Here is a 237427-nt window from a genome sequence, read left to right on the forward strand (position 1 = left end):
GTTCAAAATGTATTTCCTACATTACAGCAGAGACTACACTTCAAAAGTACTTCATTGGCTGTAAAGCACTTTGGGACATCCTGAAGTCGTGAAAGGCACTATAAAAATTCAAATTATCAATATCATAGTGGGTATAGCACAGGAGGAGGCCATTCAGCCCATCGTGCGTATGCCGGCTCTTTGAAAGAGCTTTCCAATTAGTCCCTGCTCTTTCCCCTTAGCCCTGTAATTTTTTTCCCTTCAAGTATTTATCCAATTCCCTTTTGAAAGTTACTATTGAATCTACTTCCGCCACCCTTTCAAACAGTGCATTGAAGATCATTACAATTTGTTGCGTAAAAAAATGTTTCCTCATGTCGCCTCTGGCTCTTTTGCCGATCGTCTTAAATCTGTCTCCTCTGGTTACCGACCTTTCTGCCACTGGAAACAGTTTCTCCTTATTTACACTATCAAAACCTTTCATGATTTTGAGCACCTCTATAAAATCTCCCCTTAACCTCTATTCTAAGGAGAACAATCCCAACTTCTCCAATCTCTCCACACAACGGAAGTCCCTCATTTTATTTTAAATTTGAACAAAGCCAATTATGTAGGTATTAGGGGCGAGTTGGCTAAGGTAGATAGGGAAATTAGATTAAAAGATAAATCTATTAGAATTTTTTGAGGGGTTAACTAACAGGGTAGATAAGGGGGACCCAGTGGATGTAATATATTTGGATTTTCAAAAAGCATTCGATAAGGTGCCACACAAGAGGTTGTTACACAAGATTAGGGCTCATGGGGTTTGGCGGGGGTGGGTGTAATATAAGCATGGATAGAGGATTGGTTAATGGACAGAAAACAGAGAGTAGGAATAAACAAGTCATTTTTGGGTTGGCAGGTTGTAACTAGTGGCATGCAAGGATCAGGGCTTGGGCCTCAGCTGTTTACAATATATATCAATGACTTAGATAAGGGGACCGAGTGTAGTGTATCCAAGTTTGCTGATGATACAAAGCTAGGTGTGAAAGTGAGCTGTGAAGAGGACGCAGAGACTCAAAGGGATATAGACAGGTTAAGTGAGAGGACGAGAAGGTGGCAGATGAAGTATAATGTGGGGAAATGTGAAATTAACCACTTTGGTAGGAAGAATAGAAAAGCAGAATATTTTTAAAAAGGTGAGAAACTAAGACATGTCAGTAGTTAGAGGGATTTGGGTGTCCTTGTACATGATTCACAGAAAATTAACATTCAGATACAGCAAGCAATTAGGAAGGCAAATGGTATGTTGGCCATTATTGAAAGGGGGTTGGAGTATAAGAGTAAGGAGGTCTTGCTGCAATTATATAGGGCTCTGGTGAGACCACACCTGGAGTACTGCATACAGTTTTGGTCTCCATACTGAAGGAAGGATATACTTGCCTTAGAGGGGGTGCAATGAAGGTAAATTAGATTGATTCCTGGGATGAGAAGTCGTCCTATGAGGACAGATTGAGTAGAATTGACCTATATTCTCTGGAGTTTAGAAGAATGAGAGGTGATCTCATTAAAACACAAAGTTCTTAGAGGGTTTAACAGGGTAGAGGCTGAGAGGCTGTTTTCCCTGGCTGGAGAGTCTAGAACTAGGGGTCATAGTTTCAAGATAAAGGGTCGACCATTTAGGATTGAGATAAGGAAAAACTTCTTCACTCGAAGAGTTGTGAATCTATGTTCTTATGTCCCTCATCCCTGGTACTATTCTAGTAAATCTCTTTCTAAGGCCTTGACATCCTTCCTAAAGCGTGATGCCCAGAATTGAACACAATACTCCAGCTGAGGCCTAACCAGTGTTTTATAAAGGTTTAGCATAACTTCCTTGCTTTTGTACTCTATGCCTCTATTAATAAAGCCCAGGACCCCATATCCTTTTTTAACAGCCTTCTCAACTTGTCCTGCCACCTTCAAAGATTTGTGTATGTGCTTCCCCCAGGTGTCTCTGTTCCTGAATCCCCTTTAAAATTGTACCATTTAGTTTATATTGCCTCTCCTCATTCTTCCTACCAAAATGTATCACTTCACACTTCTCTGCATTAAATTTCATCTGCCATGTGTCTGCCCATTTCACCAGTCTGTTACTATCCTCCATATTGTTTACTACATTTCCGAGTTTCGTATCATCTGCAAATTTTGAAATTATACCCACGATACCCAAGTCCAGGTCATTGATATATATATATCAAAAAGAGCAGTGGTCCTAATACAAACCCCTGGGGAACACCACTGTATACTTCCCTCCAGTCTGAAAAACAACCGTTAACCACTACTCTCTGCTTTCTGTCCCATAACCAATTTTGTATCCATGCTACCGCTGTCCCTTTAATCCCATGGGTTTTAATTTCACTAACAAATCTACTATGTGGTACTTTATCAATTGCCTTTTAAAATCCATATACACAACTTCAACCGTACTATCCTCATTAACCCTTTCCATTACTTCATCAAAGAACTCAATCAAGTTAGCCAAACACAATTTTCCTTTAACAAATCCATTCATTCTTTCTTTCTTTACACTTAGAGTCCTGGTTCACACTGCAGGTCTGATCAGTCTATAAAGCATCATCACAAACTTAATCCCAGGAGGGGTGTCTCTATTTTGCACTTTGAAACTAGATTGGATCAATTTGTTCACAATTTCTATCTCACTACCCGAATAAAGCAATACTCCGCAAATGCAGTTGAACCCAAGTGAAAGGTAACACAAGTGATCCTGCTGGTGTTCTTTTACCCTGCAAAAGATAATCAAGTCTCTAGCCAATTTTACACCTACTCTGCCGAAGTCCAACATTAGTAATGAAACCATCTGAGATTACCTAGAGCCCTTGCCCCTACCACAGTTTTAAGAGAATCCTTTTGAATAATAATTAGCTGTACCTAAAGCTCCAATAAACTAGCCAAACAAGAAACCTACTGGACAGACATTGGCTATCTACTGAAGGCACCGTAATGCTACCTCCCTGATACTCAAACTTCCATTAGTTATCTCAGCTGCTATTTATGATAAAATGAAATGTTGCATCACAACTTTAGCAGCTTTCATTTCACACCAACACTATGATTGTAATGGAAATCCAGAATCAGGACCCGGCCTCATTCACGCACAAAGTTCTCTCCTGGTTGGATTAACCAGAGTTTCAGCCAGGCAGTGTAAACAGGGTACTAACAATGCCGCTATTGATCTCAGACTGTAAATGTAGCAAAACTTTATTTAATGTTGAACATGTATATTTTACTTCTGGGGTGCCCAAGCTTTTGTCTTTGTGGGCTGCATAGATGGATATCAAGGCGTGTCAGAGGCCATAAATGAAGTTTAAATCCACAATCCCATTGATTTGCTTACATCTCAAGTTGCTGATGCAAACGGCACCAGAAGCTGGCATTTCCAAACCTCCAGGGCTGGAAAATTCAATCCAACAAACAAAAATCAAATACAAATAGGACTGACTTGTCTGGGCTTGGGGCTTCAGGTAGGACACTCCAGCCCTATTTTTATTTGTATATATTTGTATTTAAAATATATATTTGTATCTGCTTTCCAGTTTGGAGGTGGGAACAACTTTCGAAAGATCCTGAGTTAATGGCAAATTTGAAATTAGCATAATAGTTCCTGATAAGATGTGGAATTTGCTAGCTGAAAGGTCACGAGTCGACTTTTATAGAACATGCTTTCACCTCTCGGAGTTCACATTTGCATCATATTGGAGATAGGACTGACATACGTGGGAATATCGTGATCAGAATCAATTTCCCTTTAAAAGCCTGAACGTCTTCACAATCCAAGGAAGGAAGAAAAGGTGAACGGTTAGACGCCCTTAGGTCCTACCTTTACCTTTGAAACAGAAACACAATTGTGGGCATTGAACATAACACAATTTTTATCGTAAATACCATCTTGAGCTACCTCGTTCCTTGCAGTAGAACAATACTTCGTTCCCCATTCCTTGCGGCTTTGTTTACAGGTGTGTCGGGCAATCGTTCAAAGTTAGCTGCTTGCAGCTAAATCAGGACTCGTCAGGTAAACCTGGAGCGGCGCCAGCGTGGGATTCGCAAGGGCAACCTGCCGACTTCCTGTTAACAGGTAAAGTCTGGGACGGAGCGGCTCGCTCAACATTCCCAGCAAAAATGGCCACTCCCGAGGAAGAAAAACACATCAAAACCCTGAATGACTTGTCGAAACAAGGTGTGTGTGTATGTGTTAAAGGTGTTTTAATTACTTCTATCTCACCCCTTCGCAAGCGGCGTCTTTCATTAGAGTAAAGCATTTGCAAAAAGTTAGACAATAAAGCGATTTTAAATGTTAGGCAATTGGATGAAAACGTTGGTTTCCCCACTTTCAAACAAGATAGCTTTAATTGGAATGCATTTTAAAATCAGAACTATTACAGACTTTTGTCGGTTAATAAGTGTATGTCAAACGAGTGCTTTGTGATTTTTGTGGGCACATTAAGGATATCATTTAGCACTGAGGTGTGCTTTTCAGATAATGTGGGCAGTTGAGTGCATATATGTGAAATAATTGCGCCTTTAATGCAATACACATTAATAATTTATTTGGACGTCTTAATGTAAACTTATTTGAACAATGCGTTTGGATACTTGTTTCAGTAGCTTTTGAGTAAACCATATTGCAGGCCTCAGTACACTGTTGAGTGCATAAGAAATAGGAGCAGGAGTAGGCCAATCGGCCCCTCGAGCCTGCTCCTCCATTCAATAAGATCATGGCTGATCTGATCCTAACCTCAAATCTAAGTTCATGTCCAATTTCCTGCCCGCTCCCCGTAACCCCTAATTCCCTTTACTTCTAGGAAACTGTCTATTTCTGTTTTAAATTTATTCATGCATGCTACGTTACAAATTGCGTTTACAGTGGAGATGGGTCTTGCATAGTTTTGTAGATTTGAGTGACAATTATTAATTGACAGTGTCAAGATCCATATTTGGGTCATTTCAGTAGTTTTTAATGGTAATTATTAGTAGAGATTAAATGTTATATTTGCAGTGATGAGTTATTTCCTTAATTTGTCAGTGATAGAATCATTACTTATGTAATCCTATTGTCAGCAATCTGCCAAAACAAATTATTAAAAAATATATAAGTACTGCAGCACACCTGTTATGTAATGAGGTCGTCACTTTAAATATTGGCAGGATCAACAAACTACTGCCTGATCTAATTTCTAATGCAGACTTTGTACTCAATTTCAATGCAGTTTAGTGACAGGATGCAACATGCCTAGTATTGCATATAATGCTCTACCAAAGTTGAAATGAGGTGTGATCTGGCAAGATTGGAGAATTATTTCCTAATTCTCCAAATTTTGGAATTTGGCTGGTGTAGTAGGTTAAATCATAGCTCTGTGATTTGGATCGGAAACCACCCTAAGCTGATGGTCACTGTAGTTCATCTGTAAGCGTCTTAAGTGGAATGAATTTTGATTGTCTTAACCCCATCCTTAGTAAGAACATAAGAACATAAGAAATTGGAGCAGGAGTAGGCCAATCGGCCCCTCGAGCCTGCTCCGCCATTCAATAAGATCATGGCTGATCTGATCCCAACCACAAATCTAAAGAACACAAGAAGTCGGAGCAGGACCCGGCCACATAGCCCCTGGGACCTCTCCGCCACCCACAGGGCATTGACCGATCCGAACTCAGCTTCATGTCCAATTTCCTGCCCGCTCCCCATAACCCCTAATTCCCTTTACTTCTAGGAAACTGTCTATTTCTGTTTTAAATTTATCTAATGATGTAGCTTCCACAGCTTCCTGGGGCAGCAAATTCCACAGACCTACCACCCTCTGAGTGAAGAAGTTTCTCCTCATCTCAGTTTTGAAAGAGCAGCCCCTTATTCTAAGATTATGCCCCCTAGTTCTAGTTTCACCCATCTTTGGGAACATCCTTACTGCATCCACCCGATCAAGACCCTTCACAATCTTATATGTTTCAATAAGATCGCCTCTCATTCTTCTGAACTCCAATGAGTAGAGTCCCAATCTACTCAACCTCTCCTCATATGTCCGCCCCCTCATCCCCGGGATTAACCGAGTGAACCTTCTTTGTACTGCCTCGAGAGCAAGTATGTCTTTTCTTAAGTATGGAGACCAAAACTGTATGCAGTATTCCAGGTGCGGTCTCACCAATACCTTATATAACTGCAGCAATACCTCCTTGTTTTTATATTCTATCCCCCTAGCAATAAAAGCCAACATTCCGTTTGCTTTCTTGATCACCTGCTGCACCTGCATACCAACTTTTTGATTTTCTTGCACTAGGACCCCCAGATCCCTTTGTACTGCAGTACTTTCCAGTCTCTCGCCATTAAGAAAATAACTTGCTCTCTGATTTTTCCTGCCAAAGTGCATAACCTCACATTTTCCAATATTATATTGCATCTGCCAAATCTCCGCCCACTCACCCAGCCTGTCTATATCCCCTTGCAGGTTTTTTATGTCCTCCTCACTCTCTACTTTCCCTCCCATCTTTGTATCATCTGCAAATTTTGATATGTTGCACTCGGTCCCCTCCTCCAAATCATTAATATAGATTGTAAAGAGTTGGGGACCCAGCACCGACCCCTGTGGAACACCACTGGTTACTGGTTGCCAGTCCGAAAATGAACCATTTATCCCAACTCTCTGCTTCCTGTTTGATAACCAATCCTCCACCCATGTCAGAATATTACCCCCAATCCCGTGATTTTTTATCTTAAGTAATAATCTTTTATGTGGCACCTTGTCGAATGCCTTCTGGAAGTCTAAATACACTACGTCCACTGGTTCCCCTTTATCCACCCTATACGTTATATCCTCGAAGAACTCAAGCAAATTTGTCAGACATGACTTCCCCTTCATAAAGCCATGCTAACTTTGTCCTATTAAATTATGCTTATCTAAATGTTCCGTTACTGTCTCCTTAATAATAGACTCCAAAATTTTACCCACCACAGATGTTAAGCTAACTGGCCTATAATTTCCAGCCTTCTGCCTACTACCCTTTTTAAATAACGGTGTTACATTAGCAGTTTTCCAATCTGCCGGGACCTCTCCTGAGTCCAGGGAATTTTGGAAAACTATCACCAAAGCATCCACAATCCCTACTGCCACTTCCCTCAAGACCCTAGGATGGAAGCCATCAGGTCCAGGGGATTTATCCGCCTTGAGTCCCATTATTTTACTGAGTACCATCTCTTGAGTGATTTTAATCGTATTTAGCTCCTCCCCCCCGAGAGTCTCCTGTTTGTCCAGTGTTGGGATATTCTTAGTGTCCTCTACTGTAAAGACTGAAACAAAATATTTGTTCAGCATTTTTGCCATCTCCATGTTTCCCACCATTAATTTCCCGGTCTCATCCTCTAAGGGACCTATGTTTGCCTTAGCCACCCTTTTTCTTTTTATATAACTATAGAAACTCTTGCTATCTGTTTTTATATTTTTTGCTAATTTCTTTTCATAATCTAACTTCCCTTTCTTAATCAATCCTTTAGTTAGTGTGAGAGTGGGCACTAATTCCATCAGATCACACAAATGCCAGAAAGATAATAGCCCAGAATTTGCTGGAGTGAGGAATTACATAGCATGCCCTTTAGTTAGACTTTTTCCCTCACCCATAAACTCTCAAATTTTTTGCCTGGTAAGTTGCTGGAAGTTTGAGCTGACAATTGAGAAAGAAACAGGGGAACAACAGAGAAGGAGGGTGAAATAGAGTCAAATCTGGTACAGAAAGAGAAATAAAGAGAGGGAAAGAAAGATTGGATTAAGAGAGAGAGTAAAAAAAGAGACAGAAAGGAAAAGTAAGAAAAACATTTTTAAATTTTTAATTTTAAAAATCTCTAAAAACAATTTACTACCTTTAGAAATGAGACTCCACTGTTTAAATTGTTCCCTTTCTGGGCCGGAGAGGTTGAGTGGCATTGCAGGAACATAAATCTCATCATAGAGAAGGTACTTCCACTGTTAATTACCAGCCCTAACTTTCTGCGGCGAGTTTAATTGGCAATTAGTGTGCAAATGCAATAACTTCATGAAACCCATGGGGAGGTTGATGTTGAGTTGCCGTTTTTGCAAGGCTATCGGCGGAATAGCACAAATCATTTAGCAACTTGTGGCAATTCGCAATTCACGGGGTATTCCTTCCTCGTCACAAGTTGCTGGATGATTTACACATTAGTAACGGTGAGCACCATTAAACTCGACGTTAGTTTGTCAGCAAATTCTGGGCCATTGATGCAGAAAATGGAAATGCCTCACTGATGCTTTAAGGGATGGACATTTGAGCTTGCAGCAGAGTACAGGGAAAGTCACTGTGCACCTACATAATAGATTTACCAATATGTTAAAACTGTCAGAGTTTGTGAACTAGAATGAATATAGTTACCTTAATTCTTGGATGACTATTTTCTGTATGGTGATAATTTTTAGGTGTAATTATCAAATGCCTGGATATCAACCACATAATTATTTAAAGGAAGAGGTGATCACCCAAAAGTTAACAGAAGGAAAAGATCAATGTGGACAACAGTAAAAGCACATGGGGATTAAGGGATTGTCTGTAACCTTATGGGTAGCAGGGTGGATGGAGGCAAATATAAAAACAAGGTAAAGAAGATTAAGAAACTGGTCAAGGGTTGAAAAGGAATCATTAAAAGAAATAGAAATTTTAGAAAGGTAGTCATTTATAAGCTGAAGCAAGGAAGGAAGGGAGGGAAAGGGAAAGTCATGCTTCACCAACCTTATTGAATTCTTTGAAGAAGTAACAGAAAGTATAGACAAGGGTAATGTAGTAGATGTAATATATTTGGATTTTCAAAAGGTCTTTGATAAGGTACGACATTGTAGACTCATGACTAAGGTCGGAGCATGTGGGGTCAGGGGACAAGTCGCTGAATGGATGGTAAGCTGGCTACAAAACAGAAAACAGAGAGTAGGGGTTACTCAGACTGCCAAAAGGTGGGAAGTTGTGTTCCACTAGGATCAGTGCTGGGATCAATGTTCACCATTTACATAAATGATTTGGACTCGGGAATCGGAAGTACAGTTTCAAAATTTGCAGACGACACCAAATTGGGAGGTTGTAGTTAATACTAGGGAAGAATGCGTCGTAATACAAGAAGGCTTTAATAAACTTGCAAAATGGGCATGTAATTGGCAAATGAATTTCAATATAGATAAGTGTGAGGGGTGCATTTTGGTAGGAAGAATAAGGAGGCCACTTACTGCTTGAATAATAAGAGTCCAAATGGGGTAGAGGTGCAAAGGGATCTAGGGGTACAGATACACAAATCACTAAAAGTAACAATGCAGGTTAATAAGGCCATAAAAACAGCAAACCAAACACCAGGATTCATTTCTAGGGGGATAGAATTGAAAAGCAGTTAAACCTGGTTAGACAACACTGGGAGTACTGTGTACAGTTCTGGTCTCCATATTATAAAAATGGTATCGAGGCATTGGAGAAGGTGCAAAAAAGATTCATAAGAATGATAACAGAACTGAGAGGATATGCTTATCAAGAAAGGCTGAACAGGCTGGGGCTCTTTTCTCTAGAAAAGAGAAGGCTGAGGGATGACCTAACAGAGGTCTTTAAGATAATGAAAGGGTTTAATAGGGTAATGTAGAGAAAATGTTTCCACTTGTGGGGGAGTCCAAAACTAGAGGTCATAAATATAAAATAGTCACTAATAAATCCAATAGGGAATTCAGGAGAAATTTCTTTACCCAAAGAGTGGTAAGAATATGGAATGCGCTACCACAAGGAGTAGTTGACGGAAATAACATAGACACATTTATGGGGAAGCTAGATAAGCACACGAGGGAGAAAGGAATAGAAGAGTATGCTGATAAGGTTAGATGACGAGGGAAGAGACTCGTGTGGAGCATAAATGCCAGCATGGACCAGTTGGGTCGAATGGCCTATTTCTGTGCTATAGACTCGATGCAACTCAATGAAGACAAAGCACAAGGTCCAAATGGACTTTGAACAAGGGTACTTAAGTGGCTAGCAAAATCGGCCCCATTCTTGCCACTCTCTTCGGGGAATCATCAGAAAGAGTAGTAGTGATGGAGGATTGGAAAGTAGATAACATAACACCAAGGTTTAAAAAGGGGCACAGGATCAATCCAGAGAATTATAAGCTAGTGAGCCTAACATCTGTTGTGGGTGAAGTATTGGAAGGCATTGTGAAAGAGAGCATCATGAAATACCTAGATAGCTATGGTATCGTAAGTGGGGGTAAGCATGGATTTATGGGGAGAAGGCCTTCAAGGAAATGACAGACCTTGTTAACAACAAAAATTCCGTGGATGTAATGTATTTAGATTTCAGCAAGATTTTTGATACTGTACTACACAAGCAATTAATTTACATGGTAGGAAGGCAATGGAATAAGAGGTAAGATTCTGAGATGGATTGAAAATTACCTCAACCAGAAAAAAGCAAAGGATGGTAGTGAATGGACCTGTATTGACATGGCAGAGTCACTATCAGGGTGCCATGGGAATCAGCAGTTGGTCATCAGGAGACATGGGTTCAAGCTTAGGAGAGAGAAGGTGCACTGAGAGTTTATAGAATTGTAGAATATTAAAGTACAGGCTACTTCTCACATCAAATCTGCACCAGTGTTTTTCTCCATGTAAACCAACTCATCTACTCCGCTATTCTCTCCTCATCAAAATAGGACATATCCTTTAGAGGCAAAGGATAGAGAGTAGGCCCAGTGACTGAAAAGACAACCTCTTTGACTGAGAACCACATGTGAAATAAATTCTGCAGCTCTACCTAGACACCAATGGACAATATTGGTCTCCATAGAAGATCTATTCACATTGCAGAAGCTAAACAAGAGCTGACCTAGCTTTTATGAACAGACAAACATGAGCATAGTTTTAAGCTGTCATTATTCTGCCTGCCTGATCAGGAACCATCATGAGGGTCACCTGATTGTGCAAAAATTCCACACATGACTACTTTTGCATAAGTCTTTTTCAAAGTATGCTGGGGCAACTTCAGGGGAATGTCCAAGCAGCACAGGAAATTCAAATCCCACACTGTCTTTATGCAGCAAACACAGACAAGTGGACATAGGAATAAAAATGCTGAATATCAGTGTAAAATGTTGATAGCTGGCATATTTCTCTTTCAGGCAACTATATAATTCCCTTTTTAAATAACTTCATGGACTCTGCTTCAACAAGGGTTTGTGGCGGAGAATTCCACAGTCTATCCACATTTATGTATAATGTTTTCTAAACTGTCCTTTAATTCTTTGTATGATTATCATGTATTTATCCCCTATTGGAAATGAATTTTATATAGTATACAACAAACCTTCAAATAGAGTACAAACACCTCTTTCTAGCATTTTAAAATCTGCGAATAGGCAGTGTAGCACTGTAGTAATAATTGAAAACTGCATTGACTCAATTCTTATGTGAACATTTATTTTTCTCCTACTGAAGCAATTGATGAATATGAAGCACTTGTAAAAGAAAATGAGAAGATAAGAGAGGAGGTTAGTATTTTTCCAATAGTTCTAAATTAAGTAACTATACTGTATGGGATAGAACTCTATAATTGAATTATGGATCCTAGAAATTACACACCTGTATAGTGTCTATTACATATACCCTTCTATGGATATGACAGATGCATTGAAGATTTTTTTTTAAGTGTGACATATTGGACCAGAGTTTACTGTCGAAATAATGGTGAGGCTAACGGCACTCACTGTTATTTAAGCGCAAATCGCACAGCAGCTTCAGGTGAGGGTAGATGCGTGGTTAAACATGAAAATATGGAAGTTATTGTCCAAGATGCGCCGCACTGCCGATAGATTCCCGAAAACGGTATCTTGCTGTCTGACTCACCAAATGCATTGAACGACATGAAGTTCCTGTACTTTCATGGTAGATATGAACTAAACACACCACAGAAAGTTAGGGCTTGTCCATTTCGCTTTAAGTACCCTTTTTAACGGCATGATAATTCTTAATTACTGCCAAACAACCTCTCCAGCACTGAAAATTAACTAATACAAGAGTGGTGTCTCATTCCTTCAGTGTTTAATTGTTATTGGTGATTTAAAAAAATTATATTACATTTTTTTTAACTTTCTTTCTGTCTCTTTTTTTCTCTCTCTCGTAATCCAATCTTGTTTTCCCTCTCTTTCTTTATTTCGCTGTCTGTATCTGATTTGATATTGAATTCACTATTCTAACTTACACTTCCTGGCTCCGACTCCGCGCTGCGCAATCCTCAATCCTTCAATTTGATTGGTTAAGAAGATACACAGTTGCTTGCCCTGTTCACACACAGCCCAGATGCCCTGCAGAGGGCACTGCGCCGTTTCAATCTCCCATTTACAGCAACTTGCAAATGCAAAGTCTTATGGAAAATAAACGGGCAAGGGCAAGTCTAACAAATGGCGGGCACCTTTCGTTCACTGGTTACAGTAAATTCTGGCCCAATATAGCTTGCAAAAAATAAGTAGTCTATTTATAGCTTCTCGTACAAAAAGATATCTCTTTCCCCCAATTATTTGCTCCCCCACCCACTGAGTCATCTTGGGTCTCCACCTCCCACGCTAGTACCCGCTGGTAGCATTGTGTGCCCACCCACCTCCACGTTGACCAGCCGATCAGTCTACTACCTCCTTACTGATGAGCTTTTCTGCCTCTTCCACCTCCACTCCACTCATGAGAGATATTTCAACCCTTGCCATCCCCTATTCACTGAATAAGGGAATAAGCCCAGGCAACCTCCTCTCTCCACTGAGCAGGTAAATGTTTGCTGGCCAACTGCCTAATCTTCATCCACAGACCATCAAAACGGGCTCTCGAAATCTGTTCTGCCTCCGCCGCTAATTATCCAAACATCCTCCGCCACCTTTTCCTTCCCCAGTTATCACCCTCCTCCTTCTCCTCCCTCCCCTCAGCCTCATATCTCTTCCTCTCCCATCCCTCCTCCACATGCTTCTCTCATCCTCCTCTTCCCCTTCCTCCACCCTATTCCTCTTCATGTTGCCCCCTCTCCTTGTACGTCTCCCTCCATCATCCCCAATTTCTTCTCCCTTTCTCTCTTTGCACACTCCTCTCATGTTTCTCTTTCGATCCTTCCCTCTTCCATTTCTGCTTTCCCCTCCCCACTCCTGCCCCTCTCCTCTTCTCTCCATCCCCCTCACCCTCTCATCCCCTCTTCCATCTCATCCTCCTCCTTCTTCTCCTTTCTCTTGTCCAATCTTTTCCTTCTATTCAAAATCTTTTCCCAAAGGTAGGGGAGTCAAAAACGAGGGGGCATAGATTTAAGGTGAGAGGGGAGAGATACAAAAGGGTCCAGAGGGGCAATTTTTTCACTCAAAGGGTGGTGAGTGTCTGGAACGAGCTGCCAGAGGCAGTAGTAGAGGCGGGTACAATTTTGTCTTTTAAAAAGCATTTGGACAGTTACATGGGTAAGATGGGTATAGAGGGATATGGGCCAAGTGCAGGCAATTGGGACTAGCTTAGTGGTATAAACTGGGCGACATGGACATGTCGGGCCGAAGGGCCTGTTTCCATGTTGTAACTTCTATGATTCTATGATTCTATGATTCTACCCTTCCCCCTCTTATTCTCACTTCCCTTCTGGGTCCAGTTATCTGCCTTCCAATGCTGCTTCACCAGAATACTTCACTTGGTCTCAATTCCTTGTGTGAAACACCATGGAGATTGACCAGTTAATTACTAATTACAACTGGCCTATTCAGCTCCTTCTTAATTATAAATTTGAATGGCATTTATAGAAATACTGCGGCTCAAAATGGTTTGCTTTAAAATTAGGTATTATAGCATAATTGCATTTGTTATACAAACGTTTAGAATTTTTCTACAAAAAGCAAACAGGAAATTTTCCCCTGTGGGATGTTACGTCAATGTTAATTTTGTTGATTTGTTATTAAAATAAATATCAAGTTATATGATTGTTTTATTATCATTTGTGGACAGTAGAGCTGAGTTATGGAGCTATCTTTGGTTATTCAAACCTTGTGCTACAGATCATTGGTGATGTTGTTGCAATGATACAATTTTTTTCATTAACTTCTGTGAATTGTTGTTCATTTATTGTTATATTAGTACATTAATGCATTGAATGTGTTACACAGTTTAATTATTTAATTGAAAATGATTAAGAATCCACTGGATAGTCAGTCAATGGAATAACCACTCAATGCCTGTATGAATAGGTTGTGATTTTGATGGAAATCTATTGTAATTGGGTTAAGATATAATTAACGAATGTGATCGTGCATCATAAGTATTATGACGCTTGGGCAGAGATGTGTTGATAATTTGCAATGGGCTTTTCTGACATGTGTTGCATAAAATATATTATTCTGTCATCCTAAATTGTTTAATGTAAAAATGTAAAATTATGGTAATAATATCTGTCCTCTTTGGTTAATAAATACTGAAACTAAAAATTAACTGAAAATTAGATCATTTTAGCCAAAAGTGTTATTAAGCAGAGCATGGAATCAACCAATTCTAAAAGTACATTGGTCTTTGTCTAAGCTAAATGTAAATTTTGTTTAGAATTTAATTTGCATTCTATGTCAAGTGTCTGCGATAACTATTCTAAATAAAACTGACCTCACCTTAATCATGTGTAGCAATGTTATCATCTACTCAGTTAATTGTAATTAATCAAGCATTATGTTTCTAAAATGTCATTTTGAATTCACAATAACATAAGTGGTTGAGAAGGAAATTCTGTTCATCTTTTCGAAAGATGGTTCCTTTATAGATAAACGTCCATTATGTGTAGGATTTCTCTTCCTTAAGTGACGATTTTAAGACAAGTATTCAAGCTGTACATTTTTATTACTATTTCTTAAGAATATGGTTTTTCACAATTTGACAAATTATTATCAACCTTTCCAAAAATTGACTGCACGCCCATCATCTGTTAATGTGATTCCCCTTGCTATTAACTGTTAACATATTATTAACAGCACCATCATTTCTAAGAAAGATATCCTTTAAAAATGAGTGTTGTTACTTTATGTTAGCTCTTGCAGACAAGGGTGGTGTTAGGACCATGCAACCCATGCAATTGCACTGGGTCCAGAGGCAGTCAGGGGCCCCGAGTGGATCCAGCAAAAGGACAACTATGCAATGGTAATTGCTGATCCCTGGTCACTTTGTCAACTATTTTTATATTACCTACTGCAAATGTGCCTTTTCACGATCGTACATGTATGGATTTGACACCAGATTAAGTAGGTAGTATCATTGCCTATTAAAATGCAGGGGCCCCAAACTGAACCTTTGTACGGGCCCCCCACAAGGCAAACGCCGTTCCTGCTTACAGAATACTTGACAGGTGGGATCTCTTCAATTCAGGGGTCCTGCTGCAAAATGGAGTGTTTAAACATTCAAATTCACCCCTGATACAATAGCTCAAATTTTTACTATGAATTGTTGATGTAGATTCTTCCCTCTCTCTTTAAATTTTAAATTTAGAGTTAGTGAATGTGTTGTGCAGTTACTGGTCTCAAAATGGTACTTGTATAGTGCAATGCGCAGTTGGCAGACCTGAGTTATACTGCCCTTTGCATGTTACACTTTATCCAGTGGCATGGATACAAACACGCTTGTGCAGAGCTCTGTTTGCCAGCCAATGACATGTATCCTTAGGAGAGAGATTGTAGTATCTGTACACTCATAACATTGAAATATTTAAATTTTAAAAATCTCCAGGGTGTCCAATCGATTATTTTTAAACTTGGCTTCACACCAGACTGGAAATTAAACTTTCCCATTTCAGGTGCCCAATGTCAATATCAAGGACTCCCAAATCAGATACAGCAGGAGTGTCCAATCATAGGGCCAGATCCATGTTCCACAACTAGTGAGTGGGCTGTATAAACCAGAACACTTTTGGGTTAGGCAGAATCATGATTATATTTAAGCATTCCAGCAATCATTGGTTTTGACTGAGTTGGCAACACCATGTGCACTGTGTCCCATTGATGCCCTTATAAAATAAATCAGGACACGCATAACTGAAAAATCGCTAGATCAAAGTGTTCTATGCCATGCACCCATCACCCCTACGCTCGCTGGCCTACATTGGTTCCCGATCCGGGAATGCCTCAATTTTAAAATTCCCATCCTTGTTTTCAAATCCCTTCATGGCCTCACCCCTCCCTATCTCTGAAACCTCCTCCAGCCCTACAACCCTCCGAGATCTCTGCATTCCTCCAATTCTGGCCTCTTGCGCATCCCCGATTTTAATCGCTCCACCATTGGCGGCCATGCCTTCAGCTGCCTAGGCCCTAAGCTCTGGAATTCCCTCCCTAAACCTCTGTCTCACTACCTCTCTCTCCTCCTTTAAGACGCTCCTTAAAACCTACCTCTTTGACCAAGCTTTTGATCATCAGTCCTAATATCTCTTTATGTGGTTTGGTGTCAAATTTTGTTTGATAACGCTCCTGAAGTGCCTTGGGATGTTTTTACTACATTAAAGGCGCAATATAACTACAAGTTGCTGTTGTTATGCCTAAAATATAAAAGAACTGCTCAGTAAACGGATATTTACCCCAGTCCAACAATATAATAGCAGAAAGTTGTATGAGTCAGCGTTTTCATGTGTCACATTTCCATTTCGCACAGTAAAGACTTCTCTGAATGATATTTTCAAATTAGGGGTACTTTTATGTTTTGAACCCATTGGAAAGAGAAACCAGTTCCCATACATAAATGCACATTGTGCTAACCAACTGCAGCATCTAGTTCCTTAAGACATTAACTTTCTAATTCTTTATTGGAGACAACTACAGTATTAGTCATTTTCAGTATTCACTGAATCTAGCTAAAAATAGCTGGTTTTAGACTATATTTTAATTTAGTTGTTGAGACCCTCCAATATTTTGGGGTGCCGTTATACTACAGATACTCTTCTGAGACGGGTATCTGCACATTATGATGTACAGTCGGCAGATCTGAGTTATATTGTTGACCACACTTCGCACTAATTTAGTGACTAAGGTGCTCCATTCACAGGTGGGACTCTGCATTCTCAGAATATTTAAAAGGTATAAAATGTGACTGATGTTAGGCTGCAAACAGGATGAAATTCAAGAGATATAAGTCTACCTGTTAAAGATTTCACCTCTCTACCTTTAGTGTTTTTGTGATGGGGGTGGGGGTTGAGTTCACTAAAGCTATAGTTAATTTTGTATTAGTGTGCACCAGAAACTGTTTTGCTTCAATGCATGACAGAATCACTGCATTCAAAATTGTGAACAGAAATATTTGCTGAAATTAGATTTGGTTCACACTTTTCCAAGTAAAACTGTTAAAACCTGTACAGCTGAGTGGTAAATTAATAATGATTAGCCTAAGCATCATCTTGTGATTGTTTGATATCATTTTGCTCCCTTTTCCCTTTTATGAACAGAATGCAAGATTGATTGAAGAAAAAAATAATGCTATCCAGCAAGTGAAGGAGTTTCAAAGAGGTGAGTCAATATTCCTGATATGTTCATATTAACTCTGAGTGCTACAGTAGTCACAACATGACAGTCAGCATTCTAAAATTCACAGCCTTAATGCAAGAATGTGAATTAGAAATTAGAAATAGAAAATGCTGCAAATACACACCAGGCCTGTCAGTAACTGAACGTGACACGAAAAGCTAATGTTTCAGCTTACAAGCCTTCAACAATGGGCCAAATGACCTTCTCTGCTGAAATTTCTATCATTCTGCAGGATAGAACCCATTTATGGAATTAACTGAAATGAAGATGGGAAGAGGAAACAATAGGTAAAGGTCAAGAGTATACATTTCCTAACTGCTTTCTCAAGTAATTAACTACCTTGAATGTAGTCTGTAAAAAAGGCTAATTGGTTATTTACATACTTCAATCACTTTCCCCACCCCCACCCCTTTCTGCAATAATCAGTAGTTCAAAGAAAGTTGATTCTACTACACATGTATTAATCACAACAGGATACAGACTGTTTTATATCACCTCAAAGTTTTATAACGGACCAGTGAGGTGTCACTGATGATGATGATTCATTTTGGTGTATTGCACTTTGAAATGTAAGCATAGGTCTATTTTAAACAAGTTAAAGAAAATGGGAGAGGAAGAATTGTAAAATGTATAGAAGAAGGATATTAAAAAGAATGCTGAAATTTTTAAACTAAAGTTGGAGTCAAAATTAGTTGAAAACTAAGATATCACACCACTGATGATCTACACAAGGAAAACCCTCAGATCCCAGCAGAATGCTGAGTGGCTGTAGTGGGAAGATTAATCCTGCACACCTTCTGGATGCACCCTAACTCCAGTTCAATTGGCAAATGGTGCTATATAATATTACATGATCAAATCACATAAAATGTGACATGGTGCCTGCCTCCTGGGTTTTTTTATATTGGTTTCCTGGACCTGCATATGTGCAAGCTCCCAGCTCCCCGCTAACTGTCCGTTTAAGTGGTGGCACAAATTTGATATTTTCTGTTGATTTTGGAAGAGAAAATAGAGATATCGCTCTAGTTCAGAGATTGGGGGAGGGGGTAAAAACATATTGGTGTCGCACTATAGCAGGAGCTATACCCAAGTCTAATTCAATCTGTATTTAATTTGAAGTTTCTTGATTCCAATGTCAAGTGCAAAATGTGGAAAATGTTCTATTTCCTAGCAACAGCAAATCATTTATGCAGCACCTTTAATGTCCCAAGGTGCATCAATAATGGAAAAAGGGAGAGGAACATGGATAAAGAAATTAGGATCTGAGATCAAAAGCTTGTTTGAAGAGTTTTAAGTAGGTTTTTGAAGGAGAGAGAGATGAAGAGGCAGAGGGATTTAGGGAGGGAGTTTCAGAGAAAGAGGCTGTGGCATTTCAAAGCTCTGCCGCCACCAGTGGTGGGCAAAGGGGGCACCGGAGGAATTCACAAAATGCCAGAGTCAGAAGACCGGAGGATGCAGGAGGAGGTTGCATAGATAGAGTGGAGTGCGGCTTGGAGGAATTTGAAGATAAGGGCGAGGATTTTAAAACTACTGTTAACCCAAATCCTAATGTGCATGAAAAAATCCAAAAGCTTAGTGGAAGAACAAAAGGGGGAGAAATCCTTAAGTGGAATACATATACCTTTTTGGTTTAGATGAATAGCTGCAATAAGTTTTGGAGGATCAGGTACAGCAGGATAGCAATTAAGGAAATTATGAAAGATTGGAAATGGGAGGGATAAACTATTACTTGCCCAAGTCACCATTACTTCCTTTTTTTGTTTACCAAACTGCAACCTTTAGCCTAAAATAAATATCTATCGATTTGTAAACAGGAAAATTACACTACCAGCAATGATGAGTAGACATGATCTAAGGGGATTCATGTTGGTCTATGGCAGCCAGGCTTGGCCATTTTATTGTTTAGCAACTAAGATAATTGGCAAAAGAACTAGAGGGGAGATGAGGAGAATTTATTTTAGGCAGCGAGTTGTCGTGATCTGGAATGCACTGCCTGAAAGGATGGTGGAAGCAGGTTTAATTTTCAAAAGGGAATTGGATATATTGTTGAGGAGGAAATATTTGTAGAGCTAAGGAGGAAAGAGCAGGGGAGTGGGACTAATTCGATAGCTCTACCAAAGAATGGGCTGATGGGCTGCCTTCTGTGCCGTACAATTCTATGATTCTAAATAAAATGGAGGTTACACAGAGCTCCACAGAAAAGGCCTCGAAATGGAATGATTTATGGAAAAAAAATGTTCCCCTAAAACATTAACAAAGAATTGTGAAGTACTCATGAATCCCAATATTTGGTGTTATTTCAGCATTGAAGTTCCCATTTAAACAGAAGCACCTGTGTCATATTCTGAGTTTGTAAAATGATACTTTAAGCAAACGTAGCTTGTTTCTGTCCTTTGTGATATCCTTATTTGCTGAATCATTAATCCATTCACCAAAGCATTCTGTATACTTCATCCTCTGCTTGATAACTAGTCCTTTGAAGTAAGATTCAGTTTTTGAACTTAGTTAATTATTTAGCAGGATTATTTAAAAATATTCAGTAAATTAACTATACTTGGGATTGAATCAAATGCACTTGAGCTGGTAGCACTTTTGTTTTAGGCAGCAATCTATTTTGTATCTATTCCGGGGTCGCTATATGTTTAGCCTTTCTTTGATATGAGCGTTTAGCATTTCTTTAATAGGAGGGATTGGATACTTGGAACATTTTGCTTGTCACTGTTTCCAGAATGAAGATTGGATAGTTTCAATATAATTCACATAACCAATATGCAATCAGCACAAAGTGTTTGCTGAGCTCTCAGAGCAGACAATAAGCAAGAATATTACTGAACTGCATCCTTTTCAAATAAATATATTTTTAAAATTCATATAACAATTCAGAAAGAGAAACCATAACAATGCAAACTTAAGGAGAGTTGAATGTGGTCTTGAAAGTATTTTGTTCAGCCTTCTGCTTGGGCTTACACAGGTGATGTGTTAAAGTTGATGTGAGCAGAAATCAGAAGTACAGTATTAAGAAATGACCATGGTCTATAATTAAGCTGGAAATGAAAAACAAAATCGACATTGGTCAAATTCCAACATCTCTGATTTGAGTTCCAGCTATTTTATAGTTCTAAATTATCTTGGGTTCTGTTCAGTTTTGATTTGTATTTAGGCATGAATACATATTGTGTGCAATTCCTGTTTACTGAGGCCAGTTTGTATGTGAAGCAGCTGCATTCTATACCCAATTACATGATTTCATAGATCTCTGAAAATTGGTTCTATTCACAGTCGGCAATAGAAAGCCTCAACACAATCATTTCTTTTCAATTGACGGTGGCAAGGTTGATGACAACATGACCATTGTGTTATAATAATAAGACCACCAAGGCATTTGTACTTTTCATCAAGGCGTTTCACAGAGTAGATACAATTTAATTCACTACACTGTCAGCAATGCTCACATTTGTCTGATACCATTATGCTGCCCGTCTCCACAGTTATAATCACTGTCCTAAGAGAAATGCTGTTAAATGACCTCCAGCAGTCAGAGAAACTCTCAATTAAGCCTGCCACTTTCAATGTGTCAGATTGTCTTATGCACTTGTACAATTTCGGTTCGAATCCTGTTTATTTACAATGCCTACCAGTAATTATACTTAACATGTCATTAACTGAGAAGGGGGCCCTGCCAAGGAGACTGCCAGAAACTGTGAAGGTTTCAGGGGGAGTTACTGGCAGTCAGCACCATCAGAGGCTTTTAGTCTCTGATGGGATGCTGTGGTAGTGATTATAATGCAAGTATCAAGCTCATCAAGTCATAATTAGATGCCACTCAAATGTGCCACTTGTAATAACAGTGTTGATTCATGTTTTCGCTGTGACAGCATCTGTTAATTAGTTAAGTGGCTTCAGTTGGCCTGTGTTTGCTGCAGTTTATGATTACCTCTGAAAATGTCAAGGTTACAGATGCTTTCTGGTCACTTTTTACCGTGGAAACTTTTATTTTAATATATTTTGAATTAGGTGATGTAAAGATTTTTTTTAAAGCTAATTGTTTAACTTGCTGTTAATTGGATGTTTTCTGTAAGTGAAATGATCACAGATGAATGCTTCTTTATTGCAGTTTCACAAATGGTGATTGAGGAAGTCAGTACAATACAAAACCACCTTGACATTGAGAAAAGTTGCCGTGAAAGTGCAGAAGTATTTGCTTCAAAGGTATATTATATATTGTACAGTATCTTACTCTAACCCCTCCTTTTCCAGGATCTCAAAACTGTGGAGCTCCTTACCTATCTCTGACATCCCTTCAAACTTCTAAGGACCAAGCTTGGTGTTACTTAACCACGACTTACTGACCCTCTCAGTTTACTCTCATCAACATTGGCAGTGCCGTATATTATCGATGTTGGGTCTTGGGCCTTCACCTAGGTTCCTCAATTTAAAAAATACTAATAAATTTTGCCGTATCCCTAAAGCACCTTTTCTAACAGAAACACTTAGAAGTAATAGAATCCTATACTGAGTGTTAACCATGTATATTGATGTGGTGGGAGCATTTAAAGTTGATTTAACATCTCAAATCATCATTCAGTTCCCAGAATTAGCTTGGAAAATATGATGCTCCATTTAATTAACTCCAATTTGATTTTAATGTGAATTTCAAATTTCCTAAAATAAAATATTTATTTTTTAAGTGCACTTGGATTGTACTAAATTACTTAAATTGGGTAATGCAACTATATTTTAACAGGAGTTGCCTCATCTAGATTTTTATTTTATTCCTTCTATTAATATATGAAATTTGAACTATAACTATTTCTTGCCTCAAACTTTCAGTGAGTTGGACTGCTGGCAGGTCCAGTGAAATTTCTGGCTCCTGGACTGACCAGTTTTCAGCTTGCGTACTGTGATGTTTAATACTTTATGGCTGTAAGAAAGCAATTGAATAGAAGGAGTAATAGTAACCCTAAATTGCTAAAACATAATTTTAAATTCAAAAAAATAAAAAGAATTAAATACTTGGCTTGTGCTCACCTTGTGGTCCCTTTTTTCATTTTACTGTCTCCTCTTCTTTCTTCTCTCTATCCTGAAGATATTTTTTTAAATTACCCTTTTATGACTAATGTAACCTATTTTACCTTATTCTAACCTTTCCCCCCTTAATTTTGTAAAGTTTAAAGTGGTTTACTTACCTTGTTTCTTGAAGCTCACGTTGTCCACTTTGAGATAGAAGCAGCTTTTGTATACATTGGCAGAGCTCCATGAAGTTTTTCACAGTGATTCAGAGGTTATTTGTTGCAAGGGAAGGGTTTGAGGAGAGATGCATATCTCCAGTGAGAGAATGTGGAAAGAAGTTAATAAAAGATCTCCGCCAAGATGGTGAAGTACGTGTTTTTGAATGGGCCCCGCAAAATTCATAAATAGTATTTTCCTCCCAACTGCAGGTTGATAAATGAAAAATACCAGTTCCAAAAATAAATGTTCATGTAACGGGAGGGAGAAGCTTATTGCCTTCATTGCCCATCTGCTTAGGGTATGGTTTTTTATATTGAAGGCCAAGAAATGAATAAAACTTTAGCTTAATTTTTTCTTCATTACATCTTTCTTTCTTTACCAAATCATACCTAGTGTTTTCAAGCATTTTAAATGTAGCACTTTTATCACATTCCTGCAAACTTGTTTCTTTTCTGTTCTCGCCAAGATAAGGGAACACAGTGCTGGAGATTGGAGCATTTTCCATTTCAGGCACCCATCATCAGTGTAAAGCATTCTTATACCCGGTATAACCCAGCTAGATGCAGAGTAAAGTTCCTCCACCCTGCCTTAATCTTGGAAGACCACCACTTACTGCACCAGTGTGACAATTTTTCTGTTTCGCACATCAGCCATCCTGTAGCCTCTCTGAGTGACATTGCCAATTAGTGCCAAGTTAGGGGCAGTTTTGTGCTGTAGGTACATGCCCACTGGCAACTGGATTGAGACAGACCAGCTCATTTCACAAACTGACAGCAGACAGAAGAGACTTCCACTTCATCAGTCTGGGTTGAATTTGAATGCAGATCCCAGAGGTGAAAGGCTCTGCAAACTAGAATAATAGTACAGTCCTTACAGAAGTTTTTGAATTCCAACAACCATTGTTCATACAAACATAAATAAAAGAGATGTAGCTAGTGCATCCATTCAGAAAGCATTACAAAATAGAAAGACCTATTTTGAGTCAATACTCACTCACTAGGTTTTCATTTCAGTTGTATCTGTGTTCGGCAATCTTACCATACTTGCTGACCATGACTAATGACATCAGCTAATCTATAACATACACTTTCTGCTTTCAAAGTTACCTCAGGAAAAGAGTTCATCCTATACACTGTTCTGATGTTTTCTATAAAAACAACAAATACTGGTCATTACTAAAAATGGTTTCTGGAGAATAGGGAGGAGCATTTCATTTTCAGTAATTTTCCATTGGTGAGGGCAAGGTTTATAAACTGCAATTTTGTTCAGGCCCAGTAAATAGCCAATCATTGTCAATCATAAAAAAAACTCTAGAAGTTGTAGGCACAGGTGAGTGCTGGGAGCTGTAGGCTGCTGGCTTTTGTCTCTTCAGCCAGCCATGATGGATTTTAGAACCGGGCATAGGAATTAAGAACATAAGAACATAAGAAATAGGAGCAGGAGTAGGCCATATGGCCCCTTGAGCCTGCTCCACCATTCAATAAGATCATGGCTGATCTTCAACCTCAACTCCACTTTACCGCCTGATCCCCATATCCCTTGATTCCCTTAGAGTCCAAAAATCTATTGATCTCAGCCTTGAATATACTCAACGACTGACATCCATAGCCCTCTGGGGTAGAGAATTCCAAAGATTCACATCCCTCTGAATGAAGAAATTTCTCCTCATCTCAGTGCTAAATGGCCAACCCCTTATCCTGAAACTACACCCCCTAGTTCTAGACTCTCCAGCCATGTGAAACAGTCTCTCAGCCCATCAAGCCCTCTCAGAATCTTATATGTTTCAATGAGATCGCCTCTTATTCTTCTACACTCCAGAGAGTATAGGCCCATTCTACTCAATCTCTCCTCATAGGACAACCCTCTCATCCTTTTCCAGACTCTTTTGTGTTCTCCTCACAGCTTACTTTCCCACCTAGCTTTGTATCATCAGCAGACTTGGATACATTACACTTGGTCCCATCATCTAGCATCTAAGTAATTGCTAGACGAAGAAAGACCAAGGTCCATATAGTTGCATGATACGACGATAATGGAATTGTTGACTAATCATGGCAATCAATCTCTATCACTTAGTCTACAATAGACCCAGACATCAGGTGAGGAAATCCCCACTGGTGGAGAGTTTTGGGAACCATTGGTCCAAAGCCAACTGTAACTGCCAAGTATGCGACACTTACTGCATGCCAAATCTCAAATTACTCATATACTGTATCCCAAAATATTATTTTCTGAAAGAAATCTAACTTGCTTTTGAATGAATCAATACTGTTTGCTTTCACTTTCTGCCTATGGAGCCTGTTCCGTAGATTTACCACATGCTCACTGGAATATTGGGCATGATTTTAGCATGGAGCCGGGAACCCATTGGGTGGGTAAATGTTCACGTGAGGAACCTGGAAGTCAAGTGAGTGTGTCACAACCTGCAGTCACAACTCAATTGAAAGTAATTATTTGTGCGTCCGAAGACCTGGGGAGGGGGGCGGCGGTGGCGGGACCTCAGAGAAGATCGGGGGGGCAGGGAGGTGATCAGATCATCAGTTGGACGAAGAGTCGGAGGTGGGGGATTGGGGGATCTACCATCGCTGGGTGTGGGGTGTACCATCGTGATTGGTGGGGGGGTGGGGGTCAGCCAGTCGCTGGGGTCCAATCGTGCCAGGTGAGCTTGTTGGGCCTGGATGAAGCACTGCTGCTCCCCTGGGCCCACAAGCAATGCGATAAAGGCATTCATCCCATGGATCCAGCCCCTTCTTGCCTGCTTTCACCTGACGAGAATCAGAAGCAATGGGAAACCCATGCGTAGAAACATAGAAAATAGGAGCAGGAGTAGGCCATTCAGCCCTTCGAGCCTGCTCCGCCATTCAATATTATCATGGCTGATCCTCTACCTCAATTCCATATTCTCGCTCTCTCCCCATACCCCTTGATTCCTTTTGTGAAGAAATCTATCGAGGCAGGTTAATTTAAATTAGTTTCAGCTTTAGAACCCACAAAAAATGAAATACCTCAATTATTTCAGTGAGGTACATTGCCCCTTTAACAATCCGCCTGTCGTCATTGAATGGGGACAGGACTTCTGGGTTTCACATGCGCGCGCGTCCAAACGCACCCGGAAGTGGGTGCCTTGGAGCCAGGTTGCGGTCCCACTATTATTTTTACCTCCCACCAGCCCCCAATACACCCACTCTTTGGGGTTAAAATTACCCTTAATGTTCTCTCAGATTAGTTTTGAATTTAAGCCCCTTCAAGCACAGGCTATGTCCTCTGGTTCTACTGTTCTAGACAAAGTGAAACAGCTTGTCATGGTCTAAATTATCGATGCTTTTTTTAGGATTCTAAAGAGAAATCATATCACCTCTCAACCTTCTCTTTTCCTGTGAAAGCACACCCAATCTACATAATCACTCCTCATAACCTAATCTCTCCATCTCTTCAATCATTCTGGTTGCTCTCTTCTGTATCGTTTCAATAACTGCAATATCCTTTTTGTATTGCGGCGACCAGAACTGTACATAATATTCTAAGTGCAGTCGCACCAATGATTTATACTGTGGCAGAATTACCTCAGTATTGACCTTTGAATACATTCCAATATCTGCATTCCAACATCTGATTTGCTTTACTCACTACCACCAATTGTTGCTTATTGTTGCGATAGCTTCAATTTATTACCAATCAGGACCCCCAAGTCTCTTCCATTTTTCATGCACATTATTTTCTTTCCATTTAAATAATAGTCCTTTCCTGTCCCCATGTGAAATACTTTGCATTTCTCTACATTTGATTTCATCTGCCACCTGCCTGCCCAATTCCCAAGTATATTCAAATTTTCCTATAGCATATTCTGTTCAGCCTTGGAGTCTACCACCTTTATTAGCTTTGTATCATCTGCTAATTTAGCAGTTGTGCTTGTGATTCCTAGCTTCAGATTATTTATGAAGATATTAATTAAAAGAGGTCCCAAAACAGATCCCTGTGGGACCCCACTGGCAACATTAGTCCACGCTGATGACATTCGCTGTACCACCATCCTCTGGGTTTTATTGGTCAACTAGTTATGTATCCATTGTAAAATATTTCCACTGATTCCAGCTTTTTTTATTTTCAGTACCATCCTTTCTAGAGAAACTGTATCACAGGCCTTACTGAGATCCAAGTACGCCACATCCACTGTCTTATCCCTATCAAACTCCTTTGTCACACCATCAAACAAAACCAGTAAGTTAGATTGACAAGATCTCTCCTTCATGAATATTTGCAATGCACCCTCATTCCTTTGGACCTTGGAGCACTACCATGATCTCCAGCCTACATGTACACATGCAATAAAGAAATAACTTGCATATATGTAGCATCTTATCACATCTTTAGGATGTCCCAAAGTACTTTACATCCAATGAGTTACTTTTTGAAGTGTAGTCATTGTCATTTTGTAGGCACTGCTAATGCAGTACATAATGCCGACTATACCTAAATATGTGTGGTAGTAGTCTAAGATATGAAGAAAGGTGGAGTACCCAGATTGTACATAGAATTTATAGCACAGAAACAGGCCATTTGGTCCAACCAATGCTCCACACGAGCCTCCTCCCACTCTATTTCCTTCATCTCACCCATATCCTTCTATTCCTTTCTCCCTCATGTAACTATCTAGCTTCCCCTTAAGTGTATCTATGCTATTCGCCTCAACTACTCCATGTGGTAGAGAGTTCCACATTCTAACCACTCTGAGTAAAGAAGTTTCTTCTGAATTCCTTATTGGATTTTTCAGTGACTATCTTATATTTATGGCCCCTAGTTTTGGACTCCCCCACAAGTGGAAACATCTTCTCTACATCTACCTTATCGAACCCCTTCATAATTTAAAGACCTCTATCAGGTCACCTCCCAGTCTTCCCTTTTCTAGAGAAAAGAACACCAGCCTGTTCAGTCTTACTACATATTGCTAGTTTTTTTTTTATTCGTTCATAGGATGTGGGCGTTGCTGGCGAGGCCGGCATTTATTGCCCATCCCGAATTGCCCTTGAGAAGGTGGTGGTGAGCCGCCTTCTTGAACCACTGCAGTCCGTGTGGTGAAGGTTCTCCCACAGTGCTGTTAAGTAGGGAGTTCCAGGAATTTGACCCAGCGACAATGAAGGAACGGCTATATATTTCCAAACCGAGGTGATGTGTGACTTGGAGGGGAACGTGCAGGTGCTGTTGTTCCCATGTGCCTGCTACCCTTGTCCTTCTAGGAGGTTGTGGGTTTGGGAGGTGCTGTCGAAGAAGCCTTAGCGAGTTGCTGCAGTGCATCCTGTAGATGCTACACACTGCAGCCACGGTGCGCCAGTAGTGAAGAGAATGAATGTTTACAGTGGTGGATGGGGTGCCAATCAAGCGGGCTGCTTTGTCCTGGATGGTGTCGAGCTTCTTGAGTGTTGTTGGAGCTGCACTCATCCAGGCAAGTAGAGAGTATTCCATCACACTCCTGACTTGTGCCTTGTAGATGGTGGAAAGGCTTTGGGGAATCAGGAGGTGAGTCATTCACCACAGAATACCCAGCCTCTGAACTGCTCTTGTAGCCACAGTATTTATGTGGCTGGTCCATTTAAGTTTCTGGTCAATGGTGACCCCCAGGATGTTGATGGTGAGGGATTCAGCGATGGTAATGCCTTTGAATGTCAAGGGGAGATGGTTAGACTTTCTCTTGCTGGAGATGGTCATTGCCTGGCACTTGTCTGGTGCGAATGTTCCTTGCCACTTATCAGCCCAAGCTTGGATGTTGTCCATGTCTTGCCTCATGCGGGCACGGACTGCTTCATTATCTGAGGGGTTGCGAATAGAACTGAACACGGTGCAATCATCAGTGAACATCCCCATTTCTGACCATATGATGGAGGGAAGGTCATTGATGAAGCAGCTGAAGATGGTTGGGCCTAGGACACTGCCCTGAGGAACTCCTGCAGCAATGTCCTGGGGCTGAGATGATTGGCCTCCAACAACCACTACCATCTTCCTTTGTGCTAGGTATGACTCCAGCCACTGGAGAGTTTTCCCCCTGATTCCCATTGACTTCAATTTTACTAGGGCTCCTTGGTGCCACACTCGGTCAAATTATGCCTTGAGGTCAAAGGCAGAAACTCTCACCTCACCTCTGGAATTCAGCTCTTTTGTCCATATTTGGACCAAGGCTGTAATGAGGTCTGGCTGAATGGTCCTGGCGGAACCCAAACTGAGTATCGGTGAGCAGGTGATTGGTGAGTAAGTGCCGCTTGATAGCACTGTCGACAACACCTTCCATCACTTTGCTGATGATTGAGAGTAGACTGATGGGGCGGTAACTGATCGGATTGGATTTGTCCTGCTTTTTGTGGACAGGACATACCTGGGCAATTTTCCACATTGTTGGGTAAATGCCAGTGTTGTAGCTGTACTGGAACAGCTTGGCTAGAGGCACGGCTTGTTCTGGAGCACAGATCTTCAGCACTACAGCCGGGATGTTGTCGGGGCCCATAGCCTTTGAATATTACTAAATAACATGAGTACAGGAGTCCAAGGAGTCAGACATGATGATAAATAAGTATAATAATGAACATAAGAAATAAGAGCAGGAGTAGGCCATATGACCCCTCGAGCCTGCTCCAGTATTGATTTGCATCATCATTGCAATGAATAATGGATTGCAGGATGATATGTTGGCTCTCAGTTAGAATGGAGCTATACTGCATTAGTTTACTGTGAGATTACCATCATCTAGCACAGTGAACAATGGTATGTGCTGGCAGTCCATACTTCCTTTTAGTGCTGTGATTGCAATCATAGTGACATGCATGCAGAACAAAAAATCAATGTCTAACTCTACTGTGCCTTTCTGGGAATGCTTAATTCAGAGACTAGATGTAAATGTAAAACAACATTTCATTTTATCGAGTTACATTGAAAATACAGCACAAAAACAGGTCATTCGGTCCAACAGATCTATGACACGCGCCTCCTCCCTCCCTACATCATCTAACCCTATCAGCATATCCTTCTATTGCTTTCTCCCTCATGTGCTTATCTAGCTTTCCCTTAAATACTTCCATGCTATTTGCCTCAACTACTCCTTGTGATAGCACGTTCCGTATACTTACCACTCTTTGGATAAATGTTTTACATTTACACCTAGTCTCTGAATCAAGCATTCCCAGAAAGACACAGTAGAGTTAGATGTTGATTTTTTTGTTCTGCATGCATGTCACTATGATTGCAAACACAGCACTAAAAGAAGTATGGATTGCTAGCACATACAATTTCCAAGCATCCCTCACTTTAATGAGCACAAAAAGTCACCAAAAAATATCCATTTAGAAAGAACAGACAAGGTAGACCTAATTGGACTTGGCTAACTTTATTCATTTTTGCAGTATAAATTATTCTAAAAGTTGTGTAATTAAAATGATTGTCTCTGGTGCAGTTTACCAGAACTTCAAACTCACAGTATGAATGCAATACCCAGAATTTTAAATAGCTTTTAAAAAAAAAAAGACTTCTACAGAAAATTGAAAATAAATTGCTGCATGAGAAACATTGCTTTTTACCGTGCGGACTATAAGCAAGAGTTTGTAACTATGACTCATTAATGATGACCTCTGCACCCAGTTGCTGATGAATTTTAAAAAGTCTGTAATTTTACCAAGTCTGCTTCATCAGAGATGCATTATTTTCTGTGTAATTTTTATCTCTGGTATGTTCTGCTGATTACATATGAATGCACTCTAGGTTACTCATCAGTAAATGGATTGAAGCAATTGCAAGGGCAAATTTCATTAATAATATATGCCATTTCTGAGCTTTTTTTTCAGATATTGTAGAAATCATACCTTCCAGAAGCTAGATTTGATGTATTAACTGCATATTTTCCCAAAGAGTTAACTCAGCTCTTTGATTGTAATGATATAGCACAACCTATTAACATGTCTTCACAATATAATTATTTGGAATTAATTCAAATGTTATCAAGGAAAATGATGAAAAGGTACAGGGTTATTATACTACCCTGAAAATTGTGCTTTTTTTTTAGCATTTTATGCATTTAGAAACTGTCATGTCAACATGCTGACTTTAAACCTGAATAGATTTGCAAACAAATCCCTAGCAGACAAATTTATCATGAGACAAATTGTTTAATATTGATATCAATTGTAGTATTCGAGAATCATAATTATACTGCAGCCAGTTTGTCATTTAAAGAAACTTACTATGTTTTCAGTTTAAAAAACTGCTTTTGGTAGGATAAAGTAATTTAGAAATGGAACCTTAATTGTGTTATAGTACTTTATTGTGACTGTTCTCTCCATTGCCATGAGTCTCTGCAAAAGCTGAATTTTCTTTCTATAACATGAGCCCAGTTTTATTGCTTTTCTTTAACTTTGTCTCAGAAATTATTCTCAACATCTAACTGGATGGCATTTATCACCCCCAATGAGAACATAAATATTATTGGAACTTTAATGTTTCAAAATGTCTTACTTCCTAAATTAAGTATATTAAAAAATGTGTATATATGCACTTCTTGTAAATCTAGCATTTTTTTCAGGTCATGCCTATTTCTGACTCTGCTTTCTGCCATACTAATGTACTTATTGATTTTACTTATCTCTAATTGAGAACTTCAAACTTAGTCTCCAAGGTAGGTGAAGCTGTGCCTATTACTGCTGAGACCTAGTAGGTGTGTTTACAGACCAGGTAGTGCTGTGGTATGAGGAGCAAGTTGTCAAAGGTAGATTGGGAAATTAAATTAAAGGGTTTGACAGTTGAAAAGCAATGGCAAACATTAAAGAAATATTTCAATATTCTCAACAAGTACTCATTCCATTGAGAAATAAAAACTCCACAGGAAAAGTGATCCACCCATGGCTAACTAAAGAAGTTAAACAGAGTATTAAATTGAAAGAAGAGGCCTATAATGTTGCCATAAAGAGTAATAAGTTTGGGGATTGGGAGAGTTTTAGAACCCAATAAAGGACGACCAAAAAATTGATAAAAAGGGAGAAGATAGACTTTGAAAGTAAACTAGCAAGAAATATGAAAACGGAATATTTTCGAAATGGTGAGAAACTATTAAATGTTAGTGTTCAGAGAGACTTGGGTGCCCTCGTACAAGAAGCACAAAAAGTTAACATGCAGATACAGAGGCAATTAGGAAAGCAAATGGCATATTGGCCTTTATTGCAAGGGGGTTGGAGTACTAGAGTAAGGAAGTTGTACAGGGCTTTAGTGAGATCTCACCTGGAGTACTGCTCCTTATCTAAGGAAGGACATACTTGCCTTGGAGGCAGTACAATGGAGTTCACTGGATTAATTCCTGGGATGAGAGGGTTGTCCTATGAGGAGAGGTTGAGTAGAATGGACCTATCCTCCTTGAAGTTTAGAAGAATGAGAGGTGATCTCATTGAAACAAAAAAAATTCTGAGGGGGCTTGACAGGGTAGATGCTGAGAGATTGTTTCCCCTGACTAGAGAGTCTAGATCTAGGGCGCATAGTTGCAGGATAAGGGGTCGGTCATTCAATACTGAGATGAGGAAGAATTTCTTCACGCAGAGGGTTGTGTATCTTTGGAATTCTCTACCCCTGAGGGCTGTGGATACTGAGTCATTAAATATATTCACGGGTGAGATGGATAGATTTTTGGACTCTAGGGGAATCAAGGGATATTGGGATCGGGCGGGAAAGTGGAGTTGAGGTCGAAGATCAGCCATGCTCTGATTGAATGGTGGAGCAGGCTCGAGGGGCCGTATGGCCTACTCCTGCTCCTATTTCTTATGTTCTTAAACTGAATGATAAATTTGAATAGATTTTCAACTAAATTATAAATGTACACTGTTAATCGTTTTACTTCAGAAATGATCCAACCAAGACTTTCCATCAGCCATGTTTTGTTGAGGATTAGAAAATGTGCAAACATTATGACCACTATGAGACAGAGCTAGATGCACAGAAAAAAAGAGATATAGACATGTGTAGGAACCAATCAAAAAACACTTAATTAAATGTTTGCAGAGATCATTTAGAAACGTACAAACTATTGCATCCAGACCCAGGACCCCCCCACCCTCTGCCACCTAGGTACTGTCAAATCTGTGTCTTCCCTTCCCCACATTTCTGACAGACCCCGGGAATCCATCAGTGAGCTAAACCCCACATTCCACCCCCAATTCTGCCAAACCTCAAGTTCCCTCTCCACTGTGATACCAAACCACGTAATTCCTCCCCTCCCATGTTGCCAAACTCCAAGACCCAACTGCAGTATTGCCAAACTGCAGAACCACCCCAACATTGTTAACGAAGTTCAGGACAGCCTCCAATGCAGTTAAACCAACACCTGAAACAGATGATCAGGTCATTTATTTCATTGCTGTTTGTGGGAGCTAATGGCACTATTTGAAGAAGAGCAGGGGAGTACTTCCAATATCCTGGCCAACAATTATCCCTCAACCAACACCACAAAAAAGCAGATTAACCAGTCATTTATAACATTACTCTTTGTGGGGCTTGGCTTTGCTGAAACTGTCTGCTGTGTTTTCCTACATCACAACAGTGACTCACTTCAAAAGTACTTCATTGGTTGTGAAGCACGTTGGAACGTCCTGAGGTCCTAAAAGGCACTATATCAATGCAAGTCTTGTTTTTCTTTTTAAACACCATTTTGCTCTCCAGTATTGCTATTTACCACTGACAACCAGTATTTTTTGTACAAAATCTTGTTATTCTAATGGTATTTTGACTGTAGGTGGTGCGGTCAGAGTAACGTTATGTGACTCATTAAGTTAAATGGCAACCCACCAAATGTTATGTGATTGTCAATCAACTGATCTTAATCCTCTTCTGTGAAATCTCAGTATGATTCCTAACTACATCTATCAGGTGGCTCTGCAGCAAATCTTACCTTTGAGAACAGTGGACATGTTGATGTAGTTGAATAAAATTAAGCTCACATAATCTCCAGGAGGCAAAATTAAATTGCAAAGGGAAATGAAAAACAGGTACCAAACTCTGTGACCTGCAAAGAGAATAAAGTTTCCCAACTTAAGAAGCACACCAAAGGAGCAGTACGCCCGCATAACAATTGTCATATACCTCTGGGACGGGCTGCAAGAAAAGTAAATGAAAAGCTGCAAAAGCAGACAAACAACTGACGCCAAACCTGATTTCATAGAATTACATAGAAATTACAACGTGGAAACAAGATGTTCAGCTCAACCAGTCCATGTTTTGTTTATCCTCCACACGAACAGTCGTTCTGCATACCCACCCTGCTCCCATATCTCTTTATTCCCCTTTCTTTCAACCACCTCGCTAACCTATTCTTAAATATTGACATGGTCTCTGCTTCAATAACTAATTCCAGTAGTGCTTTCCACAGTGACACAATCCTCTGTATAAAGAGAAACTTTCTCTCAAATCACTTGTATTTAATTTTATATCTATGTTCCCTCGTTCAATTATCCCCTACCCTCTAATCTTGCTTCATCTGAAGACTACATTTGATCTTGATTTGGTTTGTGCAATGTCACAGGAGATGATTAGTAGATATTAAATATAAAAGCCTCTCACTAATGGTTTTCATAGAATAATGAATAGAATAGTGGAATTTGATGCCCAAAGCATCAGTAGATATCCCAGATACTAAAATAATTCTAATAAAACCAGAATTTGACTTGCCATCATAAATCAGTGGGCCTACTTAGAACAATAGCATTATTATTGTACAATCTTGTATCCCCTGATTTACTGTGAATGACATAATGGATAGAGATAATGGGCCCGATTTTACCAGGGGTGCGGGTTGGCAGCGGGTGGTCAGTCGGGCTCGAGGAAAACGCGCCGTCCAAATTGAGTGCGTTGCGCGCGCGATCGCGGGATGATTGATGTAATTAGCCGGCAGTTACGGGTTCCGCGCTTTTCAGCTGCGTGCCGGCGGCCTGCGCATGCGCATTGACGTCTGAGCGATGGTGACGCTCTATTTAAAGGGGCAGTCCACCAAAGCCCCTCCAGCGACAAACTATACTCCATGAAGGATGGAGGAGCACAGGGGTAAGGCTGCTCCCCGTTTCACGGACCACGCCCTCCAGGTGCTGCTGGATGGGGTCCGCATGAGGAGGGAGACGCTGTTCCCCACAGATGGAAGGAGGTGCCCTGCCAGCGCCACCAAGAGGGCATGGGAGGAGGTGGCCGCTGAGGTCACAAGCAGGGGAAACACCACCCACACTTGGATTCAGTGCCGCAAGAGATTCAATGACCCCACCAGGTCCGGGAAAGTGAGTACACTAACGCACTCTGCGTCACTCCGTCTTCCACATCACCTCAAACACCTCACAACCCCATCTCCACTGACAGCACTGCGCTCCCGCACCAATCCTCACAGCTACCCAACTATCATCCTCACAGTGCCTGCACGTACCCACCGTCCCTGTCCCCACTCGACCACTACTACACACCCCAATGCCCATACAATGGGACGGCCATGTGGCACACGCATCCTCCCATCCATCTGGCACACGCTCAACCCACTCACACCAATGCTTGAAGCGTCTCACATTGTAATCATCACTCAATAACGTTTTTGTGTTTTGCCCTCACAGGAGAAGAGGGCCAGGAACGCACGCGATAGGGCACGCACCGGAGGGGGCCCGCCACACGAGGTGGCCCTGACAGACGCCGAGGTCGAGGCACTGGAGATCAGCCGCACGCTGCATTGCCTGTCGATGGCGGATGGCGAGTCTGGTTCTGGCGAAACGGCCGGTAAGGGAAAGCTGGCACTCATCACTCATGATCGCGAATGATCTTAGCATCACATGGCATATGCCGCACCGCCACATTTGGTCACATGCCTGATATTTCCCTCTGTTCTCTTGCAGGACCGTCTGCGATCGACGTTTCGGTTGAGGGCGATTCCTCAGAGGACATGCCCGTCTCTGAGGGTGCATCGTCACACATGAGCCTTGCATCCACCAGCGCAGATACACACACCTCGGTGGGTCCCCCCCCCTCAGTTAGTTGGGATTGCACATGGTGAGTCACCGCGCACACGTGAGCATGAGCAGACCCTGGTGGCAGGGTCAGCCGCGGAGGGTCCGCGTCGGTGGGAGCACTCTTCTCCAGGCTCTGCTCAGCCGGACCCAGATGCTGAACCCAGGGGGCCACCAGTCAAAAGGAGAGTCGTCGAGGGGCACCAGCACATTGCTGAGGTACTGGGAGAGGTGCCATGCGCACTCTCCACAATCGCACGGAGGATGGAGGAGTCCAACTCCTGCATGAGGGGAATGGTGGCACAGGTGCAGGAGGGTATTGCCGAGATAGTGTCGCAGGGATGTGAAGGCATCTCTGAGATAGTGTCACGGGTAGGTGTGGGAACGTCTGCGGTGGAGGACAGGCTAGCCTCCCTCGAGCGTCACGCACAGCTCACCAATGAGTCCATCCAGGCCCTCACAACGGCTGTTCGGATTCAGGGTGAGCAACATTCTGCCGCCATCAACAGGTTGACAGATACATTGGAGGTGGCCTTGCAAGGTCTCACCCACGTCATCCAAACTGCCGTCCAGCAGGGTGGAAGGGGTGACGTGGGCCTTGGCCATGAGAGGGAAGATGGTGAACGGGGAAATGGAAGTGTGGATGCTACTCAAGGCGCCCCCACGTCTCACCCGTTGCCCCCCTCTCAACCATCCTCTCCAGGTGGCCGAGTCTGCCCCTGCACAGGTGCAGGAGGAGCAGTCTGTGGAGGTGCCCTCACGGGCACCGAAACCCAGGGGGCGTCGGCCCAAAGCATCTACCTGGTCAGGGCACGAACAGGAGCAACCTGCCACCACCTCTGCTGGAGCCACAGGGGTAGCACCACGTAGGGGGTCCCGAAAACGAAAGCCTAAAGTTCCGTGTATTTGTTTTTTTTTAATTTCCACTCTTTGAATGTCACCACAAAATAAACTCACTTTTTCTCACCAATGCTGCCACCTCTTGTCCATAATTCTGCGGCTTGTGCAATATGTCCCTTCCATGCGCCTCATCATGACGACGACCACCCCGTCCCACCCATTGGGCATAATACAGTGGGTGCAGGTGTACAGGCACCACTCTTCTGTGGAGGGAGCCTGTACGGACCCTCATCTGTGCACGTTATGACATGTGAACGCCTCACACAGTGTGATGTTAGGAGAACCGTTGGCATATGAGTGCCTCCCTGGCCTGACGAGCACGCAGGTGAGCCGGTGTTCGGCGCATGGGTCGTTCCTCCTCCTCTCCCTCTCCCTCTTCCTCCTCCTCCTCTTCCTTCTCCTCCTCCTCCTCCTCATTGTCGTCCTCAATGTGGGTGGCGGGTGTGCATGGGGCCTCCTCCAGCGGCACCCCTCTCTGTAGTGCCATGTTATGCAGGGCACAGCAGACAACTATAATTCGTCCCACTCTGAATGGCGTGTATTGGAGTGCTCCCCCGGAACGATCAAGGCACCTGAAGCGCATCTTGAGCAGCCCTATAGCCTGCTCAATTGTAGACCTGGTAGCAATGTGGCTGTCATTATACCGACGCTGTGGCTCGGTAATGGGGTTCCTCAGAGGTGTCATAAGCCACGTGTGCAGGGGATATCCGAGGAATGGAGAGTTTGGGTGGAGGAATTTGAAGTGCTGTAGGAGGTTACAGATGTGTATATTTTATGTATGTAATTCCAATTCCATATGCTCGCCTCTAACTCCTCCTCCCAACCCAGGCACGGTTTCCCTATCCCAGGCTCCTGGTGAGCTTCTTCTCCTTCACTGGTTTCCCAGTACTAAACTGAGAAACCAGCAATTTAAAAAAACAATGCTATATTCTATAAACCACTGCATTTTCTTTATCTATCCTCTTTTATTTTCTTGAAAGAATTCTATAAGATTGGTCAAGTATATTTTTAGAAATCAGTGCTGACTGATCCTGATTAATTTATGTTTCTCCAAGTGTTTCATGATTTCATACCGCATTATGGAATCAAATAGTTTATCAACAACTGAAATAAGACTAATGGCATATAATTTTCTGGTTCATTCCTGTTTCCTGAGCAACACCATAGGAGATCTGATAGTAATGCATGAAAACTTTAAGCTGAATATTGATCCTTTCACAGAATGAATTCATTCTACACTTAGAAAAAAAGTATCTTTGGGAGGAAAATTACTTTGAAGATCAGTGTTTTGTAAAATTGTGTTCACTTTTGCAAAAATTCTCACTTTTTCAGTTGAACAAAGACAACAAGTCTCTTAAAAGAATCAGCATGTTGTGTATGGCTAAACTGGGAATAGAGACTATATCTGAAGAGCTATCTTTGGATGAAGATTCAGCAGCTGATGTGACAAATATACCATTAGACAAAGATGGCAGATGTTCCTCTGTTGAATGCCAACAGCAAATCCAAGGTGAGGTATTGTAAAGAAAGTGGTGTTTTATTAAAAATAGAGAAATCCGAAATCCACCCATGCACTCTCTTGAAATTTTAAAAATTAGTGACCCTATGTTTTAATATTGTCTTAGTTCTTGGAAAGTATTTTATATATTTGTGATCATAGTTTATATCTTAATGGTGTTTAGTTTTTCATCTTTGTATCAACATAAGCTGCATGCTATACTTCATTTGTGAAAACTAAAATGAATCTAGATCAATTATCTGAGACCACTTCAGGGACTTATTCTCACATTACATTGGCTTCTCATTTGCTGCTGTATAACTGCAACTAATATAGTCTTAAAAAGTTTCCAGGAGTTCCATTAAGATAATTTAAAACTTTGTTTTTAAATCGCTTTAATGTTAAGCAGTGAGCCCTTTATTAACAAAATTAAATCAGAATTTGGATGCTGCTGCACAGAGCACAAAGCCCCATTTTCTGTGGCCAAACAGCAATATGGAGCTGGTGATGTAACTTGACTGTTCCAGTTCCACATTACTGAATAGTTACTAATCTCTAACTGGTATGTGTGATGTACTCTTTATTTTCAAAAACAACTGGTGCAGGAATAATTAAATTTACCATGGTGAAGTAAGTAGTGCTCTTGGTTTGGGTTAAAGCCATTCAATAGAATTGTACTCTGGATCTGACCCACATATACCCAACCTGTAAATGTGCAATGCTAACACTGTTCCATTCCTCTGTACTGAGATCCCTCATCCTGACAAGTGCAAAGGTTCACCAAAAAATTATAAAATGAGAAAAGAAAGCTGCCATTTATGTGACCTAAAATACTTCTGAAACACAGAGCTTCGAGACAAACTGACATCAACACTGGAAGGGAAGAAGCAGCTATCTTTTCATTTGGAAAATCTGAGAGGTCATTGGGAAGACTTGACTGATAAAGTAAGTATCGGATGCAAAAGAAGAATTTTTATTGTCAAATAATGAAAGATACTTGAAATAATTGTGTTCTTAATTTGATTAGTGGATTTTATTCTGGATTTTATTAGCTGACTAGTGTTAGCCACAGTTAAGTGGTAGCACTCTTGCCTCAATCAGAAAGTCATGGGTTCAAACCCCACTCCAGAGACTTGAGCACATAATCTAAGCTGACACTTCAGTGCAGCACTGAGGGAGTGCTGCACTGTCGGAAGTGCAGTCTTTCGTTAAACCAAGGCCCCATCTGCCCTCTCAGGTGGACGTGAAAGATCCTATGGCATTTTTCGATGAAGAGCAGGGGAATTCTTCCAGTGCTCTGGCCAATATTTATCCCTCAACGAACATCACTAAAAACAGATTATCTGGTCATGTATCTCATTGCTCTTTGTTGGGACCTTGCTGTGTGCAAATTGGCATTTGCATTTCTCTACATTACAACAGTGACTATACTTCAAAAGTATTTAATTGGCAGTAAAGCTCTTCAGGATGTCCTGAGGTTGTGAAAGGTGCTATATAAATGCAAGTCCTTCATGCAAATACGGTAGCATTTACCAATTTAGTGTATCAATAGCATGACAGAAATAGATGTCAGTGTAATTGTCTGCAGACAAAAATGTGGTTAGATTAATAGAAGAATCTATTCTTTTGATCCGACAATAAAAAGTACTAAATGTCATCATTTGCATATTTTGACTGTGAAGGATTCTGTAACATCAAGTCTTTCATAATATTTTGATGCATTCTCTTCAGTTTTTTTCTGAATGTGGTTTCCTCTTGTTAATATTGCAATCCTGCCATAAATTCAGCTTTGTGTCTTTAAAATGAGTTTGAGATATACATAGCTAGTGAAAATATTGATGTTATTGACATCTCAGGAACATGGCTGTGAACAGAAGATGAACAAGAGACAGAGCTAAGAGGATATTGAATGTTTCTTAAAGGCAGACTATTTAAGCTAGATAGAGTGCTGGCCTCATTGATCAGATGATAACCATCAAAAAGGTGGGTAAAACAGCAGGAGGGAAAATGGCCGAAGAAATATGGGTAGAAAAGAGTAATGAAAAGAGCAACAAAAGTAGTAATCTGCTCAAAGTAAGCAAGTATTGTAGTAAAATAAAAACGGAAAATGTTGGCTATAAAAGGGCAGGTCAGTCAGCACCTGAAAGATAAAGATAGGTTAATGTTTCAGCAGACTAGTATATGGTGAGTTTTTAAAAAATAAATAAATTGACTGTGAATCTGTAATACATGGAGAAGTTAGTTAAGTGTGTGTCTGCATTTAAAAAAAATCAAGGAAATGTGTGGTCATCATTTTAGATCCAAGAAAGACATGGCAAGTGTTCAGGAGAATTTAGGAGGCATGGTTAGTAAGTTTGCAGATGACACCAAGATTGGTGGCATTGTGGACAGTGAAGAAGGTTATTTAGGATTGCAACGGGATCTTGATAAATTGGGCCAGTGGGCCGATGAATGGCAGATGGAGTTTAATTTAGATCAATGTGAGGTGATGCATTTTGGTAGATCGAATCGGGTCAGGACCTACTCCGTTAATGGTAGGGCGTTGGGGAGAGTTATAGAACAAAGAGATCTAGGAGTACAGGTTCATAGCTCCTTGAAAGTGGAATCACAGGTGGATAGGGTGGTGAAGAAGACATTCAGCATGCTTGGTTTCATTGGTCAGAACATTGAATACAGGAGTTGTGATGTCTTGTTGAAGTTGTACAAGACATTAGTAAGGCCACACTTGGAATACTGTGTACAGTTCTGGTCACCCTATTATAGAAAGGATATTATTAAACTAGAAAGAGTGCAGAAAAGATTTACTAGGATGCTACCGGGACTTGATGGTTTGACTTATAGGGAGAGGTTGGATAGACTGAGACTTTTTTCCCTGGAGAGTAGGAGGTTTAGGGGTGATCTTATAGAAGTCTATAAAATAATGAGGGGCATAGATAAGGTAGATAGTCAAAATCTTTTCCCAAAGGTAGGGGAGTCTATAACGAGGGGACATAGATTTAAGGTGAGAGGGGAGAGATACAAAAGGGTCCAGAGGGGCAATTTTTTCACTCAAAGGGTGGTGAGTGTCTGGAACGAGCTGCCAGAGGCAGTAGTAGAGGCGGGTACAATTTTGTCTTTTAAAAAGCATTTGGACAGTTACATGGGTAAGATGGGTATAGAGGGATATGGGCCAAGTGCAGGCAATTGGGACTAGCTTAGTGGTATAAACTGGGCGACATGGACATGTTGGGCCGAAGGGCCTGTTTCCATGTTGTAAACTTGTATGATTCTATAAGTGACTAGGAACTGTGGGGGAACAAAGGGATTTGTGTGTCAACGTACACAAATCACTAAAAGCTAGTGCACAGGTACAAAAAGTAATCATAGAGGCTAATGGAATTTTTTCATTTATCTCGAGGGGGCTGGAATACAAAGGAGATGAAGTTATGCTTCAGTTATACAGAGCCTTGGTCAGATCCCATCTGGAGTACGGGGTTTAGTTTTGGGCACCACACTTCAGGAAGGATATATTGGCCTTGGAGTGGTTACAGCACAGATTCACTAGAATGATACTGAGGCTTAAAGGTTAAATTATGAGGGCAGATTACACAAACTTGGCCTGTATTCCCTTGAGGAGTTTAAAATGGTAAAGGGATTTGATACAGAGAAACAATTTCCTCTGGTGGGGGAATCCAGAACAAGGGAATGCAATCTTAAAATTAGAGCTAGACAATTTAGGTGTGAAATCAGGAAGCACTTTTTCACACAAAGAGTAGCGGAAATATGGAACTCTCTTCCCCAAAAGGCTGTAGATGCTGGGTCAATTGCAATGTTCAAGACTGAGATTAATAGATTTTTGTTAGTTAAGGGTATCAAGGTGGGATATGGAACAAAGGTGGGTAAATGGAGTTGACAGAGATATTTGAATCATCCACCGCTACAGGTGAGGTGCCTGAAGATTGGAGGGTCGCAAATGTTGTGCCTTTGTTTAAGAAGGGCGGCAGGGAAAAGCCTGGGAACTACAGACCGGTGAGCCTGACATCTGTAGTGGGTAAGTTGTTAGAGGGTATTCTGAGAGACAGGATCGACGGGCATTTGGAGAGGCAGGGACTGATTAGGAACAGTCAGCATGGTTTTGTGAGAGGAAAATCATGTCTCACGAATTTGATTGAGTTTTTTGAAGGGGTAACCAAGAAGATAGATGAGGGCTGTGCAGTAGACGTGGTCTACATGGACTTTAGCAAAGCCTTTGACAAGGTACCGCATGGTAGGTTGTTACGTAAGGTTAAATCTCACGGGATCCAAGGTGAGGTAGCCAATTGGATACAACATTGGCTTGACGACAGAAGACAGAGGGTGGTTGTAGAGGGTTGTTTTTCAAATTGGAGGCCTGTGACCAGCGGTGTGCCTCAGGGATCGGTGCTGGGTCCACTGTTATTTGTTATTTATATTAATGATTTGGATGAGAATTTAGGAGGCATGGTTAGTAAGTTTGCAGATGACACCAAGATTGGTGGCATCGTGGACAGTGAAGAAGGTTATCTGGGATTGCAACGGGATCTTGATAAATTGGGCCAGTGGGCCGATGAATGGCAGATGGAGTTTAATTTAGATCAATGTGAGGTGATGCATTTTGGGAGATCGAATCGGGCCAGGACCTACGCCGTTAATGGTAGGGCGTTGGGGAGAGTTATAGAACAAAGAGATCTCGGAGTACAGGTTCATAGCTCCTTGAAAGTGGAGTCACAGGTGGATAGGGTGGTGAAGAAGGCATTCAGCTTGCTTGGTTTCATTGGTCAGAACATTGAATACAGGAGTTGGGATGTCTTGTTGAAGTTGTACAAGACATTAGTAAGGCCACACTTGGAATACTGTGTACAGTTCTGGTCACCCTATTATAGAAAGGATATTATTAAACTAGAAAGAGTGCAGAAAAGATTTACTAGGATGCTGCCGGGACTTGATGGTTTGACTTACAGGGAGAGGTTAGACAGACTGGGACTTTTTTCCCTGGAGAGTAGGAGGTTTAGGGGTGATCTTATAGAAGTCTATAAAATAATGAGGGGCATAGATAAGGTAGATAGTCAAAATCTTTTCCCAAAGGTAGGGGAGTCTATAACGAGGGGACATAGATTTAAGGTGAGAGGGGAGAGATACAAAAGGGTCCAGAGGGGCAATTTTTTCACTCAAAGGGTGGTGAGTGTCTGGAACGAGCTGCCAGAGGCAGTAGTAGAGGCGGGTACAATTTTGTCTTTTAAAAAGCATTTGGACAGTTACATGGGTAAGATGGGTATAAAGGGATATGGGCCAAGTGCAGGCAATTGGGACTAGCTTAGTGGTATAAACTGGGCGACATGGACATGTTGGGCCGAAGGGCCTGTTTCCATGTTGTAAACTTCTATGATTCTATGATTCTATGACATACAGATGATCTGATTGAATGGCGGAACAAACTCGAGGTGCTGAATGGCCTACTCCTATGTTCCTAAATATCTACATGGGACATAGAACAGATAATGTTCATCCTTGAATTCTCTTTGAAAAACACTGGTTAATATTTTAATAAAATTACCAAATATGCTTTAATTAAGTGGATTTAAGTAAGTCCTATTACTTAAGTGATGCTCATATTTAATATAATAGAATTTATTTTTATTATCATTTCTAGCTACAAAAGAAAGAACAGAGAAATATTGATCTGGCTGCTGAAGTTGATAAGCAAAATCAAGCTCTAGCCAAGTACAACAAAGGTTTTACTTCTTTTTGCTGATAAATCTATCCAACTAGAACAATGATTGTTAAAGTAGACATATAACAACTAATAGTTTTCTGTACAAAATGTAATTATACTTGCTAAATGATGTTGTAAAGTACTTGCGTCTTGGCAATAGCGACACTAGATAAAAATCAGTGAATTCAGTTCAATCCTGTATGTACTGACAATTATTTTGTAATAATCAACTGTGGATTATCGGTGGGTAAACTTGCTGTGACTGTTACCTAATCGCTAATCTTTCATTGTTGACATCATTCTCAATCAATTATACAGATCACCTTGGCTCTGGTGTCTGACTCAAGATCATTTGGCATAAAAAACACCACAAAGGAATAAAGCATTCTTCCGACCTCCACAATGTATCTATATTATTTTTTTAAATGCACAGACGTGATTTCAGCAATGTATTTTTTTCTCAGTGTTCAGATAGTTAACAAAAAAGGTCATTTGTGCTTTGCTTGACAATCAACTGAACCCTTTGATGAAACTTAGGCTTGTAATCATTACTAGATGTCCATTGTTGTTTTTAAATACCTATCTCTGCCAGCATAACTCATATACCTAATATTTTACCAGTCAACGTTTTACTATCAGTTTCCTTCAAACAGTTTCACATATGTGGATTTGACAACTGTTTACCTCATTTTATTATACTGGGTGATTACAGAAGCAAAATCCTCTCCTATTTCAGTTGCCCTGATGCATTGTTCTCCTTTTAAAGGTTGAAAAAGTGTCACTCATTTGTGTGCACTTAAACTGTAAATATGGGTATACAGCATATTGCTTCCCTAAATCTCTGTGGTACTGGTATGACTTGCATGGTAAAGGAAAGTGGAAAACCTACCATTGCCCTTTTAACTATAATACTTGTTAGAGGAGTAACTAATAATTCATAAAGTTTGATAAGTTGGTCCAGAACTAACCTGTAATAAATCACCAGACTTAACATGATTGCAATAACAAACAAATTGGCTTCCTTCAGCACAGACCAGCTGAAGTGTGGTGAGTACTTCAGATGTCCTAATTATTTTGGGGGAGAGAGAAATCTATAGAAAACTAATGTCGATTCACAGTAATCAAATAGTAACTACAGTTTTACTGAAAATTGAAATTGGAGCGTATATATAAATTGGTAGAGCAAGTAAACAAATCTAAATTGTAACTTAATGACCATGCTGAAATGTAATCTCTTGCTATTTAAACAAAGTGGCTGTTTTATGCATAGTTTTGGTACCCATTCTAAGATTTTCCATTCATGGAAATCTACATGGGCCAAAGTTATGCAAGTTTTGAATAGGCTTTGCCTCAAAGTATTGCGATTTTGTTTTTGCATCACAATTAATTCTTATAATGCTACTCGTGGCTGCTGTTTGATTCCAAGAGCTGCATGAAAATTGTGTCCACAGCAAGCACTTCCCAGTTTTGAAACAATTTTCATGACAAAGACTGAGCTGGTTGAATTTGTGATGTGATCATGGAACCTGGGTTCTTACTGAATACAAAGATAGTTTTATAACCAGTGAAAATTATTTTTAAAAATCTCTCCAAATGGAGGCAGAAGAAAATAAGTGAATGATTTTAAACTTAAAATAGGATATAGCATGTAGAAAAGAGTAAAATTGAAGTTAATGTAAAGTAAGAAAAATGACACCCAATGAATAAAAGGAAAAGGGGACAACAGGGCAAGAAAAGGTAAAATGTTTGAATGTTTTATTTTTCGTCAAATTATGTATTGACTTAGTACTTTAGGGTTAGTATTGTCATAGCAATGCCTTAAATAATAACTTAGTGGCTTTATTCATGGAATATTAGATTATTTTTAGTAATAGTATGAGAGCTGAAAACTTACCACATAAGTTGGCCCAGGAAGTTGAGTTTCCTTAAACCTGCTGACAGTTTAAGAGTTAAATGTCTTCCTCTTTTTTTTTTGATTAACGTAATTACTGCATTATGTTACATTTTAAAAAAAAAGAAACCGCAGCAAACTTCCAATTTTTTTTTTGCTATTGTATTGAAAAGATAAAATGTTATGATAAAAGCTGCAGGTGATTATCCTTCATTTGCAGCTGTGCATGAATGGAATCAAAGAAGAAACAGAGATAGATCTGGAATCCAATAGTGTTCCTTCCCGATTTCTCTCTTGACAGGTTGTTTTAGAGAACATATATTGTTCTTTAACTGAGAGGATGGAATAGTCTTATCAGCAGACTTCTCCATGACCAGTGTAGATGATAGATTCAGTTCAAGTGAGGGAGCTGGACAATGCCCACTCAATGCCTCCACCCATACCCCCACCTCCATGAAAAAGAAATCTGTTGCTCCATCTAGTGATGTGAATGAGAACCAGCAAAACTTGCTAAACTAAAGCAAATAATTTAATTATTTATGGATAAGAATGTGGCCCTTTCTCATACTTCTTTTTAAAGCTGGGAACTCAAACTCGTAATCTTCTGTAGAGTCGTGCTGAAATGCTTCAGCCACAGAGACACTTTAAAGATTTTTTTCTGTTTTTCGTATGAAAGAGGATATAATTTAGACAGGATTTTTTTTAAAAAAACAAAAGTACTAGTAATATAGATTGAATTCTAATTAATGTATACATGCAACTTTTAATAATCTATTAGTGGTATTCAGTAACACAAATAATACTGATACTCCTTTAGTTTTCACTTAGGTTTAGAAGACACATGTTACACACATATTTATTGTATCTGTGTATTTGTGTGTATAAAAACCAGTCCCTGTATCATTTGAAAGTTAGGAATCAGTTTTCTCAGATTCACTAATAGAGAAAATTATTTTTGCTTCAAAATGAAATGCTGAACCATTATAATACAATCTATTAGGAAATGACAAATATTTGTGTTTTTCTAAGTTTCCATTTTGGCCCTGGAGGAATATGAGGGCCTGGAACAAAGCCTGGAGTTGGAGAAGGATCTCCGAAAGGAGGCAGAATCCTTTGCCCATCAGGTATGAAAACCAACAACCATTTTTTTTAACTGCAGTGTATCACAACAGTTTCAGACCCTTTCATGTCTACAAAAAAAGTAGTACAATCCCAGAATTGATAGCAAATTGTATACAATTGAAAATTCACTCCTTTGAAAGATTGCTAAATAAATGATCCAGTATCATGTTGACTCGCATTCTCCTCTTCCCAGGTGCATAGATAAAACATTACCATTAAAATTAGATTAACTAATCTGGTTAATAACATTTTCTATGATGTGATCATCAGATAAGGACACAGGGATAAAATAATGATTTCCCATTTAATTTAGAATTCTTTGTCATTTTCTTACCTTTTGAACCTTTCCATGTACAATTTCCTGCTTGTGATGCCAGAAAGATAATCTGTTCCCAAGTATATTCCAGCCCTCCAACCATTTTCTTGGAGTATCGAAGCTCTTTGTCTTGGTAGGCCATTTAAGTGCATACCATGGAGCCTTACAGGCCACATATAATGCTTAAATCAGTGTTCCCATGAATTTGCATCTATCGCTGGCTACCATTAGTTGTGATTTAGAATGTATCCGCCAGTGCTGTGATTTAGAATGTATCCGCCAGTGTTGTGATTTAGAATGTATCCACCAGTGTTGTGATTTAGAATGTATCCGCCAGTGTTGTGATTTAGAATGTATCCGCCAGTGCTGTGATTTAGAATGTATCCGCCAGTGTTGTGATTTAGAATGTATCCGCCAGTGTTGTGATTTAGAATGTATCCGCCAGTGTTGTGATTTAGAATGTATCCGCCAGTGTTGTGATTTAGAATGTATCCGCCAGTGCTGTGATTTAGAATGTATCCGCCAGTGCTGTGATTTAGAATGTATCCGCCAGTGCTGTGATTTAGAATGTATCCGCCAGTGTTGTGATTTAGAATGTATCCGCCAGTGCTGTGATTTAGAATGTATCCGCCAGTGCTGTGATTTAGAATGTATCCGCCAGTGCTGTGATTTAGAATGTATCCGCCAGTGTTGTGATTTAGAATGTATCCGCCAGTGTTGTGATTTAGAATGTATCCGCCAGTGTTGTGATTTAGAATGTATCCGCCAGTGTTGTGATTTAGAATGTATCCGCCAGTGTTGTGATTTAGAATGTATCCGCCAGTGTTGTGATTTAGAATGTATCCGCCAGTGTTGTGATTTAGAATGTATCCGCCAGTGTTGTGATTTAGAATGTATCCGCCAGTGTTGTGATTTAGAATGTATCCGCCAGTGTTGTGATTTAGAATGTATCCGCCAGTGTGACAACTGCACTAAGAACAACCCTTTCCAAATCTACTGGCTCATAAAATTAAAAATCAGAACGAACCAACGAGTAAGAAATAAAAGTGTAGGATGTAGCAATTGCCTGGGTTTCATGAGCCAGACTGCCAGGACTCACTGATCACTTATGGTCTGATTAATCACCATATAGTTGGACTAACAGGAAGTCTGAACAACTTTAGCCAGAGTATTTTGCCTTTTATAGGTTTGAGATTTACTTTTTTGTAGCACAACAGGGTGCAGCTGGAGGCAATTGTAAAATGGTAACAAGGACCGTTGCCTCATGAAATTGAGGCTTTTGGTTGTTAGGAGCACGGAATAACCAATAACCCAGGTTAATGACTTTGCTAAAATAGCATACATATGAATTTGGCTTGACTGTTGATAGGTGAAGAAAGGCTAAAGGTCGAGCCAGTAATGATAATTGTAATAAACCTGGGCAACCCGGTGCTTTTTCACGGGTTTTACTCAATGAGAGAAGGGCTGAATGGCCTACTCCTGTTTTTATGAAGAATTGAAACTAGATTTTGATTGCCCCATTCAATGGTATAGGGGAGATCAAGATGATCACTGAATGCATGCAATATCGAGGAATGTGTTGAATGTAGAGTGGAATCATCAGCAAGAGAGTAGATGGAGCTGGATGTTGAGTGGAGGAAATCATTGATATGGAAAAAGGACAGAGTGGGGAGAGAATGCAGAGTTTTTAGGAACATCCTAAATTAATGGAAAAAGACTTGGTAAATGAGCCTTAATCTAGAGTACAACTAGTGTGATTTGAGAAGAAACTAGATAATCACGAGCACAGCATTGGTGAGAGGCCTTATGACTTATTGAGTGCATGATGCCATTCCCAGTTATTAGCTTTGGAGATGTCCAAGATAATGAAAACGATTCACCAAAGTGTTCAGGAACAAACTTGCAAAGGTGCATAACATAGGCAACAAGATCACCAGTGGACTAGTCATGTTGAAAACTAAAATAGTAATAATGGATTTGGTCAGAAATTTGATTGGATTTTAAAATTATCTGTCTTTATTGCAGATGCTTGTGGAACAAAAGAAACTTAAAAGACAAAGTCAGATTCTGTGTCAGAAGATGGTGCCTAATGAGCAGCTCATGAAAGCACTTGATGACCTGGCTATTGTGACAGAGACTATAGAGGAGGAGAGAATTCTGCATGAGAAAAAGGTAAGATGCCCATAGCACATCTTCTGAGATTAATCATATAAGAAATATATGTCCCTATAATGCAAATGTTTCATTCATTTTTGGGATGTAGGTGTTATTGGTAAGGCTGACATTTGTTGCTCATTCCTGGTTGCCCTTGAGAAGGTGGTGTGGGCCTTCCTTGCTAGCCACTTCAGAGTCAACCATGTTGGTGTGGGACTGGAGTCACATATAGGCCAGACCAGATAAGGACAGCAGGTTTCCTTCCCTAAAGGACATTAGTGAGCTAAATGGGTTTTTACAACAATTCAACAGTTTTATGGTCACTTTTACTGTTGCTAGTTTTTATAGTTCCAAATTATTTAAACAGAATTCAAATTCTCAAACTGCCATGGTAGGATTTGAACTCACTTGAAGATTATTAGTCCAAGCCTCTGGATTACTACTCCACTGACGTATCCACTAGACTATACTTGCAGATGCTTGAGCTTCAGGCAACACAAATTTTATTCCGTGCTTTTCTGTGTATTAAATGAAAGTTATGTTCAAGGACACTCATTTTATTTATGCACAGTTATTTGCATTGACGAGTTAATTTGCGAATAGTTAACTTACTAATATTAAACATAAAAATGAATAGATGTGAAGACACAATGCATTAAAGTGCTTCAGTGGAAAACAGGCGATAGTTAAATTGCAGGTAATATTATTATGAAACAATAGGAAACATAGTGAGAAAAATTAAAGATGATTACAAGGCACAGCTAACGTAGCACACATGTACAAATCCAATGTAAGCCTTTCCTTCTTGTGCTGTCAGCTAAAGGAGATGGAGGAAGAACTAACAAATTCTACCCTTAAGAAAGAAGTAGCCTCACTGATGAAGCAGCTTGACTTTTTCGAAGAAGACAAAAAAGAACTAGAACTTAAATGTCAAAATTCTGAGCAGCAAGTGAAAGATCTGAAACACACCAGTAAGTATTCTGCACTGCAATGTAATATAGATTAGGAATAATACCTTTTAACTTTGTGCTGGATTGCACTTTGACTTCTCAAAATTATTTGCAAAATCATTTTTTCAGCATAACAATATGGACGGCTCCGCCAACAATGTTTGAAGCACTTTCAGCTTTTTGAATACTGTGCCAACGTATCTGCTTTTATATATTATACAACAACAACTTGATTTATATTGCTTTCCTCACGTTCAGAAATGCATCTTAGAGCACTTTACAATAAGGAGGAGAGGGATTCAGTGAACATGGGCATGAGGAACAGGAAAAAAATGGAGAAGCTAGGATTGGGAACCAAAGTTATAGACAAAGAGGACGGTTTTGAAAGCAGGAAAGGAGGTGGCGAGCTGGAGGATAAATAGCTCCGGGGGGGAGGGGCTGGAGCATAGTGGATGAATGAATGACCATCAATTGTGGAGTGGAGAGTACTATGTTAAAGGTTCAGAGCATGTGTGCGGGGGCAGAGAACAGAATGAGATCTTGCATGTAGAATGGGGCAAACCATGATTTGAAAATGAGGACAAGAATTTTGAAATTGACTTGCCGGGGCAAGCTTGAGGACATAGGTGATGGGACTGTGGCACTAGGTGCAGGGAAAGTTGCGACCTGCAACATTTTGGATGAGAGGATGCTTATGCAGGGTCAAAGTAGGGATATTGATTAGGAAAATACTGGAGCAGTCAAGTGTTGAAGTGGTAAGGGAATGGACAAAGATTTCAACAAGGGGAGAGATGGGGTGGTGACAGGCAATGGTGAATGATTGGAAGAAAGTGGTTTTGGGAAGCGAGCAGATGTGGCTGAGGAAGATAAGCTCAGAGTGAAGCAGGAGAGGATAATTATTTTGGAAACTTCAAAAGGTATTCCTTTCAGTGACTCAAATCTAATTGGCATACCTCTTTAACAAATACGGAAATGTTGTTATTATTTGCTATGACTTGCAAGTACTAGTAACATAGGAATTAAGCTCTGGTACTTCTGTTACAGTTGATGAACTGCAGAAGCGCATCCAACAAGCAGAAAACTCAACACCACTGCCGCCACCACCACCTCCTCTGCCTCCACCACCATCACCTTCTTCAAATCCTCTCAAGTAATACAACATTTTTTTTCCTGTTCTGAATCATAGAGCTACCAATCTTTAATTCCATGAAGTAGGCTAGGTTTTAAGAGCATTGAAGTTTCAAAATAAAATGGTTATCTTACAACAACATTTGGCCGCATTTTAACCATATATTAATAAATGCTAGAGTATTCCATTTACTATATTTCATACATTAACACTATACAGTAAAGTTAATTTGATGCAAAGGGAATCAATTATATGTATTGTAAGGTTGTAACATGATCACGAGAACCTCGAGAGGCTGCATAGCTCCCTCACTACCTCCCTGTAAAGCTTCATCCTCCTAAGCTACTTGTGGTTGGAATGATAGATCTGATGGATACTGGCAACACCAGACTGTGTATTCCACTGGACATCCCTGGCAGCCCTTTACTGCTCTTACTGGTCTTCAGCCAAATGCGGTGCTAGGGGAGCACTGAATGCAATACCTATTGTAGTGAGAGTTTTTGACAAGGGGGAGGGAGGAGCAACGCTGAAGGGAAAATACCTCCGGGGCCTCACTCAACCCTGTATAAGCTTCAGTTCATCCAAAATCCTACTGAGAGTTCAGAATCTTGAAGGTTGACAGCGCAGCAGTTTACTTTTCCATTTGAGCAAGCCTTTGATGCAATGGCCAATTGATATGCACAATAAGAGCGTGCCTGTTATGCCAGTAATAACAAGTTAAACCGGCCTGATGCATGTCTTCAGTGCAATAGCACACAGAAAACCACTTACTCTTAACAGAATTTGCCACAATGCGATAAACAGTCAGGAAATGTGTGCTGTTGTGCAGTCTTGATATTACTACTTGGTGATCCCCAGGTATTACGCCTATAGTAATTTCCAGGCTTAGAAATCCACTCTAAAGCAGTAACCTTACAAGTCTGCACTGCTGGTGAAGAGCTTAGCTTGCTGACAGCGCATACTGGAAATTCAGTTGGTGTTGACTGTGGTGACATCGTCTGCTGGCCCCACATTTTGAAAATTTAAGTGCACGCTGCCCACTGTTTTCTAACCACTTATGAGGCACTTTTACAAATCTGTGCTACTGGTGGGAGAGGTTCCCCATTGACACAGAGCATTCATAAAAATACTCCGTAAATGTCTGGAGCTAGGCACTAGAACAGCTTTCTTGGGGTTAGCATGCATTTTTGTGGAAATTACTATTCTTTTACAAACATTTTGCAATACAGTTAATTTTGCCATAAGAAAAATACTTGAAATGGTTTGAAAAGTATGACATTACAAGTATTACACTTATGATGCAACTTTTAATAGGATGCTCAAAGATGGACTGCAGGATTCTTCAACTGTGGCTCCAAAAACCTAATGGGGGAGATGCTGCACTCCTAGCAGCAAACTATGCTCACAGAGAATGCCAGTTGAAGAATCACCTACCATGTGGTTGCCCTTTCTCCACTCTGCACTTCCTGTGAGTGTGGCTTCCCCACAGGGAGCGTATGATGGCAGAATTCGCCTGAATCATTAGCATGATCATCACTTCATGATCTGTGATCTGGATCAGAGAAGTTAGGTGTTGCACATTTTGTATATTAACTTGTGTCGGCATCTGAATGGAGGGTTTTTAAAAATTAATTTCTATTTCAACAGAAATCTTATGATGATCATTTGTAAAAGACAGAAAGCATCCAATTTGTCTGGGGCTGGAATCCTCCTTTCTGAGGAATCAGGTGATTAACAGTATCTAAAGCATTGCAATTGCGTATGGTTAATTATGGTTTTAACAATAAGTTAAATATTGATTAAAATATAACTTGGATCTCAAAATGTGGAACCTTAATTTCTTAAAATGTTAGTCATGATGTGGAGATGCCGGTGATGGACTGGGGTTGACAATTGTAAACAATTTTACCACACCAAGTTATAGTCCAGCAATTTTATTTTAAATTCACAAGCTTTCGGAGGCTACCTCCTTCGTCAGGTGAACGATGTGAAAATGAAATCCTCGAGATGAAATCACATTTATAATTCACAGAACAATGCTTGGTGAGTACTCACCAAGCATTGTTCTGTGAATTATAAATGCGATTTCATCTCGAAGATTTCATTTTCACATCGTTCACCTGACGAAGGAGGTAGCCTCCGAAAGCTTGTGAATTTAAAATAAAATTGCTGGACTATAACTTGGTGTGGTAAAATTGTTTACAATTCTTAAAATGTTGATTAATAGTTGAGTTGGTTAGTACACCTCTGTTATCTGTTTGCAGCTGAACTGGCCCCATGTTTTTATAAAGAACTGTACTTGTGATGTTCCTTCATACAAGCTAACAAACACCAGGGCTCAATTTTAAAATCAAATTGCGGGTGCATTGGGGGCGGGGGGGCTGCGAAAATGGCGAAAATCCTGAGCAGGTTCAGAAGCCGGCTCTAACCCACTGACTTCTGGATGGCCACAGATGCCCCTGTGTGCGCACACTTCACGAATCCGGAAGTTGCCGGCGGGACGATAGTTAAACCACTTATTGAGTCGTTAATTTTGTGGAGATTGAGGCAGGAGTGCGATTTTAATTCAACCACAGCATATTTCCAGTGCTGTGGGAAACACTCCATGTTCAAGGAGACGTGCTTCAGGCAGCAGCCAGTTGGACATTTAAATGCCTGTTTGACAGATAAAAGGTAAGTTATTGCCGGAGGGCACTCAGGTGTCTCAGACAAACTTTTGGCAGGGAGATCTTTTTGTTCAGACTGACTATTCTTGGTTTACACTCAGAATTCTTCTGTTGACACATATTTACCAACTTTTCGGACCCCCTCAAACTGACACCATCAGGATGGGGGGGCGCCATGGTTGCATTCACCAGTTCATCGAAGGACGAGCATCATCACCATCCTCACCAGGCATGGCGTGCACTTTTGCCACTTGGAGTTCCACAACACAGTGCTGCACCACAGGTACCTGCACAAGAGCAAAGAGGGCAACAACAGAGGGAGTGGCATCGCAGGAGGCACTACTCTCGCCAGAGGGTCTACAGACCGAGGCTCAGCTTCCTGGACCTCTCTGAGAAGCAGTGCATACGGAGGCTTAGAGTGAGTCGCCAGGTGGTCGAAGACATCTGCAGCCTCCTTCATGCCGAGCTGCTCCTGGCTGGGCCTGGTGGCATTTCATTGCCCGTTGCTATTAAAGTCACCACTCCCCTCAACTTCTTCGCTTCCGGATCATTCCAGGGTGCCACCGGTGACATCGCCGGGGTCTCTCAGTCGTCTGCACACAAGTGCATAAGGTAGGTCACCGACGGCTTGTTTCGCAGTGCCTTGCATTACGTCAACTTTCCCATGGACGACCTCAGATGGAGAGGGCAGTGGGATTCCATTCTGTGGCTGGCTTCCCATGGGTACAGGGTGCAATCGATTGCACCCATATAGCAATACGAGCACTGCCACATGAGCCAGGACTGTTCATCAACAGAAAGGGTTATCACTCCATCAACGTTCAGCTCGTTTGTGACCACCACAAAAGATTCCTTCATGTGTGTGCCAGATTCCCTGGCATCTGCCATGATTCCTTCATTCTGAGGGAATCCAACATCCCAGGCCGCTTCCACGCACCGAACACCCTTAAGGGCAGGCTCCTCGTGGACAAGGGATACCCCCTGCACACGTTGCTCGTGACACCTCTAAGGAACCCCATTCCCAAGCAATAGCATCGATTCAATGGCAGCCACATCGCCACCAAGTCTACAATTGAGCATGCTATAGGGCTGCTCAAGATGCGATTTAGGTGCCTTGATCGTTCTGGGGGAGCGCTTCAATACGCACCAGACTGAGTGGGACGCATTATAGTTGTGTGTTGTGTCCTGCACAACATGGCACAACAGAGAGGGGTGCCTCTTAAGGAGACCCCATCCACATCTGCCATCCACATTGAGGAGGCAGAGGAGGAGGAGGACGACGAACCCATGGTCAGAACAGTGGCTCACCTGGCTGCTTGTGTGGCCAGGGAGTCACTGATATGTGAACGGTTCTCCTAACATCAGACAGTGTGAAGAGTCCAGTCCTCTCACCACCTGCAAAGACCAGCGCCAACACCAGCTCTGCCACCCCCCCCGCACAAAACAATCCTGCAACTACTTATACACCCACTGTAAAGCGACCCAATGGGTGGCATCAAGTGTCGCCGTTCATGGTGAAGCTCATGAAAGGGCGCAATCACAAAAGCCAGTCAAGAATGGGCAAGACATGGCAGTAGTGATGAGAATGATAACATTCAACGTGAATATAACAAAAACCAAATATAAATGAAAAACATGACAGTCTGTCAGACACCCTGGTGCATACCCTTCGTGATCACAAAACCTTAGCCTTTCTCTTCCTACCACTTCTACGTGGTGCATCCCCTGTGGCTGCAGCAGAGGTAGTGGCAGGTTGCTCATGTTAATGCCCTGACTGCTTAGATGCTTTCAGCCTATGCCCTCTGCGTTTTGGAGCCTGTGAGGGCCCCTCCAAAAACTGCTCCACCTGCACCTGCGCAGGTGCTGACTCGGCCACCTGGAGAGGAGGCAGCATTGCGGGTACTGGTTCAGAGGGGGGCAATGGGTGAGACGTGGGAGTGCTTTGAGTGGCATCTCCACTTCCATGTTTCCTTTCGCCATCATCCCTCTCTGGGCTAGGCCCACATTATTCCTACCACCCTGCTAGACAACAGTTTGGAGGAATTGCGTGATGCCTTGTAAGGCCACTTCTAAAGTATCTATCAGCCTGTTTAAGGCAGCAGAATGTTGTTCACCCTGAGTCCAAGCGGCCGTTGTCAGGGCCTGAATGGATTTATTTGTGAGCCGTGCTTGAAGCTCAACGGAGGCTAGCCTTCTTTCCATCGCAGACATTCCCGCACTTACATAGAAACATAGAAAATAGGAGCAGGAGTAGGCCATTCGGCCCTTCGAGCCTGCTCTGCCATTCAATATGATCATGGCTGATCCTCTATCTCAATAACATATTCCTGCTCTCTCCCCATACCCCTTGATGCCTTTTGTGTGTAGAAATCTATCTAGCTCCTTCTTAAATATATTCAGCGAAACTATCTCAGGCATCTTTGTGCTGGTGGATGGCTCGTTAAGATGTGATGGTGCGCCCTCAGAGGCCTGGAGCTCCTCTGAGGAATCGCCCTCTCCCATCACTGTGGTCGTTGGAGGGCCTCTAAGAGAACAGAAGGCAATATTAAGCATCATCACAGATGTGTCATGTTGTGATGAGCATACTGAGGTGTTCAACATGCCAATCATTGTTAAGATCAATTCATGTTGTGTGTGATGAATGTTAAAGTTGTGTCACCAGACATTTGTGGGGTGCCAGTCTTGCCGTCCCCGATGGACAGGCACTCGAGGATGTGGCTGATCTCCAGCGCCTCCTGCCCTGCATCTGTGAGGACCACTATTTGTTGTGGCCTCCCTCCAGTCCTCGCCCTCACGCATGCATTTTGTGCTCTCTTCTCCTAGAAGGGGAGAAAGTACAGACGTGTGAGTGAGTGATGGTGAAGTGGCCAACCGATGATTGCATTGCTTTGGGTGAAGCTGACCGTGAAATAGATGCATCAGAGGGTGAGAATGCGACAGAGACATCACATTGGATGAGGATTGGGGTGATTGGTAGTGGTGGAGTGACTAATGGGGAGGTGAGGAAGTGCTGAGGTAATGCAGGTAAGTTGAGGATGAGCCTGAAGTGGGTGTGAAGAGTGATGTGATGGAGTAGTCTTGGCAGTGCAGAATGAGTTGGGGTGGTGGGGGGGTGGTTGGCGGTGATGTGGAACATGAAATGCAGGAGAATCAATAAGTGTACTCACTTTTGCTGACCTAGTTAGGTCATTGAAGCGCTTCCTGCACTGGACCCAAGTGTGGGAGATGTTGCTGCTGCTGGGGACCTCCTCTGCCACCTCGAGCCAGGCCTTCTTGGTGGCAGAGGCAGGACACTCCCTTCCGTCTGCGCGGTAAGACACTTCCCTCCTCCTCCTCACCCCTTCCAGTAGCTGCTGCAGTGAGCATCGTTGAACCTTGGAGCAGCCTTGCCCTAGTGCTGCTCCATATTATGTGTTCTTGGTGTTTGCTGCAGCAAAAGCCATTGGAGCAATGGCCCTTTAAATAGAACCACTCCAGCTGACGGCCTGTTATGCGGGTGCACAGTCCACCCACTGAGCAGCTTTCGGACGGCAAACCCGGAAGCCACGTAAAGGACCACCAATTAACTTGCGATCGCATGGGAAATGATAAGATTTTCGTAGTTGGGTTACCCACGCGCCCATTGACACCCACCCTACTGCCATCCCCACCGCCCTTTCAAAATCGAGCCCCAGGTGTGATGCTGCTGCTGCTGTTCCAATTATACTGTATTCGAACTACATTACGACCATCCTTTGCTTTGTAAACAAGTGGGTTAAGTTCGCTTCCTTTGGTCTCACCTTTCCTATTCAATTTTGCTATGTTAACTGTCACAATGTAGTTGTAGGCTCTGGGCAGCACTGTGAAGTGAGGTTCTGAAGTCCCCCAGCTCCATGACCATCTTATATACAAGAAAAAATTTATATTCATCAGCTGGTTGCGTACAACGCCACAGGCAAATTGCAGCTGTAAATAAAAATCACAGGGATACATTGGTATTCTATTACATGCTTTTAGAGCAATTTGAAAAAAATCAGCCCTAGTATGCCTATCTTTCTTGCATTTTTTTCTTTAAAATAAGGAAGTCGTTGCAGATATTTAAATGACTTCATTCAGCAACTCGTGTGCAAAACTAGTGAGTTATAAAAAACACTACTGTAGTTTTAAGCCTACACAAGCGTGAAGCACAATGTTTACAAAAGTGTGTGCAGTATATGATAAAGGTACACACCAGCTGTATGTGTGAGTAATTTGTTTTCCGAGTTATTACTTTTCAAATCCATGAGGTAAATTTTCCTACAGGAGACCCTTTAGACGACCTGAAGAAACAAGCAGTTGATGAAATGATGGAGAGAATTAAGAAGGGTGTTCACCTTAAGAAAGTTAATCATACTAACAGGGTAACACAACAGTTATTACAATTTATTTTTATTACAAACTTGTAATGCATTTCTCTTCCTTTTGAAAGTATGAAATCTGTTGAAAAAGTGATAGAATAATAATCTTAAGTCAGGCAGCCTCAAATGAGTATCCACCAGACATAATTTTGTAGAACTACATACATAGAATTAATTATCAGTCTCCACGATGAATGGGGGAACTGGAAATCTCACACTGGTGCAGCAGAGCAAGTTCATCATTGGAATTAAGTAATTGGAGTCCTGAGTTGTTTTCTTTCAGTTGATAACAAATATGAAGGCCACAGAAACTCCAGGTAACAGGGTGTTCAATTTCTTCCCGACAAATTCCCAATAGTTATTTATATAGAACAGAGTTCATATAATAATAACTGGTAGCAATGGTTCAAGTCAGCAACTGCAGCAGCACTTTACCTTTCATCCATCCACCTCTATCCTCCTTTAAGCCATGAACATTCTGACTTTTGCCTCATGTACTTAACTTCCCTGGGGTGGGAGGAGCCACAACTTATCTTCCTACAGCCCAATCCCTCAGGACCTTTACACACCTACAGTGCTAAGGTGCAAGGTGGTGACACTGGATTTAGCCACTTTAGTCTTGGCTGCATCAATTCAGTACAGGGTTGGGTGCCAGCTATTTTTATAATATCAAGCTTTTATCAGATTCCTAATAAATGTAATTGCAATCCATTATAATATCTGAATGATACTATGAATTCTTCCAAGCTATTGCTAAAATTCTTAACTATTTAAATCTATAGAAACATTTGAAATTTTTAAGCAAAATAACATTTGCATCCCTCCTTTGTTTTGTTTTCATTTTTTTTCCAGATATGCACTTCGATTTGCACTAAATAAACTTTGTACCAATGGACATAATTTTGTCTAATTCAGTAACATCCAAATGTGTCAACAATCAGATTAGTCAAGATTTCACAAGGTTTAAAAGTAATTGTAAATTGCAGTTTGCAAGCATATAATTAACTCTGACAAATGTTACTTCCTCCTATTGTTTTAGTTTCTGAAAAGGCTTTTCACCAAAGTTCATCTGTTTGTTTTCTTTCATTGTCCCCATTTTCCTAATAGAACAGTACAGATTATTTAGTTCAGAATCCTTTGGAGACTGTTGGTTGCAACCATTAATGCAGCTAATCAGTTTTGTATCTGGGTGGTTTGCTCTTCTTGGTTACAGTCTATTTGCTTCTTTCTAGACTCCATTGCTTAAGAATAAACCTCAAGAAGATAATGCTTTACAGGAACTCAAAGGAATGCTGGTAAGTTTTGAGTTTAATTCCCATGTATTTTTAAAAAAATAATTTTTCTCTTTGTCGATTTAGGTTTCGTTTTAACTGTGAGGCCAGTCATACAACTTGTCGACAAAACCCCGCATACTCTATTGTCAAAAATGCCTAAGAGTGACCTGAGTCAATTTGGCCCTTTTTCTGTATGTGGGGTTCTTCCACCCTCTAATTGACCTCTCCTTGTTGTATTTCTCATATGGACTAGAAATATAAGAGAACAGGAAGTGAAATAAAGTGACTCCAGTTGGATAACTATGGGCTTTGTTTTGTTTCCTTATAAAGCAACATCTGCCTAACCAGTCCAATGTGAGAGAGATGACCTAATGGTTGTGAATAAACAAGGTAAAGAGGTTTACTACTGTTGACTGTTGGGTGCACAGACAACAGATGCCGTGTATTAGGTTTGGACTCTGATGTGTTGTCCACAGTCCAAATTGATTCAATGCTTTGTACAATAAATACTGGCATTCAAATAGGCATAGCTTCATGTTTTTGAACACAAGTGCTGCAGCTTGAAAAAAAAATGAAATACAATTAGAAAAACAGATCGTTGTGTGTATGTGCATGTGGGGAGCTGCAATATTAGAAAACTCAGATGCAGCTCTCCCAATGACAGTGTGCAACTGAGCTATGCAGAACGCAAGGTTCCAGTTTCAATTTCAGTTCAGTGCTAATTATCTCATTTTAGGAAGGGTGGCAGTGGACACATTACAGTTGGCCTTCATCAGCTATGGAGGGAAAATCACTCCAATTCTCATTCCTGATGTTTATCCAGTAATCATTGCTGAAATGTGCATGTATCCAGATATCAGATGAGGACAGGATTGGGGTTAGCTGGAAGCTAACTTATGACTGAATAGCTCATCAATAATTATTTTTAGACTCGCCCATAGCCAATGACCAGTTGATGAGGTATTGGATTACTCCTGGTGCCAGTGGAACCATATCCCAGCAGGAGTTGACCGCTTCAGCAGTGGAAAAGGAGGGGGAAAAGAAATGAAAATGAGAGTCAGATCAAAATAGGAATCCTAATTTTGGATTCAGTTGTTGTATTCAGTCCTAGTTTCTGATCATGTTGTTTGGATGAAACATTAAACCAATGCCTCAGCTGCCTGTTCTGGTGGTTCAAGTGGACGTTAACGATCTCGTAGCACATCCTGAAGGAGCGCAGGGATTTCTTCCAGTATCCTGGCCAACATCTTCCTTCAAACAGCACCACCAAAAAAAAGATTAACTCCAAAGGGACTTTCCTGTGCACAAAATGGCTGCTGTGTTCAGCTACATAACCATTACTGACCTTAAAATGATTCATTATAAATTAAGTGCTTTGAGACATTTTGAAAGATGCTGTAACATGTTATATTAATACAAACTTGTTCTTTTTCTTTAATCTTTCCCTCTTTTTTTTATTTCTCTTTTTGTTTCGAGCCTCATTATAACCTCTTGTAAATCTTATTATTATGTCTTGTTTCATTCATGTCACAATCAGTTGTTTATGCCCTTTAATGAATTTTTACAAATTTCATTCGCAATTAACCTGTTTCTCACAGCACTGATTCTGAGCAGCAGTTACAATGCTGTGAATTGTGATGTATTTATGTTCGTGAAAAGCAAAGGTTCTCACTACTAGGCAGCCACATCCTGACACATAATATGCTGCTGTCAAAGCACTCACCAATGCTACTGTGTGTTTTATATGATATCCTTCAACCAGTCTCCTCCCACCTCTTAACATGTATCCTCTCAAGCTCTGAGATTAATTGCTCCACATTTTATTCTCTGAAACTTTGTCCACTCAATCAAAGATTTTTTATCTGTCATGGTAGTCAGATTCACTGCTGAACCACGGCCAGATTGTCAAGTGTGAAATTTGTATTCATAAAACATATTTGTGAACTTGTTGGATTCTTGAGATTAGGAACAATTGTGCAAATCTGTTTGAGAAATTTGCATCTGGTTTGATGGCAGGCATATTATGGGTCAGAATAAAATAATCCAGCTGTGTTTATTTGGTATAATGTTGGTGTTAAGTGTTGCAAATTAATCCTGGATGCCCACAATGCTCATTTGTAAAAGAAACCTGCTTTACTTGCTCAGTTGTAAATTTTAATCATTATTTCACAAAATCCTGACCTATATTTTTATGAACTGTGCTCTGTGGTATTGTGGGGAAATCCAAGTTGTAACACTTTTGTGGGAAACACTGTTATTGTTCTTTCATTCCGGGTAAGATAGCATTACCGTGACCAGCTTGTGCTGTTTAATTTTTCACAAAATTTGAACTGGAAAGAATTTTTTTGTGTGTTATAATATTCTGTAGAGAGTTATGAAGCAGGGCTGCAAAGTGCAAGCTGGAGATACTGATTATTATCTTATCCAGAATGCATTGTGAGAAGGGAGCGACAATATTTCCCTCGCCCCTCATCGGCTGAAAATGCAATGTTAAAAAAAGTTCTTGTTCAGAACATATGGTACAGGATCTCACTTCTAACAAAACTATAAATATCCTTCTTTAAATATGGGAGAGGTCCCCTTTAAGGGAGGAAAGATTCCAGAAAATGAAACATTTTTTGTTGCAAATTATGACAATTCACTATTGCAAGCAGACTCTTAAACGTGGCCCCTTACTCGTTTGCGATCAGAAGTATAACTTGAGGTTTTTACTACCAGTTAATGAAGGTAGTTAACCGATACTTTCAGGAACCGAAGCTGCTTATTTTGTCCAGAGCATGAAGATGCCCATGTTATTGTGTGCTAACTTTCAGTTGTGTTTTTGTAACGGTTTTATTTTCTTTCTCCTGTAGAAATCTAGTAAAGTTGGAACAGTGACAACCATTACTCAGATTACAGAAGAAAACGAGCTGGAAAGACTCCTACGGCACAGAAAGACAGCAGCAGAAACTATAGCTGGCGGCAAGTTATCAATAGTCCTCTGCTTATAATCTATAGCTAGTGATCCTTCTGTATTTGCCTAATCACTTAGTTAGCTGGTTGTTATTATAGACATACGGCCATTTTATTCCACTTAAGACCCTGTGAATAAAAAATCTTTCACCACTAAAATTTTCTTTTGTGTAGTTTTTGTGGCCCTTAAAAAGCCAAATCAAGTTTTCAGCTTTGGAAATTCAGGGTTTATTTCCTAATATAACGGCAGCAATTTTCTGATTTGAAGTATTTAGAACCAGATTTTTTCATTTAAAAATGAACTGCTTTTAACTTTAAAAAATGAATGTAAAAGTCAAAAATACATTCTTGATAATTCATTTCATAAAAAAATTAGCCAACAATTATCTTCACAAATAACTGACTGGATAACTTGAAGTTATGCCACGTTTTGCTATTTTATATGTTAGTGTGTTGAAATTTGAAATAAGCCAGCAAATGTGCAGGAAAAAATGGCTGAATTTTATTTCAGGTTTACTACACAACACAGTGGATGTAATAACCCCTGCCTTAAGCTCAGGAAATGAACTCGTCAGAAATAAGTTTAATCGGGTACCATTCCGAAGGGAGCTAAGCAAGAATACAAATCCAAAGACTTTGGTTACCTGTTCTAATTCAAATCAAAAGGAACAGGATGACTGCTCAGAAGATAACCATCTGTGAGTACTACCATATACATTTGATATATTTTGAATTTGCATTAGTATTTTAGAGTTGCTAACTGCTCAATTTTGTTCATTTTGATAAAGATGATTTTTTTTTGGTTTTAAAAAAACTGATTTTTTTTTGGTTTTAAAAAAACTGATTTTTTTTTCAAATATAAAGTATTTGATGCTTTTGCATTTTTTTTGGGGTAAAGGTAATTATTTACAGCCTAGTATTACAATAACTATGTACTTGTGCTTTCAAAACATCAGATTTTTACCCTTGAAACTTCCCATAATGTTGATGTAAAATCTGGACTGTGCTACCATTTTTCATTCTCTGAGCCAAGGACTGTTTTGTGTATAGAATTTTCAGGCCACAAATGCTTGATGATAATGATATACTTTATAGCAAATGTTTTCTGAATCCCAGTGGTGTCTACTTGATCCTGTCAACCTTGTGGTGAGTTTTCCTGATTTTCAGCCAGTTTTTAGCACAATATCCCATTTCTGAGAGAAAAAATGCCTTTTCTGCCTCATTTTGTCTGCTACAGAACCTGTACATAGAAAACTGAGAAATGAGAATCAAACACTGAAACCTGACGCCAAACCAGTTTTTTTCCCTTGAAGATTATATGGACACACTAGAAAGCACTAGCTGCAGTTCTAAATCATTTACTTGCCATCAACAGATGCTACAAATTTCCATTTAAAGATAAATTACAGTGAGGCTGTGTATAAAAAGAAACTGAATTATTTTTTAAAATGCAATTAGCGTTGGAATATCCGCTTAAAATATATAATAAATGCCAAAACCCACAGAGTATAAGTTTTGTTGATTTAACATGAATCTAAGAAGCTAGGAAAAATGAAAGCCGTGACATATGTTGGGACTTCAAGCATCATATTAACCCCAACTTAAAGGTGGACATTTCAGTAGGGTTGTATTAGAAGCATTAACTTTTCTTTTAAAACAAATTGTTTGTTTTTAAGTAAAATGAGAGTAATTGTTCCATCTGTCACATATGAGGATGTCTGATAATTTATCAGCACAATACGTACTGAGAAAATGGGATCAGCTTGTTGTTTCGGTGCAGTCATTGGTAATTGAAGCTTTGATGCCTTGTACGGTTGTGTAATAAATCTAGCTTTTACAGGTGAATGCCACTCAAAGATTACAGGAGAGTTAAAAGGGGTTAAGTCAGCGCAAATAGAAACGGAAATTACTTTCTGATCCAAGCCTTGGTGTTGCATTCTATTGAAGCAATCTCTTTTTTTGATATACATGTGATCATTTCCTGAAATATGTGGTGAATCATTAAAAGAAAGGCCAACATCAGAGAGTTCATCTGATATATTTGTCTATGAGCAAGTTTTGTAGCTGCCATTAAGGCAATCACAGGATGTATGAGATAGAGTTGTGCCATTTTCTGTCTTCTAGACTAAATTTTTTTCACAGTTCATTTGTGCACAACAATACTGTTGTACAGTGGACGAATAAGAGGAGCAAATTTAATTTGGGTAAGTGAGAGTTTCTCCAAACTGCCTTTTGTCAATGTGCACAGACTTTTTGCCGACTCTTTAAAGATTAGGTTTTATTAACTATCCCAAAGCGGCTAAGGTACCAATGTTTTCATCCTCTATATAATTTATTCTGCAAATTACCTTAACTGGAAAGGAAATGAAATAAACCTGTGCAGATGCAGGTACAATGCATGATAAATTGAAACTGAAAAGCACTTTGTATTTTAGTGTTCTGCACAGTCATGGTTATTATGTGGAATAAAAGAGTTATGTGAACTTTCTCATTTAGTCCACTGCCTGCTTATTAACCGATGAAAAATGACACTTCAGGATAAATCCTTTGCTGTTATATAAGCACTTCTTCTGTTTTCCATTAACTGTTGCACTGCTGGCATTTTTTTTTTAGGTACAATTTTGTCTCAATCATTTTCATTATTTGTATATTCTTCAAAGGCATGGTTCAAATAGATTGAAACATTAGCAATAAAAATGTTGCTATATTGAATGGGTGGCAATGTATGACTGTACAGTTCTGTAATGCTGCTCCTCTCTGGGATCTATTTGATTACAGTTGAGAGAAATAATATGAGGGATTCTTCTCTTTCAGGATCTTTAGTTCTGAAGGACCATGGGTTTTGCCAGTTTTATTCCATGGGTTATAATAGAATTTTTAATTTTTGCTGTGTACTGAGTTTCAACTTTCTGTAAAATCCATATGTAGTGAGCAAGACTGGAGAAAGAAGCATCTTTTGTGGTGCTGTTCTCACATCCTAATGAGTTTTGTTATTTCTATTGCTTATGGTTCCTTTTGTTATAATGAAAGTATTGCATGTCCTTCATAATAATACACTCTGTAGAACATCCAAATTCAGTGCTTTTAGATCAGTTTATGGTGGTGGTGTAAGATGTTATATTTTATATTCTTACATTTTTTGTTTTTAAAAATCTGTTGGTAGAGAGCATGAAACAATCAAGCTTTCTGATAATCTCCATGGACTTTTGTCAATGACCACCTTCAAGCTGCACCATGTGGGAGAGAGGCTCTCTCCCTGACCAACTTTTTAATCTGCTTCCAAATAAGGAGCAACAGTGTGAATATTGATTGACATTTTTTTTCACTGAAAAGTCAACATGCCCTTGTAGAGTTGTAATTAATTCTGTCAATATGTCAAATTGATCTAAAGTGGGGAAGTGTCTTGTATCTGTTTAGAGCATTTCTTTTAAATAATTTACATTGAACCAATATCTTACTTGCAAAGAAATTGAGAAATTCAGTTAAAAAGAATCTCAATGATTTGAACATTACTTACTGCCTGTAATCCTTTTAATTACAAGTATTCTTTGTCTTCGGTGTACAGTAACGAAGACCATCCAATTGTAGAAGTCTATAATGTCTTTACTTATATGGAGTGGATGTTAATGTGTGACTGCACTACAATTCTGCAAAGCTGCCCCTCCTTTCTGCGATCTATGCTTGATTACAGTTAAGAGAAAGAATATGCAGGATTCTTCTCCCTTGGGATCTCTGGTTATTCAAAGATCATGACTTCTGTCAGTTTTATTCTGCACATTGTAATGGAATGTAGACTCGTTGAGTGTACTGACTTTCAACTTTCTTTATAATCCTCATGTAGAGTTATTTTTATTGCTTTACTCTCGTAAAGATTGAAGAAACAAACACCTTGGGCTCGATTTTAGGAGCGTGTTTCCGGTGGGTTCCCAGCGGGGTGGCCCCGAAAATCCCGATCTCCGGTCACGTGACCGGATCGCGACGAAATCCCGGCCACTTCCGGGTACCGCGCTGACGTGCGGGGCTGCGCGCGCAAGCCCCGCTGGTGGGAATCCCGCAGGCAATTAAAGCCAGCGGGGTTCCACTTGAGAGTACTTACCTTGCTCGTTGTGGTCAGTTAATGAGCTGAAGCAGCTGTCAAAAGAGGAAGTGTGGGATTTTAGGTTCAAGGCAGTGAGTTTCCCACACTGGGGGAAACAGTCTCCCTCCAACCAGGCGTGTTGCAGCCAGCAGCCTGTGGCAGGTGCCAAGGTGCGCTCCACGGGGGAGAGCCCTCACCCACGCAGGAGGCCACCACGTCACATAGGGCAACCCCTGCCCTCCACTACTCCCCGCCAAGCCAGAGGACAGACCGACACAAAACCGCAGCCCCAGTCCGAGGAACCACACACCTACCCTGCACAACCGCTCAGACCAACACCTGCCAGATGGGTGGTGTGTGGAGACCCTCGGAGGACGAAGAGCATGACCAGCACCAGCAGCCTCGCAGTCCACGCCGTCCGCCGCAGGGACGTGGATCCCCCCAACACGGTGTTGTTGCACGCCCACCTGCACAGCAGGAGGGAGGGCTACCACAGAGAGAGACGCGTCGCAGAGGGCACTACCCTCGCCACAGGGTCCACAGACCGAGGCGCAGCTCCCCGGACCTCTCCGAGCAGCAGTGCACAGGGAGGCGCAGATTCACTCGACATGTAGTCGTGGAGATCTGCAGCCTCTTTCATGCCGAGCTGCTCCTGGCTGGCCCCAGCACCAACTGCTTACCTGTCGCTGGCAAAGTCACCACTGCCCTCCACACCTTCTCCTCCGCATCCTTCCAGGGTGCAGCCGGCTACACCGCCGATGTCTCTCAGTCATCTGCGCGGACGAGCCCTGCAAATACACCTGCACCTACTCTGCAGTAACACGATGGGTGGCATCAGTGGTGGGTCCTCATAGTGATACCCAGGAGCGGGCATTATTGGACACAACGGACAGGATTCGCGGAGACATGGCAGTGGTGGTGTCAATATAATGTGTGCTGTTTGTTGCTCTGAAATTCAATATGGGTAACACCCATGACAAACCCTCAGACACCCTTGTGCACCCCCTTCATGCTGATGAGACGTTTGCCTTACGCTGCCTACTGCACATATGTGATGCATGCCCTGTGGCTGCAGCACAGGTGGTGGCAGGTTGAGTGAGGCTGGCCGTGAGGGAGATGCACGAGAGGGTGAGTATGGGATGGAGCAATGAGATTGTATGAGGAGTGGGTTGCGTGTTAGTGGCAGGGTGAGTACTGGCGAGGTGAGTAGGTGGAGGTAAGATGAGGATGGGGTGTGAGTGGGTATGAAGGGTGATGTGACAGAATAGTGTTGGCGGTGCCGAAGGAGATGTGGGGTGGGGGCAGTGTTGTGGCAGACGGAGTGTAGGGGAAAGACTTCGTGTTCTCACTGCGGCTGACCTACTGCGGTCATTGCAGCGCCTCCTGCACTGTATGCAGGTGGGCGATATGTTGGTGGCGCAGGTGACCCCCTCTGCCACCTCGAGCCAGGCCTTCTTGGTGGCAGAGGCAGGCCGCTTCCTCCCGCCCGCCGGGGGGAAGATCTGTGTCCTCCCCCTCCTCCTCACCCCATCTGATGATACCTGGGGTGAGGCATCATTAAACTGGGAGCAGCCTTCCCCCTGGGCTGCTCCATGCTGCAATTTGTTCTATTGGTTGCAGCATCTGTCAGTGGAGGACTGCCCCTTTAACTAGAGAGCCTCCAGCTGACAGATCGTACTGCGCATGCGCAGCCCGACCGACGCGCAGGCCAGCGCCGTGGACCCCGGAGGAGCAGGTAATTGATTCCTATTAGTGGGTTGCCTGCTACGATCGCGTGGGCAACCCACTAATTTCGCCGAGCGTGTTGACCACGCTCGCGGAGGACCACCCGCTGGGAACCCGCAGGCCTGCTAAATTCGGGCCCCTTATGTAGTACTGTTCTCATATCCCAATAGGTTCCACAATAATGCAGTGTCCCTTTTAAAAAAAAATAGTTTTACGTAAAGATTTGAATTTAATTTTTAAAAATTCTTTCAATACACCTAAATTCTGGATTCAATACAAAGCCATGTCTCCGCTGTCTACTAATAGTTTCACTCAAGGTTAAATCTACATTTGTGACTGTGTTCATTAAAAACCTGGACTCACTCTCATTTGAAAATAGAAATCATTGCATTGGCATGTGTCCACTGTTTTCAGCACTAGAGTACAAAACAATGTGGTTAGCTGGAATGCTACTCAGAACTTGGATTTTCCTGGATTTTCCTATGTTTTTCTTTATATCTGAATATTTTAATTTGCAACTCATTCTCTTTATTTCACTTTCTCTTCAACCATTTTGACATTTATTTTGTTTTACTCCCTTTCCTTAGATGTTTCCGTGATTATGTAATGTTCTCAGGCCTTTATCGGTCCATCTCTTAAGCTGACCTCTAGGGAGTGCATGAGAGGAACCCAGCATCACTCTCTATGTAATTTGTGTTCTCCCCTCCCTCCCAGTGAAGAGCACCTGGCTTTCACAGACATCGTTCCCTGCTGGCACATCTGAGATGTGAAAGTCATGGGGGGATGGCAGACATAACAATGTGATTTTACTCCAATGTGCCAGGCCAACATACCTGTTGCAGTGCGACCATGTAGCATATTTGCTGCCGGAGTATGGCAATTTTTGTATAAAAGGTTGCAGGATTCTTAGCAGATTTGAGCCAAAGCTGATCATGTGCCATAACCGTGTGATGCTCAATTATCTTCTTCATTTCAGAAATATGCAATAAATAATTAATAACGGGTAGTTTTTAAAAATAAAGCAGTGACCACTTTACACAAGTGTAAGACTATCTTGTTTCAAAATATTAACCATAAAATGAGAGATGGGTCCTTATTTACAGGCACATTTTAGTTGGTGAAAAGTAACATAAACATGTTCGGATAAACATTTAAAATTTAATAGTTCTGAAGGTGAGAAAGGGGTGTATTAAAACGTTGGTTAATTGTGCACTGATTGCATAAATATACGCACATTTAAGGTAATGAAACTGTACCTAACTGGAGTAGATTATGCTACTAAGTGCAGAAAATGTGCAGAATAGGGTTTCAATGCTACATTTGCATGTGAACAGTGACTTTCAAGCTTATAATAGCCCTCAAATCACTTTTCTCTGCTTCAAGATTTGAAAATATATGTAGCATAAGCATATTCAAGCTACGATACTCTTTGTGATGGATGAAATGTTAATACATCTACTGAGGTGCGATCTTGTACTGATAGGTTAATAATTCATTTGAGAGCTAATACATCAGCAACAAGCTGGATGAATTTTGTTTTGTCATGTCAGCTTTTTTCATGAACTCTTCCCTCCTCCCAACACTTGAGAATAGGAAACACATTAGACTTTGGACAATAAACCCAGTTATTTGCACCCATCTGCAAATGACTGTTACCAGGATATGTTCACAACATTTTGCCGTGACTCTTTTTTCCCTAAATGACAATGAACACCTACTAGAGTGTGTTTCTGTGAAGAGACTTGGGAGCCTTGTGTCATTGTAAATCACCACTTGTGGCTGGTAATTAGTAGGTTGAAGCTTCCTACTTTTTCATCTCTGAATCAGCAGGTGTCAGAGAAAACAAAGCACATATTAGGCCAGAGGTTGAAGTGTCAGGTGCTGGTGATGTACAGCACTGTTATCAGAGAAACCTCTTTTTTTGTGCATGTTGTCTTTCCTTTATTCATTCAGTCAGCTGGTTTCTTTAGGTTTCATTAAGCCATTAGAAATGGAAAAAATGCAGCTTCGATCACTGATTTCTGCTGAGTTAGTTCTTGTCAGCTGCAGTGGTAGGGGGAGTCCTACAATTGGACTCAGGGCAGATTTTAATGGATGACAGCAGGTTGTTGTTATATTTTGTAAAATTATCCAAAGTAGTAACACTGTGCTTTGCCAGTCCCTCCATGGATAGATGCACTAAGCTGTGTGGTACTGAGCTATACAGACTAGAAAGGTCCCAGGTTCAATCCTTGGTCTGTGCTGGGTCAACTCATCTCAGCCTGGGCAGTGGTGGAGCTCTACAGTTGCCCTTTAAATTCCAAGACTAGAGGGAGGAAAATCAGCGAAGGTCTCTGCACCTGACCATAATCTTCAATTGGAAAAGTGCATGTCTGCAACCTATTGGGTTGCAGAAAGGTGGAGTTGTAGACCTTCCTTCCTTGGGGGAAAGGGACAAATGTAAGGAATCTTACAACACCATGTTATAGTCCAACAATTTTATTTAAAAATCACAAGCTTTCGGAGATTATCTCCTTCGTCAGGTGAGTAGTGAATGAGAGGTTCTCAAATCGCATATGCGATTTGAGAACCTCTCATTCACTACTCACCTGACGAAGAAGATAATCTCCGAAAGCTTGTGATTTTTAAATAAAATTGTTGGACTATAACCTGGTGTTGTAAGATTCCTTACATTTGTCCACCCCAGTCCATCACTGGCATCTCCACATCGGGGGAAAGGGTGGGGAAGTTGGGTATATCAATCAAACTCCAGAAGGCTCTGTGAAAGGAAAGAGAGGTGGAAGGCCACGTGCTGTTGCATTAATGAAGCAACTGCAACTAACTGGGTTTATTGTTCAAAGTCTACTGCGTTTCCTATTCTCAGTTGTTGGGAGGGGGGGGAAGAGTTAACGAAAAAACCAATGTGACTAAATAAAATGTATCCAGGTTATAGCTGATTATTACGCATTCAGGTCTGCCGTATACACCTTCTCGGGTTCAGTCGTGTCAGTTGCTCCCGTAAGCGGTCTGAGTGAGTATCTTTTATAGGGATTGACTCGCGTGGCCCTATATCTGCTAATACTATAACAAGACCCGGGAGGAGTAACAATAGAAACCCCATGCAATCTGGACCAGGTATCTGTGTCTTTTGCATGTATATTTCTTCACTCTCCCCGATGGTGGACACAAGATGAGGTCACATTTGGTTTGATTTATACATTGTTTTATTTCCCATACATTATACATAATTACATAGAAACAACATGGAAACAGGCTGTTTGACCCAACCAGTCTGTGTTGGTGTTTATCCTCGACATGAACAGTAATCCCATGTGCCCACTCTGTTCCCATAGGACTTTATTCCTGAGGTATTAGCATCAATTAGTTCAATCGGAAATTATACAAAATAAAAACATGCGACGCTATCCCACTTTAGTGAATCGTTCTCAATTAACTTAAACAGAATAACTCCTCTGTTTCCTATCCTACAGCCCAAGGCAGAACCATTCCCCCTGCAGTCTCCAGTCCTTTTTTAACCTTCTCATAGCATTCTGCTACCTAACTGACTTTTTGATGTCTGTATTTTTTTTAAAAGCCATACTCCAGTGTCAGCTTTTAGTCAAAATTGGTTACTTCACCGCCCGCCCCTCCCGAGTCCATCAGCCTAACTTGGCAATGATCCCTGCTCAGTTTAAATAAATAGGGTTGTGACAGGTGAGTTGACTTTGAATGGTTACTTGAATGTCAAATTATCTTTCATTTTCTCCAGGATGTTCGGTTCAGGCACCTCGTCTGAAATGTAATATGCACCTGATAGCCCTGCTGTCCTGTGAACTTAACCCTTTTAAAGCCAACTTTAACTTAAAATCACATTTTAATATAACTCGTAGTTAGATCATTTCTGTGGAAAAATGGTCATAATATCCAGAAATGTGATACTGAAATATTGGGTCTCAAACAAATTATTAACCTATTAGCAGAACATTACTTTTCAATAAGTGTTATAAAATTTCATATATCACAAACAATATACATATACCCAACTTCCTCATCCCTTTCCCCAAGGGCAAGAAGACCCACAATTTTGCCTTTCTAAAGCCTAGTTCCTCAGGTTTGATGAGTTGCACATAGGTACTTTCCCAATAGAGGTCAATGGATTGTTATATTTGCACAATTGTTTGGAGTTTTGTTTATAAGAAGTTGAAAACCCTATTATCTGGTGCTTACATGGGTCTTCATAGTAGACATTAGGCAAGGACTGATGCCCGAACTCCCCCTTTCCTCAATCAAATAACCACTCTGTGAGGTATCAGAGGACTGCCTGCACCCTTGTCCAGGAGATCAAGGAGAAAAAAGGAAGACATTGTGGAGGAGGTGAAAGATTAGTACAGTTCCTTTCAAATAAGAAAATTATTTTGGAGTAATTTCAATTTATGATCTTAATTTTAATTAAGATGAAAAGACAGTTTTTAAAATTTAATTTGCCAAATTTAAACAAGCTTATGCCCCCTTTACATGTGACATTCTGCGGCTGCTGATGTGGAATCTGTCCCTTATGGTTTGTGGGTTGGAATCTATAGCGTCACCAGCAAATAAACAACAATCATGGGGGCACACAAATCTTGTGCATGTGCCATCACTTAATTCGCAAATCTCAACTTTCATTTCTGGCTGTGGACGCCCATGATAGCTGGGAAAGCCATTAGGCAAGCCTTCAGTGTGAAAGTTGCAGCAGTGGCTTGTACAAGTATCTGTGAGGTCAGCCTACCTATGATCATAGAAAATGACCCTATCCAGTGGGAGCAGCAAACATTCACATCTTGAGGCAAATCTAGTCATAGCAGTAGTGACTCATTTATGTTCCAGTGTTCCTGCCAGCTGTAGTGGCGACATGTAAAGGGGCCATTATAGGAAAAGTGTTGCATTAGTCACAGTGCAGAAATTATAAACCTTTCCTGTGCCTTATTTCCCACTGATTCCTACTTGTCAGTATCTCCTTTTGTGAGCTGTATTTTGTGGCGATGCCATTCCAGATTTTATGGAAAGCAGTTATCTCAGCTTGACTCTATATTGAATGGGAGCACACCAGCCTCCAACAGAGATAGGAAATGTTTCAGTAGAAAAATACAAAGTTCCCATGCTCCCTGTGGTGTTTCTAGCTGGAAGGTTTTCCCAATATATTTGTTGCTATTGCAGTGCTTGGTAAACATTTGCTTTTTGTCACTTAAGGACTCAATTGACAGAAAGGACCACATGGAGATCCCTGATTAATCTGATGATTTTATGCAATTAAAGGATTTACTCTCTCCTCTGCTGCAGTCTTAGTACTGCAGCAATGTTTTTTTTGACACTACAGAAACAGGCATCACTTGGAAAACAACTATAAACATATTCAATTATTTTGAAAAATTAATTTTATTAGAATTTTAGAAATGCTAGCAGACCTTCCATGGCACTGCTCATGGTGAGGCAGAGTATACGCTAATGCATGACATCTAAAGTGTGATGGTTAAAATGTGACAGTAAGTTTGAAGCTTACAGGAAAATTGTGTTAAATGCAAGCCTTTTAATATAGGTGGATAGATGTTTATTTGTGACTGGTGTTTGTGGCATGCTCAACATATTATACGATCACAAGATAAATATGAGATAGGCCATTCAATTCCTTGTAGTTCATCCATTCAGAAAGACCCCACAGTCCTTCCTTTTGTGAGATCCAGTTGTTTCCTAAACAATTCCAGAATTTTTACCTCCATTACTATACCTAGAAATCCATTCAATGTGTTGATCATTCCTTTTGTGCAGACAAACTTTTTGACATCCATCCTAAATGTGCCTTTTACTAGTTTGAACCTGTGTGTGAATTGAATTTGAAGTAATAGTCCATATGTACCTTTTCCAGTTTACTATCTTGTACACCTCTATAAGATCACCTCTCAGCTGCCTCCCTTCCAGGCCCAAGTTTCTCCCATATATCTTCATACCTCAGACCTCTGATATTCAGGAACTCATGGCTCTTCTCTAAACAGTCTCAAGTGCTTGAGTGTCTCCCTTGTTTCTCAGAGACCAGAACTGGTTATAGTACTCAATATGTGCTCTGACTAGAGGGCTATCTGGTTTCAGCATGGCTCCTAATGAATTGTACACTACTGATTGGCTATACAGTTGAACATTCTATTTGCTGTATATACAATTTCAACACTTCTACAGAATTTTTTCAATAGTTACACTAAAATGCTTTATATTGACAGTGTACTACTGAATGTCTATTCGAGATTAAAGGGCCAATCTTCTGAAATTGCAATCATGGAACCTCGCCCACCCAGAGCCCTCACCAGGAAATCGCGGGAGTGTGTCTGCGATTGTTTGATTTACAAAAAGATGTAGAAAAAAAAGATTTGAAATCTTGAAATGTTTCAATTCAGTTTAATTTAGAAAAAAAAAACAAAAACAGTTATTGAGGTATACACTTTTTCAGAACTACAAAAAAGAACAATTAGAAATAAAACAAATTCTGGAAATCAGAAACAAAAACAGAAAATGCTGAAAACACAAAGCAGGTCAAACAGCATCAAAGAACAGGCAAGTTTACATTTCTGGTGTGGATCCTTCTTCAGAACTGAGAACCATTAAATTGTTTTACTTGAACAAGATACCCTAGTTATTTTGGAGCTGAATTTATCTGTAGGCAAAATGTCTTTTGGGAAAGTAAAATAGACTTAAAGACAACTACTTTGAGGAAATAGCTATGGGTGTCTGATTAAAACTTTTGCTTCTGATAGCTTCTCTGTTTGGTTTTATTATTTTCTCCCTTTTATGTCCCTCCCCTCCTAAAATATTTGACTCCCACACTGGAGTATGATTCCACAGCTGGCAATCACTCTTTGTTTGACTGTAGAGGACGTCGTAGCTTAACCCAATCCTCTCTTCCAGCAGCATTCATATACATGTACTTCCAGCAGTGGCACAGTTATCAGGAACAGGAACCTTGGCTGATTATTTTTTTAAGACGTCTCCCTTTCTTAACTAAAACTGTAATAGCACATTGTAGCAACCCTGCCACAGCCCTCGCCAAGATCAACTAACTCAGCTCAGATAGGAGATTGAGCATGGAACCTTACCTGTCTGCATGGCTCAAAGATGGTGACTTTACCTCTTGAGCCAGTGAAGGAGCCGCAGATGGGTTTTCTGACCTGTATTTCTTTTGCATTTGTTTGTGCAAAACATTTGGTTAAACCGAAGAGTAGTCTAAAGCATTCTAAATATAATAACTGTACATGCGATCAGACAAGATTTGTACTCTAATCCTATGACAGCTGTAACTGTTGACGATTTGATTATTTTGTCTATATTACCACAGCTGAAAAGAAACAAAAAGAGCTATTTATATTATCATTCAGTGGCTTTTATAATGCAAAGCTATGTATTTTCAAAAATATTACATGAAGGATTGTTGTTTGCCAGAATATACAGTAACATGGATATTTATAGTGATGATTGCCTTTAATTTTTAGCATAACAAGAGCAGCATTGTCTTTGAAGGCAGCAGTGATGATTATATTTTCATTTCTTGTAGATGAATTATAGTTTAGGTCTATCATTTTCAATCAGAAATGGTAGCTGAAAGCATTTATTAAGGCCTATTTTGGCAATCCATCAATACCTGGATTGCTGCCATGCACTAATGCAAGCTCCCTACTGTGAGAATATAGTTAGGATTTGATTCTCCAAATGTGTAGCATTTTCTCAGAGCAATGACTAAGCGCCATATTTACCCACAATTTGTACTATAATGCAAGCAAAACAAAAACTGTTTTTTTAAAAAAAAAGTGCATTGTACTTAAAGCAGGGATGATCTGCGGGTAATTGAGAAAATCATGCAAAAACTGTATTTCCAGATCAAATATGTATTAAAAGTAATGCATGCATTGTCATTATAGTGGAATGGAATATTGGTTTATCTGGGCACTTTTTTAGCTTAACTTGAATTGAAATTGCAGGAAGTATCAATAGATTTCTGGAACCATTTTGCTCTTCATCATGCTGCATGGTGCATATTACCTCTTCTGGTGTTTGAACCTCTTAATCAAAATCTGTGGCCAGTAATCTGCAGTTTGCTTATTCACAGTTCATAGTAAATATTCTATACCAGAAATTATTCAGCTAACTGATCAAGAAAACTGACAAATAATCTATATGAGAATATTTTTTTAAAAATTAAGATTAGAATAGCTGTCACAGGACAAAGACTGATGGTCCCTTTCCTGATTATAATGGATATTGGTTATGCTGGACAAATCAGATGAACACATTAGTTTCTGAGACAATGAGACAGAAATTGCTTGAAGCAGTGAACCAACAGTGCTTGCCGCTCCATAGATTTATATTAACCCACTAACTTTTCTTCAGGCACTTTCTCGAATAGGAAACTGAGAAGAGCCCAGCGTTAGTTCAAACGAAGCTAGGACCCTAAGACCCTGGGAGAAGTGAGAGGATCACACTCTCCCTTCGACCAAACTGATTGCAACACTTTTGACAAGCTGCATTCACTGTCTCTGCAGGCTTCCAACTTTAAAACCAGGAAGTGAACAGTACAACATTAAAATCTTTGTAAAGACAGTTATAGACAGTGAAAAAAAAGAGAGGGTAAGAAATAACTGAATTAAATAAAAGAGACAGAAGGGAAAAGTAAAAAAAAAATTAAATTTTTTAATTAAATTTTTTTTTTTAATGACCAAAAACTATTAAAATAAGGAGTAATGAGACTTCACAGTTTTAAAAGTTAATTTTTAGTTGTTTGGCAGTCATTAAGACTTACTGTTAAAACTTAGTTTAGACCTGGTATTTTTAAGTGTACCTATTTTGTGGTGTAATTAGTTACTTTCCAGCTGGGTAGATAAGCAAGTTGGCATTTTTCAATGATTTTCCTGATTGCAGCTTGCGATATACCTTTAATTCGAAGCTGTCATATCACCGGCGAACCAGTAGGAGCAAGCTGTTGAACTCACCATTCTTTTTTGAGCAATTTCTGCCCCTGTCTGTTCAGCTGTCCTATACTCCTCCTCCCACCACAATCCTTCCCTAACACATACTCTGACCCCATATCTGGAGCATATCCCGCAGCCCTTAGCAGGTTCATTTACTTAATGAAACGCACCTCCTGCTTCTTGACCTCCCCTTGACCAAACTTCTGACCGTACCCTTACCTTTGCGTGCCCCAATGTTCACCAACATTATTGACAGGTCCCTTTGCAGAGACATTCTTAGCCTCCCCTTCAAAGGTGCCACCATCAACCCCTCCTGATCCCTCTGTCCTCTACAACATCTCTAGCATCAAGTCCTTTCTAAAGTCCTTGAACACATGATCATCACTCACCTCTGTGCTAACCTCTCCCATTGCTCCATTCCTAAATCCCTTTATTCTGAATTTTCCCTATTCACAGCGCTGATGTTATCCAGTCAGTCACCAAGAACATCCCCTTTCTGACTGCAACTGTGATGCGCGATTCCACTTTGGCCTGTCAGCAGCGATCAGTAGATCATTCCGTCCTCCTCCATTGCTTCCCCTTCATTGTCCTTCTCCATGGCACTGCCTTCCCTTGATTCCACTCCTATCTGTTCCAAGGCACCCAGCATATCTCTACAAAGGCATCTCTTCCTGTCGACACTCTCATCCACTTTATTGTCGTTTATATCTCAACCCTCAGTGACATTATCCTTAGCCATGGGGTAAATTTCCACATCTGTGTTGATGGCACCGATAACCGCCTTTATGGCAACTCCTACCACAAACACCACTGCATTGTCAAATTGCTTGTCCAACATAGCCTTGGATGAAGCATAGAATCATAGAGTGGTTACAGCACGGAAAGAGGCCATTCAGCCCATCAGGTCAGTGCCAGCTCTCTACAAGAGCAATCCAGCTAGTCTCACTCCCCCACCCTTTCCCCGTAGCCCAGCAAATTTTTTCCCTTCAAGTACTTATCCAATCCCCTTTTGAAAGCCACGATTGAATCTGCACATTCTAGATCTTAGCCATTTGCTGTGTAAAAAAGCTTTTCCTCATGTCGCCTTTGGTTCTTTTGCCAATCACCTTAAATCTATGTTGTCTGGTTCTTGACCCTTCCACTTATGGGAACAGTTTCTCTCTATCTACTCTGTCTAGACCCTTCATGATTTTGAATATCTCTACAAATCTTCTCTCAATCTTCTCTGCTCTAAGGAGAAGAACCCCAGCTTCTCCAGTCTATCCACGTAACTGAAGTCCTTCATCCCTGGAACCATTCTAGTATATCTCTTCTGCACCCCCTCTAAGGCCTTTACATCCTTCCAAAAGTGCAATGCCCAGAACTGGACACAATACTCCAGTTGTGGCCGAACCAATGTTTTATAAAGGTTCATCATAACTTCCTTGTCTTTACACTCTATTCCTCTATTTATAAAGCCCACGTTCCCGTATGCTATTTTAACTGCTTTCTCAACCTGCCCTGTCACCTTCAAAGATTTGTGCACGTATATCCCCAGATCTCTCTGTTCCTGCACTCCTTTAGAATTGTATCCTTTAGTTTTTATTGTCATTCCTCGTTCTTCCTACCAAAATGTTTCACTTCGCATTTCTTTGCGTTAAATTTCATTCCACCATTCCACCAGCCTGTCTATGTCCTCTTGAACTGTATCACTATCCTCCTCACTGTTCACTACACTTCCAAGTTTTGTGTCATCTGCAAATTTTGAAATTGTGCCCTGTACATCCAAGTCCAAGTCATTAATAAATAATCAGGAAAAGCAGTGGTCCTAGTACCGACCCCTGGGGAACACCACTGTGTACCTCCCTCCAGTCCAAAAAGCAACCGTTCACCATTACTCTCTGTTTCCTGTCACTTAGCCAATTTCGTATCCATGCTGCCACTGCCCCTTTTATTCCATGGGCTTCAACTTTGATGACAAGCCTATTATGTGGCACTTTAACAAATGCCTTTGGATGTCCATATACACATCAACCGCATTGCCCTCATCGACCCTCTCTGTTACCTCATCAAAAATCTCAATCAAGTTAGTTAAACATGATTTGCCTGTAACAAATCCATGCTGGCTTTCCTTAATTAATCCACACTTGTCCAAGTGACTATTAACTTTGTCCCAATTTGTCGTTTCTAAAAGTTTCCCCACCACCGAGGTTAAACTGACTGTCCTGTAGTTGCAGGGTTTATCTTTACACCTTTTTTGAACAGGGCTGTAACATTTGCAATTCTCCAGTCTTCTGGCAACACCCCCATATCTAAGGATGATTGGAAGATTATGGCCAGTACCTCGACAATTTCCACCCTGACTTCCCTCAGCAACCTAGGATGCATCCCATCCGGACCTGGTGTCTTATCTACTTTAAGTACAGCTAGCCTTTCTAATACCTCCTCTTTATCAATTTTTAGCCCATCCAGTATCTCAACTACCTCTTACTGTGTCAGTCAGTTTTTCCAAATAAACACCAGTATGACTGGAACCATCCTGTTCTGCTCTTGCTAAGGACTGTGTACCATCGACTTCGTCTCCTTCCCCAGCAAACTCAATGCCTTATTGAACCCTGAGCTGAGCTTCAAACCACATCTCCTATCACCAAGGCTGCTTATTTACACCTCTGCAACATTGCCTGCCTTTGTCCTTGCCTCACTCTCAGATGAGGGCAGAGGACAATGTTGGGGATGGTGTATTGGGCCTCTGCATTGTACACATGTATACAGGTCTTTTAGTGAAATGGATAGCTCAGGCACAGTTTCTCCTATACTGGCCTTGGATGCTACTCTTCCTGGCTGCAAAGTTATGGCTGCAAAGTTATTGCTGCAGTGATACCTTCTGGGTTGTCAGAATTGTCCTCTGGTGTTGACTTCAGAAGGAATTTGTGTATATGGACTTTCAGAAGCCATTTGATAAAGTGCCATATAATAGATTTGTTAGCAAAATTGAAGCCCATGGGATTAAAGGAGTAGTGGAAGCATGGATACAAAATTGGCTAAGTGACAGAAAGCAGAGAGTAGCGGTGAACGGTTGTTTATCAGACTGGACGGAAGTATACAGTGGTGTCCCCCAGGGGTCAGTATTGGGACCACTGTTCTTTTTGATATATATCAATGATATGAACTTGGGTATAGGGACATTTCAAAAGTTTGAAGATGACACAAAACTTGGAAATGTAATAAACAGTGAGCAGGAAAGTAGACTTCAGGAGGACATAGACAGACCTGTGAAATGGGCAGACACATGACAGATGAAATTTAAAGCAGAGAAGTGTGAAGTGATGAATTTTGGAAGGAAAAATGAGGAGAAGCAATGTAAATTAAATCGTACAATTTTAAAAGGGGTGCAGGAACAGAGAGACCTAGGGGTTCACATACACAAATCTTTGAAGGTGGCAGGACAAGTTGAGAAGGCTGGTTAAAAAAAAGCATGCAGGATTCACGGCTTTATAAATACATGTTCTCTGTAAATGGAATTTTACTGTAGCTCTTTGCCAAGAAATACGTAGCTACCCTTTAAAATGGGTTAATCAAGCTCAGCTCTTTATTACTGAATGTTTTTCCTATTATTCAGTCAGCCTTTTCCTGGTCATTTTCCCTTTCAATCCAGCCCATCCCACTCTCCTATTGCCCCTTACTACCTTCTGTAGGAGTTTCATGGTCTACCTATGATGTAACATATTGCTGTATGGTTTATCATCTGTGATTACTGGCTGACATTATTTGGCATGTTCCCATCTTACATAAAGGGGAAATTATTCCTCATTGCAGCAATTATCTCCCACAGGAGATGAGCAGAGGGTATAAATAATTTATTATGCATGCTAACTATCCCTTAGATTACATGGTTTTTGTGTGTTACCTTTAGTTGGTGGTTGCTGCTTAAGCTGCAACAGCCACTGGCCAATGCCTGCCCCGCTCATCGCAACCCAATTACATTTGTAAGGGGCCTAATGCCAGGAACGCCTGAAAAATGGCCCTATCCAATTTCAGGTCAGACCCTTTCCAGATGCCATTGGGGCACAGGACATTGGTCCATGACATTGGGCCTCATTGCTCCCATTGTACAGGTGTAAAACAGGCACAACAAGGTCAAATCTCTACCCCATGTCTGGAATTATATTCATATTTCGGGTATACCTAGAGGATTATGTATAGCAGGCTCTCAGATCATGGGCAAGGGCGGGGGAACTGGCTGCGAAAGTATCTTCTTCCTTTTTAAATGGGTCAACTAAAGAGCAGCATTTTCAATGTTCAGGCTAGATTTCCCTGCTTTGACTAAAGGTGGATTGTTGGATTTGGCTAATGGCTGATGGGGAATGTAACTTTCCAAAAGTGCCTTTGAAGGTGCTGGTGTATGCTTATAGTACATCTTGTAGAATATTTAAGAAAAATAAGTGTTTCTGAATGACAAATTTTAGTATATTTGTAATATTGTGTGTTCAGACAGTGTTTGTTTAAACTAAATCATCCTTCACCTCTTTTATAGGTAAACGATGTGGGGAAAAATGCCAAGAAAGAAAATCTTTTGAACTGAACCACTCCAACTCTATGCAACCAAAAATGTTGTGACAAGCGAATAGAGGATGAGGATGATGATGGTATATAGCACAATGTTGACAATTTATAAACAGTGGAAGAACAACAAGCACAACCACATATAACAAAGGGAAACTAATTTGAGGAATTTATTACCCAGTGTTAAATGGAGATATAGGCCTAGAAAATTGATGTGATTCCGGTGAAAAATGGGCAATGCAGGACCCAATAAGGCATGTGACTTGCCTACGCTCATTCCGCATGGGAAGTGCGCCGCACGCTATATTGGTTAGGACTCCCACCTGAAACTGCTGTTAGGCCCCCCCATTTGCATAAGCAATGGGCCCAATGCCTGTCCTGCCACATCCTGTCGTGAATGGTGGTGGACAATGAAAAAACTAACGGGAGGAGGAGGCTCAGTGAACATCCCCATCCTCAATGATGGCGGAGCCCGGCACAAAAGATAAGGCTGAAACATTTGCAACCAAATTCAGCGAGAAGTGCCGAGTGGTTGATCCATCTCGGCCTCCTCCCAAGATCCCCACCATCACAGAAGCCAGTCTTCAGCCAATTTGATTCACTCCAGGAGATCTCAAGAAACGGCTGAGTGCACTGGATACAGCAAAGGCTTGGGCCCCGACAACATACCGGCTGTAATGCTGAAGAACTCTGCTTCAGAACTAGCTGCGCCTCTAGCCAAGTGGTTCCATTACAGCTACAACACTGGCATCTACCCGGCAAAGTGAAAAATTGCCCAGGTGTGTCCTGTCCACAAAAAGCAGGATAAATCCAATCTGGCCAGTTACCGCCCCATCAGTCTACTCTCAATCATCAGCAAAGTGATGGAAGGTGTCCTCGGCAGTGCTATCAAGCAGCACTTACTCACCAATAACCTGCTCACCGATGCTCAGTTTGGGTTCTGCCAGGACCACTCGACTCCAGGCCTCATTACAGCGTTGGTCCAAACATGGACAAAAGAGCTGAATTCCAAAGATGAGGTGAGAGTACTGTCCTTGACATCAAGGCAGCATTTGACCGAGTGTGGCATCAAGGAGCCCTAGTAAAATTGAAGTCAATGGGAATCAGGGGGAAAACTCTCCAGTGGCTGGAGCCATACCTGGCACAAAGGAAGATGGTAGTGGTTGTTGGAGGCCAATCATCTCAGCCCCAGGACATTGCTGCAGGAGTTTCTCAGGGCAGTGTCCAACATCTTCAGCTGCTTCATCAATAAGGTCAGAAGTGGAGATGTTCGCTGATGGATTGCACAATGTTCAGTTCCATTCGCAACTCCTCAGGTAATGAAGCAGTCCGTGCCTGCTTGCAGCAAGACCTGGACAACATCCAGGCTTGGGCTGATAAGTGGCGAGTAACATTTGCACCACAAAAGTGCCAGGCAATGACCATCTCCAACAAGAGAGAGTCTAACCATCTCCCCTTGACATTCAATGGCATTACCATCGCCGAATCCCCCACCATCAATATCCTGGGGGTCACCATTGACCAGAAACTAAACTGGACCAGCCACATAAATACTGTGGCTACAAGAGCAGGTCAGAGGCTGGGTATTCTGTGGCGAGTGACTCACCTCCTGACTCCCCAAAGCCTTTCCACCATCTACAAGGCACAAGTCAGGAGTGTAATGGAATATTCTCCACTTGCCTGGATGAGTGCAGCTCCAACAACACTCAAGAAGCTCAACACCATCCAGGACAAAGCAGCCCGCTTGATTGGCACCACATCCACCACCCTAAACATTCACTCACTTCACCACTGGCGCACCGTGGCTGCAGTGTATACAATCTACAGGATGCACTGCAGCAACTCGCCAAGGCTTCTTTGACAGCACCTCCCAAACCCGCGACCTCTACCACCTAGAAGGGCAGCAGGCACATGGGAACAACACCATCTGCACGTTCCCCTCCAAGTCACACACCATCCCGACTTGGAAATATATCACCATTCCTTCATCGTCGCTGGGTCAAAATCCTGGAACTCCCTACCTAACAGCACTGTGGGAGAACCTTCATCACAAGGACTGCAGCGGTTCAAGAAGGCGGCTCACCACGACCTTCTCAAGGGCAATTAGGGCTGGGCAATAAATGCTGGCTTTGCCAATGATGCCCACATCCCATGAACGAATTTTTAAAAAAGGACAAAGCAGCCTGCTTGATTGGCACCCCGTGGCTGCAATATGTACCATCTACAAGATGCACTGCAGCCACGCACCAAGGCTTCTTCGACAGCACCTCCCAAACCCGCGACCTCTACCACCTAGAAGGACAAGGGCAGCAGGCGTTTGGGAACACCACCACTTGCACGTTCCCCTTTAAGTTACACACCATCCTGACTTGGAAATATATCGCTGTTCCTTCATCGTCGCTGGGTCAAAATCCTGGAACTCCCTTCCTAACAGCGCTGTGCTGTTCACCACACGGACTGCAGCAGTTCAAGAAGGCGGCTCACCACCACCTTCTCAAGGGCAATTAGGGATGGGTAATAAATGCTGGCCTTGCCAGTGGCACCCACATTCCATGAATGAATAAAAAAACATTTTTAGGTCCCTTTGTGAAATTGCATGGTGCATGTTGCGGTTAATTTTCTCACGCGATCAGCAGCCAAACCAGCGGTCTGCTGGTTAAAGAGTCCAGTTAAGGCTGCTACCCAAAAGATAAGCTTAAAGTTTTTTTTACTTGAATTACTGTGGAGACTGAAGGAGCAGATGTGCTCCTCCTAGCTCCACGTTAAAACCGCGAACCACTGCCAGCCACCACTTGCCCCTCTCCCCATGCCTCTTCCCAACCCCCCACACTTTCCCAGGCTCACCTGAGCCACTCAGCTGCCGTCCTGGTTGACCGATCTTTCTACCTCTAGGGCCGCAACTGGAGCATGCAGCTCACTGATACTATCCTAATGAGGCGGGTGGACCAATTTGCCAATTTGTATTATCATGTCCACCATGATAAAATAGCTATACAACATTAAGTGGGTCATTTTGACTTTGTCAAATGAAGGCAATAGAATGAAAAATCAGGAGCAATGTAAAACAGGCTGCCGATTCGCTATCACCCATTTTACACTATTGCACAAAGTCAAAATTACCCCCTAATTGTCTACAATCATGAAGAATGGTCATTTGGATTAGGTACTGAAGGTCTTGGGAACTAACATGAGTCTGCACTTTTAGGATTGAGTGAAAAAATGTTAAGATTTCTGACGGCTGTTAATATGTGCACTGTTTAATTTAGCCTGAGCCAGGAAGATGCAAAGTTAGATCCCCATTCTGTGCTGAGTTAGCTGATCTACCCAGGATGGCAGGAGGTTTGCACAACTGGTCTCTGCTGGAAACTGCACATTGGCATTGGGTGAGGATAGAATTGGGTTTGGATGGTGAATAGCCTGCTGCCACTCACTGTCCAGCCTCACACTTCGGATGACCATTTAGGCTAGGTACTGGAAGGTTGATTATTGCACATTGTATTGCATCCAGCAGAAGTCAGTACATTTCAGGAGAGGTGAGAAAATTGGGAGCATTTTTCAAAAGTCTCTTGCTGAATATTTAGCAATGAGAATAAAACTATAAAATGAATTAGTACATCTTTACAATAGAGATTGAAATCCTTTAAATTAGTTATTCATACGTGATGCAAAAATTCCACTGTTAATCCTCACAGGATTAAAGACTTGTGACTAAATGATGTACTGCATTCAATTAAATTAGTCACATTTGTATTTCCCAATATCATAGCTGACTATCATTGTTGAGTTTTGTCAATAGTGTTGACAAAGGTTGATTTGACTTCTTGAAGTAGATGAAATTTAACGTTGATATGATAATCACAGCACAAACTGAAATGCGCTGATTCAACCAATGTTTAAACAATTTTTGAATGATAGATTTAGGGTTGGAAGATTTTTTTTAAAAAGACTGCTTCGATATAAATCTCTGTAGATTTTTAATTTTTACTTAATTGTTCTCAACTAAAAGCCTTGGGGTAAATTTTGCAATCAATGCAGAGTTTTGTGTGACAGGTACACATATGAGGTATTACTGGATTGAAAATCAAAATGTCAGATTATATTGGGGAAAAAAATTAATTAGCCGTGAAGTGCTTTGGGACATCCCGAGGACATCATGTAAATTTCTCATCTAGTTAAGAAAAAGCAATAAATTCTGGTTGAAAATAAAATGCATCTCACTTTTTGTTGGTTTCTTTGGATAATTTCAAGCTTTTGTAAAATATTTAATGAAAAATTCTTCTTTTATGGTTTGGAAAGCAGAGATATACAACCATGAATGTGAATGGAACACTCTTCTAATGGTCAGAATGGGTGAGCAAGGAAAGCAAATCCCTTTTTATGATGTTAATGTGAAATGTGTGTAATATTGTTATCAACTTGTATAAATTAAATGAGAATACACTTCACATTGCAATGTATACTTTTGCCACTAATGCCTGAAAGGAAAACTACTGTAAAATCTGGTGTCTGTTGCACTTTCATAACATTGTTTATGTCCTGTAGATAGAACAAAGTGACAGATATGATCTAGAATTTTTACTTATATGGAAAGTGCAAAATACAGAATGACATATGCACAAAATTTTAATCATGGTATATTCTTTTCTTAGCCTGCAGTTATACTGCAGCTACTGCTCTCAGATTGGTACCTATGAAGTGCATTACACAGCTGGCAGACTGGAGTTATACAGCCAATTTAACACTTAGGTGTGTTGCACTGAGTTGGTGACAAAGGAGTCTGCATAAGCATACTACCTCCCCAGATGACTAATTTTTAATGTCAGGGCATATGGAAGCAATAATATTTAAAGCATAAAGTCCTCAGCTGGTCCAGTTTTCCCCTTGGCTGGTGTGAGACTACCTCCTGGAGATCGTCTCCTAGTGTTTGGCTTTAATGAACTTGGGAGTCAGATCAAGGCCGACTCCAGAGCTTGATTGCCATTTTTGGTCACCTGAAACTAATTTGCATCAACATGAAAGTGACAGTGTAACTGCACCATGAAATTCCTCCAATGAAGCAAAGGCAAAAATCTCCATTTTAAACAACTTTATTCTACTTATGAAAGTTCAGCATGGAAAATCCTGCTAGTTCACATAATGTATTCAGTTTTTCTTCTGATAATGAGAATGATTACCATAAGAAGGTATAGCGTACTAACACTGCTAACTGCAATATCAGTGGAATTAGTTTATATAATTTCATCAACAATCAGCTTCCTTTGCATACATTTGTAGTACATTGGGATGTTTTTTCTGAGAAAAGGGTCAAAGATGAGGTTCAAATGCTTCTTTTCTATTTTCAAATAAAATAATGTTTTGAAATAATGACACTTCTGTTTAGGTGCTCTATTTAGAGTTTCAAAGTCTAATTTAATTGCTTAGCTTCTGGCTTTACTGGTTCAGAATCTTGCTCCTCTTCACTGACGACAGGAAATTGATGCTCAGATGCATGACCTGTATAGAAAATAAGTTAAATCTAAGTAGGGTTTCGGTAAAGTTATGCTTTCAAGATTCACGTTTTGCAATATAAACAGTCATACATAGTATTATCTACAAACAACTAACAAATTAAAACCTGTTAAATTTAGGTCAGATTTTTTTTAAATGTAGTAAATATGTATTGATTGCTAGAAGCTAGCTCACTAAATGATTTGCTCAATTATTTCATATGCTACAATTTTAACTGACCTTTTGCAGTATTTAAGCAAATATTAGTTTATACTGAACACTCTGCAATTGAAAAATATAACGCATTCATCATTTTCAGCTGTTTGGATTGCAAACTCAATTTATAATAATGCTGGCCTTCAAATTAGGGGACTATTATTGACGTGAGAAGTACTAAATTCAGTAGTACAATAATAAAATGAGCGTTGATATAGTCTGCTGATTGAAGCCGATTGGTATTTATGTGTGCATCCAGTACCATTAAGTTGTCAGTTATGTGGACCAATGCAGCTTTTGCCAGATGCTTTCTTTTCTTTTGGACAGAGTCTGATTTGCTGACTCACAGGATTCTCATTCCCTGTAGCTGCGCAATTTCTGTCACTCCTCCCATAATCTTTGTCTCCCATTCTCTGCATACTGAAAAGAAATAAAATGAAGCAGCTCATACCCAATGCTCCCCTCTGAGCCAATTCTTCCTCTATAGCCAGCAGACGGTTGTATTTTGCCACCCGCTCTCCATGACATAGACCTCCCAGTTTGATGAACCTGGCCCCCAGACCAACAGCCTGAGGAATGAAAACAGACAAATGTGTTTAGTTGGAAATTTTATGAAACCGAAGCAGACAAAAGCTGGTTAATGAAGGGGGATTTGTTTTAAACTGTATTCAGTGTTTAAGTCTTAGTATGAAACAAGTATTAATACATGGGAAGGTCCATCTTATAGACATGTACAGCAGTACATGTAAAAAATTAAAAAGGGAAAGACTCACTACAGAAGGAGCATAAAGGAAATGGACAACCATTGTTGTCAAATTAATTTACTGAAAAGCACATTGAGCCGTAATAGCAGGAAAACTGTCTATTGATCCTTTCTGTCCTGCAAAAATGGATTTATACACTTTTTAAGTTATTGAAGAAAATCCTAACATCACAAGAGTGTGTTTCCTAAGTTCTAAAGCATATTACTAAAATCTGACATATCTACATCTAAGTACAAAATAGGTCTAAAAGATTGACATGGATAATGGATTAAACTACAACTTCTGTACTTCAATTCAGCTATTTGCTAAAGTTAAAGAGGAATGGAAGTTCCCATATGGATGGAATGGCTATTTAGGTGCACCATTTGATTATTTTTGAGAGTAAATGATTCACCCACTATTTTCCACCTTGATTTTACCAGAATGACACAAAGTTTTATCATGGTTTCCTTAGCAGATAAATAAAACATAGTCAGAATTCACTGAACAAGTGAATTCAATAGATATAAACTAGCTAAACTGAACCACTTGACCTACGTAAATGAGATTCCCCCCCCCCCCCCCACAATTTACATAGGCACTAAACAGTACAGTATAATTTCTTACCTGGGCTGAAGTAGAAATTGGATTTTTTTTTATCTCTCTGGGGACAAAATCTAAATGACCAATAACTAAAACCTGTCAAAGTGATCGGTGTATCATTGCAAAGAAAGAAATTGAGTTCAGCAAGAAAAGACTCACTTTGAAAAACCTAGATGTGGCCAAGAGAAAAGAAAATGACTTGAGCACAATTGAATTTAGACACAACTATTCTATCTTTTGGATCCTAATTTCTGCCTCCACTGATCCAAACCAGATGTAGAATTTACAGACAGGAAGAATAGGCCCTGCAAATGTTTGAAGGTTAAAGTGGTGGCAAGAAAATTACAATAACGTAGCTAGCTATCGGTAAGAATGAAGTGGTTTATATTCTATGATGGCAGTTCATATGGCTTACAATGTCAGCTATGCTGTCATCAATGGTCTCTTCATCTGTCAGGCCTGGTATAAATCTGCACCCTTGCTCTGGAATTTAAAAAAAAATGATTTTAGTTGTTAGGTGTTTGTTTAACATAATTGTCCCAAAGCAGATTGTGTGGTTTGCATACTCATCAATTTGATTATCTTAAAAAGTAATGTTACTTCACAGAAAATCAATATAATTAAAATATTGGAGGTTAAATTTCGATAACCCCCGGATCCGGGCGCGGGCATCACGGTCCGCGATTAACCCGTGCCCGGTGCTTCCGATGCAGGCAGCACATGAGATGCGGCCTGGTTATTAATATGGTTTTTACATACAGCCAGTGTTACCTGTGCTGTTGAGAGGCTGCACAAACAGGAGGCCCAAAATGGGGCGTGGCCAGCACCAGTTAAAGGCAGCCTGCATCTCTTAAAGGGGAGGTGCATAGTCAATGAGAGCAGTACAGGATGGCAGGCAGGATTGCTGGACTGACAAGAGAGCACGCAGCAAGGTTCTTGGACGACACACTTGGGGCCCTGGTGGAGGGAGTGAACAAAAGGAGGACCATTCTGTACACGCAGGGTGGTAGGAGATCCTCCAGACACCAACTGTGCAGACAGTGGGAAGGAGTGGCCCAGGAGGTGAACGCCTGGAGCACTGCACCCGATAAAGGGTCAATGATTTAACACGAATGGTAAAGGTGAGTGAATGCAAGTGTCAAGTGGCACGTCCTACCAACTGCACTTCTGCTCCACACTCCACCCACCCACCAACAAAAGCTGGCCATCCGCACACAATGCTGCACTTCGGATGCTGCATCTCACCCTCACATAGTACCACACTTGCAGGCCACACACTGGCAACTATTCGACCATGGCAGGCAAATTACCCAGACACCTTGCAAGATACTCACTGACACACTTCCTTCTATCTTACAGGAGAAGGCGGCGCGTCACAGCCGGCAGCAGGAGAGGGAGGACAGGCACGCCTACACGTCCTCACCTCCCCCCCCGGGAGGATCTTCTACCACACTGCGGGTACAGGATGGCTCTCCTTTTGTCCACTCCCTCCATCATGGCCTCCAGTGTGTTGTCCACGAACCTTGGTGTGCGTTCTCTTGCCGGTCCAGCAATCCTGCCAGCCATCCTGCACTGCTCTCATTGACTGTGCACCTTCCCTTTGAGAGATGCAGACTGTCTTTAACTAGTGCTGGCCACGCCCCATTTCAGGCCTCCTGTTTGTGCATGCAGCCTCTCAACAGCACGGGTAATGCATCATTGGGCGGGCTGTGGACGTGGCCACTGGCAAAGCTGAAGGTCCCGACGAAGGGGGGTTCTCTGCATACCTAATCCTCCCTCTTGTTTCCCACCTCTCCCTAATTCCACAGTCTTTTCTGACTCACGGACTGCAGCAGTTCAAAAAGGCAGCTCACCACCACCTTCTCAAGGGCAATTAGGGATGGACAATAAATGCTGGCCTTGCCAGCGACGCGCACATCCCATGAACAAATAAAAAAAAACGTGCTGCAGATGGTGTCAGCACGCACGTCTTACTTGCTCCTCTCCCCACTCCACAACTCAACTTGCTTTGGTTTGTCATTGCAGATACCTAAGAACTGGAACCGGCACCGTCCGAGGAGTAGGAGGAGGACATCGATAATGAAGCCGCACCGTCACTTGATCTGACACTCACGTCCATCAGCTCAGAGACTGACACTGCACGTCCTGTAGAGGCTAGGTTAGAGGAGGGATCTGCATGTGGTGAGAAACCGGGCACGTGCGCAAGAGCTGGGGTGGGGGGAATAGATACCACAGGTGCCAGCTCGTCGGAAGGCAAGGTGGCACAATGGTTCTGCTGCCAAGAGATCAGATGATGACATCGATGGGCCAGGCTACAGAAGATGGCTGATGGGCATACACCACCAAATGCTTGGTGCACTGGAAAGCCTGCCAGAAAGCCTGCGCACAATGTCAAGGGGCATGGAGGAGTCCACCTTGAACTTGGCACAGGGCTTTGCACAGAGCTTGGAGCCTATCCTTACCCACATGGAACGGGTGGTCAGCTCCATCAGCACACCTGAGGAACCCACCGTGATGTAGCACCTGATGGTCGATGTCGCAGTTTCCATTGCAGCACAAATGTGATGTGATCAAAGGCCTGCAAGCTTCAGTGGAAGCGCAGACTGCTGCTATCGTGTCTCTGGGTACCACTGTGGAATGGGGCTTCCAGGGTGTCACAGCACACCAGCAATCCGTTCTCTAGCTGATTACCAGGAGTGCTGAGGCTCTGCCCTGTGCGAGTGGCAGTGGCGCCACGGCAGTCGAACCTGCTGTCCTCTGTCCGGATGAGAGCATTCCTGCTCCCACCCCTGCCACTCCACCAGTGCCCTTGCTGTTGCCTATCAGCCAGCCAGGCCAGACTGCTGCAGCCCAGGCTGAGATGATGCAGTCTGAAGTCGGGCCCTCCCAGCCCAGAGCTCCACGAGGTTGTCCTCTAAGGCCATCTGCACAATCCTCCATTGAAGGTCAGCAGCCTTCTACCAGCCATGCTCCAGCCACTGGGGATGCAACTTGTAGGAGCATTAGGATAGGTAAAGGCACACGAATGACAGACACTAAGGGACTGCACACGGGTAAATAATCTCATTTTGTTTGAATTATGACGTGTTAATTTATAAATGTGAATTTGAATTTGCATTTGGTGGTGGTTTTTATTTCTGCGATGAGCTGAGGGAGGAAGCAATGTGTAATCATATGGAAGGCGATTTGATGGTCATGTGGGAGAGGACGAATGGGGAGTGTAGGATTGTTGGTGACTTGGGAGATGTCATTCACGTTATTGATATCGCCCATGGATCAGGTGAGCACGCAGAGCCCTGGCAGACAGGGCCAGTGTTCCTTGTTAATCCCTTGCGTCTTCCTCCACTTCCCCCTCCGTCTACTCCCCCTCAACCTCAGCCTCTTCCTCAGGCTCAGGGTCTTGCTGGATAATAGAACTGTTCCCTCGTAATGATGAGGTTGTGCAGAATGCAGCATACCACGCCGCTGCTTGACACCTGCTCAGCTGAGTACTGCAGGGCTCCAACAGAACGATCCAGGCAGCGGAAGCGTTGCTTTAGGATGCCTATGGTATGCTCAATGATGTTGCGTGTGGCAGCATGGCTCTCATTGTAGGCCTGCTCTGCATGTGTGCGTGCGTTCCTGACCGGGAGCTACCTCATGAGGAGCGAGCCCTCGTCACCCAGTAGCCAGCTTTTGACTTGCCGAGCCGGTTGAAAGATAGCTGGCATATTGGACTGCCGCATAGTGACGGCGTTATGACTGCTCCCAGGATAGCGGGCATTGACCTCCATGATGCGCTGCATGTGGACGCACACCAGCTGCACATTCAGGGAGTGGAACCCCTTTCGGTTTCATGAAGCTGGCCGAGTTGACATGTGGAGCACGCATAGCAACATGCGTACAGTCAGTGGCACCCTGCACCATGGGGAAACCTGCAATGCGAGCAAACCCTTGTGCTTGCTCGTTCCGCTTCTCTCAAGAGGGAACATGATGAACCCATTGCGCATCTCTTGTAGTGCCTCCTTGACCTCTGTTATACACTGCATACGGTGAGATGTTGCACAGCTCGCCAGCAGAGCCTGAAAGCATCCAGAGCCATAGAAGTTCTGCGCCACGGTTACCTTCACAGCCACAGGCAATGCTGTCCTTGCCCTGCTCTGAGGCTGTAGTTGTGGCTGCAGCAAGTGACAAATCTCAGTCACAACCTCTTTGGTGAAACTCAGCCGTCGGATGCACTGATCCTCGCTCATCTGGAGGTAAGAGTATTGTTCCCTGAAGGCCTTCATGGGATATGGTCTCCTGCTGAGTGTCCTGCACCTCCTCCTCCTCCTCCCTCTCTTCGCAGCTTGACCTGCTCTGCGTGGCCTCTCTGCATGCTCCCAGTCATGTTCTGTGCCCAGCAGGAGCCCTAGCAGACCATCCATGGTTGCCAGGAATCTTGTTCAAACACTGTTGTAAATTACACCAACCGTAAGGCAGTACCCGCCAAATCACACTCAAATATACTACAGCAACTCTCTAAGTATAGGGAGCTTCAACAAACACTTCCTATTCCACCAGCAGCCAGAAGCAATAATCCAGCAATGAAACTGCAACACCTGCATGATCCCTTTAAATAGCACTGGTGGGGGGGTCCTCCATTCTAAAACATGTTCAGGTGTTTGTGCGTTGAGTGGAGCATTAAGTGCCAAAATGGTGTCTATCACTTTAAATCAGTGTTGTATACTGATCTAATGCATATTCTCCCTACTTTACGTGCTGCCGGCATTTGTTATCTGCGCGTACGCAAAACCCTTTACCAAGATGGCGTCCGGCGCATTTAACGCTAGAAGCATCTGCATGCATTCCGGACATCAGTTTGGAACTTCGGGAGACCACATAGCACCGAAACGACATGCTACATGCCAAATTTCTAGCCCATTGTGTCTAATGCCAATCAACCTTTCAAAGGCATCATCTCTAGATAGTCTCATGCCCCTGGATCAAAAATTTGTGATTGACAACTTATCAGATAAGTTGTTATTTGAACCAATCAAGTATCTAACTGACTAAATATAAATACAGCAAAAGTAACAAAATATACCAATGAGGTATAAGTAATACAGAAACCCAAGCAATCACTTCTTCCATTTTAAAACAAAATTCCCATTCATGAATCAGCAAGTACCACAAAATTAATCAAATTGCACATATATTTTTTTCTGAATTCTCTGAGTGGCCATGCTTTTTGCTGAGTCAGTGGTCTATATAAATGTAAAAGTAAATTCATAACATAACATAAATAATTCACAAAAACCTTTCAGTTTATCCATACATTGGGGGTGAAATTTGTCTTGGCCTGTAGCGCAAAACAGGCAACAGCAAATCAGCAGAGCGTTTTCTGGTTTTCCTTTCCATTGACTTCCATGGAAAAGAAAATCAGGCAGAGTGTAAAACAGGCCGTCAATTCGCTATCGCCTCATTTGCGCAACCCTCCAAGGCAACCTTCAGCCCCATTATCTCCACAATGCTGTGAATCTCTGCAGCAATGTTTTCTTTGAGAGCTATATCAGCGGTCTGGGATTTGAGTTGCAGCATTTCCTGACTTTCAGTTGTTTAGCTGCCCGTCTCTGTCCCTTATTTACTCTGATATTTTTGGTCGTTTCGACATTTCATCTGCCTCTTTGTTTTTTGTTTGTGTGGGACGAAGATTTTTTACTTCTGAAAATCAGCCTCTTATGTTGTCAGGTGATCTATCACTTGACCTTGAGTTGGAGCCCCTTTTCCAGGGATACATAGAAACAGAAGTTATAACACAGACACAGGCCATTTGGCCCAACTGGGGTTTATCCTCCATATGAGGGAATAGTTCTAATCACATTTACCCACTCTCTTCCCATATCCCTTCAACCCCTTTTTCTTGATCCACCTATTCAATCTAATCTTGAATGTTGACATAGTTTCTGTATCAACCACCAACCTGGAAGGGAATTCCACAGCCTCACAACTCTCTGTGTGAAGAAGTATCTCCTGCCCTCTGTTCTAAATTTCTTACATTTAATCTTGTTACTATGGCCCCTTGTTCTTGACTTCTCAACTACTGGAAACAGTCTGCTTCTATCTACCCTGTCCCATCCTTTCAGAATTTTAAACAATTCTATTTGATCGCCCAGTAACCTGCATTGTTCTAACGAAGCTTAAATGTCGATCAAAGTTCTTTTTCCCCTGTACATTCTTAGTAAGTGTGGTAATAATTATGGTAATGTTCGGAGTAATACAAGTTTAGGAATTTTATTCACAATTAGGTTTAACCATTAGGGTTCTGGAAATGGTGGCTGTAGAAATATATGTTTTACCACCAAAGCAAATTTTCAGATTATACATCAAGTTTTTTACCTACTGGGTGGTACCTAGTAAAATATGGTACTAAATCTACTAAAATCCAAATATTTCCCATCATAAACATTATGTATGTACATGAATCTGCTTTCACATATTTTATAGGTATAAAAGATGTTCCACTTGATCATCGGAAGGAAGCATTTTCAATTGACCCCTCCCAACAACATGCACAGATAAAACCTGCTTTCAGCAGTCCTTATCTGCCTATTCCATTCTAGTCTCAATCTGTAAATATTTATTAATGAATACATTTCAGCCTAGCTGTGTTTTTTTAAAACCAAAATACTTTATAATTTTGCAGTTATAAGATTACATTAACGTAATACACCCTACGGCTATTCTTTCCAACTTCACATCAGCCGTTTTAAGCATCATCATTTAGATTCTCATCTTGTCCAAGATTTTGCATACAAACACACCGACACATAGAAAAAAATGACCTCTTGTTATTTCTTAAACTTGTGTTGAGTAGGACTAAAAGAAACACTACAAGCTATAACTAACCCCCCACCTCCCCCCGGCCACACACACACACACACACACACACACACATATAAACATACACAGGTTACCTGTCCTTCCTCAATTAGTAACAGCTGTAGTAAAATACAGTTTATTATATAATTATCCAGTTTGCTACAACTAGATTTAATTAAAAATCTACCTTACCCATAATTTTATCTACTCTACTATTAAATGTGAAGAAGATTAATAAATCTGAGAACTAACCGTGATGAATGTGTTGGAAACTAATGAGATATAGCCAACAATGAGTAGTTATGAAAAGTCAACTAAGGTTACTCATTGGGATGTAAAATGGCTGCACAACAGACAGAAATAAATGATTGCTGCTTACTCATTTACCATCATCATCTATCCCTTCATAAAAAAACTACACCAAGCTCCCTCTCGAATTTCAATTTACAGAACTCTGCTACTCATGTCCTATATAACACAAACTCTTATTCATCTATCACCTCAATCCATGCTGGCCTTCATTGGCTTACTGTGCCTCAATGCATTGATTTTAAAATCTTCGTTTTTGTCTTCAAATGCCTCCTTGGTCTCACCCTTTCTAGCTCTGTAACCTCCATCAGTCCTGGGCCTCTGCCCACATCTTCCACTTTTCCAACTGTGGTTGCTATGCATTGTCCACTCCCTCCACTGTACCATCATATCATCATGGCCCCACTCTCTGGAACTGCCTCCCTGAATTCCTTCACTTTGCTACATCTCTCCTCACCTTCAAAAGCCTTCATAAAACCTAAATCTTTGGCTGTGCTTTTGGTCACCTCCCACTGCTAGGCTTCCTTAGGACATTTCACTGTTTTACATAAAAGCAAGCTGTTGTTTAGTATTGTTGGTTCTTATTCAAGAGCAGGATCCTGAATTCTCTGATTAAAAAAAATGGAATTCATCAAGTTAATTGATAATTATTTTAAAGCTAATAATGGTAATAACTTCTACAGGCCACTATGTGTTCCTAGATTATAAATCACATACCTTCCATCAGTTTAGCTACTTGAACAAGGTTAGATATTGTGGATTGATTGGTTTGTTTCAAAACCAAACCACTGTATTGGGTTTCATCCAGGCCATCTGTAATGAGCTTGTCTATTGACCTTGAAGCTACGTCAGCCAAGATATAACACCGGGGACTAAGAAGAAAACACAGCTTACTCCATTGCTGTGCATCCTGAGTAAAAGAACAAATGGATATCACTTTGTTGTAAAATAAGTGATTATTTTTTTCAATTAACCAAGATAATTAAATATAACAACTTGCATTTATATAGCGCCTTTAACGTAGTAAAATGTCCCAAGGTGCAAAACAGGAGTGTTATCAAACAAAATTTGACACTGAGCCACATAAGGAGATATTAAGACAGGTGACCAAAAGCTTGGTCAAAGGGGGAGGTCTTAAGGAGCGTCTTAAATGAGGAGAGAGAGAGAGGTAGAGAGGTTTAGAGAGGGAATTTCAGAGCTTAGGGCCTAGGCAGCTGAAGGCATGGTCGCCAATGGTGGAGCGATAAAAATCGAGGATGCGCAAGAGGCCAGAATTGGAGGAGAGCAGAGATCTCGGAGGGTTGTAAGGCTGGAGGAGGTTACAGAGATAGAGAGGGATGAGGCCATGGAGGCATATGAAAACAAGGATGAGAATTTTAAAATCAAGGTGTTGCCATAGCCAATGAAGTCTTTTGAAGTGTAGTCACTGTTGTAATGTGGGAAACAGGCAGCCGATTTGTACACTGGAACGTCCCACAAACAGCAATGTGATAATGACAGATAATCTGTTTTTAGTGATATTGTTGAGGGATAAATATCGGCCAGAATTTCCATGCTTTTCTTCGAAATAGTGCCATGCGATCTTTTACATCCACCTGAGAAGGCAGACGGTTTAATGTCTCATCCGAAAGACGGCACCTCAGAACTGCACTGAAGTGTCAGCCTAGATATTGTGCTCAAGTCTCTGGAGTGGGACTTGAACCAACATCCTTCTGACTCAGAGGCAAAAGTGCTACCACAGACCCATAGGATATTTTTCTATGTTAAAGGCACTCTATAAATGTGTTGTTGATTTGTAGCAGGTTTGCTATTTATAGACTGAATGAAAATGAGGCTTCTGGACCTGATTGTACAATAGTTCACGTTCTACATTCACATTGAATTTATTGTACATAAATTTCTACAGTTTTGATAATTTTGCAACTTTATTTTGATATTACTGTTCATCTTTCAGGCTAATATAAGTGACAGCTACTAACCTCTTTCCGAAGAGGGTCTATCAGACCAATAATTGACGGATACTTCGCTACCAGGCTTGTGTACAGTTCTATCATTTCATCAGGATGTTTTAATATTCCACTTATAACTTCATATTTCTCCTTGCCCTGGAATTCATAAAAAGGAAAATGCTCGTTCGTTATCCAATTTCAGTTTAGAGTTTATGGTAGAAAGGTGTTAAAGGTCCTCAGTGAACTGAATTTAAACAGACAACCCTGTTGTCACTAGGCATGAGTTCACAGCACAAATTTGATCATAACTGGATGATCTATCTGAGAAGCCAGGAAAATAGAAAGGCCACAATCATCCAGTAAAGGGTGCTCTTCTACAGTTTGGATTAAGGTACATTATTGGAAAAGTCTAGTAGGAGAATTTAATATGAAACATTTATGACCTGGAGATGCTTGATTCAGATCTTCAATCAAGAAGAGGAAAACTGAGCTGAAATTCAACTACCCACACAATTAAGGCTTCTTGCCGCACTGCTGGAGCAGCACAAGCCAGCGGAGTAGTGAACTGACTGCCCGGAAATTTCCAATCCAACTCTTTGAATAATTATGTACAACATAGCTGCCAATGCAGCTTTGAGTTTGTGCAGGGAACAAGCTCAACAGGGGCAAGTGAAAAATTAAATAGATATCTGTACTTAAAGGTAAGTGTCTGCATATTGGAACAAATATTTGTTTCAGCTTTTATCAAACTTCAAAATCAATTTCAGATATTTTTCAGTCCTAACAAAGGCAGGAGGTTGGAGAAATAGCAGGTGAAAATGAAATGAAAGGAAAGACAATGTGGAGACACAAAACAGAATCTGTGGGTGAGCTATAAAGTGGTACAGCGTTCAACTTCCACTTTGATGGATGGCTAAATAAACATACGGCTCCATGAAGTGGGTGTGAGGAAGGTTGCACAATTTGGTACTTCAGGGTACTCTCCATGCAAGACAGCAGTGCCATTTCTGGTAGCAGGTGTTTAACACTGTGTACACTAGCTGTAGGACTTGGGAATAGATGCAGATGACAACGGCACACTTAAAGGAATCTGGCAAGGAAACAGAACCCGACAGTACCATGTATCTCATGGACAGCCCAAAGATTTCGTACCACAAAATGTTGCCTCTTCCATGGGTATTTGTCATTCATGCCAAACCCTCACAACGTTATATCTCAGACCTCAGGAGGGCACACCTTCAACATGCAACATATAATTGAAAACTTTGCCACACTCACATCTTCCAAGGCTGTAACACCTCAATTCACTGTGAAACAAACTAGCTGCATAATGCATCATCACTTACACTAAGATTGGTGTGCTGGTTTTGCACATGCTTCTTCAACTTCTAATTCTCATGACTACTTTTCTGCTGATACAAGATGGTATCTCAATGGCACAGTGTCAACCTGGAGAAAGGCTGTCTTTGTCAAGTCGCCTCCATCATGGCTGGGGAGCTCTGGCAGGGTCTGGGGACCAGCCTTTCTGGGCCACGATAGGTCTGTGCCACCCACCTCAGGTACAGGCAGATGAACCCTCTGAAAATCATCCTTGTCCTCTAGCTCCTAGTGGAGAAGGAATTTCCAAAGGAAGGCTATGCAGCAGGGGGTGGGGGGGGGGGGAGTAGGGGGGCTCTTACCTCTCTCAGTAAAGCCATCTTGAATGGTAAGTATTAAAAAGAGACCAAACTGTATGGAAAAATTAAATATCGATGCTAAAACAAACAATGTTATGACAGTAATTTAAACCAAGTAATCCAAAAATGCTCCAAAGACAAAGTCAGAAAGATGTGAATGTAAAATGTCATCCAGCACAGCTTTAAGAAGAACCAGAGCTGCTTTGTGGAGGCTGGGCCCCGATATCTATGGGGAGGTGGGGTGGAAGCGGGGGAAACCCCGGAAATGCTGGTAACGCATAGGTCCTCCCGAATTTAACGGCAGGACCTCATTTAAATACTTTTTCTTCGTCTCCCGGCAGGCAGGCAGCCAGATTGAGAGGCTGACTGGCTGTCGGGCAGGAAGGTCTGCACTGGGAGGCCGCAGACGGGGAGATTGTGTAGGGAGAGAGGGAGAGATCGTGGGTCGGAGGGGAGATCGGGGGCGGGGGGGGGGGGGTGGGAGAAGAGAGGGAGGGAGACCAATCGCGGTGCGGGGGACACCGATCGTGGGAGGGCACATTAAACGTAAAATTTGAGGCACGCAGCTTCATTAACATATTTAAATAGGTGACCCGCCTCTCGATAGCAGGTTAGCCGCCCGCCCCCCCAACCTACCTCTGTTAAAACCGGAAGTGGGTGTGTTCGGGTCGGGTTTCCAATTTTTGAAATTTTAACCCCTATGCCCCCCCCCACCCGTCCTGGGTGGGGGGGTTAAAATTCCCCCGTGTGTCTGCTTATACAAGCATTCGGCAGGTATCAACCAATTTGCATAAGGTAGTGGGAATTATGGGGCCAAGAAGCCCGACGAGAAATAGAGGAAATTAGAGAGTTTAATGAGGTTTGCATTATAGAGCTGCCCAAGCGGAAAATCCCAGGGAACGCATTTTCAGTACACTTCGGACACAAGGCCTCTGCCCCAGTTTTAATTTCCCTGAACCAACAGTGTCAACAACTTAATTTCTACCCCAATAATTCATTCCCTAGCAGAGTTATTCATCACCTTAATAAGTACTAAATATATACGACAACAATTTGTACTTATATAGCACATTTAGCATAATAAAACGTTCCAAGGCGCTTCACAGGAGCGTAATCAGACAAAAGTTGACACCGAGCCAAAGAAGGAGACATTAGGACAGGTGACTAAAAGTTTGGTCAAAGAGGTAGGTTATAAGGAGTATCTTAAAGGAGGAGAGAGAAACAGAGAGATTTAGAGAGAGAATTCCAGAGTAAGGGAGGGGTGAGGCCTTTGAGGGATTTGAACACGAGGATAAGAATTTTGGAATATAGATTTTATAATTAGATAAATTTATGTAAGTTTAACTTTAACTCACATAATCCATTAATTCATGAGCAGCACAGTTGAGCATTAAATGTAGATCTTCCCCCAGCGTCAATTCTAGTGTGTTACAGGCCTCTTGGATCAACTCAAAAGGCTGTTCTGTATGATCATATCCTTTCTTCCAGCAGCCTAAATGAGACATTGCTACAGGCTGAATGTAACAAACAGGCACAGTTAAGTTATTTATTTTATCTACGTGCTTTGTTTAAAAGATTAAGTGATTTAACCCCTGCCACCAAAAAATACAGACGATAAAGCTTCTCGTCTTTTTTCTAATATTTTAATCTTAACATTGAACATAAAAGGATCTTCATAAAATTAGATTAATTGATCAATTTTTAAATGAATTTGATTTCTTGGGTGTTTAATTGGGATACATAATATACTGCATTACTCTTCATTATATTCTTACTCCAGATTTTGGTCCGAACATCCATTTGGTAATTTGTTGCTGAAGATCCATCATCATCTTAAGACTCTGCAAGACAGTTTCAAACAGTCATGATTACATTCTCACATCATTCCTGGGTGGTGATAGAGTAAGCAGATTTTCCAGACTAGCATTAAAAGCTGTTTGATTTTTTAAAAGCTGCCTGAATTACTTTCTTTTTTTCTTCCTCTTTCTCTTACTCGCCTCCATGTTGCCAAAATGGGGATAGATGGGAATTTGTTATGTTTTCGAGATATCAGGCAGAGATGAGTCCTTAGCAGTGATATTTCATAGTTCAGCATTTTAAAAGTTGAAAAATATTTCTTTAAAAATATCCATTGAACTAAAGCCTGATTTTTACTGTGCTCTCATTCTCTAAATAGCATTCAGGACTGCATCAGCAGACCTTACCAAGTGCATCACTCTACATCTAGCCAGCAAGTACACCTGAAAACAGCAACAAACTAACACAAAATTAAGTTTAAAATATATTTAAAACAGCACTATTTGTTATGATTTATTGTATAACTAGAATATATGCTAGGAATCAGTGGTTTACAGAAAATAAACTATTTGTGATACTACAGCATAGTTTAGTCAATCCTGTGGGGCTTGTGAATTATACAGGTGGCACTACGTGGCTACAATAACATGAGGCAAAGGTTCAGGTTGTGAAGGGCAAGTTTAGGCGAATGGTAAGTTTAGGCGAATGGTAAGGTTGGTATTCTGAAATGATGAAATTAACTAGGTAGAAGGGCCTTCATCCAAACCTATCTTATGATATTGGCCTTGAAAATCCGCAGCCATTCCAGCGTACTCCCACCATGATTTCAGCGGGGGTATGCTGGATAAGCAGGAAACTATGCTGCAATCTGAATACGCTAGTCCCAACCTAACATTGGTTTCCTCATGGCCTGTTTGGGGTTGGAGCCTCTGCCTGCCCCAAACATGGCCATCAATGTAAGAGGGGCCGGGTCAGGGACTCCGATTATCAGAGTATCCTGGGCCTTCATTGGGGCCAGATGACGGAGGTTTTTTTCTGGTCAGACCAGAAGTACCTCTTCGACCATCAGCAGATGTGGAGACCACTGAAGGTTCAGGCCAGGATTGTGACTTAAGATTCTCAAAGACTTAGTATGACATTTTTAAAGCGACCTGGTACTTATATTGGACTTCCCAGCTTGGTTTATATTGCTTGCTTCATTGTTGCACTCCGAGTGATGCAGGGAAATTATGGAAATTCCCCCTGACCCCGAAAAGTTTGCCCGGGTCAGTGATAGAGGTTCCCAGAGTGCACAATCCCACTATAAGTGCTAGGATTTCTGGCCTGCAGATTTTCACGGCCATTGTGTTTATTTTTCACTGATCTCTAACATCTAGCCTCGTAACAATAATTAGAATGCTTAACTTAGTAATGAAGCAACAGTTGTGGCTATAAACCTGAATATACCTGAATCCTGCCAGAGATAAACCACTGCGAACTATAAGCTATGTGTATAAAATCTAATAAAACCATAAGAGATAGGAGCAGGAGTAGGCCATTCGGCCCCTCAAGCCTGCTTCACCATTCAATGAGATCATTTCCCACCCTTTCCCCATACCTTTGACTCCCTTGCTGATCAAAAATTTGTCTAACTCAGCATTGAATGTATTCAATGACTCAGCCTCCACAGCTTTTTGGGGTAAAGAATTCCAAAGATTCACGACCCTCTGGGAGAACAAATTCCTTCTCATTTCTGTCTTAAACGGGCGGCCCCTTATTCTGAGACTATGCCCCCTAGTTTTAAATTCCTCCATGAGGGGTAACATCCTCTCAGCATCTACCCTATCGAGTCCCCTCAGAATCTTTAGTGTTTCAGTGTTTTGCTGGCTGCCATTGGAAATATCCCCATTCTTGGGGAAACTAACATGAATCAATCTCAGAAACTAACAGAAGTCCATCTTACTACAACCGAGACTCCAGGATGGTATGTTGCCTCCCTGGTGCAAGGGTCAGGGATGTCTCGGAGCGGCTGCAGGACATTCTGGAGGGGGAGGGTGAACAGCCAGTTGTCGTGGTGCATATAGGTACAAACGATATAGGTAAAAAACGGGATGAGGTCCTACAAGCTGAATTTAGGGAGTTAGGAGTTAAACTAAAGAGTAGGACCTCAAAGGTAGTAATCTCAGAATTGCTACCAGTGCCACGGGCTAGTCAGAGTAGGAATGACAGGATAGCTAGGATGAATACGTGGCTTGAGAGATGGTGCAAGAGGGAGGGATTCAAATTCCTGGGCCATTGGAACCGGTTCTGGGGGAGGTGGGACCAGTACAAATTGGACGGTCTGCATCTGGGCAGGACTGGAACCAATGTCCTAGGGGGAGTGTTTGCTAGTGCTGTTGGGGAGGGTTTAAACTAATGTGGCAGGGGGATGGGAACCGATGCAGGAAGTCAGTGGGAAGTAAAGTGGTGACAGAAACAAAAGGCAGTAAGGGAGAGTGTACAAAACATGACCGGACAGATGGTCTGAGAAAGCAGGGCAAAGACCAAGGGAAGTCTAGATTAAACTGCATTTATTTCAATGCAAGAAGTCTGATTGGCAAGGCAGATGAACTCAGGGCATGAATGGGTACATGGGACTGGGATGTTATAGCTATTACTGAAACATGGCTAAGGGAGGGGCAGGACTGGCAGCTCAATGTTCCAGGGTACAGATGCTATAGGAAAGATAGAGCAGGAGGTAAGAGAGGAGGGGGAGTTGCGTTCTTGATTAGGGAGAACATCACGGCAGTAGTGAGAGGGGATATATCCAAGGGTTCGCCCACTGAGTCTATATGGGGAGAACTGAAAAATAAGAAGGGAGAGATCACTTTGATAGGATTGTACTACAGACCCCCAAATGGTCAACGGGAAATTGAGGGTCAAATATGTAAGGAGATTACAGACAGCTGCAAGAAAAATAGGGTGGTAATAGTAGGGGACTTTAACTTTCCCAACATTGACTGGGACAGCCATAGCATTGGGGGCTTGGATGGAGAGAAATTTGTTGAGTGTATTCAGGAGGAATTTCTCATTCAGTATGTGGATGGCCCGACTAGAGAGGGGGAAAAACTTGACCTCCTCTTGGGAAATAAGGAAGGGCAGGTGACAGAAGTGTTAGTGAGGGATCACTTTGGGACCAGTGATCATAATTCCATTAGTTTTAAGATAGCTATGGAGAATGATAGGTCTGGCCCAAAAGTTAAAATTCTAAATTGGGGAAAGGCCAATTTTGATGGTATTAGACAGGAACTTTCAGAAGTTGATTGGGAGAGTCTGTTGGCAGGCAAAGGGACGTCTGGTAAGTGGGAGGCTTTCAAAAGTGTGTTAACCAGGGTTCAGGGTAAGCACATTCCTGATAAAGTGAAGGGCAAGGCTGGTAGAAGTAGGGATCCTTGGATGACTCAGGAGATTGAGCAACTTTTCAAAAAGAAGAAGGAGGCATATGACATGCATAGGCAGCTGGGATCAAGTGGATCCCTTGAAGAGTATAGAGATTGCCGGAGTAGAGTTAAGAGAGAAATCAGGAGGGCAAAAAGGGGACATGAGATTGCTTTGGCAGATAAGGCAAAGGAGAATCCAAAGAGCTTCTACAAATACATAAAGGGCAAAAGAGTAACTAGGGAGAGAGTAGGGCCTCATAAGGATCAACAAGGTCATCTATGTGCGGAACCACAAGAGATGGGTGAGATCCTAAATGAATATTTCACATCGGTATTTACGGTTGAGAAAGGCATGGATGTTAGGGAACTTGGGGAATTAAATAGTGATGTCTTGAGGAGTGTACATATTATAGAGAGGGAGGTGCTGGAAGTCTTAACGCGCATTAAGGTAGATAAATCTCCGGGAGCTGATGAAATGTATCCCAGGACGTTATGGGAGGTTAGGGAGGAAATTGCGGGTCCCCTAGCAGAGATATTTGAATCATCGACAGCTACAGGTGAGGTGCCTGAAGATTGGAGGGTAGCAAATGTTGTGCCTTTGTTTAAGAAGGGCGGCAGGGAAAAGCCTGGGAACTACAGACCGGTGAGCCTGACATCTGTAGTGGGTAAGTTGTTAGAGGGTATTCTGAGGGACAGGATCTACAGGCATTTGGAGAGGCAGGGACTGATTAGGAACAGTCAGCATGGTTTTGTGAGAGGAAAATCATGTCTCACGAATTTGATTGAGTTCTTTGAAGGGGTAACCAAGAAGATAGATGAGGGCTGTGCAGTAGACGTGGTCCACATGGACTTCAGCAAAGCCTTTGACAAGGTACCGCATGGTAGGTTGTTACATAAGGTTAAATCTCACGGGATCCAAGGTGAGGTACCCAATTGGATACAAAATTGGCTTGACGACAGAAGACAGAGGGTGGTTGTAGAGGGTTGTTTTTCAGGCTGGAGGCCTGTGACCAGCGGTGTGCCTCAGGGATCGGTGCTGGGTCCGCTGTTATTTGTTATTTATATTAATGATTTGGATGAGAATTTAGGAGGCATGGTTAGTAAGTTTGCAGATGACACCAAGATTGGTGGCATTGTGGACAGTGAAGAAGGTTATCTAGGATTGCAACGGGATCTTGATAAATTGGGCCAGTGGGCCGATGAATGGCAGATGGAGTTTAATTTAGATAAATGTGAGGTGATGCATTTTGGCAGATCAAATCGGGCCAGGACCTACTCCGTTAATGGTAGGGCGTTGGGGAGAGTTATAGAACAAAGAGATCTAGGAGTACAGGTTCATAGCTCCTTGAAAGTGGAGTCACAGGTGGATAGGGTGGTGAAAAAGGCATTCGGCATGCTTGGTTTCATTGGTCAGAACATTGAATGCAGGAGTTGTGATGTCTTGTTGAAGTTGTACAGGGCATTGGTGAGGCCACACTTGGAATACTGTATACAGCTCTGGTCACCCTATTATAGAAAGGATATTTATAACTAGAAAGAGTGCAGAAAAGATTTACTAGGATGCTACCGGGACTTGATGGTTTGACTTATAGGGAGAGGTTAGACAGACTGGGACTTTTTTCCATGGAGAGTAGGAGGTTAAGGGGTGATGTTATAGAAGTCTATAAAATAATGAGGGGCATAGATAAGGTAGATAGTCAAAATCTTTTCCCAAAGGTAGGGGAGTCTATAACGAGGGGACATAGATTTAAGGTGAGAGGGGAGAGATACAAAAGGGTCCAGAGGGGCAATTTTTTCACTCAAAGGGTGGTGAGTGTCTGGAACGAGCTGCCAGAGGCAGTAGTAGAGGCGGGTACAATTTTGTCTTTTAAAAAGCATTTGGACAGTTACATGGGTAAGATGGGTATAGAGGGATATGGGCCAAGTGCAGGCAATTGGGACTAGCTTAGTGGTATAAACTTTGTTTTTTTATTCGTTCACGGGATGTGGGCGTCGCTGGCAAGGCCGGCATTTATTGCCCATCCCTAATTGCCCTCGAGAAGGTGGTGGTGAGCCGCCTTCTTGAACCGCTGCAGTCCGTGTGGTGACGGTTCTCCCACAGTGCTGTTAGGAAGGGAGTTCCAGGATTTTGACCCAGCGACAATGAAGGAACGGCGATATATTTCCAAGTCGGGATGGTGTGTGACTTGGAGGGGAACCTGCAGGTGGTGTTGTTCCCATGCGCCTGCAGCTCTTGTCCTTCTAGGTGGTAGAGGTCGCGGGTTTGGGAGGCGCTGTCGAAGAAGCCTTGGCGAGTTGCTGCAGTGCATCCTGTGGATGGTGCACAGTGCGCCGGTGGTGAAGGGAGTGAATGTTTAGGGTGGTGGATGGGGTGCCAATCAAGCGGGCTGCTTTATCTTGGATGGTGTCGAGCTTCTTGAGTGTTGTTGGAGTTGCACTCACCCAGGCAAGTGGAGAGTATTCCATCACACTCCTGACTTGTGCCTTGTAGATGGTGGAAAGGCTTTGGGGAGTCAGGAGGTGAGTCACTTGCCGCAGAATACCCAGCCTCTGACCTGCTCTCGTAGCCACAGTATTTATATGGCTGGTCCAGTTAAGTTTCTGGTCAATGGTGACCCCCAGGATGTTGATGGTGGGGGATTTGGCGATGGTAATGCCGTTGAATGTCAAGTGGAGATGGTTAGACTCTCTCTTGTTGGAGATGGTCATTGCCTGGCACTTATCTGGCGCGAATGTTACTTTCCACTTATGAGCCCAAGCCTGGATGTTGTCCAGGTCTTGCTGCATGCAGGCTCGGACTGCTTCATTATCTGAGGGGTTGCGAATGGAACTGAACATTGTGCAGTCATCAGCGAACATCCCCATTTCTGACCTTATGATGGAGGGAAGGTCATTGATGAAGCAGCTGAAGATGGTTGGGCCTAGGACACTGCCCTGAGGAACTCCTGCAGCAATGCCCTGGGGCTGAGATGATTGGCCTCCAACAACCACTACCATCTTCCTTTGTGCTAGGAATGACTCCAGCCACTGGAGAGTTTTCCCCCTGATTCCCATTGACTTCAATTTTACTAGGGCTCCTTGGTGCCACACTCGGTCAAATGCTGCCTTGATGTCAAGGGCAGTCACTCTCACCTCACCTCTGGAATTCAGCTCTTTTGTCCATGTTTGGACCAAGGCTGTAATGAGGTCTGGAGCCGAGTGGTCCTGGCGGAACCCAAACTGAGCATCGGTGAGCAGGTTATTGGTGAGTAAGTGCCGCTTGATAGCACTGTCGACGACACCTTCCATCACTTTGCTGATGATTGAGAGTAGACTGATGGGGCGGTAATTGGCTGGATTGGATTTGTCCTGCTTTTTGTGGACAGGACATACCTGGGCAATTTTCCACATTGTCGGGTGGATGCCAGTGTTGTAGCTGTACTGGAACAGCTTGGCTAGAGGCGCAGCTAGTTCTGGAGCACAAGTCTTCAGCACTACAGCTGGGATGTTGTCGGGGCCCATAGCCTTTGCTGTATCCAGTGCACTCTGCCGTTTCTTGATGTCACGTGGAGTGAATCGAATTGGCCGAAGACTGGCTTCCGTGATGGTGGGGATATCGGGAGGAGGCTGAGATGGATCATCCACTCGGCACTTCTGGCTGAAGATGGTTGCAAACGCTTCAGCCTTGTCTTTTGCACTCACGTGCTGGACTCCGCCATCATTGAGAATGGGGATGTTTGCAGAGCCTCCTCCTCCCGTTAGTTGTTTAATTGTCCACCACCATTTTCGACTGGATGTGGCAGGACTGCAGAGCTTTGATCTGATCCGTTGGTTGTGGAATCGCTTAGCTCTGTCTATAAACTGGGCGACATGGACATGTTGGGCCGAAGGGCCTGTTTCCATGTTGTAACTTCTATGATTCTATAATTGTTGAGCAAGAGAATATCTATTGGTCAAGTAATAAGGAAACACTACCTCTGCAACAGCCTTACAAACATAGCAAAAGGCCAGCTGGTCCATCGAGCCTATCCTGTCTTACCTGTTCTTCTGGCTAATGAAGGGGAAAAACATTATAATGGTTAGAACACTGAGATGCTGTACCTGTTTATAACTGAGACCAGGTTTTGGAACTGCAATCACTTCCTTCATCAATTTTAATTTTCCTCCGGATGACTTCCCACAATTAAGTAAAGTTACCATAGGAAGTGGCATTCTCATTTCTTTTGGGGGCTCCTAAAATTTAAAATTAGAGTTTTAGGTTGTATTTAAAACTTGGAAATATGTAGATGGTTTTCTTGCACATAATTTTAAAGTATTTTTCTAGCACCAGTGTAACTTGCATTAAATATGATAATTTTCCAACACATCATCATGTTAATGCTGCTATTTCTTGCATTTTGCTATCTTTACACTCCATAGATAGTCAATTACTAGCAAGGTATAGGCATCACGATTGTACGTTTTGCCTCATAGAAAGCTTGCATAATCAGAGCGTTGGTATTTATTAACCGAAAAGTACAAGTGTCAATGTTGATGTGTTATATCAAACCTGTTTGTACTTGAATATTTAGTACAGTTTTACAGCTGTGAAAGTTGTTTGATACACTACTAATATGAACTCTTTCCATGGCTGAACTTGGATCATATAAATCCAACAGCACACCACACTACAACCAGCACAAATCATAAATGCTACTGTAGTACGTACCAGTATAGAGACTGAAGCATCTGGACCTACACATAGGAAGGATTGACATTAAATGAACATTAATCTAGCACAAACAATGTACTACCTTCCCTGTTTGGAGATAATGACACAGACCAGTTTTGGATTACAGGAGCGAGGTGCTAGTATGACAAATGAAACTGCGCATTTTTAATTTTTCATTGCTTGTTTATTGTGCATTATATTTCTTGTGACTGGAGGCAGTTGAATCTTTCATTTATGTGAATCTCCACATGTCAGAAAGAACACAAAATCAGGAACATAGTAAAAGTTAACCTAAAGGAGGGACATCCTCGAAACACTGTATCATCCTCTGAATAAGGAGGGACATTCTAGATGACAACCCAATGTTAGACAAAGTATATAAGCAGGAACTCTTTAGTATAAATAAATCCTGTTGCAGAGATGTTTGGTGATGGGAAAGATATAAATTAGTTTGATATTTTCTTAAGTTTTGGATTTGATTTTCATTATAAAAATCCACCCGTTAGCTGTCAGAACAGTCTGCTATTCGATAATTGTAGGTAAGGTGTACTAGATTGAGTCTCACTCTGAAGTTATTATAACTTATAGTAATTTTGTTCGGAACATTTCACTTTGTACCTCTAAACGTATAGGAAGCCGGAAGGAATTTAAGGCTGATTGTTTAATATCTGTGATTTCTGGTTTGCTGAAAAATGTCAGTTTTTTAACAGCCTGCTTATTCTATAATTGTAGTGTCGACAACTCAATGAAACCACTTCAGCGGCAAATAAAAGTTGTTTTGAATCACACTCGGTTGACTCCCGTTATTTTGAGGTAGGTGGAGGGAGAGAGACTGTAGATGGTGGAAAGCTAATTAATATAAAAACACAATTCAGAGTATCCATTAGAACCAGCCAGATTTGTAGTGGAAAGTCGAAGTACCTAATTCCCTCCCTCCGTGACACCAGTGGAGAAGCAGGTGTATACAAAGGTCGACAATCTAGTCTTCAAAGTATGAGGGCGGAAATAACGACAAGAAATTTCCTTTTCCCCAGTGAAACTACAACCAGAAGAGGCAGAAACAGAAACTCAAGTTTTTGGCTTAAATGCCTGAAAAACTGGTCTTTGTAGCCAATCAGAATCCAACTTTGAGCACTGTGAATCCCATCTCCAGAATAGATAGAGGGACCCCAGAGGTTCAAGAAAAAATATAAATAGTATGGCAGTAGGGTCAATTGGACCTCAGATGAGAACAAGATCAGGCTTGGCTGTCATGTTGCTCTAAAGTCATGTATCTGGCCAAGAATTGCTGTCTAGGTGCAAACATGAAGCAAGGGCAACGGTGTGTGTGGAACCATATCCCAGCAATAGTCAGCATTTCAGGAAAGGAGGAGAGAAAAATTGCCAATGATGTAAAATAGGATCTTTGTTTTAGAATTAAGGCAAAAGCAAAGTAAAAATTATAAAAATTGAACAATAAGAAAAAAACTAGGGCAAAAGAGACAATAGGGGAAAAGGAAGACAGGGCAAGCAAAAGTGTTAAAAACTCGTCATTTTTGTATTATGTTTATTTTAGCTTTATATAGAGTAAAATATTGTAATAATAGAGCTCTTCCTGACATTTGGGTAACATCATTACTGTAATACTAGGGTTTTGTTTCAGCATCTCAATATGTGAGCAGAAAACTTTTTAAAAAAAATGTTCTGATTACACAGCATGAAAGTCCTTGGAGCTGCCACTAATCTGAATTAATATGCCTTGCATAAATTTTCTATACCCTCTTAGCTCCATTTGTTGTCCATCTTTCACGCAGCCATGTTTCATGCTAATAATATCAATATTTTTCTCAGTGTGTGCCTCTGTTTATTGTTAATGCCCTTGAAATTAGGCTGTAGGATATTAGGTATGAATGCTTAACATGTTCGTCTGAAATTCCTTGCTCTATTATTTTAGCAGAGCCATTAAATGGGTTACCAGTTCATGAAAATAATGACATACCTGTTAAGAATTCCTATTATAACATGTCATTTTAAACCAATGTTTTTTGTGTTACCTCTTAGAATTATACTTATCCTTAAATACTTTCTTATCCAAGCTTAATCCTTCCATTATATTCACAGTTCTTTTCTTTCCACAAACATGATCACCTCCGATCTCTTGATTAATTACAACCATCTGCTCACTTACTTTTATCAAACTATTAGCCCCAGCCCGCCAAATAGCTTCAATGAATCCCAGTTATTGTTCTTATGATTTTCACCAACAGTTTAGCTCTCTATCTGGTTATGTGCAGTTCATCCTTCCCGTACAAGATCCTTATAACTAGAAAAGCTTAAGTTATCTACAAAGTTAATTCCCTCAAGGAGAGACGTTTATAAAAAAAAACATTTATTATACTCATTTTTGTTGTGTCCTCAGATAAAATCCATGATTGCAGTCTTTGCCTTACTCATATTCCTTCTTTAGTACCTCACATCATCTTCCCATGATATCCTCTGTCCTCATAATATAGGTCCCTCCCCCACTTAGCTCAGCAGGCATTGTTGCTATATTCCTTACCTTTGGGAAACAATATTCAGTGTTACTAACATTTCGGGCTCGATTTTAGGGTCGGGTTTCCGGCGGGTTACCAGCGGGGTGGCCCCGAAAATCCCGATCTCCGGTCACGTGACCGGATCGCGAAGAAATCCCGGCCACTTCCGGGTACCGCGCTGACGTGCGGGGCTGCGCGCGCAAGCCCCGCTGGTGGGAATCCCGCAGGCAATTAAAGCCAGCGGGGTTCCACTTGAGAGTACTTAACTTGCTCGTTGTGGTCAGTTAATGAGCTGAAGCAGCTGTCAAAAGAGGAAGTGTGGGATTTTAGGTTCAAGGCAGTCAGTTTCCCACACTGGGGGAAACAGTACCTTTCAAACCAGGCGTGTTGCAGCCAGCAGCCTGTGGCAGGTGCCAAGGTGCGCTCCACGGGGGAGAGCCCTCACCCACGCAGGAGGCCACCGCGTCACATAGGGCAACCCCTGCCCCCCACCACCCCCCGCCAAGCCAGAGGACAGACCGACACGAAACCGCAGCCCCAGTCCGAGGACCCACACACCTACCCTGCACAACCCCTCAGACCAACACCTGCCAGTTGGGTGGTGTGTGGACACCCTCGGAGGACGAGGAGCATGACCAGCACCAGCAGCCTCGCAGTCCACGCCGTCCGCCGCAGAGACGTGGATCCCCCCAACACGGTGTTGTTGCACGCCCACCTGCACAGCAGGAGGCAGGGCTACCGCAGAGAGAGACGCGTCGCAGAGGGCACTATCCTCGCCACAGGGTCCACAGACCGAGGCGCAGCTCCCCGGACCTCTCCGAGCAGCAGTGCACAGGGAGGCGCAGATTCGCTCGACATGTAGTCGTGGAGATCTGCAGCCTCTTTCATGCCGAGCTGCTCCTGGCTGGCCCCAGCACCAACTGATTACCTGTCGCTGGCAAAGTCACCACTGCCCTCCACACCTTCTCCTCCGCATCCTTCCAGGGTGCAGCCGGCTACACCGCCGATGTCTCTCAGTCATCTGCGCGGACGAGCCCTGCAAATACACCTGCACCTACTCTGCAGTAACACGATGGGTGGCATCAGTGGTGGGTCCTCATAGTGATACCCAGGAGCGGGCATTATTGGACACAACGGACAGGATTCGCGGAGACATGGCAGTGGTGGTGTCAATATAATGTGTGCTGTTTGTTGCTCTGAAATTCAATATGGGTAACACCCATGACAAACCCTCAGACACCCTTGTGCACCCCCTTCATGCTGACGAGACGTTTGCCTTACGCTGCCTACTGCACATATGTGATGCATGCCCTGTGGCTGCAGCACAGGTGGTGGCAGGTTGAGTGAGGCTGGCCGTGAGGGAGATGCACGAGAGGGTGAGTATGGGATGGAGCAATGAGATTGTATGAGGATTGGGTCGCGTGTCAGTGGCAGGATGAGTACTGGCGAGGTGAGTAGGTGGAGGTAAGATGAGGATGGGGTGTGAGTGGGCATGAAGGGTGATGTGACAGAATAGTGTTGGCGGTGCCGAAGGAGATTTGGGGTGGGGGCAGTGTTGTGGCAGACGGAGTGTAGGGGAAAGACTTCGTGTTCTCACTGTGGCGGACCTACTGCGGTCATTGCAGCGCCTCCTGCACTGTATGCAGGTGGGCCATATGTTGGTGGCGCAGGTGACCCCCTCTGCCACCTCGAGCCAGGCCTTCTTGGTGGCAGAGGCAGGCCGCTTCCTCCCGCCCGCCGGGGGGAAGATCTGTGTCCTCCCCCTCCTCCTCACCCCATCTGATGATACCTGGGGTGAGGCATCATTAAACTGGGAGCAGCCTTCCCCCTGGGCTGCTCCATGCTGCAATTTGTTCTATTGGTTGCAGCATCTGTCAGTGGAGGACTGCCCCTTTAACTAGAGAGCCTCCAGCTGACAGATCGTACTGCGCATGCGCAGCCCGACCGACGCGCAGGCCAGCGCCGTGGACCCCGGAGGAGCAGGTAATTGATTCCTATTAGTGGGTTGCCTGCTACGATCGCGTGGGCAACCCACTAATTTCGCCGTTCGCGTTTTCGACGCTCCCGGAGGACCACCCGCTGGGAACCCGCAGGCCTGCTAAATTCGAGCCCAAGGAGTCTGCAAAGGGATATAGATAAGTTAAGTGAGTGGGCAAAAATTTGGCAGATGGAGTATAATGTGGGAAAATATGAACTTGTCCATTTTGGCAGGAGAAATAGAAAAGGAGTATATTATTTAAATGGAGAAAGATTGCAGAACTCTGAGGTACAGAGGGATTTGGGTGTCCTAGTACATGAATCACAAAAAGTTAGTATGCAGGTACAGCAAGTGATTAGGAAGGCAAATGGACTGTTGTCATTTATTGCAAGGGGAATGGAATATAAAAGTAGAGATGTTTTGCTACAGTTGTACAGGGCATTGGTGAGACCACATCTAGAATACTGTGTGCAGTTTTTTGGTCTCCTTATTTAAGAAAGGACATAATTGTTTTAGAGGTGGTTCAGAGAAGGTTCACTTGACTGATTCCTGGGATGAGGGGGTTATCTTATGAGGAAAGGTTGGACAAGTTGGGCCTGTATACACTGGAATGTAGAAGAATGAGAGGTGATCTTATTGAAACATATAAGATCCTGAGGGGACTAGAAGGGGCAGATGCTGAGAGGATGCCTCCCCTTGTGGGAGAGACTAGAACTAGGGGCCACAGTTTAAAAATAAGGGGTCTCCCATTTAAGACGGAGATGAGGAGAAATTTTCTTCTCTCAGAGGGTCATGAGTCTCCCTTCCCCAGACAGCAGTGGAGGTAGGATCATTGAATATTTTTAAGGCTGAGTTAGATAGATTCCTGATTAACAAGGGAGTCAAAGGTTATAGTGGATAGACAGGAAAGTAGGGTTGAGGTCCCAATCAGATCAGCCATGATCTTATCAAATGGCAGAGTAGGTTCAAGGGGCCGAATGGCCTATTCCTGCTCTTAATTCGTATGTTCGTATGTCTGTGTAGCATTGCCCTTTAAGTATCATTCACATTAAATACTAAACAATTTCATAAATATTTAAAAAATGAAACACCAATAGAAAGTAAGTTATGAACATGTATTAATTTGAAGTGTGGTACAAAAGTTAAATCTTTATACAAAAGTGAACCTCCATCGTCGCTGGGTCAAAATCCTGGAATCCCTACCCAACAGCACTGGGAATACCTTCACCACACAGACTGCAGTGGTTCAAGAAGGCGGCTCACGACCACCTTCTCTAGGGCAATTAGGGATGGGCAATAAATGCTGGCCTTGCCAGCGATGCCCACATCCCATGAGTTAATTAAAAAAAATAACCTGAGAATGTGATCTCTGCCCCATAGTAAGCGACCGTTGGTCATTCTGCTGCAGTACTTAAAAGTTGCAGGTTTGATTTTTACACTGTTACAGCTTGTATAATTTTTACAGCAGTTATGAATAGAATAAACTTAAAAGCTGATAAAAAGAATAACATTTTAAAAGTCCACCTACCTCTGCTTGATTCAGTGAAGCAATATGCAAATACAAAAAGGCATTCTGAAGTCTGGCTGCAGCCTTGGCCACCGCTAGTGATACCAAACCAATAGCCATACTACCAGGGAACAGTGGTTCTGGTGGTAGACGGAGATTGATTGGTTTCTCTGGAGCAATACTTTTCTTGCCTGTAATATAAATCATGATCATTATGATCTTAAGGACTAATTTTGATTGCCTAATGGGGTTAGGGAGAAATTTTCCAGATTTTTTTCCCCACCCCGCTTGGTGGGTAGCGAGTGTCTGTATCATGAAGCATAGGGCATCACGACTATGTAGGACCGGCTAGATGGACCAGTGGGTCTTTTCCTGTCAATCATTTTCATATGCTTCTATGTAGTAGACAAGTGCCTTTTGAAATTGAATTATTTCCAAAAATCAGCTCTTTCAAAGCATTCGATCAGTACAGGGAAGCTGTAGTGTGAAAATAATTGAAATGGTGTTAGTTTGGTTACTGTAATGTATCTAGAAAAAAATATCGGTGTTCTAAATGGAAATCAAGCAATAGATACTATTTCTCACCTCCCCTCCTGAAGGCATTGATTCTTTGCTGAAGTAAGGTTACATGGACACCAGTTACCCTCCAGTACTTCACCCAATTAACCATTCGTCGTGTGTAAGCCTCGACAGTGACTGTCAGCAGGCTTTGGGAAAAGGGGATGTACAACGAGGCCTGGGTGTCCTTGTACACTAGTCGCTGAAAGTGAGCATTCAGGTGCAGCAAGCGGTTAGGAAGGCGAATGGTATGTTGGCCTTCATTGCAAGAGGATTTGAGTACAGGAGCAGGGATGTCTTACTGCAGTTGTACGGGGCCTTGGTGAGACCACATCTGGAATATTGTGTGTAGTTTTGGTCTCCTTATCTGAGGAAGGATATCCTTGCCATGGAGGGAGTGCAACGGATGTTTACCAGACTGATTCCTGGGATGGCAGGACTGACGTATGAGGAGAGATTGGGTCGACTAGGCCTATATTCACTAGAGTTTAGAAGAATGAGAGGTGATCTCATCGAAACATATAAAATTCTAACAGGACTAGACAGACTAGATGCAGGGAGGATGTTCCCGATGGCAGGGGAGTCCAGAACCAGGGGTCACAGTCTCAGGATACAGGGTATGCCATTTAGAACCGAGATGAGGAGAAATTTCTTCACTCAGAGGGTGGTGAACCTGTGGAATTCTCTACCACAGAAGGCAGCGGAGGCCAAGTCATTAAATATATTCAAGAAGGAGATAGATATATTTCTCAATGCTAAAGGGATCAAGGGATATGGGGAAAAAGCAGGAACAGGGTACTGAGTTAGATGATCAGCCATGATCATTTTGAATGGCGGAGCAGACCCGAAGGGTCAAATGGCCTACTCTTGCTCCTTTTTTCTATGCTTTTATGTTTATTTAACATCACAGCTGAGCCTAATCCTGTCTTCACAAAATGCCCACACGCATTTCCAATTGGGATTGCTGAATACTGACCAGGAGCAAGAAATCTAGCCAATTTCCCCCCGCTCCCAACCCAAGACTGCTGAGGCCAATTGTAGCACCCTACCCACTATAACATTTTAAATAAAATTTATTTTTAAATCTCATGCCTCTCCACAATGGAATAACTGACAATAATGGTTTGTATGTGAAATCTCTTGCCTTTTATTGCAAACATTTAATTTTCCATCTCATCTCTAACATTTGATTCTAGAAATTTTTGATATATGGATAACTAAATTAGGACTGCTGCAAATTCATTTTCCTAGATAGGTGACTTACAGGGGCGGGGGAGGGGAATTTTCATGTAGCCCCATTCATCATTGCAGGTGGTGGGTGGAGCGAGCCCACTGCCCACCCGATGAGGCTTGCCGGAGACTCGAACTGTGTTCATGGTTGGGCCTCATTAGAATTTGCAAGTTGCCCGTGCCAATGAGCATTGGTAGGCAGCTTGTTGATCATTGGAGGCGGGGTGGGGGAAGATGAGAAATTCAGTGGCCCATCTGCAGACCCAAGCCAGCAACTCACCCAGGACGATCGATGGGTGGTTGTGGAAGGTCAGGCAACAGCTGGTCAGATTTTTGTGGAGACTCCTCCTGCACCCGCTAAACCCACCACAAACCTGTTTTTTGGCCTTTTCCGAGTGGCCTCAAGCCATCCCTTTAAGGGATGCTGGTTTGGCTGCGATCCATTCAGTGCGAGTGAGTACGGCTTACACAGCACAGGCCCTGCACATTTGGATATCAAAATTGCATCAGGGTTCTATACGGGTCATAGGGTCCCGATTTAAATATATTAATGAGGTTCCTGCCGGTTTCCGGCAGGAACCTGGCTGCCTACTTCAAGGCCAAAATTGCAGGGGAGACGGGCTGTCAGGTGAATGGGGATAGGAGCAGGGGACAGAAGAAAGAACTGAAGGAGAATGCTTCCTCAGTAGTTTTAAAAATCTAAATGGCCCCCAACTACGCTGGAAATCTCTGTTTAATTTAAATGCAAACAGTGCTGTATACATAAAACAGGACTTCCCATAATATGAGGAAAGCCTGTAGAAAATCCTTAGTAGAGAACTCCGCCACCGCACATTCAAAAACTGGGTTTCCACAGTTGGAACAGGAATCTGCTTTAATTTTATGAAGAACTTTGCGTGTTTTTAAAAACATTCACATTTTTAAGAGGGATTAGACAAGGGTGTGGAGAAAAACACCGACAGACTTCATGGCCAAACTGCCTGTTTCTGTGCTGTAACGTTCTACGAATCCACGCAATACATAAACCGATCTTTTCGCTTTTCAGATGCTGACAGACCTGCTGTGTCTATGTTTTTAGTTCAAATTTTAAGTTTTATCTATACCATGGCCCTGATATTTCCAGGGAGGTGGGGAGGGTGCGGGAAAGCGTTGGGAAAACCTGGCAAGGCCAGGGATGTGAAGGTCCGGCAATTTAATGGCAGGATCTCATTATATTTTTTTCCTTCCGTTTCCCGCCCGGCTGCCGGCCAAATTGACAAGCTGGCTGGCTGACGGGTGGGTAAACTAGCAGCAGGAGGTCGCAGCGGGGGACTCTTGGGAACGGTCCCCAGCAATCGGGAGGTGGGGGAGGGAGCGGGAGATCAGGGCTTGGGGCGGGGGGGGGGGGGGCGATGGGAGAGAGGCCATCGAGGGAGGGAGGCAACGAGAGATCGGGGCTTCGGCGGGGAGGCCTGTAATCGCGGTGGGGGCGCGGGGAGAGGCTGCGATCGTCAGAGGGGAGGCCGAAGGCTTCCTTGAGGGGCCGGGGGAGAGAAGTCCTGCTCCTCCTGGCCCACAAGAAGTGCTGTAAGAGGCACTTACCTTCCTGAGCCGGCAGCTCCCACCTCCGTTTTACTGCCAGGTTTCCCGAGCAATGGGATACCCACGTGGCAATTGTTAAATCTAAATCAGGCTCCCATTTGCACTGTGCGAGCCTGATTTAGATATGTTAATAAAGTGTCCCGAAACCCGCCACCGTGAAAATGGCAACGGCGCGTACGTGGTGGGATGGGGACGTGTTCGCCATTTTTAAATTTTTAACCCCCCCCGACTCCCACCCGTCGTGTGGGGGGAGTTAATATTGAGGCTCATATGTTTGTAGAAATCCTCTTCAAAATTAGTAAAATGTACACCAACCTTTAGGAATTTTTTTTTTCTTGTCTGGAACAGGAGCAGTGATAATTTCAGGGGGTAATTCAGGCTCTATTGGCTCTTCTGCTTCAGCATCTCTTTTCCTTTGCTCTTCATCTTCTTCCACTTTTCTTTGAAAGTATTCACTGTGCCATTCAGATTCAGAATTGTCACTATGCTTATTTAGCACATTGATACCAATATACTATAGCAAAAATCACATTTAAGCCAATACACTTAAATTTATGCCAATACCCTGCTTGTCTGATACTTTTAGGGTGGTGTTATATTGCAGTTTGTACAAACTCAAATTGCTGTGAGATGGACCTCCCTGTGGGAACTTTAATGCATCCTGTAGTCTCCAGTTACACTGTCACTTTTAAGTTGATAAGCACCCAAAGCTGCTTCACATCGACACAAAAGTAGCAATACAGCTGTATCCTTAATTCATCATCACCTCAAGCTGCTCCACTAAAACCATCACCAGTGCTTCACTCTGGTGTCATACAGCATATAATGCTCTTTCTACACACAATCCAATTTTGTAAGGGCAAAATTTAATTGCACTATTGGGAGTTTTTCACAGTTCAAATGGATATAGTACCAAAATTTCATATGGCCCACCATTAAATTTTACTGAAATGAAAAAAATTGGCCACTGTATGCTGCATGAAAATGTCACATGCTCCCCTTTACATTTCCACTGAAACAAGAGCTAGATTTCTGACCATTCCCAATGAATGGTTGGAAAGCTATGCTGTTCAGTAGAATGCTTTACTGTGGTGGGGTCATAAATTTGTAAGTAACCAGAGAGTCCATCACTCTGGCAGTTTAAAGCCCACCTCAGTAGCTCCGCAAGGGGGACAAATGGAAATAAACACAAACCTGAGATATGGGCAAAAGTTGTCCAGGCAGGGAACAACTTTAAACATAGCAGTTCTGACAGGATCAGCTGATCTTAGCAAGCCACTACACCTCACCTATCTGGTCATAAGTTAGACAGAGAGAAATGGGGCAGAAATGACGGGAAAGATACCATCCCATCATTTCCATACATTTTAAGTATCAATGCTGCTAAAAGACTGGATAGAAAAAGCAGCTCGCCTCACCTGGACCAGAAATTTTGTTGGAGGCAAAATGAGGCGGAAACCCACCAGAACGGGTTCCACCAAAAAACATGCTCCAGGAAAATGTTCATGCCATTATCATAACCTGTCTCACTTAAAATCGTGAGGAAGTTTCTAATCCCCCCACCACCCAAACAATCCGGGATTCTCAGCATCAGGTGAGTCGTATTATTTTCAGAATGATCCATATAGTTAACTAATTCAGCTAATCACATCACTTATTTAACCAATTCATTAACCTATTACCAGCTCAAGCCAGCCCATGGTTCAGGCATCAAATAAACAAATTGGGCATGATATTAAATGGGAAAAATGGGTGGGTTGGGGGCAGGGGGCAGGGGGCAGTAAAAATTTTTAAAGATCTAAAACCCACCCCCAACCCGCCTCCTTCCAGTTTTCACGGAGGCAGGACGAGTGGCAGGCGACCGACCCACTCTCAGGAGGCGGGTTAGTCAGTGAAAGCTTTCAAGGAGGCTGCGAGTTTCCATTTGATAGGTTTTTTGTTTTTAAACCCCTGGGGTCCGGGATTCCCGGGCCTTCTGCTTCATGCCACGTGAGAGGGGGCGAGAGGGGGCAAGAAGGCCCGAAACAGCAGGTAAGTGCCTTTAGAGCACAGCTTGTGGGCCCAGAGGAGCAGGAGTGCTTCTCCCAGTCCCAACAAGCCTACCTGTAGCGATCACCCCCACGATCTCCGACCGTCCCGCCCACGATTTCCGACCGTCCCGCCCACGATTTCCGATTCCCCCCACAACGATCTCCGATTCCCTCCCCCACAATGATCTCTGACCCCCATGATGACTGAGTCCCCACCCCTGGAAATTGAGCACCCCCCCCCACCCCGATCTAACACTTACCTGTTCGCTTCCTCTTCTCCCATCCGGCTGAGGTCAGCCTATTAATCAGGCCAGCCAGTCAAAAAAAAAGACATCCTTACATCAAAATCATAAGGACTTCTGGGAAACTCGTACTTCCGGGTTTCCCGGCAGGAATTCCACCCCCCTCTGCCCTCTTCATAAAATCATGTCTATTGAAACAGCTCCAAGTGTTGAACAGCTAAAATGAAGTAAATTAAGCTCAAAATACAATAAAATAAATAAATGAAAATAAAGGAAAAGACTCAACCAATGAGGAAGAACAAAATTGACAGGCAGCTATAGCAGTCATAATGTAAAGGCCTGATACAATAAATTTTATTAGAGAGGTTTGTAGGAACTACAGATTCAAAGTATGGTACCTCAGCAGTTTGTCCACTTCTGTCTGGTTAGCTGGCGGAAGCCCTTTCAGCAAGGAGTTCAGTGGTTCGTTAATCCATTCCAAGGCAATCTGGGCAGATTGATTTTTTTGTTCAAAATTTTTATCCTCGATATCTTGGGTAGTATAGTTAGGGTCACTACAACAATTAGACATTGTAGTAAAACATACACTCTGAAAAGAAGCAGATTGTTTTTGTACATATTTAATGCAGTTAAATACATTTTATTTTAATGTTGAGGGTTTATTATATAAATAATGTCTTTAGTTAATGATCTATTGCTTGATCTCATTTTTTGAAAAGCGAAGTTTATAGTTATATTTAATGCAATATATTTTTGTATACATGTTCATCTTCATTTCTAAATCCAAATTGTAATTGTAACAAGAAAAAAGGTGGAGCTAATTCACTATACAGTTTTTGATATGCAATCACGAAGTAGGGTCTTAATTCACCTCTCACAATTACTTGGAGCATACAATGTGAATGCATACAAATTTTTGTTAAGCTTCACTGAAGAACTTTTATAGGAACATAGGAATATAGGAACAGGAGTAGTCATTCAGCCCCTCGAGCCTGCTCCGACATTTGATAAGACATTTTCATAGAACTACCAAGAAGTTTCTTCAAGGCTTCTGCACAAACGACTATATTTGGTTAACAAAGTTTAATTGAACAAAAAAGTTAAATTCTTCAACTAAATATGTGGTAAAATCTACTGATGTAAACTTGTTGAGCTCATAAGCAAAACTAACAATGGTATTGTACAACTAACATAAAGGAATGAGAGATTACTCATTCTTTGAAAGATGCTCAATTTCCAGATGCAAACTGGTTATTGTGATAATCATGAATGGGAAAGGTACCTAGGGATAACCATCCCTGTGTAAAAAAAAATTGGATCCCCATGTAGTCATGCATGTACTTCCATTATATGTATAAAATCTTATTCTTTGCAAGCAGGAGGCAGCACTGAGAGGTCAAGTAACAGCGTATAGGAAATAGAATACAGAAAAACAGCAAAATAGTTTCAAGCCATGCCAGGCAGGAAGAAAAATTGGGTAAAGGCTGAGATTAAAATTTTTGTATTTGGAGATTGTAGTTCTTTTGAATGAGGAAAGCCATACCTCATTCATGTAATTTAGCATTCAACCTGATTTGTTCAACCTATACATATAAATGGCAGTTAACCAAATTAGTACAGAAAATAGGCAGTAGGACTGACAGAGCCTACATCTTCAGGTCAACTTGGAACATGGCATTGCCAAAGTGCTTATTGTCCCGAACAATCAAAACAGACAGTTACTAGAATTGCTGAGCTCAGATCATTTGAAACGAGGAGGTTTGTTTAAGAAAAATGGTGGTAGATAGAAACAAATGAATTTAAGTGATTACAATGGACACAACAAAGAAAGGAGGTTATACGTTTTCACAAAAACACAGTGACATCTTTGGAAATAAGTTAGGAGGTAGCTTTCAATCGCTTCAGGGCTAAATCATCAGCCAAAAGTTCTTAGTACATGAAATGCCCTAACAGTAAGAGAAATGGAAGGAGAATCCAATAATAGCTTTTAAAAGTGAAATGGATAAATATTGGAAAAAGAAAAATGCAGAAGGGTATGGGGCAAAGGCAGGGGAATGGGGTTAAATGGATAGCTCTTTCAGGGAGCCAGGGCAGGCACGATGAACTGGATGGCCTCCCTCTGTGTTGAGGCAGAAATTGCTTGCAAAATAATGGTGAGCTCAACAGCGCTCACTATTGTTAGTGGCGAAATGGAGGACCAAGTTCCGGTGCTCACAAATGCGCAGTGAAATGCGGAAATCCAGAACTTGCTCTTACTAGTTCACCGACGATATGACATCTTCAAATTAAAGGTATATCGCCCACTGCAAACAAGGAAAAAGCACCAAATTGCTCATCTGTCCAGCTGGAAAGTAAGTAATATTGCCACAAAACAGGTACGCTTAAATATACCAGGTCTAAACTATGTTTTAGCTGCACAGCAAATCTTAATGACTGCCAAACATCTAAAAATTAACTTTTAAAAATTTTACTCCTTATTTTAAGAGTTTTTGATCATTAAAAAAACTGTTTTTAATAATTTTTTAAAAACTTTTCCTTCTGTCTCTTTTATATAATTCAATTATTTCTTATCCTCTCTTTTTTCACTGTCTATACCTGTTTTTACATAGATTTTAATATTGTACCGTTCACTTCCTGGTTTTCATGTTGGAAGCTTGCAGAGACAGTTAACGCAGTGTGTCAAAAATGCTACAATCTGATTGGTTCAGGGGAGAGTGTGATCCTCTCACTTCTCCCACAGATCCTAGCTTCGCCTGAACTGACACTGGGCTCGTCTCCGCTTCATATTCAAGAAAGTGCCCAAAGTAAAGTAAGTAAGTTAATGGGTGAGTATAAATTTATGGAGTGGCAAGCACTGTTGGTTCGCCGCTCCGATCAATTTCTGGCCCATTATATGATTCTCTGTATCTTGGTCAAAAAAGTGGCCACTGCTCAATTAGAATGAGGACTACCTTTTGCTTGTGGACCCAACATCCATTTTGCTAACCACTGTTTAATGATGGGTTCATCTAAAAGTCTTGTTCTCAAAGAGGACTTATAGCTGTCACTATTCTCCCAGGCACCATTGCTAAAGCCAGAGGAAACTCCTGAAATGGGAATTCTTTCCTCATTTCCTTTTCCTCCTCATAGAAGACCCAAAAACATGTCTGCTTTCTGTAAAGCAGCCATTTGCTTAATGAGTGTCAATTAAGGCGATGGGACCCCCCTCAACTTGATTATTACCAAATTATTCTGGCATCTATTGGTGTCTGTACCAGTAGCAGGATCAAAGTAGAATGCAAGCTTGAAAACTCAAGTTTTGTGTGAGTGGAGAATGTCTAAAACAGTTCCGAACATAAAACAAAGTCTCAATTAACAGCAATTGTAAACATTTTCCTGATATGAGAGTGTAAACAGAGTAATTTGTTGCCAATGATGGAAGACAAGAGTTGCAGAAAGAGGCTTTATATGCAGCGGGGTAGAGTGGTAAATATCATCTGACCATTCAGGCTGAAAACTTCTTCAAGGGATGTTGTCTCTAGATGTTCCCATCCTTTTTCCCATGAGATGACAGCAATATCCTCTTTGTATGTGGAGAGTGAAAGAATACAGAGTAATGTCCATCCATTTTCTTCTGCGTGAGGAAAGATCCTAACTCAAGTCTCATAAGAGATTCTTGAGACACTTACTAGGAAGAGTAGCTGAAGTGGTTTCCAGTCGCCTTCCTCGCGTTTTTTTAAATCTTCGGAGTACCTCCTCCTACTTGGGCTGCAACCAAGGCTAAAGAGCCCCACTTACCCTTACAATGGGGGGGGTAGGGGTGGGGTTGGGGGGAACCATCCTCACCCATCAAATTCAAGTACTCCACTGAACATAAATCCTGTATTCAGAGTCGGTGCTTGCCAGGGCTGTCTGAAAGGGGCCCAAACCCAATCCTTCTGACTCAGAGATGGGAATACTACCACTAAACCAAAGACTTGCTCCAAGGACTAATGTACCATATTAACTTTGAAAAGGTATTCTGGATATATGGAAACTGCCCTTACAAAGTGTTACTATATATGATCTGGACCCTCTGACCAAGCTTATGGTCATGCCTCCTAATAAATCTTTCTTTGAATCAGCATCTTTTTTTTAAACTTACATCTCTGTGAAGTGTCTTGGGATGTTTTTTGTTTACATTAACGACACTATATAAATACAAATTGTTGTTCTATAGACTACATAATACCGAAGTTAATATACAAAAGAAAAATAGGGAGCATAGTTTACTGTGAAGAGGACCGTAAATGACTTACTGAGGATGTAGATTAGTAGATTTGGTTAGATAGATGTCAGATGAAATTTAATGTGGAGAAATGCAAGGTGATACAATTTGGGAAGAACAAGAGAAATATAGATTAAATGGTAAAACTTTAAAAGGATTAGGTAAAAAGGATATGAGTAAAATGATTTAGGGGTTCAGATACATAAACCTTTAAAAGGGGAAGAACAAGTTGATAAAACTGTAAAAAAATGGAGCATCAAGTACAAAAGCAAAGAAGTAATATTCAACCCATATGAATCACTGGTTAGGCCACAGTTAGAATATTGTGTCCAATTTTAGGTGCCTTACTGTGGATAGAGTATCAAGGCTGTGGAGAAGGTGCAGAAGAAAGTCACTATGATACCAGGGATGAGAAGCTTTAGTTATGAGATCAGACTAGAGAAACTGGGGTTCTTTTCATTAGCACAGAGAAGATTACAAGGAGACATGATAGAGGTGTTCAAAATTATGAAATGTTTTGATAAGAAAAAAATTATTTATATTGGTGGGTGAGTCAGTAATTAAAGGGCATACATTTAAGATCATCACCAAAGGAATGCCCTACCGAAAACAATGTTAGAAGCAGAGTCCATAATAGCTTTTAAAAGGGAAGTATATAAATATTTGAAAAAAGATTAAAGGGTATGGGGAAAGGAACTAGGTAGATAGCTCTTTCAAAGAGCAAGCAAAGGCACAATGAGCCAAATGGCTTCCTATTTAGTAAAATTCTATGATCCTAAGCCTCAGTGAATGATTCACAACATAAAGTTTGCCGAATTTGAACATTCATTCCCTATTAGTTCCACTCCACTGTATAATGAATTATGATGATGAATGGTGAAAGCAGCTAATATTACAAAAGGATTCAAATTATAAATGCTGTTTTGATTCAGACTTTCTCTCGCCACTTTTACTTTGCATTCGCAGTAAAAACACAGTTTCCATAAGCAGACCGAGTCTTCACAAACCAAAACCAGCATCTTTATGTGTAGTCTGAATGGGGTAGTGTGTTGCAGGACCAATAATTATTCTTTAATTGTGGTATAATACAGCCAACCCTGCTCTCCTGTCTCCTCGGAAAGATAGCAAGCACCATACTCTCAGACTATTAGATTCAACCTAATAGATTTATTCACAAATGAGATAATTACACAGAACTGGAAAAACACAGAAAAATATTGATAGTACAAATACTCAGAAAACATTGGCCCAGATTATGCTGTGAAAATAACAGTGAGGCTAACAGGGCTCACCGTTATTTATGCGCAAATCAGACAGCAACTTCCGGCGAGCGGAGGTGCGCATTTAAACACAAAAATATGGAAGTTGCTGTCCAAGATGCGCCGCTCTTCCTAAAATGGCATCTCGCCATCTGGCTCCCCATTCCAATGTAATGAACGGCGTGAAGTTCCTGTAGTGACGTCGTAGATATGGACTAAACTTGCCACAAAAAGTTAGGGCTTGTCCATTCCAGTCTAAGTGCCCTTTTAACAATGTGATAAGTCTTAATTACTGCCAAACAACCTCTCTGGCACTGAAAATTAACTTTTACAAGAGTGGAGTCTAATTCCTTCAGCTTTTAATTGTTGTTGGAGATTTTTAAAAAATAATGTAAATAGATTATTTTTTACTTTTTTTGTCTCTTTTATATCTTTCTCTTAATACAATATTTCTTTCCCTCTCTTTATTTCGCTTTCTGGACCTGATTTGACATTGAATTCACTATTCTAACTTACACTTCCTGGTTCAGAATCTGTGCTGCTCATTAACGATTCTTTAATCAGATCGGTTAAGGAGACACACAGTTGCTTGACCTGTTCACACAGGTCCCAGATGTTCTGTAGAGGACACCATGTTGTTGGGATTTCCCACTGACAGTAACTTGCCATGCAAAACCCCATAGAAAGTCTATGGACAAGTGCAAGTCTAACAAATGGCTAGCGCTGTTCATGCACTGCTCACAGCAAAGTCTTGCCCAATATAGATAAAGCCAGGTCACAAGGGTAAAAATAAGTTCTTCAGAACATATTTTTACACCAGCAGGTATGATTTTTGGAGGAAACAGTCTTTTGTAAACTACCCGGTGTGATTCTCGAATGTGCCCACAGTATCTAGTTGTCAATTTAGACCCTAGTGAAATTGAACTGAAGATTATAGGAAAACCTTGCAGCTTCTTTACAAAGCATCCAAGTTCAAATATTCTGTACATAGGACTTGCAAAGCCTACTTGTGAGTAATTTGACACAGATCATCTGGGTCTCCTGCCAAACTTTGGAACACATTTTAACGTTTACTAGAACAAAGCCTTCCTTATCTACTTAATCACCAGATTAGTCAACCTGGTGTGTTTTCCCATAGATAGTGTGACTCCAGTTTCTATTTTGATGTTTAGTCAGAAAAGACAGTCTCCATCCTAAATAATTATTTCCAAAATATGTCAGCTGTAATTTCTTTCTCAAGGTCTTCAGGTGTACAAACGAATAGGTTTGAAGTACCTATCTTATCATTGCTGTTGACAGTAAGTGTTCTTGAAAAGCAAAAATCCTGGATTGTGGAATTATTTTCATGTGCTTAGTTTATATATCATTTTATAAGTGTAGTTCCCATGATGATAGGTGTCCTCTGATATGCCAGGTAGCAGTGTCTGTAAATGAAGGTTCTTGGTAATCATGGATGTGAACATAATACCTCTGGTATTGTTCCATATGCAATTTGATGTTCCCTTATGAACTCATCTTCTTTACCTAAATTGTGCAGTGCTTTAGGAACTCTCAAAAGAATTTCATTTTTAGCACCTTACTTGTTACAACATTAATTGCAGCAGCAAGCAATGATACTGGAGGAAAGCCTCATTAAAAAAAAGCAGAAACTAATCTACACTAAACATCAATGTTTCTCTAAAAAAAACATATTAGCCCATAAATTGCACTGAGCAGGGAACCAACAGTGCTCGCTCATTAAATTTAAATTCACACACTAAGTTACCGCATTCTTTTTAGCAGCAACTTCTTTGATATTCGAGTTCAAAAATCAACAGCATTCTTTCCTGAGCTGAGCGAGCGGGGAAAAGATCGCTATGTCCCCTCAACCAAGCAGCTTGAAGCAAGCTACGCTGTGAGAATCAGGAAGTGAAACTCATTGACAAACCGCGCAGACTAAAAACCAGAAAGTGCCTGAAAGGGTTAGTAAATGTACTATAATATGAGATAGAGAAAGCAAAATAAAGAAAGGGTAAGATTAAAAGACTGAACTAAAAAAGACAGAAGAAAAAGTAGAAAGACATTTTTTTTTTAATTTTTAAATTTTTAAAAATGTCCAAAAACTATTAAAATCAGGAGTAATGAGACTCCACATTTTTAATAGTTAATTTTCAGTGCCAACCTCTAGAGAGGTTGTTTGGCAGTCATTAATGCCACGCCGTTAAAAGTTAGTTTAGACCTAAAAAACTCAGCATAGCTTTTCTGTGCCGAGATTAGTTTCCAGCTGGGCAGCAGAGCAAGTTCATGCTGGTCCATTGATTTCAGCCGGCGAGGTCACTTTAATGCAAAGTTTTCAGATCACCAGTGAATCCCCGTTTGACTGCGCATGTGTGGTTGCCGGAACTTGCACTTCGATTTGCCCATTAATAACAATGAGCACTGTTAGGCTCACCATTATTTTACGAGCAATTTCCGGCCCATTTAGTATTGACTTTTACAACACAAACCTAGCTTTAAAATCCAACTGCCACAAGTCAGAAACATGGGTTATTCATGCACCCATTATACGTGGGCAGGTTGACCATCAAGGCAAGAGCTCAGCAGGAGAATGTGAAATTTGGCATAAACCAACTACATAATTTTTGAGGCTATAATGAAGTTTGAAGTGGTGAAGCCTGCTGAAACCTGGCTGGTTTATTTGCTGCAAAATCCAATGTGCAGGGCATCGGGAATATGGGCCTGCTGGTCAATTTCCAGACCCAGGCTGCTGGTGGATCCTTGCAATTTCAGGCTTTAATCTCTTTTTTTAACTACAGCATTTAAGAAACATATATATGGTTTTAATCCTAAGGTTTTAAATGTTGTTTTAGGTTTTGTTATTCTCTCCTCAGATCTGCTGAAATTGCATTCCAGATGTCCTGATAATAAACACAAAAAAACTGTCTGCCTTCACATCAAAGATGCTAAAGAAGCAGAATATTCCCTACAGTTGCTGACAGAAAATGGACCAATAACCAATAATTTTTGTATTATTTTAATTCACTTTAAAAGTTTTAAATTAAAAAGTATGTTTGTAACACCTCCTGTTGTTTTAGATGGAAATATGTTTTTAAATGATCTATTTAAGAGTCTGTATCAATCAACATACAAACAGTTGTGATTAAGGTGTTCTGTAATAGAGATAAGACTGAAGTCAAGTTAGAAAACTATAGAGACTCACTAAAAGCAAAGGTGATCTGGTAGCACCTTTAATGTTAGTTTCAGAACATTCAGAATGCAATTTCAGCAGAGATCCAAGGGGAAATTATCTTAACAGCAATAATGGAAATGAACTAGACATAGTGGAAAACAGCTGTATTTCATGCTGTTTAAACAGACTGAGCTGATGGCATTTAATATAACAGAGGTCTTGAGGGGAAATGAGTTTTAGGCAGCAGACAGATTTGTAACAGCAGGAAATCATGATGAAATTGTAAATTGTAAAGTATGTTTTTCTAGCCATGAACTTAAACAAAGCAGCAGATTAAAGTCAAGACACTGGACTGTACACAGACTATATAGTTTATATATATTAAACATGAGAGAATATTGGCTGATAAAATAACTCCACACTGCATCAGTGATCTCAATGGATTTTGCTGTAGACTAGTGACATTGTCACCTATGAGTGTGCATTACGTTAGAGTTCTGATGAAGGGTCAACACCCAAAACGTTAACCTCTCTCTTCTCTTTACAGATGCTGATGGACATACTGGCTGAGGTTTTTTGCTTCTACTATCGCCTGTGATTTCCCATTTATTCACTTTAATAGGTAAAACTTAATGAGTGGGTGAGCGTACAAGCAGAAAACCCCAGCCACTACGTCTCTCTAGCATTTATTTGCAAATCTACACACTCTCATTTCTAAAAGTTTGACCTAGTCACTCCAACACATATGAAGGTCATATGTCGACACACTTGGCTGAAGAACCAGTATTTGGAGCCATTTTCAATTGAAGACTAGGTTCCAAAATTGCTTGGCCATTACAGCAGAGTCCTGCTGTAATTCTGATGAAATTCTGGCAGGACTCAGGTATGCTGGGTCCCAGACTGCAAGGGATGGCAGGTTGGTGGGTATGGTGCTGTACTAGCAACCCAGAGGTTATGAGTTCAAATCCAACCATGGCAAGTTGTGAGATTGAATTCAAATCTGATAATTTGTGCACTAGCATAGGAACAGGAGCAGGCCATTCAGCCCCTCGAGCCTGTTCAGCCATTCAATTAGATCACGACTATCTGTATCTTAACACCATCTACCCACCTTGGTTCTGTAACCATTAATACCCTTGCCTAACAAAAATCTATCAATCTCAGTTATGAAATTTTCAATTGACCTAGCCTCAACAGCCTTTATTTTGGGGGCGGGGGGGCCGCAGGGAAGAGTTCCAGATTTCAACTACTATTTGTGTGAAGAAGTGCTTTCTGACATCACGCCTGAGCGGCCTTGCTCTAACTTTAAGGTTATGCCCCCTTGTTCTGGACTCTCCTGCCAGAAGAAATTGTTTCTCTCTATCTACCCTAACAAATCCTTTAATCATCTTAAACACTTCAATAAGATCACCCCTTAATCTATATTCAAGGGAATACAAGCCTAGTCTATGCAACCTGTCCTCATAATTTAGTCCTTTTAGCCCTGGTATTATTCTGGTGAATCTGCACTACACCTTCTCCAAGGCCAATATATCCTTCCTGAGGTGCAGTGCCCAGAGCTGAATGCAGTACTCCAGATGGAGTCTAACCAAAGCTCTGTACAGATGCAACATAACTTCCACCCCTTTGTATTCCGGCCCTCTTGAGATAAAGGCCAACATTCCATCATCCTTTTTAATTATTTGTTGTATCTGTCCACCAGCTTTTAGTGATTTCTGTACTTGGAACCCTAAATCTCTCTGCTCATCCACAGTTCCTAGCTTCTCGCTATTTAGAAAATACTCTGATCTATCTTTCTTGGGTCCAAAGTGGATGACCTCATAACTTCCCATATTGAATTCCATCTGCCACAGTTTTGCCCACTCACTTAATCTATCAATGCCCCTTTGCAGCTTTCTGCTCCCATCTACACTATTCACTGTGCCAACAGGGAAAAAAATGACAATGAAAGCGTAAAGCCCAACCTATTCACTAATGTCCTTCATGGAAGGGACACTGCCACCCTTACATGTGACTCCAGTCTGAGTCTGAGCCTGAGTCGGGAGTTTTCGCTCGTCACCCTCAGTCAAAACACGACATGACATTGGCATGGGTATGCCTGATGTCACTAGGCATACCTTGCCGAAACTGGGCCCCCGAAGATCGGGAGTGGGGAACTTTTTTTTAAAAATGGCCCCCTAACAGAATGGTATGTGATTAAAAACAAAGTACATTTTGAAACTTAAAAATGAAGAAAAGTAAATAAAAGGCAAAAAATAAAATGTTGCATTCTATGAAATGCAATATTTGGAGAAAAGTATGTTTTTAAAAACTTTTTAAATCAAGTGATTTTTGACATGTATATTTTAATGGAATATTAATATTAAAGTAATAAGACTACTTCTCACATCTGAGAAGCATTATTTCTGTAGTATCAGGGGGAGTTCTCATGATTGCAGTATACAAACTGAAATATTAATAAACAATGGCAAATGAAAGGAGGATAAAAGTCCTTATAGTTGCTGACAGTTTCATAGGCAATTAACATGTCTAAATTTTGTATTATTTTTTCCTGATTCACTTTTAAAGTGAAAAATAAAAATAAAAGTATATATTTAAAGAAAAAGCAGAGTCATACTGGTCAAATATTTCCACAGATAACCAAAAATATTCTGCATAATTATTTTGTTCTCCCAAATTATGAGTTTTAGAATGCATAATATAATGAAGCTCTTACATCCTGGGTTAATTCTATTTGTTCACAGCCCTATATTGGTAGCAAATAATTAATGAACTAGTCCATAGAACGACAAATATAAACAACATAATTGAATTTTCAAATTCATCACATCTTTAGTAATCAGCTTCAAGAAGCATTCTGAATCTCTCTACTCTTCATAATATTGGGAGTAAGAAAGCGCCAGTAATGGCAATAGCATGATTTTTCAATTTTTTTTCCTGACTTTCTCCTCTATTTTTCTCCCCTTCCCTCCACCCCCTTAAGATGTTGATTCCCTCACTAGTGCCAGTTGCCCTCACTCAAGTGCCATTATTTATATGTGAGTCTTGAGAGTGCTATAATATGTAAAGGACATCAGATCCTATCCTCTACTAGCATCTACTCACATGCATTTCCACTAGGTATCACTGTGTAGTGATCGGGAATGAGAACTTTGGCCATTTTCCCCTCTTTAACCCAGTGGTGCTGTGGCCAACTATAGCATCCCAGCTGTCCCCAGGTGAGATCAGCTAACATAGCAAAGATTAGGGATTGAACCTGAATCTTCCTGGTCTGCAGGGCTCAGAGAAAGGGGCTTTACTGTAGAGCCATCAGGGAGCCCAATATCATGGTATTGTAATACTTAATATAGTATATTAGCATGCTGTACTTTATATAAAAAGCTTATTACTAAACATCATGAACATCAACATTCACAACTGAAATATGTCAGCATCTCAGGCAAAATTAAAACATCCAGTTTATAAAAAAGTCCATTCAAACCTTCTCAAAATTCTTAATAGTACATAATACTTCCACTTCAACTGTTGGTTGACCTTTCGTATCCAGTATTTCTCTTCCAACAATCCTACTTATTGCAGCTGGTATTGCAAAGCTGGCAAAGTAATTTGCCTGCAAAAAATAAAAAAAACAACTTTAAATTTCCATATGTACCATCAAAAAAAATGAAAAAACTTTGCTAGTCTAAAAACCATGCACAGCTATGAAAAATACAATATACATGTAATTATTTCTCCATTAACCAAAGATCATTTTGCAGCTTTTAAATATGCATCTTTTCAATTGAGATAAATTTTTTGTAAGAATCTGAACATTTTTAGTTCAATAACAGGAACATCAGACCTATGATCATTGGCACTTAGTCAGTTAGACCCCCTACATATAAAAAAATTCTGTGCTGCCACAGTTAATCAGGCAGTTGATGTCAGAGGTACTTCTTTGTCAGCAATAAACTGGAATTTTTGCAGGTGGGCATAGGGCCAGTTGTTTTTGAACAAAAATTTGGAGGACCAGCACTTTTCACTTTTTTCCCTCCAGGAGACTCCTACACTCTATAAACCATACAAGAATTTGTTATTGGTCTTTTTCCACTCAATGTAACAAATAGAAGGCAATGAACACAGCATTTCTTATCATGCTGTACATAATGTGTTAAATTTGCTGTCATTTTGAGACCAAAAATCAGTGTATGGAATCAAGTAAGAATTATTATCCTTTCCAGTAAGAACCATCTGCAATTGAATTCCAGGTGGAACTGCAAGATTCATAACTAATATAATAATGTTCAGAGAGGTATTGCAACATTCCCTACCCAAAACAACTTCTCTCCTTACCCTTCCTTCTGACAGTAACAATTCATGCTGGGTACTGCTCCACTACCTCTGGCACCTTGCCCAAGTTTCATTTATTATGACTGCAGTCAGGCTATTCAACATTAGCAGGTATCACAGCTGAGCAGGATTCAATTCTGAACCAACATCCACATTTGTACATGTAAATAGGGGTTATTGGACATTGATGAAGATGGCAAATCTTGACTTTCTTTTTCCTTCCTTTTTTCCCCAGGCCAAGACTGACTAACTCAACCCAGATCAAAGACTCAAGCTGGGACTGTCACAGTTTTTTTGCCCCCCATATCACACTACATACTGCATTTGGGAAGGAGCGCTGTTAAGTAAAAGCAGAGGCTTTTGAAGGAGTACCTGAAGTATCAAAGAGCAGCTGCTAAAATGGATTATGATGAAGTATGTTATGAGGCCAGGAGAATTATTCAGGAGATGAAGCAGGATTATTGGGTTGTCTTTACCCAGAGGGTACACAATTAAGCAAAAATTATCCTAAATTGCTTTTCCATTGGCTAAAGTCTGTCATCAATCATCGTCAACAGGGTTCCTCTGGTCTAATGCCAAGTTCGTGCTCTCCAACAGATGTATGAAGGCATCCTCAGGTTTTGGAGAACATTATACTGAGTTGGCATCTGACCCAACAAGCTGTAGTAAAGATACATCTGCATGGATGTTAGGTAAGCAGTGGGTGTGTAGCACAGATTGAAGTTCTTAATGAACCAGTTTGATGGAAGGAAGCAGACTCTGTATTGCACTGCCAGTAGTAAAATAACATGTGGTTGTACTTAGACTGAATTCCTAAAAGCTGCTCTAGACGTCAGTGGTCTTGGGAGAACATTGTCAGGTATTACTAACTCACCTTGAAGCTGCCCTTCTGAGACTGCCGAATAATATTCTGTTTGAGGCATGCAGATCCTCAGTGTTGCAGAGCACAGTTGTGGTCTCTATCTATTAGAAGGGGAATCCCAGTGAGCATGAAAACTGAGGAATCTCTCTGATAACAGTAGCTCTTAAGGTCATTCGTGATTGTCAGCACGCAAATGAGATACTCTGGAGAATAACAGAGCGATCAGAAAGGAGCAGGCTGCTTTTCACTCACAGGAGGAATGTGTAGGACTGGTTATGACTTCATATGAGATTGCAGAACATGACGAAGAGTCAGGGGAACTCCACTTATGCTGCTTTCATCAATTTTCATAAGACCTAGGGCTTGATTTTCGAGTGAAGTAGCGAGTGCATTGGGGACGGGGGGGGGGGCTCCGAAAATCGCAGAAATTCCAAGTGGGTTTGAAACCTGGCTCCTACCCACAGACTTCCGGGTTCCCCACTGACGCATCTGGGTGCGCGCACGCCTCCCGAATGCAGAAGTCCCATCGGCAATTAAAGCTGGCGGGATGATAGTTAAGAGACTTATTTATATATTTGAAGTACTTGAAGTACTTAATTTTGTCCACATTAAGGCAGGGGTCCAATTTTTAAACATCCTTAGTGTGTTTCCCGTACTGTGAGAAGGACTCCATGATCTACCAGACGTGTTTCAGCCAGCAGCCAGCTGGACATTCAAATGCTTGTTTGAAAGATGGGGAGAAAAGGTGAGTTCTGGCTGCAGGGCACTCAGTTCTTTCACACAAACTTTTGGCTGCGAGATCTTTGTGTTTTCACTGAAAATTTATACTTTCCACTCACAATTCTTCTGTTCACATATATTTAACAACTTTTTGGACCCCTTCAAACTCACACCATTAGGATTGGGGGGGGGGGGGTGCCATGGCTGCATTCACCACTACACCCAAGGGCGAGCAACATCACCAGCCTCGCCAGGCACAGTGTGCACATGCGCCACTTGCAGCTCAACAACACAGTGCTGCACCGTAGGAACCTGCACAAGAGCACAGAGGGCAACAGAGAAAGCGATGTCACAGGAGGCACTACCCTCGCCACAGGGTCTACAGTCCGAGGCTCAGCTTCCAGGACCTCTTTGAGAAGCAGTGCATATGGAGGCTCAGAATGAGTAGCCAGGTAGTTGTAGACATCTGCAGCCTCCTTCATGCCAAGCTGCTCCCAGCTGGGCCTGGTGGCATCTCATTACCCATCGCTGTCAAAGTCACAACTGCCCTCAACTTCTTTGCCTCTGGATCATTCCAGGGTGCCACCGGGGACATCGCCAGGGTCTCTCAGTCATCTGCATGCAAGTGCATAAGGCAGGTCACCGACGGCTTGTTTTGCAGAGCCTCACAGTACGTCAACTTCCCTATGGATGACCTCAGACAGATGGAGAAGACAGTGGGATTCCACTCTGTGGCTGGCTTCCCACAGGTGCAGTGTGTAATCGATTGCAATACGAGCACCTTCACATAAGCCATGGCTTTGCATCAGCAGAAAGGGGTATCACTCCATCAACACTCAGCTCGTTTGTGACCACCGCAAAAGATTCCTTCACGTGTGCCAGATTCCCTAGCAGCTGCCATGATTCCTTCATCCTGAGGGAATCCAACATCCTGCCCCTCTGCCATGCACCGAACACCCTTAAGGGCTGGCTCCTCGGGTATAAGGGATACCCCCTGCACACGTGGCTCATGACACCTCTCAGGAACCCCATCACCGAGCAACAGCTTCTATATAATGACAGCCACATCGCCACCAGGTCTACAATTGAGCATGGTATGGGGTTCTCAAGATGCGATTTAGGTGCCTTGATCGTTCTGGGGGAGCACTTCAATATGCACCAGACAGAGTGGGATGCATTATAGAAGTGTGTTTGCACAACACGGCACAACAGAGAGGGTGCCACTTGAGGAGGTCCCATCCACATCTGCCACCCACATTGACGAGGAGGAGGAGGAGGAGAAGGGGGAGGAGGAACCCATGGACAGAGCAGCAGCTCACCTGGCTGCTCGTGAGGCCAGGGAGTCACTGATATGTGAACGGTTCTCCTTACATCAGAAAATGTGAAGAGTCCAGTTGTCACACCACGTGGAAAGAGCAGGGCCCACACCAGGCCGCCCACCCCTCCCTGCACAAAACAGTCCTGCAACTACACATACACCCAATGCAAAGTGACCCAATGGGTGGCATCAAGTGTCGCCATTTAAGGTGAACCTCATGAAAAGGCCCTATCACAAAAGCCAGTCTAGAATGGGCAAGATGTGGCAGTAGTGGTGACAATCATAACATTTAATGTGACTTCAACTAAAAGCAAATATAAATGAAAAAGATGACAGTCTGTCAAACACCCTTGTGCATACCCTTCGTGCTCACAAAACCTTCGCCTTTATCTTATGACTACTTCTACGTGGTGCATCTCCTGTGGCTGCAGCAGAGGTAGTGGCAGGTTGCTCGTATTCATGCTTTGACTGCTTAGATGCTTTGGCCCTACGCCCTCTAGGTTTTGGAGTCCGTGAGAGCCCCTCCAAAGACTGCTCCACCTGCACCTGTGCAGGTGCAGACTTGGCCACCTGGAAAGGAGGCAGCATTGCGGGTACCGGTTAAGAGGGGGGTAACAGGTAAGACGTGGGAGCACTTTGAGTGGCGTCCCCCTCCCTTAGGCCATGCCCACATCACTCCTATCACCCTGCTGGAGAACAGTGTGTTGGACATGTGTGATGCTCTTCTAAAGTATCTATCAGCCCGTTTAAGGTGGCTGAATGTTGTTCACCCTGAGTCTGAACAGTCGTTGTCAGGCCCCGAATGGATTTATTTGTAAGCCGTGCTTGAAGCTCAATGGAGGCTAACCTTCTCTCCATGGCAGACATTCCCGCACTTACTTGTGACACTATCTCAGACATCCCTGCAGTTACCTGCGACACTATCTCAGAGATTCCCTCCCGTACCTGTGCCACCATTCCACTCATGCAGCAGTTGGACTCCTCCATGCTCTGCGCTATTGTGGAGAGTGCGCATGGCACCTGTTCCAGTACCTCGCAAATGTGCTGCTGTCCCTCGATCATTCTTCTTTTAAAGGGTGGCCCCAGGGGTTCAGCATCTGCGTCCAGCTGAGCAGAACCTGGAGAGGAGTGCTCCCACCGACACGGACTCTCCACAGCTGCCCCTGCCACCAGTGTCTGCTCGTGCTCACTTGTGTGTGGTGACTCACCAGGTGCCAACCCAACTAACTGAGTACTACGACCCACTGAGATGTGAGTATCTGCGCTGGTGGATGGCTCACTAAGATGTGACGGTGCACCCTCAGAGGCCGGCAGGTCCTCTGAGGAATCGCCCTCTGCCGCCCTGTAAGAGAACAGAAGGCAATATTAAGCATCATCATAGATGTGTCATGTTGAGATGAGCATACTGAAGTGTTGAAGATGGCAAGCCATGTTAACATCAATTCATGTTGTGTGTGATGAATGTTAAAGTTGTGTCACCAGGCATTTGTGGGGTGCCAGTCTCGCCGTCCCTGTCAGACAAGCACTCGAGGGTGTGGCTGAGCTCCAGCGCTTCCTGCTCCGCGTCTGTGAGGACCACTACTTCTTCTGGCCCCCCCTCCAGCCCTCGCCCTCATTTTGCGCTCTCTTTTCCTAGAAGGGGACAAAGAACATAAGTGTGAGTAAGTGATGAAGTGGCCAACTGATGAATGCATTGCTTTGGGTAAGGCTGACCGTGAAATAGATGCATCAGAGGGTGAATATGAGACAGAGCCATCACATTGGATGAGGATTGGGGTGATTGGTGGTGGTGGGGTGACTAATGAGGAAGTGCTGAAGAAGCGAAGATAAGTTGAGGATGAGCCTTAAGTGTGTGAGATGAGTGATGTTATAGAGTAGTGTTGGCAGTGCAGAATGAGTTGGGGGGGGGGGGGTGGTGGGGAGGGTGGTGATGTGCAACACGGAATGTAGGAGAATCAGTACGTGTACTCAGCTAGTTAGGTAATTGAAGCGCTTCCTGCACTAGATCCAGGTGTGGGAGATGTTGCTGCTACAGGTCACCTCCTCCGCCACCTCGAGCCAGGCCTTCTTGCTGGCAGAGGCAGGGCACTTCCTCCCATCCGCGGGGTAAAACACTTCCCTCCTCCTCCTCACCCCATCCAGTAGCAACTAGAGTGAGGCATCGTTCAACCTTAGAGCAGCCTTGCCCCTGTGCTACTCCATTGTGGTTTGTGGGTGTTTGCTGCAGCAAAAGTCTTTTGAGCAATGGCCCTTTAAATAGAGCTCCTCCAGCTGACATCCTGTGATGCGGGTGCGCAGTCTGCCCACTGCGCAGCTTTCCGGCGGCAAACCCAGCAGCCACATTGAGTGGCACCAATTGAATTGCAATTGAGTGAGAAACTGATATTTTTTATTGGTCGGGTTACCCACGCATCCATCCCGCCTCCATTCTAATATCGGGGCCCTAGTGTCTCATGATGAAACTGGAAGTTTTGGGAGTGCAAGGCCAAATCTTGGATCTTAGCCGGGATATGTACCCCAGCTCCAAGTCCCATGTATGGCTAGACAAGAGACTCACTGAACTTACCTCACTTGAAAGAGAAGTGGGGCAAAGTTGTCCAATGTCTCCCTCAACCATGTGGTGCATGCCATCCTACGAGATGGCCTTGGAAATGTCTGTTCCAGGCCTTTCTGAAAATGTTGCAGTGCTTCTTTTCGCAGATGATAGTGTTGCTGGCAGCATCACCAAGGGATCTAATGTGTGCTACTCACCAGCTTGAACAATGGGCTGGCCAATCGGATATGGTGGTGAGTACTGCTAAGTGTGCTTTTATGGCTCAAGGGGTGACCGTGAGGGTATTAATTGGAAAATACAGGGTGCACCTCTCCCAATTATTGATTCATTTTGATACCTTTTTGGGGGGGTTCTAGTGGATTCCAACTTCAATCTGGACACATTCCTCCAGGATTGTGCCTAGAAAGGGCATCTTGGACTTTCTGGTCTTTCTTTAACAGCAGCAAAATTCAATCCAAATTAAACTTGCCATGTATAAGACATGTCCAAGCAGTTCTCCTTTATAATTCAGAACTCCTAATCATGCAAATAGAAGGGTTTCCTCCAACTCATGTGCAAAATTCAGGTCCAAGGTTTGAGGTACATCATGATAAAAAGGGAAAGTGGCTGCAGGTAGGGAGGGAGGGTGGGCTCTGGCCTACACTGTCCTGTCAATGACCATCCTGGAGTGGAGTCAGCCTCATGGCATGCATGTCTCTTTGCTGAAGTCCCTCACTAGACCTGGATTAAACAATTTTGTGATGAGTAAGCTTGCTTCATGGCACTGGACTTGCACATCTGGAACATCAAGATACCTGACATATTGCAAGCTTCCCATACGAGCTTTACACCATGCTTATAGTGGATGTTTATCGTATAGCTAACAAAGAAACTCGAAGACCTAGGATGACAGCTGCTGGAAGACGATATCTAGAGGCCAAGTATAAAAGCGCATGATCATATTTCTATGGTTTGGTGCCTAACATAATTGTTTTGCAGAGATACAAACAGCTGATTTTGAGGCTTAACACCTCCAGCTGGTGGAACCACTGTTCAATGGGTTCGCTGTGTGTCCTTGCTTGGTCAGGAGAATAGTGGCAACGCAGTCACACATTTTATGGTGAGTTGTGCTGCTCACCATTACACCACTTATTTCTGGTAACTGCTGTTAATCTAGCGAGGACTCAAACCTCTGTTTGTCAATTATCTAATGGACAACTAGTGACTATCCTCCTGAAGAGGAGGGAGAAGGAGTCAAGCAAGTCTCTTTGGTGTCACCTTGGCTCCGAGATGACCTGCCTTGTGAAAGAAGATTAGATACAAGTTAATCTCCAGGGTAGGTTCGGTAACCCGATATCTGAATGAAGCAACTGCATCATTTCCAGCAGTATAGGCAGGCTTACACATTGTACGCAAATTCATAGATTTCTGTTCCCAGTTAGAGTCTGTGGCAATTGCTCAAATATTTTCCTATCTTGTGGGACGAGAAAACCAGAGGGTAGCATGAGTAATTTCGAAGCCCAGATAAAGCCAGCATACCAAAAGCCTAGAAGTGTAGGCCACACATCTTTGCAGCATGTGTTTAGGCTAAGCATGGAGAGGATTAGCAGATTTGTGTGAGAAAATCCAACATGGAAAAAAAACAGAAGTTCTAAGAACCAAGCAAGAGCGTGGTAAAAGTAAGTTCTAAATACAAAGTCAGTAAGACCAAGGAAGTGAGACTCGAATGAGAAGAAAAAAGATGGAGCTTCATAGCAGCAGTGAGGGAATGGAAAATCTCCTAACCATGCCGAAGAATCTAAGCCCAGGACCAAACGCAGGATAGGAAACAAGTCTTCAGGCAGGAATGAAAGCCAATACAATAATAATTTTAATTAATACAACATATCCTATATGGTTCATATTTTGTAATTCTAGGTAAATTTTATAGCTCATCTGAAGTTAAAATGACACTTAAAGCTGGGTTAGTTTTATGTTTTATCACATTCTGCACATTAAAAGGTGTCAAATCACTTTAAACATTAGGAATATACTTTGATTCTGCAATGGACCATACATGTGACTATTGCTCAGGATATCTTTATTCAGGAGTGAAAAACTAAAACATTTCCTGCAGTGAAAATACTCTACAAAAGTAAACAAAAATAAAAACTCTTTAATCCAAAACTTGGTTTGTGACAATAAAGTGGATTCTCACTGAATCATGTTGTCCATATTTAACTGCTTTTGAACATTTGTTAATGTATGACATCCATAGCATAGGGCTGAAACAATCTGATTGTGTGCAAATTACAAAATATATGAACAATGGACTGTGAACTTGGGATGGCACAGTGTTATCTAAAAAATGGCCTAAACATTTGATTTATGAATAGATTTCACAGCTGATATTAAATTGAATGCTCATAAACTAAGTTCTAAAATTTAATGTTTTTTTAAACTATGTCTTCTGTTGAATGGGCAATGGAAACCAAATGTAGGAATCCATTATTAAGGAAGTGGTAACAGGGTACTTAGAAAATCATAATATGATTAGGCAGAGTCAACATGGTTTTATCAAAGGGAAATCGTGTTTGACAAATTTATTAAAGTTTTTTGAGGATGTAACCAGCAGGGTAGATAAAGGCGAACCAGTGGATGTATTGTTTTTTCAAAAGGCATTCGATAAAGTGCCACATAAAAGGCTGTTACACAAGGAAGGGGCTCATGGGGTTGGGGGCAATATATTAGCATGGATAGAGGATTGGCTAAAGGACAAAAAACAGAGAGTAGAGATAAACTGGTCACTCTCAGGTTGTAGCTAGTAGGGTGCCGCAAGGATCGGAGCTTGGGCTTCAGCTATTTACAATCTATATTAATGACTTAAATGAAGGGACCGAGTGTAATGTATTCAAGTTTGCTGACTATACAAAGCTAGGTGGGAAAGCAAGCTGTGAGGAGGACACAAAGAGTCTGCAAAGGGATATAAACAGATTAATTGAGAGAGCAAGAAGGTGGCAGATGGAGTATAATGTGGGGAAATGTGAAGTTATTCACTTTGGTAAGAAGAATAGAAAAACAGAATATTGTTTAAACGGTGAGAAGCTATTAAATGTTGGTGTTCAGAGAGACTTGGGTGTCCTCCTATAAGAAACACAAAAGTTAGTATGCAGGTAAAGCAGGCAATTAGGAAAGCAAGTTGGCCTTTATTGCAAGGGGGTTGGAGTACAAAAGTAAGGAAGTCTTACAGGGCTTTAGTGAGACCTCACCTGGAGTACTGCGTACAGTTTTGGTCTTCTTATCTAAGGAAGGATATATTTGCCTCGGAGGCGTTGCAACAAAGTTTCACTAGATTAATTCCTGGGATGAGAGGGTTGTCCTATGAAGAGAGGTTGAGTAGAATGGTCCAATACTCTCTGGAGTTTAGAAGAATGAGAGGTGATCTCATTAAAACATGTAAGATTATGAGGGGGCTTGACAGGGTAGATGCTGAGAGATTGTTTCCCCTGGCTAGAGTCTAGAACTGGGGGGCATAGTCGCAGGATAAATGGTCAGCCATTCAAGACTGAGATGAGGAGGAATTTCTTCATGCAGAGGGTTGTGAATCTTCGGAATTCTCTACGCCAGAGGCTGTGGATCTTCAGTAGTTGAGTATATTCAAGACTGAGATCGATAGATTTTTGGACTCTAAGGGAATTACGGGATATGGGGATCAGGTGGGAAAGTGGAGTTAAGGTCGAAGATCAGCCATGATCTTATTAAATAGCAGAGCAGGCTCAAGGGGCCGTATTGCCTACTCCTGCTCCTATTTCTGAATGAGCCTGAATGTGTGAATGTAGTAAATTCACTCCTTTCTGGATTAAAAATCTGTCAACTGTTTAAAGTGTTCTAAAGTAGACAAGACTGCACCATTTTTAATATAAAATGCTTTTTTTGCCAGGAGGGAAGAATCAAAGACCTGTTCTGCAGATCATAAGCAAAATACTGTGGATGCTGGAAATCTGAAATAAAAACAGAAAATGCTGGAGAAGCTCAGCAAGTCAGACAGCATCTGTGGAGAAAGAAACAGAGTTAATGTTTCAGGTCAAAGGAGAGGCAGCATTTGAAAAGATTGTGTAAAATTTAAAATTTGCTGCCTATTGAGGAGGGCACTATTGATAATTGAGCAGCCATCCTGCTTCATTAATGGGATCCGGAAGGGTAGACCTATCGCTCTATGTGAGGTTAGTTTGGACTTGGATTCTCCCATTCAGCTCCAGGATATCCCTGAAAGTCAATGCCCAGATAGGTAGAGTGGTTGCACAAACAGCGGGGACTTCGCCAATGCTCTGTGATGATAGGTGTTAAACTCTTGAAGTAGCCCTACACATAATGAGGGTTGGGGGGGGTGGTGAAAGCTGGATAAACCTGGACTCTTGCCGCACAAGTAGGTTTGCAAAGGGACAGAGCAGTACATTGAGCATCAGGCAAATGGAAAACTGTTTTGTCATGTGGATTTTCTCAGTAGCGTGGCTTGGAGAGCCAGGGCACTTAGAAAATCTCAATGCAATCAGGTAGAGTCAACACGGCTTTGTGAAAGGGAAATCGTGTTTGACTGATTTATTAGAATTTTTTGAGGAAGTAACAAGCAATGTGGATGTGGTGTACTTGGATTTCCAGAAGGCTTTTGACAAGGTGCCACATTAAAGGCTACTACACAAAATAAGAGCTCATGGTGTAGGGGGTAACATATTGGGATGGATAAAGGATTGGTTAGCTTACAGGAAATGGGTCATTTTCAGGTTGGCAAGATGTAACGAGTGGAGTGCCACAGGGATCAGTGCTTGGGCCTCAGCTAGTTACAATCTATATCAATGACTTGGTTGAAGGGACCGATTGTATGGGTGCTAAATTTGCTGATGACACAAAGGTAGGTAGGAAAGTAAGTTGTGAAGATGACATAAGGAGTCTGCAAAGGGATATAGATAGGTTAAGTGAGTGGGCAAAAATTTGGCAGATGGAGGATAATGTGGGAAAATGTGAACTTGTCCACTTTGGCAGGAGGAATAGAAATGCAATATATTATTTAAATGGAGAGAGATTGCAGAACTCTGAGGTACAATGGGATCTGGGTGTCCTAGTACAAAAAGTTAGTATGCAGCTACAGCAAGTGATTAGGAAGGCAAATGGAATGTTGTCATTTATTGCAAAGGGAATGGAATATAAAAGTAGAGATGTTTTGCTACAGCTGTACAGGGCACTGGTGAGACCACATCTAGAATACTGTGTGCAGTTTTGGTCTCCTTATTTAAGAAGGGACATAATTGCTTTAGAGGCGGTTCAGAGAAGTTCACTCGACTGATTCCTGGGATGAGGGGGTTATCTTATGAGAAAAGGTTGGACAAGTTTGGCCTGTATACACTGGAGTTTAGAAGAATGAGAGATGATCTTATTGAAACATATAAGATCCTGAGGGGACTAGAAGGGGTAGATGCTGAGAGGATGTTTCCCCTTGTGGGAGAGACTAGACTAGGGGCCACAGTTTAAAAATAAGGGGTCTCCCATTTAAGACAGAGATGAGGAAAAAAATTTTCTCTGAGGATTGTTAGTCTGTGGAATTCCCTTCCCCAGAGCAGTGGAGGCAGGGTCATTGAATATTTTTAAGGTTGAGTTAGATGGATTCCTGATTAACAAGGGAGTCAAAGATTATAGCACGGTAGTCTGGAAAGTAGGGTTGAGGTTCCAATCAGATCGGCCATGATCTTATCAAATGGCAGAGCAGGCTCGAGGAGCCAAATGGCCTCCTCCTGCTCTTAATTCGTATGTTTGGACCTTCCGTCAGAAACCCGCTGACCGAAACCAAAGTGGAAATTCTGCATTTTTCTCCCTCCCCCCGCCCCCCAGCACGCTTTTAAATACCTACCAAGTGCCCGTAAACATCGTCGGGTTGTTCATAAAACATTGTGTTCAGCACCTCCTGCATTCTCTGCGGCACCGCATTGCTCCTGTAATACTCGGCCGCGCGCTGCTTGAGCTGGTAGAACTCGCGAGCCTCCTTGGGGATACGACTGTTGTTGGGAAGGGCCCCACCCAGAGACATCCCTTTCCCCTTAATTATTTGACCTCTTTTTATTTTTTTTAAAAAAAACGTTGGTGAAGATTTCTGCTATTTTTAAGGCCGCTGTCGGTTGAAAAGTTTAGAATAAACTCCCGCCGGGAACCAGGTCGTCCTCCGCTCAGGCCTTGCGCTTCCTTCCCGTTGCTAGGCGACCTGCAGTTGCTGGGCCGTGCATGACGTCATGGTCTCGAGCTCGGCGCTGCCGCTTCGCTGGGGGTCCAGTTTGCTTGCAGGCGTAGAAATAATGGTTTCACTTTGATGCATAGCATAGTGAAATGTCAGTGCAATACAGGAGAAACTGCTAAATAACTTAGCAGTCGATTTGTCCAAACCTGATGATAACATATTCGCCACCACTTGTTTACTGTAAACGGTGAGCTGTTCTTAAATAACACACTGAGATAGCGTTTTTCAAGCTTTTGGTAGTTTTTAGCAGCTTTTGCTACTTTTAAACGTTGACATTTATGGTTCTCCCAGTGGCCTGGCCAACACTCTACTGACATAACCGGGAAAAAAATGGTCATTTGTCTCCTTCCAAGCACAAAATGACAAGTTACTACATGGCAACAGCGATTGCACTTCAATGTAACTAACTGTGTGTGAAATACTTTGTGATGTTTCTGCAAGAGGTGATAAGGCACCATATAAATACAACTTCTTTCTTTTATATTCCTGAAGCATTGCTTCTAAAGTCATGCTGACTACTACTTATGCCCTCCGGTATAATGTACCTTTGGATACCAACCGTACATAGGTGAGTCTAATAATCATGCACATGTTGAGGAACTTTTTTTTTTACAGATGATCTTACTTTTTCTTTCCCGATTACATTTAAGTCTTAAACATAACTGCTATGTTCTTTGTGGTATTACAATCAGATGAGACCATGTCTGGCTAGTACACAAAGTGGAAAATATCATCCATTTGTTGCTTTCAGTGGTTTTGGCTGCACCAATTTGATACAATTGTGATCACTTTGTTCTACTGTTGCCAGTTTTATGATGAAGGTACTGGTCCTGAATTGCAACATTTTTGCTGTTTTACTTATGTCCTTGGCTAAAAATGTATCATCTGTAAAATCCAAATTGCTTCACTGACTTCTTCAAATTCCTTATGATCTGAGGCCTTGAGGATCAATGATCACTTTTCTCTCCTAGCCTATTGTAAGAAAAGAAGGTGTGATAGAATGAATTTTTGTTGCTAGGTCAATCTGTTCTGCAATCTTTCTCCATCTTGACACAAAAGTTTTTGGTGGAGCAGGAAAATTACTAAATTTTAGCTGCTTTATGGATAAAATGTTAAAATTTAATTTATTGGATAAAGTTTAGAGTACATAAAGTTACCATTGCCATTTTCATATTGGTGTTCTTTTCTTTTTATTACATTTAGACTGCCTTTGAATGATTTCCAAACACTTCTTTCTTTAGCACCATTCTTATTCAGGATTTTTTTTTGTGAAGTTTATTAATTTCTTGCTACTAAAAGGTAATGTTCTAGAGGCAACAAAATACTAGTAAAGTTTCCTGCTTCAGCTCTTGCAAGACATTTTGGCCTTGCCATCTTGAGACACTATTTTGGCAAAGATGTTCACTAATTTATTTTAAACCAGCTAATGCCTCCACTAAAATAATGGAGCAAGGAATTTTTTTTTAGAATGGTTACAGCACAGAAGGAGGCCATTCGCTCATTGAGCCTAAGCCGGCTCTCTGCAAGAGCAATCCAGCTAGTCCCACTCCCCAGCCCTTTCCCCATAGCCCTGCAAATTTTTTCCCTTCAAGTACTTGACTAATTCCCTTTTGAAAGCCACTATTGAGTCTGCCTCCACCACCCCCACAGGCAGTGCATTCCAGATCATAACCACTCGCTGTGTAAAAAAGTTTTTCCTCATGTCGCCCTTGGTTCTTTTGCCAATCACCTTAAATCTATGTCCCCTGTTTCTTGACCCTTCCACCAATGGGAACAGTTTCTCTCTACCCCGTCTAGACCCTTCATGATTTTGAACACCTCTATCAAATCTCCTCTCAATCTTCTCTGCTCTAAGGAGAACAACCCCAACTTCTCTAGTCTATCCAGGTAACTGAAGTCCTTCATTCCTGGAACCATTCTAGTAAATATTTTCTGCATCCTTTCTAAGGCCTTCTCATCCTTCCGAAAGTGCGGTGCCCAGAATTGGACACAATACTCCAGTTGTGACTGAACCATCTAAAGGTTCATCATAACTTCCTTGCTTTTGTACTCTATGCCTCTATTTATGAAGCCTAGGATCCCTTATGCCTTTTTAACCACTTTCTCAACCTGCCCTACCATCTTCAATGATTTGTGCACATATACTCCCAGGTCTCTCTGTTCCTGCACCCCTTTAGAATTGTACCCTTTAGTTTATAATTCCTCTCTTCTTCCTACCAAAATGTATCACTTCGCACTTCTCTGCATTACATTTCATTTGCCACGCGTCTGACCATTCCACCAGCTTGTCTATGTCCTCTTGAAGTCTATCATTATCTTCCTCACTGTTCAATATACTTCCAAGTTTTGTGTCATCAAGAAAAGCAGTGGTCCCAGCACCGACCCCTGGGGAACACCACTGTGTACCTCCCTCCAGTCCGATAAACAATCGTTCACCACTACTCTCTGTTTCCTGTCACTTAGCCAATTTCATATCCATGCTGCTGCTGCCCCTTTTATTCAACTTTGATGACAAGCCTATTATGCGGCACTTTATCAAAAGCCTTTTGGAAGTCCATATACACAACATCAACAGCATTGCTCTCATCAACCCTCTCTGTTACCTCTATTTCAAATTAATATGTTAAGCATTTGTACTCTTTCATTCTATGGAATAATTTCACGGCCTTTATGGTTTCAAAGAGGAAATCAATTACCGTCAACCTTTGTGAGATAGAAAGATACTGTCTCAGAAATACACAGGAGTTGTTGGGATCCAACTGTTTCCAGTGAGTCAGATGTTGTTTTCAGTGCATTTCTGACATTTTTTTCTCATAAATATGTGAAACTGAGCTTCTGTTTCAATAATTATTGAATAACTGATTTAAAAATTAGGTTTAATTATTATATTAAAACAAAATTTTAAGTTAACAATGTTTAACATAGTTTTGATATAAAACTTACTTGGTATTTTATGGAACTAAAACTGGTGTGTTTTTTTTAGTACCAAATAATTTTATTATCAAAATGATTGCTTTTGTTTTAAAGCTGCAGTTAAATAGACTTTTGCTGAAACAGATGAATGGATTATTTGCTAAAGGTACATGAACTCATACTTTTTATCACCACAATATGGATACCTTGAAAAAAAACTGTAGCTAAAGCCAGTCTGATTTACAGTTATTGGGCTGGATTTCAATATGCCGGCGGGAAGAGGTGTGATATGTGGGTGCGAAACCTAATGAGGCCAATCAAAGTCTCTTCTGGGTTTTGCGCCCGGCAGCCAGCCTGATTGACAGGCTGGCTGCCGATAGGAGCTGCACATCCGAGGGAGGGTGGGGGAGAAAAAGAGAGAGAGAGCGAGTCCTCATCGGCAGTTAGGATAGAGGGGGGAACAAAGATTTGAGTGGAGACATTGAGATCAGAGTGGAGATATCGGAGATCGGGGTGGGGAGGGCATCCAGGCAGCATCATTTTTAATGTATATTTATTTACTTCTTTTACAATGAGAAATATAATTTTATTTAATTTATTTAGTCTATTTTTCATTGATCCAGCCAATCAGAAGCTGTGGGAAAGCCGCCCAGGTAACGTTAAAATCTTTTTTTAAGTGTCCAATATACAAAAAAAACCTACCTTAATTACCTCAATTAAGTATATTTGCCCCTTTAACTATTGGCCCGCCGGATTTAAGTGGGAGCGGGATTTCCTGGTGACTGATGTGCACATGCACACACACACACACACACACACACACACACACACACACACAGATTTGCCTGAATCTCATTCAAAAATGTGCAGGTTCCAGCCGGGATGTCTGCCCACTCCCATAAACAGCGATTTTGAATGCCCCCACGCCCCCAACCCACCCGTTTTTCCCTTTTAAAATCCTGCCCATAGTATTTAAATAACTGTTGCAATTTGTAAACAATTTGCACAACTTTCAAAAGCACATCAAATTGCAAAATTTTAAACTTTATTTTTCAAATTACTCTTTTTGTTTGTAAAATCTGTTTGCCATTTTTAAGTCCTTGCTGCATCACTGCATTCTGACATTGACATACTATGTATTGACTGTGAGGAAAAAAAACTGCAGGGAGCTGAAAATAACATTTCGTTCAAAACAATTGTTACCTCCAAATTTAACTGATTGGTTTTCCAGGCTATGCACATTGTGGTATGTAGATAATATAAATTGTGAGGTTACCAACGTGCATAGATAATCTTGTGTTTTTAATAAATGTTGAACCAGATATTTACTGTAAAAAAATTAAACCTCCACAGTATTAGTCTAATTAATGCTCAACGTTGACACCAGATCATACACTGCTGTTATCTTGCTGGCGGTCCAATTCCTGTGTCGCTGCACCAGTTTCAGAACTAAAATTCTGCTCTTGCAGTTGCCCTTCATCTTTTGTTAAAGGCTAAACTGAAAAACATTACTCTGTTGCTGGCTGAAAGTGCGCATGTCCCTGATTCTTAGAATTAAGTAGCTTCAGAGTCAGTGATGATGAGAGAAAAGCTACCACCATACTCTTTTGCTCACTTCTAGACTTTAAACATGCCCAATTGCATCCCAGAAACAAATCTAGCAATCCTATGCAATAAGTCCAGCTTAAGACTCAACAGCAACTACAACAAGCCCAAAGTAAGAGTTAACGGTGCCAAAATAAGTTGGTATCACACAGAAATTAATACTGTGATGCCACATGCCAATGAAGTACCTATCATATCTCAGTGCTCTAGCTTTATTAAAATGTGGCGTTCAACATCTGGAAACCAATAGTGACAGAGGTGGCAAATCTATTACAAGAAGTCTAGCTCATTTGAAGATGAGATCATACAACATCATATGAACATTGTGGAATCAATCCCAATATGTATAATAGGTAGCTCAGTAGGAGGTGGCACCACAGATTTAACTTCTGTGTAATTAGATTTATTTTAGCACTGCTGTCTCATGCTCTGGTTTTTTAAACACAATATATGTTCAAATAGCTGTATCAGGCTACCACAAGTGGGCTGTGCTGCTCACAAGCAGTAGTGCACATCTTAGGTATGTATTCTAGAACTACTGTTTAGTAAACAGAATATAGTTGTGAGTGGGGATCCTTCGGGTAGAGATATTACATGTGGAATAATGAGCCTTTTGACTGGCCATTTTTTGTTTTAAACCAGCACTAATTGGATAATTTATGACAGCCAACCAGAACATTAGCTTTTCCAAAAGTGGGATGGAGCATACAGAACTATTCAGAGAATGTTAGGTCCTGGACTTTGAATCTTGGGTGTCGTGCATTGTCTTGGTATAGAAGGGTGGCTCTACATAACTTATTTTACATTACTGTAGTGGTACAGTTGTGGAATTTCATTATTCTTGTTGCAGTGTCAGCTGTGGCTCAGTGGTAGCACTCTCACCTCTGAGTCCGAAGGTTGTGGGTTCAAGATGCTTTCCAGGGACTTCAGCACAAAATCTAGCCTGACACTCCAGTACAGTACTGAAAGAACACTGCACTGTCGGATGTGCCATCTTTCAGATGAGACAAATTAACCAAGGCCCTGTCTGCCCTCTCAGGACATAAAAGATCCCATGGCACTATTCAAAGAAGAGCAGATGGGTTCTCCCTGGTGTCCTGGCCAAATTTATCTTTCAACCAACATCACTAAAACAAATCATCTAATCATTATTACATTGCTGTTTGTGGGACCTTACTGTGTGCAAATTGGCTGCAATGTTTCCTACATTACAACAGTGACTGCACTTAAAAAAAAGTACTTTATTGGCTTTAGTCCTTTGTGGCGTCCTGAGGTCATGAAAGGTGCTATATAAATGCACATATTTCTTTCTTTCTCCTGAGAGGGTGGAGAATACACTCCTGTATTCTCGCTTGTGTCTGCCTGCCCCTTTAGGAATGTGCTTTGGTCTTGTTATTGTATAGATCTTCTGCAATGGAGTCCACACTGGTTGGTACATTTCTAGTCTTGGGTAGTGGCCAAACATCATTTAATTCAACTGGCATTACCCTTAGATGCCTACATTTTTGTGGTGGTGGGTGATTGCCCCAGCAGGGATAGTATAGCAACTTTCCACTGCTAGCAGCAGAAGGTTAGCTACTCTGTGTATTGTAGGGAGAGAACTTTGATGACCTAGAGGCAAGCCCAGCAGGCAGCAAAGTGAGTCTGTGGGAAGCATGAAGCTACTCTTAGGTTTTGTAGCTAGCTGGACAGAATGGTTCAGTGGTTGAATTTGCAGCATTTGAGTCATTATTTTGTCAGGAAGGAGTGGAACTGTAAAGTTTGTGTGGGATGTGGCATGTTTTGTATATGAAGTTGAGTTGACCCTCTCATGCTTTACTTTATGACTGTCTAATGCACTTGCTGACTCCTGCTAGTTTTCAACATTAGATTTATCCAGTGGACACTGATAATTGTGAATTATGAGGGATATTGACCAAAAATTTATTTTACAACTGGAAGTAGTTTTTGTATGAGTTCACTGTTATGCTACTCAGACTAATGCTTCAGCAACTTGTGAATACCTTGTGGACCAAGTGTTAAAAGGCTTTCCTAGAGAAATTTCCTTAGTGTATTTTGATGCCATCACAGTTTACATTGAGAACTCCAGCAGTGCAGCTACACAATTCCCATGATGTTAGGCTTATGGCAAAGGAGACTAACGATTTGAACACTCCTGTATGCCTGTCACATAACAGCACCCATGAAAACAGTCACAATGAATGTTTTAAGTCTCCTTTTATTGATTGAAAGAGAACATAACTCTATATTGGTTGTCAAACACTACTTCAGAAAACTGATGGCATTTCAGCTAAAGCGAGAAGATGGAGGAATTTGTATTGGTGAATCAATAAGTTCAGCAATCCATAAAAATACTGAATTGGTGATAAATGAAATAATAGTTGGGTGAGAAATCCATGTGTTGGGAAGTCTGGGGAACTGTGACGATGGGCAAACTAATGACTATGTACAGACACTGAAGGAATGGTTGGGCAATATTCATGAATGTGCCCAGGTCCACAATAGAAGGGCATCACTTATCCTTTAAGCTATGAGAAGGGCTTTCTGAACTGTGTTCAATGATCTGCAACTGTCCAGAGAGCTTTTTTCCATTTATCATTACCTTTCACTTCCTATTGCCAAGCCATTTTTCTATCCAGCTGATTTGCTATTAATTCCATGACCTTGACCTTTTTTTAAAAAAGTACAGCATGTGGAATTTAATCAAAATGCTTTCTGAAAAGCCAAGTAAATTATTTCCACCTCAATCATGGAGGGCAGTGAAGGAGTTTGCTTGTGGTGCCTAGAAAGGTCAAATTTATTAAGAATCAAGAAGGATGCAATTTTGAAATGGCAGATGAGGGACATTATACCTCATTCTATGAAACTACTAGATTATAATCAGAAAATGAGCCTCTAAGAACAGAATAGAAAATTTTTCTTAGGGGACAGAGATTAATGGACAGAAGTAATGCTCGGAAAGTATGCTGTCTGATATTACTATACACTTGCTTAATGTGTTCATATGAAATTAGTTTGTTTGCTATTAACCCATTTAAAATAAGCTGTTTTAAAATTGCGTACAAAGTAATTTCATATATAAATATTAACCATTTATATATTAATATCATACTGTGTAATATTGTATCATACTGTGTAGTTTCTAAGCTTAATACATTAATGCACATTTTCCTTTGTGCTAACATTAATGAGCAGAGAAAAATATACCCCAATGTCTCCACAAATATTCACTGGACAAATATTATGGACTAAAAATCTTAATGTTTTGAATCTATGTTATTTAATCTAGTTTCTGTTTAAATGTAAATCTGTCAAAGACTGACAGGAGTCAATCAATTAAGAGAAGGATGTGACTTTTTTTCCTTGTTGGTTCTGGTGTAACAAACTGTATAGTGATGTGTTCTTTAGTCTAGTTGCTTGAATTTAATAACTGTTCTGATTAAAGATTATTTGTTTTCTTTACTTACAAAAATTATAATGAATGATAACACTAAATTCTGATAGCTAAGTTAAACAATTAATCATTTCCAGTGTATAATTGCTTGTGAGGAAAGGTGAGCCAATCAGGAATTCTTGCGGCTTATTTTATAATTCATTCTTGGGATGTGGGCATTTCTGGCAAGGCTGGCATTAATTGCCCATCCCTAGTTGCTCTGAAAAGGTGGTGGTGGGCCTTCTTCCTGAACAGGTTTTTGATACAACTGAGTGGCTTTCTAGGCCACTTCAGTGGGGAGTTAAGAGTCAACCATATTGGCATGGGACTGGAATCACAGGTAGGCCAGACCGGGTAAGGACGGCAGATTTCCTTTCGAGAAGGAAACTAGTGAACCAGTTGGGTTTTTATGACAATCGACAGCTTCATGGTCACTTTACATTCAGTTGGAGGAAATTTTGACTGACTGATGACTTCATCTTTGACAGGCAATTTGACAGCTCACAGTTGATTATGGGGATGAAGGAAGTGATGGAGAAGTAAAACTGGGTGTCATCAGCACATGTACAAAAGTTACCCTATACCCATGGATAACATCACCGAGGGGAAGTATATGAAAGAAGAAGAGTAGAGCTAAGGATAGATTCCTATGGATTCTACAGGTGACTGGGCAGAGGTAGAAACAGAAGCCATTCTGGGAGATGCGTTGGTTGTGTTTTAACAGGTGCAAGTGAAACCATGACATTGCTGTCCCATGGAGCTAGACAATAGAGGAATCTGAAAACCACAAGAAAAAGGTGTTCGCTCCACCTTCCAATCTGAAATTAAAAGAAAGAAAATTTAGAATTTTTTAATATATTCTTTGTACTGATAGCTAGTCAAGACCTAGTGTACTCTTCAGCTGAAGCAGGATTCGAGGGCCAGGGATAATTGGACCAGGGCATTCAGATTTAATTAATTCACCATTTAATATGATACATTTTGTCTTTATTTTTATACTTTTATTATAAATTCTTGTGTCCATATTTATAATGCAAACTACCTATTTAAACGTGGTGTAATTACACCATTCAGCCAGTGGTGGTGCTGCAGTGTTGCACTGAGATAGGGGTGTAATTATAGCTTAACAAGAATACATGGGCTTATTCCATAATAGATGTGGACACAGGAATATTTAATAAAAGAAGTTGACAGGAAGTATATGGAAATGTAAGATTTTAAATATATTGTACAGATATGTAAAGAATCACCATCATGATATCAATACGCATCAGATTGAGTTTCTGTTTTCCCAATTGTCAATGCATGTGTTGGAACAGAGGGTCATGGTAAAAGAATGTGAAACATACAGAAACATATCACATAACAAAAACATAAAAATCTGCAAAATGAGAGTAGATCATTCAGTCCACCAAGCCCATTCACTCCAGAAATTATGTACAATTTGCCTTATCATGACCTCCACACAAATCATTAATTGTGAGGAAGACCACGTGTATACACACACACACACACACACACACACACACAAACCATTTCAGTAAAATCAGGTGGGATGTAAAACGAGTGACCGATCTGAAGTCTTCCCCCCTCCCCGTTCCTGCTAGGCGGATTAGGTTAAAAATGGGGCTATTCCTGAATAGGAAAAACTCTTTGTTTTGGCCGAGTTAGAGGGTGAGTGGCTAGTTAAGTCCTTCAGACATTTGGTCCCTTACTGTTGGCTGTTTCCCGCTGGGTGGGATAGGTTAAAATGATTAAGCTTTCAGAAAGTATGTCATTCCTATTCTTCTGCTCAGATTCATCCTTGCCATACATCTCTTCTCCATCTTCTGCTCAGAGATATTTTATGTGATCCCCATAATATTAGCAGTTTTGCTAACACCTTATACCTTTCACTGAATATATTTAAGAAGGAGCTAGATAGATTTCTAGACACAAAAGGCATCAAGGGGTATGGGGAGAGACCGGGAATATGGTATTGAGATAGAGGATCAGCCATGATCATATTGAATGGCGCAGCAGGCTCGAAGGGCCGAATGGCCTGCTCCTGCTCCTATTTTCTATTTTTCTATGTTACCTCTAATTCTAATAGTTGTACATTCCAAAATTTGTTCAATAATTTTTTTTGTGTTTTTGTACAAAACACCATTTCAGGCTGAAGTTCTGTGGGGTTTTTGCAGACTTTTGGTGGGAGTCTGATGGAACCCCTGCAGATTTTCAATCCCAATGTATCTATAGAATACTGTATGGTGAACTATGAAATACAGAATTTATTCCACTAACAAGTAAGAATTTCATATATCAAAGTTTATAAGATTCTCACTGCCATTGAATAAATTCTCTAGTCTACAGTTCTTGCAATATCCTTTATGTAGGTCACGAGATATGTATGCATTTCACAACCAATGAAATACACGTTATATGGCTCTATTTTCCCCTGTTAGCGAAATGTAGATGTGAGTAGAAAACAGAGAACATCAATTTGTGCTTATGTCCTTTTTTTTTGCTAAAATTAGCAAACAGAGGAAAATATATTCCATATATGTTGGCTCTAAATCTACATCAGGCAAAAAGATGAGAGCTTCTTTATAATACCCTTTCAGCGTACAGATAGCTTTTGTACAATGTGTTATAAATCAACATCAAATGGTACCTTTTCTTGCAAAAAGCTTTTCACACCTTACAGTAAAAACACTGCCAACCATGAAATGTTTCAGATTGGCATTCACCCTAAATTATTGGCTGTTTCCAGTACAAAAAAAAAGTAATTTGCTGATGTGCGTCAAAAATGTCTCTGAAGAAAGGAAAAGGAAACTGCTTGTATCATTGTGCATTTAAAGTGATTTAAAATTAAAACCACAAAATGTTTATCTTGGCAGAGCACAAACCTACAATATAAATCACATTCCTGAATTTCCTAATAATGAGAATTAATTTTTAATAATCCTTGGCAGCAATTAAACCAACTTTTATGGTTCTTCCAATGGATCGGTGAGCTTAGTCAATGAGTCTTCAATAAGCCATACAGACATAGAAAATCCCAGCCTGTGATGAGTTAACTGATTTCAGTTGGGGTGCTGCTTTGGCCTTAACATCCTTAGATAGGGAAGGGAAAATAATTAGCATTCTCATGCCTGATTGATATCCAATGGGTGTAATTTTGAGTTTTGGTGCTAGTGTAAAATGGATGATAATAGATTAGCTGCAAATTATACATCTCTCCCGATTTTCATGGAAATGAAAATCAGGAGAGATGTGTAACAGATGGCTAATCCACTATAGCCCATTTTACACTATCGTCCAAACTCAAAATTACCCCCAATGACTCTTGTTTGAAGTGTTCATGTGTGGATGTTGGGTGAGGATGGGATGAGGCTTGATTGTTATACCCTGTTGTTGAATAGCTTGCTAACACTCACACAAATATCAAGCTCACACAAATAATGGCCAATTAGGCAAGGTACCTGACGGTAATTGGTGCCTATGGAACCATATTCCAACAAAGAGTCAATGCCTTCAGGACAAAAGGTGAGAAAATTAGTCGGAAATATAAATAAATGAAATAAATAATTCCCACCTTTTATAAGCAACAGAGTGCTCCCATCATAAGAGGGAGCATTGGAATAGTCGGGTCTGGAGGTGACAAAGGCATGGATGAAGGTTTCAGCGGCAGATGGACTAAGGCGGGGTGCAGACAGGCGATATTACGGAGGTGGAAGTAGGTGGAGAGTAAATAGGGTTGGAAGCCAGCTTGGGGTCGAATAAGACCTCGAGATTGCCAACAGTCTGGTTCAGTCTGAGACAATGGTGGTAAGGAGGATTGAACCACTGGCAAAGGTGCAGAATTTGTGGCGAGGGCCAAAATCAATGGCTTCAGTCTTCCCAATGTTTAACTGGAGGAAACTGCGACTCATCCAAGACTGGATATCAGACAAGCAGTTTGACAAGATAATGTCTCCTTTGCCCTATTACTGAAAGCTATAATACATAGGTGAAATAACTTTAACTCACTTTCTTGCTGCACTATAAAGTACACTTAAAATATGTTATAAAACACTCAGCCTTCAGAGAATAATTGCTATCAACAAAATTAGACATAATAAAGCTTTCAACAAGCAGCAAAACCATTCCAATAAAATCACAAACCCGTTGCCTCAGCTGAACCTATTATGAAAAGTCTAAAGAGCGAGCTATCACACAAATTCGTTTCAGCTTCCCCTTGACACAAAATGCGTACCATAATTTGGGTGTGAAGTCACCTAAAGCACATTTGGGCAAGGTATAAGCTCACCTCAAGGCAGTAATCACACCATTTCAGCTTCACAACAACTGCAATATAAGTGCAACTTGATGGGAAGTAAAGTTTATAAAGTTTTGAGGTGGTTTGGACTGCATTGGAATCTTAAAAATTAAATTTAAAATCTTTTTAATTTCAGTAGAGAGCCAATATGACAATTGACTGTTAATATTAAAATTTCACTGGGATTTGGTAGTGTAACTTGCATCTGCTAGACTTAGAGCATTACAACAGGTACCACTCTCAAACAGGTATCTGAGGTATAATGATACCCTAAAATCACATATTACTCTCAGTCACTCGCTCATTACTGTCCCACTTAGGAATGTCCTCTTCAGACTAATAACAGATTATTTTGGACTATTGGACATTTAGGTACTTTAGATAGTTATGTAGCACATAAATTCATACACTTATGCCCAGCCATTAGCACTGTATATTCTGATATGCAGCATCTCACTGACAGTGTTAAATTAAGACAGTCAATCATATGTTACTTTAAATTATTCAGATTTATCATTTCAATGATCAGGACTGTAAAAGGCAGAAAATGTAGACCAAAGGAAAAGTCCATGTTTTTTCTGAACCTCAACTGTATATACTTGTTAGATAGAGATCAAATAGAAAGATGCTTTCTTTGGCACAAAATCTAACGTACCCACCATAAAAAGACACAAGAGGCTTGAATCATGATATATACTTAAATTCAATACAATGTTCCGGATTGTCATAAATATGTCAGTGACCTCAAGAAAATCTCAATGAAAACTGAATGAGATAACAACAATCATCATCACACTAATAAAGTCAAAACATACAAAAATAGATTTAGTTGACTGGAAGAAGTGATCAGTAAACATTTCAATCTACTTTATGATAGAGATAGCACCTCTTCAGAGTCTGAACAGCCTGGTAAATGTATTTTTTGTTTTAAAAAAAACAATTTTCTCAACAGATTTCTGGTGTTCCTGCAGTGGTTTTAATGCTTGTTAAAGACTTTATTATGCCATTGTCCGGATGTTTGTAACAATCATTGCATTAAGGATGAGAGTGGAAAAGTAGGTTTTAAGAGTATTTTATAGTACATGGGGAAATTAAGTTCTTTATCCAATATATTCTATCTCTCAGTGATGCCAAAGCCTTTACTACATAATATAAATACACGGAGGAAGAATGTTTGACCAAATATGGCCAGAAAAGGAAAAGCATTTAGATAACCTAATGATACAGAAGAAAAATCGGACCCCACAACTGAAGATAAGTAAGTTGGCTCATGTATTATAAGAATGGAGCAAAATGCAAGATCTTTTCAAGGAGATACTTCTCTCTATTTGTAATTAGCAGCAACTAATGGTATGGCTGAGGGCAATATGGTACTGTTCAGTGAATTACCTTGATGCTGTTTCTGTGTACTCCCAATGTTTTGTCTGAAGAATCTAATGAAAAATTATTACAAAAAGAATCTATGAGAAGGGATAAGATTTTTATGCTATGTGATCCATTCACAGTTTGTATTAATTTCATCTTATTTTGCTTCCTTGTTTTGTTATGCTTGAATTATTAGCAGGATTTAAAAAAAACTTCACTGAACTGGTCAGAACAGGAGAACACATTCGGGGGTAAAATGTCTGCAGGGGTCCTCCCAATCTCCTACCGTAACTTTGGCAGAAGATAGGCAGAAAACCCGGAGAAATGGCATAAACGTTCAGACTGTGTCTCCAAAGTTTTAGCCAATCTTCCACCAAAGTTACAGAGGGAGGTGAGGCGATCCCTCTTTTTCTCATTCCTCCATTGGCATAGATAAGAAAATATGGAACAAGGGCGATTTGGCTTATCAAGCCTATTGCAACCTACAGGCTATGAAACACTTTGTACTACCATTTACCTTTACATAATTTTAATTAAATGAATAGAATTAAATTCCTACTTGTCTAATTAAAATTACCTAGAAATAAGGCTTTGTTGAATTTCTTCCTAAACTTCTAAATGTAATATGGTAAAGCTCTGCCATATCAAACTGACATTACAATCTACATTATCAACCCTGAACATTTGTATTCCATAGATGCATTTGCATGCCCCAACAACAGATGTGCAATCATGTTTAGTTGAATGTTGGAGCATCCACATCTTTATTTATCCTCATAAACTTCATTTATTTTCTTGATCAGATATTAATCCAGGTTCATTAACTGTAAATTAGCTGCTTTTGATGATTAGTCCCCATAACTATTACTCTGTGAGGAAAAATTATTTTACTCTCAAGTCTCATTTGAGGCTTGTTAATTTTGAACTCATGTTCTGTAGTTATGTGTTCAAAGTCATAGTTAAATCACCTCCTTATGACTAAATTAACCATGTGTCTAATCATTTTGAAGACTTCAGTCATGTCTGTATTGTATTTTTCTTCAGTGAAAATCAGTTCCGTCCAATGAGTCATTCTACATAATCCAGAGCCTGAAGTTCCAGAATAATTATTGATGTTTTCTCCATACCCTCTCCAATGCACCAATTTCCTTTTGAAAATAGGGTTCCAAGTGTGTTCACAATATTCAATATTTGGCTTGGCCATTGGATACACAGGGATAACCTTACGATATATCCAATGTTTGGCTGTTGATGTTAGTTTCAGATTGATTTACTTTCAGTACCTCGCCAAGAATTACACCCAAATTATTTTCCTTTTCCACCTTTGCCATGTATATGCTTCATCAGATAATGCCTACTCACATTAAAGATCCATCTGCTATTCTAGGATGTGGGCACTATTGGTAAGGCCAGCACTTATTGCCTATCTGTAATTGCCCTGAGAAGGTGCAATTTCTTTTTGAACTACTGATAGTGGTTTGATACAACTGAGTGGCTTGCTAGGCCACTTCAGTGGACAGTCAAGAGTCGACTACGTTGGTATTGGACTAAAGTGATATATAGGCCTGAGTGGGCAGGTTTCCTTCACACTAGTGAATCAATTGGGTTTTTAGGATAATCTGACAAATTCATGGTCACTTATACTGATACCAGCATTTTTATTTCCAGATTTTTAAAACTGAATTCAAATTCTCAAACTGCCATGGTGTGACTTGAACTCACGTTCTCTGGATTATTAGTCCAGGCATCTGGGTTATGAATCCAGTAACATGTGAATGGTATTCATGCTAAAAGTTTCTCCAGGTGAAAGATAAGGGGGCTGTGATAAAAGTAGTGGTCTTATACTACTATTAGCACAAGTGCCAGGAATTGTCAATTCAACTTGGAGCTGTCCTTCTGAGGATTATTTTGAGCCATGCACACACACTGCACCAGAACACAGTTGTAATTTCGATCCACAGATAAGGGGATCCTAGCGAAATCGAAAACTACCAAAGAATCTTGCTTTTCTTGCTGATTCTTAAGGTGGTCCTTCAAGTCGTCACAATACCTGTATTGGTTACTTTTGAGTAATCAGAAAGGAGAAGGCTAGTTGTTGGTCCTGCCATGAATATGTAGGACAAGTTATGTTTTTTGTTGTACCTTTATGAGATTATGGAATTTTGCAAGGCTCTGGAGAAACCTACTTTCATTGATTTTAATAAGGTTTTTGACCTAGTATTTTTGACCAAGGTAGCTAGTACATTGCTAGTTGTCCTCTGTATGTTCTTCCACCATTTTGAAGCCAAATATCTATTGCATAGCTGATAAGGAAACTCTGGGGCCAGGTAGGAGAACACACATTTATCTATTCTGATTTTAGTGCCTATCATGATTGTGTTGTGGAGAGAAAAGTAGTGAAGCTCCACATCATATGCTGAAACAGTTTTCAATAGAATGTGGTATGTATCCATGCTGTGGTCAGTTCTGGATGGCAGTACACTCAAATTTTATAGTGGGTTCTGAGATTCACTGTGCTGCTTGTGAGAAATTCTTGGTACCCGATATTCGTTTAATGAGGGGTTAAACTCACACGTGTGAGTTGTCTAATGAATAACTAATAGCAATGGTGGGAGGGTGGGGTGGGGGGGGAATTCATAGGGTCACTTTTTCATCAAGTTGGCTCTAAGATTGGCATTATTATGGAAAAGGACAGAGTTAAATCAAGAGTAAACGTTTTAAATTGGGGAAGGCAAATTTTACAGAACTAAGAGGTGATTTGGCAGAAGTGGACTGGACACAACTACTTGAGGAGAAATCAGTGGCAAGCCAGTGGGAGGCACTAAAAAGTGAAATTCTATGGGTACAATGCAGTCACGTCCCCTCAAAGAAAAAGGGTGGCACTGCCAAATTTAGAGCCCTCTGGTTGTCTAGAAGTATACGGGGCAAGATAAAGCAGAAAAAGAAAGCTTATGACTGTCACAGAAAACTAAATACTGCAGAAAGCCTAGAGGACTATAGAAAGTACAGGGATGATGTGAAATAAGGAAAGCAAAGAGAGGGCATGAAAAAATATTAGCTAGTAAGATTAAAGAAACCCCAAAGATGTTTTATCAGTACATTAAGAACAAGAGGATAGCTAAGGAAAACGTGGGACCTATCAGGGATGATAAGGGTAACTTGTGTGTAGAAGCAGAGGATGTGGGCAGGGTTTTAAATGAATATTTTGTCTCTGTTTTCACAAAGGAAAGGGATGATCTGGACATAGTAGTTCAAGAGGAGAGGTGTGAAATAGTGGATGAGGTAAACATAACGAGAGAGGAAGCACTGGAGGGACTAGAATCCTTGAAAGTTGATAAGTCACCAGGGCCAGATGGATTGTTTCCTGGGCTATTGAAGGAAGCCAGGGAGGAAATAGCGGATGTTCTGAAGATCATTTTCCAATCCTCACTAGATACAGGGGAGGTACTGGAGGACTGGAAGACTGCAAACATAGTACCATTGTTTAAAAAGGGTACGAGGGAAAGGCCGAACAATTATAGGCAGGTCAGTCTTACCTCGGTGGTGGGCAAACTATTAGAATCAATACTGAGAGATAGGATAAACTGTCACTTGGAAAGGCATGGTTTAATCAGGGAATAGGCAGCATGGATTTGTTCAGGGAAGGTCATGCCTTACAAATCTGATTGAATTCTTTGACGAAGTGGCAAGGAGGTTTGATGAGGGTAGTGCAGTGGATGTTGTCTACATGGATTTTAGGAAGGCATTTGACAAGGTCCCACATGGCAGAATGGTCAGAAAGGTAAAAGCCCATAGGATACAGGGAAATGTCGCGAATTAGATCCAAAATTGGCTCAGTAACAGGAAACAAAGGGTAAAAGTCGATGGATGTTTTTGCAAATGGAAATCCATTTCTAGTGGTGTGCCACAGGGCTCAGTGTTCGGTCCCTTGCTGTCTGTGGTATATATTAATGATTTGGACTTGAATGTAGGCTGCATGATTGGCAAATTTGCAGACGACACAAAAATTGGCCGTGTAGTTGATAGTGAAGAGGATAGCTGTAGACTCCAAGAAGTTATCAATGGGTTGGTGGCGTAGGCGGAAAAGTGGCAAATGGAGTTCAACCCGGAGAAGAGTGAGGTAATGCACTTAGGGAGGGCAAACAGTAAAAAGGAATAGGCAGTAAACGGGAATATATTGAGAGGGGTAGAGGAAGTGAGAGATCTTGGAGTGCATGTGCACAACTCCCTGAAGGTGGCAGTACAGGTAGATAATGTTGTGAAGAAGGTATGCGGAATGCTCTCCGTTATTAGCCGAGGTATAGAATACAAAAGCAGGGATGTAATGATGGAACTGTATAAAACGCTGGTAAGGCCACAGCTTGAGTATTGTGCGCAGTTCTGGTCACCACATTACAGGAAGGATGTAATTGCTCTGGAGAGAGTGCAGAGAAGATTTACAAGAATGTTGCCAGGGCTTGAAAATTGCAGCTACGAGGAGAGATTGGATAGGCTGGGGTTGTTTTCTTTGGAGCAGAGGAGGCTGAGGGGTGACTTGATTGAGGTGTACAAAATTATGAGGGGCCCAGATAGAGTAGACAGGAAGTACTTGTTTCCCCTAGCGGAGAGTTCAAGAACTAGAGGATATAGATTTAAGCTGATTGGCAGAAGGATTAGAGGGGACACGAGGAAAAACTTTTTTACCCAGAGGGTGGTGGGTGTATGGAATTCGCTGCCTGAATTGGTGGTAGATGCAGGGACCCTCAACTCTTTTAAAAAGTACCTGGGCCTGCACCTAAAGTGCTGTAAGCTGCAGGGCTACGGACCGGGTGCTGGAAGGTGGGATTAGAATGGGCACCTGGTTGTTCTTCGAACCGGTGCGGACACGATGGGCCAAATGGCCCCCTTCTGTGCTGTATCTTTTCTATGGTTCTAAGATGATATGCTGCTGATGATTTACGTCCAATCTTCCAACACCCTGTAGCAGACTTGACATCCAGTATCTGAGCTAGCCATCCCTGCAGTACTCTATGGCACTGTACATGACCAATCATTAATGAGGCCTAGAGGGGAATGTCAATGGATGTTATTTATATGGACTTCCAGAAGGCATTTGATAAGGTCCCACATAAGAGACTGTTAGCTAAAATAGAAGCCCATGGAATCGAGCGAAAAGTACGGACTTGGTTAGGAAGTTGGCTGAGTGATGAAGGCATAGAAAGTCTCATAATCTAAGTTTGCCGATGACACAAAGATTGGTGGCATTATAAGCAGTGTAGATGAAAACATAAAATTACAAAGCGATATTGATAGATTAGGTGAATGGACAAAACTGTGGCAAATGGAATTCAATGTAGACAAATGTGAGGTCATCCACTTTGGATCAAAAAAGGATAGAACAGGGTACTTTTGAAATGGTAAAAAGTTATAAACAGTGGATGTCCAAAGGGACTTAGGGGTACAGGTACATAGATCATTGAAGTGTCATGAACAGATGCAGAAAATAATCAATAAGGCTAATGAATGCTGGCCTTTATATCTAGAGGACTAGAGTACAAGGGGGCAGAAGTTATGCTGCAGCTATACAAAACCCTGGTTGGACCGCACCTGGAGTACTGTGAGTAGTTCTGGGCACCACACCTTCGGAAGGACATATTGGCCTTGGAGGGAGTTCAGCGTAGGTGATACCCGGACTTCAAGGGTTAAGTTACGAGGAGAGATTACAGAAATTGGGGTTGTATTCTCTAGAGTTTCGAAGGTTAAGGGGTGATCTGATCGAAGTTTATAAGATATTAAGGGGAACAGATAGGGTGGATAGAGAGAAACTATTTCCGCTGGTTGGGGATTCTAGGAGTAGGGGGCACAGTCTAAAAATTAAAGCCAGACATTTCAGGAGTGAGATTAGAAAACATTTCTACACACAAAGGGTGGTAGAAGTTTGGAACTCTCTTCCACAAACGACAATTGATGCTAACTCAATTGCTAAATTTAAATCTGAGATAGCTTTTTGGCAACCAAAGGTATTAAGGGATATGGGCCAAAGGTATATGGAGTTAAATCACAGATCGGCCATGATCTTATCAAATGGCAGAGCAGGCACGAGGGGCTGAATGGCCTACTGCTGTTCCTATGATGGGTTGCCCTACCATTGGGGGCTGGAATTCTTCCTATTCACTACCGGATAGCTCTGCAAACTAATGGTTTAGTAGTTAGGATGGTCCTAGCTTGGCAAGCAGCAGGAAGCTTAGCAGTATTCTCTGCTGGAAGGATGCATTCTTTTAGTTAACTAAATTCCACCAGTACTCCTGTGCTCTCTAGACTTATGGCGGTGGGAGGTGATCCTGTGGGGAGAGAATATGCATTCTGTATCAAACAGAATCTCTACCTGTATGTATTTGTCAGTAGTTTGGATTGAAGACTTTTAAGCTTGGTGATGGTTTCCATGTTGCACACTTAACAAAATGTTATATCTAAATGTTATATCTTTTTTGTCCCTGGCAGTATAGCTTGATATCAACAACAAGAACTTGCAATTAGATAGCGCCTTTAACATAGTAAAATGTTCCAAGGCGCTTCACGGGAGCGTTATCAGACAAAGTTTGGCACCGAACCACATAGGGAGATATTAGGTCAGGTGACTAAAAGTTTGGTCAAAGAGGTAGTTTTTAACGAGCGTCTTAAAGGAGGAGAGAGAGGTAGAGATGTGGCGAGGTTTAGGGAGGGAATTCCAGAGCTTGGGGTCTCGGCAGCTAAAGGCAGGGCCACCAATAGTGAGGCAAAGGAAATCGGGGATGCACAAGAAACCAGAATTGGAGGAACGCAGAGTGTTCGGAGGGTTGTAGGGCTGGAGGAGGTTACACAGATAGGGAAGGGTGATGCCATGGAAGGATCTGAACATAAGGATGAGAATTTTAAATATCACTACCAAACATCGTATTACTGAAATATTGTGTAAACAGCAGAAAACCCAGAACAGATCATTGTGGAATGACCTTAGATACTGTCCAAAGTCTTTTCTATTTACCATAATTTTCTATTTACTGCTGTCAGGTAACTTTTAATCCAGCTAGCTATTTTCCATTAATTCCTCGAGCTTCAACTTTCTTCAAAATCATCAGATGTGGAATTTTATCAAACGCCTTCTGTACATCCAGGTAAACTGAAGTGTCATCAATTCTCATTGACATTCATGGTCATATTCCTTTGTTTCTTCCAGCGTCCCAGAGGAAAACATCATTTCAGTTTCGGACCGAAATTGGCCTCACTACGCACGGCTTTGATTCCATGTATGGGCATGCACTTACGGAACGGAAATTTAGTCCTCGGACTTTATAATTATTGTGAGCAATCCGGGAACATTCACTATCAGGTCTGTTTTTTTTTAAAACTAATGTTTTATAAAATAATTTCCTCCCGTCCCATTCTTTTGTAGAAGTCTAATTATTATGTGATGACAGTATTCGGAGATGCCTCGTGAATCCAGAAAGAAGGCAAATGTAGAACCAATGAACCCCAGCGACTGACTATACCATCCTCAGCGGCTATTTCTCCCTTAATCATTATAGCATGTTTTCAGCAAACCCTAGAATGGCTGTCTCGATTAAGTTGGTTCGCCTTCTTCGTTTGCATGTTTTTTTTACGGGGAACAGCAACAGACATTTCCCCAAAAATGCTTCACGGTTGTTGCATTTCGTGGGCTTAAAGGTGAAATCCACTTCTTGTGAAATTCCAAATACAGGTCTGCGGTGTCGAGAGGCATATTCCGTTATACGGGGTGAAAGATGTGAATGGCGGCTTGAAATCGAGATAATCTATAATACATGCGTATTATAGTGCTATCGGTATTATTCTCAATCTTACATCTCACAGTGATGTTTTATAATACTCTCCATCGGCGATAATCGGTAAACTATTTGACCGACAAGAAGCTTTTGTTCAGCAATATCACTAGGATCACTTGGCAATAAGGATTGGGAATTGTGTCTGGTTTATTAACGATGTTGTTAGCACGCCGCTTTTAAATCCCTGTTTCTAATACAAAAACAAACGTCACACTACGGGTTCTAAACTTATAATAGTTAAACTAAGTATGTCATATATCATAATGGACTGCCGATTAAAATTGAACGTTAAAACTACATTGATGCAAGCACCTGAAACAATAAAGGCATTCACTTGTGCAGTGTTGCATTTCTTCCGCTGTGTAATCCAAAGTTTATGACCCTGATCACATGGGACGTGCCTTGAACTTTTAACCCCTTATTCTGGGCCATGTTTGAGGCTAATGGAATGCAAAATAATAATATGAGGGGCCTAGATAGAGTGGATAGGAAAGACCGATTTCCCTTAGCAGGGAGGTAAATAACCAGGGGGCATAGATTTAAAGTAATTGGTAGAAGGATTAGAGGGGAGTTGAGGAGAATTTTTTTCACCCGGAGGGTGGTGGGGGTTTGGAACTCAATGCCTGAAAGGGTAGTAGAGGCAGAAACCCTCATCGTATTTTAAAAAGTACTTGGATATGCACTTGAAGTGCTGTAACCTACAAGGTTAGAGACCAAGAGCTGGAAAATGGTATTAGGTTGGATATCTCTTTTTTCTGCCTGCACAAACTCGATGGGCCGAATGGCCTCCTTCTGTGCCATAAATTTCTATGATTCCTTGTCTCAAAGCAAGACTTCATTCCCACATCATTGTCACGAGCACTATTGCAGAGAAATTGGCTTGTCATTTTGAGACTTTTCAGCAAATTCTAAGATTCGAGAATGGCTGTATCGATTACACTGGTTCGCCTTGATTTGCATGTTCTTTTCTTAAAGGGGGGGGGGGGAGGCGACGAGGTCAGACATTTCCCCAAAAACTGCTTCACAGTTGTTGCATTTCGTGGGCTTAAAAGGCCAGCACGTGACTAATGTGCAAATGCACATTTATTAGGTTTGATGTAATGCAGTTCTCTAATGAACATGATATGATTGTAATTTCACAAGAGGTGGATTCCACCAGTAATAGTGAATTGAAAAGCAGCCTTTACACTTGCATTTTAAAAAGCTCTAAAAGATCGCCCGATGATTAACATTACAATATTCTTGGTTATAATTAATGCCTCTTCATGTGAACTGAATTTTATCTTCCTATATGTTTAACGGTGCTTACTGATTACATTTACAATTGTACTCCGTATTAATTATCAAATGGCACATAGTAAGAACTCAGCATAATCTGGTTGTACGTCGGGTGGCATTATTTTATGTTAAGTGATTCAAAGACCTCCAGTTGAGAAGCATTGCTGTCAAAGTGCATGAACCACTAAACAACGATTTGGAATTGTCTGTTAGTAACAAAATATTAGTTTAGTTGAATTGTTTTTTCTTCCTTGTGTCACGCTGTTTTATCGACAGACAAGTGAAAATTAACTTTGTAAAGGATGGCTGAAATTCCGCTTACCTCGTCCAGTACAGTTTGAGAGCTTTTAGGAGCAGTAACCTCCTCCCCTCTCCCTCTATTACGGGTCTCAGGTTTGTGAAATGGACATCCCTAAAGCACATCACTAACACCTCACATCGTCGACTTCTGCAACCAGATTATAAGACAAAATACAAATATTAAACAAGTAAAACTATTTTGCCAGTTTGCATAAACTGTCCTTAGTCACTTTGTCACGGTAGCGATGACTCCAAAATACCACTGTAGCTCTTTTGCGCTTTCTCAACTGGTTATATATCAGGATTGAGAGGAATTGCAATAATCTCAACCCCTTCCTGATTCATAACTTGGAACTGTTTTGTTTTTTTTAAATTAAAAAAATCTGTGTTTTTAGTTGAACTTGTGTTAGTAGTATTGTCACCTAGGGAGTGCTAACCAGTAATGCATTCGTTCTTGTGCGGCATAATTTAAATGACATAAAATCAAATATCATAACCTTATTTCCCACAGGTTTATTTAAAATGCTGACAATATTGTAACGACGTATTGTGTGATTGAATGCTGCAATGGAACCAACGCAGGGTAAATAAAGTAGAATATTTCAATATCAAAATATTGTATAGCATTGGCTTCATCATATTCTGGAACGGTTGAGTAGGTAGGAAAGCATTTTTGTTTGAGAGCACCTGCTGGTCAAAAACACCAATAATTGTGTCTTTTCCCTGGTTTGGACAGCAGCAAGGCAAAGGCAGGAAGAGGTGAGTTGTCCAGTTTGAGACTGGATAAACATGCAAAAGTTTACTCTGAACAAAACACTGAAAGAAAACAATTACGTTTTCATCACAAAGCAGCTGATGTTTGTAACTTATTGCACGTGGAAGTGGACATGTACGATTTAATGGTGATTGAGGCACTGGACAGGTACATTCTTACCTTCTGTGCGTCGGCACTGCACTCATCCTGTGTATATCCGTTGCTTTCGTATTCAACTTTCTTTTGTTTGGAGGCTGTTCAATCGAAGCAGTTGGTCTAACCTGTTTTTATGCGTCAGTGGTGATGCATTGTTGATTATTAAGAAAAGGCGACAAAATAAACTATAGGAAAAGATTGTCCTGTTAAAAAATAATGACTTATGTAAGCAGCTGAGTTATCCCACTTTATAATGAAAGATGCTTGCGTTTTACTTCTTGTTTTGTGTCTTGCGGTTTTCCTACTACATCAATGTACAGAATGGCTGTATGCCTGTTCTGAGCATTAAATTGTTATTAGTGTTTTTTTTAGCAAATCGGATTTAGTTTTTCCGTTGTCCACTGTTTTAGTTTAACAGCACGTATTTGCTAATGTTCTGTATATAAATTACGTTATTAGCCTTTTGTGTCTGCATTTATGAAAAATAACCTCAAACCAGCATAGGTGTTGTGCTGTACATTTGCAGTGGGTGATTATGAAATACATTCATATTTAATGGACAATTTCGTATCATTATTAAAACCAGTCGTAGCCAAAGATATGTACCGGGTTATTTTGTTTATGATTTTGTTTTAATTTGTCCATCCCTATATACAAAAGAAAACACTGTAACCAGGGTAAAAGCTAACATATTGTAAGATTATTGGTAGTTCCTTAATATTAGCAAAGATTACATTTATGCTTCCCAATTTATTAGTTTTCTTAGAGGATTTAATGTCTTCGTCCATTATTTGACAGCTTCTTTGCTGTTGAATTGCATCTCGCATAACTTTTTTAAATAGTTACCCGAATTCGACCACATGCCTTGAGTTAGGACACAGACTCTAAGGCTCGAGTTATTCGTCTGAGCAGATTCTCGTGTTTGCAGTCCATTGTTTTTCTCCGTCCATTTGTGTATAGATATGACTGGGGACGGGTTTGATTGTCTGGAGCCAGCCTCCATTCACACTATTATTCCACCCTCCCATTAAAAAATCAAATGTAGTAAGCAAAGCTGGTTTTTGGAGCAATTTTATGGGGATATTTGCGGGATCAGATTCCCATTAATCTTCTACCTATTTATCGCATCATAATTGTTTTTTAAAAAGCTAACAGGTGTAATATTACTGCGACGGAATTTGTAGTGGCTATATAATCGAAGAACGAAATAGGCACAACAAAACTAATCATTTGCGTTAAAACAGTCTAAAATTCACATTATTATGCAGTCTTTATTTTCAAAAGTAAACGTTATTGATCTTCATTTAATTTGTTGTAGTTGTTACGGAAAGGTCATAATTTTGTTTAATTCGTCATTCATTTCAATTACAAATGCTTCTGAAACAGTTGAAGTCGGAAAACCGACTTATGGAAGTAAGAAATGTCAAGAGCATCTCTCTACGTTGAAGAGAATCATTGATTTCAATTTTTTCGCGTCTTCTCTGCCGCTGGGATATATATGGGCGAATATTTCTTCATTGCACTATGTGTTGCCAAATCCCAAACCTCTTTAAAAGCATAAAGGACATCTTCCCCCATATTTACTTCTGGACGTTCCTCAGCGCTTTGGGACCTACAGAATAATCGACCCAAAAACCCTGCAGTAATGGCACAACGTACAACGCTAAAAGCAATAACAACTTCTAAATCATATGAACAAATGGAACTGCCTTAGTGCAGAATCAATTGTTTATGTGATCCAACAAATTTCTTTATATCACAATTAAATTTTGCAGCTTCGCAATTCGCTCTCGTGATGCAGAAGAATAAACCTCATGTAATTCTGTAAATTGTAAACTCTGTAATTCTTGATATTCCTCCTTAGAAATTTCCTCCAAGGGAATTTAGGACAGAAAGCCTTTTTGGCATTTAAAAAATTGCAATGACGTTTGGTTATCAGAAATTCACCATTTAAAAATGAAAACAGGCACAAATAATACCAGAGCAACATCCCTAAGCTTTTATGCGAGACTTAAAAACATAATTTAACTAATATCGAAGGCATTTTGACGAGTCTATATAAAATTTGGCAAGGTGATACGTTTTAGTAAAACAACAAAAAAGATCTAAATACGGACGTCACATTAACAACACCAACATGCATTTATATATTGCATTACAGAGTATAGACAATTAAAATTTACTGCAATATATCAGGGAACCTTGATCGAGTTTATTTTAATGATTAAATGAGGATATTTGTCAATATCTTTTGCTTTTTACACCTGTGACTAATTACAAAACCGCAGTATTTAAAAAGTTTATTATTAATGAATACTTTTGGTCTACATTAAATAGGGAGTGTCACAGCTGACCGTTAATAGGGCCACTTATTTACTGTGACTAAAATATCAGTTTTTATTTATTACATGGGATTCAAGAGTTTCACTAGTGTTTTGGGGATTTCATTCGGCGACTGGTCGGTTTAAGTCCACTGGTTTATGGTGACTAAATAAATCAAATTCTGTCCTTGTTACATGGAATTAGGATATTTTTTCACACTGGTGTTCTGCCATTCTGTTCATTTTCCCCGTGCAATCATCAGTGGCCTTGAATACGAATACCGTTACATTAACTTTATTTAAAACTGTTTTCCAAAATAACCTCACCTTGCATATGTCAGGGCCTATTTTTCTTTAATTACTGAAGTTGTGATGATGTAAAGCGGTTTATTCTTTACCCTATAGAGTTGGTATTCAACCACGTGGGTATAGCTGGGACCCCAGTTTCAGTTTGGAAACAGATTTGTCTTTACAGTCACGCCCATTTGGTTGACTGACAGCACCAAAGGTAAATAAACACAACACCTTTATCAGTGATGAAAGATAATTGTAGGCTAATTGTTTCAGGTTAGGGTTATTTGGGGAAGTACTCTAGAGTTGCATAAATAAATTGACCGGTTCCTACACCTTTATGAAACGTTGTTGTTAAAAGCAGATGAAAAACTAATAGCATTAGAGTAGTGTCATGGGTCACAGTGATGCCCACAACATGTAAATACTAACGAATTTGGCGTAAAAGCACGTTTACAATTACAAAACATTGCATTTTCAGGAACATTAAACATAAAGCACAATTTAAAAGTTTCAAATATGAATATTGCCCGTTTAACTCTTTCGAGTCCAAAAGACTTTATTCATCAATTATTATGAGAAATTTGAGTATCTGGCATAGAAAATCAATAATTTGAATTCAGAAATGTAAATAACACAACAACGTAGGTATTTATCAGATATTCTGAACTAAGCAACTTTTAATTAGGAGAAGTAAACCATAATTACGATGATGTATGGATGAATCCAGTTAGTGGACCTTTGCAAGGAAAGACACCTTATAACAGTGACATCACTTCATACGAGCTTCATTGGCTTTAAAGCGCTTAGGGATGTCCTGAGGCTGTGAAAGGCGCTATATAAATTCAAGTTATTTCTTTTAAATAACGTTACCAATTAAAACACTGATGTAATAATGAAGGCTTATATACTTTGCCTCTTACGTTAATTCAAAATATCTACTTTATCCTGATGCAGGCACAAATTATTTTATGTCTTTGATCTTTTACCATATTTAATCTATATGGTAAATTTAGTAGAAGTCAATTAAGTAAAAAGAGCACTATGTGGACAAATGAATACCGACAAACAAATGTAATTTGACGGTTTATGAACGCAGATATAACACAGTTATACCGCCATCCCATGGTCCATTTTAGTACTGTATTTGGTCTCATTGATGTGTGAGTGTAAGACACACTATTCAGTAAGGGACAGAAATAGCAAAACGATGATCTTTGTGCTGACAATGCGCATGCTCTATTATTGTAAAGTGTTTGTCAGTTACTGTGGTTTGCTATGAACTATTACAAAATGATGCCAGATATAGTTTTCCTGGGACAGCTTATAGATTTCTATAGAGATGCTTTGGGTCTTGAATAAGCAGTCCAGGTTCAATTATGGTTCCCCCCAAAAAAATCATATTTTAGACCCACACAAGTACATGTGATGCAGTTTTGTATAGAATGCCACGCTACTTCTAAAGCGGACTTCAAACCTGTGCTAGATGAAAGATGTGCACTTAGGTGGGAGTGGGGAGCTGCTTGAAGCTTCTTCCTTAAATTCTTACTAAGTGCTTTTGAATTACTGTGACATTTTCAGTCGTGGAGTAGTTATTGGATGAAGGATTTACAGGCAATTATTATCTGATCATTCGAGCAATCATACGTAACCAAAGCGATCAACTTAAATCTCTGGAAGAAAGACTTCATCTCATTAAGGGAATATAGGGGCTGCAGTGAGCAGCTCCAAACAATGATGCAAGGACTTTAAGGCTGTACTGGTGTCTGCCCCTAGCAGTTAATAGGCCTAAATCTCCCTCATTGTCATTGTGGCCACAGTGGGGGCACTAGTAGAAAATGTGCCAAGACACTGCGGGAAGCAACAGCTTTTCAATACTTAACACAGCTGGAAAGATTCTAGGCAATACCACACAACTATACTTGGGACAGACATGTGATTGGAAGAGGTCAATACGGCCACCTCCCATCAAGGTTCAGGCCAATGTATGCTTCAATTTCGGTTCAATTTCTGACAACTTTCAGCTAGTTTTTTTTACTCTTGGGCTAATCCCGAAGCATTCTGTCCTAAAAGCTCTCGCTGCAGCTGTTAGTCTCCCCCCGCCCCCCGCACACCCTCACCGCAGTTTTAACGGGGGAGGGAGGGGGAACTGCATCGTCAGGAAAAGATTAAATGCGATTCATGTAAAATATGTGAAATCTTTAGGCTGCTATTAGATTACAGGCATTGGCTCGATAACGCCGTGCGTTATAGTTCTGTGGACAAAAGGCAGACCAGAGTTACACTGTGGGCTTCACCTTGCTCCTGGTCGCAGTGAGCTCAGCCACAAAAGAGCACTGAGCATAAACGGAGATCTGTTTTGCTAATTTTATGAGAAATCTGACGTGAAAGCTGGCCCTAGCAGCACTTCTCTAACGATGAGTGAAAAGTAGGTTCACATTGTTAACGAGAGGCTCCCTTGACCGCCTGGGTACTTTTAAAGCACGGTTTCCTAGTGGGTTGGACTTATACTACATTTGATGTGAGAGTATTACTAAATGGCCTTGGAGTACATTTACACAACAACTTTAATGTGGCAGTGAAGGAGTTTCCGCTTTGCTGAGGCAATAAAGTCGATGTTTCCCAAGCAATTTCACTACGTATCGCACTGGCAGACACTGGAACTGAAACTCCAGCAATTGAGGGTATCGTGCCCAAATACAACGCCCATTGGTAAAAGTGCAGGGTTGTTGGTAGTGGTCGCAGTTCCCATTGTATAACATGGCATGAAAAGTTTTAGGATGCATTTAATATTGGTGGGAAGTGGAATCGTTTCACACTGCTTTGGTTTGACATCGCTGTAGAATCCTTGGGTACTTTGTAAATGCACTCAACTTCAAGGTAAATGTTTAGAAATTCTGCTCTCCCCACTTTCTAAACATTTTTTTAACTATTGGGAGGGAACTTTGCCCACACCTGTATCCAGCCATGCACACAACTCACTCCGAGGCAAGAATGTTACAGGTCCAGCCAGGCAGGAGCCGCGATTCCACTTGGCTGGAATCCGGCCCGCGTCTATTGGTCTCAGAACCACAGCTGCAGTGTAAAAGCACCATTAGTAAATCACTGTCAAACCAATTCACCATTTGAAATATTGCCAAATGAACAGTCTTGTTATATGTTTCGTTGTACTTCAGCAGTCAGCTACGCGAAATATGATGATGTTTTGAGGTGAGAATGTCAAAAGGATTAGAACAGATTTCACCACTAGGGTATGAAGATTGGATTTGGAAGAAGCAATTTACAGTGTAAATTGCCTCTCCAAGCCAGAAGTAAAGTCAGAAGTGATTCACAAGCAGTTGGCTATTTGGAGGATAAATGCACCTTTGCACCTCTTAGTTTTAGTGGTGGGGTGTCCCGATCTGACTCCCTAGTTACATTTCTACTTTCACACAGATGCACGCAAGCAACCACATTAAAATGATGTAAGGGTGTATTTACAGTGCCAGTTTATCATCAATGCGAAGTGATTTCAGCTTTGTATCAAACCTAAACTGGCAGCGTACATCCACAGTGCGGGCCCAACCTTCTCTGGAGCAGAATGCGACTCGCTGACAGGGATAATGTTACATCGCTTTGATTTGATACCGCATGGTGTTTTAAATCCAGTGCAGTGTGAAATGTGTTCGGACCCTCTACCTGATCTTAATTTGCATGTTTAGAGAACAAGGATTATCTTTGCCCCATGCTCTAAACATTTAAATCTTTTGGAGGAGAGCTCTGCATATGCATGTATCAAGGCATGTTCAAAGCTCTTTTCTAAACAGGGCAGTTAAAGTTTGGATTTAGCAGAAGACATATAATATCAACAGATCTCAGACCTGTATCTTCAGTGCATATGCAGCCTAAAAAAGGTGGTATATTATTGGCTGAAGAAAAATTAAACGGTTACAAATATAGTAAATTTATCAGGGCTAACATTATATAAAAATATACATATTAACATTTTTGTTAACTTTTGCAAATTATTTTTAAAAATGGTGTGAACATAAATGCTTTTAGGAAACTTACATAGTCATTAGTCTTCTATTAATGATTGCCTGTTGAGGGATTATACGTGGTCGGTGGATATAAGTGTAGTATATTGTAATTTGGACATGTAAAGGGTTCGAATGTAAACCGGTATTTTAAACAATGCTCGACTTCTGAAAGGGGGAAGCAAATACTTGGAACTCTTTTTATTGTCTCTGAATATAAAATTATAGGCGTATAACACAGCTCGCCAAATATGCAGTATTATGCAGATAAGAGGTACTACTGGCAAGCCTTTTCCAGACATGCTGCTCGGTCATCTATATACACGTACATTTTAATTATTTAACTAATGATCTTAAATGCTCTTGGAAAGGTCGTGATGGGTCACAGGCACAAGGAACGACAAGTACCATTTCTACCTAATTACTGCTCCTCTCACACCCAATTGGCCTCCAGATGATGTTAGTGATGAGCTGAGAATTGACAGATTCAATTGGCTACAATGGAAAGGTTGTCTCGGTCATGTTTTCAAACTCGCAGCCAGGTGTTTTCTGAATAGAATATTGCGAGCTTGTAGTTCTTGGGGTTCATTCCTTTTAACACCATTTCAAGTCCTTCCATTGCTATTTCGACTAATGTCAAGGTCAATAATTGCAATGCTAAATCAGCAGCCTTGTTTGTTATCTCTTACAGCCACGGGAGTTAACCCTTTGAGTATTAAAGTATTAACAAATCATATTAAAATTGCAGTAACGTTTCATGATCGTTTATATAGTTACTGATACTGTCACGTGATTACTTAATCGAAATCATTTACCGTTTAAAAGTTAGTTAAATAATTCTGCGGTGACTATGTTTCTGAAAAACTACTTCTGGATTTCACATTTTGTGATTTGTGTTGTTTTAATAATTTAAAATGATATAGATAATTGGGACATGTGCTTCCGTTTTGCGAATACCACGGGGTTCAATGTTGGAAAATTAATTTTGAATGTTGTTCCTGTGGATATTTATGTTCAAAAATCTTCTTCAAAGTTCACTTTGTGCAGAAATCTAGGTATATTGCCTAAGTTTAATTTGCCACGAAAGCTGCAGTCAGTTCCAATCACTGCCCAGGAGAGTTAATTTTTAAATGTTTAGATCGTATGGGTAACATGTTGTCTAAACATATAAATTGGCTACAGGTAGGTCTCAAAAGTGTGGAAGAGCTCCAGCTCCAAGGGACCTCCTTCATGCACCAGTTTCACACCACATTGGAATTCCATTCACGTGGTGTCAAATGGAACTGATGTGAGAACTATCCCCTCCAGGGACCTCACACTGCTTCCCCACAGGAATCAAGTTGGGCCCTAACTTCAGATTTACCCTACAACTTTAAACTACTTGCCAACAGCTAGAGTTTCAGTGCAAACGCACTCTTGAATCTATGTGTGAAATTCACCAGACTATCCTTTATTTTGTAACTTTTGATTAGGAAATATTCTAAAATGATTAATTATGAATTATGATAAAAGATGCTGCATTTCTGTGGAATAAATGTACACCAATCACTTCAGGTACAAAAAAAAATATTTAGGGACTAAAAGATGCCAGGAAACATTTCCATCATATGTCACCACTTTTTATGGGAATGTAATCAAAGCTAGCAATACTTGGGAGACAATAGTTTGCCTTTCGTAAAAACATTATGGATGCTACTGGTTTTTGTAAAGAAAGCCTGTGATCCTTTAAGGCTGCATTTACACAGCAACTGTATGGGGTATATAGGTGCTAAGAATGCTACATTATTAATGTAAATGCAACCTACCTTACTGTTAGTGATATTGGTAGACCAATGTGTTGGTATTCCATTCATCTGATTTTTACAAGAAGTATTAATCTATTTAAAATAAACAGGCTTGTGTTAAAACAGCGGACAGAAGAACGCCGTGCCACTATGTTAAAGGTTGGTCCATTAATATATGATTTCTAGGCCGGGACGATTACATTTCTAGATAGCATAAAGTATGAATAAATTTAAATGTTTAAGATGCATAAATATATTTACCGATATAGCTTATTACTGTGTGATTCTTAATATTATGAAGCTGAATGTATTATCTTGATGATGCGACAGGCATATTTTAAATTGTCATCGTAAATAACACAATTGTTATCCTTACAACTGGTGACACCAAAGAATTATTTCACTATAATTTCGGAAATAGAGGAGCGTTCAAAATTTTTAAACACTACCATTAAAATATTTTTTTTTTCCTTCACCGTTGAAATATGTTCAGCTTTGGGGGCTGTTTAAACACTATTCTCCCAAATTACAGGATTAAGCGTGTGCCCGAATTCTACAAAGTCTTGAAAAATATTCAATACACTTCACTTAAACATGATAGAAAAAAGTTGCAGCAAGAAAGAAAACTGGAGCAACAATAGAAAGTCTCATTATTTGTATAACTACATTTCCAGACTCTTGATTATCGCCTGACTGTGTGGAACATTCCTACATTTAACACAATTTCTGTTTGTCTTCTTATTACTGACCTGTTATATACTCATGTGAATTATGTATAAGTGACACGAAAAGTTCATTTACATTGCTGGGATTACGTATAATTCCCGTAGTTTAGTAGTGAGGCTCGACCTGTTGATGAACTCTAATGATCAACCAAAGCATGTCAGGTTACTGGATTCGAGTTATCTGCGAGTGTAAATAGAAATTTCAGAAAAAAGTCAGATTAATAAATCACATGGCTCTGTACCTTTTAAATTGTCTAACAATCAGATCTTATTTCAACGATCATGTTAACTGTATTTTCACTGAAAATGTGTTTAGTTTTCATTAAAAAATACAATCTTTATGATTGTCAAATTGCAGAGAATGCCCTGCTTAATAGATAAATAACATATAGGGACTATCATAAGTAATTCGGTGAGAGTAACATTTTATACCATGCATAAACTTTTGTTGTAATGGAAATAATATTACAGTATAGTACTAATAACACCACTTTGCTTAAATATGTATATCATACGGACGCTTAATACTGTGCTAAAGAATCTGCAGCAAAGTAATTAATATGCACAGCCGCTCTTCAAACCAGTTCATCTTTAACGTATTAATGAAGAATACTCTATTCATATTACATCGGACAATTGGGCAATATAAGCGAACGTCCGATTCGGATTTTGATAAAGAAAATTAGCATTAAATTAACTCAAGGCCTCTGCTGTAGATGTATGTTTCTTCAAAATGAAATCTTTATTACGGGTAAATTTACTTATCAGAACAATTATATTGTCATCTCGCTCCCTTAGTTATTGTAATGCAGCATTCCTTGGACCATTAAAACACTCCATTCTACATTTCCACTCAAGCTACTTATCAAAATCTTGATATTCTAATTTTGCAATAGGTGGCGGGAAAGTCACTGACTAGTTTAACAGAACAACAGTAAACGGAAACTAGTGAATAAAAAAAACCAACAGCTTCAGAGTAAAATGGAAGGAAACAGGGAGTACTTTGCACTCGGAACTACTGCCAGCAATGAGATTTTATACAAACATCAAGATGGATTAAACGCCATTGTAATTAATAGAACTGGATTTAGTCATTGATTTTTTGTAAGATTCAGAAAAACAGATCACAGTTTGAAAAGTATCAAGTCTTTCTGCAAATGGAGATTTAACAGGTCTGCAATATGCTCTGTTGCTAACCAGATAAGAAGTGGAAAAGGTCCAAACTGTGACATTTTTAAAATACAGTAATTGGTCGTGACTAGGCTTCATAAACATGTTGTTAGCTATTCACTAAAGTACTTTTAATAACAAGAAATTATACTTTGGACTACTTGTACCACATGCTTTTTAAAAAAAATTGTAGTTTCTCTTTTCACTCATTTTTCAATTCCAATTTGATTCCATAAATTCAGAGCAGTCGATCTTGTTTCCCGGAACTAATATAAAACACAAACATAAACAATTTAATGCAATAAAATATCGTAGCATTAAAATAATGCAAAACGTATATGGATTACATGGTTACAAAATCAAGAAAGAATAGAACTTTTAAAAATACTTTTCAGTATAATCCGACCAAGAGTCTCTAACTTTAATATAGTTAATCTCTCGCTGATCACATCCGTGCGTCTTCATTTCAGTTTTATTTTAAAATCGCCCATTTTTACTCGGTGGTCAGTGTCTGGACTCATTTTCTGTTACTTTTCAATTTCCGCTTAGAAAGACGAATCAATATCCAATTTGGATCACGATCCTCAAGATCACTCATCCTGTTTTTTTCCTTTACCAAACCTGATCCCCACCAAACACATATACCTGCTATGCGCGACTACAAGGACAGAACATAACTAACTATAATCTATTTCCTGTTAATTTCTGGACTGTTAACGCAAAATAGACTCTAAAATAAAGCCTATGCTGTTTTATTTCTGTATGGACTTTGTTCATCAATGCCAAGACACCATTTTTATGAAACGTTCCCTTTAAGCTTCACTTAGTCTGGAGTTAAGTGAAAAATACATTAAAAACCTGAAACGGATTTCGCAATTTCTAATAGTTTAAAGTTTAACGATCGATTAGTGTCTTAAATTAATGAATACATTTTAACTAAGTAACTAAGGATTAAATATATCTATTTACTTACCAAGCAGCAGGCATCTATAGTTTTATAACAGACCGTGTATATATAAGGCCAATTGACACGATTGTAAAGAGGATGAATCTTGCTCCAAGTCTATTCAAATATAGCGAACTTGTGTTAAACGAATAGACAGTATATATATATATAGATACACACACACATACATATATATATATATATGTATGAAATAAAAACAGAAAATGCTGGAGAAGCTCATCAAGTCAGACAGCATCTGTGGAGAAAGAAACAGAGTTAACGTTTCATCCACAGATGCTGTCTGACTTGATGAGCTTCTCCAGCATTTTCTGTTTTTATTTCAGATTTCCAGCATCCGCAGTATTTTGCTTTTGATTTTATATATTTATGTATGTGTGTGTGTGGAATTAACACTGCAAATATGTGCCAAAGTCTCTGGGTATTTTAACTGCAATCGTCCTATGTATAATGCTATAGTTTACGTAGCTTTGTGTAAAATTAAAACCATACTGGATGAATCCCGAAGAACGTGTCAGAAATATTAATCTGAAACCTGTAAACACAGTACAGTAAAATAAAACAATTAGTGTGTTATAATCCCTCTCCCGCCAAAAAAGAAAGTGCAATGTCCGTAAACGTAGGAACAAAATATCCCGGAAGACAAAAAGTCAACAGGTTAGTTGTGGGTAAACCCAGTGGGAACTCTGAAAATAATTTAACCAATTTGTATGCATTTTAGTTTTGACACATCGAGTCCCATATTTCCATATATTGAACAACATAACAGACAACTTTCCTTATTAACAACAGTTACATAACGCAAACGTTGCAATTTGTTGCATACAGGATAAGGAGGAACCTGAGGTCCGAGCAAACCTTTGAATAAAATGAACGTCCTTGACCGGAGCTCCTGAATGTGTCCTTTCAAACTGGTAATACTGCAGTTTTGGAGAGGATGTTTTTGCTTACTTCGCGCTTCATGTATATACAAATCATTTGAAAGAATTAACCGTACTAGAGTACAGTTCATTTTATAGGTAACCGATTTTGATCGCTTTCAAAATGTTATCCAAGAAATATTTTCGTTTAAGTGGCGTAAAACAGATTCGAAAAGGATTAGGAAATGTATTATAATCACAAGCCAGGAGAATGTGCTGTAACTGGGGCGGTGGAACAGATAATCAGCTTTTTTGATCACGATTTCTCCCAATGTGGACTGATTAATATATTCCAAATAAACCCAGTCAGCACGGAACAGTCAGGTTGTTACCGATCGATATTTTCATTTTCACCCCCGTGCTGCCCTGTACTAAAAATTTGAATTTGTAATTATTGTTCAAATTCGGGTTTTTGTATTTGTATCATCAGCTTCGCTAATCACTTTTTTTTACATCTAATGCACTTTTATTAATTTAATAAGTGTTTACTCTGTCGATTCGAGAATTATTAATGGTTCATTAAAAACTCGGTAACTGGTTTTCAATGGCCCATCTCGGCATCTGATGGTAAATCTATATATATATATATATATTAATTCATTGGGAATGATCTTTTAGTCTCAAAATAGATCACCGAATAAAGCGAAAACTCGAACGCAGAGAATAGAAAATGTAAAGATTAATGAAGACAGCTAGCAGCGTTATTTTTTGGAAGTGAGTTCCCAGTACGGTTAAAGACAGTCCCGTCTCATCGTGTATTGTTCCGATGTTTACCACAGCCCGGCGTAAAATAAAAACATGAAAATATTTATATTGGATGAATGACATGCGTACACGGTCTAGGCAACAAATGATGAGTTTTAGGAATTTGATACCAACAGTCGGCAGAAATAGTGGCCCTGAAGGTGCTGGAGTAATTAATTCATTTTGTATGATTGCATTCATATCGATGCACCTCACGCTAAAACACAGAAAAAAGCGTCTTCAAAAATCAAATAACCTACATTCATAAATGTTTACAATCGCTGCCAATTAAGATTGGCGACCCAGGGGACTAAATGTATGTTTTATTAAATCCTACTTTTTGATAAACATTTAATCTTTTACTTGAATACTGGAGATACAAGTAGTTTCATGGATTATAATTTGTATTATGTTAGTTTCTGAATGTACGTAGCAAGGTACTCTGATTTATACTAAATTAGAATGAACATACAGTTAAAAAGCACTGCACTGTTCTTCCTTTGTGCTACTTTTAATGTTAAGCACCAGTTTGAGACAGAGACCTACTTTAGACTGGTGCAAGTTGACATCACCCAGTTAAGCTGCCAGCTCTGCACCATTCTGGCAAAGGGAGAGCTCTGTATATTCATACTTAAACACCCACATTCATACTTAAACACATCGATACACAGAGCTCCACTCATTCAGGCTGGAATGCTGGTGAAATATTTCATATTATTGATAGAATAAATGTTATGTCATCTCTTGACTAATATTAAGAATATAATGACAGTCTTTTGTATAACATTTTTAAAAATAATGTTTCAAAAGATGACTTTGCTCTGGTTATAGTTACACTGCAGCCCATGAGTGTGATTATCTCATGGAAGTGGTCTCACATCCCTAGCCAAATTCAAATTGCCCTTAATTACCATCACATATCCACTACATAAGAAAAAAATATTGGACAACGACAACCTTATCATGTGTGCTGAAAAATATGCACCTCACTGATCACCATTGTTTATTCCAATTAGATCATCCATAAAATGTAAATGAATGAATCATAGAATGTTACAGTGCAGAAACAAGCCTTTGAACCCAATAAGTCTGTGCCAGTGTTTTGGCCACATGAGCCATCTAGTCTAATCCCATTCATCTGCTTATTCCTTTGACCCTTTAATTTTCTTTTTCTAATTCTCTTTTAAAATAAATTATAGACTCTGCTTCAAACAATCGTTTGTGGCAGAGAATTTCACATTCTAACCCCCATCTGTATAAATAATTCTTTTCTACCTATTTCTTTGGTTCTTTTTGTGATTATCCTAAGATTTGTGCTCTCTAGGTACCATTGTCCAGTGGAAACAAGCTATCACTATTTACCTTATCATAATCGTGAAGATCTCTCTCAGATCACCCCTTAACGGTCTCAGCTCTAGTTTAAAAAAAAGTCCTAACTTTTCAAGGGTTTCTTCATAACATGAATCTCTCATCCCTGGTAACACTGTGGTGAATCAAAGCTACATTTTTCCATTGCTTTTAGATCCTCCCTATAATGGGGTGCCAAAAACTGCACACAATAGTTCATTTGTGGTCTAACTAAGGTCTTGTGCACGGTCAAAATAACGCCTTGCTTTTATATTCTATACTTGTAGAAACAAAACCAAGGATTCCCTTTGCCTTTTTATGGCCTTATCTACCTATTCAACTACCTTTAATGAGCTGCATCTGCACACCAAGGTCCTCTGCTACTCTACTCCATGTAAAATCTTATCATTTCAGGTATATTTACTTTCCCTATTCTTATTTCCAAACTATATCACTTCACATTTTTCTACATTAAATTGCATCTGCTATCCTGCTCGCCCACCTCTGTCCTCATGCAGTCTTTCACATTCAGTGGGTAAATATACCATCCCATGTGGTACTGAGCTATACAAAGGGAAGGGACCTAGTTTGTGCTGTATTAGTTTATCGCAACCTTTGTGGAGTGGGGGAGGGGTGCTACAATTAGCCTCAGTGATTCAGAACCTGACTCCAGAGTTATACTGTCACATTTGCATCACTATGAAGTGGAAGCTGCTTTGTGGTGACTAAAAAGTGGCAAAATAACTGCACCCTAAATTAAATCAGGCACTTATTTTGACATCATAAAGAACTGATATATTTAGCTGCATAAAATGCCACAAAGATGATAACTTGAAGGTTGGATTGTGCTGGAGTCTCGTAACATGTCAGGAAGTTTATGTGTCATAAACTACATGAATAATCTCAAGAGCTAAATCAACATCATCTGGGTGTTCTTCAAGGAAACTCTGAGTTTTATTATACTTGATAATATGTAATACATACATGTAGAGTCTGTGTGAGCAGTTTTAATTTGGGAAGCTTTATCCACAAAGCTAATCAAATATTAGATTATATCTCAAGAGCGTTTGGCCATGTCAAAAGAAATTATTCTAACCTTGTAGAGATCCAATTTGGAATACTGTGTGCAATTTTAGGCTCTGTACCTTCAAAATGACGTCAATTCATTAGGGCAGGTTCAGAGAAGAATAAAAAGTATAATTCCAGGACTTTGGGCTCTTAGTTGCAACGAAAAACTCTCAGAGATAAAATTCAGTGCCTCAGCGCCAGATAATCTGCTTTTCTGGCATCAGCAGCAGGTGTGCTGCTGCTGTACATCAGTGCTGGGGAATGGGAGATTTGGGTCTGGCAGGCCTGGTGCTAGCTGCTGGAGATTCTTGATTTGACAATTGAATTCCTGTGTGCTTGAGTATGGTGCAGAATTTGAAAGATAGGGGATTAGGAAACGCAAGAGTTGATCTCTTTTTTAAATTACTACAGACTAAGTATTCCGTCTTAGAAAAAAAAACAAGACTTATAAATGTCAGTGTTAATATGTTTGTGAGTTCCCTAGCCCCCTCCCTCCCATTCCTTCCTGTCCTACACACCCAACTCAAATCTTGCTCCCATCTGGTCCCTTATTTCCCTCTGTTTTAACCAAGAAGGTATATATCATGTCAATTGGAACCTCGACTCTGGCTCAAGGTCTCTGTGGGAAATGAGAAGAAAAGGAGAGAGAGAGATCGAGAGTGAGAAAAAGTGTGTAAGAGAGAGAGAGAGAGATGGAAGATGTACAAAAAGGAAGACATTGAGTCTTACAGTGAGAAATTGTGTCAAAATCATGCCGGTATAGTGGGAGACTAGAGACAAAGGAAGACATTTTTACAAAGCTGGAAAATATTGAGCAAAACAACATCAAGACAGAGATACAGAGAAATCTGTGAGAGCCATTCAGAGAGAAGGGAAAAGACGAAGGCAGATTGAAAGACAGAAAGATGTGAAGGGTGGGTGACAAGCATGGAGACAGTTACAGGAAGAGGGAAACACATTCTTTTTAGGCTATGAACAACGCCAAAAAAGATCAACTAGTGGTAAAATATTTCTCTATGAATTATTTTAAATAGGCAGACTGTTACTTCAGATTAATTTATGCTTATTTGCATATTTTAGTTGTATTAAGACACTATTTTGTTTTTTTATAGAAAATGTGTTGGTACTTTTTCTGTACCAAATAAGATAGCACAATATTATCTTGATTTATGTTACTGTTCTATATTCAGTGCTACTAACAAAAATAAAATATAACACAATGTCAACTTAACAACAAAAGTTCCTGAATTTTGCAAGCAAAAAAGAAATGAACTAGTTTATTCTGTGATCAAAAACTTTTTTAGCTTTATAATAAAATTGTGGTGATGCCTCTACCCATTACTCTGATAGAAACCTGAACATACTCTGTTCATTTAAAGAAGTTGCAATGGGTGCATTTCCTCTCAGACTCAAGGGCGTTGACTAGTAAAAGCATAAATGAGAAACAGAAGCTATGGTATGCTATACTTAACTAAGGGGGCAGATGTCAGGCACAAAGGAGACTCGGCAAAGAGCAAAGTTTTTTGTACAGCTACTTTCAAATATATATCAATGAGCATAAATGATTCCGATCAGCTGTGAATTGTAAAAAAAAAAGTCGGCTAATAATAGTGTACTAAAAATGCAAAAACTGACAATTATATTGTATAAGCAGCTCTTGGAAGAGTGAGAAACACAGAGCTCCACAAAAAGCTCCTTTCTACAGCTTTACTGAAAAAGCCAAGGACTTTTATTGACAGCAAATCAAATAATAGGAAAAAAGTCACATCATGAACATAGATTATATTAATGCCATACCATTGAAGTAACACCAGTATTTACAGTGGAATTTGTGAAAATCGATTGAAGACATTATTATGTAACACATTTCGTATTAATAATCTACCACACAATGGCATTAAAAAAGAGAAAATCAGGTATATTACATAGAAAACCTACTTTATTATTGTATTTCATATTAACCAATCAAAATGTTACTTCATCAAAAGAAAAATACTGCGGATGCTGGAAATCTGAAATAAAAACAGAAAATGCTGGAGAAGCTCAGCAAGTCAGGCAGCATCTGTGGAGAAAGAAACAGAGATAACGTTTCAGGTCGAAGACCTTTCGTCAGGACAAAAAATGTTATTTCAGTTGTCTTTAAACATGAAGCGTAGAATGCAGAATATATACTTTAAGGTATTCAAACATGTATAGGCATGCAGTATGAAATTTGCATGATTACCAAAGTTCCTGATGAAAATGCAATCAAAACCTACTTTAGCTATTGTAAAACACTTTCTAGTGTGGCTACTTTAAAAGAAATATATATATATAAATCACAATATATTATTTGGGATTTAATAAGTCTTCTTTCTTGTGAATCCTTCAATTAAGTCAAATGATATAACAATTTAAACAAAAGTAAATAGAGTGCCACTGTCTCAAGAAAATATATATTTAAATCCATATGAACATATATAACAAGAACTGAAAATTTTGGGGGTTACTCCAGAAATTAGTTTTGGTCTCCCTTTAAAGAAATAAAATACAAAATGAGGTCTGTATAATATAATATTGTTTGTATTCATTTCAAGTTAACTAGTTAGCACTCGAATTATCATATTTAAACAGTGAGTCTTAGTGAGGTTATTAGCCATGTTGAGCCATTTCCAGCCTCATCCAACAAATTTATATAAGATGTTAGGTGCTAAATAACTTTTCACATATTTTTGGGGTGATTTTACCAGTGAGATTGTTGAATTTTAAAACTGGCTTTATCATTATAAAGTTTCTTACAGAACTTGTGAGTCACCAAAATACTCTTTATGCTTAAAAATAGATTATCAAAGCTTAAGAATAAGAGGACATATTTTCTTGTAAAAGTAGACATAAGTAAATAGGAAAGCAAAACCAAGGGAAAATGGTAATTTTTTTGTCTATTAATACTGGTACATTGAGTCTTGTTCGGAAGCTAGAATAGGATAAGGAAATAATCAAAAAATGCATGTTATGGACTTATTAAGCATGGTGAAGACCTTTCTAAAGCTTTATCTTGAAAAAATGAGCAAATTTGTACAGTTAGAGAGGGGCAGACAGGGAGATTTCAATGAAAAGCAAGTTTTGAACTCACAATCAGAATGGGGGTATGTTACCTGAAGGAAAGTCTAGATTATCCCAGAAAAGAACTTAAGGAGCTCAATAATGATATAATGACAATGTTGTTGGCATATTTTAATAACTGTGTAGTTTATATTGAAATTATGCATCTCAATGGGATATCAATAATTGAGATGCGTAAGCAGCAACGAGAAAGGGATGATCAATCGAAATTTATGTGAAATCCACAGTATGGAGCACAGCAACTGCTCTTTGACAAACAGCTTGCATTTCTATAGAACATTTCACATGCCAGAAGACGTCATAAAAAGCTTAACATTAGGAGAACAAAATAGTGGATGCTGAGCAGGAGGGGAACAGGAAAATAGAGAGGATTGGAGGAGGGCCATAGGTACTGTCAAAGAGAAGGGTTTGAGGGAGCTGGCAAGGACTGGGGAACAGGGCATAAAGTTTCAAAGGGCAGGACCAAGGGTATCTCTCTGATATCACATTTATCAGTGTCCTGTGATGCATGGTCAGCAGTCATTCAAGAAAGCAACAACTTGCATTATATAGCACTTTTAAAATGTCCAAAGGTACTTCACATGGGAGAGAGACTGACCACAGATACAGGTTTTAGGAGAATTGATCGAAAGCACAGTCAATAAGGTAGCTTTTGAGAAGAATTTTAAAGACAGGAAGTAGTATGGTTTAGGGGCAGTTCCAGAGGGTGGGGCCAAAATGACTGAAAGCTCTGTTATTAAGTAAGGAACGCTAGGAGCCCACAGTCAGAAGGATGTTGAATTGTGCAGATTTTATGTAATAGGATTAAATGCAATTCTGAAAAAAGGTGAGGAGCTCTTGACACAGAGTTAGTCCGCATCCAAGATAATGAGAGCTTCCTAGCCTCATCTATCTAATCAGTTCATTGTACTAAAGTTATGTTACTAGACTAGTAATCCAGAGGCCTGGACTAATAATCCAGAGTCATGAGTTCAAATCCCGCCACGGTAGTTGGGGAATTTAAATTCAATTAATTATGATAAAATCTGGAATAAAGAAAACTAGTATCAGTAATGGTGGCCATAAAAACTACCGGAATGTCGTAAAAACCCATCTGGTTCACGAATGTCCTTTAGGGAAGGAAATCTGCCGTCCTTACCCGGTCTGGCCTTTATATGACTCCAGCCCCACAGCAATGTGGTTGATTCTTAATCGCCCTCTGAAATGGCCTAGCAAGCCACTCAGTTGTACAATCTCGCTCAAGAAGGTGGCTCACCACCACCTTCCCAAAGGGCAATTAGGGATGGGCAATAAATGCTGGCCTGGCCAGCGATGCCCACATCCCATGAACGAATATAAAAAAAAATAATTATTCTTTGTGGTGTGGTGACCACTGTCCTTTGCAAATAGGTGAGTCTTCCTGAGCACATAGTCAGTGTCCTGTGTAGTTCAGTCCCTCTCCATGTACTCAAGATCAGCATTATTTTTATTAGGGAGTCTGCACTTGGGCATTTAATCATAACTTTGCACTAACCCTAAAATGAAATTTGATTGTACTAGAGTAGGGGAATATTTGTCAGAATACACAATGGGGGTAATGTTTTAAGCGTCTGCTGGCAGTGGGCAACCTTATCCCGCACCAGTGCATATCAGAAAGTCGAAGACCAACTGCATGTGATTTTCAGGTGTGCGCTGATAGGGAGCAAAGTTCTTTGCCACTGGTATGTTGTTGGAAAATTGTCTCCAATCTCTTTAGACGCAGCAACTTCTTTATGAGAAGGTTTTGTTTTATGGGTAAATCAATATTTTGCACATTTTTGTGGAGTCATTATTAACAAAAGACTTGTGCACTCCAGAGCTGGATGACAATGCTTTTCATCAGTTATACCTGTTAAATGCCAATTTAGCTTTGGACAGGAGCATTATTACAGGTGCATCGAGTGGCCATTTTTCTGTTCCCACTACTAAACTCACGTTTCACAAAATCAACTGCAGGATAATCACATTCAATCACTGTTTTGATTGGTGGCTGCTAATAGCTACAAAAGCCCCATTTTGGAAAACATGAAACTATCCACTCAGATTTCTGTTTGGTGGCTACAGGAGTGGAAATCCTGCATATTATTTGCACCTTGTATAATGTTTTAATATTATATAATATTTTATTGATCAGCACGCCTATTAAAATAGTACGGGGTAGAGTTTCCACTTGTTTCCGCTTGTTTTGCGCCCAGATTCCAGAAAAGATCAGGAAATTTTAAATGTAAGTGAGTTACACCCAATACCACTTACTTTTGGCTTTTCCACAATCTTTTACTCTGGTTTAAGATTCAATTCGCCTGGGTCAGGCTTCGCCCACAAAACTAGCTACACTCCTAGGTCGACATTGCGAGTTTCTGCCGATTGTGCTGGTTCGGGACGGCTCTTCAAATTGCACTCATTTTCTTAGGCGCACAGGCACTTCTAGGCACCTTTTAAAAGTTTTTAGATATCAAAAAATATCAAAAACTGACTGGTGTGCACCAATGAAACTAGTAAATGGTTCAGTATAATTTTTTTTAAGTCATTTTCAGTGATTTTAAATCAGGTTACTCACAGCTGGAGGACTGGACACTCTTATTAAAAATGCTTATTTTTTGTGATAAACCCATTTTCAGCTGTATTAATAAAACTGTACCAGGTTACCACTCTTAAATACATCAATGAATACTTTTTAATGGAAAGAAAAATAAATGATTACGTTCTATTATTTGCAGGGTTTGTGCTGGTTCATGAAAGATTTTATGTTTGTGATTATGCAAATACATATTATCGGAAATTTGAACTGTAACCTAACCAGCGCAATTTCGGGTGCAATTTCTCAAATGCGCCCAAAGCGGAAACTCTATCCCTACATTCCATATTTGATATATGGACATTCAGTGACCCGGGATAAAGTGGAAGGGTGGGCAGAGGCAGCAAGGGAGCAAGTAATAGCCAAAGGCCAAGGCTTGTTAGAGCACAGGAGGCCTGCAAAGTGACTGAGGCTGTACATAGGAAGCTCAGACAATGTGTAGTAGGGAACATTCATTATGGAGGTAAGTAAGGACTTGCCTCTTTATTTTTGTATGTTTTCCAGGCTGGCTCTGAAGGTTGAAGTGGTGAATGGTCATGACGGCTGCATCTCAGAGAATGTTTTTCTTTAAAAACAATGGAAACACTGAACCAATCTGAAACAATAGAAACAATGAACCAATGAGAAAGCTCACATCTAATGGGAGCCATTGCAAATGCTGAAACATGAGCTACTGATACAAAACTTTTATTATATAGAAGATATAAAATGTACCAGCAGTGTTAATAATTTTGTAAATGATATGATATGTAATGAGTAAATGTCAACAGTTAATATTTACAGTTTTTCAGATACAAGCAGAAAGGAATTCTTGGAATTATGTCATAGTATTTACCAATTGTACTCTAGTGACATGGATTTACTTGCTGTAATCTGATGCATTATTTCAAATTATTTCAAACATCATAAAATTGAATACATGCAACCTTGTTAAATAACTAATTAAACTAATTTGTACAAATGACAACAGAAATATTTGCACAACTGATTTGAGAAGTAATACTAGATTGTCTTCTACTTAGGATGAAGTTTAAATTCATCAAAATCAAACTGTACTTAACAGACACCACCATAACCTTTCGAATGTATTTGTAATTTTTTCAGAAAGTTTAGCTTAAATGCTACAAATTTATTTTGCATACTCATAAATAAAGATTGGGACTGATATTTCTGCAGTCCCACTGACATCTTTGGCTATTAACTATTTTGACATTTATGGTGTGGTGAAATAATTTGTTATCATTGCCCATATGCCTGGGCTTGGAAACAGGGTGGGATTCTCGAAAACCAACCTGAAAATGGTCACTAATTGTTTTATAATTTGTGCACTGATTGTTTTCACAGGCTTTCACCTACCCAATTTAGTAACTTCTAAAGAAAATCATTAAGGTCTTTAACCCCCTCACTTTTATTGATAATCAGTAGTTAAATTACCCATTCACATTGGTCACATTAGAACTAAAATGCTAATGCAATCTTTAGAATGAGGCCACAGTAAACATCATTATTACTAATCACTGTATTCATAAATGAAAAACAAAAAATGTTTGCAAATCAAAATATTGCACAAGATTAGTGAATTTAAAATGCATGGAAGATATTATCCTTTGCCGATGATGCTTTGATAGTTAATTGGACAAAATCAGGGGAAATATTCTGATACATGTTTAGCCGCTGTGTAATGATTTTCAGGAAGTTTTAATGCACAGCTTTTGAAAACAAATAAAAATGTTCCTTCAGCGCAGCTTTGAAAGAGCCCCTCAATTTATTTCATAGGTAGTCACTGGTGCGTTACCTAATAGGATTAACTGAAGTCAGTATTTATTAGCTTTCACCCCTATTGATACTTATTGTAATACAATTAAATAACCTGCGGCAGAATAGTTTAGAAGTGCAAAATGCTGCTACCCTGAGAGATGTGCTGAGTGTTGATCAAATGTGGGGGATGGGATGGAAAGGAGAATCACAGGGCAAATTTTGGGATGTTGTCAGAACCTCTTAGTGATAAGCTGGACAGTCGCATTGGTTGAGGCTGGGGAGCAGATTGGCTGCCCTCTTTCTTGGCCACAGATTGGCTCTTTGTATACCTATTGTATAGACAGACCTGAAATAAGGAAAAAGAGACAATTCAAAATAACTATACTGACTTTCTCACCCCCACATAAAAACATAAGCTCTGAACCTATGGCATGCAATCACAACTCAGTTTCCCTGCAGTGGCCAAGTGGAAAATGACATTTAAATCTAAACTAGAGAATTGGAGTTTTTAATAGAGGTAAAAACCTTGGGTTATCTAAATGGAAAATAAAATGCTCTACTTTAATGGTATTGTAGACAATCCAGTTAATTCAATTCTTAGCATTTAAGAAAGGAACCTTGAAACGGTTACAAATTAACATATCATTTTAAAGCTGCTGCCTTAAGCCTGCTCCGTAATATCAGTGGAAGCAACCCTACAGAAGAAATAAAAGCCATACGAGAAAATATCTCTACCATTGAAGGAATTTCAACTTACAAACTATATCTGTACCATTGGAGACATAATATAATCAATTCCATACATAAAGCTTTAGATAGTTTTGTCTCAATGAATTGAATTTATGTAACAACATTTGAAATACCTCACTGGTACACTTCTTTCATTTTTAAAAATTTGGTTTGTTTAACTTTTTCTATTTGTGAAGCTGCACTTTGCATTTGTACTCCTAACAGTTATGGGCTAGTTACATTGTGCACCATTGTACAAGCCTCCCCTCCCACCCCCACCCCCAACATCCAATTCATGCCTGAATGGCTTAACAGGTTCACTGCACTTAGTGACTGAGTTTTAAAGAAGTTCACTAAGTGTGAAGAAATAGTGCTTCAACTCACATTTAACCCATTTAAAAAGTAAAATTATAACCATGTCCCCTGGTTCTTCAACATAAATATCACCAGTTTAATTTTTATCATTCCTCCGTTAGCTTTAAGTATTTTAATTTTAATTTTCTAATGAAAACGCAGTGAGCTACTTAAATCTTTTCTCGCTTGCGCAATTTGCGAAGGGCAACCTCAATGAGACTTCTGGCGTTAGCCCTCATTTTGTATTCAAAGCAAGTCGTAGAATTATCCATGTTCTTGTATGCTTCTCGAATCACTATTAATTACTAGAGCTGGATGTAGTATCACAGTTATAGTATAACAAATGCATTATAGAGGATATTTAGTGTATTTTGTTCATGCAGTAAGAGTTATAGCCACAATAAATCAGTTATGCATCGTTATCTTTCGCCATTTAATTATTATTTTCAATCATGATCGAAAGTCCTGAATTGTTCCCTTTATTTTATCTCTTTTAATATCAAGCTGACTTGTATATTTTCTGCATCTGTAATTTCTTCAGCCTTTAACCACACTAGCTCATTTCCAGCCACCTTTATCACCCCAGCTCCAATAAACAATGTAAAAGCGCAATTGCTATTTAATTTTTCTTAGATGAATTCATTATGGTTCTGATATATTTTGGACCTCTTTGGAAAAAGATTCTTCACCAGAAAATTTAACCTGACTATTCTCTTCCAATGCTAACAGCTCTGCATTTTCTGTTTGTATTACAACATTTCCACTATTCAGGGTTTCCTTTGTGTCTCTTTCAGAAATATTAGGTTATATTTTCTGTTCCTGGTATTACAAGCTTTTCACTTGCAAAGAATTGCAAAAGGCCTTTTTGGACCATCTACTGAGTTAATGGTGCTGCTGGGTAGTCTTAGCTTGATGGTGTGCCATCTTCTGCATCTGTTTCTAGGTCCTGCAAGTAGTGTACAAAATGTTGATCTTGATTTGTATTTAAATCGAGCCGCTGGCCTAAATGGGGTCTGGTACTGGGAGCTCAGTAAAGAAGGGTTGGGCAGGAGAGGGGGATCTCCATCAAGCCACCTGACCTTAAAGCGCTGCATTCCACAATTAGAGGGATACATTTATTTAACGGTAAGTGGTTGCATTTGGGGACAAATTCTGTTTCAGCCTTCCTAAAGACTGTAGTGGATGGAAAAAACAGTCAATGGTAAAACAAATATGGAGGTAGGCAATAGAATATGTGGCAAGTGACAGATTTCTGCAGCACCCAAATCCCTTGTTTGATGGCTGGCAAAGTATAGTTGCAGCTGTATGAGATGGGTGAGGGGACACTTTCCCTTTTTGGCACTCCCCAGAGAACAGCAAAACAGTTTGCCTGGCAGGAGATGAAGATCAGGATCAACATTTTGTACACTACTTGCAGGACCTAGAAATAGATGCAGAAGATGGCATACCATCAAGGTAAGACTACCCAACAGCACCATTTACTCAGTAGATGGTCCAGAAAGGTATACTTCAAAGTGTTACCCGTCACCTTATTGCACATTCACTGCTGGCCCATGGTAAGCACTCACACAAACCTACAGTTCTTTGACTGCTGACTATGCGTAAGCATTCTCCAACAGGACACATATACAAGCTGCTACGTGCAATTGAAAGCCTCCACACACCTTTAAAAGGTTTCAAACATAAAATCTAACACAAACTAACTGCATGTATGATCACTTACACACAGAATGGGTTTAAGGTTGTTACTGTTATATGTCCAGACAACATTGCAATTTGCATGACAAGATAACACATGATACAAGGAGGCAGACTCAAACTGGAGGAAATTTCATAAATTAGAAGCTTTGGTTCCCCTGGAGCAGGCCATTTAGTTCAATCCACAACTGAAAAATTCCCACAGCTTGGTATTAACACTAAACTGGCATTCTCATTCAAAGAGAAGTTAGATAAGGAAGCTTGGTATTAAAAAAGTAAAGGAAACATTCACAGTGATGCAGTGGGGATACATTTCTGATGCTAGGGTTAATGTGCATTGTTGGAGCAGAATATAGGAATCTTTAATCTGCATCTTACCTGTGCTGTAGCTGATCTGGGAGTGCTTGTTGCTGAACAGCGGTGACAAAAATGCAAAAGTGTTCAATTCCCAGTATTGACATTCCTCACCTCGATGAACATTGTGGTTTTCCCCTCCAATATATTTTCCAAAGAAATCCTACTAATCTGCTCAAACAATTCCATATCAATTTTATTGCATTTCTCCAGTGGTCTTATAACACTGCCCTGTTATTAGTTTCATAACCTTTCTGTCACAGATTTCTACCCAAATGGACACTTTGAGGATATATCTGCTCTTTCATTGTCTTGTCAATTCACTCTCCTAAATTACAGCTTCCCCATTTTATTTCTCCTGCATCCTCAGAATAGGTGAGTTGTAAAAAAACTTGTGTTTGTCTTAAAGGGTTTATCCATCTCTTTTTATTATGCTCTCCTTTTCAATCTATGTATAATGTTCAAGAGATGGGGGGGATCTTTGCTGAAGCTAAATTCTCCATCTGGTTTTAATCATGTGGAAATTTGAGTTTTGGATAATTGCCTACCAGTCTGTATTGTTCACTCTGCATTCAACCAGATAGAAATATTTTTTCCATACAGACAAAAATTCCACCAATTAAACCAACTTTTGGAGAGCAGGTCCAGTCTCCTATAAGCTTTATCCAACTGCCCACTACAAAACTTCCACATTTGTATACATGCAGAATTTAAACCAAATGAAACATGGTCAAAATACCACACCACCTGCAAAGAAAAGTACAAAAATTGTATTCTCTGAAATATAAAATAGAACACAGAGAAACAATTTATACAATAGTATTTTAACATTACATATCATGGTAGGGCTAAATCATTGTCTCTAGGATACCCCAGTTTTCGCTGATGATTGCACAGTGTTCAGTTCCATTCGCGACCCCTCAGATAATGAAGCAGTCCAAGCCCGCATGCAGCAAGACCTGGACATCCAGGCTTGGGCTCATAAGTGGCAAGTAACATTTGCGCCAGACAAGTGCCAGGCAATGACCATCTCCAACAAGAGAGAGTCCAACCACCTCCCCTTGACATTCAACGGCATTACCATCGCTGAATCCCCCACCATCAACATCCTGGGGGTCACCATTGACCAGAAACTTAACTGGACCAGCCATATAAATACTGTGGCTACAAGAGCAGGTCAGAGGCTGGGTATTCTGCAGCGAGTGACTCACCTCCCGACTCCCCAGAGCCTTTCCACCATCTACAAGGCACAAGTCAGGAGTGCGATGGAATACTTTCCACTTGCCTGGATGAGTGCAGCTCCAACAACACTCAAGAAGCTCGACACCATCCAGGACAAAGCAGCCCGCTTGATTGGCACCCCATCCACCACCCTAAACATTCACTCCCTTCACCACCGGCGCACAGTGGCTGCAGTGTGTACCATCCACAGGATGCAGTGCAGCAACTCGCCAAGGCTTCTTCGCAGCACCTTCCAAACCCACGACCTCTACCACCTAGAAGGACAAGAACAGCAGGCACATGCGAATAACACCACCTGCACATTCCCCTCCAAGTCACACACCATCCCGACTTGGAAATATATCGCCGTTCCTTCATCGTCGCTGGGTCAAAATCCTGGAACTCCCTCCCTAACAGCACTGTGGGAGAACCTTCACCACACGGACTGCAGCGGTTCAAGAAGGCGGCTCACCACCACCTTCTCAAGGGCAATTAGGGATGGGCAATAAATGTCGGCCTCACCAGCGACGCCCACATCCCATGAACGAGTTTAAAAAAAAACCTCAATGCAATATGGATCTGATTGGAAAGAACATCTTTGCACATGGTTGTGAAAATGTCTCTATGATAAATATTGTATTTATATTTGTGAAATGATACAATCCACATTACAAGTTACATTGATCTATAAATCAAGGCAGGGACCGCAGAATATAAGATGACAACATGTGACAGATATTTCTGGAAGCTCTTCAACAATTACACCTCTGCCAAGGTGAGGCTCAATTGTTAAAAGAAACACAAGGCAAAGTAGGTATTGCAAAGTACCCCAAAAAACTAGGGGGAAAATGGAATGGTATGTAAAGCTAACATGTCTGAATTGATACTGATATAAAGTTACATGAAGTTCTATTTAATACTTCATTTTTGATCAAAGTAAATACATGAGTAGAAGCAGCAGTCCATGTGTGCAGTAAATTGTGTAAAGTACTAAAGTAATGCAATTTGCAGTAGGGCAAAGTCATCATTCCAAAAATATGAATTGCAGGTTTATATGTCAAACTGTAAGCTCCATATGGTTCAGCAGGTTTTGACAGTGTGTGACTGAGCCATTTGGACCAGGAAGGTCCATAGTCAAACATCTGCTAATAGCAGCTGTCAAGGTGTAATGGTGACTTGGGTGAGTGCTGAAAGATAACAGGTGGAACTATACCCCAAGAAGGAATCAATACATTCAGAACAGGAGACACGGCTGGTGGGGGTGGGGGGTGGGGGGTGGGGGGAGAAATTGCCAGAGAAAATTGATGAGGTGAGAAAATAATAAAGAAAAGAAATGTTAAACAGTGAACTTTTGAGGTATATCAGAGCATAATTCCATTTTACTGAAACTATATATGCCACCATTTTTCAGATGTGATGTACTAGATGTTTATTGCTATGTGAAGAGCATTTGGAGGAACCAAGATACCCTCCACAGGGTGGATGGGTGACATATCAGCCTCAGTGCCACCACAGGTTATTGCAGGTGTTCACTACATTAAACGGGTATGGATACTTGGAGACCGCAGAAACAGAGCCTTAGGCAAGCTTAAAAGAATTTGCTATTTCAGCCACAATGTGGGGAAATAGGTCTGGTTCAAATCTATATTATTAAGCATCTAGATCTGAAACAAACACTTAACAGCTTCTTTGATGGTTTTCACAATGCAACTCTTTGATGTCTTGCATTAACACAGACTGTTTAACAGTACAGGTTCAAGTTCTTCCTTCTTATTTCATTCATCTGACGAAGGAGATAATCTCCGAAAGCTTGTGATTTTAAAATAAATTTGTTGGACTATAACCTGGTGTTGTAAGATTCCTTACATTTGTCCACCCCAGTCCATCACCGGCATCTCCACATCATTCTTATTTTTAGTACAGGTTTGCCCAACATGTTCTACACCAGATGCATTTCAACTAACTTGCAGTCAGTTGGATTAACTCTGTGAATACAATGGAGCAACTTAAAAAAAAAATCTGATTTTCAATTTGGCCAAATAATATAATGCTACTCATTCAGAAATGTTTTTAAAAATGTGCTTTCATTGCCTCTCTTCCATTTAGCAGTTCCCACACCTGCTAAGAACAGGCATGGTTTCTGTTGTGGGACTACATAAGGCCCAACAATGTAAGTCAACACAAGTAATTGCAGGTTGTCTGCTCCGATTGTTCTAATGACCCCGTTCCTGTGATTTAGGAGGGAGTTCTTGTGAGTCCAAAGCACTGTCACACTTTCCCCCTCCCCCGGATGGCTTTGTGGAAGTTCTAGGCTAATATTTCCAAATAATATCTATGATCACCCTGTAGATTCCTTCCCCCTCTCTCCTTTTGTTTAGCAAGAAGCCAAATTTCTAACAAGATTTCAGAGCTTATATTTCAAAGCTTTGACACTGTATTCTCTAAATTATTACTCTCCTCCTGTCAAGACATTCTTCTTTATTGCCTCCCACACTTTAATACAAATCCAAATATAAATTCTTATTCTCATTCACTAGTATTGCATACAATTATTTCTAGGTGTGCTGGGCTAGAAATTGGGTCGTCTAGCGTCCATTGTTTCAGCATTACGTGGCCTACCAGAGTGCCAAGATGGCATCTTGGCTGCACACGCACATTTCTAGCGTGACGTGCGTCTTGGTAAAGATAGTAGCGCATGCGCAAATAACGAACGCCGGCAGCATGTAAAGTAAGGAGAAAATGCATACTATCAGAGTGCAACGCTGATTTAAAGTGATAGACACCATTTTGGGACTTAACGCTCCACTCAACACACAGTCTTAACTGCGGGCCATCTGAACATGTCTTAGAGTGTCTGGAGGGCCCCCCCCCCACAAGTGCTATTTAAAGGGACCGTGCAGGATTTACAGGTTAGTTGCTGGATTATTGTTTCTAGCTGCTGATGCATTTGTAACTGTTTTTAGAGGTCTCCTATACTTAAATACTAGGACAAGGGGACATAGCATAACATTTAGAGCCAGGATGTGCAGGAGTGAAGTTAGGAAACGCTTCTACACGCGAACAGCTTTTGGAACACTCTTCTGCAGATGGCAAATGATGCTAGCTCAATTGTGAATTTTAAAGCTGAGATTGATAGATTTCTGTAAACCAAGGGTATTAAGAGATATGAGGCTAAGGCGGGTATATGGAGTTAGGTCACAGGTCAACCATGATCTCATTGAATGGCGGAACAGGCTCAAGGGGCTAAATTCCACTTCCACTTGCTGCCTCCTGTTATGCGCCACCTTCTCCTGCAAGAAAGCGGGATGTGTGTCTGTTGATGTGCTTGTCATGGTTGAATAGCTGCCAGCGTGTGTGACCTGTGAGTTGTGGGTGGGCGGCTTTCAACAGTGGTAATGTATAAGGGTGAGAGGAAGCATCTGATTGGCAGAGTTGAATGCTGATGGAAAGAGCTTGTTGGTATGTGGGGGATGGAGGGGTGTAGTGCATGGAGCAGTAGATGCGGCCAGTGATGCAGTTGGTAGAAGATGCCACTTGACAGTTGACCTCACTCGTCTTGACCACTCGTGTTAAAGCATTGAACTTCTTCCTGCACTGCATTCATGTTCATGGTTCTATGCGCCTGGCAGTGACTGCGTCCCTTGCTGCCTCCCACTGCCTTTTGGGCATAGGTTTGGAGGGCCTCTTGCCCCCCCTCCCCCACCCCCCGTGGATATAGGATGCCCCTCCTCTGTCCACCTCTTGCACCAAGGCCTCTAGTGCATCAGCAGAGAACCTTGGTGCATGCACTCTTGCAGGCCTGGTACCAACTCGAACCAGCAGATTGGAGAGGTCTGGCATGCAGATTGGAGGATGTGGGATTTAGTAGTGCACAACCTTTATTCAATGTTTTAACATAACTCATCAGTTTGTAAACATAGTGATGGGACCTGCATCTGTGTTTTACGTGTGTAACGTCTGATCTCTGTTCAGACTCCGTGCAGACAGCAGACTGTTATTTTCAGCAAATAACAGGTACTGGCTACTTTAAGAGATTTTGGCTGTCTGTCAGAGAGACAGCCTCCCTTGAAGAGATTCGGGCTCCCCTTGCTGGTGGAAAGCGCGCATGTCCTTGAATCCTTGTGTCAGGCCTGGTCTTTAACGCTGCTTGCAGGTAAGTGTTCAGGCCAAACTAATGTTTTGTCCTGCCTGCGCAGGAAGCACCAGATGCGGGTTAGTTGCGGATCGCGGTACCCGTGCCCAGTTTCCGGCCTAATCAAATTTAACTGCCACCGTGTCCATAAATACACTCATTCAAAGCTGGATATTTGGCAGCATCTGAATCTTCTGCAACCGCACAATGATACATTCTGTCAACAGGATAGCAAGGAGAATGACACATTTGCACCTTTCTCAAAATCTGTTCCTTCAATGCTTATACAAAAGAATATTAAAAACAAATCACATAATCAACAACTCAATAAATGTACCTAATATCTTTGAACTCCCTTTATATTTATACAATAACATCAGTTGTTGTGCATTACAAGAATGCAAAGTAGATATGATATTGATAAACTACTTGAGTTTTATTCTCATGGATTATATTACTTTGAACTGTCAGTGCGTTGAACCCTAAGGGAGCGTTGTTTCTTTGCAATATGTTCCACCATTTGTGTTATGCTGCACGTAACACAATCCAGCATATATGTTGGTCTCTATGGGGCAAATTTCGCGAACCTGCTGCAGTAACGGAGGGACCGCTATTCTTTGCATGAAGCATCACCAGTGCACTAATATGGCCTCACCCAAGTAGGAACACTGAGGATGTAATTTTCCCACTGGTGGCAGGGAACCTTGCCTATTACCAGAGCATGTCGGAAAATCGCAAGCAGTATGCCCATAATTTTTTGATGTGCATTGGTAGCAGGGAAGGTTCTGTGCTGCTATATATAAGCAGAAAATTAACCCTTTAATGCATTCATAACAAATTCCTTTCTTCCTTAAGTTAACAGAGGAGTTAAAGCCTTTAAAATGAACAGGTTACTGCCTCTGTTAAAATAACAAATATATATCAATTTCCTCTGTTAAGTGTCCATGCAATGATAGCACATAGCTTAATGCTTGAAGTGTCATTGTCACAGATGTCATGTTATGACAAATATCATTCAAAGGGCTAAGCCAAAAATAATGAAATAAACATTTTAGGGTATGTGCTTTTCGACATAGATTTCAAATTAGTCATTGGCAACTTTTAGAAAGGGCTGAAATTGCAAAGTGCTGCTGCTGGCACAGAGCCTCACTAGTGGTGCGTGCAGGTTGGAGAATAGGGGCTACAGTGTTCTACTTCTATCTCTAACATGCCCTCATGTCTAGTGAAACTCTGCTGGGAACAGAATGTTGCAATTTCAGCTATTTAGATTTCTCATGTCACTGGGTCAGTATCCTGGAATTCTCTAACTAACACCAGTGTGGGAGCTCCATCATAACAAGGACTGCAGCGGTTCAAGAATTATATCCACCATCACCTTTTCAGGGCATCTAGGGATGGGCAATAAATGTAGCCATGCCAGAGTCACCCACATGCTGAAAACAAATAAATAATAGTACAGAGTTAATGAGAATAAATTTTGCCTCATACAATTTAATTCAGAGAAAAATTTTGAACAACTAATTTAAAATATGAGGTATATATTTTGTGATAAGATTTTTTTCCTGGATTTAAATATGCTGAGCTGTATTATTAGCACATAGAAAACTTCAGAGGCATTTCTGCATCAAAGTTTAAAGATAAATATCAGGTTCCAGTGTTTTTAAAGAATATTGTAAATCAAGGAATCTTCTCTAGCTCTGAATGCTTCTTCGGTTCTAATTTATATTATTCAGGAACAAAATGCAGATGGCTTAATATTTTGCTTATTTCCAACTCCCTGCCAGTTAGCCTTCCACATCTATACCATCATTGATTGATGGAAGAATGTGGGCATGGACATAGACAGTGCCTCTCCTTGATCCCCTAGCAGGAGGTGTGCAGCAATGCTTGCTGACCTGTTTTTACTCGCCCAAAACTGACAAAATGTTCCCCATTGAGAAAGTCTGAGTGTGTATTTCAAGCCAAAACAAGGACTTGAATCTGGATCTGCTTGCTGAGAATCTGTGCAAAGCCATAGCTACCCTGCTGCCAAAAACTGCTTCAGTAGATATTACAGAAACAAAACAGATATATATTTTGACAGCTGAAGAGCATATTCAAAGGACTATTGAATTTCTAATGAGCACAGACAAGGAAGGCAAACAGATATGAAATGGAACTGAAATCCCCACCTCCAGCATCAGGACACGTATTTATATCAGCAACATGATGACACTACTGCAAATGATATTAACTTGGACTAGTTGAAGATATGATGGAAATTCACGCATTTGTTTCAGTGCGAATCTGGTACAGCAGCTTGCACTGATGGTCTTTTTGTGAATCAATCAAATTAAAATTATGTAAATTCAATGCAGGCTATGGTTGGATGCCCAAATGTGTTGTGACAGTCTGATGGCATCACACAATATGCAATCTGAAAGAGGTAAGGATTTCTCCTTTTATCTTAATTGGGCCTGTGAACTGGTCTGGTCACTGGGATCTGATACAACTCACGTCAGCTATAGTTTCATCGAAAATCCCCATGTCATCTAATGTTAATGCGCTACAGATAGGAACGCATCTGTGCTACCTGAGAGTAATTAATTTCCTCAAATGTTATTTGCAAAATCTTTAAAGAAGGCTGATAGCCCAAGCAACCTGCTGAATGACCTATATATACAATTTGTGTCTTTTGTGTGCTTACAACCCAATCTGGAAATATACTTTTTTCCTCTCCAATGATTTCTCCTTTACTGAATGTATTGATTGGGCTATGGTTCTGCAGGCAGCCGTCACCCTCCCATACCTTGTCCAAGTAGTTAATAAAACTTTGTATTGCTGACTAAACTAAGTAAAATCCAGCTAATGCATTTTTGTGTATAACACTAAATATTCTTGTTTGGTGATTACAGATCTCCCAGCTTTACTCTGATTACAAATGAGCTCAGCAAACACTTGATAAAACCCTGACAGTACAACAATAGCTAGCATTTATATTATGTTCCTCATATTAGAAAGACATCTCAGAATATTTTACAGTGCGGAGAAGAAAAACTAGACATCTAGCGGGAGGGAAGAACAGCAGACAGAATTAGGAAATGGTACTGAAAGAGCAATGAAGAACATAGGAACAGAAGTAGGCCATTCAGCCCGTGGAGTCTGTTCCACCATTCAATTATATCATGGCTGATTTGTATCTTAACTCCATCTACCTGCCTTGGTTCCATAACCCTTAATACCCTTGCCTAATAAAAATCTATCAATCTCAGTTTTGAAATTTTCAATTGACCTGGCCGCAACAGCTTTTTTGGGGGAGAGGGTTCCAGATTTCCACTACCCTTTGTGTGATGAAGTGCTTTCTGACTTCACCCCTGGACGACCTAGCTCTAATTTTAAGGTTATGCCTTAAATTTAAAAAATGTTTTTAAAAAGCGAAATGTTTTGGGAAGCCTTTGAAAGCAGGAAGGAATGAGATAATGCAAAGGGACTTAGGGAGTGAGTTCCAGAGGGCAGGAACATGGTGGTTGAGAGAATGACCAAAAGTAGTGGAGGTTCCTATTTATAGATCTATAATGGGGCTGGCCATTTTAAGACCAGCTATAATGGAATGCTGGGAGTAGAATCCTTACCCTTTTTGCTACATAAAGTATGTGGCTTGGGGAGAACTGAAGGGAGAAAATAGAGGGTAACAAACCTTCAAAAGTGATTTAAAGGAGATATATACACCACGTGGCCTACCTAACGTGGCCCTTTTTAGTTGAAGGGATTATTGCAAAAATGCCTGCAGAATGGGATTTCCATTACTTTTCCAATTCTACATGAGATATTGCTGAGTTCAACATTAATGTCAAGGATAAGAAAATACTGCAGATGCTGAAAATCTGAAACAAAAACAGAAAATGCTGGAAACACTCAGCAGGTCAGGCAGCATCTGTAATGATATTACCAAATATCTTCCAATTCTGATGAAAGGTTATACCTGAAACATTAATTTTTACCTTTCTTTACAGGAACTGCCTGACTTGCCGAGTGTTTCCAGCATTTTCAGTTTTTGTTATTAATATTGAGGTGTAGACCAGCAACAGTTTGGTTAAAATAAATGAAACTGGGATTTCTTTCTACTCTTGGTAAATCTATCAGTATTTTCCATTAGTCGAGTACTTTTTACTGTTGCTTTATAAATCATGATTTTTTAAAGATCTAAATGCAGGTTATTGTAGATATATTAAGTTATAGACCAAGTCTTGGACACAAGTCACGTTAAGACTGGAAATCCAATTTCAGATCTACACACCTGTCAAGGTAGATATGATTAGCCAGAAAATCCTGAAGTTCTGATGCTCATGTTTAAGTTAGGAAATCAGCAGCTATATTTACATAATATTTGATCATTTTTCACTCTTATACGTGGAACAAGTAAGTGTGAACAAACATTATACATCTTAATAAATAATTAGCACTAAATCTTTGTCTTGGACTTTTTGGCTCTCACTCTTCTGAACACAAACTCTTTTTTAAACTGTGTATGCACATACACAGGAGTCAGGGCAACTAAAGAAAACCCCATGTGACCAATTAAACCAACTGTAAATTTAAAATGTAACTTTAGTTTAGTATTAGTGATGCTCAGTTCTCCATTACAGATTGTTTTATTCCAACAGTAGATTGTGATATATAAACGAACCAACAGAGTGCACTGTTTCACAGACATTTTGTCCTCTATATGTATGAAGTAAAAGTTACTGCTAGACACAACTAATGTGTTTGTACTTTTGCTTTGTTTCTGTTCAAATTACATCTGCAAAGTAGTTTGCTTGTAATTAATTTGATTGTGTTTCAAAGTAAAATAAAATGCATAAATGGTACAAATGTATTTATTCTTTTCTTACTTCTAGGTTAAAAAAATTCTGACTTTAAAGAGGCAATGTTCTTTCACTGGGGATTTTTTTTTTAGGGCAGTTTCTAGACTGGCTGGAAACAGTCTACTCCCAAGAGTGAGCTGGTACACCAGTTAGTACTGCAGCAGATACTATGTTTACTGTGGCACAATATTTTACAATGTGCTTTCACTTTCTAATGTTAACTTGACATTTTTGCCAATGCCCCCTCCCCTTTTTCTCTTCAAGGTGTTCACTCCGTTCTGGGCTACATTTCCATGGGTGCTGGTCTGGTAATTTACCAAAGTGGGTATAATGCATATGTGCACCTTAAGGTTCATCACGGCTGAGCCTGATGTTATGCTCACATGATGTTCACACATGCACTTTATTTTATTTTGCCATTTTCTCTGCTCGTCTGCTGAACTTTATTGGGATACAATCAAGTCTAGGCTCTTTAGCCCCAATGTTCCGAAGCTCCAATTGTTGTACAAAGCCTTGATGGTGCAATAAAAACAGAAAATGCTGGAAGTACTTAGCAAGTCAGGCAGCATCTCTGGAGAAAGAAACAGAGATAATGTTTCAGGGCGATGACCTTTCATCAGAACTGGAAGAAGTTAAAGATTTAACAGTTTTTAAGCGAATGCAGAGCCACGAAAAGGGGAGGGAGGAGGAAGGGGAGGGGAGGAAAGGACAAATGGGAAGGTCTGTGTTGGAGTGGGGGGCAGGAGTGATCAAATGACAAAAGGGATGATGGTGCAAGGCAAGGAAGGTGGTAATGGGACAAGTAAAGAAACAAAAGATGGGTCTAGAGAAGCTGTAAATGGCAATAGCAGAACCATTAACTGCACCTGCTGACCGAAAAATTGGGAGCAGTGGTTATGATCTGAAGTTATTGAAATCAACTTTGAGTACGGAAGGTTGTAAAGTGCCCAAACAAAAGATGAGGTGCTGTTCCTCAAGCTTCCATTGACCTTCATTGGAACAGTGTAGGAGGCTGAGGACCGTTAAGGGCCCCAAACACTCCTTCCAGGTGAAACAGCGATTTACTTGTACTTCTTTCAATTTAGTGCACTGTATCCGCTGCTCACGATGCGGAACCCTCTACATTGGGGAGGCCAAATGCAGATTGGGTGATCGCTTTGCTGATTACCTCCGCTCAGTCCGCACGTGTGACCCTGACCTTTTGGCCGCTTGCCATTTTAATTCTCCATCCCGCTCCCTCTCTGTCCTGGGCTGTTGCCATTTACAGCTCCTCTAGACCCATCTTTTGTTTCTTTACTTGTCCCATTACCACCCTCCTTGCCTTGCACCATCATCCCTTTTGTCATTTGATCACTCCTGCCCTCCACAGATGCTACCTGACTTGCTGAATATTTCCAGCATTTTTTTTTTATTTCAGATTTCCAGCATCCGCAGTATTTGATGGTGCCTCAGGTTGGAAAATTTGGCCTAATCTCATGTACCCAATTCACCTTGTAATGCACGATTTTGGCGGGGAAAATGCGACTGTGCTACAGGCTTCTATGTGCTTCAGTAGCATGGAATAGTCATTTAAATTTCTACTCATAGTGGGCACCTTGGTGTTGGGAGTCCTGAGACCTTCTGCTCAAGTAGGCATCTTAAGGGGAGACTGTTGTTTGAATTGTTGTTAAATGTTTTTTTTGTGGGGAGGTGGGAGAGGTTGGCAATAACATTTTGCTGCATTTTTCTTTATGCTTTAGTTGGTTTAGTTTTGCAGTGGGCCATTTTTGCAATTTTTGTTTTTATTTCTTCCATAGTTTCTTTCATTATTCTTGGTTTCTGTTGCTATTTAAATAGCACTAGACAATGTAGTGACGATGGGAATTCCTTTGTGGGCTTCCACAGCGCTGCCTGATTTAGATGAAGAAGTTGAATTAATCTCAGACCAATTAATCCATATGCAACAACACTTGAGGTGTTTTATCTGCTTTTATCACTATGCCAGAATCTGTATTTACAAACTACGCTGCACATACACCTTCAGTGCCTTTGCTTCAAGAGATTGGCTGTCGCACGGTTGTACCACCTGCTACAGGATGACCTGCAGGCAACAGCTGGAGCAGGGACCACTCTTGCTATAGCACTGAAGGTTACCGAAGCATGAAGCTTTCTTGCTACCAGATCCTTCCAAACCACTGCAGGGGACATCCATCACATCAGGCAGTCTGTTGCGCACACATATGTCAAACAAGGACATTTGCAAGAGGCAATGCCTTCATCTCTTTCCCTGTTGAAAGAACACATGTGGGATAGGATGAAGAGTTTTCATTGAATGGCCGGTTTCCCTCCAGTGCAAGGTGGTAAAGATGGCACCTATGTGGGCATACCAACCCCATGGCCTACATGAATACAAAGGGTTTGCACTCAAGTAACGTTCAGGTGATATCTGACTGCAGAAAGATAATTACGCATGCCTATGGCCGTTATCCAAGAAGCAGCCGTAATGGGGCCGATTTTCAGATGGCCGAGCGGATGCGTTGGGGGCTGGGGGCTCCGAAAATGGAGGAGTCCTGGAGCGGGTTTGGAGCCCAGCTCCAACCCACTCACTTCCGGGTTCCCCAATGACGCGTTCGGGTGCGTACGCAGGACTCCCATCAGCAATTAAAGCCGGCGGAATGATAATTTAGATAGTTATTTAGGTAGTTGAGGTACTTGACAGACCTCATTGACTGGAGATTTTGGCAGGGGTGCAATTTTGAAGGATCCTCGGCGTGTTTCCTGTGCTGTGGGAAACACTCCCTGTTGGAGCAGACGTGTTTCAGCCAGCAGCCAGTGGGAGATGCAAAGGATTATTTGACAGTTGGGGGGAATACCCCATTTATTGCAACAGGGCATTTTGTCATTTCAGACAAAGTTTTGGCTGCAACACTCTGTCTTTCCACTCAAAATTATTAATTTATACCCTAAACTCTGCTGTGCAAACACATTTACCTACTTTGCGGACCCTCTCAAACTCACACCGGCAGGATGGGGGGGCGCCATAGCTGCATTCATCACTTCATCCGAGGACAAGCAACATCACCAGCCTCGCCAGGCACGCCGTCCACCTCCACCACGTGGAGCTCCACAACACAGTGCTGCGCCACAGGCACCTGCACAACAGCAGGGAGGGCAACAACAGAGACAGCGGCGTTGCAGGAGGCACTACCCTCGGCACAGGGTCTACAGACTGAGGCTCAGCTTCCTGGACCTGTCTGAGGACCAGTGCGTACGGAAGCTCAGAGTCAGTCGCCAGGTAGTCACAGATATCTGCAGCCTCCTTCATGCCGAGCTGCTCCCAGCTGGTCCGAGCAGCATCTTCTTACCTGTCACTGTCAAAGTCACCACTGCCCTCAACTTCTTCGCCTCCGGATCCTTCCAGGGTGCCATTAGGGACATCGCTGGGGTCTCTCAGTCGTCTGCACACAAGTGCATATGGCAGGTCACTGACGGCTTGTTTCGCAGGGCTTCACACTATATCAACTTCCCCATGGATGACCTCAGCCAGACGGAGAGGGCAGTGGGATTCCACGCAGTGGCTGGCTTCCCACGGGTGCAGGTTATAATCGATTGCACCTATATAGCAATACGAGCACCTCCACACAAGCTAGGACTGTTCACCAACAGGAAGGGCTATCACACCATCAACACTCAGCTCATCTGTGACCACCGCAAGAGATTACTTCATGTGTGCGCCAGATACCCTGGCAGCTGCCACAATTCCTTCATCCTCCGGGAGTCCAACATCCCGCCCTCTTCCACGCACCGAATACCCGCAAGGGCTGGCTCCTCGGGGACAAGTGATACCCTCTGCACATGTGGCTCAGGGCTCCTCGAGGAAACCCACCACCAAGCAACAGCATTGATATAACGACAGCCACATCACTCCCTGGTGTACAATTGAGCATGCTATAGGGCTGCTCAAGATGCACTTCAGGTGCCTTGATCGTTCTGGGGGAGCGCTTCAATACACGCCAGACAATGTGGGACGCATTATAGTTGTCTGTTGTGCCCTGCACAACATGGCACAACAGAGAGGGGTGCCGCTGGAGGAGGTCCCATCCACATCTTCCACCCATATTGAGGAGGAGGAAGAGGAGGATGAGGAGGAGGAGGCAGAGGAGGAGGAGCAATCCATGGGCACTACAGCGGCTCTCCTGGCTGCTCGTGAGGCCAGGGAGTCACTGCTATGTGAACGGTTCTCCTAACATCAGAAAGTGGGAAGAGTCCAGTCCTCACCACCTGGACAGAGGAGCGGCCACACCAGCCCCCTCCCCCGCCCCCGAACAAAATAGTCGTGCAACTACACATACACCCACTGTAGAATGACCCAATGGGTGGCATCAAGTGTGGGTGTTCATGGTGAACCTCATGAAAGGGACTTATTGCACAAGCCAATCAAGAATGACCAAGACGTGGCCGTAGTGGTGACAATAATAATATTTAACGTGCCATTAACAAAAATCAAATATAAATAAAAAGGATGACAAACCGTCAAACACCCTTGTGCATCCCCTTTGTGCTCACAAAACCTTCGCCTCATGCTTCCGACTACTCCTACGTGGTGCTTCCCCTGTGGCTGCAGCAGAGGTAGTGGCAGGTTGCTCTTGTTCATGCCCTGACTGATTAGATGCTTTGGGCCTATGCCCCCTGGGTTTCGGTGCCCATGAGGGCCCCTCCAAAGACTGCCCTACCTGTACCTGTGCAGGGGCAGACGCAACCACCTGGAAAGGAGGCAGCATTGCGGGTACTGGTTGAGATGGGGGCAACGGGTAAGACGTGGAAACGCTTTGAGTGGCGTCCCCACTTCCACGTCCCCTTTTGCCATCATCCCTCACCTGGGCCAGGCCCACATCACTCCTACCACCCTGCTGGACGACAGTTTGGAGGACATGTCTAAAGCCTTGTAAGGCCAGTGCTAGTGTATCTGCCTGCCTGTTTAAGGTGGCAGAAAGTTGCTCACCCTGAGTCCGAAGGGCCGTTGTCAGGGCCTCAGTGGACTCATTGGTGAGCCGTGCTTGAAGGCTAGCCTTCCCTCCATCGCAGACATTCCCGCACTTACCCGCGACACTATCTCAAAGATGCCCTCATGTCCCTGTGACAGTATCTCGGAAATCCCCTCCTGTACCTCTGCCACTATTCCACTCATGCAGGAGTTGGACTCCTCCATCCTCTGTGTGATTGTGGAGAGTGCGTGTGGCACCTGTTCCAGTACCTCGCAAATGTGCTGCTGCCCCTCGATCGTTCTCCTTTTAAAGGATGGACCCCAGGGTTCAGCATCTGTGTCCAGCTGAGCAGAACCTGGAGAAGAGTGCTCCCACCAACGCGGACTCTCCACAGCTGCCCCTGCAACCAGCATCTGCTCGTGCTCACATGTGTAGTGACTCACCGTGTGAAACCCCAACTAACTGAGGACGGGTACCCACCGAGGCGTGTGTATCAGCGCTGGTGGATGGCTCGCTCAGATGTGACGGTGCCCCCTCAGAGGCCGGCAGGTCCTCTGAGGAATCGCCCACCGCCGTCACAGCAGTTGCTGAGGGCACTGTAAGAGAACAGAAGGCAATATTAAGCATGATGACAGATGTTGAGGTGCTGAAGATGGCAAGGCATGTTAACATCATTTGCTATTGTGAGTGCTGAATGTTAAAGTTCTGTCATCAGCCGTTTGTTGGCAGTCTCGGTGTCCCCGACGGACAGGTACTCGAGGGTGCGGTTCACTTCAAGAGCCTCCTGCTCCGCGTCCGTGAGGACAACCTGATGTTGTGGCCCCCCTCCGGTCTTTGCCCTTTTCCGTGCATTCTGGGCTCTCTACTCCTATAAGGGGAGAAAGTAGAGAGGCATGAGTGAGGGATGGTGACATGGCCAACCGCTGAATGCATTGGTTTGGGTGAGGCTGACCATGAAAAAGATGCATCAGAGGGTGAGTATGAGACAGAGCCATGAGATTGTATGAGGATTGGGTTGAGTGGTAGTGGTGGGATGAGTACTGGGGAGGTGAGTAAGTGCAGGTAAGTTGAGGAGGAGGTTTGAGTGGGTGTGAGGAGTGATGTGATCGAGTAGTGTTGGCAGTGCAGAAGGAGTTGTGGGGTGGGACGATGATGTGGAAGACGGAGTGTAGGAGAATCAGTAAGTGTACTCACTTTGGCTGAACTAGTTAGGTCATTGAAGCGCTTCCTGCACTGGATGTGCGGGAGACGTTGCTGCTGCTGCTGACCTCCTCTGCCACTTCGAGCCACGTCTTCTTGGTGGCAGAGGCAGGCCACTTCCTCCCGTCCACCGGGTAGAAAATCTCCCTCCTCCTCCTCACCCCATCCAGTAGGACCTGGAGTGAGGCATCGTTAAACCTGGGAGCAGCCTTCCCCCTGGTCTGCTCCATGCTGCACTTTTGGTTCTTTGCTGCAGGAGCAGCATTGGAGGACCGCCCCTTTAAATAGGGCTCCTCCAGCTGACAGCCTGTGATGCGAGTGCTGCGCAGGTTGACGACGGGAAACCCGGAAGCGATGGTAAGTGCCTTCAACTTACCCGCGATCACGTGGGAAATGGACGGATTTTACTGGGCGGGTTACCCACGGGTTGAGTCGTGTCCCCCCCCCCCCCCCCGCCGCTGCCATCCCGCCTCCCTGGTAATATCGGGGCCAATGTCTTCATAAGGCAGCAGTCCACAGTGCTTGTATTTTCTGAAGATGAAGAAACACTGGAGGGTTGGCTCAGGAATAATCTCTGCATCTATGGCCACTGACCCCACTGAGAAATCCCCGAAACAGTAGAAGAGTAACTCATGCTGGAAGTCTCAATGCCTTTTGCTGTCCCTTCATCTATCTGCAAGAAAAATGTGCCGTCCAGCTTAGGCACAATGGAAAAGCATGGGTTAAAGACAATTGTTGTGTACAGTGCTTGAAATTGTACTTCTCAGAGATTGCTTTAAAGGACACAGTCTTCATTTCTTTTAAAAAATGTTCAATCAACACTTTGCTTGGGAGGTATAACCAAGCATCATTTTCATCAGAATAACGTCACAAACGAGTAATATTTCTACATGATTTACATTATAGCAATGTGTTTACAAATGATATCAAGTGTAAAAGTAGTGCCCCATTATGTTTATAAATTAAAAATGAACTGCAGATGAGATCAATAACAAAATTACATTATCGAATCTGTTTATTAACTATTGACTAGAAGGGAATGCCTGCTTTAAACCAGTTGCAAATTAAAATGAATGATTTTAATTAGACTTATCTGAGATTCAAATCCCTGCAGGTTTCTGGCCTTTTACAACACACCATAGGTACTTAAGTGAAATGTGATCCATCTCAAAGTACCACAAAAACATTAAAAGATAAAAGGCTAGAAATTACTGTTTAATGGGTTGTATTAAATTTCTATATTTATAATTTTGACAGAGGTGCGAACCTTTTTAAAAGAAACAGGTTATCATTTCCGTTAAAATAGCAAAGTAATGTCATGTGCGTGTGTTAAGCATTCATACCTTAATATTGTCATCATACAAAGTAATTTCTAGTCTACAGACTCAAAACGAATTTCATCTCCAATGTAAATGCTATAGCAAGCGGCAAAGTAAGCTTACACCACTAGGAGTCAGCGGAAGAGAACAGAGGATCAGAATAAAACTTTAGTAAAAACACACATTATGTTACAATATAAAATATACAATCAAGGAGCTAAGCATTCAAAGATTGTTTCCTAGCCGCAAAAAACAAAATAATTGTATCTTTGTTAAAGTTGAAGAGGATGTGATTGCTGGAGGATGTCAGTCCTGAACTGCACTACAAAAGAATAATAGTACTGCACCATTTTAGTTGAAATCACCGTGAAATCAAGTGCTCATTGACAGCAGAAGTAATCATAGGGAGGTACAGATTTAAAGCACGCAACCCTGAGAGTAACGAGATGGAAATTGGTTCCAAATAGGATTTCCTCAGGTGGTTTGATCTAAGATTAGACACCCTGCTTTGAAATTGGTTTTGCAATCACAATATTGCTACATAGTTCACAGCTTCAATGGTACAAACATTTTCATAAGATGGTACTATGTAAGTAGCATAATTTCTACCCATTTTTAGGCTGCAGCAGCATATTTGCATTGCATCCAGAAAATAAAATAAGATAAAATTCTCTGTTTCTATTCACAATATAGATGCGTTTCATGAACACTTTTTTGTTCTTTCTAAATTCTGTACTGATTGTGTTGGCTAACCAGTGGGTCTGAAGGCCAAAGCCTTTATATAGTAGCAGAGGCTTTTATGTCAAGTACAATACCACATATCACAATGGTTGACTTATAATATATCTCAGATGGAAGATTACTGGGAAATTAGTTGTGTTTTTTTAAAATCTAGTAATACTTGTTCAAAAATATTGGGCCATAATTTACTGCGGTAGGGCATCTAGCAGTGTCTGCCGTGAGTTAGACTTGCCCTTGCACATTTAGGTATTTAAATTTTTTTGCAAGGCAAGTTGTTGTAAGTGCGAGCTGATAACGTCACAGCGAGAGAAACAGGGCATCGGGGGCCTGAGCGAACAGGGCAAGCAACTGGGTATCTCCTTAACCAATCAGATTGAAGGATTGTGAAATTAACAGCGCAAGGACTGAGAAAAAAGTGTAAATTAGAATGGGCGAATTCAATGTCAAATCAGGTACAGAAAGAGAAATAGAGAGGGAAAGAATATTTTCCCTCTCTATTTCTCTTTCTGTACCTGAATATTTAAAATTTTACATTTTTAAAATCTCCAATGATGATTAAAACCTGAAGGAGTGAGACTCCACACTTATAATAGTTAATTTTCAGTGCCAGAGAGGTTGACTGGCAGTAATTAACACTTTTCGCCTTAGGGTGTGTGGCCCAAATAAGCATTCTTTATACAAACGCACGGAGTATAGGAACAAATTGAATGAACTACAGGGGCAAATTGAACTTAGAGCATGCGACATGGTAGCCATTACTGAGATATGGCTGCAAGACAGTTAGGACTGGGAACTGAATATACCGGTTATAAGATCTACGGGAAGCATAGGGAACCTGATAGAGGGGGAGCAGTAGCTTTAGTGATTAAGGATGAAATTACTTCAATGATAAGAGAGGATATAATGAGAGGTAAGCAGGCAGTGGAGACTTTATGGGTAGAATTAAGAAATAGAAAAGGATTTAAGACTGTAGTGGGAGTTGTGTATAGGTCCTCTGGTAGCAGCTGTGAAGTGGCAGAATGTACAAATGCAGAGATTAGACAAGCATATAGCAAAGGCAGAGTGATTTTAATGGTAGATTTTAACTTTCATATAGATTGGGATAAGCAGACGTGCTCATGTCAGAAAGGTAGCGAATTTCTTGAGTGTGTTCAGGACAGCTTTCTGCAACACCATGTCCTAGAACCAACAAGGAGGCAGACCATATTCGATTTAATAATGAGTAATGAGCCAGATTTAGTTAACAGCCTAACGGTGCGTGAACATTTATCTAATAGCGATCATAATCAAGTTTAACATTATGTTTGAAAGGGAGAAACCCATATCAGCTACTAAGATTCCAAGTTTACATAAGGCCGACTTCAATGGAATGAGGCAGAGCCTGCCCACAGTAAACTGGGCAAATCTGTTAATGGGTAAAACAACAGAAGATCAGTGGGAGGTGTTCAAAAAAGAATTTAACTTGATACAGAACCAGTTTATACATCTAAGGGGCAAGCGCTCTACTTGCTCAAAAAAAACAGCCATGGATACAAGAGGTAAGGGACAAAGAAAAAGCATACAAAAATCCAAAAAATAGCACAGATCCTGGCGACTGGGAGAGATACAAAGTTCAACAAAGGGTGATGAATCAGATAGTAAGAGCTACAAAAAGAGAATGTGAAAAGAAACTTGCAGGGGATATCAAAATCAAAAAAAAATTACAATTATATTAGGAAAAAGAGGGTGGTCAAGAACAACGTGGACTCCTTAAAAACTGATAATGGTGCTATTGTAAATGAAAATAAGGAAATGGCAGACATGTTAAATAATTACTTTGCATCAGCATTAGAGGAAGAGGAGAGCATGCTGGACACTCCAAGGAAACTAATTTTGAATCAGGGACGGGGACTCACCATAATTAATGTTATCAAATTAACAGTAATGAAGAAAATAATGGCACTAAAGAGTGACAAATCCCCAGGACCAGATGGTTTTCATCCCAGGGTTTTAAAGGAAGGAGGTGAGAACATTGCAGAAGTCCTAACTATAATCTTCCAAAGTTCTCTCGATTCAGGAACAGTTCCTTTAGTTTGGAAAATTGCACGTCACTCCACTATTTAAGAAAGGTGAGAGAGGGAAACCAGGGAATTAAAGACCAGTTAGCCTAACATCTGTTGTCGGGAAATTACTAGAGTCTATAATTAAAGATAGAGTGACTGAACACCTTGAAAATTTCTAGCTGATCAGAGAGAGCCAGCATGGATTTGTAAAGGGTAGGTCATGTCTGATGAACCTAATTGAATTTTTTGAAGTGGTGACTAAAGTAGTGGACAGGGGAATGTCTATGGATGTTGTTCCTATGGACTTCCAGGAGGCATTCGATAAAGTACCTCATAAGCGACTGTTAGCTAAAGTTGAAACTCATGGAATTGATGGCAAATTATTGACCTGGTTAGGAAATTGGCTGAGTGGCAGGAGATAGATAGTAGGGATAATGGGCAGGTACTCAAATTGGCAGGATGTGATTAGTGGAGTCCCATGGGGGTCTGTGTTGGGGCCTTAACTATTCACTGTATTTATTAACGATTTAGATGGCGGGATAGAGAGCCACATGTCCAAATTTGCCAATGACACAAAGATAGGCAGCGTTGTAAGCAATGTAAATGGAAGCATAAAATTACAGAGAGATATTAATAGATTAAGTGAATGGGCAAAACTGTGGCAAATGGATTTCAAAGTAGGCAAGTGTGAGGCCATCCGCTTGGGACCTAAAGAGGATAGATCAGGATACTTTTTAAATGGTGAAAAGCTCGAAACAGTGGAGGTCCAAAGAGACTTAAGGGTCCATGTACATAGATCATTATAATGTCATGGACAGGTACAGAAAATAATCAAAAAAGCTAATGGAATGCTGGCCTTTAAATCTAGAGGACTAGAATACAAGGGGGTAGAAGTTATGCTACAGCAATACAAAGCCCTGGTTAGATCACACCTGGAGTACTGTGTTCAGTTCTGGACACCGCACCTTAGGAAGGATATATTGGCCTTGGAGGGAGTGCAGCGTAGATTTACTAGAATGTTACCTGGACTCCATGGGTTAAATTACGAGGAGAGATTGCACAAACTAGGGTTGTATTCCCTGGAATTTAGAAGATTAAGAGGTAATTTGATCGAAGTTTTCAATATATTAAGGGGAACTGATAGGGTAGATAGAGAGAAACTATTTCCGCTGGTTGGGGAGTCTGGGACTAGGGGACATAGCTTAAAAATTAGAGCCAGGACTTTCAGGAGTGAAGTTAGGAAACACGTCTATACGCTAAGGGTGGTAGAAGTTTGGAACTCTCTTCCAAAAACGTCAGTTTTGAGATTGATAGATTCTTGTTAACCAAAGGTATTAAGGGAATTGGGGCTAAGGCGGGTATGTGGAGTTAGATCACATATCAGCCATGATCTCATTGAATGGCGGAACAGACTCGAGGGGCTACATGGCCTACTCCAGTTCCTATATTCCTATGTTAAAAGGGTACTTAGACTGAAATGGACAAGATTTAACTTTCTGTGGTGAGTTTAGTTCATATCTACCATGCAAATACAGCAACTTCACGCCATTCAATGCATTTCAATAGTGAGGCAGACAGTGACATGCCATTTTTGTGAAGCTAATGGCGGAGAGGCACATCATGGACAGCAATTTTTGGATATACGAGTTTAACCACACATCTGCCCCTCGCCTGAAGTTACTGTAGCATTTGTGCATAAATAACAGCGAGCGGCATTAGCTTAATCATTACTTTGACAGCAAATTCTGGTCTATTCTGATACATCGTTCAAAATAACGAGGTTTACCTGCTAAAATCAGTATTACATTTTGACTTGCATTGTATTACTTTCAACCTCAGAATGTTATTGGAAAAAATCTACATCAAAGAAATGAAATGGAATTTAAAATCTCTATATAGATATGGAATGCTTTGTAAATCTTATAATGAGAATAGTGGAAAATACATACAATTATTTTCTTCAAAAAGCAAGAGCTTGGCACCAAGCGGTCCTCCAAGTTGTCTGTATATTTTGTTGGGTGCATAATACAAATAAAGTGTATTTACATTTCCAGGGTACTTCTGGCATATTCCTCTCCTTCCCTTTGGGTAACGTGTCAGAGTCCTTGGGTTAAATTCTCCTCCCATTGGTGAGTTATTGGCAGGGCGGGACTTCTGTCAGGCCACATGACTGTTGCTAACCACTGAACTTTCCTCCCAGGGCTCTGATTACAAAAGAAGGGCAGGTTGGGAGTGGTAATACCACCCCTCGTTGTGTTACCACTGCTGTGAGGGAGGCAAATTGAGTATTGTTGCAACCTTCAGAAGGCTGCAACTACTTAAAGGGGACAACAATTTTTCAACAGCAGCAACGACAAGTGCTCTGTAAGCCTTATAATGAGAATAGTGGAAAAAATAGCTGCACATTCATGGAATGGAAACATTTCCTGTTCATGAAATTGAGGGGGTTGCCATAAGGGACTTTGAGTGTCACATGCATTCCAGCAATTGCTGCTTTCATCTGTGGGAACCCTGCCTGTCTGTAGAATAGGATGGCTCACTCTCTTTGTTTCTCTGGTTCCACTGGATCGGATATGAACTGTGCAACCTGCCTGATGACAGTAATAATGACCGTCTTTATGCAACGGTAAACTGCTGCCTGACTAATGTGGCAAAGGTCACCAGACACTGCCAGGAAGTCTCCAGTAGCAAAGAAATTCAAGGCAGTCGTGACTTTGACTGATTCAGACAATGCTGTTCTCCTGATGGAAGTGGGCTGCAGGTCTTCAGCCAACAGTTAACTTATCTCCTCAATAGCCTCCTAGGAAAAAAGCAGCCTTCTGAAACAGAAAAGAGCTTCATGGTCTGTAAACCTTGGTAAGTGTATATCTGCTTGTTGGGAACAAACATCTTCTGAGATACCTCACTCTGAATGCCTCCAATTTAGCCTCTTCCATTTCCTCATCCTCCTCCTTTTCATACCACAGGAATAGAAGGGTTCCCGTAGGGAAATCCATGCCCTCAGTCTAAAACTGTACTTTCTGCAGAGTTAACTAAATAGAGCAGTAAAAGTCTTGGCAGAACCTCCAGACTATCAAACAGCTAAACAGGCAAAATAAAACCAACCTGTAGATCCAGCAGATGAAATGGCTTCCTCAAATAGGTATCTGGATCAGGGGGACTGCTGTGCGGCTCATACTGCCACTTATAGAGTAATAGTAATAATTTGTGTCAGGTTTGGGATTGAAGTTGCGAAAAATGGAGTGGGAGAGTTGGCCACTCCCTATTGACCCCATGTAAATATGGCCGGACTGGCTCCGAGCAGGTGTTAAAGGGGAATGGCACTATTTCTGGAAGAGAATTCTGGTCCTATTTTTTTACCAGCAAATTTGAGGTTAAGGCAATAGCCATTACAGCCCCGTTTTATGGAGTTTATTGCCCAAAACGGCCAGAAAATAGATGGTAGATCAAAGGAAAATCCAGCTCCTGATGTTTTGAATAGCTTGTAATTGACACCCCTCTGAGGATAGTGTTTCTTTGCAGAGACCCAATGTAATCGGGTCTGCACCATTTCCAAGGGGGTTCCGCTGGTCTCCCACTGAAGTTATGGAGGGAGATTGGTGGAACCTGTGAGTAATTTCAGGACCAACATCTCCTCCTGTTCTTAAAATTAATGGTGCCCATTCTGCTTAATAGGCTGGGATAAGGCAATTGGCCCTCTCTGTATCGGTTTGAAATAGACTGTGAACTGTGACAATTCACAAACTAGCCAGCCTAGCTTTAATACACATCTACAGTGTCTGTAGCCTGTGGCTTTTTAAAAAATTGGGCAAATTCAATTTGTTTTGAAACACAACACTTATATATAACTCAATCCTAAAATACTTTTCATGAAAAAAATTTTAAAATCCCAAAATGTAACGGTGCTTTTTTTAAAATGCAAATGGGTTAATACATGTGCTTAAAAAAAATAGAGGAATTTAGTACAGATTATTACTTGCTAGTGTATTTCTATTGATAGATTGGTGGACATCAAGGGATATATTTTCTGACTAACATTGTTCCAAAATGCATTAAGTGTCCATATGGGAAACAGCACCAGTTAGAAAATATACCCCTTGATGTCTGTCAAGCCATCAACAAGAAAAGACTGACATTATTACGATTAAAACAGAATTACAGCATGCAGGGTGGAGTCCTGCCGCACTGAACATAGACCTCCAGGACATAATCCTGATTAAGGTGACCGTGTGAGGAGAGATGGGTAGAATTTACAATGGGTGGAGTTCATTTACAAATGCTTAACATGCTTATACTGCGTTCTTGTGTTAGCTACAAAATAAATGAGTTAAAGCCTACATAAAAATAACCTAGCAGCAGCTGTAAAGGGCAGTCCCATAGTAGGCCCACCTTACAAGAGAAAGCCACCTGCTGACTGCTGTGCCCCTTTCTTAAGTACCTAATGTGAATTAATTTACCTCAGAAAAAATGAGAAAGTACTGATTTCTATTTATTATATATAATATAAAAATACTCTAAACATTTCTCCAATGGCTCTGTAGATAAATGCAGTATGTAAGGCACTGAGACATTCAGGCAAGCTCCCTGCTACTGTTGCTTGTAAATAAAGATAAAACGTTTTTTTTAAATCTTGCACTATTTTATTTTTATTGCTACCAACAGAAAGATATAGTACAGAAGGTACCTATCTGGAAAATAAGTTCAAGCAGGCTATGTTTATGACTTATGACTGACTCAAAATACTCAAGAGCTATAATTTTCCTGTTCCAATGGTTTCTGGAAGAAATTACATTGAGTCTACAGCACAGAAACAGACCATACGGCCCAACAGGTCCATGCCAATGTTTATGCTGCACACGAGCCTCCTCCCTCCCTATTTCATCTAACCCTATCAGCATAACCTTCTATACCTATCTCCCGCATGTGTTTATTTAGCTTCCCCTTAAATGCATCTATGCTACTCGCCTCAACTACTCCATGTGGTAGCGAGTTCCACTTCTCACCACTCTCTGGGAAAAGAAGTTTCTCATGAATTCCCTATTGGGTTTATTAGTGACTCCCCCAAAAGTGGAAACATTGGGCCCGATATTACCATGGCGGCGGGTTCGCGGCGGGGGGTCGATTGGGCGCGTGGGTAACACGCCCGGTGAAATCAGTCTGCTCCGCCGCAATCGCAGGCTAATTGGATCCACTTACCTGTTCTTCCGGGTTTCCCGCTGCTAAGCTGTGCGGCAGGCGGACTGCGCATGCGCAGTAAGGTTTGTCGGCTGGAGGAGCCCTATTTAAAGAGGCAGTCCTCCACTGACTGATGCTGCAGGAAATAGGAAAAATTACAGCATGGAGCAGCCCAGGGGGAAGGCTGCTCCCAGGTTTAATGATGCCTCACTCCAGCTCTTATTGGATGGGGTGAGGAGGAGGGGGAGGACAGAGATCTTCCCCCCGGCGGGCGGGAGGAAGTGGCCTGCCTCTGCCACCAAGAAGGCCTGGCTTGAGGTGGCAGAGGAGGTCACCAGCACCACCAATATATCGCCCACCTGCATACAGTGCAGGAGGCGCTGCAATGACCTCAGTAGGTCAGCCAAAGTGAGTACACTTACTCATTCCCTTACACTCTGTCTGCCACATCACCGCCCCCACCCCACATCTCCTTCTGCACAGCCATCACTACTCTGTCACATCACTCCTCACACCCACTCAAACCTCATCCTCATCTTACCTGCACTTACTCACCTCGCCAGTACTCATCCCGCCACCACCACTCAACCCAATCCTCATACAATCTCATGGCTCTATCTCATACTCACCCTCTCAAGCATCTCTTTCACGGTCAGCCTCACTCAACCTGCCATTACCTGTGCTGCAGCCACAGGGCATGCATCACATATGTGCAGTAGGAAGCGTAAGGCAAATGTGTTGTGAGCATGAAGGGGATGCACAAGGGTGTTTGAGGGTTTGTCATGGTTTTTACTTCTATTTAATTTCTGATCAACTCACATTACATATTATATTGGCACCACTACTGCCACGTCTTTGTGAATCTTGTCTGGTTTGTGCAATAATGCCCTTTCCTGAGGATCACTATGAAGACCCACACCTGATGCCGCCCATTGTGTCACTGCAGAGTGGGTGCAGGTGTATTTGCAGGGCTCTTTTGTGCAGACGACTGAGCGACATCGGCGATGTCCCCGGTGGCACCCTGGAAGGATGCGGAGGAGAAGTTGTTGAGGGCAGTGGTGACTTTGAGAGCGACAGCTAAGAAGATGGTGCTCAGGCCAGCCGGGAGCAGCTCGGCATGAAGGAGGCTGCAGATGTCCATGACTACATGTCGAGTGACTCTGAGCCTCCGTGTGCACTGCTGCTCAGAGAGGTCCAGGAAGCTGAGCCTCGGTTTGTGGACCCTGTGGCGAGGGTAGCGCCCTCTGCGACGCATCTCTCTCTGCGGTTGCCCTCCCTCCTGCTGTGCAGGTGGATGTGTCACAGCACTGTGTTGTGGAGCTCCACGTGTCACAGGTGGACGGCGTGGCCGGCAAGGCTGGTGATGCTGTTCGCCCTCCGAGGAGGTCGTGACTGCAGCTACGGCGGCCCCCATCCGGAAGATGTACATCTGAGGGGGTCCGCAAGGTAGGTAAATGTGTCTGGACACCGGGGTAAGTGTGCAAGTTAGTGAATTTTGTTGTTAGGCGGAGGGTGGTGGAGGCCAAACTTTGTCCAAAGTGACAGAGTGGCCTCCTGCAATGAGTGAGGGTCTCCCCCCCAACCTGTCAAATGGTCCTTTGCAGCTGCCACAGGCTGATGGCTGCAACACGTCCATTTGAACTGGGAGTGTTTCCCCCAGTACGGGAAACAGTCTCAGTCAGTTGCAAAATCCGATCCCTGCTAAAATAACAGGTCAATCAGGTCTGTAAAGAACCTGAAGTACCTGTTCAAGTACTTTAAGTGGCACCCCACCAGCTTTAATTGCTGGCGGGAGTCCCACATGCGGGGGCTGCACGCGCATGTCAGCGCGTCAGTGGGGAAACCCGGAAATGGGCGGGTTGGAGCCAGGCTCCAGACCCACCCCGGTAATCCCTGATTTTCGCAGCCCCCCCGCCACGAACGCACCCGATCGCGGGTGCGAAAATCGAGCCCATTTTCTCTACGAGACCTCTATCAGGTCATCCTTCAGCCTTCTCTTTTCTAGAGAAAAGAGTCCCAGCCTGTTCAGCCTTTCCTGATAGTTATAACCTCTCAGTTCTGGTATCATCCTTGTGAATCGTTTTTGCACGATCTCCAGTGCCTCTATACCCTTTTAATAATATGGAGACCAGAACTGTACACAATAGTCCAAGTGTGGTCTAACCAAGTTTCGATACAAGTTTAACATGACTTCTCTGCTTTTCAATGCTATCCCTCTAGAAATTAAACTGCATCGCTACTTTTAGTGATTTGTGTATCTGTACCCCTAGATCCCTTTGCTCCTCTACCCCATTTAGACTCATGTTTTCCAAGCAGTACGTGGCCTCCTCATTCTTCCTACCAAAATACACCACCTCACACTTTTCTATATTGAAATTATTTTGCCAATTACACACCCATTCAGCAAGTTTATTGTTGGGCCGGATTTTGCTCTGAGCAGCGAACGAATGGCACTTGCCGCTCGCTAGAGTTGGACTTGTCCATAGATTTTTCACGGGCTTTTGCGCTGCAAGCTCCTCTTATCGGGCCCTCAATCCAGTGTGGCGCCCTCTCCTGAGCATCTGGGACCTGTGTGAATGGGGCAAGCTGCTGTGTATCCCCTTAACCATTGAAGCATGTGTAAACAGCGAAGACACAGAACCAGGAAGTGTAAGTTAGAATAGCAAATTCAATGTAAAATCAGTTAAAGAAAAAGAAATAAAGAGAGGATAAGAAATATTGAATTAAAAGACAGAGATAGAAGAGACAGAAAGAAAAAGCTAAAAAGTAAAACTTAAATTTAAAAAAAATATCCTATAACAATTAAAATGTGAAGGAATAAGACTCCATACTTACAAAAGTAAATTTTCAGTGCCAGAGAGATTGCTTGACAGTCATTAAGATTTACCATGCCGTTAAAATTTTGGATATAAAAAAACTTGACGTACCTTTTTCTGGCGAGATTACTTTGTTTCCATCAGGGCAGAAGAGGAACTTCATGTGTTGCATTCATATCAAAGGGGAGCCAGCCAGCGAGATCTCCTTCTTGCAAAGTTTCTGGAGGAGCAGGGAATCTGATAGATCAACTTTCAGGTTTCTGCATGTAACTGTGCATGTGCGGTCGTCGGATGTTCCTCTACCATTTGCACTGAAATAACCATGAGCACTGTTAGGCTCGCCGTTATTTTTAGAGCAAAATCTGGCTCAACGTCTTCTTGTATTTTGTTGCATTCTTGCTCACAATTAACTATATCCCCCAATTTGGTGTCATTCGCAAATTTTGAAATTGTACTTCCGATTCCCGAGTCCAAATCGTTTCTGTAAATTATGAACAGCAGTGGTCCCAGCACCGATCCCAGTGGAACACCACTTAGTACCTTTTGCCAATCTGAGTAACTACCTTTAAACCCTACTGTCTGTTTTCTGCTTTGTAGTCAGCTTGCTATCCATTCTGCTACTTGTCCCCTGACTCCACATGCTCTGACCTTAGTCATGAGTCTACTACGCTTATTGAAGGGCTTTTGAAAATCCAAATATATTACATCTACTATATTACCCTTGTCTACTCTTTCTGTTACTTCTTCAAAGAATTCAATAAAGTTGGTCAAGCATGACCTTCCCTTTTGAAATCCGTACTGATTACTCTTTATTATATTTTCGGTTTCTAGATTTTTTTATTACATCTTTGAGTAAAGATTCCATTATTTTTCCCACCATCAAAATGAAGCTATCTGGTCTATAGTTCCCTGGACTTGTTCAATCTCCCCTTTTAAGTATAGGAATAGTATTAGCTGTCCTCCAGTCCTCAGGCACTATCCCCTTTTCTAATGAACTTTTATATATATGTAATAGTGCCTCTGCTATCTCTTCCCTAACTTCTTTTAATATGCGCAGATGCAATCCACCTGGTCCAGGGGTTTTATCCTCACTAAGTTTGATTAGTTTATCAATTATCTCCCACCTTTCTATCTTAAGTGCTGTTATATCTTTTTTGATCTCTTCTTCTAATGTCACGTCCACTTCGTTAGTCTCCCTGGTAAATGCTGAGGCAAAGTAATTATTCAACATTTCTGCCTTTTCGCTGTCATAGAATAGAATCATAGAATCATAGAAGTTTACAACATGGAAACAGGCCCTTTGGCCCAACATGTCCATGTCGCCCAGTTTATACCACTAAGCTAGTCCCAATTGCCTGCACTTGGCCCATATCCCTCTATACCCATCTTACCCATGTAACTGTCCAAATGCTTTTTAAAAGACAAAATTGTACCCGCCTCTACTACTGCCTCTGGCAGCTCGTTCCAGACACTCACCACGCTTTGAGTGAAAAAATTGCCCCTCTGGACCCTTTTGTATCTCTCCCCTCTCACCTTAAATCTATGTCCCCTCGTTATAGACTCCCCTACCTTTGGGAAAAGATTTTGACTATCTACCTTATCTATGCCCCTCATTATTTTATAGACTTCTATAAGATCACCCCTAAACCTCCTACTCTCCAGGGAAAAAAGTCTCAGTCTATCCAACCTCTCCCTATAAGTCAAACCATCAAGTCCCGGTAGCATCCTAGTAAATCTTTTCTGCACTCTTTCTAGTTTAATAATATCCTTTCTATAATAGGGTGACCAGAACTGTACACAGTATTCCAAGTGTGGCCTTACTATTGTCTTGTACAACTTCAACAAGACATCCCAACTCCTGTATTCAATGTTCTGACCAATGAAACCAAGCATGCTGAATGCCTTCTTCACCACCCTATCCACCTGTGACTCCACTTTCAAGGAGCTATGAACCTGTACTCCGAGATCTCTTTGTTCTATAACTCTCCCCAACGCCCTACCATTAACTGAGTAGGTCCTGGCCCGATTCGATCTACCAAAATGCATCACCTCACATTTATCTAAATTAAACTCCATCTGCCATTCATCGGCCCACTGGCCCAATTTATCAAGATCCCGTTGCAATCCCAGATAACCTTCTTCACTGTCCACAATGCCACCAATCTTGGTGTCATCTGCAAACTTACTAACCATGCCTCCTAAATTCTCATCCAAATCATTAATATAAATAACAAATAACAGTGGACCCAGCACCGATCCCTGAGGCACACCGCTGGTCACAGGCCTCCAATTTGAAAAACAACCCTCTACAACCACTCTCTGTCTTCTGTCGTCAATCCAATTTTGTATCCAATTGGCTACCTCACCTTGGATCCCGTGAGATTTAACCTTATATAACAACCTACCATGCGGTACCTTGTCGAAGGCTTTGCTAAAGTCCATGTAGACCACGTCTACTACACAGCCCTCATCTATCTTCTTGGTTACCCCTTCAAAAAACTCAATCAAATTCGTGAGACATGATTTTCCTCTCACAAAACCATGCTGACTGTTCCTAATCAGTCCCTGCCTCTCCAAATGCCTGTAGATCCTGTCTCTCGGAATACCCTCTAACAACTTACCCACTACAGATGTCAGGCTCACCGGTCTGTAGTTCCCAGGCTTTTCCCTGCCGCCCTTCTTAAACAAAGGCACAACATTTGCTATCCTCCAATCTTCAGGCACCTCACCTGTAGTTGTCGATGATTCAAATATCTCTGCTAGGGGACCCGCAATTTCCTCCCTAACCTCCCATAACGTCCTGGGATACATTTCATCAGATCCCAGAGATTTATCATTACTGGTAAGTTTATCTTGTGCATCCCTTAATGGCCCTATCCCTATCTTAATTTTTCTTTTGTTATTTATGTGTCTGTAGGATACTTTACTATTTCTTTTTATATTCCTTGATAATTTAATTTTGTAGTTTCATTTTGCTTTCCTAATTGTTTTTTTGACTTCTTTCCTCACCTCTTCATATTGCCTTTTGTCATTATCTCCTTTGTTGTCCATGTACTTAGTGTATGCCTTTTTCTTAACATTCAATTTAACCTTAGACTGAACAAATTGTACTTCGAGCACATGGCTAAAGATAGGTCACTGACAGAGCATGTTGTTAACTGTGCAACCTCTCAAACAAATATGATTCATAATAGTAACATTCTTGGCAACAAGTGAACACCATGAGAACTACGTATAAGCAGGTTTGGAAAATGTCTCTGGTTAACTAACAAAAAGGCGAGTTACTTTTCAGCTATTTTGAGCTGAGTAATAAAAGGAGAGCTTATCAGCTTGTGAGCATTGGTGTCCTTGTTCCTCTGTTTCCAATCCCTTGTTGCTTTCATTCTGCTTTCCCACTGCATTTGACCCTTTGCGGTCCGTCATAACTCTTGCATATTGGCTTACTTCTCTCTACAAGAAATGATAACTTCATAGAATCATAGAATCATAGAAGTTTACAACATGGAAACAGGCCCTTTGGCCCAACATGTCCATGTCGCCCAGTTTATACCACTAAGCTAGTCCCAATTGCCTGCACTTGGCCCATATCCCTCTATACCCATCTTACCCATGTAACTGTCCAAATGCTTTTTAAAAGACAAAATTGTACCCGCTTCTACTACTGCCTCTGGCAGCTCGTTCCAGACACTCACCACCCTTTGAGTGAAAAAATTGCCCCTCTGGAACCTTTTGTATCTCTCCCCTCTCACCTTAAATCTATGTCCCCTCGTTATAGACTCCCCTACCTTTGGGAAAAGATTTTGACTATCTACCTTATCTATGCCCTTCATTATTTTATAGACTTCTATAAGATCACCCCTTAACCTCCTACTCTCCAGGGAAAAAAGTCCCAGTCTATCTAACCTCTCCCTATAAGTATACCTTATTTCTTTTAGGATTACTTTCATTAATGGGTCAATTAATAGACATTTGATGATTGGAGAATTAATTTAGATTTATTGCAGAAATTCCATCTTATTTACATATTGGTCTAGGCTTTTCTGATTGGGGAACATCTCCAGTGGGGCATGATTTCTGGCGCGGTGTGTGATTATTCGTGCTGCCTGATAATCTGCATGATTACTACATGCAGCCAGCACAACCTGCGCAGTTGAGTGGCTGTACTAGCAGGAGGCCCAATATGGAGCATGGTCAGCACTACTTAAAGGCAGCCTGCACCTCTTAAAGGGGAGGTGCACTGGCAATTCAATCGGTGGTGAAAGAAAAATCTAATGGCTGGACCTGCGAGAGAGTGCACCAAGGTTCTCAGATGACGCACTTGAGGCCTTGGTGGACGAGGCGGATGCATGGAGGGCCATCCTGTATCCACAGGGTGGCAGGAGGCTCTCCAGACACCAGCTACAGACGCAGTGGGAGGAAGTGGCGTTGGACATGAATGCCAGAAGCATTGCACCACGCGCGTGGATGCAGTGCAGGAAAAGATTTAATGATTTGACATGAGTGGTCAAAGTGAGTGAATTCAAGTGTCAGGTGGCACATCCTACCAACTGCACCACTGCTCCATGCACGACAACACCCCCGTCACCCACCCACCAACAAACGCTTTCCATCCGTATGAAACGTTGCACTTCGGATGCTGTATCTCACCCTCACATAGTACCACTCTTGCAATCCACACACCCACAACTCACAGGTCACAAACAATGGCAGTTATTCAACCATGACAGCCACATCACCCAAACAACCTGCAGGACACTCACTGACACACTTACCTCTGTCTTGCAGGAGAATCATAGAATCATAGAATCATAGAAGTTACAACATGGAAACAGGCCCTTTGGCCCAACATGTCCATGTCGCCCAGTTTATACCACTAAGCTAGTCCCAATTGCCTGCACTTGGCCCATATCCCTCTATACCCATCTTACCCATGTAACTGTCCAAATGCTTTTTAAAAGACAAAATTGTACCCGCCTCTACTACTGCCTCTGGCAGCTCGTTCCAGACACTCACCACCCTTTGAGTGAAAAAATTGCCCCTCTGGACCCTTTTGTATCTCTCCCCTCTCACCTTAAATCTATGTCCCCTTGTTATAGACTCCCCTACCTTTGGGAAAAGATTTTGACTATCTACCTTATCTATGCCCCTCATTATTTTATAGACTTCTATAAGATCACCCCTTAACCTCCTACTCTCCAGGGAAAAAAGTCCCAGTCTGTCTAACCTCTCCCTATAAGTCAAACCATCAAGTCCCGGTAGCATCCTAGTAAATCTTTTCTGCACTCTTTCTAGTTTAATAATATCCTTTCTATAATAGGGTGACCAGAACTGTACACAGTATTCCAAGTGTGGCCTCACCAATGCCCTGTACAACTTCAACAAGACATCCCAACTCCTGCATTCAATGTTCTGACCAATGAAACCAAGCATGCCGAATGCCTTCTTCACCACCCTATTCACCTGTGACTCCACTTTCAAGGAGCTATGAACCTGTACTCCTAGATCTCTTTGTTCTATAACTCTCTCCAACGCCCTACCATTAACGGAGTAGGTCCTGGCCCGATTTGATCTGCCAAAATGCATCACCTCACATTTATCTAAATTAAACTCCATCTGCCATTCATCGGCCCACTGGCCCAATTTATCAAGATCCCGTTGCAATCCTAGATAACCTTCTTCACTGTCCACAATGCCACCAATCTTGGTGTCATCTGCAAACTTACTAACCATGCCTCCTAAATTCTCATCCAAATCATTAATATAAATAACAAATAACAGCGGACCCAGCACCGATCCCTGAGGCACACCGCTGGTCACAGGCCTCCAGCCTGAAAAACAACCCTCTACAACCACCCTCTGTCTTCTGTCGTCAAGCCAATTTTGTATCCAATTGGCTACCTCACCTTGGATCCCGTGAGATTTAACCTTATGTAACAACCTACCATGCGGTAGGCCTGCTCTGCACGTATGCGTGGGTTCCTCTCCGGAGTCATGAGTCACCTCATGAGGGGATAGCCCTTGTCACTCGGTAACCAGCCCTTGAGTTGCTGTGTTGGTTGAAAGATAGGTGGGATGTTGGACTGCCGCAGAATGAAGGAATCACGACTGCTGCCAGGGTAGCGGGCATTGACCTGCATGATGCGCTGTGTGTGGTCGCACACCAGCTGCACATTGAGGGAATGAAACCCCTTTCTGTTCATGAAGATGACCGAGTTGAGATGTGGAGCACGCATAGCAATATGCATGCAGTCAATGGTACCCTGTACCATGGGGGAAGCCTGCAATGCGGGCAAACCCTCGTGCTCACTCATTCTGCTTCTCTCTGTCAAGAGGGAATGTTATGAACCTGTTGCGCAGCTCGTACAGAGCCTCCGTGACCTCCCTTATACAGCAGTACGCTGCAAACTGCAAGATGTTACACATATCACCAGCAACAGCCTGAAAGGATCCAGAGCTGTAAAAGTTCAGCGCCACAGTTACCTTCACAGTCACAGGCAATGCTGTCCTTGCCCTGCTCTGACGCTGCAGTTGTGGCTGCAGCAGTTGCCAAATCTCCATCACGACCTCTTTCGTGAATCGCAGCCATCGGATGCACTGATCTTTGCTCAGGTTGAGGTAAGAGAATTGGTCCCTGAAGGCCCTTATTGGATATGGCCTCTTGCTCAGTGCCTTGCACCTCCTCCTCCTCCTCCTCCTCCCTCTCATTGCAGCTTGACCTGCTCTGCGTGCCTTCTCTGCACGCTCCCAGCCACGCTCAATGCCCAGCTGGAGCCCTAGCAGGCCACCCTTTGTTGGCTGAAACCTTGTTCAGCACACTGTTTTAAATGCCACCAACAGTAATGCAGGACCTGCCAGACCACTCTCTATATAATATTGCAACTTTCACCAAGTATAGGAAGCTTCAACAAATACGTACAATTGTACCAGCAGCCAGAAGCAATAATCCAGCAACTAACCTGCAACACTTGCATGATCCCTTTAAATAGCACTGGTTGTGGGGCGGTGGGGGGGGGGGGGTCCTCAGGCCGTCTATGACCTATTCAGCTGTACAAGATTAAGACAGGGTGTTGGCTGGAGTGTTGAGTTCCAAAATTGCATCTGTCCCTTTAAATCAGCATTGCACACTGATCTATTGCATATTCTCCCTACTTTACATGCTGCCGGCGTTCGTTATCTGCGCATGCGCGAACACCTTTACCAAGATGGCGCCCAGCGCTACGCGGCCCAATTTATAGCCTTAAATCTTAAAACATCTGGATGATCTGAGCTAAAATGTTTCCGAACTAAGGAATGTGCTCCGTTTCTCTTTGCATTGCCGTGTCTGTTCTCTTTGGTCTTTGGATTAATAACCCTGGAGAAATATGATGTTCATGCGATGTGCAGTAAACAATTCAACTTTTTTTTGCAGCTTACAACCACACCATATTATTCTTTCCAAAAGATCAGTAAAACTCTCCTACCAAAGACTGTGAAAGAGTGAAATAAATGTGGAAAGTGCAAAGCTTTTTACAGATTACTTTGCTGTGGGGGTCATTAGATAATTGTTGCTTTTTAATTTTTTGCACACAATAATATATGAAATGCGAACTGGAACAAAAGAAAAAATGGAAAAGTAAAGGAACATAGGTTGTGGGAAAGTAATGTATGGATACATAAAATGTTCACGTGCAGTTCCTTTGTCTACTATTTTAATGGAGTTATTAACCAGCTTAAAATTACCTTGCTATCTTCAAAAGCCTCCTGGAAAACTATTTTTTTGGCCACACCTTTTATACACCTCCCCTAACTCTTCCTCTAGTCGGTGTTCAATCCCTTGCCCTTTATGAATTGGGTCATTTTGTTTTGTTAAAGGTGCTCTGTAAGTTCAAGTTATTGTTTGTTGCTAATAAGAAAGAGGTAACATGCATCTGCAGATTGGGTGCCCCATTAGCACCGCTACTGGTGTGGGTATCCGCTGCTAATATGTATATGACCCCTTCCCCCAGATTTGGCATGGGGTCATGGTGGGGGCAGGGCAGTCGGTGGAACTTTCGCCCTGTCGCATTTTCGGTGGTGCAACTGCGCTACTGAAATTCCTTAAATACAAATATTATGTTGTAAATGAGTTATTTCTGTATGCGATCATTTCAATTCCTGATGATCCAAAACGTGGATGGCCTACCAAGGACACAACCAGGGACATTTAGTGGCAGTAGTAATTGCCTCTTTAGAAATAGTTTCCTTTGACCACTGCAGAGTTCAGAATGAATTGATTGGTGTGCTGATAACTATAGGTCGCAGATTTCAAAGAATACTGGAATGTAAAAAATCTCACAATTTGTAAGTCTTACAGTAGATTTTGTTTCTTCAATTTTCTCCGAGTGCACTGATTCATGCTGGTATGGTTCTTATTAAGTCAACCTCCTTGCACCTTCAATAGGCTGAAATTCAGGCAGGTTCCACAAAGGGCTAGTGATTCGCTCCGTCCGATTATCACCCAAATGGTGAAGTTGAAAGTCACTCCCAAAGGGTTACAATTTCTGTTTTGTGCTGTGCATTCATATTCGCCAGTAATTGTGCTTATATTAGTTAGCCAGAGAGAGGACTTTCATACAGTTTAGGCTGGGCTAAACCTGGTCCCATAGATAATTTGTTAACACATTCTGCTGCCAAGTTCCATAAATGACAGTAGACTATTAGAAAGCATGCAAAAAGAAAATGCTGTTTGGCTCATCAAGCCTGCTTCTTCCACTGACAAGGTATAATCAGTGCTATCATGTCCTCTCTCCCACCTGTCCTCTCCAGTTCAGCCTTCTAAAGAAAGGTAAATCTATAATTCTCAAATGTAATCAGGCAAAGCTTTGAAATGTTTATCTATCCTCACCATCTCTATTTAAAGAAAGAATTTTAAAATTAAATTATCGGGGCTGAATTTCAGAGGTGGTTCTCCTGATTGTCTGCCATAACTTCAGCAGAAGATTCCCGGGAACCCTGGAGAAATGGTGCAAACCATTTTAACAGTTGCAATTTGTCAGTATTGTCATTCCACTTTTATTAGATATTTGATAGGAGGGGACAATTACATGAATTATGGTAAGTGCATTCATGTGACATGTACATTAATCAGCGAAGTACTCATTATTGTACATTAACTATAGACAAAAGTCCTTCAATATAAATTGCTTACCAAAATGTTGGCAACAATTTAGCACGGTTATCATGAAGGTGATCCACCTCAACTAAGCTTATTTTGCTGATAATACATATTCAACAGAGAATGTATTAGTGATTTTATTACATCCAGATTGCAGTCTTGGCATCTCAGAAATGATTACATCCCTTCTCAGTATCTATCCTTCATTTTCAAACCCGCAATTCTAGTCTGTAAGATTAATTGAACAAAAGCAATATTTCTGCTAGGGTTTAAGATGCATTTCCAACCTGTGGTAAATCAATCGCCATTCAGATGGGTAACAGAAGCTACACTCGACATGTTTTTTTTACACAAGTTGGTCTGTTATTGTCAGTTAGAACATAAGTAGGGCACTGCTACAAATAAAAGAAAAGCTGAACAGATGGGTTTCCCTCATACTTCAGTTTGGGTAGAATTAGACAGCACTATGGAGTAACATGATGGGTCAGAATTCCACCTGTGATTCCTCATACCATGAGTTGCCAATCTCAACCACGTCATTGCAGGAAGCATTGAGGATATTGCCCCATAATGAGAAAAGGAAAACCAGAGTGTTGGTCACCCTGGCTAGCCTGTGCGCCTCCTAACGGCCAACTGTAGAGTTGTATTGGGCTTCTCAGCTGTGGAGGGGTGTGGAAAATGAAGAGTAACAGAAAAAAATAAAATGACCAAAAATAAAAATGATCTACTGGTGATATCACTCTGCATAACTCAGATATATTTTCCAAAACAAGTGTGATTTTAGAATTAGGATTAGAAAGCATTCTACAGTTCCTAGTGTATTTGAATCTCTTCACATAAACAGGAGGTGGGAACAGCCTGACTCGTTAATTACAAAATTGAAAAAAACAATGGCCCGGAAATTGCATTGAGTGGCAAACGAACATTGCCCACCACTCGTAAGCAACTAACTCATCCACAAACTATTCATAGGCTTCTGGACACCAACTTGCTTCAATGGCGACCTGCAAGAAGCGGTCTTTCTTGGGCTTCTCTGAGCTATGAGAGTGGGGAAAAAAATCTCTCTCTCCCCTCAAACAATCAGCTTGAAGCATCCTTGACAAGCCACACGGTCAGAACCAGGAAGTAAGAACCTCCTTCACAAGCCACACTGACTAAGAACCAGGAAGTGTCAGGTAGATTAGTGAATTCTCTATAAAATTAGTTAGAGAACGCAAAATAAAGAGAGGGTAAGATAAAAGAGACAGAAAGAATGTCAAAAAATAACAATTTTAAATTAATTTTTTTAAATGTCCCCAACCACAATTAATATCGGGAAGAACGAGACTCCACATTTTTAAAAGTTAATTTTCAGTGCCAGAGAGCTTGTTTGGCAGTCATTAATACTGACCACGCCATTAATAGTTACCATGATGTGGAGATGCCGGTAATGGACCGGGGTGGACAAATGTAAGGAGTCGCACAACACCAGGTTATAGTCCAACAGCTTTATTTGAAATCACAAGCTTTCGGAGCTTTGCTCCTTCGTCAGGTGAAGTGAAGAGTTACATAAAGGCACTGCATATATAATCAGAGAACAATGCCTGGTGATTACAGATAATATTTCTAACTGCCCTTTATCACACCTCGGCAGGGAGATAATCACAGCAATCAAAGGAGTGTTCAAACAGGTTAGTCAGGGAAACATTACATCCAAGAATACTGAGGTGGGGTCACCAGGGGTCAAATGTCGCAGATGCTGGGGTTTGTATTAAAAACAGATAACTTTTTTTGCTGGAAATCGCAGCAGGTCCGGCCGCATCTGTGTATGGAGAACAAGCCAACTACGATTTGAGTCTGGATGACTCTACGTCAGGTGGGGTTACATGTAGCGTGACATGAACCCAAGATCCCTGTTGAGGCCATCCTCATGGGTGCGGAACTTGGCTATCAATTTCTGCTCGACGATTTTGCATTGTCGTGTGTCTCGAAGGCCACCTTGGAGAACGCTTACCCGAAGATCGGAGGCTGAATGTCCTTGACTGCTGAAGTGTTCCCCGACTGGGAGGGAACCCTCCTGTCTGGCGATTGTTGTGCGGTGTCCGTTCATCCGTTGTCGCAGTGTCTGCATGGTCTCGCCGATGTACCATGCTCCGGGGCATCCTTTCTTGCAACGTATGAGGTAGTACGGAGCATGGTACTATGTAACTCTTCACTTCACCTGACGAAGGAGCAAAGCTCCGAAAGCTTGTGATTTCAAATAAAGCTGTTGGACTATAACCTGGTGTTGTGCGACTCCTTACATTAATAGTTACTTTAGACCTAAAAAAACTCAGAGTGCCTTTTTTTATGGATGGACCAGAATTTGCTCATGAAATAATGGTGAGGCTAATAGGGCTCACTGTTATTTCAGGGCAAAAGGAAGTGCAAGTTCCAGAGAGCGCATATGCGCAGTCAAACGTGGAAATCCAGATATTGCTCTACCATTTGCCCTGCTTGTTTGAAAGCTTTGCGTTAAAGCGATCTCGCCAGCTGAAATGAATGGACCAGTGTGAACTTGCTGCACTGCTCAGCTGGAAACAAACTAATCTCTCCATACAAAAGGTAGGCTGGCTTTTTTAGGTCTAAACTAACTTTTAATGGTGCGGTATGTATTAATGCCTGCCAAACAACCTCTCTGGCACTGAAAATTAACTTATAAAGTGGGGAGTCTCATTCCTCTCGATATTAATTGTTGTTGGGGACATTTCTTTAAAAATTAATATATTTTTACTTATTCTTTCTGACTCTTTTATCGCTGTCTTTTAATCTTACCCTCTCTTTATTTCACTTTCTCTAACTGATTTTATCATGAATTTACTAATCTATCTGACACTTCCTTGTTCTTAGTCAGTGTGGCTTGTGAAGGAGGCTTTCACTTCCTGGATCTGACTGCACACCTTATCAACGATGCTTCAAGCTGATTGTTTGAGGGGAGAGCAAGATCCTTTCCCCGCTCTCACTGCACAGAGAAGCCCAGGAAAGAACGCTGCACTCCTTGCAGGTCTCCATTGAAGCAAGTTGGCACCCAGAAGCCCAGGAAAAGTTTGTGGGTGAGTTAGTTACTTACGAGCGGCGGGCGGCGTTCAATCGTTGCTCAACGTAATTTCCAGGCCATTAGTTCATTTTCAGCTGGGCAATGCAGCAAATTCGCGCTTGTCCATTCATTTAGCTGATAAGATCTCTTTAACGTGAAGCTTTCAAACGAGCAGGGCAAATGGTAGAGCAATTTCTGGATTTCCACGTTTGACTGCGATTATGGGCTCTCCGGAACTTGCTCTTCCATTTGCCCTGAAATAACGGCGAGCCCTGTTAGCCTCGCCATTATTTCATGAACAGTTTCCAGTACTGAAAGGTATTACTGGAGCTATAACACCCCAGTGCTTTTTATTAATGCTTGATCACTGATGATAGTACAGCTTAAAAAGTAAATATATAAAAAAACTATTTTTTAAATGATCTTTGAAAATGTTATTTTATTTCCTTCAATTTAGATCTTGTTAAGCCATGCACCATTGTCTAGGCAAGGAACTGGGCAAGTGTTTCACTACCAACTGCCATTCTTGACCTGGCCACTAGGAGTGAACAAGAGCAGCCACTGATTTCCTCCCTCCCCCACTTTCCGGGACAACGTCTGGTTTCTGAATAGAAAACAGTGAACAGTACAATAAGGCAGAAAACAATTGTATTAAATAAAATACAGTTAAGTCCTCAAAAGTGTCTGCACTATCACTTGTGCCAAGTCATATTGACTACCTATCCCTGAAGCTGGGTGAGGATTAAAATACATGTTTTAATTAGGAGAGCATGGAATGCTTCTGGTGCTTCTCTTGAATTGAGACGCAGACAAAAATGCTGGAAGTGACAGAGATTTTAATTTATTTGTATTGTCATTTTAATTATCAGTGACAGGTGAAAAGGCAC

At 41.2% G+C, this 237427-nt stretch overlaps 2 protein-coding genes across 2 annotated transcripts; one reads left to right on the forward strand and one right to left on the reverse strand.

Moving 5' to 3' along the window:
* Nucleotides 1-17449: 17449 nt before the first annotated feature.
* On the forward strand, nucleotides 17450-87345 carry shtn1 (shootin 1). Its single transcript, XM_068002146.1, has 15 exons — nucleotides 17450-17506; nucleotides 21639-21733; nucleotides 37975-38152; nucleotides 38988-39085; nucleotides 43788-43869; nucleotides 46771-46865; nucleotides 49205-49351; nucleotides 50151-50304; nucleotides 51328-51433; nucleotides 53060-53139; nucleotides 58360-58457; nucleotides 59687-59749; nucleotides 62581-62689; nucleotides 63192-63378; nucleotides 81963-87345. Exons 2-15 carry the CDS (start codon nucleotides 21647-21649, stop codon nucleotides 81964-81966), a joined length of 1488 nt encoding a protein of 495 aa, XP_067858247.1. The 5' UTR covers nucleotides 17450-17506; nucleotides 21639-21646; the 3' UTR covers nucleotides 81967-87345.
* On the reverse strand, nucleotides 87093-145985 carry eno4 (enolase 4). The gene is made up of 13 exons (XM_068002144.1): nucleotides 145656-145985; nucleotides 133494-133622; nucleotides 121737-121927; nucleotides 119382-119521; nucleotides 115719-115888; nucleotides 109090-109221; nucleotides 101590-101655; nucleotides 101170-101328; nucleotides 98169-98294; nucleotides 96907-97099; nucleotides 89456-89523; nucleotides 88146-88263; nucleotides 87093-87484 (listed from the first exon to the last, which is right to left on the reverse strand). The coding sequence occupies exons 1-13, from the start codon at nucleotides 145830-145832 to the stop codon at nucleotides 87396-87398; spliced, it is 1758 nt and encodes a 585-aa protein (XP_067858245.1). The 5' UTR covers nucleotides 145833-145985; the 3' UTR covers nucleotides 87093-87395.
* Between the last annotated feature and the right edge of the window lie 91442 nt (nucleotides 145986-237427).

This window comes from Heptranchias perlo, chromosome 21, assembly GCF_035084215.1.
Source record: "Heptranchias perlo isolate sHepPer1 chromosome 21, sHepPer1.hap1, whole genome shotgun sequence".
NCBI classification, from domain to species: Eukaryota; Metazoa; Chordata; class Chondrichthyes; order Hexanchiformes; family Hexanchidae; genus Heptranchias; species Heptranchias perlo.

Coding starts and splice junctions, on each gene's coding strand:
- shtn1 (XM_068002146.1), top strand. CDS start 21,647: ATGGTGATTGAGGAAGTCAGTACAATACAAAACCACCTTGACATTGAG. Junction 46,866..49,204: donor CAGAATCCTTTGCCCATCAG/GTATGAAAACCA, acceptor TCTTTATTGCAG/ATGCTTGTGGAACAAAAGAA. Junction 59,750..62,580: donor AGGAACTCAAAGGAATGCTG/GTAAGTTTTGAG, acceptor TTTCTCCTGTAG/AAATCTAGTAAAGTTGGAAC.
- eno4 (XM_068002144.1), bottom strand. CDS start 145,832: ATGTCTCTGGGTGGGGCCCTTCCCAACAACAGTCGTATCCCCAAGGAG. Junction 109,222..115,718: donor CTTCACTGAATCAAGCAGAG/GTAGGTGGACTT, acceptor TTTAAATTTTAG/GAGCCCCCAAAAGAAATGAG. Junction 87,485..88,145: donor GGCTCAGAGGGGAGCATTGG/GTATGAGCTGCT, acceptor TTTTCTATACAG/GTCATGCATCTGAGCATCAA.